The following is a 288,358-nucleotide window of genomic DNA, read 5'->3' on the forward strand; positions in this document are numbered from 1 at the left end:
TCTGCAGTAATTTAGTGCCATCTTTTTTCTTTCCTTCTGGATTAAATTAACCAAAAAATATCCCATTATGAAACAAATAGTTCATTGGTATTCTACACTAGACGATTTTGCCCCCTTGAGTGGTTTAAGTGTGTACTTGTTGGCCTGATATAGAATACCATGGTGAAGGTGCAAGACTCCACTAATACATCCCTCCCTGCGCCCTCCAGAGGATGAAATACGGGAAGAAATGAAAAGAAACGAGGTTGAAATAATTCACAGTCACGAAACACAACATGAATCAAGCCCTATGAAGCAAAAACAAAGAAACCAACCAACCAGTCGGAGAGAGAAGAGACATGTGAGTGGATGAAGGTAGGAGTGTTTTCACTACGTTCTCCTGTGAGTCTTTGTGTTGTTTTTGCTTTGTCGTGGTCGAGTTGCAGTCGAGGTCGCAGGAGGTTGGTTGGTTGGTCGGGTTTTCACGGGGCACTGCGGCTAGCTAACACCCGGCTTTGTTGAGGTTTCAGGTCTATGGCAGAAGGTCCGGTTTTTATATAGCAGCAGCAACATGAAAGTTCATCATTATAATCATAGTAATAATAATAATAATAATAATAATAACAATAATAATAGTAATGGCCATCTTAGAGTTTAACAGACAAACACAGTAAGACAGAGCAGTCCTCCTCTTCCTCTGAAACCTGGACCGGACCAGGAAGGGAAGGAGGAAGAGGAGGATATTTAGGTCCACAAAGAAGAGGTGAGGAGTAGGTCCAATGGAGAGAAGAAGACGAAGAGAGGGAGGCGGGGAGGGGTGTCAAACAGACCGATGCTGAGGTTTCATTGGCGTTACATCTAAATTTGTAAAAAGTAGAAGCGGGAGATAAAATTGCCACCAGTAACTAACATTTAACCCCCTTTTCTTTAAAGAAAACCCCTCCCCAACGCACACACACCCTCCCTCCCCTTTAAGGAGAAAGTCACCTCCCAGAGAAATACACTCCGGTTAACTTCAAACTCTGATTCTTCTCAAGTTTTCAAGATGACTGATTATATACAGCAGCACACAAATGAACCCGCACAGATGAAAGAAAAAAGTTTAAAGATTTCAGTGTTTGAAAAGTTTACAACATCAGTTCTTGAAATGCTTCATCGTTTTGACATTTCAGGTCTTTTGCGCAATATAGTTTGATTCTCCCCCCAAAAATATATAAACCTTGAAGACATCAGGTGGTAAAATAGAAGTAAACTGGCTTCTGGTGGGAATGTTACCATTCACTTGCAGAGTGTGAGTGTGTGTATGTGTGTGTGTGTGTGTGTGTGTGTGGAACTGAAAATGGAATTGGCAGGTCTGATCTGAGGTATTTCCTGGTGGTCAACATGGCGTCTTGGATGCATAAGTAAGAAGTTGCTCCCTGGGTAAAAGGGGTGAGGAGGATGGGGGGGTTCAGGGTGAGGTTTCAGGTGAGGGAAAAGTGCTATAGGACACAGAGAGCTTATATACAAGCGAGCACAAAAAAAGTTTCTCTCCTTTTTTTTTTTTTGAACCAAACAACTCCTTTTTTCTCTTTTTCTTTTCCAGTTTCCATCCTTTAGTCCTTCCGGACTCAAAGTCTTTTCTGTATTTAGTGCTATCTTTTAAGATACGTCAAACTGCCTTTCTTTCTTTCAGTCACTTGGGAAGAATAAAAAAGAAATAAATAAATGCTCACTGGACTCCAAAGGAAAAAAAAAAAAAAAGAACAAATTAAATCTTCAATCAAATCAAAAGCACTCGTCATTTAACAAACAGCTTCAGTAGTACTAATTCAGGGAGTCATTATTTATTATCTTTTAAACTGTTATGATCACAAGACAGCGTTGGCCAATCAAAACTCCCCGTGTTGGAGCTCCACAGGGAAACTCCAAAACTTCACACAGTCTTCTATTTTTTGAAACCACAACAGCAGAATCAACAACCTTGCAGTCTTCTTCACTCTTCTTACAGGCTCCTCCACTCCTCCGGCACTCCTCCACACTCCTTCGCTCAGAGCGTAGTGCTGATTGTGAGATGTTTCCAGAGAGGAGAGGAAGACATTCCTCCAGAGTCCAAATGTTCTGCTCCTTTCTTCAAAACAATGTTTTCGCTCCTCAGGCAGAATCAATGGATTGAGGTTGTGGGGGATTGTTTTGGGGATGGTGGGGTGGGATTGGTCTCCCTCTCCCGCTGTCCCAGTTTCCCATTTTTCTCGAAAAACGAAAAGTGGCCACGGTTTCCGACGAGAAGGCAGATGAGGAGAAACCAACAAACCCCGATTTAAGAAGGGAAGAGCAAAAACGAGAGGAGGCCTGGTGTTCAGCGTCGATAAGGAGAGACAGGGGACACAGACGGACACAAAACAAACATAATGGGAAGTGTGTGTGTGTGTGTGTGTGTGTGTGTGTGTGTGTGTGTGTGTGTGTGTGAGTGTGTGTGTTCTCCCACATTTCCCCCAAATCAGTTCTGCTGCAGGATGAGGTTCTCCAACTCGTCTGCTGAGCGAAGCAGGAAGGCAGCTGACTCCCGGTAGCCGGCGATCAGCTGACGCACGGCCGTGATCTCTGGTTGGCTGAGCTGGGTCGACGCCCCGCCGCCTCCCGCACCCCCGCTGCCCCGCCCACCCAGGCTGTTGTTGGTGGAGGCAGAAGAGGAGGAGTTACTGATGTTGGCAGAGGAGAAAGATTTCATGCTGAGGTCTGTGGGGCCTGAAGATGGGTGGAGAGGAGGGAGAAACAGTGGAGGGGGAGAAATAGTTGAGAGGGAAGGATTGATGAAAAAATGGAGGGAGGGAAGGAGGGATAAGGTGGATTGATAAAAAGAACAGAAGATCCAGGTGTGGAGGAGAGAAAGGATAGATAAATAAAAGGTGAAAGGAAGAGAACGAGAGGTGTAATTGGGAGAGGAGGGCGAGAGAGAGAAAGATCAGTCAGTTCAAAATGACAGAACACTGCCAGAAAATCATTATGAAATATTTCCTAATGTATATTTTGAATGTCTTCTCAACTTTGAACATTAAACTTTATTATTGTTTAACATTTTATCAGCCGTGGCTACCATTAAACCTTGTCCAGTTCCCAGGTAACAACCTTGTAAGCTTCATCTAGCAGCTTAAGAGTTTTGGCTAACAGCGAGCTACTGGATTTATAGTTGTGTGTTGAGGGGTTACGGCACAGCTTTGGAGCCTATGCACGTGCGCCTCACCAGAAACTACATGTCGGGCTATGGTGGTGACAGAGACACCACATGGACCACAACAAGAACTGTGATTGGTCATCTTGTGTTTTCTCCTACAAGTTTGTGATGGTCCATGCGAGTACGAGAACGCACACGCTTTGAGCTACGCAAGATTGATTCCGTGCATTGTTGCGTTCTGGAGTGTGTCACCTGAAAAAATCTTAACGCAATGCAAGCGCAAGCTGCAGTCTAGATGTTGCAGCTAGGGGCGCTACAGCATGAAACAACAAGAGAAAACTGTTCCCTTCCGTTTGGGTTCACTTCCACTCAAAACAACCATGGCTGACCAGTTCGACGAAGATCTAGCTGAACACACACATTTTCATTCGTGTACTTGCGTAAACCACGTTTGGGGCCTAAGGAAGTTGAAGAGGGCCCTGTTATCTGCTGCTTTTTAATTAACACACATCTAACAAAGCCATTTCCACTGCAAACCTGCTGCTCACCCCGATCAGCGTTCTCTATCACAGTTAATGAAAGAGCAGAAACACGGCGATTGCATGGCAGTTGTCTCCTATTCAGTAATTAGACCAGGCGAACTTTCTCACGGTGGCTTTTTGGTCACAAAATGAATTAAAGAATATAAACACAGTGGGGAATACAGTATATATATATAATGCACAATACTGCCGATCGCGTACGATACATACGGCTAGTGTTGTGGTGGTGCAATCCACGGTTTCCGACGCTCAACTATAAATCAAAACCGAGATCACCGTTCATTCCTAGCATCAAGAAAATATCCAGGACACTTTAATTGGCAGGATTGTAGCCTAACTACTTGGTAACCTTCTCCTTTATTTCAACAAGATCTTAAAACTCTTTAAGTAGCAGGAACAGACTGGAATTACCAACAATGAGAGTGACATAATGAAGCTATAATGACTGTAATTTAATATAAATATTTACAGTATAAACTATAATGAAATCATAGATCTGCAGCTGATCGTTTAGCAGTTTTACTCTGGGATTATATGTAAGTTATCTGTGACAAATAATTTATTAAAAGCACACTCACACAATCATCTTGTTTATCAAAACAGTCACAGAAATTGATGGACACAGAGCCACCGAAGAGACAAATCAGTAAAAGTTTTCAGAGTTTGAAAAGCCTGTAATAATCGCACGCTGTGTGTTTATTTTAGCGAAATTACTTATTTAAGAAATTCCATATTTAAGCAAGGCTCCCATCTGCTGCTCTGTCTCCTTTCACTGCTCGCTTTTCTTCTGCTGCTCCTTCTCCATCTCCTCCCCATTCATCCCCAAATTACCCGCTGATGCTGTTTCTTTTCATCACTCTCACAGCTTTCCTGCAGTTCCCTCTCCCTCCTAACTGCCTGCTTCCTCTTTTATTCGCTCTTCTAACTATTTTGTCTTGTCCATCTCCTCTCTATCGCTATAAAGACCCTCTTCCTCCGTCCGCCCTCTGCATCCTCACCGTTGCTCTGAGCAGCAGTGCCGGTTGTCAGGGAAACGGGATGTTGAATGGCAGTGCCCAGGCCCGGGTATCCACGGTAACCGTAGCTGAGGCCGGCTCCGTTGATGTAGAGCTGGGTGTCCTGGGAGGAGAAGGCTGATGCGGCCAGGGAGTAGGCAGAGTGAGCGAGGGACGCCGGCTCCTTCAGACCCCCTCCACCGCTGGATGGCTTGTCCAAAGAGATCTGCTCATCCTGGAGGAGGAAACAGGAAATGAGGAGTTTTGTTTTCAAAATACTATACAGCGAGCTGGGTGGACAAAAAAATGCAACTGGTATTAAGAACCTAGAGTTACGCCCTCGAACAAGAATATTGTTGCTGATTTTCTTCAAAATTAGGACATCATTAGGATTTCTGAGTCGTCAGTCAGAAGTTTTCTATTTTACTGAAGAGGATTCTTTCTGTTCCTTTATTTTACAAGATAAAAGTCTCATTGAGATTAAAATCTTTTTTTCAACAGAGACTTAGCCAAGAACATGTTTAAAGTTTTCCACCAGCAGCAGAGGGAGGAGGACCGGAGGAAGGACTGTTACTGACTGTCTGTTCTTCATTCTTACTAAACTTCGCTCAGTAAAATAAACAGCCTAATATTCCCGACATCAAAATACTGACATTTTAGATTTGACTGAGCATATATAGTGACTTTGCTGTTGTAAACTTTACTGTTGCTGCTCTAGAAACGATATTAAGTTATATTTAAAATATAAATCAATTCTAATCCTGTTCTGAATTTATTCTTTAAAAAAAAAAATAATTTAAAAAACCCAAATTCTTTAGTAATGAAAAAGAACCGGTACTGATAAAGAACCGGGCCGATAAGAGTATGGATAAGGCTGGTTAGTGGCTTCACACTGACTTTGGGAGGATGAGCAAATCGCAGTTCAGATCCCTTCACTATAAGCCTTGTTTAACCAGTGTTACTTGTGATTATTAATATTCTTTTATGGCACACAGTACGATCACTCACAAAAATGTGAACGATTGCTTCGGGACATCCCGCTTACTTCATCAGTTTCACTTTCCCTGCGAATGTCTGAGTGTAATGTGAAAAACTACAACCTGTGTTTGTTTTTTTTAATAAATATTGTAATGGTAATCGTCTAAAATTATGTAAAATGCATAGTTTTTAGTCAAATAACATCACATTTTCTTAGGGGAGGACCCCCAAACCCCACGACTCCCCCACTGCAACCACAGCACCCAAGCCCTCCAGAAACCTGGGAAAACCCTGAATGTGTTTAGGATTAAATTGTTTACTAGAGCACAAAGTTCTTCATAAATCTAGCCTCTTAATTTTGCTCTCAAAGTGCACCAGATTGATGCATTTAACTCGAAAATGTACAAAATTTTCTTCCAGGGGAGACATGCCCCTGGACCCCCCTAGAGGGTCCACCCACCACAGTCTCACAAAATCCTGTGGGAAACACTGACTAAGTGATCATGATCTTTTTTTTTTTAATTTTTTTTAGAACAGCAGTCAAATTGTGAACCAGAGTTATGTCTGAGGTGTCCACATATATAATGTAGATGGATGCCTGCCTGCCGATCAGAAACTAGCTCAGTAACTGGATAACATACAGTAGATGCCTCAGTATGGCTGGATTGTGTTTTGCAGTTAGTAACATAGTACGTCCTCTAACAGTGCTCACCCAGCCAGATTAACTGTGGTTCTTTGGCTTCGCCCACTGATGGTTAACTCAGTTTGTTTAACTACAACTCAGGTCTGCAGGCAGGTAACAAGACAGATATGTCTTTCCGAATTACAGTGATTCTTAATCAGCTCTGTACTTAACAGGCCAGAAGCTATTTGACACAAGGCCAGCCTGCTAAGCTTTTGGTAATATACATTAATTAGTCAAATACAAATCATAAAGTAATGCTTTTTTTCCTTTCACATATGAATTAGGCTACGCACACACACACACACACACAAAAACAAACTCTTACGTGATAGGCTTCGAGGCGCATCCTCTTTGCGGCGTTGCGTGATTCGTTTTCGCAGGCGGCCGCCAGGATGTTCTCAGCCATGGCTGAGGTGAGGTGAGGTGGAGTAGGACGGGTCTGCAGACAACAGAACCACATTAGGGAATTAACTTATTGATTATATTAGATTGGAACGAGTGTGACACATAAACCACATATGGTACATATGCTTTGGTATCCATTGTATAAAAGCTAGAAATAATGCATTGTGCCTATTGTGTCATAACCACAGTGAAGAAAACCTTCCTGATGACTACAGTACTGTGTATCAACACGGTGTAACATCATGCTTCACCACTGGGGGGCAGCAGAGACATTTCAATGACAGGCTCATCTTTACACTCAGTGTGAAGCAGCCTGTTGCCTCTCTCAGACGCCACACAATATTACTGTGTGTTAAGTCCCAGCACAAGTCACTGGTCAACATAACTAATGTTCCCATCATACACCTCTCCTGCATTAGTACAGTAACATTCACCCCCCTTCCCTATGCTCTGTATTAGTGCTACAGTTGAATCTGCACACTGAACTAATACAGTAAAAGTATTCAATATGTATGATGAGACTTGAGGCTTGACTTTAGTCACTGGTACAGTATAAACTAGCTTATCCAGCACGTCTCTTTGGAACATTAAGTTTACTGCTTCAAGAGGAAGAGGAGGCAGCGACAAACTTTGACCTCTACATGAAGTATATTGGATTATTTGGATACTCAGCATCACAGCGAGGAACAGTCACTGTCCAGTCGAGCAATTTCGACTGTGCTGTCAGCAGGAGGGTCTTTGTTAAAGCCTTTCATTATTTTTTAATTACAAGTAAAGACTGCAGCGTTTTAATTATCTGTGTCACTGCACACACCCTGCTGGTTCCTGCTGATGTCGTGTTATCAAGTGTAAACATATTAACAGTACACATCTGTCAGTTTGAGTCAGAGTCACTTGATATGTGTCTGACCTGAAAATCATTAACCAAATCGATGCACATGAAGAAATGCTTCAGAGTCTTTATTAGTTCTTATATTAAGATATTCTGCAGCGTTTCACATCTGTCAGCTGAAATAAATTAGACACAGGAATTAAATTAAATAAGACTAGAGCGTGATGTTTCTATAGTTACAACCAGTAAGCGATTTGAGGGGGGATGAGGGGGGACGCCGTCCCCCTTGTTAGCAAAATGACCAAAATCCGTCCCCCTTGTTAACCTGCTCAAAAGATGCTCTGTGCTTTGTCTCGTAGCGGCGCGTCACTTTGCCGCTTTTAATAATCGCCACGATCCCGGAACATTTGAGACAGACTGGTTTTGAACTTTCTGTGGGAAGACTGAACATGTACGAGTCTCTCCATACGTGATTAAAACTTGAAAACTAACACAAGGCTAAACATGTTATTTTAACAAAATAATTATTTAGAACCTTTTATTCTGCGTCTGAATAAAATGCAGATAGTTGTAGACAATCATGATGATTTTTGGAGAATATCTAAATCCTCTGAATATTAGGACTTGTACGAGGATGAATTGTGCAAGTGAGTCAAACTTCTGACTGCTGAGCTGTGGCCAATAAATAGTGAAAGGAATAACCAATCACGTAGTGGAAGATAAATTAAAAATACATTTCGGCCTTTGAGATGATAGAAATCTTTTATAATGTAAATATACATAGTAAAAAAAAACCAGCAGCTAATGCCAAACTGATGAAAGTCATACAAGTGGCAAATCAACGAACAAATGCTTTTTTGAGAGAAAAATGTATTTTTTTATACACTGGTGCATGTTGGCCTTAAACATACCGTGCATATTCCTAAACAATCCAGAGACATTGTGTTCTTGTTTCGACCTGGCTGGACAGGAAAGTGTGAAACATAAACATTTTCAGTTTTTTTTTAAATAGTCTAAATTCCTGTGATATGTTTATTCCCTCTGGCTCTGCATCTGCGTGAAAGTGTTTCGCCAGGAACTTGCTTAAAGTTTCCAAGTGAAGGTTATTTCCTTTTCTTCTTCGTTTTTACAGTGAGGCAGAAGAGAACTGTTGTGTACGTACATGCCGTAGATGCCGTACATGCTGCAAGAATAAAAAGCATCAGGAAACAAGAAAGCGTGTCTTCTAGCTCTCTGGTTCCCACAGAAGTTGACAAAGGAAGCAAGGCCAGCAGTGCATTATGGGAATTATTGGCTTTGAACATGCTGCTGATCAACCAGACTCCCTGGGACAAACAACCCATTGTATATAAACTGTTCAACAGAATATAGCACAACAGAAAAGACTGTTGGCTGAAGCAAAGACCCACACTACCTCAACAAGCGACAGATCATTTATTCCCTTTGATTTTATTGGTCACATAATTTGTTCCAACCATGTAAATAATAACAAGAAAAATAAAGAATAGAATTTGATCCTATGTGAAAAAGCTGGTAAGTGATTTTGATTTGACTTCCATTTAGTCACATTACTCTGAAGAACATTTCATTCATATGTGTAATATCTACACTTAAGATACAGATGAGAGTGACACAGTTAATGTCACTGCTGAAATATCTACAGCGTGAAAGGGGAATTATACGTCTGTCAGCCTAAAAGCCTTCTGAGAGCAGGCATCAGGTCTGTGTCACACAGTAACTCGCCTGCGCCGCTCAGACTGAATTAAACCAATTTCTCTAAACTGTCTAATGATGCAAGTCATATTGGAAAAAGCAGAAAAACAGGATCCCAAGTCGCTGCTGCAACTGAGAAATGTTCTTATGTTAAATTTATTGACTGTTTAAATAACTACAGCCTACTGATACAAATACTGACACTCTTACTGCTATATGCTAATATTATTTACATTATTACTATTTCAACTAATAATAGGTAGAACAAAGTCAGCTCTCCGCGAAGGATGCACAGTCCTTTAAATGTGTTACTTTAATATAGAACTGAAATGATTAGTCAATTGACAGAAAATTAATTTGCAAATGTTTTAATAATTGATTAATTGTGCCATTCTCTGGCTCGAGCTTCTGCAGTGTGAGGATTTGTTGCTTTTTAAATGATTCTCAATTATTTATTTTTTTTCAGTTTTGGACTATTGGTCAGACAAAACAAGACATTTCTGGGAAACTATAATCGGCATTTTTCGCTATATTCTCACATTTCATGGAAAACCAATTAATTGAGAAAATAATCAGCAGAACTGTTAATGAAAATAATCATTAGTTGCAGCCCTACTTTAATAACAGAACATATTAAGATATCTGTCAAAACACCCTGCTAACAGACAAACAGACAAACTAGCAGGTACAGTACCTCCATGCCGTTCTTCTTCATGCGCCGGCAGGATTTGAGGTAGGTGCGGATGCGCTTGCGGGCGCGTTCCTGGAATTCTGGGAACTGTCTGCTGCAGGACTCGATGATGGCCTGGATCTTCTCCTTGGGCTGTTTGGAGATGGGCACCATCCGATCCAAGTTCTCGTCCACAAACAGACGCACAAACATCTGCAGGAAAACGACACAGCTGTTGGAGAAAAGCTGTTTTGATTGGTAAATTGAAGGTTTTATATGATCTTGTGTGTGTAGTTGCATTTAACCTTGCTTCTCTTCTTAAGTGTGTGTATACGTGTTAGTCTGTATGTGAGAAATACAATGATACAGCATGACATAACTAACGTTAGCTAGGTTGTGGGTTAGCAAACTGTCCCTACAGTTGCTGCTGGGAAGCTAACAGCCAGAGAGGACGAGACGGTTTCCCAGAGCCAGCACAGCAGCTCCAGACAGCGATGCTCACAACTCTCCTGCTGCTATAGCTAATATCACAACAACAGGATATTGTGGCAAACTAGAAAGTAAGCTGAATGTCCGTGGACAAGTCATTTAACGTCACCTGACACACAAATAACGACTGGAATAGTGTTGTGTGGCTCAGTCCGAGACACTTTTTTTTTGTTTCTCATTCACAGAGCCAGGGCTGAGTACAAACACCAGAGTTTTTTACAGCGCACAAACACAAAACAGACAGCTAGCGGACCGTGAGGAGATACTCGTTAAATTTGACAAAAAGACGTATGTTGGATTAGGATCGCATACCCCACCTTTAAGGACAGAGGAGCTCCACAACAAGCTGACAAAAACACACCTCTGACATATTAAAGCCTTATAAAGTTGTTACGGTGGACGTGTTAGCAAACAGCTGCTTATTTACACATCCATAGAAACATTAACATTCATTTGGAGTCTTATTTCTGTCCCGCTGATGCATGTAAGTCCAGTATTCACTCTCCTTTCAGCTCTGGTTTGGCCTCTTGAGAAAAATATCTGCTAAATGTTCCACTTTCCTAACCAGCGAGTTGGTAAGTTTGTCTGCTGAACTGGTGCTGAGCAGGTAGCGTACTCGGTAGAACTGGAGAGTTGGAGTCATGTAATAAGTGGAGCTTCAGTGTACGTCCTGTGTGTGTTCTTCCATGTGTGTTTTGATGGTCTGTGCCATCAACTTAGTGTGTGATCAATGACACTGACATTGGCTTTAAAAGGAGGAACAGGCAGTCAGCCCTTCAATATTTTTTTCTTTATGAATATAAGGAGACACCTTATTGATCCCAGTGGGGACATCATGTGAGACAGAGTTGAAGGTCTGACCCAACACACTGTCTCTGACTTACATTGAAGGCCTTTAGTCTCTCGGGATCGACTCCCTCTGTGTCGTTGATCTTGTCGTTGTCGTCATGGTCGTCGTGGTCGTCGTCGTCATCGTCAGGGGCAACCTGGCTGCCATGACGCCCCGTGGTCAGGTCCTCGGCACTCAAGTCCATCTTCACGCTGTCGTAGCTGCCACCCGAACTGTACTGGGGGGACTGAACACACACATACAGTAGTGTTACTGTATTTGTCTTGAGCCTGAGATTGAGTGTCTCATTTAAGTCTATATATCTATTTGCACTGTCTATGTGTTTTTACCATTCATGGGCTTAAGTGGTTCATTGCTCCAGTGGACTTGTCCTTAATAAAACACTAATTAAGAATCTCATTAGGATCTGACAGCTTGCCAATGAAAAGGTCCTTAAATACAAAGATTTAGGTTATTGGTGGAGACACTCGACAGACATCGTGGAGGCAAATATCAGCCCACAAAAAAGAAAAGTCACTCTAAGGAGTAAAAATATTTAAGTATCATATGTAAATAATTTAATATTTCTTCAAGCACTGCTTTTCTCTGTATTATATCATTTTAAACTGAATATCTTTGGGTTTTTGACTGTTGGTCGGACAAAACAAGACATCACATTGTTTTCTGGTGTTTCATAGAGAAAATGATTAATCGAGAAGATCAACAGATTAATCCATAAGGAAAAGAATTGTTAGTTGCAGCCTTGATATGTCATATCTACGTGGACTAAGAAACACAGATCAGAATAAAAGATGTCTAAACAACTCTTATGACCAATTGGACCGAAGTTTCACTTATAACTACAGTATTGCTTCCTTTAACTTTCTATTGATTCATTGTTTCAACCAAAAACTTTAAAATATAGCTTTCAGGGAGTACTAAGGTGATTGTGATACTGTATGAGTGGCAGTGCTACTTAGTTGAAAGCTTCAGCTTGTAGAGGCCAGCGCAACACTAATCTTCTCATAGTGTACGTTTAGTTTGTTTTTAACTTTTAACTAGAGATGTAAATGAACTCGGAGGAAACAGAACCTGACAGGTGCACAAACAGAAAATGTAAAGAGGAACAAAGTCCAGTCTGCCTCCACCTTCCATTTGCTGCCTCCTCTTTACAAATGACTGTGTACGCCTTTCATGTTTTAACAAAGACGACCTAATTAGGACGACACGGATGAGGTAATTAACTAAATCAAATGAAGATTTCATGTTTACTCTGATAGATCATTTCAGTTTTTCACACTGAGTATGAATAAATGGAAGCAAATGGCCTCTTCTGAAAGAGAAAAGCAAGTCTGTTTTCTCAAACTCAGCAGAGTGAGTGCAGACACAAAGCAGAGGAGAAGCTGTACTAATGCAAGCCAAGATGAAATACAAAATTACCTTTTCACTTTGTTAGCTGTGTCTTTATATGATAACCTTCACCTTTTAAACAATAAATGCCACAGAACATTCAGTACCATTATTTTCTTATACTTTTATATTGATATTCAGCTGAGTTTCTTCACAGAAATATTCTAATTTCAGGAGTTACTACCAACTACCACCTTTAATAGCGTTATTCTCAAATGGTTTAAATCCTTCCCAGGTATAAAAACATTTTATAGCTCTCTACACTAATATTAGTTACTAACTTAGTGAGTAACTTGCTAACATTACATTGAACATGACTGTAGCTCAGTTGTTCCCTTACTTTTTACTTTACTTAATAGTTCGACACTTTGGGGAAATATGCTTCTTTGCTTTCTTGCCGAGAGTTAGATAAAGATTGATACCACTGTTATATATGTACGGTAAATACGAAGCTGGAGCCAGCAGGTGGTTAGCTTAGCTTAGTACAAACACTGGAAACAGGGGGAAACAGCTAGCTTGACTCCAGGTACAAGTAAACACAATCTGCCTACCAGCACCTCGAAAGCTCGCTAATAACATCTGTTGAACTATTTCTTGGCAAGGACCAGTTGCCAGGCAACCAGTGGAGACTCCAAAGAGTTACTGGTCCTGGCCAAGAAATAGCTATAAACACAACCTCCCGTAAAACTAAATTTTAACACTTCTGTTTTTGTGTGTATTAAACACACGAGATATAACGTGTTAATCTGTGAGCTTTAGAGGTGCTGGTAGGCAGACTTTCCCCCCCTGTTTCCAGTCTTTATGCTAAGCTAAGTTACCTGGCTGCTGGCCATAGCTTCATATTTACAGACGTAAAGACGTGTGAGTGGTATCAATCTTCTCATCAAACTGGTTGCATGAAAGCGGACAAGCGTATTTCCCAAAATGTCAACCCTTTCCTTTAACGGAGATTAGCAAAAATTGTAATCAAAAAGACTTCTGTTACTCAATATAAGTTTACAAACTGATCTTAAACTGGCGTGTTTTGTTGTGTTTTTAAAGTGAGTTATGGTGGCCTGGATGCTAATATGCCCCCGTTTGCAATAATTTAACAATTAGATAAGTTTTTAGCACTGTTGCCTCGTAGCCTCAAAGCCTGGCTTTGAACCTGATGTATTTATTTACCAACCAGCCTAAATTAGGTGAAACCTAATCAGATGATGTCAGATTAACTTCCTTACAAAATCTCATTGTAAACAAACACTTGTGTGTATATGTATGCACAGTGTGTGTGTGTGTCGTGTGGTGTCACCTTGCCCCCGTAGTCCCTGCCATCTCGGTCCAGTCGCAGCTCTGCGGTGTGTGTGTGGGACTGAGAGTGTGTGTTGGGAGTGTGTGCATTATGTGTGTGAAGGGTGTGTGTGTGCGGCAGAGGCAGGGCTGGGTGTGGAGCCAGGGGAGGTTTGGCGGCCAGCGGGTACTTCCTGCGGAGCTCCTCGGGCGCGTTGGGATGCAGAGCGCCGAGCAGCGCGGCTGCCGCTGCCGATACGGTGACGGGCAGGTGTGAGGTGGACAGGGGCAGGCGCTGAGGGGGCGGCTCACTCAGGTTCATCGGCTGCTGGTCCTCGGACGATGAGGAAGAAGAAGTAGGTGTGCTGAAGTCCAGCGGGGCGGGGCCACCGTTGCCATTGATGACCTCCGTTTCCCTGACTATGGCACCGTCTGTTACAGCGGAGGAGGGAGGGGTCAGGGCAGGCAGTCCGTTTCCACTGCAGCTCTCTGATGAGGAATCTTCTGAAAGGAGAGACAGTAAGAGAGGTTAAATTTCACAGATTGAAAGACACGTTTTTCTGTTGCTAAACTGTTGCTGCTTCTTGTTTTGGATGTTTATTTCCTGGTCCCAGCAACAGACGGACGCAGAGCTGAAGCCTTGTGCTTAGTGGGATGTGATGTGGAGAACGATGGACATTTCCTCACATTAACAACTGAGGAAGTTACAGACACACAGACATGGAGACAGTAAAAACTGCAGCTCATATTTATTACGTGTGGACAAAGACATACAACAGTGTGTGTGCTACATAGGTCATAGGTCTACATTCAACTATAAATCTGTCGACATGGACATTTAGGGCCTAAAGCTCAGTTCACATAAATCATCATATTTTGACAGTCACCCCTAGTGGTGTTTAGCCATGCTGCTACTCTAGATAATCTACAAACCTCAGTGGGAACAGTTTTCATTAGTCAACTACTGAAACCACATTAAACCAAAACTACCTGCAGGGCTCAATGCTACAATAGGTAAAATTTGTTTTTTGTGATTTGGGTGAATTAACCATTTAGCACTCTTGGTATGTGTGAACTGCACTGCTTATATCCTTTTAAAAACCTTTTTCTTCAGCTTTTTCATGATTTAATAGCTTTTACTTTGTGGGTAGTTTCACTCCTTCATCTCTCATTTTTAATTTCTTTTTTGCAAAGTGCTATATAAACAACGTTTTCTTGCTATTAAGGTGAAACGACGTATTCCCAGTCTTTTCCTCCTTCCTTGGCACCCAAGGAAGCTTGTGACTCTGTACTGCTTCAGGCCAAGTTTAGGTCATAATAACTGGATGACCTTAACATTAATTGCATCAGAAGAATCCAGAAAAAACAACTTAGTGAAAACAAAATGCTCTAAATTAATTACTAGAAAGGCAATTCTAAAGTTGGCTGTGGCATTAAAAAAAAAGCCAATAAGCTACATACATCATGTACAACATCAAGTTACTATTATCATCATTATCTCTCATGTTTATACATGTTTATAAAGTGCAATGAGATAAATTCTGTTATGAATTGGCGCTATATAAATAAAACTGAATTGAATTGAATATGTTGTTGCAGAAAGTACATGTGATACGCGGAACCTGATTGGTGTGACGACGACATAAACACAGCAAACACTCGAAGTTGAAATGGTCTTTAACATTAAAGATGTCATATGACTGCTGTTACACACACTGTCCTGAATAGACATACACACATAAATACACTATTTACACAATAGTTTCGTGGCGGTTTTTAATGCCCAGCAGATGGCAGGCTTCCTTCATGAAGTCAGAATCTGTGTATGAGATTCTTAAAAACTGTCGTAACTTTCTGCTTCTGTCCTGCTCTTTAATGTTTCATTCAAATATTATTTCTCCATGCTTTTTTTCTTGGATTGCATTATACTGTGTTTTGCTCCATATTTAACACCCTATAGTATAATGCAATCCAATACGACAACACCACAAACTACAGCCTCAAAAATCATCATGGATTTCTATCAACACCTCTCTGACTTCGTCTCAATAATGAAATGAATCATTTTGCAGAAAAACAGGAAGTCTCTTGATTGCAGCCACAACTGTGTCACAGCTTGAATGAAATTGGGGGACAGTTACTGTCTTCCTGTAGCCAGCGGGATGGTGACAGCGATGACTCTGACATAATCTCCAAACTGTCTGCTGGTGGGAAGAAAATAATGAGTCCTCAAATTATTCTGAAAAAAATAAAAATAAAATAAAGTTCACTAAAGCCATGGGCGATTTACTGACTGCTGACGCCTTCCTGGGGACCAGCAATTAAAATTAGGGTGAATGAAATAACACTGTAGCCAAAAAATGGTTATTCTCAGCTTGGGTAGTTTCTCCAGCGCCCCAGAGATGTGGTTTTGTGATATGAGTGAAATGCAGGGTGAGTCCTCAGAGAGAGACTGCATGCAGCTGCTGTCGAGGCTATTGTTACGGGTCGAGTGGAGCGTGGTAAAGAGAGCAGTGTCTGTTTATTTGATTAAACCCATCCAGTGTGCCGCCTGACCAGACAATAACACCCTGCATTATGATAGAGGGGGGGCCCAAAGTAGACACTGCTTTTTTGTAAGAGGTCACAAGCCAAAAAGGAGTGGGAACCACTTGTTTAATCTTGATTTTAATCTGAAAAGTAATTAGTAACTACAGCTGGCAAATAAATGTGGTCAAGTAAAAAGTACAACATATCCCTCTGATATGTAGTGGAGTGGAAGTATAAAGTAGCATAAAGCACCTCAAAACAGAGCGGAAGGTCGGTGGTTCGATCCCGGCTTCCCCCAGCCCGCATGTCAAAGTGTCCTTGGGCAACATACTGAACCCCAAATTGCTCCTGAGGGCTGGGCCTTCGGTGTGTGAGAATGAACGGATGAGCAGTTGGCACCTGCCATCTGTGTGTGAATGGGGTGAATGTGATACGTAGTGTGAAGCGCTTTGAGTGGCCGGGAGACTAGAAAGGCACTATACAAGTGCAGTCCATTTACCATTTACGTTCCACCACTGGGGGTTGGGACACCCCCAAGGGGTCACAAGATAAATCTAAAAAGGTCACAAGAAAATCAAAAGGAGAGGGAAAAGAAATCATGCTACACAAAATGTATTTAATTTTTACTTCTTTAAACATTCTAAACTTTGCTTTTTTTCTTGTGAATTACTGAATAATTATACTTCTTCCGTCATGTCAAAAAAACAACCTCTTTCAACTTCTTTGGCCGACCTGGACATAATCCAAAGACATATGCAACCTGTGATGACGGGTTGCAAGTAGACATTGCCAGTCGCCAGCTGAAAAGGTTGGCAACCACTGATCTAACTGTGGCTGAGGTAACATCACCTGAAACCCTCCACAAGCAGCCAATTTGCTATTTCAAATCTGATAATACTGACCGTGCTTCATGTTAAGTTTCATTGTTAATTTCTGTCTTTTGCTTTGCTCCACTGTTGTTGTTGTTGCCATGTGGCTGCTAGACTCAACTTTCATAGCCACAACTACAAATGCCAGCTGTTGAGAAATATCCATCTAAATCTATCTATTGTGATTTGAATGATTTCATAAAAAGTTGCCAATCTTAGCTTTAAATGGACTCTACTCTCATGAAACACTAAAGAGAGGGGAGTTTATCGGCGTTGTATTTACTGCAGAAGCAGGTTCAACATCTCTTTCTCTCTATCTCTTTTCAGGCAGACAGGCAATAAATAAGTGATCAGAGAATAAATGGTGTGTGCCAAGCAGGCTGGCAGGCAGGATGGATGCCTGTCTGCCTGACTGTTAAGTTGTATTGTTCTGAATAGACCACTGCTCCCACATGCACACACACAATGGAGCTTTCCTAATTTCACAACGAGGAAGGATGGAGAGACATTTTTCAAATTTAAAACATTAGCCTACATACAACTTCCAATGTCACCCCAATTTATGGTTCACTGTTTAATTTGAGCTGCATTTATATGCACTACAATTTTCCCAGCATCACAAAAGTACAAAAAGAACGAGATGAAAGGGAAGGTTCTGACTGATGAGCATAGAGAGAAACTGAATGAGACAGAGCAGAAAGGTTGGATGAATGAATGAGTTGAAGTAGAAACAGAAAGCAGCTCCAATTGAGGATGATTGGAGGATAGAGAAAGGGAGGAAGAGGAAAAAGAGGAAGATGAGGTAATTTGAATGAGTGCAAAAAAAAAAAAACTGCAGTAGCTGGATTGTAAGGAAAAGAAAGTGATGTATAGAAAGAGAAGGAGAGAGGGGGCTGAGGATGGTATCGACTATGTCATTCGTTCGGTGGGGGAGGGAGGAGAAGGAAAGGAGGAAGGGGTGTAGTCCCAACCGCTGCATGGAGAGATGGGTAGAGAGGCACCGAGGTAAAGAGGGAGAGAGAGAGGGCGATACACTACGGAGGGAGGTACAGTCAGGCAGAAGGAAAGAGGTCAGGAGGGGGGTGGAAGGAGGAGGCAGAGGAGAGGGGAGGGAGGGGGTCATGGCTGTGGGGGTGGTGGCAGCAGGAGGAGGAGAGCAGAGAGGGGGGAGAGGAAAGGATGAGGGAGGATTGAGATGGAGGATGGGAGGGGGAAGGGTGGAGAGAGATTGAGGCAAAGGGACAGGCACGTGGGAGAGGTTTTTAGATTTTTATTATATCTCTTTTTTTCTTTGGCTCGCACCACTACCATTAAATTGTTAAAGTATGTCTCACTTTATTATATATTTGTTTGTAATATTATATAGTATGTTGTCTAGTACAGAGTATATACTGTAGATTAGTGTTATGTATTGTGTATATAGTGTGGTAATGTGCAAAGCATTTTTCTTTCTTTTCTTACATTCTTTCTTTTTACACTTACAAATCTTAAACATTGCACAAGCTGATGTGGCTTTATTGTCCGTAATTATGGTCGTGCTAATAAAGCATGAATTTGAATTTGAGAGAGAGACAAAGAGAGAGAGGAGGGTATGAAACGAAAAGGGAGTGAGCAAGAGGAAAGCCCTGGGACCCGGAGTGCATTTATGAGTGTGTAAGGAGTATTCATGCGTAGAGGTGAAGGCCAACCTAATTCCTGCCGCCTCGACATAGATCCCCCCTCAGCAGCAAGACCACCGTCACTGCCTCTGGATCCCTCCATCCCCGCCCCACTATACAGTTAGGGATCTCTGCTCTCCCCCTCAGCTTTCGTCACGTCTGTTCGTTGCATTTTTCTCCTTTCTCTGTCCACCCCTGCCAGCGGCCCTCTCTCTTTTTTTAGATTCTCTCTTTCAGACACAAACAAGACGCAGCCTTCCTCATCCTCTACCTCTCTTCCTCATCCCTCTCTGACTCAGGAAGAAGCAGGAGGTACCGTGTCCTGCCTCTCTTTCGTCTCACGAGGTATTGAGCCCTCCTCCCTCTTTCCTGTATGAAATCACACAGTCAGAATCATTCTTTGTACGTACAGTAAGCTTGTGTTTGTACGTGACATTTCTAAGTGCAGCACACAATGACAGTAAACGCTAACATTTGCTCTTCTGTAGAGTGACTCTGCTCGGTCAGGATTAACCACTTGGTTGTAACACAGCACATGAAACATTATCGTTCCTCCACATGAGTCATGACACCAAAGTTCAAGAGTTATAAAACAAATCCATTGAGCCTCACAAGTGCTGCACAATGTACTCATTCATGCATATGACTTTGAACTAAGTTACACATTGCATGCTCAGATACACAGAATGAAAGTGTTTACTTGCACACCAGTGCTGTGAATGCTGGGAGTAATCAGCATAATGGAATATTTTAGCTACAGCGTTTACACGAGATGCGTTCCATAATACAGTTTACACTGGATCATTTAACAGCTTGATCTTACAAAACTTTCCAAGAATGCCCCCTTCATTTGTTATTCATGATTATCTACACTTTTGTTTGTGTTTACTCAGCGGCGTTCTGAGTTTAGTTTCTTACTGCCAGAGCAATCGTTCTTTTGGTTTGGGAAAAATCCTGACATATGAAGATTTCAGATTCAAAATTAACGGTTATTAAATTAGCAATCTTGGAAAGAACAACTAATGCATGAATTTAGCATAGTTAGCTAGCTTAACAGCCAGTTAGCTACTAGCTTGCTACCGAGGACTACATTCTGGTGGCCAGCTATGGTGGCTAAAATTAATTTCTTTGATGTGATATTTCTCACATTTATTATTGTAAATATTTCTCAATCATTTTCATTATTCATCTGCATAATATAAATTTCTCTATTTCTCTATCTATTTGTTTGGTCTATACATTGACAGAAAATTGTGGAAAAGGTCCATAACAATTTCCAAAAGCCCACAGTGAAGTCTTCTTGCTTTGTCTGTCCAACAAACCCGATATTTTCTGTTTACTACGAAACAAAACAGAGAAAAGCTGCAAATCCTCACATTTGAGAAGCTGGAACCAGCGAATATTTGGGATTTATGCTTAGACTTTAAATATTAATCGATTCCCAAAATATCTCCTAACTAATAATAACTAATAAATAATAATAATAATAATAATAACTAATAATTGTTTAAGTTCTAGATATGATGATTTTTTAAATTTACATTCATGCAGATTGATGAATGTAACCGAGTGTTGCTGCAAATACTCATAGTTTCTCCACAACACAGACATTTTGAAACATTTTATGCTGTGACTGAGTCTTCATTACAACTGCTGTGGAACCAACCTAACGACAGCTGCTGTACTCTGCAATGCAACAAGCTGCAAACTTTCAAGGCTTTGAGTAGGCTTTGAGTGTGAAGCCGTTACCTTTTCATGACTCAGCACTTGATGGCAGAGAAAGCAGGGTTAATTTCTCAAGGACACACTGAAGTGGGGCTAAAGTGTGACTTTCACTTACAGGAAAGGCTCTCTACCTACACGATCACCTCTCTTTCACCTGCTACCATATTTCCTTCCCCTCCAACCCCTCTCTCCTTCCTCTTTACCTGTTTCCATCATGTTTATCTCTGTCCCTCTCCACCTCCTTGTCACACTCCTCCTACACTCCCTCACTCTTCTTCCACCACTCCCTCTCGTCCAGTCTCTGGGTAGAAGTGCAGTGACTGTGATGCATGGCAGTGTTTAGTGTTTCCCTGCAGCCTGAGGAGCTCCATCGCACAGGAGGCACCCGGTGTGTTTAAGAGGGCAAATGTCTTCTTGCGTCAAGGACACACACACACACACACACACAGCTAAAAGCCTGTGTGTCCCCAAAGAGAAGCAGGACAGGTGGGCCGAGACTTTTACAGTCAATCATTGTTCAACCCACAATCCACTGGGAGGAGGAGGAAGATGCTGCATCAGCTGGCCGGGCAACACACATCTCCATCAATGTGTGTGTGTATGAGTTGTTGAACGTGACTATGAGTGTGTGTCCGAGAACAGGTGTGTCTCTCTGTGTTCCTGCATGTTGTGTGTTTCTGTGTTTACGGCGTGCGAACTGTCGTAATAACTGTCAAGCTGTTAGCTCGAAGCGGCGCAGTGGGGACGGGGACAAATGCGTGGGGCCTTTCACACATCGTAAATCACGCTTGTCTCCGTCTTTTCAATTCACTCCACTCTTGCTCTGTCACTCACATGAAGGGTGAAAAAACACACCAAGGTTAAAAAGTACAAAAAATCATCAGCCTGCTGACATTTAAATAATTATGTGAACAAGAGGATGAAGAGATGTACGAGAAGTCTTACAAAAATGAGTCAAATGGAACTGTACAGCCTCAGGAAACACTGAGTTACTCCAAAGCTAAATTGTCACGCTTCTATTAAGGTGATCATATTTTGGATTTTACCAGAATCTAATTTGTTCTGAACTGGCAGCATCTTCATTACTGGTAATGGGACTCTCTTCTCAATCACACTGCAAGATTTAGGCCGATAAGTCAATTTCACATGGTACAGATCTCATCCAGTGCAGCTTCAGATGTCCTCTCCCAAAACCAAAAGCTGTGAGTTATAAAGGAAAATGAATTCAAGGTCGCGTTGCTATTTCAGTGATCATTTGTTTTGAGACTTGCATTCATCAGCCAGTTTCTCTAGAGAGTTCAGAGAGGCAAAGCAGAGAACCAGGAACAGGAAGGGAAATCAGAATCAGTTTGTTTGGCTATTTAGAGGCTTCAAACCTGTGATCCTGCAGTTACAGAGCAGTCTGTCTCACCACCTAGTCAACATAACAGCATCTTTGTCTTTAAAGACGAGTTGGTTTGTCTACCATTGGACAACTGCTAGTCCATCATCTGTATCTTACAAAATGATCCTTTCTCCAACACCTTGACTGTCCAGGGAAACTGCATGCTTTTCTGCTTTATGCTTCTGCAAAGAATGTGCATTGCTGACAATTTTTAACGTTCTTTATTATTATTTTTTTTTTATCCAGGTCTCAAACTGTTCAATAATTACATGTAGAAATTCACTGGTTCACTCTCCATACCAGTCATGATGCATCCTGTCAAAGTGTCACTGATCACTACAGTCAATCCTAAAGCTCACTGTGGACTAGAGCCTAAATGCCTATGATATCAAATGTGTTATAAATGTAATAAAGATGTGGGCATTTGGATCAAAGGTCTTCGGCTGGACTCGCACCATGGATGTTGCAGTTCACGGTTGGTGTCTTAACCCCTAAGCCACGGGAACGTCACATTAAACATCCTCTAAAAGAAGAAATATTCTACTTGAAATCACATCAAGGCACTTTAAGCCAATGCAGAGCAAAGAAGATCCAAGTTACACAGAACTTCCAGCAGTATTTTAATTGCAAAGAACGGGGAGAAAAGCTCAGTCATTCATCTTCTATTCAGCTCTCTCTCTTTTCGAGTCATAGTAGCGATTGAACACCAACATTAAAATTAAGTAACATCAAACGTGGTGAATTATTCAAAGCATGCTGTCATAGAGATCAATGAATAAACTGCTTTAGCACAAATGGCAATTACAGCAGATATAATAGTATAGATCATTTGAGAAAAAAAGGCTTCTGGGATAAATCACGTCTGATTGTTGCTGAGGAGCTTACAGCGTAGCACAGGACACCGATACTGTCAGAGTCGGTGGTTCAATTCACACTGGAAGTACTCACACTGAAAATATCCAATATGCACTGATGATACTGCGAGGCCCTTTGGAGCAAAGCTTCCACCACATGGCACGTGTTAAGTCAACTTGCAGCCTTTTCTAAATAGACCGAAGATATAGTCCATGTGAACTTGAGAGCAACGGCCCTTTAATTAAAAAAATGAGACTTATATCACCTGAGTGCAGCTCTGACCAGGAGCACGTTTCAATCAATATGATTTAATAATTGTCACAAGATTTTTACATTTCAGCCGTACACAGGGGAGAACGCAACAAATCAATGTCTCTATTGTAGTGGTGGGGGAACTTGTGCATTGATTTAAATAGGGCGTGCAGATTAAAAACCTTGGCATTAATTAAGCAGATTGTTTATTTAATGCGGCACAGAAATAAAGGCCGTGTAAACAGTAGCCCAGGGGGGCGTACCCCCGCTTACAATGGCAAGCACAATCCCTGCTGAGGTGGAAATAAACTCTGCCTCTCCATTTATTTCTCCTCTCCTGTTGCACAACTCTCCATGTGCTCCAATCCTCTCCCTTCAACTTTCTTATGTCTTTCTCTATCTGAGTTCTTTCACTTCTTTTACGCTCAAACTCTTCTTCTTCACTCCTTATCTACTCTCGAAAGCCAACGAAAGGAAATGAGAGTAAATATATAATAAAACAATAGCTTTATGTTTAGTTGCATCATGATTTATTATTGTAAATGTCAAGTTGCTGCCCTTTCTTGGTTCCATTACAAGACACAATGTGACCATGTGTGTTTGTGATTTTGTGTTTGTGCGTGCACTTATATTGTGCATGTGAATAGAAAGGTTTGTCTGATTTGGCCTCGGCCACGCAGGCCGCATTATATATGACCCTGCCCTTTGCTCTGTGTGTATGTGTTCATAAGGATGTATGTATGCGATCTGTGCGTCATACAGTCCCATGGTCTCATGGTATAGGACACAGCAATGACCCCTGGGAGAACAGACTGCCCTGACCTTAGTCAGGCAGCAGCGGAGCATTGTATTGACCTTGTATCCTGGATGAACTTTCAGTCTTTACACTGGATTATCTGTCTCAGTCGGTGGAATGTGATTTAAACCAATTTCTCTGAGAACATTACTGCATTTGAAAATAATCTATTTAAGGTTTTATGGTTTTCACTGTAAAGTGTCACTTCAGGGAAAAATGAACTATTCACATTAATAAGTCTTTACATGCGGCCGAGGTTGGATGTTTTTCATTTTACTATGTGAATTGAAAAGGTCACACAGGTTCTAGTTCAAGTTCAATTCAAGTTTATTTGTAAAGCACCTTATCATACAAAAGCAGTTCAGAGTAGTTTACAGAAACAACATAAAACAGCAAAAAAATCTCAGGAATTTCTTTTCATGCCACCTAGAACTAAACCAGTGGTAAGTAAATAATGGAGAGCTTCAAAGAGACATTGGTCCTTGAGTTTTTGTCTCCTCTCACTGATCCTTCACAGAAGGTCGATGGAAGCCACAGTAATATTACGATGTTTTTTATTTAAACCCTTGTGATTTGTAATAGGTTATACTGACAATAGCATCACAAACTACAGCCTCCAAAATGACCATAGCGTTGAATCAACACCTCTCTAAAACGGTTTCAACAAAAACTTAACATTATAACCTTCACAAAGGGAGGATTAATTGAAGGACTGTTGTTTTAGACTGAACTGGCTCGATAAAGTAGCTCCTATGAAAACTAAGAAAAAGTCTCACATTAAAGCGAGGCCTTGGATAAATAAAGCTATTCGTGCATTAAAGCAGTCTTGTAGGAAAGCTGGAAGAACATGGAGGAAAACTAAGCTATAAGTAAACCGTAGCATTCTGAAAGAAAACACTGCCACATATAATAAAAATGTTCGCACTGAGAGACAATTAACACTTAAGCCTCTATTAAAGAAGCCAAATCTAGATGAAGACATCCTTAGTAATTACAGGACTATCCAACCTACCCTTTATAAGCAAGGTTCTTGAGAAAGCGTTTTTTTTAATCAACTAAATACCTTTCTCAATGAGATCAGTATTTTAGATCTGGTTTTAGATCCAACTACAGTACAGAAACAGCCTTAGTCAAAATAGTAAATGATCTCAGACGTGCCACTGACTTGAATCAAGTGTCGAATCCTCATCCTTTTAGATCTAAGCTCAGCATTTGACACTATCGACCATACTATACTTGTAGAAAATTCTATGTTAGTCTGGGTGATCATGTATCTGTGAAACATGACTTGCCATTTGGTATTGCACAAGGAAGCTGTCTTGGTCCCCTGCTATTTTCCTTATATATGCTTCCGTTAGGTTACATATGCTTCCATTAGGTTACTCACATACAAAAGATCTTAATGATATAGCACCTTTTTACATTTCGGACTTTTTAACTCCAGGTCCTCTGATGCTGATATTTCAACTGTTCCAAAGTAACCCACAAAACGAGTGGAGAAACTGCTTTTAGCTACTACGCTCCAAGACTGTGGAACACTCTGCCCAGTTACATTAGGGGGGCAGCTTAGAGATAGAGCGGGTCGTCCACTAATCGGAAGATTGGCGGTTTGATCCCCGGCGCCCCTAAACCCACATGTCGAAGTGTCCTTGAGCAAGTCACTGAACCCCAAATTGCTTCCGAAGGCTGTGCCATCGGTGTGCAAGTGTGTGTGTGAATATACATTAGTTATTCTTTCTGATGAGCATTGCCAACTGCACCATGTATGAATGTGCGTGGCGGGCAGGCTCCGATGAGCAGTTGGCACCTTGCAACTGAACGTGTGTGTAAATGGGCGAATGCTGACATGTAGTGTACAGCGCTTTGAGTGGCTGGAAGACTAGAAAGGCATTATGTAAATGCAGTCCATTTACAATTAGATATGCAAGCTCTGTTGACATTTTTAAGAATCAACTGAAGACCTACTTATTCAGGCAGGCATTTATTTAATGTAGTACATTTGCCATACTGTAAAGCACTTTGAGCTGCATTTTATGTATGAAAGGTGCTATAGAAATAAAAGTTATTATTATTAGTTTCAGCTAGGTGTACCTATTATACTGGTATCTGAGTGTAGGTTTATAGTAGCATATTGCGTATAAGTAGGCAAACACATAATTGTGTTATATGTGCATATGCTCATAGAAACAGAAGAAACTCTCAACTACATTCATCATTACTTGGAAGTTGTTCTCTTTTCATTCTCCATATTAGAGAGAAAACGCGACCTGTTATCTGATTTATTTTCCATTTTTTATATTTAACCGTAGAGTGTAAGTGAAGATTACAGTCATTTTAATCCAGGATTCGAGCAGGATGGAGACACAAACACATACAGAAGCACACACACACACACACACACACACACACACACACACACACTTACCAAATGGCCTTGCCTGATACTGGAAAAAAAAACAGAACTGTGGTGCTTTTTATATTTCTACAATTATCTGTCAGCTATTAAGAGCACTGAATCGATTTCAGTGTCATTAGCAGGCTGGGCGTTGTTGAGTGGACTGCAGAGGAGGAAAAGAGTGGGAGGAGAAGGAGGAAGAGGAAGAGGATAAGCAGGGGGGAGAGAAAGGGGAGAAAGACAAGTAAAATTAGGAGGAAAAAGTAGTGAAGGGCTGCAGGGGAAAGAACAGGATGGACGTGAGAATGAAGAGGACAAGACAAGCAGAAAAAAGATTAGAGGAAAGGTGGGAGAGATAAAAGGAAGAGAGACACCAGAAGAATGAGATGAAGAGGAAGAGAAGAAAGGAAGAGCAGAGGGTGACGAAAAAAGAAAGAAACAACGGTAAAAGAGAAGGGAGAGGAAGACTGACTCAGAGAGGCAGAGTAGAGGAGCGTGGAGATTAGAGGGTTGGAGGGTAGAGGGAAGTACAGAGGAGCAGAGAGGGAAGGATGGAAGGAGGGATAGAGAGGATCGAGAGAGGGAGGGTGGAAGCTCTAATGGGTCGTCCCCTGTCGTTTTTCATTTGCGGCTTCACTACGCAGTGACAGCTAGAGGTTTTTCTCCCCCCTCCCTCTCCTCAGAGGAGCTAACCTGAGCGAGAGTGGTAACAGATGCTAATTCCTTTACTCCTCCTCCTCCTCCTCGGCCTCCTTTCCCAAGGGATGGAGAGCCACGGGGGAGGTTTGTGAGAGAGAAAAAAGAGGGGAGGTGGGGGAGATTACAATGGATTATCCCGCTAAGACGCGACGCGAGCTGCTTGCTAGCGCTCCGTGCCTGCCTGCCGCACCCCGCAACGCACCGTATGGACCTGCCCTGCCTGGCATCGTCATAGCAACGACCCTCCTCCAACCCACCTCTTCCACATACACGCGCACACACACACACACACACACCCCATCGTCCCTCCGAAATAGGCAACCCCAAGCTCTTTTTCCTCCCTCCTCCTCTTGGTGGTGACAGCGACCTCCTCACTGACAGGGCCAGCTGGCACACACATGATCAGCACACGCACAACCCGGTTTCTCGTCTTCACAAAATTCTGATTAAAATGATTCCTTTCAATTGTTCTAAGATTTGTTTTGTGAATTTGTACTGTATCTGAAGTGAGTTGACCCTCTCACAGAACAACCATTAGTGTTTTGACCAATTCTGACCACTGATTATTCATTAAAATCTTTTTTTGAGCAAAAATGCCAAACATTCTCTGATTCCACCTCCTCGAATGTGATGATTTGATGGTTTTCTTTGTCTTTTATGATAGTAAATATGAAACATGATCCAGGGAGGCTGGTTTGAGTAACAGATCCATGAGTTTGAATGAGCCGCCAAAACACTGCACAGAGGTTTATAATATTTAGAGAAAGGATCTAAATGTCTGGAAAGCAGCAGTCATTTAATCTTTAGCCTCAACAATCGCCAGGTAAACGTAGTAATACGGCGGTCACGTTACTCAGGAATGAGTACTCTGAACACTGTGAATGCAGCCTTAATTAAATTAAAAAGACAAAACAAGCTATTTGAAGACGTCGCCTTGGGCTCTGGGATAATGCGACGGACATTTTAAACTATTTTCTGACATTTAATAGACCAGACGATTAATTGAGAAACTTAATGGCAGATTAATGGATAAGGAAAATATTCCTTAGTTCCAGCCCTAGTTCCTATACGTTCCATTTCAAAAGCTTTACAAGATGGAAACACTGAATACTTGAGGTGTTTTTGTATTAAAATGGAGAGATTTAAAGATGATAAATGTAAACAGAAAATGTATCCAGCTTCAGTACAGAAACACTGCTAGAATCCATCAATAAATGAGGGATGTGAAAAATGAGGAACGGGAGGAAGAGGGAGAAGATGTGTAAAGTTTTTCTATATGTATATTCCTCCTGGACCTGTACAATATATAGTTTGCAGACAAGCTGTAACAATCCCCTAAACATCTACACAGAATAGAGAAGCGGGGGAGGAAGACAGAGAAATGAGGAAAAAGAGACGGAAAGAGATAGAGTTGTGTGTGTGTCCTCCAATGTCTTTGAGGTGTCCTGCCATCTCCAATAAGTGTGTGTGTTGACACCCTGAAAGTGCACCTGCATGGAGCCATCTGGACACCACACACACAAACACACATACCCATTATGCATGTGTTCAAAAGCACATGCTTTCATCTGATCGTACGACCTACACACGACCAAACCAGCCACCAGAATTCAACGGACACACACTTGAGGCGTCAGTAAATAATCAACAAATAATCATTCCTTCGTGACCGTCGTGAAGCACAGACACAACCCAAATGGAAAGCGGTATCCCGACACAAAACTGCTCCTTCTCTAAAAGCTCCAGCAGCAGAATCTCTGACTCTGTTATAGATGCATGATGTCTCTGCAGAGAGGAAGAGAGAGAGGAGAATTTGCAAAGTGATAGCTAAAAGCCTGATCAATTTGAGAGAGCGAGATAGATAGTGAAAGATAAAGAAAGAGGTTCTGTTCTGATTCCTGTTTTCCAGGCAGCTGGAAACTGCAGCAGCTCACTGCATAAGAGAACCAGATCTCCTCTACACTCTTCATCTTTTAATTCGCTCTCTGCTCTCTTTTATTGTTCGATAATGTATATTTCTTAATGAGCCCTCATTTCATCTGTCCTTCAGCTCTTTGCCCTCTTTCCACTCCTTTATTTACATATTCAGACCTCTGATTGTTGGCTTTTTAGTGGAAACTCCATTACTGATGTCTCACCTCTTCAAATGCAAAGAGAAGTATTGAAATGTCATCAGGCATAAAAGGCGTGAATTAGAGAGGGAGCAGAGGAAGAGGAGGACAAGGACAGGAAGACAGAAAGAGAATCGCAATGGGAAAAAGCCGGGAGGAGACACCAAAAGAGAGGATGAGGAGTTGAAGGGCAAAAGGTAGGACAAAAGAGTGAAGGTAAGATGAGGAGCAGAGATGGAGGATCGCAGGAAGGAGGCGAGCACCACTGCTGACCATTCACTATTCTGTCTGGTAGAGCCTGGAGGAACAGGGTGGGGGGTTTACACCTGTCAATCACAAGGCAGCAACAGCAGGGGGGCTGAGACAGGATGGATGGGCGGTACAACCTGGTTGTTACCTGCCTTCAGCTTTACCACCACTGGCACAAACCAAAAACTCAGATTCTGTGCCCACAGCACTGTTTCCTCATCAAAGTTGCTCAGTTCCTCATTTACACAGTCAGCTGCGCGATATAGAAATCAGCCAATGTTTAAAGATGATGAGGCACTAGAAGTTGTCTGTCAGATTTAGTTACCTTTTACAGTGCTCAGAAGATAAAACAAAAGGTGCCCAACCTGTTGCTCTGCCTGTCACTGACTCACCCTACGAAAGACAAAACATAAAGATTTCACACAACATGTCTGACTAAAAGCAGTATGATGTATAGGTGGAAAGATATCACACTTTACCTTTCTGTATTTCAGCAGACAGAGCGAGTCAACATGCTGCCTGAAATTTACTGCAGCAACAGTCAGAAATTCTCCTGTTTGAAAATTACTAGTATTACAAAGAGCATTACAGACACGTTTGTGTGAATCTGTGTGCTGTCACAAATTTGAGGTAAACTTGTCTTGGTGCTTGTGTGAGTGTGTGTGTGTGTGTGTGTGTGTAGGAGGGAGACAGGCTCTTCAGTATAAAGGGAGTGTAGAATAGAAGGTCAACAGGGCTGAATAGGAGGATGGTACAATCGGCAGAGGAGCAACAAAGACACTGCTGTCACAGTCTGGTACTGCTTATACACTCTGACACTCTGTACACAAATCACACACTCACACCCTGCAACTCTGTCTGCTGTTGCTCATGTAGACAACACTATAATGTCTGTATAAGCTCCTTCTTCCCTGCAAATATCCCCTGCAACACACACACACACACACTTGCTTTTGGTGTAACTGAGACAAACCTACAGAAAAATTGCCACAAGGGTCAGACACTGAATACCCGAGCCTCCTTGAAAAATTATTTCATGCTGCTATTTTTGCCTTTGCTAAAAGAGATATAACATCTCAGGAGACAGTTAGCATGTTAACAGAGGACAAAGAGGAGTATACCAGCATCAAGGCTCATAATACACAGCCAATTATCAGCCAAGAAGCATCAGTGACATCGCTGAAGTCAGCTTCAGTGTTTTAACTCACTGAAACTCATATGAATAACAACTTTAAAAGGATGTATTCTATTTTGAAGCATCTGATAAACTGCCAAGTATGTGTGAATTAGACCGTTTTCATGAATCTTCCCTGAACCTCCGAAGCATTTCGAGCATAACAAGACACTTATTGCTTCTGTAAATTCAGTTTATAGCTTCTTAAAGCAAGACGACCCTATTCAATGGCAGGGAAACTCTAGTATACATTACATTGCATGCATACACATGCCTTTAAATAAATAGCTAATTTAAAAAAACAAACAAAATGAACAAGTATATCAGGCCTGGGCAATAAGGCGATATTATTATTGATCATCTTTCAGTGGATAATTGTGAAGATACGATGATGTGTTATTTTATGTGGTTTTGCATACATTTGCCATATCCACATATTATATATATATATATATATATATATATATATATATATATATATATGTGATATATGCAAATGCCATATATATATATATATATATATATATATATATATATATATATATATATATATATATATATATATGTTGTGTTATGTTATCATTTTATGTGGTTTTGCATACATTTGCCATATCCACATATATATATATATATATATTGGAAAAACATTGTTATTTACAATATATCAAGATATAGATTTCAGCCATAGTGTCCAGCCCTATTATCATCATTATTATTATAATTAATAAAGATGCATAGAAAATAGAAATCTATGCAAAGTTTTCTACATTTTCTGAAGCTGTAGTCAGGGACAAAACCATTGTTGGGACTCCACAGATGAATTCATTCATTTGTGTGATTTTTAACTGAACTTTATTAGAAGACTGCATTCTCTTTTGTCCCACAATCCTGAGAGTCATCAAACGCAGCATCCCAGCCATTAGTGGCCAGTCTGACCTGTGACCCGGATGTCACCAGGTCAATAAAAGCAGTCAGTGATCATTTGTTCTCTCTCTTTCTCCGATCCTCGCTCAACGGCCGGACCTCGGTAGGTCTGCTCCAAGACGGACAAAGGATCAGGCCGCAACACAGGCGCCTGCCTTCCTTCAAAACCAAACTCGGATCTTACAGCAGCGACGCAAGGGCCTGCTAGATCTCTGCATCAAAGTTTAGCACCAACGGCTATTACACAAAGCCTGCCAGCTACACTTTAAAAGCATAAACGGACGCTGCACGGCAAAAGACTGCATCAAGCCGCAATTCTTCCCCACCTGGCCCGTACACAACAGACGGACCGCCGGCTAACGGAGCAGCACGTCCAAAGCAACCTCTTTTCCCCTCCCATGGATGGGTGACGTAACAACTGGGCATAGCATAGATTAACAGTGTATGTAGCGAAGCAAAGGACTGTTTAACTATTGTACATGTGACGTTACTGATGTGTTTTCATTGAGGTTTTATTGTTGTGTTCTTCTCCATCGTGAGGTTATTATTGTAACCATAGTTCTCAGCCACCGCTAAGCTGATGTTAGTTTGTGTTGTGCTCCACACAGACAGAGTCTTTGCATGCTAACTGGCTCCTTTTAACTTGGCACCGTTATCCTAAACAGATCATACACATACACCTCTAGTTTGGCCATTAAACACAACCACACCCGGCAGAGAGGAACTTTAAAGACATAGACACCGAACAAAGAAACATACACACATTCTTTTGTTTGATGCCATCTTTGATCCAAGTAGCCATCTTGGACGCGCACACACGCGCGCGCACACACACACACACACACACACACACACACACACACACACACACACACACACATTCCTTTGTTCTGTAGTTTAGTATTTAGAGTTAGACATTGTGTGTTTTTGCATTGTTTATCTTTTAAATAAATACTTGTGTATAATTATGCTGGTGTATATAATGTTGCACAAGAGTGAGTAATTTGCCAACCTCTTCTATGTTGAACTCCAAATCCTTCAACCTACTAGCTATTATGGTCATTTTGGTTATAGTTATTAATTTAATTATTAATCTGAGTTCCAAATTGATAGTTTAGTGTATTATAAGAGACTCAATCAATTAATTGATTGGCTATCGTTTCTTTTCTTTAGAAAGAGTGGTGCACCCGAGGACTTTATTCATTAAAGCTATTATTTATGATTATCCTTAATAATCTTAATAGCTAAATTTAATTGATTGTACCTACACAGTTTGGTGCCCCATTAACCATTGTGAATCCCAACACCATTATATGAGCAAGTGATAACATTGTATAGTGTGATCTAGTATTTAAACATGTCTTTGGTGATGGCAGCCATCCAAAGTGGATGTACTATCACTGCGCAAGTTTTCCACTGAGTCAATTACACAAACCCAGCGAGCCAAACGCTATGCTACACAACGTGCAGGGGAAGCCCATGTTATTTTTATTTTTTTTAAAGCGATGATGAAATTCATCATCACAAGTGGAGAGGATAATGAGGTGACATAATAGCTGTCATGCTGTAATCCAGAGTCAGCGCTCTGTGCAGCAGAGTAATGCAGGATCTGGGCAGTCAGTCAACGAGCTAATAGGATGGGACGAGCACAACGCCAGCCAGCCGCGATGCCAACATGACACAACGCAGCGCGCAAAGGCCGCCCGCAGGGGACACCCACACATGAAAACACACACACAACACACACTCTACACTGTTTGTTTTCTCCTCTGTCATCCCGCTCACACACACACACACACACACACACACACACACACACACAACCACACTCTCCATCCCTCTGTGTTTGTTTCTCTCTCTCTCCATCCCTCCATGCCCTTTCACCCACTTCCCTCTCGAATTCACTGCTGTCCATCTTCCTCGGTGGCCCTGGGCGGCTCCAGAGGCTGATGGACGATGCAGCAGCTCGTGGGTCGGATGACTGAGTGTCCCCTCTCTCCCAGGACAGAGGCAACAGTGTTCGGTGTTTCCCTGTAATCTAAAATATCTTCAACTGCATGTTTTTTCTGACATCATCTCCAGGCAGGGAAACTACCACCAGACAAGTGCTGGTAAAATACTGACAGTGCTTTGTCAGATTTACTAAAGACTTTGGCAGGTACAGCAAAAAAAAAAACTAAAAGCATACGAGGAAGAATAGAAATATAATTTTGGTGATATTCTACACCAAAAATTCAATTTCTGAATTTTGGGATTTATTAACCCCTGTGCCAGGTGGATGACAAACACTGATCATCACAACATGATTCATGTCTCTGAAACTTGTTTAATCAGAAAATCAGACTGATTTAGTTAGTGAAAAGCATCCTTTTAAAAATAGCAATGTCTCTGTAGGACGAAGACACTACATGACAGTGATGATTACTGTGTGTGTCAGAAACACTTTATCTCTAAGGTCAAAGTGATAACAATGCCATGTGAACTCTGGTGGCACCAATTAATGTCAATGACACACTTGCTTACTAATGTCTCTAAAGTAAGAAGCAATCACAGAAACACAAATCCTAGCAGCATGAAAACACTGTCCGATAAAATCAGCAACAGACAGTTGACAAATTAAAGGAGGAACCTGAATAAATGAGCGGAGAAACACAACGAATGCAGACGCTTCCACACAGCACCCGAGGGCTCACTGAATGGTTTGATGAGTATGAAAATGATGTGAATCACATGCTGTGACCTTCACAGTCACCACATCTCAAACCAACTGAACACCTATGGGAGATTTTGGAGCGATGTGTTTAGGTTTTGAACTTTGTCAACCAAAGACAACCTGCGTCAAAATTCTGAGCAACCAATCAGAATACACGAGTAAAACAACTAATTTAGCCCAATCTGCATTTCACGTTGCCCTCTTGTCCCTGACCAGGATCGGGTCCTCACTCTCTTCTTCTTTTGAGGTTTTTTGATACACAGAAGTAGCCGAAGTTTGTTTACTGTTTTGCTACATTTCAAAACATGAGAGCAGCAGAGACGGGATGATGCAAGTTGATGACATGTCTCTACTTGTATCTGTTTATTTTTCTTCATATCATAGCGCTGAGTCACCAGTCTGACAGGCCTCAAAATTGATAACATACAGTCTGACACAAATAAGACTATATATAGGCACCTTTAGAGAGCGTTCTCCACCACCAGCATCAAAACACCAAATGAGGCTCTTGGTGGACTGACACCTTAGTAACACACTTTGTCGGGTTTTTGGATTTTTATTTGTCACCCATCTTTACTCTGATTACATGACCTGCTTAGATTGTAACCAGGCAGTGAGGTCTGAAACCTACCAAATAAAAAAATGTAAGCACTTAACTTCCATTCTCCAATATACATTTAACATCAAATAAACCAAACTTTGACAGTGTTCACGTGCCAAAAATCAGTGCATTCAGGACTGTTAACGAGGTGAATTAGAGAGTAAAATTACTATGCAGAGTACTATTCAAATTTCCTACATTTTTCGATATTACAGAGGAGCAGAAAAGAAAGGAGGGTGGATGAGTAAGGACAAATGAGGAGAAAACAGCTTTACCCTTCTTTAATGGACATTGTTGTAAGGTTTAACAGCCAGAGAAAAGCCTCTCCAATGGTCTGATGAGAAGAATAATGGATAGAAGGGGGAGGAGAGAGACAGATATACAGTCATAAATAAACGGATGAAAATCACAAGCTGTAAAGCCCCATGCCTCCCTAACACGGAGAGGAGAAGGGTCGACAGCAGCAGGAGAAAGAGAGGAAAAGGGAAAGAGCAATAAAGAGGTAGAGAGAGTATTAGTTTGAAAGAGGAGGGAGGGAGGGAGGGAAAGGACGAAGAGACAGAATGAACAAGACAGCTTGTTTACCCTCATTTGCTCTAAAATCACTCCACTGATTTCAGACTTGTCAACTAAACACATTTGTAAATGTGGAAAGTGCAAAGACTGTAATTATCTGCATTAACAGCAATTATTATAGGCTAATGATTAGCATACACATTCACAGCTCCATTTGTTATTTAAATGCAGTCCTGCGGTTCTTAACACCGTCCTATTTTCTCCATATCATTTACTGCTGTGGAGTCAGAATAACACAGCAGCAGTCGAATGGGGGAAAACGTTGGAATATCCATTAGATATTAAGACAGAAAGATGTGGCTGTGGTAACGGATGGATGCTGCAGCCTCGACAAGGTTTCTGGAAATGGATTAAATGTTTATACTGTAGACATCTGGAAATGTGTAAAACTCCTACAAGCTTCCCAACAAGGAAATACCCCAAGAAACGCAGCAATGTGCCAGCAAAGGCAGGAAGGAAAGGACAGACTGCTTGATGTAAACATGGATGTGAACGATACAGGTTTCAAAATTTACAACAACAACAACAAAAAAAAATCTGTTTTGCAAAAGGAAGCATTCAACATGTTTGTTAGACCTCAAGGATTCACACAGTCTGAAGTGCCCCAGTGTCTTAGGGCTTAAGACGCAGACCGTGAAATGCACAGGCCCCATTTAAGGCCGGCTGGGAACCTTTATTGGATGTCGTTCCCCATCGCTCTCTCCTCCATTTCCTGTCATCTTTTCATGGCGGAGCACAAAAGCCCCAAAAAATTATTTGAAAAAAAAAAAAAAAAGAAAAAAGAAAGAAGGGATACACACAATGTGTTTTATTGTGCAAACAGACACTTTGTTTGTGTACAAGTAAACTCCTCAGGGTACCTTTAAACTGTGCGATTAACTAGCTTCAATTTACTTTAAAGGGTCTAAGGACAGAGGGTGTCGTACGCTGTACAGCTGTTAAACCCCTTGATGCAAATTTGTGATACTGGCCTATACCAATCATTTTGATGAACTATAATTGATATTTTTATACTAACATTGTATCATGTGACAGTGTAAAAAGGTGTTGCTTGTAGTGACGAACCTACAGAGAATTATCAGCTGAATATGCAGCTCCCCTCGGCTTTACAGAGCTTTATAAAGTTTCAGCTCATTGTTCATCTGTCCGGCACACAACTTTACTGTTTTGGTTCAGTTTTTAGAGAAAAAGCTGTAAAAAGCCGCTGTACACGACCTGCTCAGCAGCACACAGCAGGCAGACGCAGTTAGAGACCAGCTGGGGAACGTAGTGGAGCATTTAGCAGCTAAAGAGCCAGATATTAAATCCTCAGGAGTTGGTGGAGACCAAAAACAGAGCTAAAACAGAGAGAATACTGGACTTACATTCATCAGGTGACACAAACACAACTCCCAGCGAATGCTAATGTTGCTCCGTAACTGTTGGATGTGTAAATAAGCAACTGTTTGCTAACAAGTTCACCCTATCAACTTAATGTGCGGGGACACACATTAGAAATCTCGATTCACTTCAAATACACATTAAAGATGTTTGTGCACGATGAGCTGATCGGAAAATAAAATCAGAGTTTGCTGCTTTTCTTGGTCAGGTCTAAAATATCTCACACTGAGAGGAAAATTCAACAGTTGCATCTTTCTATGAACGCCACAGGGACAGATTCATTATGCCACTCATTATCAGCAGCAGAGTTAATCCTGCTGATGGCAATCTCAAGCTGAACAGATCAATCTCACTGTTTAATGAGATGTAATCCTCTCCGCCAATTCCCTCCTGTCACTCATAGAAACTGAAACCACACACACACACACAGGCTCAAACACACACATAAATCCTTCCACAAAAGCAAACACACTACTAGCAGAGGAAAACTTTGCAACTGTACAAAGTTTTTCCCCTAACAAGGAGTCATTTACATTCTCAGACATCAGATTCAGCTTTTCCACAACTTTTAAGGTGAAATTCAAACTCAAAATCAACATGATTTGGAGTATGATATTGTAAAGGCTCAATGTTGTTAAGTCATATGATCCTAATGAAATCATTAATCTAAAACGTTCCATTCCTCAGAAACAGAGAGCTCCAGAGAGCTGAGACATACTGATTAATAATGTAATGAGATAACTTCTGTTATGAATTGGCGCTATATAAATAAAACTGAATTGAAATTGAACTGAATTGAATAGATAGCCGAGGAAACAACACAACAGATGAGTTTTAAGAACCTAGACGTTGAACACACGAGTATGGCTGAGCTGATTTTAAAACAGTGTATATAATCAAATGAATTTCATGCATACAAGCTAAAATAAATGTGTATATTCTCTGAAGCTTCTCACAGGTGCTGTACTGTCGCCGCTCTACTGTACTGAGCTTCGTCTCTCAGGAGAGGAGGAAGAGGAGGAATGGATTGGATATGAGCACTCTTTCTTTCTCTCTCTCTCTCACACACACACACACACACACACACACACACACACACACATACACACACACACTTTGCTCCTCTGATCAGAGTCAATTAATATTGCATCATGTGGGCAGCAGAGGGGAGAAGACAGTGGGGGAAATAATCTCAGCCAACACACCGATGCGGCAGCTGGCTGTTCACCTGAAGCCTCTCATTACATACTGAATATACTGTATATCCAATTCAACTGGGCTTTATTGGCATGTGTAAAAAAAACAAACATACAAAACAGAAGAATTGTGATATTAATATATATACAGATAAGATGGGATAATAATAATAATGATAAATTGTAGACTTGCAGTTAAAATACAAATACAAAAACTGAAAACTGAACACTATAACATTTTTTTATGAGAGTGTGTGTGTGTGTGTGTGTGTGTGTGTGTGTGTGTCTAGGTCATTCACTGTCCCTCAGGTTGTGTCATGTTGATATATATCGGGCGGCAGGATCTGCCCTGCCTCCTTCTCCGAGGAGTATTTTTAATTTTGAGAGGGCATTTAGCTCTTTGAAATCTGAGATGACACATACGTGGTCCTTCAGCTGTCACATAAATTGTAGCGTTCAAATGTTGAAATACGGCACAAAAATAAAAACTTGAATTAGCTTGGAGGGGTAGGAGAGGTGTAAGAGAAATAAACCGACTTCCTGAATGTCTAAAAAATTTAACATCCAAAAACAACAACAACAATCTACTGAGTCTCTCACAAACTAATTCACAAAGGGAAAACTGCTACATCACAGTACTAGCAGGGACAAAAGCAGCAAAATATGACACCAAACATAAATTACACAGCACATAGGCTATGCTTTCTCAAGAACCGACAATGTACGTACTAAGCAGACTGACACTTCTTCATTGTAATCAGATTTTCTGTGATAGTTTAATCCAATTTTGACATTTTCTTTTCTAACTCAATGCACCATAACTTGCAATATAATTCTTACCCACTTACACTTTATAAGCATGTTCACCACAGTAACTGTTAAAACGGATCTACACACAAATTGCTCAGCTGTTTCATGCGGAAGAAGTTTTTTATCTTCTGTTTTTCCTTCTGACCTCTCCTGTCCCGCTTTCTCACAACACATATTTTTGTTACAGTCAACAAATCCCTCGAAAAAGACCAACTTTCCGTCCGTCTTCAATACTTTCTGACTTTACCAGCGTGACCTGTTTTTTCAGTTTTTAGACAACAATGGAGCTCTATGACACAGAGGAAGAAGACATATCTGGCTTTGATACACACACAAAACTTATTTGTAGGATCAATTCATTGTTGGTTTTGTTTTTTTTCCAAGGTATTTGTTGACTATAAGAAAAATATAGAGTATCACCAGGCGTATCCTTTAAATTAAGCAGAAGTTCACTACCTCTAACACAATACTGCGTAGTTTATGTGTTGTGTTTAAAAGCATGTTAAACTACTTCAAGCTTTTCAGAAATAAGACGTTTTCATTCTCGAGTTGTTTAGTGTCAACGCGACAGTGACAGCACATGCAGACAGACAACGCTGTTACCACAATAGAAGAATGCTTGTGATGGGATGCACCATCCACTAACACACAAGCTGCATGTGAAAGACACACACACACACACACACTGTGACATGAAGCTGAGCTCTGGGATATGAGGAGGAGAGGAGACGTAACGGGCGGGACAGAGAGGGGAAGAACAATGGGCCACTCCTTCTGGTCTGCATCGGAGAGGAGGGGAGAGGAGAGGAGGCTATCATCTCCGACTCCTCACTCCCTCGCTGAGGGGAGGAGAAACTGACCGAGCAGAAGTGGAGAATGGAAGAAAGAGAAGAAGAAAAAAAGAAGTGTGAGAGATGAGGGGGAGAAAGAAAGAGAGAGAGAGAGAGAGAGAGAGAGCATGAATGTGTGTGTGGGTGAGAAGAGAGAGAAGCTGGACAAAGGAGGAACTGACAAAATGTAGGGAGGAGAGAGAGATGGGGGAGGGATGGTTGGACGGGATGGAGCGATGTATAAAGTGATGCAGAGGGGGCGGGGCTCGGTGTGTGTGTGGAGGTATAATTTCCTATTTCCCAGCTAAAAGCCTTGACTGGTTGTTGTGCACATGGAAACATACTGCCTATTCTCTACTGGCACTCAACACACACACATACACACACACACACACCATTATGTCTGAGTGGGAGAGGACACACACATAAAACACATTTGCAGTATATACTTACATGACCACAAAATCTGTACATACAGTTACACACACACACACACACGCACACAGCTGCTTGTATTATAGATGCATCAACACAATAATACCTTGCAGATACAGACGCACACAGCATACGGACAAGAATATTACATAAAACTACATTTATACTGTATGCACATATGCGAGCGCTCACTCACACACTGAGGTTCATCGCATTTCATTAAAATGCTGTACGGCCATGCAGACGTGTGTCAATATTTGAGACATATTCCTCCTACTGGATCGTGTCCACAGATACTGAAAAACCTCAACATGAACAGTTTCCAACCTGCAGCCTCTACGACACTGCGCTCGTTTATAGTGAGTCTTTAACTTTTTATTTTCAAAAACCAAAAACAAAACATGTGAATTAAGATATCTTTTTGGCTGCTGGACGGAAGTCCTGGGGCTAGATGATACATAAAACTCAGGTCCACGACTAAAACTGTAAACTTTGACAGAAATATGCATGCGAACTCTGTTTGGCAGATTTATAAAGCCGCGTGTTCGCCTGGTTCTGTTTTAGAAATCTCAATCATGGTGGAAGCGAAAGCGCGTTCACAAGCCTAATGTCCACTTCAACAGTTACCTATGAATGGATGTAGAAACGGCCTTAAACAGCCATTTGCATATCGATACTTGTGCCCACTCAACCACTCAGACCTGTCAGTAAAAGGAACGGCAAAGAAGTGCAGTTTTATGAACGATGTCACATCGGCGACGTTCTCCAACAGCGTCGGAGAGGCTGTCATTACGCATGACCTTAAAGCACGGCTGTGGCTGTTTATAGCGCCCGTAACATGAACTTATCACACGCACCTGTAAACCATCACTGACAGCGACTTTTCAATTATGTCTCAATCTAATCACATCAGGAAGATGAAAAATGATTAATGTGTTGCTCATATTGAGACAGTCTTTACAAAGTGCTTCGCAACTGAGGATCAAATTAAAAGATTACATCTTATTACAACAGCAACATTTCAGACTGAAATTTACTTCCAAAATTCATTTCAATGGAATCACCACAATTTGCTCGCAGAGGCAAAATTAGTTTGTATGGTGTTTTTGTGTAGATTTCATCTTTGGTGAACATTGACATAAAGATGAATGTGTTCGGTACACTGACTGAAAATAGTCTTGACAGTGCTGACAACCTGCAAGTAGACACTACATCACTGAGCTTCCAGCACCACCCACTTTACAAATTAATTTCATTGTGCCACTTTCTGGTGTGAACTTCTGTTTTTTCTTCAAAGATAAATATTAAAATATGTGACAAGGTAAGAAATCGCAGTACTGGACAGCACAATAGCGTTTGTTCTTAATGGGATCCTGATTTGTTTTTATTTCACTGACAGTGCAAAATGTCAGGCTGGATGAGAGATGGCAAAGAGAAAAAGTGAATGAAATAGAGTCACCCTCACAAACTGGAAGACAATCAGTGCAGTCTGTCTGTTAGCCTGCAGATGCACTCACCCATTAAAATGATTTTATTCCTCTTTAAAACGCTGTTGTACTGGGTAAGAAAAACACGCATTATGCAGAATGAATGCGACTGCAGCAGAGCAGTTCTGGGGGTTTTCCTGACATATTTAGAGTAGGAGGGAGGGACCACATGATTTCTCAAAAGCAGTTCCTCCTGCAGCCTTCAAATTTTTTTATGCTTCTCCTGTTCGTGTTCCCTCTGACCTCGTCATCTTCTGCCTTCTGGCTCTGTTCTTCATTTCTTCCTCCTCCTCTGTTTCACCCACTCTCCCCCTTCCCATTTACTCTCCCCTCTTCTTTGCTCTGCCTCGCCCTTCGTCATGTTTTCTGCCTTTCTCCTGTCTTTAATCCCCTTTGTTTTTTCTACGTCTCTTCTTCCCTCTCCTTATTTTCTACTTCAGCTCTGCCCTCCATCTGTTTTATTCTCATTTCCCACCTCTCCTCTTCCTGCTCCATCTCTCTGATCATTTTTTGGCTTCCCTTCAGCTCTGCTCTTTTCTCTCCCAATTTCCTCTCACGCCTGCCCTCTCCTCCCTTCTCTTTTTCTCTCTCCTCTCTCTCTCTGCCCTCTCTTCTTCTGGTGCTGTGCAACCTTGAGGAAAATGGATTATAGATGGAGAGGAAGAGCGGGAGTATGCAGCCGAATGTAGCTTTTGTGTTGAAACGCTCTTTCGCAATAAGGGAACCAAACACGTGCATGCGCTCCTTTCTGTCCTCCTCCTCTCTCCTCTTTCATCGAGCTGTTAAACAACAAGGTGGTTGGAGCACTGGCTGAAATATGAAGACACCAGCCACAAGCTTAAGAGTTGGTATAATCTACTTTTTGAACTTAGCCACTGTGAGAGAAAATAGCATTTTAATATGTGCACGTCCTTTCTCATGCACACATACAGTAAAGTTATGTCAGCACTAAGTTATGCATTAATTCCTCCATGATCTCCTGCCTGCTTGATGTTTGTGTGTGTGTGTCTATTAATAGTGAGTGAGGTAAGCTGCTTGCCAGAGTCAGAAGCTGAAATGGTCAACACTGCCCTCATGACCTACTTTACACAAACTGCAGCACCCCTGTGTGTGTGTGTGTGTGTGTGTGTGTGTGTGTGTGTGTGTGTGTGTGTGTGTGCTTTAGAGGGAGAGATATATTCTGCTTTGCACATCTCACTGTCAGTTAAGACTTGGTTAAAACTGATGGGTGATAACCATCAGTGTCTTTCCCCAGAACTGACAGCTTGTCTTAAAAACAGTTTTATTTCTGGCCTTTTGTCACGTCTGACACGACAGCCTGCTGCATGCTAGACAAAGAGGCAAACTGTGATAAAACAAAATTGACTTGACTTGCTTCACAGACGTGTCAGGCTTTGTTATACCCAGAAAGGAAACCCTACAAGGTGGCTACAAATGTTAACAAATGCTGGGAATCAAACATCCATTTCACAGATGTTCTGGTGCGAAATGTATGAATTAATTGAGGTAAAGAAACATATTGGTGGTAAAGGCAGCAACACCTAGCAGTTACAGTAAGTGGTTAACTTCTCTGCTAAACTCTAGTTAAATTGAAGATGGTGCTCCAGAGGTTGCAAGCAAATTTAGAACGGATACATAATACACAGTACATGAGCCATTTGCTGGCCTGGTGCTCCTATCAATAATTCAAGTCAAGTCAATTTTATTTATATAGACAGCAGTCATGAAAAGGATGTTGTGTGTAGAGAGTAGACAGTAAAATTACACTATGGAGAAAAAGGATGACACAATTAGTTTTGACAAAAAGGTACAGTTTTGGTTAAAGTCAGGGAAAGTTTGTGTTCATTGTTAAAGAAAACATAATTGACTGTTGGAAGGAGACAGGACACAAACTCAAGTCACACACTTTGTACACCCAATCATCTACCCCCATCTGCAATAAATTCCCGCGTATGACAACGTCGCGCTCATTATGCTTTCGCTCCTCAGACAGAGGACAGTCATTATCTGCTTGACTCCAGTCAGTCACTAGTAAAGAAAATGTAAACATAGGTTTGAAGTGTTTGAACACACAACCAGTGCTGTCATTTTTCTGCAGCATGCATGCAGCATGGCTACGGCTATGTACTGCCATAGCTGTAGCAAAGTAGTAGTAAAGCCACTAGCTCTGCTACAAAACAGGTAACAAGCTCCAGCAGACTCCTTGTCTTTGCAGCAGACAAAAGGAGAGTCTTGACCGTAGAGTCTCATGACGGACTACCACCTCTACGTCGCTGCCCACGCTACGCTGAGCTTTCCTCCGTGCCCCCTGACCCTCCGCGTCATACGCCTCGCCTCCTACAGTCGTCGCTCCCTCACTCCTCTGTTGCGTTTTTAAAATATGCTCGGAGGAAGGGTTCTAGCCAAATTTGAGGGCGTAGTTGTACTTTAACAAGACACAACTAGAGATCAGTGTGGACAAACATTTGAGGGAGAGTGACAATTTCGTCAGCGTGGCAGACTGCAGCGTGTTTCCCGTACAGTTTAACTCAACACTGTAAAAGGTTGCGATGACCAAAGAGGTTAGATAGCTGATTTTATAGTTGTACTTGTCAGTGTTTTCATAGTCTCTGAATCCTCGTACAAAACACGTCGACTATTTAACTTGAATATAATAAGCATAAAGACCACTTCAGTTTTCTGTTGCTTGAAAACAGAAAATAATTAATAAAAAAACCTGGCTGTAAATATCAATACAGGAAAGATATTCCTTTAGAATTTATATACTATTCTACCGCAGCCCGATCTTGGCAACACACGCCAAGGACAAAACCACATCCTCTCACCTCAAGGTCAAGAACTACCACCATTAAACAAATCCAATAGATGTGAAATGGCAAGAACCAACATTTCCTTACATTAAATATTAAATATTTAATAAGAAAATGACATCCATAGCCTGTTTATCTGTGTGTATGCTGTCTACAGTGAAAACACACACACATATACACACAGCCTTTTACTGAAAAACACATTATCAGCATGATGCATAACACACAATTTGGAAAACAGGGTTCTTCCCCAGGCAATATTGCCATGCTTTGATATACTGTAAATGTGTCTCTGTGTGCAAAGTAAATATTTCCATGTTGAATTCCTCTGGATACGACACGACATTAGTGCTGTGCGTCACTGTTTTTCACATCATTCATATTAACTGCTCAGCGACCTGATCTGCACCGGGGTTTGTATGAACAAGAGTAAGTTGTCCATTGACCTTTTTAAACTTTAATCTATCTAGGGAGATCAATTTTTGCTTGCTGGTTGCCTTTGGATAGGTTTACTAAGGCTAAAAACGTCTGGGCTACAGTGGTTAAGGGAGGAGATGACAGAGGATTTCTGAATCTCAGTATTTACTCAGATTTTCCCAGCTGAAGTTAGGGATAAAATCATCAACCTCCTGGTCACAACCTCACTTTTTTTCAACAGTTTCATGAAATTGTGTAAAATGAGAACAATGTTTGAAAATTCTAATAATGAGCTCTATAGCTCTGGTCCCCAACCTTTTTGCCTTGTGACCTTTTGTAATTTCTAACTTTGAAAAAAAGCACACAGCAAATGGCGCACACCAGTGAGCTTCAATGCAAAGCGTCAAAATTAAAATAAAACTCTTCTCCGGTACACCATGCTTTATTCACACCATCAAATGTTTTCAGCTATCTTGCCTTTATCAAGGTGGATGAATCAAGATATGCAAAAAAAAAAAAGTTGTGTGATGTGTTTTAATTGACTTGCGACCCTTTATAACCTAATAATTCCTCCTCAAGACCACTTTTCACAAGTCACAAATGTCTATTAGCTGCGAGAAGTGCAACCAAAGAGTGAGGTTTCCTTCTCAGATTGTTTTATTTTAGAGATTTTAGGATCCTGAAGAGATAAAACTCAGTTTTCAGAAAAAGTCAGAAAAAACAATAAAAATAAAACGATCATTTTGTGCAGCAGAAATAATTTTTCTTCTTTTCTATCTTGTTAATCATCTCGAGACCCCTCCGATTTATCTTACGACCCCCCATTAAGAAGGGACTGTCCTCCCAAGTAGAACGACAGCGTCAATCGTTTCGGCAAGTGCCCCAAAACAACATATGTTTATGTTAAAGTGACAGCCTTGTAGCGACCGTAGTAATTATGACAGGAGCACAGGAGGAAGTCAGGCGTTGTTATAGAGCGACAAAGTCCATGCAGGGAGGAGGTCGGATGGATGGGTGGGTCAACAAAACATCGGATTTTAACACGGGAAACCGCTGTTTGTTTCCTGTTTCCAACTGACAGTCAACGTTGGTTTCTTTTAACCATGACCACGATCGTTCCCTAAGCTTAATCATGTGGTTATTATTGTAATAATGACGACGAAGGTCCCCCAATCTTAACAAAGCAGTCATTTTAACCCAAACCACGATGTTTCACTAACCTCAACTAAGTACTTATTTTAACCCCAAAACATGATCTCTTTCCCTAAACCTAACCAAGTCGTGTTAGTGCCGAAACCTAACCGAACATTAACCAAAGCGTTGTCAAATCATGAAACAGATTTATTTTTCAACAGCGATTTGTTTGATTTTGGAAGGAACAGACAAATGATGTCGTCCTGATGATAGGGGCGTCAGATCGGAAAGTGCTTCCATGTGTCGTTCTAGACTGCATGGACAAACAACATATTTTGTTGTTTAATTTCAAGGACCTATTGGTTAGGAACCACTGCTCTATAGTGCGTACAGACAATATCAAGTTCTTTCCTTATCAAATATGATAGAATGAATTAATATAGAAACAACACTACTTGAAACAGAAGTATTTTGACACTACACGATCTCACTTGTAATCAGGTTTACAGAGGTCTAAAGAAAATCTGGGATAAAAAAAATTGGGATAACAAGACTTTGGAAACGGTTTCAGTTGGCTGTGATGTGTGTCTCCAGAGCGGCCACATTTAGTTGGGTTTTAGATTCAAACAAGTTCTCTGTAACAACCTCTTCTCACTGCCTGTTTGTGCTTGAATTACTCTAGCTGACATGAGAAATTAAACAGTAGAAAAAGTGAGGAGTATGGAGTATTTACCTGTAACACCAACAAACTGGGTTCATAGTTTCCTTACTTGCACTGCTAGGGATCTTTTTTACATGACAAACGCACTTTGCTTTTGTCAAAATAGTTATTTATTATAAACCTGAGAAAAACACTGACTGCTAGATCAGAGCTAGTTTGTATCTGGGGAGAAAAATAAAAAAGGTAAATTACCTCATGAGCTTCTTGGTATAAACATTCACAGAAACACGTCATCTCTACTCCTGCACCCAGGGAGGGTGTGTGTTGACTCACGGTACATTAGGTTTGCTCTATATTTTTGGGGTTAGCCGTGAAAGAATGACCGGGAGGTGAACTCTATGTAGGACAGTGAGAAGGAGCTGCAGCTTTACGGTACTGTACTCTGCTCTACTGGAGGACAGCAGGGATCCTAACAGGGATGTAAGACTGTGACATGGTTTGGTTTGGAAGTCTAACTGTCTCGGTTGTCTCTTCGCTCCCTTACTTCCTCTCTAACTGGCTTTCTTGTAGCTCAATAATTCACTTGTTGTTTAGGAGAAGGAGAGAGGCACAGATCCACTCTGTTCCAATTAAATTTTTTTTTTTTTTCATATTCTCCCTCCGGCTTCACTCCTCTTCATGTTTTTGCTTTCTCTTTGCCTCTCCCAGCATTCATCTCCTCTCTCCCTTGATATTCTATCCATCAGGCAGTGCAGAGTTTATATCAATGCTTTATGAAACTTCTATAATGCAAGATAATTACTTCCTTACTGACCAGATATGGTTTTGACTCAACAATTAGGCCTTTATCATCACTGCTGCATTTTCAATGTTCTCATTTGTCTTTGTGGAGAGTTGTAACTCGCAACATTTTCAAAGCGTAAGATGGATTTTCTTTACAAAGCAAAATTAAATTAATTTTGAAGCACAGAGGTCAGAAATAGCCAGTTTTCTTGTAAGCTTGCATTCCCGTAACATTCCTTGACATTCCTGGCTTCTCGGAGTATTAATTCATTAGAAAACAGCTCGCACATTATTTCACAATATTCTATGGGGCTTTTCTTTCTTCAAGAGCGTGTTCTCTTCAGGAATCTGTGCTGAGTGCAAGCACACAGTTTGAGCAGAGGCCGTGCAAATCTAAGTGCAAGCAGGGGCTATTTGAGTGCAAAGGCAGGGTTTTTGAGGGAAAGCATTACAAAATCTGAAGGTGAAATGCTCTCAAATTATTGGTAATTATTGACCCCTGGAGATTTGTTTACAATTTGTGGCTTTAAAGCTTTAAAACTGTGCTGCGTTCTGGGCCCTGGCCGGAGGATGGAAACACAGTTAACTGTCCCCATGCTGTTTCACTGGGCTTTACCTAATTTAATTAACCTGCTGAAAGAACAGTTAACATCCCTTCGAAGTCATCATCATCATCATCTCGCTGCTAATTCACACACGTGAATGCACAATGGATACAGACACACACGCATGAACACACAACACCAGCTGTATAGTATATAAAGTCGTACACACATACACACAAATGGCTGAGTGGGTCATATATATAATTAAGCACGCCTGTATGAATCCAACCAAAACAAAAAGCCTCTCTGTCCTCCTCTGGCAGCCCTCACCCCTCATTTCTAGTCTTCTGCAGCTTTTCTGCTTAAAGGAACACGCTGACATTTGACAAAAATTCGCTTAAATCAATGAGCCATTGTGAGGCAAGAATACTGAAACAGAAACTTCCTTAGCTGGATTTTTGCTTTGTTTAGATTTATAGCGCACAGTTTTAAGCAAATTCAATTTCTTGTGACTTGACAGACTTGTTTGTGTTCTTCTTACATCTTTGGTGTTCGCACCACGTTTAATGTCTGAATATGAGCCTCGGTCGGGACTGCAGTGCATCCTCTTTTCATTTTGTTCTGCCCTGACTTTCCAAGCATGAAGAACTACTGGTTATTAGATGTCAATATCTACCTCCTTATACCTATAAACGCTTGTATAAGCAGGTCATTTCCTGTTGTTGGTTTGGATTACGTTGGGTGCGCTCCAAAACCCGGCCGGCACCGTGCTGTTTTGGTCGTGGTTTCCACTCCTTTTTTACATGGCACATGAAACAGCGCATGAAACAGCGCATGACGCTTGTCATGAACTTGAAATGAGCGGCAAGTATACCACATGTACCGACAGCGATTAACTCGCTATCACAGCTGTTGTCGATTTATTTTCTGTTTACTGACTTATCAATTAGTCAATTTAATTGTTTCAGCACTACAAATTTCTACACCAAACTAGAGGTGGAAATATGCATGATGAATCCAAAACTGGGCAAACTTTTAACTCCTCGGAAAAGAACCGAATCGATTTTATGCACCCAGCAAGTTTGTTCCAATGCTTCAACCAAAAAGATCTTTGTCAGGAAACAGACATGCTGAAATAAAGAAATAACTGTTCCAGAGCTCCAGCTGCAAACAACAAGCTTCATACAGTATGATGCAGCAGATACAGCATGTGTCCAGGATTTATTCATTTCACTACAGTACACGCTGATGCCTTGGCATGTGATTTGTCTTTGGTGTACAGTACAGGCTTACTCTGCACCATTTTCTAAGAAGATAAATGCCATGGTGCACATCATATCATAAAAAAAAAGAGTTGAAACTGCTACGTGTTATTTTACAACAGTATGTAAATCAAAGGTTTATCAGCCAGGGGTCGGTGTATTCCTTTAACATCTCTCCCCCTTTTCTCCCCGTTCATCTCCTCTCATCATTCTGTTTGTGTTTCTATTCTCGACCTCTGCTGCTTTCTCCCTCCCACAATCACGCTTTCTTCCTCTCATTATCCTGACTAGGGCTCTCTTTTTTCTACGCTCTTGTTTCCTCCATGATGTATAAGACATCATAGGCTGAATATGAAGTATGATTCCGTCAAAAAATAATACAGTGGACAGACGAGGGGTTGGTTAGCATTTAATCGAATCTGAATCCAGTTCCGTATCCCTTATTGAATCTTTTTAGGTAATTGGTTTGGGTGGGAATGAAGATGTCTTAGAAAAGACAACTATGTATTGTTTTTATTTCACTCAGTATCATACCTACACCACAGAGATTCTACTGTGCTGAAAGGGTTTAGGGCTTTCACCACATATTTGGTCACTGCTCTGTGACATTCATTAACCCTGTCCTGACTCGTTTTTCTGCAGAGGAAAACGGTATTTGCTCCTCACTGGGGGGTTGTGCTACAGCTGCAGAAGTAAAAACAACACAGTGGAAATAATATTAACTCTACTGTATTGTTCAGCAAATATTAACTCATTAAATCACAGATTTTTCTCGATGTGTTCTGTTACCTGAAGGCTACCTGGTTGTTGCACTGTTACAGGTCACAGAATACGGTGCAAAAGCGGCATTAGGCTTAGGGAGAGTATTCGTCCTTCTCAAGTTATCAAAAATGCCACAAGTTCTTAAATATTTAAGCAAGGCACTCGTCATTCCCCCCTTTCTTGTGAGAACCCTCCCGTAAATATTGCATTTCGCACTTGTTTCGTTGACCTTGGGACGTTTAAGTTAAGGTGGTCAGCCATGTTCAGTCAGTCTTGTTAACAACTGGGTCGCTGAGTTTACACGTGTTTGTATAAGTCACCAGTTTTTTTTTTCTTTGCAGATACCCGTAGTGTAAAGAGACGATCCAAGAGAGATCATGAATGAAAGATTCGAAGAGGGATTCGTCGGCAGACATTAGATGATAACTGGTTGAATAAACTGACACAGAAAACTATCTATTTGATGATGTGATAACTACCAAAGTACCGCTTTGAGCTTTCTGTCTCTTTCCCCCACAATTCTTTGCTCTGTGCATTTCTTTATCTATAATTCATTCTTTATCCTCATTCCTTTTCCTTCAGTCCTGTTCTTTTTCACTCACTCCACCATGTTTTCTCTGAAAACATCTCATCTCTCCAACCTCTACCCCCTTCGTCACGTATTTTTCCTTCACTCACTCCCTCAGTCACTTCTTTACTCTTCCAAATCTGCATACTTGTTTAGGCATACTTGTTTAGGCATTCTCCCCTTTTAAAATCAGATCCCTCAAACTTCCTCCTTCCATCCATCCATCACTTTGTCTCACACCTTCTCTTCCACTCTGTCCATCCCCTCCCTCTACCCATCGACTCTACATCTCGCACTTATCTCCAGCCCATCCTTTTCAGTCACTTGCTGCAGTGAGTGTGTGTGTTGTGTGTGTGTATCCTGCAGCTTGCGGCTGAGTCTGTGGCCTTGAGAGGTGAAAGACAATGCTGGGAGCCCCTCCCTGCCTCCCTATCTGCCTGCCTCCTCCCACACACACACACACACACACACACACAGTACGTGAGGAACACAAAGACCCAGACTGGAGAGCTGCTCTACTACCCAACCTCGCTCTCTGCACCACTCCCACACACACACATTCCCACAATCCCAGCTACAGAAACACACACATTCTCGATGTTAGCTCCAGTAACTGTCTCTGTACCACTTGCACCTCCCCGGGTTCCTACATCTCCCCCTCTCTGCCCCAAGGGGTCCTGTATCTACTCCTAACTCCCCCCAGGAGCCCTATATCTGTCCCTAACACCTCCACGATCCTTAATTCAACCCCTATCTCCTGAAAAGCTCTAAATCAACTCTCATGTTTCCTCAAGAGTACAGTATGTACACCCCTAACTACCACCCAGAGCCCAATATCTAGCCCCGTCTCCCATCCGGAGCTGTAGAGGAGCCCCATCTCACCGCAAGAACTGATCAATTTATCCCCAAGCTCCACCACAGAGTTTTATTTCTTCACCAAGAGCCTGTATCTATCCCTGTCCTATAACCCTGTCTGATATCTATCCCCAACAACCCTACAGAGCTCTAGATCTATCCATATCTCACCCCAAGGTCCTACAAACCCCTGACACCCCTACACATGTCCCTATTAGCGCTATATTTACCGCCTACCCCAAAACTTCCTGGAACGCTGAAACAATAAGTCGATTAAGTGATTAGTCGATTGACAGAAAAATAAATGGCAACAATTCAATCGATGAATCATTGTTAACAAAATGATAAAGGTGCAAGACAAGACATCTGAAGATGTCACCTTGGACTCTAGGAAATTTTTATGGACATGTTTCACTTTTTTCTGACATTTTACGATGAAAATAATTAGTTGCAGGCCCATTTCTCTGTGCTTCTTGAAGGGATGAAGACAGGAAGTTTTAACTGTCTCAAGCTCTTGGGCCATTTCCACAATTTTCAGCCTTTGATTTTTCAATTGTGTTAACTGCGCGTGTGACAGACAGATTGACAAACACGAATCCACAGCCTCCGATTTTGAACTAATTTCAAATCAACACCCACGTTGTCACTGCAAGTATGATGTGTTGGTATTTTATTAGAGTTATAGATGACGTACTTATGGTTCAGTCAGAGTTGTCCACCAGCATTATAATGATTATGATGCAGGTTGATTACATTTTTACTATATAGCAGATCAATACTAGCAGCAATGTGAAGCCCTTAGCTTTATCAGATTTCATGCACGAATGTATGAATGTTTTATTTTCATTGTTATTACATAATGGTCGCATAATGGTCTAACGGTCTAAATGCTGCTTCAGAGGCTTTCCCATCCTACAAACAATAAAATATTTGCATGAATTCAAAGATATGGATTATCAACACAAAATATCAATATCAGCGTCAGCCTTCAAAAACAGACACATTAGCCGAATCTGAATACCTACACATGATTCACATCGTTCTCACCTAATGGAGTCACTCAGTGGAGAGTGAAGGAGAGGTTTCCTTGACAACCGTGTAGAGGTTACAGAGTACATTGTACAGAATAACATAAGACATTATATACTGTATATTTTCTGCTTGGGAAAAGAATATCCTTATAGACACAGGATATATACACAGCAGCAATACTGGTCGATTATTTTGTCAATGCAGAAGTAAACAGATTGTACATCAGAAATATTAGACAGACTTTCCCTACCTTCCTATACGACAACGCTAAATAACTAATCTATACAAAAACAAGGAATCTAGTCACAATAATGCATAAGTTATTTCAGAATGACCTGAAAGTGTTCGAGAGGAACCATAAAAAAATTAGTTTTGAGATGTGAAACCCAGAAAAAAAAAGAAAGAGTGGAAATGCTTTTAATTTTTTCAATTATTTTTTTCTATCAGAGGCGAGTCAGCTGCCTTCAGTGTGTTTTAAAGCAGCAGACTGTTAGTTCAACAGTCTGAGAGCTCAATGGGCAGGATTTGGAGACACATTTACATCCACCCACACACACACTAATAGACACACACACACACACAGACAGTATACTTCTCCATCTGCTGTCTAGAACCATATTTTGTGAAACTTTATGACCTCGCTGTAAAACTTGACTGGCTATCACAACTCACCTCAGAGCTTTATTAACTAGTTAAAGTCCTGCCTCTTTACATCTCCCTGTCTATTTCCTTTTTTATAGCAGTGAGACGAACACATGAAATATTTCCATGAATAAACCTGATGGATTCAAAGCCATAGACATTTTCCAAAATACATAATTAAGCATTCATGAAATTCAAGTAATACTTTTAAGTAACCATAACAAAATACCTTAACAGCTATTTGTGTTAACTCATGCAGCATTTTGATGAGGTCATTTCTACCTCCAGAGGTCATGTGACTGAAATATCTTCTTTTTTTTGTGTGGCTGATGATCTTCTGTGGTAGTTGCGTTGTGGAATTTATTATTATTATTACTATTTTATTTCATGGTTTGTGGCACAACATTATGCCGTCTAACTTAAAACTACAAAGCAAACATTAAGTCATATTTACTTAAACTTCAACTAGACCACTTGACATGTATTTGTATCTTTATTGCTCGTGTATATTGTTGTAAAAGGTGGGCTGCAATCCAGTACCAGATACAGAGCACACACACAGGGCCAAGATTACGGAGGGCTGGTATGTCCTTCCTATCTGCCTTCAACAGACAAGGCCAAGGACTGCTGTTTATAAAAGCCACTGCACACCCTCCTCCCGTGTGTGTGTGTGCAGGTCAAGGCTAAATAGCAACTAGCCTAGTGTCGCTTTGTTAACACCTCCAACACAAAAACAGTCAGAACAGGACCCTTCCAGTTTATTCTGACTACTGCTGTCTGTACTCTCAGGTTGACTTAATGTAATGTAGATCATGTGTTAAGTTTTCCTTTGAGCTGTAGCTTCACCCCCAAATGAATGAGCCAGGAACACTTTTAGCTATACGTTAAGGTGCAAAGACTCCATGGAAACTGAGCATAAGGTAGTGGGTGGACTCTGAGTTAAGCTGTTTAGTCAACTTAACGATATGACTTGTTTCCTGGAACAAGGCAAGATGATTGTGACTAAAATCAGTTACAATTAGCAATGAAACAAATAGCTAATCAATCGTTTAGGCAATCGACAGACAACAATCAACAATCAATCGTTTATGTCATCTGGAAAAAACATTTGCGTTTTTGCGTCTTCTCAGATGTGAGGATTTGCTGCTTTGTGTATTATATCATAGTATTTTGAATATCTTTGACGTTGAAGACATCACCTTGAGTTTTGGAAACTCATGATGGGCATTTTCTAACAATAAAACAATTAATTAAAAGAAAAAAAATTCAGTTTTGAATATAATTGTTAGCCATACCCACAACAGTTAGCAAATGTGGTTCAGAAAATGTTTATATGTTTGACACAGCTTCCACAGGACAAAAACAAATCTCGTTCAATCACTTTAAGTTCTGGACTAAAAGCAGCTCTGCTCTCTGTGTGTGTGAGTGAGTGAATGTGAGAGAGAGAATAGAGTGGAAGAAGAACCTAAGTACTGCACTTCCTTTTTCTGAAGTTGTATAAATATGGCACCGAACAAACACACACACACAAACCACATACAGGCATTTGAGTAGAAGAGTAAAAGGGGAAAGAAAAGAAAATGTTGCTAACACTGGCGTGCGGGAGAAGCGTTTGTTTTCTTGTCTTGTATTCAGAAAATGACACTGCAGCTCTGTGCAGAATGACGACCTGCACTTGACACCGCGCTCCTCTATATTCTTTCTCCTCTTTCAGACGGAGAGCTCGCAAAGCAGAATAGGGAGAGAAAGGATGCGCAGCATACAGCGTTATCTGATAGAGGGAGAAAGAGAAAGATTGGACTGTGTGTTTCTGTTAAAGGGAGTGAAACTGCAATTATAGAAGAATTGCACCGATGGCATTGTCATATTGATGAGTGACAATAAATCTGAATCAGGACAGAGAAGAAAAAAAAAAGCAAATGAGAAGAGAAACGTGGCTGAGCTGGACAAAGGAAACAAACCATCTAACACCGATGTGAAGAAGGAAGGAAAGGAAGCTGTAATCAGGGCGAAAGTAAACAAATACACTAATAAGAGAAAGTGAAATTCCCCACAGTTCTGATTTAATCGTGGGTGAAGATCCACAACAGGAGACTCATTATAAAATAATCATCTGTTTATTAATATAAACATTTTTAAGGGTAATAACAAGATGCTTCAGACTTTTAGGTCACAGGAAGAATCTTATCAGGGAGTTAAATGATTTCAAGGCTTCAGCACAGATTCGTTTATTATTGTTTATTAGTTATTGTTTGTTATTATTGATTAATCTGTCGATTATTTCCTTTGCTTAATGCACCAGTGAATGAAGTGTCCATCATGGGTTCACAGAGCACGCGGTGACATCAACAGAGTAAAACCCAAAGATATTCAATTTAAAGTGATATAAAGCAGCAAATCTTCAGATTTAGGAAGTTGGAACAGCAAATGTTTTGCATTTCTGCTTGATAAATAATAATGTTTTTAAAATAATTTCTGATAACAATTTTAGCAAATGTTACATAAAATAAACAATTTTTACTAAAATGTGATATTAAGCGTATAATTCGAGGACACTTGGACACTGGCAGCGCAAACCTCCGTCAGCTCGCAGCTACTGTATAACTGCAGTATCACGCTGAGGTGATTCTGATTGGTGTCCTGCATACGCATCTTATCCTCCAAGGTCTACTGATTTTTTTTTTTTTCAGGGTGATTGACAGCTGACATCCTCTGTGTCCTGTGGAAAGTGATTCATAACCCCGAGGCCAGGCTTTACTGTGGATAATGGACCGCAAAAGGTCAAAACTGACCAGAAATGACGAGAGGGAAAGATAAATTGATTCTCGTCCCTTTTTCAAATTTAAAAAGTTCACTTTTGGGAGATATTTTCGCTGAAAATCCCACTGCGTTACACAGTTTACTCATGTTTGAGTCTGGATATATGCATCTAATAGTGTTAGGACAGGATTTATCTAATGATGCTGTTTAGGAGGTTTGTGTGCGTGTGTGTGTGTCTTTGTTGTACGTCAACATGTGTAACGGGTGAAGCGCAAATCTATCCCTATATCTGTGTTAGGGTGTGTGTGTGTGCATGTAGAAAGGGGGAGGGTGAAGGGCGATGATGATGATGATGTTGATGATGATGATTATTTTCAGGCGTCTTCTCAGGTTTGGTGTGAGTGTGAACGTATATTCTGAGGGGTGGGGTGAACGGGGCAGTGAATAGAGTGGAAACAGAGGGATGCGTTCAGGGTAAGGGTGGTGGATGGATGGAGGGAAAGATGTTGATGTTCAGCGGGTCACAGTGAGTTGAAGCTTAAACATCTGGGTGGTTTGGATTGGAGGGTTAGAGCCCCTCCACCCCCTCCGTAACATCTGTCTCATCTCCAGGGCAAGCCTCCACCCTTAACCTCTTCTCTTTTCTCCGCAGCTCCTCTCATTCTCTCTGTTTAGCCTCTGTTCTTTAGGGTTCACTGCTTTTTCTGTTTGTTCATCTCTGTCAGTCTCTTTTAAAAGTTTCTCTAACATCCACACTGCTCTGTTTTCATTAATATACTGTATCTCGTCACATCTCTGACTGGTTTACTGTACATGCTGTGTGGTGGACATTCAATGCTTTTTTCACTTACCAGAAAGGCAAAGTTACACAAATGTGAAAACATATCAGTAGGGCAAATGCCACTTTTATTTAAACTGACCACTCTCTTGAGCAAAAACCACCAATGTCCCGTTATTATTATTATTTTATGTTGCAATCAATGCTTTCTGACAAGTGGAAAAGCAATTCTCTAAAATGAACAACATAAAAAATGTCTCCATAACAATGTGTGGAGAACAGTTGTATTGGAAGGTAATGCCGCGTTTATGTCATGTTGGAGTTAATTACGAGTTAATGAATAAATAGTGTTCACATCAACATCCAAGTTGAATGGATCGTTAGATATGACGGGATTTTCCTGAAAGCGCAGATATGTCTGATTTGGCATTTGATAATATGGAAGTGCTTGAAAACCAAGCAAACACGGACCCCTCGCATCAGCCAAAGCCCGCTGATTAATGCAATTAAACCCAAATTAAATGGATATTGTGTTGTTGTTAATGCACAGTGTTTTTAGCTCTCACATGACTAATTCTGTAATCATACAACCGTCTAAAGTTGTTCAATGATGTGAACGCTTGCAAGTCGCAAACATAAGAATATTTCCCCATCTCTATCACACATCCCATGTGAACACGGCATTAGCTCTTTGTTCATTTTTTAATCAGTGCTACTTAATTGCTTCCTAATGAAAGCCAAGAGATTCTTTGTATGCGGTAAAGTGTGTACACTGCACAGGCTGTGTGTTATGTGTGTGCATGTTAGAGTCCTGATTTCCTCTCATTATTAAGTTATTTTTTCCCTCATGACAACAAAAAACATTGACCCTTCTGTGTTGTTCATGTTATCAGCTCTAAGCCAGTTAGGTCCCACTACAGCCGCCCCACTGCTGGAGAGTGAGGTGGTCCCTCAGGTGTGTATCTGTCTCTTTATCTTATTGCACTGACTGAAAAGGCAGAGTGTGTGTGTGTGTGTGTGTGTGTTTGTTTGAGTGTATGCGTGGTGCTCTATGCTCCTGAGGAAGGGGCCAGCCGATAACCATGGGTACAAATTTCAGATTGGGACACATTTTATTGAGCCAACCTTTGGCTATACTCAACCCTCCAAACCATAAAACAATAAGAGAACACACACTGACACTCCCAAGGTCTTAAAAACACCCCCAAACACACACACACACACAGACACACACACCTTGAACCTTACAGGGTTTGTTGAACTGAGGGTGGCGGCCGGAAAAAGGGTGGAGAGTGAAGGATGTGGGTTGTGTGACATTCTGACGCTGAAAGGGAAAAACAAGGAACGAGGAGAGGGCCACACCGTTCAGCTCAGTTCACTCTGATGGACACAAACGAATCCAAATACGCTGGAAAGTTTAATTCACACCAACACAGATTTCTCAGTGATTTTAGTTGACCATCTCTTGATGCATCGTAGTAAAGGTTTCAGTCGTAGTCATCTGGACACTGTTTTCAGAATCAAGACGTTTCGGCTCCCATCCGGAAGTCATTCTCATTGTCATTGTGAAAAAATGGGACGGGAACTAGAAATTTAAGCTACTCTGTGTTACATAAGCCCCGCCCTCAGGAAGGAGTCTACCTGAGTATCTGTTAATAGCTAGTTTCACCTGAAACTGACCTAATAGTTTCAAGATGGCCCAGTAATCAGTAATCAGGCCTATTGTTTTCTGGCTGCATCTACTTCATCACTGTTAAGTGCCTGATTAGCATGTGATTGGCATGACCATGGTGTTAATACACTCAGATAGACTTTGGGCAGATTGAATCTCAGACCACCATTTCTGTTCAAAGAGGGGTTCTCTTTCTTCACAAAAATGGCTTCCTTGACTCCTCTTTCAAACCAACTCTTCTCTCTACTTAGAATCTTCACCTCGCTGTCTTCAAATGTGTGGTTTGTAGCTTTTAGATGCAAATGCACGGCGCTCTGTAATCCTGAGTTAGCGTGTCGTCTGTGCTGATAAAGTCTTTTGTGAAGTGGCTGTTTAGTCTCACCTATGTACCGTTCTTTGCAGTTTTCCTCACTGCACTGAATGGAGTAGACAACATTGCTCTGTTTCTGTGTGGGCGTCTTGTCCTTAGGGCGAATGAGTTTCTGTCTTAAAGTGTTGCCTGGTTTAAAGAAAACAGGAACATCGTGCTGTCTAAAGATCCTTTGTAGTTTTTCCAGACAGTCCAGATACATAAGGAATGGAGACACCGTTCCTTCTTGGTTCTGTTCCCCTTTTGTCCTGTTTTTTGGCTCTTTTAACTTTGTTGATAGTTTCTAGTTCCCGTCCCATTTATTCACAATTGAGAATGACTTCCGGATGGGAGTCGAAACGTCTTGATTCTGAAAACAGCGTCCAGATGACTACGACTGAAACCTTTTCTACGATAGAACACTCCTGGACGAATGAGGGACTACACCGTCTCTTGATGCAGATACACTTCCTTTTCTATAAATGCGTCAATCCACACAGAAAAATACAGATGTGATACACGCCGTTCTGCTAGTTCTTTTAGTTTTAATGTATCTGGAGTTTTTTACTTTTTTCTTTTGCACCACTGACTCAAACTTCAGGCAGCCATTCACATCACACAAAACTCCTACTTTCAAGAACATGTTACTCTGTCGACTATCTGCAACAATCCTCCAAGGCCTACAGCTTTGTCCATGGCATAACATTTTTTGGAGGAGATAGTCAGCTTTTGCTAATTTTAGTGTACTTTTAACCTTGCTGACATTTATTGTGCAGCCCACTGAAAACTCTTTTTGTCCATTCAACACATTGATAATTTTGGTGTCTTTTCAGCTCCACAGCTCCAGTCAGCTGCTGCTGATTGAAGAGTAGGAAGCTGAACAACTAATTTAATTACTGAACAAACAATATGCAGACTATAAATAAAATTAACAAGACTAAGAGTCTACAGCCACGCTGGCGGCTCTGTGAGGCTGTACTGTTAATGTCAGCATGCTCAAAATGACATGCTGATGTTAAGCAGGTATAACGTTGATGTTCACCATCTTAGTTTAGTGCGTTAGCGTGCTAACATGCTCTAATTAACACCAAACACAAAGTACAGCTGAGGCGGATGGAAATGTCATTAGTTTAACAAAAGTAATGGACAAATTCAAATTTTGGTGTGATGGTGGCACCGGATGAAAAGTCAGGGGATCACCAAAGGTATCAGAATCCATCCATTTCACTCAAAACCACAAATGTCTACCTCATGGTGGCGCTACAGGACAAGTCAGGAGATCAAAGTCATTAGGATAAATTGTCTGAGCACCATAAATAGCTGTGCGCAATTTCATGGCAATCCACCCAATAGTTGTGGAGAAATTTCAGTCTGGACCAAAGTGGTGAACTGAGCAACCGTCAGACGTCAGACCAACACAGTGACATCGCCATCCCTACAGCCGTGCCGCTAGCATGGCTAAAAAGTAACGTAGAAAAAGTTTAATTCACTATTTCTCTCCTCTTCTACTCTAGGTTAAATATAAAGTAAATGCCATCAACTCTTAACTGTTATACACTCAGTGGCCACTTTATTAGGTACACCTGTACAATCTATTGCAATTCAATACAACTCTGCTATAAATTCTACCCTAATGAAGTTTATAATGTTCAGTTTTTGTTGACTTTGTCTGAAATGTGTAAATTCAATTACATGTTTATCAGTGAGGTCATAGTTAAAGGTGGTGTTGTGCTGGACTACATTATATTTCAAATTCTATGTATACAAACATGAGGGGGCAGAATATTAGAAACACCTCTGCATATAATGCAGTCCCGTACAACACCACCGCTACCTATGACCTCAAAGCTACAACATATAACTGAATTAACACCTCTATGACAGTGTCAAAAAACAAAAACTGAACATTATCGGCATCATCAAGTAAATTTAATGGCAGAACAGTTTTATTAGATTGCATTAGATTGTACAGGTGTACCTAATAAAGTGGCCACTGAGTGTATATCATCAAGTGATACTAAATTAATTGATTGACTGATATTTAACTAATTTTCCATCAACCTTCTTTGTATACTTTGATTAATAATTTCTAGTTTACCCAGAACTTGTTGCTTTCAGCTGGGATTACTGTTTAGGCTGAGAGAGTAAAAGTGATAACAAGTGGTTTAGAACCGTTGCTGCAAATTGCCATCAGGTCATTTCCACAAAATACTGTACATCACACAACAAAATGGACACAGTTACATGAACAACTGCTGATTTAGTGTGGTGTACTTTTTCTTCATACTTCTGCTGTCTGACATGCAGGGAAAAGGCAGCGTTCATGCTGATTTGAGAGCTTATCGAGTTTAGTCAGGCACTTAAAGTAAAAGTTGTAGAGGTTTCAGCCTCTCACAGCTGCAGACATCATTAAAGCCAGGCAGGACGCTACTGCACTCTGCTCCAAGTCAACCGGCTATAAATATGTCAACAGGTTGTGCTCAATCACAGCTGGTGTTCACTACTGTAAACTAATTGTGAAGCTAGTTACCAGCCTCACTTCCTCTGTGTGTGTGTGTAGCTGTTTAGGAGCCGTAAAGAGGGTTTGTAATATTAATTGCATAGCTTCTTATTTGAATTTTAGTCTTGGAGTGGGGGGTGGGGGTGTTAATAATTGAGTGGAGTGCATCCCTCACCAACACGCGTACGTGATGAGAGACTTAACAACATATATAAACATACAGCCTCATTTGTTGTTACACAACAAAACATATACAAACATAATTAATGTGCATATATCAGCAACACAAATAACTAGCCACATGTTGCAAAGAGCACGCACAAACACAGATAAACAAACATCCAGAAGCATCTGGTAAAAACCCCACATTCAAAGAGAAATGTCACGTTAATGCCTCTGTGCATTTTTAATGGTATTTCTATTAAGTTGGCCACTGGTCCTCCGGCAGGCTGACACCACAGCGGCCTAAAACTGTGTGTATGCCTGGCAGAGAAACACCACTGAAGGCATTTACATGAGAAATATTCATAAGACACACTGTTGTAATTTAAAGTTTAATGGCCGTATGGCAGTAAATTACATGCAGATGCTTTTATCCAAAGTGTCTTGCAGTAGAGTTTCACTTTCTGTTCAATGCGTTTTTAAAAACCTCACAAAACCTGATCAAATCAAAATACCAATAATAGATTTAGGAGTTAGCATTGCTAGTGTCAACAGTCTGATATAGAAAATGGATGTAACACCCTGAGTGACAAGGACAATCAGATTTCACTGACTTAATTTTCACTTAATTTGTGCGTGTATTGTGCACGGTGTGAAGTTCATTAATTTAGCCACATGAACCAGCTTGTGTTTGTTAGTCTGGTGAGTTCACAGATCCAGAATGATGCCATCTCATTTTAAAAAATATCTGTATTCTGCCCTGCAAACAGTGATGTAAGTGACAGAAATGCCTTTGTTCTTTTTATTTATTGCAGCGTTTGGTCATCGGTGCTGTATTTTGGCTGGTTTCCTCTACAAGCACAGATTTTTTTGCTTTTCAGTTGTTTAAGGGATCGTAACCGCTGTTTATTTGATTTCACACAAGAGAATACTTCCGAACTGGATCTATCTATGGCATGTGATATATGTATATATAGCTATGTTATATCAGCTACATCATATCTGTGAAATGCTTTATTTTTATAAACCAGGAATACGATCCCTTAACAAATTACTAGAGTTACTTTGGTCATGATACTACGTAAATAGTGGTGAAAATCAGTCACGCCCGGGGCAACACGTCAATAATGCAGCAGCATCTCCACACACTGCCTCAACCATCCACACCTTTACTTCTCACCTTTCTAAATAAAGGGCATACTGCTTCCTGCCTTAGCACTGAAATTTGACATTGGATGTAAATCACGTGCTGCAGAATAATCCATTCTAAACGTATTTCATACAGCTACTAAGCTGCCTACAAACAATTCAGACACATCATTACCACCCCTCCTGGTTTTAAGGAGATTTTTTTGTGATACTGAGAAAGGAAGAAAAACTGTGTGCTGGTTTTCGCATCTGACTGAAATGATCCTGCTGGCCTCCATCCAGCAGCATCCAGTTCACTAGTGACAGAGAGAGAGGATGATTTAATCCAACTCTCCATCCTCTCCTCTCTTTCTAATTCAGCTGAATGCCTGACCTCCATCCCTCCATCCATCCTGCAGTTCAGACCCTCTCCTTCCTCGCTGCCCTTCTTCCTCTTCATCCCATCCCTTCCTCAATCTCCCCCACTCGGCTTTGAGTAGCAGGGGTGAGGGAGGATGAGGAAGGGAGGGGATCAAAGTCATCCTGTCGTTTGTTTCCCCACTGCCCTACTTTCCTCTGCTGCACCGCTTTAACACATTAGACCATGTGGGCCACTGGCCTACAGCACCAACGTGTGTGTGTGTGTGTTTACTGTGTATATGCTGTATACACACACAGTATATGCATGCATGTATGTGTGTGTATAGGGAGGAGAAAGTGAGGCATGCAGGGAGGTAAACTCGGCTCTCCTCATCACATATTCCCTCTCTGTCTTTATTGACTGCAGCCAGGCTGAATTCCTGACTGTTCACCCGAAAGCACATGCTGCCTACATGTTCATCTTGTTTTCCCCACTGTTTACCTATAATAGCAATGTCTGCCTGTCTGTGTGAATACTATTCTTATTATTCTTATTAACATCACAAGTACAAAGTTTTCAACGTTTGGGGAGCAGTAGTCTTTACAATAATAGAATCCAGATGACACAAGAACATGTACGAGTTTTTCACTGTCAGCTAAGGAGAGCTGGTCACAAATCATGGCGTTTAGAGGTGAGCGATAAGATAAGATTGTCTATGACGGTATATGAAATTCTATATTGTCATATGCATATATGTCATGACAGTAAATTTTCTGGGAAAATCAATTTAGATACTGTTATGGATACAATAACCACAGAGTTAATCCAGTGGACGTAATAGCTGACAAACCAAGGTACCTTATATTCAATAAAAATATTTCCAATATTTGTAACGTCACCCACGAGGGTGAAATACTCCCAGAGAGTGAGAGAGAGAAAGGGAGAGTTACCACGTTAAAAACAGTTTGGCAAAATCTCTGACAATAGACAAATTTATATCATCTTGCAGTATATAATATATTGTCATTTTAAGCCACCCCTATTGCACATGTTGTATAAGTTATTGCTTTATCTGTTCTTGCAGAAAGTTTTGAAACATCCATATTATGTTAATGCCATCTTCAGAGCAAAGATCTGATACTGTAGATTTCTGTGTATCATCTGCACCGTGATGAAAGTTAATATTGTAATTGTAAATAATGCTGATTAGAGGATGTGTATAGAAAATCAGAGGCCCCAGAACTGAGCCTTGAGGAACACCTCACGGTAGGGCATGGTGCTCAAGACAACTGCAAAATAATGCCAGTCTGTCTTCATAAACTGCCTGCTTGTCTTTCTTGTAGTGAGATCGATTCCTAATCATTCTACTCTCAGTAAAATTTAAAATCAAGAACCTGTCTTTTTTGCCTGCCTACAATGAAGGATATGGATAAGATAAAACACTAGGTGACAATGTTCTTTTCTTATGCCGAGTGCATTCATTAATTCATACACAGTGTGGAGATCTGCGATCCCGTCTTATTTGGGATTAACTGTGTGCATGTCTCAGTATTCCAGATAATATCACTAGATCCCACTTATTTTATTCAGTTTTGTTTTGCAATAGAGATGATCCGGCTTATTGTAAATGGGACACAATTTACACAATCTGCCAAATGAAGAAAGTGCACTGAAGAATTCTGAATAATACCAAGATAATGATTTGCATCTAAAGAGGAACATTAAGTGGCGACATGGATGAAAGGATGGAAAATTCACCTAAAGCTAACGAACAGTAAATTTCTGTATTAGCTAGTTAAACGTGATTTTTAAAGACCTGTATCTGATCTGTACACACATTCAGAATACAGAGGGAAGTGTTGAGAGCTAGCTTGATGGATGGATAGAGACAAATGGAGGGAGGGAGACAGAGAGGTGGGGGAATATAGGAGAAGAGAGGCATGCAGGGATGTCAGGATGAGAGTCCACTAATCTGTTTGACCCACCATCTCTTTCTCTCTCCTTCTCTCTCCCATCATCACTCCTCCATTAGAAAGAAAGAGGGAAACCAGTTTTACTGGAACATCTGTAGTATCAGTAGTCACAGACTATGTCAAGCTCAGTATGTCATCAGATCAATATATTGGCCTATCACCCGCCATTTTGTTCTCCTTGTTTCCATGCATTCCTCTTATCCTCCTCTCTCTCCTTCCTAGACGACGTCATCCTCGTCCTCCCTCGTTTTTTCTCCATTTCCCATCCCCTCTCCATCCTCTACACTCAGTTTTTCCCTCCCTCTCTTCAGTTTATCCCCTGTGGAGAGGACCTGTACTGTCAGCTCCATCTTCTGACAAGCCCGACACTCTGCTCTGCTACAGAGCAGACAGGAGCCTCTCAGGCGGGTAGGTCAGTGGCACAGCGGGGATCTAGTGTGGATGTCTCTCTGGAGCCTCGAGGGGGATGAGAGGATGCTCTCTGGCCAGGATTGTGAGGCAGTGGAGGGGCCACTTCTAAAGAGTGCGGTCCCTTGGAGGCAGAGTGATGTGGAGAGACGTCGAGAGCACACTCACACACACTTTCTCGCACACGCAGCCCTCCCAGAAAGCTCAAGAATAGTGTCATGAAATGAGTCTATTGCAAGTGCAAACAGATCTGGTGACCCAGTCGCCTGCCGGCCAGTATGAGTTCTGTCCAAGGTTGGATTCTATAGCATTAGCTGAATAAATTCACAGTGACAGCTAGAGTCAAGGTTAGCCTCGCTGCAGTGCGGTGGTTTGCTACTAGCACTTCATTTTGCAGCTGCCGGTTGCAACAGATCGTCTTCAGCTTTCAGGAATGAAGAAAGCAACGATCCTTTTCCCAGTGATGCTTCAATGATGGATTGTTTGACCGATCTCAATGACCAGGGGTTCGCAGAACTGACTCATCTAAATGACTGTACCATGTTTATCAACACACACACACATTCATCCAGTTTCATGTAGTGTAGAAAGTGGCAGGTATAAAACTAACAAAAAAAAAGTTTTTAATGGTCAGAATAACAATAATCTGTAACACTCCAGACAGGGTTAACCTGCCTTTGTGTCAGATGATTTGATTTTATTTTTTCAGCCTGAAGTGCTCAGAAGCTGGAGGTAGTGACAGATGTTTGATTCAGTTTACTTGCACAGATTTTCCTGGAAAGTCAAGTAGTCAGACACATGCTCATCAGACTGTGAGGCCACTGGCTCTTTTATGCAACTTTCAACACAAATTTGTCAGTCAGCCATGAGCCAGGTTTTCAACCTGCCAGTCTGAGCCATCATACAGTAAAAGCTTTTCACTTCAGCTGTCACTGTAAAGTTGAGTGGAGCAGAAAAAACAAAAGCGAGGTGGCGGTCAGGAGCTCTTAAAAGTGATTTATTAGCTGCTTCTGAGCTGGACGTTGGCATGTGTGTGTGGACCATCTGCTCTGCTGAAATGAGCTGCCTACTCCAGTTAAATGCCCTGACAGCTTGTTGGTCAGGAAAACACCCACCTGATATTATCAACCGCAAGCTCTTTGGCTGCGTGTTCAAACTATGTCCTCCTCCCCGTCTGAGGAAAGAGCTGCTGCACTTCTGACAGGTTTTATAAAGTCTCATAGCAACAGCCGTGACCAGCGCTGATCTCGAAACTAACTGGGAACATGAGGGGTTTTCCCACTCATTTAAACATTGAATTGTTATGTTTTGTGATTGCAACACACTGATCTGAACCGGACATCCCAGAAGCTCATGTTTTAATCTAAAAGGGAAGCAATCACCAACAAAAATCCAAGGCAGGCCTTTCCTCAGGGTGTAAGTTCCTTTCAAGGTCATATTTTTCATTTTCCAAAAAAAATAAATAAATAAAGGGTATGGCCTTTCCACAAACACATTTTAGTTTTCAAGACCCTTGGGGAGACCCTGAACATTTCCTCATTTCCTGTAGATCCATCTATCTGGCCAGCATTCAGGGCATCAGCCCGACCAGGCGACCCAACCCAAGTGTTTCATGCATTACTAACACTCCTGTACATTAGAGAAATAAGAGGAGGCTTTGCCGCGTGTCTGTTTCCTTGGATTGGAGTCTAATTGAGCAGGAAAGGCACTTCAACTCTGCCTCTCAGCTCCTCTGAGTGTTGTGGCATTTGGACGCCTACAACCCTCCTCTGGCTGCTATATGAGGTGTAGGGAACAGTGACCTTTTAATGACGAGGCCTTATACACTCTGCCACCCACTGTAGCCACACACACACACTTCTTTCTTTCAACCTCTTTTACCAGCGTTTTCTCCCCCCCAGCCACCCCCCTACTGCTTCATCTCTCCCTTTCCCCCCTTCCTTCCCCACCTCAGTCATATGGTTTTGCCTCTGTCAGTCTGTTCTTGTTTCCATTTAGCCTCTCTGAAAAGACCAAATACACCTGATGCCTCTAACTAGTAACTGGTGGCATTTTCATAAAAAATTATTTATTTATTTTTGCAATTTTCCATCACCGATTCATCTGATATTCAGTCTGTATACAGCCTGATTCAGTCGATTCCCGATTTTCCCGATAATGGAAATTCACCACGATCAACTTATCTTGAGCGTTTTTTATCCTGATCCGGGATAATATTGTATATTCTCCAATCCCTAGTTGCAGTTATTGAAATAAAATAATTACGTTAAGTACGTTGAGCTCACTGTAAAGTCACTAAACCCTATCACATATGTTTTAAGTCCCTCTAGAGATATTATAGAAATATGTTATACAAGGTTAAATTGATAAATGAAGGGAACGAGTGCTCAGTTTTTTTAATCCTCTCTTGCACAGGAAGTGATGACGTCAAAATACCGTCCACTCTGTTTCACTTGCATGTGATCTTTGAAAAGTGTAAGGCAAAAACACCGCAGCATTTAATGTGAAGCACTTCACTTCGACCCGACAGGGGATTTCGCTTTCTCCTCCTCCTCCTCCTCCATCCTTTTACTCGTCCTTTCATTCCTCCTCTTCTGATTTCGTCATCCCTCATCCAGCAGAAGAATGGAGGAGCAGCAGAGAAAGAAAGATCTTGATGGAGATCGGTTGGAGCACTTACTCCTGCCACTCAACCATCAACCCACCTCACATCAACGCACTCACACACACACACACACACACACACCTGGGCTTGTGTCACTACACTACTGCCCTGTTGTCTTTGCTCAGTAACAACTTGAAAGGAGCGGCAGAAAAACACACACACACACACACACACACACACACACACACACACAGTCACTCATAGTGGGTACAGCACCATTCAAATATGCATGGGCAAGGCCTCACACACACGCACGCACATACACACATACATACACACATACACACAAGCTGTGGTTACATGCACACTTTTTTGTCATTCTGATTTCAGGTCAACTGTTTACATGGATGTGATCTAATACTAATTGTGTGACGTGCGCAAAAGTGACTCATGCATGCGTCTTCCTCAGCGCAGTATTTGTCGTTATCGTGTTGCTCCTATGCAAGCAACAGCATGATAACAACGCATGCTTTTTTTTTGGAAGTGGAGAAGCGTACGTCCACATGCACGTACGTCCCGACGGCGTGCACAGACAGAACGCAGCCAGACGGTAATCAGGTTGATCGTTTACATGGTACAGTTTTTCTTTTGATCGGTTTATGAAAAGATTTAACCTACTCCCTCTGCAACCGACTGAAATTTCAATCGGTTTGGGCCTGACTGAGGTGTTTATATGGAGCATTTTTATTCTGTTTGGGCTTTTAAACCGTTTATAATCTGAATATAAGGCTCCATGTTACATTAGCAGGTAATTGCTGTATCCCTAGAGCATTATGAACCAATACAGCTGTCTTCAAAGTGAGCGCTCCTGAGCAGAGGAAGCCTTTCAGTGCAGAGAGAGAGAGAGAGAGAGAGAGAGAGCAGAGTAGTGTGACAGATGCAGAAAGGGAGAAAGTAAAAGAGAAATACAGTGTGGGGGCAAAGCCAGAAAGACAGGGAGGAGAGTGACAAGCAGGTACAAAGCAAGAAAGGTGGGAAGAGAGAGAGACAAAGGGACACAAGGTGGCAGAGAGAAGAATAAGAGCGGCAGTTCAGTATAAAGCGACGGAGAGGAAGAATGATGATGAGAGAGACAAAGAGATAACAAGGGAGTCTCCATCCTGACCTTCCAAAACCACCTTCAGTCAGAGAGCTTCCATAACATGAGCATTTTAATCCCTTCTGGCTTATCGTTGCTGTTTTCTCAAGGATCAAACAGTCTGGTTTCCCCTGCAACACGGCTGAAAAACCAGCATCTGACAAACTAAACACACACAATCTGCTGCTTGTACTGTATGTATGTAGGTATGTATGTATAAGCCATGGAAGACATCTCTCAAAATGCAGTGATATTCCAGATATGTGAGAGACTGTTAGTAGTAAACACAACATTAAGGAAGTTAAAGAACGGGTCATTAATCTGCTGCTTTTCAGTAAAACACATCTAGAAAATCTCCACTGCAACCCTTCTGCTCTCCACAATCACTGCTCTCTATCACAATTAATGAAAGAACAGAAACAAGGCGAAGTACAAGACACCTGGGTGTTATATCAGAACATACCATCACTGTATATCACAAAGTAAATGAAAGAATATAAACCCAGTAACTGGGTTTAAGCATGATACGGCCTGATCAAGTATGATGCATCTTTTTAGTGCTGCGGTGGTGAATCCCACACTGAACTGTAAATCATAACTCTTGCTTTTCTCTTTCATTTTACCTAAAAGGTATAAAGAAGATATTTTTACATCAGCTCTTCTCTCTGTCCACCATCTGTCATCACCTGAAACCCCCAAAGTGCTACAAATTGAGCTAATTTGTGCAATGCAGCAGAATGTTCCCACTGGCTCACAATGTAAGACATCGTGTTGAGGTTGAAAGAAGCCAAGGATCTTCTTGGTTATGGTCTCACAAGTTTAAAACAATTACACAAAAATTAAAGCCACTGATGTAACCTCTAAATTCATTTTGAAGATGCTTGGACCATTACGGGTCGATAAAATTCTGTGACCTTCAGGTTTATCCATCTCTTTCTAATCTCCAAAACGAAACAAGGTTGTTCTTCTCGGCTTGGTTTTCATTCAACAGCAGCAATGTGAAATTAAGAGCACATCAGATTTAACATCTTCCCGGTCCTTACCGTCGTCCTCCTTGCTGTGTGTGTTCTGGGGACTGTGGCGCATCCTCTCTCCTCGGCTCGGCGGGCTCAGGTCAGACGCTGCTCCCAGATCAGCTGCTAGCCACGTGGGCTCGCTCATCTCTGCCTCCTCCTCGCTGCTCAGTGAACTGTCATCCTGAGCAGAAGAGAAGAAACAGGAACTTTTCATCAGTATATTTTTATTTATTTTTTACATTCATGTCAAACATAGTAATCAAACTGTATTAGTGTAGTATTAGAAAAGCTCAATTTCTATAGATCGACACAGGATTGTACAGTCAAAAAGGAATTTTGTATTTCAGGCATTTAGCTTGCTCCACAGAGAAATGCTCTCTGTCCAATGATCAAATCTTTAATCACCAGAATAGCATTATGTCCAGTAGCAGGGAAGAATGTGGTGAGTTATTTAGGTTAAAAGTAAGAGAAAAAGTCATTAAAAAATGAGAGTACACAAGAGTACATTTTTAGAAAAGTTAAGAGTTGTTCATGCAGCAAACTGGTGGATACAACAAAATTTCCACCATTCACAAAATTCACTGGCAAAATCTGTTTCTGTTGTTCTCTACATTTACAAATATAGGGCCTTTCACAAATTGCATTCTTGCATCCTCCATGAGATGTCAACATCTAATGGCAGATGTACAATTTAAAAACAACGTAAACGACATTTACTTCAAACCAAGGACGCACTGGACAGTAACTTCACTGACAAGAACAAACGTGAACCTTCAAGATTTATTGCAAGAACAAAGCATCCTTTCTAAGCAGAGCTTTTGTCTGTATCTCTACAGTACAGAGACAGGTTTGAACTCCACAAGGACACAAATATTGTCTTGCCTTAATAATCACTGCCCCGTTAATGAAGTTAACAGGTGAAATCAATCAAATGCATCATAACTTTCAAATGTAATGCTTTGTACACTACAAGTGTAAATGAAAGCCACGATGCATACGTTGAGTGTTGAAAGTAAAGATGTTCCCTCACTAACAGAGGTGTCGAAAATGACTATTTGTCCTTAAGGCAGTGAGCGTACGCTTTCATTTAAGTCAACATGACTGGAAGTATATACCCAAAGAAGAATTCCTAGAAAAGGAGGGAAAGACTAAATCAACAATACTCTCTTTCCAAATAGAAAATATCTTTTGTCTGTAAATATACCTGCTCTGTATGCAGTGCCGTGTAAATCCACCTAATCTCAGATTAGCCACCTTCTCATGAATGAAACAGTTTTAAGCCATTTTTAATATCTCTATTCACCGCTTTGTCAGCGTCAGCATCCATGGCAGCAGCCATGGCAGCTGCTCCGCCGGTTTAACCCAAACATCAGAGGAAACAAGAAACACGAGGCAGAGAAACGGCAGGCAGGCAAATCAAACACAACATGCCAACTGCTGCTCGGCGTGTAGCACCTGCAGGCCTCGCTGGTAGCATCACACGGAGATGTTTTCCCTCTAAACTCTGAGCTGTCTTCCTTCCACCTCGCAGACTTTTCCTCCATTCGATCAAAAGATGTTGGCAATGAAAAATGCAACACTCCCAATGGGAAACAAGACTGTTTCCGAGTGTGATGTTTACATCAAAAAATGGAAATAGATTTAGTAGATTTAACCACTGTTAGATCAGCGAGTGACTGACAGACACACAGCAGGTATTTCTCTGGTAGACCTCAGTTATACACCTCTAAAGTCAGACCGAACATGAAGTGAATTTTAGAGGTAAAGAGTGCAACGACAATGGAAAGACACAAGTGGACACAAAAAGATAGAAAGAAACTAAGGTGAAGATTTAAAAGTGCTTCAACTTGAGCCAAACATCTGTGCTCATCCTGAAGCTGCAGGACTTGATTTCATGAATGTAAGAGATGAAATAACAGATAGAACTAGAGTTCCTGCTCTGATCTGAGATAAGTCAGAGCCCGAGCTGAGCCACACCACCAGCCAAAATATGTAATTGTTACATTGGCTGTTTATTTTGTGAATAAACATTGACAGATAAATATTTTAACTCTCACTTTTATATAATAATATTGGGGAACGACTATGATTATAGCAAAGGACACTATGGTTACGGTATGGTGAGGGTTAGGCAACTAAAACACTTGGTTAACGTTAAGGAAAGACTGCGTTTACGGTTACTAAAAAAGACTAACGCAAGGACACAAACTCCTGCATGAATGGCAGACGCTCTACACGTCTATCCACCATCCCGACCTCCACATACTTTTCCACCGCTCTACAAAAAGGCCGCTGGATGGAAATTGCAAGGCACAGATTCGTCCAATATTGGCATAATTCCTAGGATATTTGGCGGTCAGAACAAACCATTAAAATGTGTCCTTACCTTTTTTCAAACTCTCTTCGGCATTTCAATCACACACACCTACACACCTCTACAGCTGTTATCAGCATCTAAGGAGACCTGCACTTTCAGTAATGAGGTCCTCAGGGCTGCAACTGCCATTTATTACACACACAAAACACATGCAAACAATGAAAAGATTAATGAATGAGCAAAGACCTCAATGACACTGGAGCTAAGACGCAGTAAACTGGTCTTTTCATTACTGTTGTTGCTCTAAAATCTCTCAAATAAAAGAGAGACAGACAGACGGACAGACAGACAGACAGGTGAATACACAGCTTTACAGACAGGTGGACTGACAGGCGAAGAGCAGCAGGCTGACGGCACGACCATCACAAAAAGAGGCCACATTTTCTGCTCATTTTACGTACATGTCGTCCGTCACTCGGAGCGGGAATACGATGCATAATTCATCAATACACATGTGACAGTGAAAAAATGCTCAGCTAATAACGACAGCTGCTCTGCAACAGGCGTGGCTGTTGCGGTGAGAAATGACAGAGATGTAGACAGAAACAGAGGCAAAGAAAAGAGACGCACATAAAAGCAAAAGAAAAATGTTCCACTTGGACAGCTGTCTTTCAGATATAGTCTACATTTATATATGTATATTTACTTATATAGATATACATTTTTACCCATATACTATTTAATAACTAATACATAAAAAAGGTTCTGGATGGGCATTTAGATACAGGACATGTTTCTACTTATATGTGTATATATTTCTGAACTGATTCTAATGGAAAGATATCACACAAATTACAATCAACCAGTGATTCCTCTGGAAAATGTGATTATAAATGGAAAAAATGGGGGGGGGTCTGGGAGGTCATCAGGTTCATGCAGAGGTTTAAAATAAGAAGCTGTTTTTCAAGTTTAGGTATACAGAGTAACAACAGTGACATTATTTTGACAGAAACTGTTAGATTTTTTAAAAGGTAGAAATGGCTGGGTTCCTGGCACAGACAACATTTCATCGCACATTGATGGTGAATGACGTTATATTTTCCATTTTTCTCCTGATCAGCTGGTATTTTGCAGCCACAACGATTCTTATTTACAGTATAGAGAGGCGAAGTCCCTCCCCTTCCGGTGGACCACCATGGGACCTTATTTCAGAAAAAATATGTGCAGTAGTCGACGGCAAGAGACAAATAATTATTTAATCCCGTTTGAATTGTGCCATGAATTACACAGATGATGTTTGTCAATTTAAAAAGATAATTTTGCATTTTAAACACATCCCTCTGTGTGCAGTTGAAGAATCTTCCCAGAAGACATAATCATTCACAGCTGTTTCAAACTGAAAATGGAAAAGCTTTCACAAACTGGTAATAGGCTGAATATCAATCAGCGGTCAGAGTGGCGAAAAAAGACACTCTGTTCATATAAATGATGTCCTCTCTTCTCTTCAAGCAACACAACCAGCCAGAAGGAGCGTTCAAGATAAACTGGGATGTTAAGTTTCTCTTCATATCAACACAAAACCTTGAACTGTGCTCTTTTTAGTGTAACGGCACAATCAATTAAAAACATGAACAGATGCAGGGGATTCCACAGTTTCCATTTAAAGAAAAAAAGATAGTTGTGCGTATACAACTATTGCTGTAGCTTCTGTAGTGAGTCCATGTGGCATCACTGACCCATATCAGTCCATTAAAGAGGGTTCTCAGAGGAGGAGTTTCCCTGGGCTAATCACACTGGATTAGCCTCCTCACTGCAGCAAGGCAGCCAGCCAGTACGACTACACACACTGACAGTAACTGGTAGCATCCATGTGGGTCTGGAAACAGCCAAGCTATCCAGAGAGCTGTGTTATTAAATGAGAAAGGCTTCGATCCACAGTGAAAGTCACTGTGTCTTCCACCTATTCGCGTATCATCACGTGGTACTTTGTACAGATGTTACAGATGCAATTTCTGTTGTTGTTATTGCACCAAAGAAGAAGAAAGATTCACTTTCAGGCGATAAACAGCTATGCAAAGCTTCTGTTAGACCGCTGAAGAAATTCTCACCCAATGTGTCTCGTTTGTTCTTTCATATGACTATGTTCACATTGGAGGGCTCTGTGTTCAAATCACAGCGTCTGGCTTTTACTGTGCCAAGTGGCAAGCGCAACACCATGAATGCTACTGAGGAGAGACCGAACGTGTGCCTCGTTATCCACCTTTGTATGATTAATAAAAAAATAATAATAGTTTTATTTATAAAGCACTTTTCAAGCAATAAACCAAAAGTGCTTTCCAAAGTTAGAGATAATATAACTAATATTTTTTGGTGTAGGGTATTGTGACGTCCCTCCCTCTCTGCCAGTTGCTTGTGCGGCTGGTTTGGCTTCCTGGCTCAGGAGCATTCATTACTGACCTACCTGATTAACATAATTATTTTCATTTTAATACATTTAATTTGTTAAAAATGTATTTCATGTGTGATTCCCTTTTTTCGTCACTGACTTCAGGCCAGTTCGTGACAGTATACGTTACTTCTTAATAATCATATTATTTTACTTTCATTTCGTGTTTGACTTGTTATTGCACCATTTTTGTGATGTTGACTGAAGCTCAGAAAAGCTGCCAGTTTCATGACAACTTTGTCAGCTGATTGAGATACACTTGCCTCCGGGTCCAATTTCATTTAACACGACCATGTGGAGCAGATCAAAAATAAATCACTGCATCTGTATGCAGCTTTTTGTTGTTTGTCACCTCTATAGCCAACTCACCTCGTCAGAATTATTCAATGGAATCAGCCAATAGTTATAGGCCACCAATAATTAAACAACAGTTCCCCATTTTTTCCTGAAACAATATTCAGGGAGCTAATACGCCCGAGAAACAAAGGCCGCTCCAGGCAGCAAGACTGTCGGCTAATACTTCCTCACAGCTAAATGTATTTCCAGGAGGAAAAATATGGAAATATTCAAGATTTTCAGGGCTCACGTTTCAGGCTGTTTGATTTCAAAACTGTTCAAAACCGTGAACTTGCAGCTCGAGATGCTAATCAGCTCGGAGGCTATTCTGAGGCTGTTAATTCACCGCAGCCAGGCTCATTAATCAACTCTGACAAATGATCAAATGAGACCTTATTTTAATCTACTCTTAATTCCTTTTCAATTACTATCATCACCGGCCCACATTACCTCATTTTCAATTACCATATAATCTCAACACAATAATCACTGGTTAGTCTACATCTCTCTGTCGTGGCGTTGGAGGACTGAAGAACAGAGGATTCATATTAGACCCGTGGAAGCGATCTAATGGTAAATCTGTCTGATTTCACTTTTCATAAAGACTCTCGGAAAATGAGCACTGAGGAAGTCAATGAAGAGGAGGCAAGTACAAATTACCACCAACAACTGGAAACTACTGGTAAATTATGACAATAGCTGGTAACTGAATGTAATATAATAATTATCAACACCCAGTAAAATGTGCCAAAATTGATGATTGTTATCTGCTTGGAGTCTTTTGTCTGCCTGATTACATGTTAAAAAAAGCGGAAAGTACGATTCATTAACAAAACAAACAGTCATCGTTTTGTCATTAGCATATTAAAAGGACAAGGCTGGCGATTATTACCAACAAATCCCATGAAAACCCCAAAACAATCAATGAACTGATCCTACTAGTGAGTACTGTCTGTGTGTGAATCACAGCCTGATATGTCTTCTTCCTCTGAGCCACAGAGCTCCTCTGTTGTCCAGAAACTATTAAAAACACATCAGCGAGCCTCACTGCTGCACTGGGTGACATGTTCCTTCATCACCATGAACACACACACTGTAGTTTATTCTGACTCAGTCCCACACACACCGACCTGCTGCCCCAAACACTCACTACAGCACCAGATGTGGATTCATCTGCCGCTGAAAATCGTCCCCAACAAATGCACTGTTTCCTCCTGTTTGACATTTGCTAAAGTGATCAGCTGTTTTAGAAAATTACTGAGTCTTATTTAAAAATAAAACAGAGAAGGGAAGTCGTAAAGTACTGAGAGACGGACTAACACACGGTTGGTTTTGGTCTTTAATGGGATTTGTTGACAATAAGAAAAATATAGAATATCACCGGCTAGATATCAAATTTCCTCCTCAAGCCAAAAAGCAAATGGCAAATCAATATTACAACTACAGTATTTAGCACGGTGACATACCACCTGTTCATTAGGTGTTATTCCACCATCTTAATGGTTATTTGTTGGAAATCTATTCCCCCCTGTCACCCCTCAGCTCTTACATCCTCTGTTCCCTCCTCTCTTTCTGCATTTTCTCCTCGTCAGCCAAAATGAGGAGAGCTAAAAGTGTGTATGTGTTGTTTATTAATGGTATCAGTAATGAGCTGTCCTCATCTGCATACTGATGAACAGCAGCGTTCCTGCCCGATAGATTAACACATAAACATGGTTTAGAGTGATCAGACTGATTCTCTGCTCTCTCTCTGTCTACTCTTGCCTTGTCTGTATCTTAATATAATTAATTACGGAACTTATTGAATGCACATGTACTTTATGCATGCAGGGACACAAACCCCTCAAACAGTATGATGCAGTGAACACCGTTGAGATAAGTGGCATAAAAGTTCTTGTTTAATTTACTTTGTTAATCATCTTAAACCTGCAATGATTTTTTCTGGCCACTCTGGAGCCGCTGAAACGAGTTGTAAACACTGACACATCGTCACCTTTTAAGTTATATTGAACTTGTTAGCAAGCTTATTTCCACATCCAGCAGTTATGGAGCGACATGATCATTAGGAGTCGTGTTTGTGTCACCTGATGAATTTAAGGTCATTCACTCGCTCTGTTTTTGGTCTCCACCAACTCCTGAGGGAAATATCTGGCTCTTTAGCAGCTAAATGCTCCACTGTGTTCACCAGCTGCTCTCTGACTGAGTCTGTCTGCTGTCTGCTGCTGAGCAGGTAGTGGACAGTAGGCTTTTCAGAGCCTTTTCTCTGAAAACAGATAACCGTAAACGACAGTATGAGAGCGCTGAGAGTGAACCAAAACAGTAAGTTGTGGCCGGACTGATAAACAATGAGCTGAAACTCACTATGAAGCTCCGTAAAGCCGAGGGGGAAAATTCTATGTAGGTTCATCATTACAAGTGATTACATTGTCACATTGTTGTCACATTGACATTTCATACATTATCCTAAAAATGTTGATTATAGCCGCTTTAACACGTAACTACTACTAACACGTGTTACCTGTAAATGACGCTCCTAGAGTACTTTTAGGTTGGACGACATGGCGGAGGCATAATTAGACTGCTTCTGTTAATCCTACTGCACTTGCTGCAGGATTTTCAGTTATTCAGACTTTTAAAAAGTGTGCAAACGATGAAGCATGAATGAAAAACAAAAGTACTGAAAGGACTTTTTTTTTTACTGTAAGTCATGAAAGCAATAAAAACAAATTCAGGTTTTTAAAAATATTCAATAGTCACGCTTTCCTAATGTTTTAGTAAATCAAGCTCTTTTTCTCTCTCTCTCAAACTCAGCTGGGGTTTTTCCTCTCCTAAATGAGTCTGTTGCTTTCAGCTGTGGGAGCCACACCGCACAGACTGACAGTGATGATGATGATGAGTGTGGTGAAGATTATGAGATGTGCAAAGCAGTAAAGTGCACCCAGGATGAATAATTAACAGCCTCTTTTCTCTGTTGTCTATTTTTACCAGAGTGGAGGTGAGAGGAGCCGCTCATTTTTCAACTTTCATCAAAGAACAAAGGAGAAGGCTTGTAGAACAGAAACTGAGAAGACAAAGATTCTGAGACAAACCCCTACAAATGAGGTGTTTTTCTCGCAGGCCGGGAGGGTAGATGGTGATGGGGAGGAGCTGCGAGGAGGGTAGGGCAAGACGAAGAGGAGGAGAAGCTCAATTTATGGACAATCAAGAAGAGGCAGGAGGCGAGAGGCTGAATGTGCGCTTTGGAAAGTGGCAGGGCAGACATGGTGCAGAAAACTTCTGGTGGAGAAAGAAGCGGAAGGAGGAGACAAAGATGAGAAATTTCAGCTCTGGTTGATGGAGAGGCAGAAAAAGGGGAACAGCTGGAGTTGTGGAGCAGAAGAAGAAAACAAGAGATTGGACGGCGGAATAGCAAGGGAAATAGAGAAGGAGCAGCAGGTGGAGAGTATGAGGAGGAATAAATGAAGTACAGTGAGGAGGAATCACAGTGTAAAGTTCTTCCCTCGTCGCAGCAGCACGAGACGATGAGTTTGTGAGAAAATCAATTCTGCATCACAGTGAAATATATTCTTATAATATTTGCTTGCAGGAAACACCGCCGTGCATCCAGTCGTCATCCAGCAGCTTCAGCGACTGATGAGATTTAAACCGGCTGCATATTTAAACATATTCCCGTTCTGTTTTATCTGTTTTTCTACGTCAGCGGTTCCAAACCTTTTATGTCTGATGTGCCTTCACGACTCCACCCGTCACAAAGTTATTTAACACTTTATATAAAGTGGAAATACCTTTTCCATACAAGACACAGTGATCCTGAAATTGTTAGTTTAAACTTGGTGTCATTTGATCAAGTTTCCATTCATACTACTACAACTTGGGGTGGCAACCACTGATTGTTTCAACCATTTACCCATAACTTTTAGCTACTATGACTTTTTTGCTTGCTTGTTAACTAGTTTTCATGCACTCTCAATCACAGCACGTGGTGTTCAGGCGTTACAACTGACCCAGATTAGTGGGAGGCGTGTCCTGTGCAGGCAGTTTATCATAGCTGGTAGTTTTATTGGTCGTTGTGACAATAAATATACTACAGATCACCATCACACCAATTTGTAATCCTATTTGTGCGTTTATTTTCATCCTAAACACAAATGTCGATGATTCATAACTTCTATTTTTAAATTTAGCTGAGTTACTCTTCTCTTTCCAAGCACACATACCCCTGGTTGGGAATCACTACTCTACACTGTCTACAAACAGACAGCAATGAGTTACACTGTGTGCGTTTGACGCAACTGGTATGTATATGTGAAAGCAGAGCATTACAAGTCTGCACATTACTCTATTATGTGTGTGTGAAGATGCAAGTCGTTAACTGAGTGTGTATACAAGCGTATTGATTGCTGCTGTTGTGTGTGTGTGTGTGTTGGTTTCCATAGCAGAACAGCCGGATCTGGGCCTATGGCGTTGCTAAGCTAATCAGGTTAGCCACCGGACAGACGGAAGGAAACATCTCTTTGTCTCTGCACTCATCTCCTCTCTCCCATTCACGCCCTTCGTCTCTGTTCTCCTTCTTCCTTTTCTCCTGCTCTCCTCCATCACCTCCTCTCCAATCACTTCTTTCCTCCTGCTTCCTCTCTCCAAACTCTCCATCTTTCCTTATTCCCTTCTGTTTTGTCCACCCTCTTCTTTTCTGCTCTCCTCCCCCATCACTTCCTCCATTTTCTAATTCATCCTCTCTCTGATGTCGTCAACACATCATCACTGAAAACAATGGGTGGCCACGAGCGTCATTTTAAATCAATGATTTTTAAAAAAAACCTGAAATCCACAGAGGAGAAAATTAGATCCAGCAAACAGATTTTTTTTTCCTCCCAGAAAACTAAACTATCTCTCCTTCCCTTCATTTGTCTGCCCATCTCTTCCCTCCTTCACTCCCAAATACTTTAAGGTAGTAAAGTCACATAAAATGACTATTTGAAATGTGTGGTCATGTGTCGATTGGATACCTTTCCGGGCAGACCTTTGCAGACTTTGTGGTCCTGTAAAAAAGCCCTGCACCACAGCAGTATGTCAAAGTGTCTGCTGCAAACTTATGTGAAATGTTGTACTGTAAAAAGCATTAATCTCACCATCTTGTTCCACCCACACCTTCTACTCCTGCGTCCCCACAGACAGAGCCACTGGAGGGCCGTGAAGCCTCTTGCAAACACAAATTATACACTGAGATATGATGTTTTACTAGAGAAGCCCAGAACAGCAGAGAATCACTGTTAAGTAACAAATCAGCCAACCGTGATTATTGGGTACGTGGGGAAACGCAATAATGTAATATGGCACCGAGCTGATGATTAAATACAGTACAGGCTGTTTTCATTTAATACTCTAGGGTCAGATAAAGGTGTATGTATTTATTGTAGGCCTCCAACTAATCATTTTTATTATCAATTAATTTGTCGAGTTTTTTTCCCAATTATTTTGTCAATAAAATCACAGCTTTCAAGAGCCCAGGGTGACGTCTTGCGTCTTGTTTTGTCCAACCAGCAGTTCAAAATCCAAACTATTCAAATTACAATGATATAAAACGGAGAAAAGCACATTTGAGAAGATGGAACCAGTAAATGTACATTATTCTGAGCAAATTACTTGAACAAATGACAAATGAGTATTAGTTGTCGATTCATTTCTGTAAATTGATTAATCCACTAATTGTTTCAGTACTAATTTATTTTAAGTGTAATTTATTATAAAATGACTAACTAAGCAGAAGTGATGGTGAGAATGCTGTAATTTGGATTCGTTAATTCGGAAAATTGCTGGGTGAAGTAGTAGACTGTCATTCCCCAAATGGTACATATCTGCAACTGGACATGAATGAGTGGCCCTGGCTTATTATTGTACATTTAATTATTGTCTTCCTTTTAAAAACATAAAATCTGAAATCTTAAGCTTTCTTGAACCTGGCAAGATTAAAGTCAACGTGTTGCAACTATGGTCTTTATCCAAAACACCCTTCTTAAAAGAACACAGGGCTTCCATTACGTATTTGGAAATCCCATCCGTGAATGAGACCAAATCTATGAAATACGATGAAATGCAATAAAAACAAACTGATGACACTATGAACATTATCAAGACTGCAATGCACTCAACACGTGCTTGGTCTGAATACGAGGTTTTAGTCTTTTTTAAATGGCGGAGCACCTTGGACTCTCTTTGGACTGCCTCCATTTTCAAACAGGATAATCATTTTTGACTCATTTTTCTCCTGTTAATTCCTCATGTATGACTACAGAAGCACATCATCTCTATTCATAATGCACATATGTTTTTGGAGATAGTCTAGTGTTCAAACTCTTAATCTGATTACAGTCTGTCCTCAGCGGAGCAGTATAAAATGAATATCATTAAGAAAATCAATTAAGGTGGACATTTTTTCCTCACATGAAGGAGTTGGGTGGGGGTGGGGGGGTCGGTGGGTCTTACTCTGCTCAGCCTCTTTGTTCTCTTTGTTTTACAGGCAGTGGTAATGCAGAGCTGGACCATGAAGCTTCAAATTGGCATCCTTCCACCTACCGACCTCCCCCCACCCATCACTCTGCCACACCACCCCACCTCATTTATCTCCCTTTATTTCGGACTCCCTTTCCTCCCCCCATCCCTTCACTCTGCCAACTTCATCCCCGTCTACTGCTGCCCTCTCCTCACTCCACCATCAGCCTGCCACCCCCTACCTTCCCCTCCCCCTCAACTCCTCCCCCACCAACGCCTTTTTCCAACTCCACCCTCCCACCTCTCTCGCTGCAGTACTCTTAGATGTTTTTATTCTACACCCATCAGAAGAACCGCTCCCTCTCTCCGCCTTCCTTTGCCCCGCTCGCCCTGTCTTGCAATCATGTTTGGTGGTTTCCATGGAAACTCATCCAGGTTGGATGTCCGTTATAATGATGTTGATTCTGTGGAATTCTGATTCCTTAAACAGATGGACAAAAAAACAGGACTGGGACTACTGGTCACTATCATCATCATCAACGCTATCACAGGGATCAATCACTGCTTTCTTCCCCATCATCACCACCACACCACATGTCTACCCAAAGCAGTTCTGATTGGTTCTGTGAGGTGCTGTGATCAGCCAATGGGACAAATCGGCAGCAAGGCTGTATCGCACCACCGTATCTCATGATACATCCAAGGTGTGTGTGTATGTGTGTGTATATATATATATTTTTTTGTGTACTAATGTTTCTGTCTCTGAAATCAGTGGCTTATGAAGTATTGTCCTTTGTGACCACTAATCATAAAGTATGGCATTATTATGGATATAAGTTGCGAGCAGTTCAACCAAAGAGTAATTTTACCTTCTTAGATTGTTTCATTTGAATGGTTTTTTGATTAATGTTTTGATTAATGATCAGCTTGAGGAGTTTAAATACTTACGAACTGTCTTTGAGTGCACTTTCAGATTTACAGCCAACACAGAATAGTTTGTTAAAAAAAGCAAAGCAGCGCTTGGATCTAATCAGGAAACTGGATTCATATGATATAAGCAAGAACATTTTAGAGACTGTTTAATGAGGTCTTGTCGAAAGTGTTTTTACTTTTAATATGTGTACATGGTATGGCCACCTGGGGGCTAAGAACAAAAACAAACTGTCCAGAATTACAAATAGAAAACAGTAAAATTATTGGAAAAGAGCAGAAACACCTGGGATGTGTATATACAAAACGCAGGGGAAACAAAAAGCCAGACAAATTGTGTCTGACCCTGTTCATCCCCTTTTTAAAGAATTCATAAAACTGCCGTCAAGAAGACGCTATAGAGCTCTTTCATACCAAATGCAGTAACTTTGCTAAATTCGTAAACACCATTCATACTGAAACCAACTGTCCTTTATTGTTGTCTTCTGTGCATGATATTTATTCATGCATGTATTGTGATTTACTACGATGTCTTTTTAATCAATTTGTGAAGCCGAAGGCAAATTTCCACATTTGTGGACAGTAAATATTATTTATTTTCACTGAAAGAAAAAGCAAAGGGAGAAATTTGAGAAAAGTCAGAAAAATTAACAGAAGTTGGGGTAACCGAAATATTTATTTTCTTTGTCATCCCTTTAATCATCATGTGGCCCCTCAGATTTATCTTCTGCCCGAAGTTATATCAGGATAATATAATAAACAAAACGTCTCAGGAAAAAGAAGATGTACTGCAGCTTAGTGAAGAAAACCAGGCAAAACAGGGTCAAAGATATGCATAGCCATAGTGATTTAAATAGACTCACTTACCCACTGACCGATTTTATTTTTGGGTTCAAACATGGATCCTTTAACAGCCAAGAGATAACATGTTGCAACAGTCTTGTTTCCACCGTGGGGCTCAATAGTAAACCAATTTCATGCACACACAGTGCAGAGCTGTAACGCTACAGCGGCAGTGGACATCCAGAGTCACAGGGTCAACTATAGTCATTGTCAACATCACAGGGACCACTATAATCAGCATAACATCCTCACTATCACCGCCACCAGCAACCATCGTGGTCACCCACTGTTCAGTTTAAATCAAAGGAACCAGTTAGCTTCCACTTAGTTCATCTCAGCTCCGTCCAAAGGTAACATAATCCCCATATCAGCACATCTAAAGCTCACTAATTAACATGTTATATCTGGCTTCTTTTATCTGAACAAAAACCTAAGTCTAAAAATGACAATTTGACATTTTACAGGGAGTTATGTGCCAGATTATTTCTTGGCGACTTCAGGAAGTTACTGCCCCCAGCCAAGAAATAGTCCAGCACATCACAACCTCAAAAATGGCAAAATGGTGTCTTTACACTTTAGCTTTATATTTGACGGACAGACATAAGAGCGGTATCAATCTCCTCATCGAACTCTCCACCAGAATGCAAAGAAGCACGTTTCCCCAAAATGTCAAACTATTCCTGCAAGAGAATCTTAACACAGTAACAGACTTCATCACAGCTCCAATAACAGAAAAGCAGAGAGACATCAGAAAACAGTAAAGCTACTATGAGTTAGAAGAAATAAAGAAAAGAAACACAAATGTGAAACAAAAGTCAGCAAACTCGACCATTCATCCATGTTATTTATAGGATTCGACAGACAAGGTTGGGACACGATACACCGTGAGAAAATAAAAATTTTGTCATCAACACGCTTTATACCTTTTTACTGTCTATCTGTGTATTAGATCATTGTGGGCAATGCTACAAATCAAAGAGCAGAACTGCTTCATGGCAACATGTGATTTTTATTGAAGGCATTTCTTTATTTTATCCAACATCGTTTCTCAATTGAACTTTATAATACCACACTAAAAAATGAAATATAATGTATTCGAATCCACTACACCAGTCTGTTAAAATGCAGCTCTCTAGTGAGTCATCTGCGTGGCCACATACGTTGAACATCAGTCGTCACAGGAAAAATCAACAACAGCGCTCGGTTCAGGCGGGCGATAGTGTCACTGTTTGGCCATAATTATCACGAGTCAGCACAGTTATCTCCTGCTGTGAGGCAGCAATGGAAATGCATATGAGCATGCCACAGCATATAATGGCTAAAGTGGGCTATACTAAGCTCCCTACACAGCCATAATGATAGCAGCCATGTTCAAAACATAAATATGACCTGCACTTGATAACGCAGCAGGAAAATTAAAGGCACTAACTGCCCGTCAGTCCACATGACAGCCGCTCAGTGTTTCGTCCGACTACAGCTTCTTATTTCTGATTGCATCCATCTCTCACAGAGATCGATGAGGGCTGGAGGGAAGAGAAGAGGATCATTTCTGAACTGAGAGAGAGGTGAAGATATTGATAAGAGGCAAGCTGGCTGGGGGACAAGCACACGCATATACGCTACGCAAGGATTAACAGGGCGCAGGCCGAGGAGCTCCACTGCAGAATATTGATTGCTGAGAAAACCAGCCACGAGGAGGAGGTGTGTGTGTCTTTGTGTGTCTGTAAGAGGGTGGGGGTATCACCACTGAAACACACACATTCACAATTAATACTTGATGCAGCACCATCGGTAGCGTACAGACAAAGGCAATGAATTGGCCGGTGAATCGACGAGACGGTTTGGTTGACTGACAGATGGACAGAGGCAGACAGCGCAAGGACAAAATGGTCAACAAAAACCTGTGCAGGCAATCAAGTCAGGTTATAAAAATCTTTGTAAGGTATGCAGCGCAGAGGAGACGGCCGGCCGTAATCAATAAGCTGCCACTGACCTTCAACAGATACACAGAGGGGAAGAGCGTTCAGGAGGACAACCATGAATGGTCACATGACAAGAGGCGTTTTATAACCACTGATAGTTTCTGTCTCACTGTCCCACTTCCTGTTTGACGAATTGACCGGCCTTCATCCTTGTCTCTTTGCTTTTGCCTGCAGCCGTTCGCCTGGTTCCACCCTCCAGTAGATTTAACACAGAAAAAACTAAAAAGAGAAGGAAAGCGAGACGGACTGAACTGATATCATGTCAGTTTTCCAGCCTGCTGCTGACTGTGTGTTATCCTGTACGCACAGACAAACAGTTATTGAGCTCAATAGCTTCATCTCACCCAACAAAGGGCAGGGTGCCGTCTCTCTGAACACAGAAGCACTTTTATAGTTGAGCCTCTGGGTTCAATTCAACACTTAAAATGCTGATCCATAAAATCTGAGTTCTCCGTTCGATTTTGTCTGCACCTCCCGCGTTAAGCGCTCACTGCTGAGGAGTTTTATCACTGCATCACCCAGAGATCCCTTACCAAACGTTAGAGTGAGGCGAGCTCGGTGACGTTTTTTTTTACCTGGTGCTGAAAGGAAAATGACGAAAAGCTAAAACCCCACCTCTAGAGTTTGTTCAAACACAATATGTTTGGGGAGGTCTATTTAAAGTATGCACCTTTTACTAGTTTACTTTCGATAACCAGACCAAGTCAGAGTGACAGTGTGAAAGGGGTCACTCGTAGTGATCTGACCTGAATCTGCAGCTCCACTCGGCTTTACGGAGCTTTATAGTGAGTTTCAGCTCACTGTTTATCTGTCCAGCTGCAACTTTATTGTTTTGGTTCACTCTCGCCACTCTCATAGCGTCGTTTTTGGCCGCAGCACGCAGCTGTTTTCAGAGAAAAAGCAGAAACACGACTCCAAATGAATGATAATGTTGCTCTGTAACTGCTGGATTGTAAATGATTGTTTAAACTGTCATCTCGTAACTGCATTGATAATGAGATGAGATATGTCAGGATCTGTCCGATTGATTGATAATCATATTGAAAGTTTGTGTCACAGTAATCAGTCAGAGCAGCACATCACATTGTCTGAAAAAAGTGGACTAACCGATATGTATCGGAAAAAGGATACTTTTACAAATTCTGCATGAAATGTGAAAAAAAAAATTAGATACAGTTGTCAAAGCCAATTACCTAGGGGAAACCCTGGAATGAAAACATTTGGTAGCAACGAAAATAAAATAAAAAAAGAAAATGTGAGTTCCTGTACTGACAAAATGATCTAAACTACCAGGAAACAACACCAAAACACAGGAGTTTATGGTATCAGGAGATGGATGGAAAGACAAACTAAACAAAAAGACAAAGTACAGTCTTCACTAATATTTCTTCATGTTTTTCTGTGTGAACACCACAGAAGAAGAGAACAGACACATCCATCATGCTCAGGTAAAAGACAGGAAGAAGATAGGAATCTGATTAATCTGGATTTGCTATTGCCAAACTCAACCTGTCCAAAAATGAAGCTAATTAAGTCTGTGGGACTTCAGTTAACGAGCCCGTGTCGACCTGCCGTTGGACTGTGCGAAAGTCAAAAGGTCTACAACTCAGGTTCAGGTTAAACAAAAGAAAAGCTCAAGATAATCAAATACCTTTTCAACCTTGTGGAAGATCCAAAACAGCCCCAGCAAGAAAAGGTGTTGGGGGAAAATGTCATTTTAGTGCAATAACTAATAAATGTCTCATTGGAAGTTAAATCTTAACTCTAAACCCACAGAACATCTTATCTGTTCTGACTACAAGGAAGTGCAGGCAGAAATATAACCACAGACAGCCAGGCACTGCTACAGTTACACACCATCAGCACAACACACACACACACACACACACACACACACACACACACACAGCATAAACGGTCCACCTCGTCTTCTGGTTCAGAAATATCAGAATACGTTCAACCCACTTTGTGTGTGTGTGTGTGTGTGCGTGTGTGTAGCTGTGACAGAAGGCATCCTAACCATGAACAAGTACATACACAGACAGTGTGTGTGTGTTTTCCATCGAGACAGAAAAACAAACAAAAAATGTTAAAACGAGTGTCTTGCGTGACTCTTTGCGTGTTCTTACTTCCTTTAACACGACTGACCAGTCGCCAGTGTTGATGCGACAGAGGCAGAGCTGGAGTTCCTGACTTCGATCGTACTATTCAATTTAAGAAAACGTGTATAGATCTAATCAGTGATATATGATATTAAGTAATATTTATGTTTAATTTTCATTTCATTGCTTGTGTGTGTTTTGCTGTGTGCACATGGCTTAAGATTGTTTAAAGTATTGGTGGAAACTACTTTTTAAAAATTTCACACTTTCACTTACTTCTAAACTAAAACATACAGTTTTAGTACAAAAAAAGAGTGTACAGAAATGTTGAAGGCAGTCTGAGTTCACTGATCATCAGAAACCAGTTTAAAAAAACGATGATTTAAAAAAAAAAAATACTCAGTATACATGAGTTGATATATTGAGATGCACATGATCACCAATAAAAAGTCCCAGACCAGAGGACATGGAGTTATAAATACATCTTTCTGTCCTTCCCTTCCTCTTTCTGCTTATTAGTGTGAAACCAAATATCCACTTGAAGTAACCAAAATCTAATTTTACAGGTCAAAGAGTGCATCAGGACGTCAGAGTTGTGGAGGAGGAGCTCTTTTCAGCTTAACATCTATTCAGCCATGTACAATGTTTTACTGTCAGCCACTGAGATCATGTTCATTGCTGCTAAAACAATATCCATTTCTCCATCTACTGTCTCTGCCAGCTCCACTGAAGCACCTGAGGACTGTACACCTTGCAAAATATGCAGCAGTTGATAGTTGACCTGAAGGTTTTACCTGTCTGTTATTTTGTCTTTCCAGATTTTTCCTAATTCTGGGATTCAAACCTGCAACTCACCTAAGCCAGCTCCCTGGTTTACTACAAAAGTCAAAGAATACAGGAGAAGACAAACATTTCAAGAGAAAATAAATGTATGAATGAAAGAATGAAGGTGAATATTTACAAAACATGATCAGATTCTAGTTTTGGTTGAATGTGAAACTACTGCGCTGCGTTGCTAATAAGTGTGACTGAGGAGTGTTGATATCTCTGCATGATTTGAGGGACTGTTGGGTATTAAGGCTTTAATATCGATGTTGCATCATAGCATCCGTGTGCACCTGACAGGGAATATCAATGTCTGCAATGCATCCCAGAGCTCAGTTATTCATCTCAATGCCTGTGTGTGCCATGTGTGTCTGAGAGTGAAAGTGTCTTTAGCATGCATGTGGATATACAAGCCTCCCGGCCTTTGTACGTGTGTGTGCGTGTACTGTAGCTGCAGGCTATGAACGTGCCATCTCTACACAGAGCTCATCTGGTGAGATCCTGGCTGCTTAGTGAGTTTAAAGATCTGATGGGTTTACAGGTGTAACTCCTCCATCATCCAGCAGCACAAAGACACACACACACACACACACACACACACACACACACACACTGACACACGCTCTCCCAGGTTGGTTGTGGTTTCGGTGTGTTGGTGGATGCTGTCCAATCCAGTGAATTCACTGTCTGAAGGTCGCTTGGTTTCATGGCCATCAACAACTTAGAAGAGCTTGTTAGTTGCAGAGTGAGAGAAATTGTACAAAACATCCAACCACAAGGTGCTGCTGATCATTTTCAGGCAACAGCGTGTTAGTGGTTGGTGAGAAAAAGCACGACAGAAGTGGCTCGTGAGACCGTGATCACTGTAGTAATCGAAGCCAAATGTGACAGTTCTTTTTGTTCGCAAACCCACCATTCATGAGAATGTGCCAAAACCGATCTGGAGTGTAGCCAACAGAAGACAAAAGGGTTTTTTTAAATACAGCCACTGTTTAGAAAATGTGAGCGTTTAATACTTAATCACTGCTGGAGGCAAAAATGATAGTAAGCTACATTTATCCTTTTAACAGTTGGAGAATGCAAATCATTTACGTCATTTATCAAGCAGAAAACAAATATAACAAATATCTCTTGTTCCAGCTTCTCCAATGTGAGGATTTGCTTCTTTTCTGTGTTTTGTGTCATTGTAAATTCAATATATCTGGCTTTTGGGCCACTGTCCGGGGAAAAAACAAGCAATTTCAAGATGTCACCTTGGGCTCTGGGAACTTGTGGTGGGCTTGTTCCGCTATTTTCAGACTTAACGCTTAATCGCTAAACAAGAATTTGAGGAATAATGCTTGTGTTTAGCCGACTGGCTAGTAGTCTGACTCTCTGGCTGCTTAACAGCCTGTTTATCCATCTGGCTGACAGGATGACACATGCTGAAGTGTTAAGTTGCACTAAAAAAACAGAGTGAAAGCAAGAGTGAGTTAACACAGTGCTGGATTTTAGGCAGTCTAGGAAGACGCAGACACACAAACGGCACTACAAAGCTGATGTGAGGTTGTAGAAGAAGCACAAGCATCAGCCAACATGAACAGAGGCAGTTGATTCGGTTACATACTCTGTGTGTGTGTGTGTGTGCGTGTGCGTGTGTGTGTGTGTAAGAGAGATGAGGTCAGGCTTCCAATGACCTTTATCACCCATCTGTAAAATCCAACAGCAACCTTGTGTGTGTGTGTGTGTGTGTGTGTGTGTGTGCGTTTGCGTGCACGCATCTACCTGGATCGACAACATATTCTGAATTATCACCATGGAAACTAAACTTTCACAGACCAGACAATATACAGTATAATCCATACAGCGGCTGAGGTCATAGCGTTGTGTAACTTGGGCTCCTCAGTATTGTGAAAAGAGATTGTTGAGACTTACTGTAAATGAAAACTGATGGTTACATGAACCAACTCAAAACCCAAAAGCTGCCATTTTCAAAATAACAACAGTATAATAAAGACATGGATTGCATACATAGTGTTTCCTCTCTTCATATACAGATAAAACTTTTTTCTTTTTTTTTAAGTCAGTGGTCCTAATTAATCTCCTCTTTGCGTTCTACCTGGTGTTTTCTGCACACTAGTAGTATTTCAGATATCAGGGCTCATTTTCCTTGTTAAGAAGAAGATGGATTGCTCACTTGTTCGGCATTAAAAAGATCTTTCACAGACTGAGATACTCCAACATGGTGAACAAGACGCCTTTTACTATTTTAGCCAAAGTCTGTGTTTTATCACGACGTCATTGAGCTGTAGTGACTGTTTTTGCATCAGTGCTTTAATATAATATACTGCACTTCCTGTGAATCACCTGAAACCCACAGAAAGAAAATAATGCCATGAAAACATGTTGTTTTATAAACCTATCCAATGTCGTTTTGTTTACGGTGTCTGAGCTGGATGGCAGTTGACTTAAAGCTAAATCAAAACCATGTAAATTGCAAAACATGTAGTGGAAATATTATTAATGCTCCACTGTCCAACTGCTGCTAATACTGCCGATACCACTGAGAACAAACAAACTTTCGGTCGCTTATAGCTCAAGCAGTGATTCACCACCGCAGAAAGAGCCATACCACCACGTGTGACAATGAGATATTTGACACATACTTTTAGAACTACAAACTGTACTACAATAATAACAAAGAACATAAAAACGAAGGAGGTTGTGAAACCTGAGCTGCACTGCCACACACGATCACAGACAAAATGCCAGCAGAGTTCCTTCCACCACTGTCAGCCTAAAAATACTGAGCAGTCTCAGCTAATCATTGACTCACGAAGTGGGGCAAGGAGTGGGAACTGTTGTGAAGTGTTAAATCAACACTGAGACTCCATATATAACAAGGGTTTCTACACTGGGTTTCTTCATAAAAAGGCGAGTGTGGAGTACAAGAGAGAAATAAAATGCGTATTCTTTCTGCATTTCTCATTTGACACCAAGTGGGTCAGCTGTCTGTCAGACACTGTGACACTCAACCACTTCGATGTCATTGGATCGTGCACTTGGTCAATCAGGGAATAAGTCAGTCAACCAGCCACCCAGATAGCCAACTCATCAGTCAGCCAGAGAATAAATCAGCCAGTCGGTCGGTCCTTCCCTAGCAGCCAGCAGAGGCAGGGATACCGGAGATTAGTGGAGTGTCCGACACTCTGAGCCCCGCTTAATCCAGTCAGTCACAAATCTGCCCCAAGCATGACGATTAACCTCTTTCCCCCGCAGGAAGCAATCCTAGGGAAACACAGCATGGATTAGTCCAGGCAAAGGTCACTGCTGGACCAGGTTAGTTCCACCCTGCAAACACTTGTAACACCGCTGAGCTGCAGCCAGTCACCGCAGCCGAAAATACTACTTTGAACCAGGGAGGTTTCACCTCAAACCAACAACAATATGACAATATGTGTATTAATGCAAAGCACTGCCAGATAAAACGGGAACTGGCACAAAATTATACTTAAACCTGCACTGATCGATTTTTATACTAACAACAGAAATCAAATGACTACATGTGATGTGAAAGAAAAGGTCACTCGTAATGACGGCCCAACAGCCAATCGTCTCTCAGCTCTTTTTAGGCTCTTTTATCTAACTGTTTTGGTTTTACAGCTACGTTCAGTCTCACCGTTCTCACTGACCCGTTTCCAAACCAGGGGCCGGTTTCACAAAGACAGACTTTGACTGTGGCTTACATTAAACTACTAGTCAGACTTCACAGACATCTAAATTCATCCGTTGCGCAAAGCTGTCTAGTTCTCGACTATCTGAAGTAGGACTCATTTGCCATTAATTCTGGGTAAATTAAGATTTTTTTCATACTGAAAAACATAACCGACTGAGCAGACGTGTCAAACAAACTAACTTTGTGAAACCGGCCCCAGAGAGAAAATGGACTTACACTCATTCAGGTGGACAGAAACCCGACGAAAATTAAGGTGAAAGTTGCTACAGCACGTGTCTGCTGAATGTGTGTGTAAACAGGCAACAGTTTGCTAACATGTTAGCTTTAACAACTTTAGCAGTTGATAATATGTCACGGCTGTGTGGCTATCAGCTCGTTTTGGAGTTCCTCTGCCCCCTAGAGGCCAAAAGTCAATTAATTACCGTTAAGCTAATTTTTTCTCAAAGCACATACAAAACTTGGCCACTGTTAAATTTTCACATGGAAGTATCCAAGTTCTCAATGCTGAATTCCCTAGCATAACCAAAATTAAGGTGCATTCGCACCAGGCAAGTATTTTGACTACTCCTTCAGCTGATTAGTTAATTTGGACATTTGACTTTTTTTTAACCAAAGCTGAACCACTTATAGTTCAGTGTGAATCCAAACTCAGTTAAGAGCTCTAGTGTACTGACTCTTATCTGCTCACTTCAACTTACCTTAAAAGGTTGTTATTGTATCATCACTTTACGTGCCTAAACAAGTGCCTTTACTGTTTTAATTGCATTCCTTTTGTCGGGAAACATCCTGATAAATATTTGACCCATCTCTCTCTGTTGCCTTTACCACAAATTTTCCCGATATATATCACATATTTTCAAGGAAACTAACTGCTCTGACTTCTGGCAATAATCAGCGCTCACCATCAGGTTCACCAGATTGAGTTGTCCATCTCTACTAGGCTCTCACGAGTGGAGCCAGCTATCAGTTTAAACTATTAGAAGTCAGATGAGAGAGAAACTCGCCTGGAGGAAGAGGAGGGGATGAGGGCTCCAGCGGCAGTAGAGGAGGAGTAGAGGAGCAGAGTTCAGCTCCAGCTGTATTATATAGCTGATCTCTGCAGGGACTCTGGTTCCACTGGTTGAGCACTGAACACACACAGCAGCATGGCCGCCAGGCAGCACTAGTCTGCCAGACAGCCAAGGTAATTACATGGAAACCCTTCCTGTGTAGCCCACTATAGAATAACATACACAGTGCTTAATGATTGACACTTTCATCCCGAGGGCCTAATAATATGACAACTTTAGTTTGGGTTATCTGGCGGGAGGTGAACCCTAACAGTTTTAAAGGCCCGGAAAACCTATTTTCTCAATCACCTCCTGACTACGAGTGATGGAGTCCTACATGAACACGCTATTTTCTACCAAACAGTTTTGGTTATTGCACTTGCGAGATTTCTGTATTTTGTGTTTTTGTCTTTGTTGCTCTCACTGGTTTGAAGTGGGCGGGGCTTAGCTTGAAAAAAAAAAAAAACCGTGACGTTTTTGTCTTCTACACACCAATCAGGATTTAAAACATTTCAAATCAGAATCTGATGACAGTTTAGGGACTCTTTGTTCATGTTTCAAAGCCAGTGTCAATAAAATACGATCACACCCACACATTCCTAATGAAGAAGATAAACAGATTAAAATGACTATTAGTTAAGTTAGAAACACGTTTCTATAACATTGAAAAAAAACAAGTTTTCAGGGGCTTTAAAGCCTTGCTCTACCCACTAAAATACCTCTAACTTAAGCAGAGCGCTTGACAGCACAAGTGACTTACACCACAAATGATATTCTACACCAACTAAACAATTCATTATCATTGTGCAGCTTCACCTTCTTTTGCTCTTACTGTCTGGATTACTCTTTTTATGGTCCTTTCAAAATTTAGCTAGACAGTTACTGGTTTATTTCTTTGTGACATAACTACAACCATAAGCAAATATTGCAAAGAATCAGAAACGTCTATCAACGTGTATCATCCGATTCAAAACCACAGTGTCATCACAAGACTCTTTTAAGAACTAAAACAGGCAAAACACACTACCTTCACCACCGTTAAATGTGAAACACTGAAGTGATTTGAGCAGAAAATGTTGTCCTTTTTACATTTTCCTCACACAGAGCTGCTAAATAGTTTTATTCTCTGAGAGTTGCTGTGAACTCTGAAAAGACTTTAACCCAGTCAACACTCAGCAAAACCCCACCTCTTTCAACTTCACCACCCACGTCCGCCTGAAGGTTTAGGTTTTGTTGCGTTTCTCTTAAACAAATAAGATGAAGCCTAGAGAAGAATAAAGCAATACAAACTGTGCAGGTGAAATAAAGAAACCACAGGGAGCTTTGAAAACAATGTTTAACTAAGGACGAAAAAGAGAAAACATAAAATAAACATATGAAGTCTTTTGATCCTTTACATTTTATTCACAATACATCCGCCTTTGAACAGGACCGGTCCTGTTCAAAGGCGGATGTATTGTGAATAAAATGTAAAGGATGACCTGAATCAGACTCAGCCAGGCTGCTGTGGGAGAAATTTTATCCAAATGTCAAGTAATATTATGAATTTCAGTGAGCTACCTGACTGTGCCGTCATCCATTCACTTAACTGAAATGGTTTAAAACACGTCATGTGAATGATCAAATCCTAACATGCAGTGGATTCCCTCTCTGTCGATCCGCCATATCAGAAGGTCCTGCCTGCTGCATGAATGTGTTTACATTGTGTTTAGCATGACTTCCCCTCGTTTTATGGTTCCACTATTCACGCTGCCTCAGGCAATGCTAATCAAACACTGAGTTTGCACACAACAGACTGAGCTCATCAAGCGATGAGCATGAGTTAACCGCCCGCCAGGCAGACACAGACTAACAGTGAGAGCCTTTCACATCAGAAAGCTCTGCAACTTTGACACTAACTGCTAAACATAAAGCACATGCTGCGAAATGTCCCACCATTCCCACGACATACATCAAACACAGGATAATAATAACTGGCTTAGCAATGCCTTCATTACAGGCGGTAGTATTATTACAGTGGAGGTCAGCGTGCTAAAGCAGCTAAACGCGCAGTGTGGTTTGTAGGGAACGTAAAGCTGGATCTTGTGGACCCCTTCAAAATAACAGCTAAAGAATAAGAACTAGTTTTGTTTGGAAGAGGAAGGTGAGACGAGAGAAAGAAAAAAGAAACTCTGTCCGAATGGACCATGAGGCACTGATATTGGGGACACGTGGCCTGTTAGTCCCGCCCTGTCAGATTCTGACTATTTAGATTCAGTTTTCAGACTCGAGCTGAACGAAGTTCAACTTGAATCATCGCTCTCAGCTCCACAGCAAAATCCTAGCAGGGTCGACCACACTGGTCAGGAAACCACAGCAGACTAGGGAAACTATTTGGTAGCTGTTTATTTATTTATTGAATTTATTTTTTTGGTAAATTAAAGACCAAAGATCAATTCAACACTCTGCACCTGCTTCCTGTGCTGCTAACAGTACCTGTGAAGGCAGTCGTTTTGCTGGTGACTCATCTGCAGGGGATTTAATATGAACAGAGGACTATAAAGAAAAGATCTTGAATCTTTATTGGTCTTTCACAGACCAGCTTTAGCTTCTACTTTGATAGCATGTCTTTGGTCTCTCTGATAAAACCAAGCAGGATTTAATGTAAACATGCTGTTAAATTAGGGCACAATTATGCAGAAAGCTTGCTGACGTTGGGAAAGGGGGGGGGAAATGGGGATATGATAGCATTTATCTAGTGGCACATGCCTTTTTTTTGGTATGTCCATAATACATCAATGGGCCAAACAGTATTTTCTAACAATACGAAGCCACAGACAGAAGACAAAAAAAAAACACGTTTTTCCCCCATCTGAAACCAGATAAGAAGTAGTGGAACTGGACTCATATATTCAGAGTGATATGTATAGTCGACCATCTCCCCTGTACTGAAAAATCCCTCTACATTTAAAGGTCTTGGCAAGTAGACTGATTCTGCTTGTGACCACCGTGACTTCATATACTTCACATTTGTCTTGATGCCGCATCACGTGGAAATGTTGACAGGCCGGATTTAAGATGGATTTCATACAAATGTCATGCAGCTAAAATGCAGGGATACACAACAGCACCGCTCTCTGCAGCCTCCAGCTCTCTGCAAAGGCGACAGACGAGCGCTGAAGACATGCCGCCTCCTTCACCGTGAGCCGCTGCAGGGGGAGCTCGACAGGCTTATTGTTAGAAGCATGATTGGAGTGCTTTTCGTGCCAGAACTGAATCAAGTGCAAGACAGACAGCATGAATGGTGCCTATAGATCCACTTTGATAGAAAAAGATGTACGAACATACAACTACAACAGTGATTGAAAGAGACCCGTTTTCTTGGAGAAAAATGAAACTGACACAGAAAAAAGAAAAATCGAATGGTTCATCCAGAGGACAGAAAGAACTGCACATAGAGACTCAAAAACTGAGGAAGAGAAGTGACGTTTCCTACATATAAAGTATCTCTTTACTACCAGGGACAGCCACGTCACACTGTTGAGCCCTGAAGCTGTCTAAAATGGGACTCTCAAAAGTGTAAAACCAAATTAAATGACTTATTAACATTGCATATTAACATTAAAACTGCTTACTCGAACTACTGTACTTTGGCATCAAATGTGACTAGCATGTACCTGCTGCCACTAAGAACTGGCCGCGTCCCTTGTTTGTTTATTTGTGACTACAATGATAAAAAGGTTCATTTCTCATTTAGATACACTATTTACATCTACAGGCTATCAGTGTACAAGTCAAGTCATGAATCATGGTGTGTGAAGCATTTAACGTTACATTCAGGTAGAACGGTTCAAACAGCACAGTATCGTTTTTCACCGCGCACTGATCGGGTCAAAAGCTCAAAGCAGACTCAACGTTTTTCAGACCAAAGTTGTGCTGAAACAACTAGTCGACTGACAGAAAAGTAATGGCCAACCATTTTGATATTTGATTAATCGTGTATCAAGCATTCGCTAGTTCCAGCTTCTCAAATGTGAGAATTTGCTGATTTGCTCTGCTTGGTATCACTGTAATTTGAATCCCTTTGGCTCTTTAACCATTTGTCTGTAAAAAGAAGCAATTTGAAGACTTCACTTTGGGCTCTGGGAACTTGTGATTTTTGTACGTTTTACAGACTAAATGATGAATCCATTAATCAGAAAAATAACCGAGAGAGTTAGAGTTGAAACAATGAACTGATTAATTGATTAGTCGAACGACAGAAATAACCTGCAACTGTTTTAATAATCGATGATGTAAGGTCATTTTCTCTGCCAAACGTTCTTTTGTTTCAGCTTCTCCGAGGTGAGGATTTGCTGCTTGTCTCTTTTTTTACATCATTGTAAACTGAATATTTTTGGGGTTTTGGACCGTTGTTCTGACAAAACAAGACATGTGAAGACGTCATCTTGACAGCTGATGATGTTTGATAATGAAATAATCGTTAGTTGCATCCCTAGACCAGAGAGAACATGTCATTGTGGATTTCTGACCCTCTGACGACCTTTGACAAACAAAACAGGCAGGGATGATATCTGCCAAAAGGAAACGCACAGTAAGGTAAAGAGGGAAAGAACAAAAATCTACAAAGAGCATTCCCGAGATGCAGCAGACAGTGGAGGGACCCAACCCATCCAGAAGGGAGAGGAAGAGGATGAAGGGGGAAAAGGGGATTAGAAGGCAGGCTATCCTTCCTCCCCTGCCCTCCAGCCGAGCACATGGCCAGGTCAGGGGGAAACTGGAGTTATTTCGGAGCAGAGTAGAGAGGAGCTAAGCAGGCCCTCATAGGAGGATTTATCCTGGAAGAGGCTCTTCTAGTTCTGCTGTCCCCCGACAGAAGGCTGAGGGTGGGGAGGAGCGCTACAGAGAATCTCTGAAGACCTTAACCCCTTAGACGCCAGACGATGACGGCAAATGCCCGTTCAAGTCTGTTTTTTTTTATCAATGTGAGGCCTGTTGAAGCTTCACACTTCAATAGAAATACAACAGGGCTGCAGATGTTATTATTATTGATTAATTTGCCATGTATTTTCTCAATTACTTGATTATTTTACTGAACATTTAGTCTACGAAACAACACAATTCCTCAATGCCCGAGGCAACGTCTTTAAATGCCTGGTTTTGTCCGACCAACGCTGCGAAACCCACAGATACGTAGCTTACAATAATATAAAACTTAAACGATTAATTAATTATCGAAATAGTTGCAGATCAATTGTCTGATGATTGACTAATTGAGGGATCGTCAATGTAAACTGAGAAATACAAAACAAAGGAAAGTGTTTCACTCAAATTACCAGAATCAAACAAAAATAATTATATCCTGGACTGTTGTGTTGAATGCGGCTGAATTTAACAAGAAGTGAAGCGTCAACTGAAACTGAACATGTGTTTTGGTCAAACTATAACAGATTTTTTTACAAAATCCAAACCAAACCTGAACCGAGCTCCAAACCACACTGTACAACGGCGCACGACAAACACTAGACGCTGTAATGTGCTTTTTTTCATCTTTGACCTTGAAATGTACGAGTGGCAGCCGAATGCTTTGACCTACGCGACGACACACACTGGCCTCTGGTAGAGGGCAGTGGATATCCGGCAAGTTATTGGCAGATCTCAACGTCAGTGTCGGCCTCTCTAAGATGCTTCATCAAAAGAGGGGAACCCTGCACTTTTAACTCATTCTGTTCCTCTATTCCTCGCCGCCTTTATCTGCTGCTGTGAAAGAGGCAGGCAGAGAGAGAAATTTCAAACTGGATATCAAAACCTGCCCCGCCTTTTTATGATCAATATTTTCTGCACATTAAACTGATTCATAACTTCAAAACCGCGTCACCACATCGCCACCAGAAAACTACTTTCTGACTCCTGACGGCGATAAAGTATTATGAGTTTTTAAAAACGACCAACTTTGGACAAACAGTTGTTGCAGGAGACGTTGCCATGGAAACGCGTACTGTGTACAGTATGCTTGGCGCTGGAAGCAGATCTGTGCGGTGCTTAAAGACGTCTGCCCTTCAGCTGGAGGACCTCAGCTCGAGCCTCTCCGTTAGAAAGCCTCTGCCTTGTGCAAGGCGCTGAATTCTTATCAGCTCCCGGTTCAGAATCCAGAATCCAGAATCCAACCCTGACCTCTGACCTGCCTGTGGATGGCGGCATCAAGTGAAGAGCTCTCATTGAAACTCTATGAAAGCAACAGTAGTTATCACACAGCGAGTTTTCACAATCTTCATATGTACTAGGATGAGTCCCATGCTGCTGCCCTCTCATTAACTCCAGTTCTGACGCTTTCAACGCTGCCGGGACTCATAAGAACTGTTCGAAATCAAACGAACAACAATACAAACACAGACGCAGCCACATTTCTGTTTAGCTGCAGGGTGTCAGAACTGCGATCAATAAATACTACTGGTGTGACTGTCACTCACTGCAGATCTGATCACTTTAACATACTTATTTACTCTTTCTTTTCTGCCCGCTTTAAGTTGATTAGCAGAGTTTTTAGTTGGGTTCTTGCTCGACAAAGACATTTTTTATTGAGTACATTTTTTAAATTCTCTATTAGGTCATTACTGGACAACGATGACAATAATATACACGCATGTGCTTTGATCTTTAACATAAGCCCTACAGTAGGAGACTGTTAGGAGAACTTTTTGCCAGACTACATTCACGGAGGGACAAAAAAAAAACTGATTGTTGGATTAAATCCAAAAAAGTCCAAAAAATTTTAATCTGTACTACTAGTTAACTGAGTTAATTATATAGATTAGATTAGATATATCGATTAAAAATCTCTGCTTAATAATGTTTTTGTTATTTTCCCTGTAAAGCTCCTATGCTACCCTCCACCACAATGGTCCATCCAAATAAGAGGCCACTGTTTCAATGCTTGGCACGCGCCACCGATTGTTCCTCACTGTGTGCGGGTGCTTGGTCATTCCGCATCACACACCCCCAAGCACGCACACACACACACACACACACACGCACGCACACACACTCAAATAGACGTAAACACACGCTCATCACTTACGCACGCACGGGAACAGAACAACGTGCGTCTGTCAGGAGCACGCTGGCCCTCTGCACTCTGCACTCCGCCAGAAACACGGTCATGAATGATAATGATAATCATACTTGTCGCAGGACGGAGCGGCCTGCTGGAGCCACACAATGACCAGCACACGGCACAAACGCGAGGAGGCGTTTTAACGCGCTGCAGGCGGCGCGCGGCGCGCGGAGCCCGCTGCCCTCCAATGCAGCCACTAACAGGAGAGCAACGACAACAACGCAGTGCAACTTACTGAAGCGCTTCAACTAACCAAAAGCAAACTGTGCTACCGAAGGAACAACCCGCGTTTCGTTTCCTCGCGATTTAGTTCGCATCGGTTAATTGATCCGCGCGCCTGTCAACGGAGCGTCCGGCAGCGCGGTGTGATGTGACCGCAGAGGAGGGGAGGAGAGCTCTGCAGGCTGCTCGCCTCTCTGTCAGTCCGTCCCCAGCTTGCAGGAAGCGAGGAGGAGGGGGGGAATAACATACTGGAAAACACTCCGGAATACAAATAAATAATAAAACACGCAGAAAAACGCCTTCTTACCTTCACTTCTGCAAGATTACAAACATGAAAGTCGACCGCCACACGCGCTTTCCACAGTCTTGTTTTCGTCGTTTGGTTTAATTGCTTATTCATTCGCCTCCAGCTGTTCTTATTGTTTATTTTAAATGGACAGTATGACCGGCTGTATGTATGTAGGGAGGGAGGGAGGGAGTGAGAGCACACAAACAGGACCCTCAAGACTCTCTGTGGCAACCGGAGGGGGGCGGGGCCACGGCGTCTGACATCACGAGAGAGAGAGAGAGAGAGAGAGAGAGAGAGAGAGAGAGAGGAGAGAGAGAGAGGGAGAGAGCAATAACAGCTGGACATAGTAGAAAAGTGCTGTCAGGACCGGGCCCTGGCAGTAAATATGAAGAAAACTAATGTCTGCCCCAGTTTACCATAAATAATCACATCATCGAACACAGTTTGAGTTATACGGAGCTTGGTATAACCCTGACAGCATCAGGGAGTTTCAACATGGCAGTGAATGCACTAAAAGAAAAAGCTCGAGGAGCTCTAAATGCAATTAAGAGACAATTTTATCATTTCCAAATTCCAATGAGGTATGGGGTCCACTCAGGCATCGTAGCTGTAACATCCAACAGACTCTTTACAGGCAGAATCCTGCAGACTCATTTTACATGTGCACAGAAAAACACCAACAAACGCATGGAGAGCAGAATTAGGCAGATAATGATAATCAACATTCAAAAGAGAGCGCTCGCATGTTTTAATCAACTTAAATCCAGTCCCCGAGACCCCCTCCATCCCAAAGCCCTCCAAACCCAAGAGCTGAGCCCAGAAAAGAAGTCCCCTATGTCAGTTGGTCCTGAGACTAACTGCCCCCCCTCAGACACACTCTCACAACAACACTGCTTTCCAGACACCAGTCAGAGGAAACCAAATTATAACACAATGTAAAGAAACCTATCTGGAACATTGGAAAGAAGAAACTAAAAGCCAAAGTAGATCAGAAAGTTATCTGGCCCTAAAGAGAGAGATGATGGACTGGCAGAACGTCTCTCTGCTGTCAGAGACAGAAAGCAGAGACAGATCCTGACCAAGGACAGGTTCAGAGACCACGAACTGGACATCCAAACAGGAAGACACAGACAATCCTGGCAGCCAGAAGAGTATGCGGTCAGTGTTGGACAGGTGAGGCTGAGACAGAGGCGCACTTCCTCCTACGGTGTACAACATATACATATCTGTACATATGCAACAGACTTCAAAGAGCTCAACGATCTCTCAACATTAAAAACACTCAGAGGAGAAGGAGGCAGCCGATCCTGCTGCCCGATATGTAACAACATGCCACAACCTGATGTTGCAGTGTTTATGTAGTTTTCACTTACTTGTATTTGTATTTTTAACTGCAGGTCAATATTTTTATTATTATTAATATTATTATTATTACTATATTATCTTACTTATCTGTATATATTCTAATAGCACATTTTTTCTGTTAATGGTTTTATTTCACACATGCTTTGGCAATGTTAACATCTGTCTCCCATGCCAATAAAGCCCAACTGAATTGAATTGAGAGAGAGAGAGAAGATGGACTGTACTACACGCCCAGTTGCCAGTTTATTAGGTACACCAAGCTAAAGCTAATGCAGTCAATAAATCCTACCTTCATGTAGGTTATAATGTTGGTTATATGAGAGATGTTTCTACTATTTTGTCCACCCCATTTTTATGAAATCCTCCAAAATGATCCTGCAGTTGAATCAACACCTCTTTGTTGTAACAGACCGCATAGGTTTTAGCTAGCTGTACCTAATAAACTGGCATCTGAGCGTATACTAAAATCAAAAGAACTGGATATCCAATACCTGATTTCTACCCCTCTTCTATCCATCTATTCCCCATCTATTATCTGCCCACAGCAGACTTCATTATTACCCACAATACAAATCAGTCAACTGGATGATTTCAATTCAAATACTTAATTGCTAATTAAGCATTAGCAGTACCTAATTAGACTCATCACTTTAGATCATTTCTAGTTGCCCCAGCAGTTCAGAGTCCTACTTGCCTCGCCAACATTTTCAGTGGCCCAGCAGAGACAAATCAAATGTTTTTCATAAATAAAACTACTTTTGGGAAGAAAACACAAAGATATCAGTATTCCTCAGGTTTGTCGCAGAGGTTAACGTGATGTTGTGTTGGTGTAAAAAGACACTGGTACGACCTTCATATATGAACTCTTGAACTATTCATGTAAAACCAATTTATCATCCTTTCCCATTCGAGAAAGAACAGTAAAGAACCAGTTTGTCAGCTACAGTGGCATAAATTCATTGTGAAATAAGTGTTGAGGACAAACTACAGGGCATTTTTCAGTTCTGAGATGCTGTTATCTGCAGTATTTGTAAGAAAAATAGGGTGGAAGAATTCATTCTGAAGGATGTGCACAAAAATTAAAACAAGTGGCAATTGCACTGAAATAAAAAAAAAAAACTTCACTGACAAGAAACCAACTCTCAAAACCAGACAAGCAGCGGTGACTTCCAAAGAAAATAATCCTCTCAGTGCATCTTCAATATACATACAGTATATTTAAAAAGCACTCTGTGGCTGCAGGACGGTGCCGCAGATGCCTTTTCAATATATTTCTTTGACAAACACAAAGCCGTCACTGACACTTCAGGCACAGACAGGAGGTTTCATTTCTTTTGCACACTGACCTTTACGCTAGATCACTCATATACAAATGTTTAAAGACACACCGACCACTATCCATACTCATGAAGCTGCTTGTATGTGTGTGTGTGTGTGTGTGTGTGTGTGTGTGTCTCATCCATTTACATGACAAACCTGCCACCTATAGGCAGAGGGTGAAAGTGCGGTGTAATTACCCATGCATGCCCATGCACAGGACAAAGTGCTGAGGGAATTGCAGTGCAGTGTGTGTTGATAAGGATGCTTATCACTTCCTGTAACACAGAAAACACTGAACAGGCTGCTTTGGCCCGAGAGGAGATTGAACACTAAAAGTTCAAAAAAAAAACAAAAAACTGATTGCTTTCAACTTTCAGTGGAAAGTTCAAGCCGACACGCTCTCCGAAATAGTGCAAATAAGTTTTGGTTTTAATAAAAAAATAGTGCCTTTCCACACTCTACAGTGTCATTAGTTTGTTTATTTGGATCTCTCTCAACAGTCTATATTAGTACCAGCTTTAATGGATTTAGCCTTTCCACCTCTAAATAACGTGGCAATGTCATTAGTCCTGGTTTCAAAGTTGAGTTTTAGCCGTTTCATATGTTCCAATGATTATAATAATAAACTTTATTTGTATATAGCGCCTTTCATACACAAAATGCAGCTTAAAGTGTCTAATAGACTTTTAGAGTTTCCAATCTACCAACATTAGTGCCTGTTTCAATAGAGAGTAGTAGTAAGTATTGGTTTCGCCTTTTTATTTAAAATTATGTTACTAGTATTGTTGAGTGTTTGTCACATAGTCCAAGTTTCAGGGGGCTTTCCGTCCCTCGGTACCATCGTTACATTTGTGTTGGTTTCAGCGCAGTTCTACTCTCATCTAAATGCAGTATCGGGAAGATTTGAGTTTTGTTTTCAGTGGCGAGCTGTAGTCTCAGGTATCAGGGAAGCAGTGCTGTGACACTTTCACCCACACTTTCATATACTATGTGCCATCGAGGAGATTTTTCTTGCAGGGCCGTTTCCATGGCATTTCTGCTTTATTGGACGGTATACACTAGAGAGAGTCCGGGCAGATGGTGAGAGGATAAGACGTGATAAAGGTCATTCCCCTTGGTGCAAACCCATACGAGGGCTTCAAGCCAGGAGGAAAAGACTTCTATATGTGATCTTTGTATCAGGTAAAACCTCTACACCAGATGTATTCAGAATTTTCTGAATTTATCTATGCAATCACGCAGTATCATCATTATCAAAAGAGTTGCTGCTGTGAGGCTGAGAAACCACTAAGACAATCTACCTAACAAGACAATCTGGCAGGTTTCCATTCAACATCTAGGGGTCTAATTTTGCTCCAAAAGCAGCTGGTTGGTAAAATAGTGAAAGTAACCAGTTACCCCCACGGTGGTGTATGTGGAACTATGGACAGCTTGAAAAGTTTATCTTTTTCAGCAAGTTTTAAGTTAGGTTAATCATTTACACCCATTTTTAACCTAATACTTTTGCATTTATTTATTTCATTTTAGTTTAAAATTATGTTTATACAGTACAAGAAATAGTTGGTTAAAATAAAGCAAATGAGGCTCTATATTTATCTATAACAAGGAGGCGGTCGGGGTGGATGGCTGATGCAGTGCAGGACTATACAGGTTTGGGGTTTACATCTTCACGTCCCTGGTTAGGTTTACGCACCAAAAGCACTTTGGTTAAGGTTAAGATCGTGGTTTCGGTTAAATGTTAATAAACCAGTTGTGTCCCAAGTCACTGTGGACTTTTTCTGTATTAAACCGGACCAGGATCTTTCCCCTAACTTTAACCAAGTGCCATCAATGCCTAAACATGACCATAAAAAAGCTTTATGATACTTTGGTTGTTACGAGCAGATAATGTATTGCAAGATCGGCTATTTTGGCGGAAAACAAATACATTTCCGTAACATTTTACTGATACGTTCATTATCAATATTTTTGCGACTTGCTGGGTACGTTAATTAACAACATTTCCTCATTATGTTAATATAAAATGTAATCTGGTGGGCATTTTTCCAACTTATTTACTGCATCAAATGAGTTGAATATAAACAAGACAGGGTTGAGTTATTTACATTTTTTTTTACCTACATGGTGGCATGCATTGTTGCATGTTTTATGTGAGGCCTTCTGAACCTCCCTGTGTATTAAAAATGCAAATAAAATAAGTGTAATAGGTTTGATTTGGCTTGACATGGCTTGGCTTCCAAAAATCCCAAGCAAATTTTGACCAACAGTATATTTATCCACTCTAGAGATGCCGTGTTTCTATGGCTCTTTGTGTACATATACATGGTTTCACTTGGCCTTAGCATTTGTCTTCTTAAGTTTACTAACTGGACCTTTGATCAACACATACATGCTATGATCTTTGTGACATGTTCATGAAAATCTTGAGATCATACATTACTTTAAAATTCTTGTTTGTACATGAACAATGAGCACCCATTGATCCGAATTCATCGTGTGATTTGTATGTGATGAACTGCGCTGCAGCCTACAGACTCACTTCACATGCAGAGTGTCAACACTGTTATTTCTTAAAAAGGTAAACTTTAGTTGTAGAGAAGACAAATGAGGATTTGGACTTGTCACCAGCTCTTAGAAATATCTGTTAATTGCTTCCCTGCTGTTCCTTGACTTCTATGTATATTATATATTTACTGTATATCTATAAGGAATTTTAGCCAGGAAGGAAAACAAAAAAATGCTGGGCAACTAAAACACTTGGTTAAGTTTTGGGTTAGGAAAATATCACGGTACGGTTAAAAGAAAAGCCAACATCAGCTGTCGATCTGGACAGGACGCAAACTGGAGTCTCCCGCATTAAAGTCCGATGTGCTGCGTGAGCATCAATCGCCCCGACCTCCACTACTTCCTGCACTGGCACTACAATGTTGGCTTCGTATGTAAATCGTGCGCTGCAGATTGATGCAATATGAACATAATTCCTAGAATACTGGGCTGGTTATATTAACACGTCCCTCTACATCGCTGTAGTCAAGCTTCCGTCCAAATGTTACGCAAAATTCAACCAGATTTACAGAAAAAGTGTTTCCATCCACTACTTTTACGTGAATATTAGGAGTTGGGTGCATGGAGATAAACAACTGGTGGCACTAATTCTCCAGTCGGGTGCCATTAAGCCATCGCAGAAGAAGAGGACACAACGAGGTGACGTAATTAAAAGAGCTCCAGTCAAACCCCAAAACAAACGAAAACAATGTAGAAAGCATGATGCAAATGTGGAATTTGTGTTTATTTCATGTGTTAATGTGATGTTTTCGTCTCTTCAGTGGAAGCCTGAGTGACGTTTAAGTCATGCGCTTCATGTACGTCATCATATATTCACTCAGTCGGTTTCCATTACACTTTGTTGCATTTAGTTTTTAATCAATAAATCAACTTTTCCACCTTTTTGCGTTACTTCGAGGTTTTTTTTCCCGGCATTTCCACTCAGGTGGTTTTTGATGTGCAAATTGAAAATGTGCATAAAAAAACAGGTATGAAAAACGCACAAGTAGTACAAAGAGTGAAATACACATCTTGTTAGATGAATCATGGGGTTGTTGTGTTGAACTGAGTTGGTGCATGTGAGGTAAAAACTATAAGCTATAATATAAAAATAAAGAAAAAGTTATTAAAGCTCGTTTGAGGCTGTGGGATACCAGTGTCCACCATGACTCACGTGTTGTTAGAGCAACTACCAGCCACATGGGTTTGTTAGCGTGTGGGGCCTTGAGGTCATCTGCATTATTTCCTCTTCTTCTTGATTTCTAAAGAACGCCCCCACCATCCTGGCATCTGGACTTCCGTGAATTATTTCACAAATGTTTGATGTTTTGATAAAGTTTAGATGCTTTGCACAGCGCATCGCGTCAGACTGAATTACTGTTTCCATTCACTTGATTATTATTTGAGTGATCGCTGAAAAAGAAATGGCATTTGTGAGCAGTGGAGTTCTGGGACCACGCTAATATTTACCTACTGTATACAGAGATTTGGAAAAGAAAACATGATTCTAGATCAGCTTTCCTGTAGTTTTATTTTCAGCCTACAAACTGGGGACAAAACAGCCCTTTATCAAGGCTGTTTCCCCGACAAGCCTTTTATCTCCTAATGTAGGTTTTTTTTCTGCTGTCTTCTCAACAGTCTTTTAGTAATTATGAGAGACCAACCCCCAACCTAACTCCGATCTGCACACACACACACACACACACACACCCCTCCTCCCAAAAATAATGAAATGTCTTTCCTCTGGAGGTAGCTGAAATAATGGGCAGAGAGAGGGAGAAGGGGAGACCATAAACGATAATGAACCACCTCATTCTTCTTTTTTAATTCCTTCCCTGACCCCCCCCAACCTCCCCGTCGCCTCCCCCAACCCCCTCCTCCCCTTGCATCCCAACGTCACGTATTTCTGTTTTCACCCGGCCGAGCACATCCACCTATTCCCATCCTCCTCCTCCTCTCCATCTTCCTCCTTCCCTCAGCCAGACAGAGCCACCGCCCTGTCATCTCTCTATCACCCCCCCAATCTCCTCTCCTCTCACTCCTCACCCGTTTCTACATTGTCTGCAGCAGCCCCCTACACACTCCCCACCCCTGCCAGGAAGCATCCTGGGTAATTTCCTCCTCTTATTGAATTGGGACGGGGGGCGGATGGAGGGAAAGATAAAGGGATGGGCAGATGAACAGAGGCTTGGGATGAGTGCTAATGGAGCCGGTGGAGGATTCACACATCACAAATATGAAGTACATCCTCCTCTTTTCTTCTTCTTCTTCTTCTTCTTCTTCTTCTGTCTACCTTTGGCTCATTTTCTCTCTCTCGAGTAAAAGTACAGATGATCCTCTCTCGCTCCCTCCCTCATAAAAACAACCCAGACAAAAGACTGCAACCTTTTCACAGAATGCTATGCTATTCAACTATCCTACTAACACTAACACACCACACACACACTGAACCTAATGCTCCCTCATGTCCTATGTTATTTCCATAGGTGAGTGAGTCATTGCTCCTCTATTCCTGTCTGTACTTTTGCTCCTCTGGGCCAAACACTATAATCTTCCTGCAGTCTCATCCTGACACACACACACACACACACACACACACACACACAAAGGCATATACACACTCTATACTGTCTGCTAAAACTTAACTTTAACTCTTGCAGCAGCAACAGGATTGAAAAGACAGTCTGGTCTGGCAAATACATATCACATAAGAGAGTTTCCGTGTAGGTGGATGAGGTGGGAAGGTGAACGAACAGCACAAATCAAAAGTTGACTTCCGAAAGAAATCAGCAGCAACAGAATACAGAGTACTTTTTAGTACAGCTAGACCGATATATCGGCCAAATGTCAAATTTATGTTTGAGGTCATTTAGAAACTGTGTCTCTGAGGTGTACTCATCAGTACATATCTTCACAATTCTTTAAAAAAATAAAAAAATAAATAAATTTAAGGACTCCGTATTAAAAATATGTGGAAAAAAATTACTATTGGCCAACATATTGTTATCAGATTTTTAAAACTGGTAACACTTTACTTTAACCCCCTCTACTTAAACATTTAATAAATGGTTAATAACCTGCTATAATGTACCCAGATAAGGACAATCTGTCTGTCCTTAAGTGTTTATTAATATACAGTTTCTGTCAAAAATGATAACTTCTCTTCTGAAGACATGTTATATTCTTACAACTGTGTTTTACTACATCGTCATTAATTTTCTGTGCCAGCCTCCACCTATGGGTGCCCACAGGAGGAGATATGGTTGTTGACAAATACATTAATAAACACTTATATCTGCTTACAACTGCATTATAGTGTGTTATAAACCATTTATTACATGTTTATATACTACTTGTAAATGCTAAATAGGAGGAAGTGTTACTAAAACTCTCTTATATCACTATACTGAAGGTATTGGCTTTTTCAGTTTAAGATGCAACATACAACAGGGCAGAAAATAAATCTTAATTGTAGTGAATCCCTCCTCAGCTAGCGTGGCACTCATACTACTTCTTTCTGATTTGAAGTACGACAGCCACGATATTCACGGTGCACAAGGACCTTTTTATTTTTAACAAAGTCTGTTTTACATTAACAATAGTTCCAATAAATGTAAAAATACACAAAATATTAAAATTATTGATTGGTCACGTAATTCTGGGGGCAGCAAAACAAACTATTGTCGGTTTAATAAAGAAGTCGGACAATAATTGCCCTTTTTCCATCATTCTGTGAGCAACCCTGATCTGGTTTTATGCTGCACACGGCGCGAGTCTGCGAACAGCAGGGCACAGTGAAAGGAGTTGGTTACCTGGCTGAGAAGATGGAGGTGTGCAGCCTGCAGCTCTTCATCTAACAGTTCACTGTTCCATTACTCCCTGCAATATTTCAGACTGATCCGCTGTCAAAAAATGCAGAAAATGAGTTGTTTTGTAGACGCATTTTTGATGAACGATAGCGTTCAGTGTCAAGATCACTGATACACTAACGCATTGCATTTCCTGCGACTACTTCATAATAAAAGTCAACTCTTGTTTCACCATTTAAATGCTTTTAATGTGAAGCTGCAGCAGGAGGAAATGTTCGGTTTGCATTAGCAGTAAAATGATACAGCATTTTTCCCGGTAATGTCGCCACAGATACCCAGTTCAGTCAGGACCACTTTAGTCAAAGAGAACTTTTATTTGATCTGCATTAGTTAGATTTGGCAGTATGGCTCTGTTCTGGGAGAGCAGCAGCAGCAGCCCCCCCCCCCGGGTCCAGAACAGAGCAGGCATCAATGACAACAGAAATGACATTGATTAGACAGACTCAGCATGAAAGGAGGAGCTGGCGGTGGAGGCGGGTTGCAAAGCAGCTTGCAGAGGAAGCAGCAGGCTAAAGCAGCTTAAATAAGGAGCCTTGTATGAGTTTTGCCAATTGAATGCATAGAAGGGGATCAGCTGAGCCATCAGCTGATGTGAGCTGACCCATCAGCTGATGTGAGATGAGCTTAACATCGTGGCCTCCCTGAACTAACGCTATGCTCAATTTCGTAACTTCTTCATCAGTGGGCCATAGGCTCAATCACCGGCGATAGATAGTGACTTAACAGACATTTATTTAAATGAAAACCTTAGAGCTTATTACTTTAAGACACATGTTCTGATCTGGAGTTGACTTTTGATAATTAGAGCACAGAACAGACTTCAGTTCCTTTATCATTAAACTAAAAGCAACGATTAGCAGGCGTTAAAAGGGTCAAACTCACAGCATCCTGTAAAATATTAACTTTTCTTCCCCTTGATGACAATGTCACGTGGAGAAAGGTATGGTGGAGAAATAAAAAGAAGAAAAAGGGTGAAAGGTTTTTTTGAGAGAAAAGTTCAAATAGCTTTTTTTAATCTAAACAATAACTATGAACGACAACGCTCGCTTTAAGTGAGAAAAACATGCAAAGAAAAAAAAAATGTTTGTTTTGTACTTTCTAACATGAGGGTGATAATAAGACTTGCGTCAATATGTCAGTGTGAACTAATTAGAACGGCTTTGACGTGGTGTCACCAAACAGACCGGTACATCTGAATAACAGGAGGTGCGAGTGTGTGTGTGTGTGTGTGTGTGTGTGTGTGTGTGGGTGTGAGATAGAGGAAAATGGCAAAACACAAAAGAAGAGGTGAAAGTATTGAACTGTATGTGCTTTTAAGATGTGTGTGTGTGTGTGTGTGTGTGTGTGTGTGTGTGTGTGTGTGTGTGTGTGTGCGTCTTGGACAGACAGGCAGGCAGATTTATTGGCATTCCAGTGTAAATTGGCACTTCAGTGTCTCTCTCTCTCCTCAGCTAATTAACTTGACGCTCAGGGGCCTGGCTTAATTGGAATGAGCTCAAACCTCTGTTCCCCCACCCGTTATCTAGACACACACTCACACACACACACGGGGAATATGACTGACAGCGAGTGTGTGGTGCTGATAGTCACAGTGGTAGAGGGTGGAGTGGCGGTCGTGGTGTTATGGGAACAATATGGAATATACCAATCACCAACCCCGCCCGCGCACACACTGCTAAAGTACAGAGCTGAGCCAGCACAGCGCCGATCCACAAAAGGAGCTGCCCTTCCTCACCACCTCAGAGCTCTTCCAGCTGTTCCAGATGCATCACTGCTAGATGAGTAAAATCTATTCCGATCTTTCTGATATCTAATCGTGAGCAATGTTGCAAATCAACTACCAGGACTGATTTATGGAAATATTGGATTCAAAGAAATTTTGCATTTTATCAATATGACGGAGGCTGTCCTCCCAAGTAAAAACGACAGCATCAGTCGTTTCAGGTAGTGCCCCAAAACGACTTGTGTGTGTGCGTTTCAAATGACGGCCGCTAGAGGGCGCCAGTGAATCTGGAGCAAAGGAGGAAGCAGTTCGACGATATAGAGCCTCAAAGTCCAGGTCGGGGTGGATGGATGGGTCAACAAAACGTGGGACTTTTCTGTTTGCTTCCTTGTTTCCTACAGACAGTCAACATTGGTTTCTTTTAACCTCGACCGCAGTCAATCCCTGACCCGAACTTATTGGGCATTATTGTCACCATGACGACGTCCCATAACCTTAAAGAAGTAGAAATTGAACCCAAAACACTATGTTTTTCTAACCTTAACTAAGCACTTATGCCAAATCCTGATCTTTGCCTAAACCTAACCAAGTCGTGTTTGAGCCTAAACTTAACCAAACCTTAACCAGAGTTGTCACATCATAAAACAGATCTATTGATTTGATTGATGATTATTACTCAACACAGATTTGTAACCATTTTGGAAGTCACAGACAAAAGATGTCGTCCTGCCGATAGGGGCGTCAGACCAGATCAGATCAGATTTGGAGGACTTGTTGACATGAACATGACCTGATGTACCTTGATTTGTAATTTTCTTCACTTCTCCACTTACTGTATATCATAACATTATATTACTGTTAAAACAATTAGTCAATTAATCAATTAGTAGACAACAATTTTGCTAAGCAAGTAATTGTTCAGGTTATTTATCGAGCACAAAATACAGAATATTCAATTCTTCTGAAATGAGAGGATTTGCTACTTCTCTCTGTTTTACATCACAGTACACTGAATATTTGGGGGGGTTGGACTGTTGCTCGGGCTATTTAAAGCTATTAAAAGATGTGAATTTGGGCACTGGGAACTTGTGTTGGGCATTTTCACTTATTGGCATTTTGAGGACTAAATGCTTCAACAATCCATAGATTACAACTTAACCAGAACTCAGCTGCACAAGTACTACCAGGGCAAAAAATAAATAAAAATCAGACCACATAACTCCAGTCCTCCGAATCCTTCACTGGCTACCTGTTGTTGTTTTCAGAATACAATTCAAAATCCTCCTGTTGGATTACAAAGCACTTGCTGGTCTGGTTCCACAGTACATTTCAGACATGCTGTCAGTTTACACTCTGGTCACAAGGTGGAAATGTCCTCCATGTGCCTGGGGCATTTCCAAAGTTTGGTGAGATGGCTTTCAGCGTTTATGCAGCTAAATAATGCAACAGTTTGCCTGCTGACCTTAGACTTTCCCCAACACTGTGTTCTTTTCAGATTTCTTAAATGAATACACCGTATTTGTACAGTGTGTATGTGTGTATTTATGTGTATGTATGCATAGATGTTTCTGGTTATGAGCACTTTTTTTTTTTATGTTTTATTTTGTTAAAGCACTTTGAACTGCCTTTGTATGAGGTGGTGCTATACAAACAAACTTTGAATTGAATTGAATCTATAAACTAATTGGAAATTAATTGATAACGAATTACATATACTTACATATATTCTGCCCACATCTATGCCAAGTGATTGATCATCCTACTTGTCTAATTCATTTTCTCAGGTCATTTGTTCACATGGCTGGAAGCTAGCATTAATGAGTTTTCGGCTTTATATACATTCTGTGCAGAGAATATACTGTCTCATAAGTAATAAGAAGAAATGGTTTTGATCCACTGACCTCCACAAGCGTCAGACTGAAACACTGATATTTCTTCTCATTACATTATTTTAATTACAAGACGGTGTGTGGGAGTTTTCTTCCTACCGAGGCATTAGTGGGCCGCCTGGTTTCCTCCTACACGCCACTTACAAACAATACTCGAGTGTACTAATGAACCTGCTGGTTTAAAGCAGTTGTCAGCGTCATCATTTACTATATGAGCCACTCTCAAGGAAATTCTTGTGGCTTCACAGTGCATCGAAACACACACAACGCAGATTCTGTCTGACAGCACAGACAAAAAGATAAATTCAGAACAACATGTGACACTGCAGCCTCACACTGGAGCCCAGAATCAGATACAGCGTCTCCGTTGCTTAACATGCAGCTCTGTCGCAGTGACCTCACGTACCTTGTTGTTGTTCATACACTGCAGCTTCATCTGTTTCATGTAGGTGGTGGTGAGAGGCATGTTGTAGTCTATCACCTCTAACACCAGGGAGCTCGGCCTGTCGTTCTCTGGAGGAGAGCAGAGCAGAGGAGAGGAAAATTTTTAGGCAAAAAGAGCAAATGAGTGTCCACATTGTCATTCCATTCATTGAGCTTTCTTCTTCTACAGAGATTTGTGATGTCTTGACACATCATGCAGTGACAACTATCTGTCCTCTTTGTACCCGTGAGGCCGTATTCACATTGCAGTGGGAAAACGAGGCGCTTCCACAGAGCGTTGTGCTCTTGAGGGGAGTGGGGGAGGCTCTGCAGCTAAGTTACTACCAAATTGCCATATGCTAATTACTTAATATTAGTTTTTAAAAATATAAACAGGTGAAGATTGGAGCGGGGCTGATATGGTTCTGCTCGTGGTAGGTTTGAAGAGAGGCCCAGACTGTGCATCCCTAGCCTGTTGGAGGTCTCTGAAGGACTGCTTGTTATATTGGTTTATCATTAGTTCCTTTCTACAGAGGTTAAGAAATGAATGCTTTGAATCAGTGAGAATGTTAAGTAGACATTAACAGTTTTCTTAAAGAAAATCTAAATTAAGGAAATAAGACGGAGGGAAAAAAGCCAGCAAATCACAGCACATAAATAAAGCAGTCTTAAAGACCTGCAGGCTATAATGTAAAGAACGATCACAACACACTGCACAAATTCAGTTTCCAGTTAAGTAAACCTAGCTAAAACTAATGCAGTCTAACACAGCAGTCCGGCAATAAATCCTCCCTTCGTGAAGGTTATAATGTTCAGTTTGTGTTGAGACTGTTTCAGAGACGTGTCGATTCAACTGTACGATCATTTTGGAGGCTGCAGTTTGTGGTGATGCTGAACTGTATTACGTTGTACTGACAGGTGTTTCTATTATTTTGTCCACCCCATATACATCAATGGGGAGAGGCTAAACAACAGAAACATCTCGAGCAATTATAAAGCTTTGGTCAGTCACCTTATGTTACCTTTAAAACTCACTTAAAATAGATATTTATTGGCAGTGAAACACTAACTGCTAATTGGGATTCAATTGTTTTATAAAAAGGGGAGTAAAACAGTGACCATCACAAACACTGGCTGAAAGACACAATAAAAAATGTGCCAGTGCTACTGGACTGTAAGATGATTATTTTGTCATCATTTTCTGAATTTCATCTTTACAAAATGTCCCTTTGTGACTTTTGACATTTTTCAAAATCCCACAAGGACATTGTATGTATGACTGTATCTCCCCCTTAAACTGACAGCTGGCTGGTCTTCTCTTAAACCCATCGACTGTTAATGCCGTCTATTATCATGCCTTGTCAGAAAGCCAACACTAGAGGACTGTCTAGAGCTGGAGGTAGAGCAACACAGACAAAGAGAGGCAGTCAGACCCGAGGCCTTTAAATACAAACTCAAAACTCATCTTTTCACCATAACTTTCAGTTAGTTGCTTATTCCATGATTACTTCAGGCTTGTATCTGCTACCATTATCCCTCCGGCGGGTCAGTGTCAGTCTCAATTTCTCTCTCTCTCTCTCTTCTCCCTCTCTAGTGTTCTCTCTTTTCACCCAGGCTTCTCTGTGCCGGACCATCAGCCATCTTGGTAGTTCTCTCTCTCCCCTGGCTGTTGGGGTCTCTTTCCAGATGTTTGGATCTGGATCTTTATCCTCCAGGAGATTCAGCCTCTCCTCTTGTCTCTCGCTCTCTCTCGCCCTCGTGTTCATGTTGTTCTTGTCTCTCTCTCCCTCTGTGTGTTTTGTTTCCTTTCTCCTACCTGCGTGAATTGCTTCACACCTGCTTGAGTTTTGCCTCTCGCGTGTTTGCGTAGTCTGTCCTCTTCCAGGTTTTCATGGTGGAGAGGGGGTCGTGTGGCTCAGGTGTGTTTGGCAGCACCTGGAAGTTGCTTTAAGTCCTCCCGGATCCACATTCTTCATAAATGTTAACAATCTATCTATAATTTTGTCATCCTGATTGTCCATACTGTAATTTTACAATGCTGGAGTAACAGTGTTAGGTGGTGGTTTACTTGCACAGCAGCTGAGTTATAACATAAACTTAAGGTCACTTTCTCTGTCCAAATATGTTACCTGCAAAAGCTTTTTACTGCTTTAAACAGCTCTTTTATAAAAGGAAAGAAAGAAAACAAGAAATAAAACCACATTACAAACCACACTATCTCTCAATCATCCATACTCCTCTCCTCTGCCTTCAGTCATTTATCTACTGACCTCGTAAAGGACGTGTCTAACGTCTGGAGCATCTAGAGAATGGACATGAATATGGGGCATAAGATCAATACGGCTTAGAAGAACAGACAGGACCGTCATCATTGATCAGTGATTGATAGTCTTGTACGAGGACAGGAGAAAAAGACAGAGTGTGAGAGTGTGTGTGTTTTCTCCAGAGAGGGACAGACTGCGATAACTGACCGATTATGTGACACAAAGCTGCCACGTGGTTTTCAACATGAGGCTCCGGACCCAAGATGTTTTTTAAAACGTGTAAAACTAAATAAATAAAGAAACAAATGAATGTTACTATTTTTGTTGGTCATAATGAACATTCCTCTAACATTCACCTGTTTAGGTAAGCTAGTTTGCCATCTAGCGTTGTGTGAGCAGGAAACCCAGGTTTAAATATGCTTATTTTAGGAAAGGTGTCTAAGAGAAAGGCTGTCATGCTTTTAAAGATCACTGAACGTTCACATCAAGTGTGTTTAAAGTAGTTTATTCATAAGCCGAACTGAACCAACAAACCACAGGAGTACCTGAAGAGTCAAGATAAATAAAGTGCCTCCTCATTATCACGTTAAATGTATCTGCACAGCCCGTTATCACATGCACTCAAGGTCTCATTGGACCTTAACACACCAAAACTAGTTCCTGAACCAGCACAAGCTCTCTAAGAAGACAAGAAGAACCTCCCAATAAACACTTCAGCACATAAAGAATTTCTTTATGGTAAACATAAACCTGATATTCACTTGTTAATGTCATGTGTTTATGGACATACCGGACGAAGATCGTGACATGCAAATTAAGCTGTAGATAAACGGACTACTGGGATTGACAATGTGAAAAAGCTTATATGTCCTCTAGCTTTCTTCTGCATTACACACTTCAAGATCAAGTCAGTTTTATTTATAAAGCCCCAAATCACAAATTTGGCTCAAAGGGCTTTACAATCTGTACAGCATACAACAGCGTCTGTCCTTCGACTCTTGCTTCAGATAAGGAACCACTCCCTAAAAAGCCTTTAACAGGGGAAGGCATGCAACAGATGTGTGTCCAGAATAAACCGAAAGAACACTGACACTAAATGGAGATGCACTCTGGTTTAATTGCACTTTTCTTACAAAAAAGGTTGATCATTAATTTTTCTACATAAAACAAATAAAACTTTTCCGCTAACCTACACACACACACACACACACACACACACACACACCCCCACACGCATGCCCACACTCTCACACAGTGAGCCTGCTGCCTGTGTCAATTAAACATGGCCCCGGTCCACGCTGATTAATTGCATTTAATAATTCACAGCTGAACTTTAGTGGGAGTCACTTCAGCATAGTGATAAAGGGGGCTGAGGTCACAGTCGTTTGTGTGTGTGTGTGTGTGTGTGTGTGTGTGTGTGTGTGTGTGTGTGTGTGTGTGTGTGTGTGTCGGGGAGAGGCCGAACCCCCACAGGGTAGGAAGGCAATTAGCTGCTCTCTCCGAGTGGCATCCAGTGTGCACAACACACACACACACAGAGTAATGACAACAGTTCTGATACTTGAGCTCAATGTGTGTGTGTGTGTGTGTGTGTTTGACTGTTTGCTCAGCTTATTTCATCTTCTAATTAAATAATTTCCATTATGTCCTGTGGAAACCTCATATTTCCATTTTTCATATTGTAATTTTACATTTCTTTTTTTTTTTTTTTTTTTTTTTTTGAATCAGTGACACCATCCAGCTGCTCCAAGCAAACAGACCAATGGTTTGTTTTAATTCACAATAAAAATATAGAATTCAAAAGTTCTTCCGTCAGGCTCAGCATCGAGGCTTTTGTCTGGATTTGGTTATGGGTAAATGCCAACAGGAAAATGTTTAAACAACCCCGACTTCTCTACGAGAATGAAAAAGCTAAAGGACGTGGTATATGTGTTTGTTTTAAAACAGCGGTGACATTGAAGGCCACTCTTTCAATTTTTTTGGTTTTCTTTGTGAGCCCTGCCAGGACTCCCCTCTCACCCCTCATCTTCTACATCTCCTTTGGACTTTCATTTCAAATTTGTTCTTCTTCTACATTTCACTTTCTCTCTTTTACCCTGTACTTCAGACTCCCCCCCCCCAACAGTACCGGTTCTTTCTCTCCCGACTATGTGGAAAATGAGCTCGTTTCTGGGGCCATTTTCTTTGTTAAAAGGCATTAATTAGGCTAATTGAGGAGAGCGCCAGGACACTCCAATGACTCCTCTGTTTAATGAGGGACGAGGAGAAAACCCGGGGGGGGGGGCATGGAGGGGAAGCGAGTGAGGGAGGGAGGGATGGACGGAGGGTATAGGGACGGTAGAGGAGGCGACAAATGGGGAAGGGAGGATGGAGGAGGGAAGGGGATACAGGGACAGGACAGGAAGCATGGAACGGCGCAGAGGGGGAGAGCTGGAGGCGGGATGCGGGGATGGTGGGTGGGAGGCTTGGAGGGAAGGATAAAGGAGGAGAGCAAACAGAGAGATGGACAAGCTGGAGGGGGAATGGAAGGATGGGCAGCAGGAGGAAGAATGAGGGAGGGATGGGACTGTGGAAGAGGGGAAAAGATGGGGAGGGGGGGGCCTTTAGTAGTTGCAGAAAATATATAATGGGGGTTGTCAGAGAAGAGGATGGGGAAAAATGTAAAATGGATGTCAGCATCGTGTCTTTCAGCTCGAAGCTAACTGAGAAAAAGGGTAAAATAATGTCCAAACTGAGATACTTTGACACGTTTTCTGTTGAATGACTGTGCAGCATCATTAAATTTCACATTTCTACACATTCCATATTCCTGTTATTAAAGAAGACATATGTAAAAGGAGGGAAGCACGGCGGTTACATAGTCTGGTAGCTCTTTAAAGGACGGGTTCTTAAAACAATGTTCTCATGTCATGTGTACGTTATAACAGCTGTAATTGTTCCTCCTCTCCAAACTGGCTTATATCCTTTCCTAACACGTTCGTCCTTGCTCTGTCCCACAATACATTCTAAAGTTCGGGTGCTGTAATATAAGGCTTCAGCAGTCTGAATGAGCCAAATCAAGTGGGTGTCTTCCAAAATCCCCTCTTTGTGTTTCCCTGGACAGTGAGGGGTCATAAAACATGTTGGGAACTTCGTGTGATAAAGGCTTAATTTGGCTTAATCAGACTGCTGAAGCCTCGTGGTGGTTTTGCCTGAACTCCGAAACGTGTTTTTGCTCAGAACGGCGACTGTAGATTTGGACGCCAGTCTCTTAAATTGGAATCCCGTTAGGAAGGGATCTCTCCACAGCCAGAATGGACAGGACAAAGAATATCAGCCAACAAAACCTGTTTCAGATCAACACAGTCGCATGTGAGTGTTGTTTTAGACATGCTTGACAAAATGTGAACCTATCTCTAAAGAGGAAGTACTGCATACATGAAAAAAGTTGTATAAAGCCTTTTGTGGCTCCACAGGGAGCTGCATGAAGTGATGTCACTTGAGTAAGCGTCGGTTTGAGGTGAAGACTACAAGTTTGAAAATGGAAAAAAATCTGGAGGTGTAGAGTTAGAAGGAAGTGAGCTTACCAGACCTCTGTAGCCAGACTCCATTGAGAAAAACTGTAATTTTACCTCGCAGATAATCATAAAAAACACACTTCATTCAAACTGGACAGAAACTAAATAAAACTGACCAAAACCGTCTTTGTTAGTCTTTCAACTGTTCCAAAAATCACCAACACTGGTTTGGTCCAAATAAACCCTTGATTCACCGCGTTAGATGAGAAAAGAAACAGCTCTCCTAACAGACGAACAGTTTCAAACGGAGGAACTCACATGCACTAACACGCACACACGGCCGGTGCGGCTGTATAAACAAAGCAAAGAGAGGCTGCGATAACAACACAGGCAGAGGGGGTGTGACGTCACCCTCTCCTCAGGACGCCATTACTCCACTACATCTTTATATAGCAAAAAGTTGTTTGCTGCTATATTAATGTTCAGAATCTCATTCACAGAACCTTAAAATATGGTTGCTCATGCCTACTTTCCATCTCCCTGTTTACATTAACTTGGCTTTTGAGTGATGTTGTACCATTTCCTGTGGGCGTGGCCAGCAGTGAGGTTGTGAAGCTAAACATCTAAAACCAGTGACCATTAATTTCATTTTGAATTGTCTCCTTGTTCAGATCCTGTGGAGGCTTCACAGATGTTGGTTAGCTCGGCCACAGGCTGCTCGCTGAGATGAGTGACAGGTGTGGTGGCCAGAGGAGAGCAGGGCTAACAATACGCCTTTTATCTTAAGGAGAAACTATGCATATTTCAGCTTTAAAAATATATAAAGAACATGTTTATTCTATCTTTCACACATGCTCTTTCTCCATTTCTCATTGGAAACAAATCCCTGCCTCTTCCCAAAAGGTATCCCGATAAGTCTGGGTAAAACAATCAACATTTAAATTGTAACATTGTAAATATTAAAACTGACCATTTGTCATAAAATAGAAGATTATGGCACCAAATACTGTAATTAATATCAATAATTCCTTAAAGAACTTCTATCATTAAATGCAACTAAACCTTTCTCTGATTGGTTTTCAATGTGCCTGATTTGTTTTCTCTTCTTTACAATATGTGAGAGAGAAAAGCGAGGGGAAGGATGAAAGAGGGGCTCTAATTGAAAGACATTGCGGAGAGAGAAGTCGAATAAGAGAGAGTGATGACAGAGAGAATGAGCCGAAAGCAGAGGAAGAGGACAGGGAGGATTCCTTTGAACCTTTGTGTTTTAATGGAGATGTAGAGAAAGAAAAACAACGGAGGAAGAAGGGATTTTACATTTTTCTTAAATTTGAAGCCAGTTCAGTGTTGAATTTAATTAAACTTAAGTGGAATTAAGTGAATGAAGAAAGAGAGCGAAGGAGAGAGAACCACCAGTGAAAATACAGACTAAATTTAAAACTTAATCTTTGATAGTGTGAGCTTACGGTCTTACTTAATTTTGCTCATTAGTGGAATTACAGGCTAAAACGAGTTTCCAGTGAGCGAAGATACACAAACCGACAACACTGTCTGTGTCTGCTTTACCTTTAGAGACAAGGCCTGTGGTGATGGACAAAAAAAAAAAAAAGAAACAAGAAAAATACAGCATACATTTCTAAAAATTCTGTTTTCCTCAAAGGAAATCCCAAAAATTCTGTCAATGGGGTGAGACACTTTTACATTTTCAAAATGGTTTGATCTGCTCTCAAAGAACTCTCCTGCCACATGCCTCTGATGGAGAAAAGCTCTATATGTGGTTATAAATCCGACTGGCCACCGGCGATAAAGGAACTAAAGTGCAAAATACTTAAAAGACTCCACTGGTTTATCACTGCACTCCTTTAACATCGTCAGACTCAAGATGGACAGTTTGAAAAAACAAAAAATCGATGCAACAGAACCAGAGATATCGTCTTTTTTTATTCCACGCGTTCTTCTTCTTTGTCAAAAACTGGCACCTACATTACCCACAATGCAACTCCACCGCTGACAGTTCAGAGATTGGGGTGTGTTATGCTAGTAGCGGCTAATGTAGCCTGGAGCCTGTAGCCTGCGGCAGAGATGAGCAGCGGGCTACAGAGGTCTGGGAAGCTCGCTTCTTTCTGACTCCACACCTCCAGATTTTTATTATTTTCAAACTTTTAGTCTTCAGCGACTCAAGTGACATCACTTGAGGTGATTTATCAGATTTCGTGCAGCTCTCTCTGGAGCCACAAAAGGCTTTTTCAACTTTTTTCACAGGACGTGTAAACAGACTTTCACCTTTAATGTCCATTAAAGATATCGGCCGTGTCCGAAATCCCTCCCTCGTTCACTCACTCCTATATAATGACACGCAGCAGTTCACTCTATGGTAAGTAAACTGAGCGTTCACACACTTTTAATCCAGCGTCATTTTGTGTCATCACTGACAGGAAGAGCTTTGCACGTCTGTACATTTCGCATCTAGAAAATCTGATGAACTGCGTTGTGGGACTGTTAGCAGAAAGTTGTTAGCAGAAAGTACTTTTTTTGCTCCATCGTTGGAAATATAGTGCACTTTATAGTGATTGGGAGTTATTTCGGACACAGCCATTGTGTCACCTGTTTGTGCCAGAAAAATAAAACTGCACTGTAGCTGCAGTGAGATCATTACTTGAATGATCCCATCGACAGTAAGATGTTCGCCATTTGTGCTACATAAAAAAAGGTCCTCAGGCTCAAACGGAGATCAGAGGACGCTCTCATTTTTTGTGATTGTACCTTTGCAGTCCTGTCCGGTGGTGCTGATGTGCATCCTCTTCTGACACTCTCCACAGCTCATCAGGAAACGAGTCACCGCCTCTCTCGGCAGGAAGGCGTACGTCTCCGCTATCTGAGAGAGAGAGAGAGACACCGACAGAGAGAGAGAGGCGGTGTTCAAACTGTTTTTCTAGTTTCTGAAAGCACTGATGACAAAAAGAGTTGTACTGTGGTGGTATCTGGACAGAGCTGCGCACCGTTTTGGTTTCCACAAGACACAATCATTGAAATTTGCACATCATTGTTAAAAATTTCATTTGATTTAGAGAATGCAGCGATTCAAAGTCAAACTTTTGATATAAGATGATAACTAGCTTGTTGATTAAAAACCACATAAAATAGATTCAATGGATTTCAAATTCTACAAAAGCATCATGTAGCATGAATTTCGCTACTGACATGAAATATACACACACATCACAAAGCAGCTCAGAGACACTGGAAATTCCCATAATACCACTACTTTTTTTTATTGCAGTGCCAAAACATACTGTATGATTATCTGGGAAATGCAGAGTTATTTTTTTCCCTCCTGTTCATATTTTGTTCAGTGTATTTCAGCAGTAATGTAGTGTTGAGGTGATGTAAATTAACAGTTTTATTAATAATTTCTTACATTTCCCAGATTGACTTTTTAACAACCCAGAGTGGCGTGAGCATCGTATGAGTGAGAGCGAGCACGGGAGTTTTCAGCTGAGAAACACACAATAATAACTCAATTAAACTTTAGTTAGTTATTTTACTGTTAACAAACAATGAAATGATCATTAATAATATTTACTTATTATTAATAATGCTATAATTTGTTATTTTATCATTAGTTTGTGTAATATAAAAAAAATTGTTTGTAAATGATATGTTGTAACATAGCTGATAAGAGACGATAATAACATTAGTAAACTATTAACAGTTTATTGTTGCACACATTATAACATTTTATATACTATATTAAGTATTTGTTAATGATTACCAAATGATTTATAGCATTACATAGATAGACCAGCTATTTGTAACACTTTATTAATAGTTAATAATTAGTTTGTAAACTGCCTACAACCAGTATTTGGATAGCTATTATAAAGTTGCAACTGATGATTATAATACCTTGTTAAATGGTTAATAAACACTTTGTAAAGCATCTATAAACACTATTTAGATAGTTATTACTTTATTAATGGTTAATTGGTTTGTAAACCATCTGCAAACATAATCTGGATGTTATTGTAAAGTTGTAACTGATGTTTATAAAACTTTACAATTGCTTAATAAATGGTTTATAAAGCATATATAAACATTATTTGAATGCTATTATAAAGTTGCAACTGCTGTTTCTAATACTTTGTAAATGGATGATATGATTGCAATAGTTAGGGTAACACTTGGTGTTGCATAAGACTGCATGAAGGAGTCTCTATGAAGGTTTATGACTGTTGTCATTGAGTGTCATTCAGTCTATTATGTCACTTTTAATGCAAAGTTGACATTGTTTGAAATGTCTTTGTTATAACAACTTGACATTAACATTAATTAACTATCAATTTACCATTTACTAACGATGGTTATTATCAAGTGTTAGTCACTTCTCTTACTCAAAGGATCCGGAGTGTAATCTTGTCTGTCAAAGTGCTACAAACAAAAACAACTTTAGTCTGAGGGACTAACACTAAAATCTAATGTTTACAGTTGATTATTGAGCCGCTACAATATTTCCTGTTACACAACTCTTCATCATTCAAGTCATGCTGAGTACATTTCACCAAATATAAAAAAAAAAATGGCCCAGAGTGGCAAGATACCATTACCTGTTTCAAATTGTCACAAAGCTTTTAAAGATGGATTTTTAAAATAAATAAAAATAAAATCTCTGCACTCAGAGATGCTGAGGGTATGATGTCTATAAATTCACGGGTGTGTTTGAGTGTGCATATGCATAAATCAAACATTTATTCTGGAAGAGAGGCACAAAGACAAAAGAAGAAAGGTGGAAGGGTGGAAAAATAGGCGGCGTGGGTGGAAGGGGGTTGCTGTGCAGCCTCTGTGTGTGTGTGTGTGTGTGTGAGATGGAGAGAGAGAGTGTGTGTGTGTAGGAAGGAGGGGGTAAAGCAAATGTCACTCACAGCCTTTGGTGGCACTCAGACCTGGCATGGTGAGCTAGCTCCTGGCTTTAACCATATTGTATATTATATTATATTATATTATATTATATATATATATATATATATATATATATATATATATATATATATATATATATATACACACACACACACACACACACACACACATATATATACACTGTAGAAGGACACAAAGGACAGTCTGACAGATCAAGCCTTATCTTTGCGAAATAATTAAAGTTTTCAATATTTTGAAAAGAAGACAAAAAGAAAAAGGGTGTGCAGATTGTTAAAGAAGACAAAGAAGAAGGAAAGGAAATGTCAAAAAAGTAAAAGATAAGAACAAAACAAAAAGAGAGAAGAAAGCCCAGCTGGCCGCCGAAGCTGTCACAGCATCGTCTCTCGGCCAAGAGATAAATCTGTGGAGGCCGCACTTCCTACATTTCACCAAAAGAGGGCAGTGTCCGCAGCTGAGAAAGCAGAGCAGACATGTACACGCTCCAACAGCACAGGTGCATTTCCTTTCAGTTTTCTCTAAACCCCAAATCCGAAGCTATTTCTACATCTGCCTCCATCACCAGCAAATTAAGTCAAGTCAATTTTATTTATATAGCCCAATATCACAAATCACAAATTTGCCTCAGGGGGGGCTTTCCAATCTGTACAGCATGTGACACATTAGACCAGATAAGGAAAAGCAAAAACTCCCCCAAAAAAACCCTTTTAATTACGTGCAGGTCTCCACTGGGTTAACAGTTTATTTGAAACTTGGTTTTAGGTTTGAGGTTTGAATTATGTTTAGGATGAGGTCAGAATTAGTGGCCTGGGGACTTAGTGTAGTCCCATCGAGGACAGTGAGATGAAACAAAAGGAAAGGACGGGAAATAAAGCTTGCAAATGAAATTTCTTGCTTGAAATAAAAGCTCACACAGTCATATGCATCCATTCTGTGACCTATAAAAAATATTATTTTCAAACCTTTGGTGAAATATCTGGATACAAATTGAACCTTAGTGAGAGTGAACTATTTGTTGCTAACAGCCCGAGATTACCCACTGTCTAATTTACCGTTCAAAATTGCTCGGCATGCGTTTGTGTATCTGGGAGTCAGTTTTCCCCACAAGACAGAGAACGTTAATAAGGAGAATTTCACATCTCTCCTGTCACAAACCCGTAATGATTTTGCCCGTTGGTCTTTGCTTAACCTATCGATAGCTGCAAGGATTAACCCCATCAAAATGAATGTCCTCCCCCGCTTCCCCTACAACTTTCAATGTATCCCGCTCTTCCTCCCTCAGACCTTTTTCCGGAAATTGGACACGTTTACTTTTAGTAAAGTCACTAGGGCGACTGTTTTACTATTGGGCCGCTAATATTAGATCCTTGAATTTCTGGCTACAACATGAGCGCTTTGATATTCCTCCTCTTTAAAACAAAAAAATGCATTTGTGAAATCATCACTTAAGTTCTGGTTTCTGTTTAGACGTTACTTTGATTTACATTTACTCTCTATTAATGCCCCCTTCGTTTCTAATCATGTATTTCCCCCTTCCCTAGTAGATGGTGCATTTTTTGAGTGGTCCAATGCAGGTGAAGGTAAAGATTTATACATTAATGCTTTTGCATCCTTTCAGCAGCTGTCGGGCCGTTTTTAGCTTCCTAAAAAGGACATTTTTTCAGATACTTACAGATCCGTAGTTTTGTACGCAGTACCTTCCTTAGTTTTCCCAATCTGCCAGAGGATTCACCTCTTGATGATTTTTTGACTCTGTCTCCATCTCTGAAAGGGGCTATCTCTAGAATCTACACTCAGATTCATTAAGCGTAGACTCACTTGATTCGATTAAGTTATTATGGGAGACAGATTTGGGGGAGGAAATATCACGTGAGGTTTGGGGGGAGATTCTGGGAACAGCTCCTCTATTTGTGCGAAGCATGATTTGAGACTTGAGATTTGAGTGTAAAGTGGTGCACCGCACTCACTTCACCAAGGCTCGCCTATCTAAGATTTACAAGGATGTCTTCCCGATCTGTGACAGATGTCATCAGGCCCCTGCCAACCTTATGCGCATGCTCTGGCTCCGTGATTTTTAATACTTTGTCTGAAATATTGTGCCGAAAGCTTGACCCTAACCCTTTCAGTGCTCTCTTTGGGGCGTCAGCTTCGACTTCACCACTTTACTGGCTAGGAGACTGATCCTAACGAAGTGGAAATCTCCTGCACCTCCGTCTCATACACATTGGATTCGGGACGTGCTATACTTTCTTAAGTTGGAGAAAATAAGACTCTCCAAAGAAGGTCCAATACATTTGTCAAGGTTTGGGGCCCCTTTCTTAAGTACATCAAGAATACTACGTCTTCAGATATTCCGACGTAATAATTATCACATCATTATGTGTTTTCGCTGTTTTCCAGTTTGCTTGTTTCCCTGCTGGTATGTGTGTGTGTGTGTGTGTGTGTTATTGTTCCGGGTTCGGTGTCCACCCCTTTATAAAAAAATACATGTCTCTGTTCCTTGATGGACATTAAAAAAAGGCAACTGTATTTGTCTTTGATGCAAATATTGTATAATCCTGCAAAACCCAATAGAAACAGATTTTAAAAAAATATTCAAAATGAATCTACTGGACTCTCTCGCCTACTATTCTAATTCAGCCAGGTTTTTATTTCAAAATCTTATTTGGAAACATATTAACAATTATATTCCCTATGAATTAATCTGCCTATTATTTTCTCAATTAATTGATTAATTGTTTGGTCTATAAAATGTCAGAAAATAGCAAAAAGGGCCCATTACAGTTTCCTAAAGCCTACGCTGATGTCATCAAACTGCTTGTTTTGTCCGACCAGAAGTCCAAAACTCAAAGATATTCACTTTACTATCGCGTAAGTCAAAGAAAACCAGTAAATCCTCACAAATAAGAAGCTGGAACTAAGGAATGTTTGGTAATTTTGCTCGACAAATGACTTGCTATTTTTCTGTTAATCGATAAATGAATGTATTGACTAATCAAGCTCAAGAAAAAAAGTGACATCTACTAAACAAAACGATCAAAATACACAAAGTACTTGTGAACCAGCAGGTAGAAAGTGAATGGATGTGTCTGTTTCAGAAAGACTGAAATCCATCTTATCTGAAACTGAAACTCGTTTATTTTTTTCTCGAGACGGTAAAAGAGGAATGAAGTCCAAAAGAAGAGGAAGAGAGAAAAAGAGAGAGAAAGGGAGAGGACAGAGTGAGTTAAGCAACAGATGACACAAGTTATGAAAGAGCGAATACACTCTGTAGGGCAGAGGCTGGAGGGTGGCGTGAGACAGAGGAGACCACGAGAAACAGAGGGGTGAAAACTAAAAGGAAGAGAAAGACGACAAAGTGAGAGTGAAAGATGCGTGAGACGCAACCGTGAACAGTGAAAGAATAAAGATGACAGACAAAATCAGATATTTAGATTCAAAACGAAAACAGAAAACGTCTTACACTGATCGCTACGAGAATGACTTTCCTGATATGTAAACACGTAGTATAAATGGCAACATGACAGCATTCTTACAGCTTTGTAGGTCTTCTTCTGGCCGGCGTGTTTCGGGGCTTTGCCAGGGTCGGCGCTGATCTCCACGTGCATGGCATAGATGATGTCGAAGAAATCCTCCACCACCGCCACGCGCTTCAGGGACGAGTCGACCCCGGATACGCTGTCCACACACTGGAAACAAACAGGGGAGAAACTTTGACTTACTAACTTTCTTATGATGTTTTTGTTTTGTTTGGCATTTTGTCCTATGGGGACAGAGTGACATGCAACAGATTGCCAACCAGAATCAAACCAGAGAAGTTGTAATAACATGGTTATCACCTTAGACCGCTATGTCACCGTGACACGTTTCGTATGGCGTTTAAACTACGTCTGCAAAACGACATAACAAACATCCAACCAAGGTTGAGCTCACAAAGTAAATTGTGAGCACAAGATGGAGAGCGTACTTGTTGCATCTAGAAACTCCCAAACCTGAAAACTAGATTACACTAGATAGTAAAAGTGAATCAGAATCAGCTTTATTGCCAAGTAGGTTTACACATACGAGGGATTTGCTTTGATATTTTGGTGCAGAAACAGTAAACGTAGTAGAAATATAAAGAAAGATAAAGCAAGTACTGCAAGTCAAGAAACAAAAATATAAAATATAAATGACAATAAGATATTAAAGAATATTAAAAAATATTTTAAGAAAATAAAGAATATGTAAGAAAATAATAAAGAATATGTACAATATGGCCGTTATTTACATGGGAATGTGCAAAACAAGACAAAACAAAAACACCATGGCAGCCATCTTGAACCCGTTTAATAGTAATAGATAGAATAGTAATAGATATAATAGTAATAGATATAAAACTTGCAAAATATTCAGCAACAGTCTCCCCGAAACTTTATTCAGAATGTGATCTTAGTGTTTAGTTTTGGAGAAATTGAAATTGACCACAGAAAAGCCTTCATGTTTTTGAAGTTTGATCATCAGAATTAAAGACTAATAACAGCCCAGCGCGCGGTGCTTCAGTCGAGTGCAGGAACAAACAACGGATAAATCTATTAGGTGATCAACAAAAAACTAACCGTCAACAATTTTAATAATCACGTAAACGTTTCAGTCATTTATCAAGGAAAAATCCTAAATATAACTGAGGATTTGCTGCTTTTCTCTGTTTTATATCATTGTAAGTGGCGAGATTGTAAAACAAGACAGGTGACGACCTGACCTTGGGTTGTGGAAATGTATTATGGCCGTTTTTCCAACAATTTTCTGAGATTTTATGGACTAAATGATTAATTGAGGAATTGAAAAAAGTTAACAGTTAGTGAAATTGTTAGTTGCAGCCCTGCATCTGTCCAGGCAGGTGTAGGAAAACTGTCAATCATCCATTGTTCTATTTATAATGATGTCTGTCCCCAGCTAGTGTCTTTAATAATAACAATAATACATTCGATTTTAAGCGCCTCTCTTGTAACCCAAGGACACTTTACATACAGAAAACAAGCAAAAAACTACATTAATCAAACACTTGGCTATAAGTGGCAGCGAACTCCAGCGTCCTCTCACATCCTGGTCAAATATAATCTCCTCACAGTGCTTCATGGTCTTCAGACTCTCGTCAGACCAGAATGAGTGAACTGTAGGCTGGCACTGCAGGACTACAGTCTCACTGCCACAAGTAAAAAATGAAAACAAGGACTTTCATTTCAAATAAGAGCTTTGTTATTTACGCCTTTCTTTATCTTTATCTACTATCAAAAGCACATTTACAGGTTTCTGTTTAAGTTATGAGTCATCTGTAGACCTCAGTTTACAGTAAATAAGTTTATGATGATTTTTCAAATAGTCGCTGGTGAACTTCATGTAACAAAAAAAAATCTCCCTATTTGTATATGAATAGAATAAAGAGTCAAATGCAAAATACATTTAATCAGGAATTTTGGTGTCGTCTACATTTGACATCAGAGAACTGATGGATGCAGATCGCATTAAAGCTGCATGATTACAGATACAAATCCATTTGTAAGTTTATCCCCAAAAATGGGGATAGACGTGGAGCGTGGGTGGAGCTGAGGCGGGCCGAATGAAGGCAGGTTGCTGAAACCAGCCACCTGTGTCGGCACCCACCTGTCACTCAAAGCGGCCACGTCCTTAATTATGCGTAACTTTAAGCCTTAATATAATTTAAACGGGTGACTTATATAAAAATTCACCCCCCTCACAGTTGTCATGAACGGGGAAATTAGCTACAGAGACTAGAACCGTTTTTTGTACCAGGCTGTAAATGTGTTTATTTCTGCTGTGAAGTTGGGCATTTTAACATGGGGGCTTATGGAGATTGACTCGCTTTTAGAGCCTCGAGTGGCCATTCGAGGAACTGCACTTCTGCGTTGGCTTCATTTTTCAGCCCTGGAGGTTGCCGCTTGATGGCAACATGTAAAATTGGAAGATTTCTGGAGTGAATTTCATGTCAAAAAGGGCCTTTACGTAAACATCTTGCCTGCCTTCAGCTGCTGTAGATCTTAATGAAAGGCTTCAGTGTTGCCAACATGCCAATTTCCTCTGATGTTAAATGGAGCTACTGACAGGAGAAGGAGGACAGAGAGGAAGATGGAGGGGGGAGGGTTTCGCTACCTGTTCAGAGAACTCAATACAAGTCAGTGGATAACAGGTGGTGCATCACACACACACACACACACACACACACCTCCGCCCCCAGCTGCAAACTAGTAGCACATGGTGAAGCCTGCTACTGCCATGGTAACCAATGAGAGCTGACCTCACAGGTGAGTGTGTGTCTTTGTATGCTTCTATATGTGTGTTGTGGATAATATAAGTATATGTGTGTGTATGTGTGTGTGTAGACAGCTTATTTTCTGCAACAGGATGTGTGGGTGCAGATGAAGGTTTCTAACAATAACTGAGTAACTCATGAACAGCGTGCGAATCTTGAAAGAAGTGCTAAAATGAGGACGGACACACACACACACACACACACACACACACAGACCAGAGTTCATGGCTCACAAGAAAAATAATTTGTAGTGCAGCAATTAGGAGGTAAATAATATCATGTACAGTCAACTCTCTGGTTGCTCTGCTTGAAGAACCTACAGTGTGTATAGAAAAATGTACTTTTTTCCACATATTTTGGCCACGAGGGTAAAAAACAAGCAGGAAAGGTCCAAGAATCTGAGAAAGTGCTCAGATACAACAGTTAAAGGTTGATCTTACTGTGTTAATTCTATGAGACAGCTGGCTGAGGATTTGCATACGCATAGCCCAAAAAAAGGAGGAGTTTGGTGATGAATTATAAAGACAAGAGCTGGGTGATATGGCAAAAAATATTTTCATGATAATCTCTGAAAATAGTGAAAAATGTCCATCACAATTTCCCTAAAGCCCCAGGTGATTCCATCATTCCATGTGTTTTGTTTCCCCAACAGTCCAAAACCCAAAGATATTCGGTTTATTTTCACATGAGACCAAGAAAAAAAGCAGCAAATCCTCACAAATGAGGAGCTGAAATTAGAGCACGACGTGACTTAAACATTCAACCGATGAATCGACTAATCGTCGGAAACCAGATCAATTGTGACGCCAGAATTTTCAGCATGGCAGCTGCCTTTAAAGCTGCCTTATTTTTTTTTATTTTTTTTTTTTTGCAGAATGGCGGCAGAACAACTTCACAACAACCTAAGCAACATTTGGTCTGCACACTCTCCTGAGCTCCACGCCGTTCCTCACAAGCTAGTCGCTAACGTGGTCTGTCTGCTGTTTGGCGCTGGGCAGATAGCGTACAGTAGATTTATAAACAGCTTTTTACTGGAAACAGCTTTTTGCTGCTGGAAATGAGGCTGAGACTTAACGATACGGTAAACGTAATGTTAATCTATTTTATTTCTCGTTAATTTTGTGCAGATGACACTTGTAATAGATGTAGCGTGTTTGGTTTGGGATTGTGGGAAAGCCCTTATGTGTATGTTCTTGTTGATGTTACTATGTTGATTGTTTTTTTGTCGTCAGACTGTTTAATTTATTATTTATGCATTTATGTTTTTGTTTAAATGTCAATTCGTTAATTTCCATTGTTTTGTTTTTTTTTGCCTGAGGAACGACATGGTGCATCTCAAGAGACTAAAAAGCTCCGTAATTCTCTGCAGGTTTTTCACTGTGAGCGAACCCTTTTATGTAGTCCTTGTTAATATAAAAATATTGATTAGTGGAGCTTTATTCTCTAAACAGGAAAACCCCTGGTCTTATACACATGGATGAACAGAAATGGAATAGGGGGACGCATGCTGGTGTGACTTCAATCGCAATTCAAGCTGTGTGTGTGTGTGGAGACATTGGGAGCCTGAAAGTCCATGGCTGCCTCAAAGAATATTTCATTTCCACAGTCACATGACACAAGCTGTTATGTGTAAACTGTGTTAAATATCCAGCAGACAGGAAGCGGGACACCTATCTACCTGTGTGTGTGTGAGGGAGACCAGGGTGACAGGTGTGTGTGTGTGTGAGCATTCGTGGGGGGTTGGGGTTGTGAGTGAGCGTGGGTATGGGGGCAGGTGGAGGGCTATGTGTGTGTGTGTGTGTGTGTGTTTGTGTGTGTCCCCTCATTATCCGTAAGAAGTGTTCCCAGCACGGCCTTTACCAGATGTACAGCATCTAATGAAGAGCCAATGAACTAAAGCCTTTTTGTCGAACACACACATACACACACGTATGCGCGCGTACATGCACATGCACATCCATACATCCATACATACATACATACAGACAATCAGGACACTATCCCTTGACCCCACTACCTACCTCCAACCCCCCCCGTCTCAGGGTGCAAGGATAGTAATAAGCGTCGCTATGGTAACCAGCTGCAGCTTATCACAGAGGGGATGTTTCTAATGTGCCCCCCCCCCCAGCAATGCCATTACAACTGCTAGGCCGAGAGGAGGAGGAGGAGGAGGAGGAGGAGGAGGAGGAGGAGGGTGTGAAAGAGGAAAAGAAAGGAAGACAGTAGGATGGTTACTGGTGGCTGCTGCTATTGGTAGGAGGAGTAAACAGAGGAGACAAAGGAGGAAACACAGGCGATAAAGAGGTGGAGGAAGATAAGGTTGATGAAGATGACGGTTAGGGGGCGTGATGCAGGTGAAGCACCTCTTACCCTTCTGGAAAGATTAAACTGCGCACAAAAAAAAAAAAAAAAAAAAGACCACCGGTATGTTTAGCAATGGGAAAGGGAACTTAAGCTGTTGAAACATGTTCAGAACATACATTTGTATTAATTATATTTATCAATTTTCCTAATTGCTGCGATGTCCATAAACCCTGTCAGTCAAACAGTCTGGGCAGTACTGTCACATCCCTTTCTTAAGAGGTTTGGTGTTGATGAGTTTTGTAGGGTCTTGGTTTGTTTATTTCTAAACAAAAGGATTTAGTGTTTAGAACAATGAAGCATTTTCATTAACTGGATATGACGTTGTGTATATGAAAAATATGTTGATTACAAGGGTGTAGGATTGGTTTTAGTGAGGGGGACAAAATGAAGTCAGAAGTGAATGGTAGTATCACAAAAACAAATAGAAATGCCATGTAAATTGCTGCATTATTAATGTACTAACCCTACTCATGTTTAGTTTCCTCGATAGAAATCCGATGCTTAAAAATAAATAATGCTGTATTTCCATGTTTACTAAAAAGAAAATTGTCCTTTATTGCCATATGTTTGAGTGATGTTCAATTCCAGCCCGATTGTAGGAGAACAATAACTATAGATAAAACTATGAATTAAATTATATTTTTTTTACCCGAAAAACATGCAGAGGAGGTGGCAGGACTTTAATCAGCCCCGGGTACCGGCTGCAGTCCTCCTCTCAGGCTGTATACAGCGCCAACAACCTTCTGGAATAAGACAGGGCAACTTCTGAGAGGCGATACCCAGGGCAAAACAAGTCCACAAAGGGCTCGCTGCTGCTCGTTAAGAGCTTATTGCTCACAGTAATAATGGGCAGCTTCACAGTAAGTCACAGAAACGGTTTTGAGAGAGTTAAGTGACCAAATCGAACTGTAAAAGCCCGGGGGATGAAAATGTGACTTTAATTTTTTTTTTACTTTCAATGAGAAATACAAGAACAAAGACTAGGCTTTTGAAACCATGCAATCATTTATGACTGCCTCAAAGTTCATACGCTGTTAATGTCGTCTGTCTCCACAGAAATGATGAATTTTCTGCAGAGAAAAGTGTTTTGAGGATAACTTATTGTCATTTACAAACTGAATGTCGCAATGTCGCAGGTAATGTCAAGGGCTGTCAAACAGTGTTTAGTTTATTGCCATGGTGATGCTCACCACTTTCTTAAACAAGGTATGCGACTCGTTCACTATAAAGTTATTTTTCTCATGCATGAATGAAACAACGGTGTACAAGAGGTTAATAATGCAATCACTCAGCTGTCTAATTTCTGTCTTTCTACTTAATTATGAATGTATAATAAGTTCGACATATGATCTTTTGTAAAGAGATGACTCCTGAGCATGAATTACACTTCGAGCGCGATACTGTTCTTTTTTCTGATGTGTGTTTACAGCGTGCCAGGCCAGCAGTGCCCTTTCCCTCTCCCGCTCCCTGGCACATCACAGGAGGGCCGGGCCGCCACACAACACAGCTCCAGGACACACACATACACACACACACACACACACACACACACACACACAAACAACCGAGAGGAGAGATGGGAAGAGAGGACATGTTTGTCCTCCACTGTCTGCTCCCATGCCCGTTGTCTCTGATACTGGGACCGAATGTGACGTAAAACCAGCTCACACACACACACACACACACAATATATACATATCAAGCAATAAAACCTCCACATGTGAGAAAAAAAAGTATGCACAAAAATACATAGATTCAATTACACGCATGACACACACACACACACACACACACACACACACACACACACTGGACCTCCCCCCACCTCTCCTCCTTGTGGTTGTAGGGCACATCACCGGCCTGGGACTGTAGCCTATGTGACAGCATGCACACACACACACACACACACACATCTATGTGGGCCACGGGGCGGGGGTGGGTGTGTGTGTGTGTGGGTGGGTGTTCAGGGGACACCTTAAGGCACAGCAGACAGGACAGCACAGCATGCGTCGGACACACACACACACACATACACAAACAGCGACCCCCCCCCACTTCCTACTGGCCGAGCAGAGGGGTCAAAGTCAGAGAGAGAGTGAGGTGCGAGGGCAGAGCTGCCAGTCTGCAGGACACACTTGAGTGACACGCAAAATAAAACACAGTAAACACACAGGGCTGCATGTGTGTGTGGTGAGGGTGCAGGCAGTGTACACACATGTCCGTCCTGTGCAGCAGCCACGACAACGAAACGTCCACTAAAACACTGAAAACTCGACTATTTTTAGGCTTTTTATTTCCCCAACCAGACCCAGTGAGACGCGAGGCGTCTCTCTCTGGGGGTCCGACTCATTAAAACATATCGGTTTCTCTGCTCGCCAGCAACAGACCCATGACCCATTTTAAGGTCTCGTGCCACAGTTTGAAGACAAAACTAGGTATTTCCCTCATTCCATTCTCTATTTTATTTCCTTATGTTAAGCTGGTTTTATAGGGAAGTATGTGTAAACAGTGATGGGAAAACATTTAAATAAATACTCTGATTTATTTGTGGTACCCAACAACAGTTTATGAAAGCTGTTATTTATTTTTGTTAACATAAATTAAAAGGATAAGGCTGGCAATATTCTATATACCAAAAGCAACAATGAGTTAATCCTACTTACATCAATGACACAGTCTGTTGCACTGGGTGACATGTTCCTTCATCACCATGAACACACACACTGTAGTTTATTCTGTCTCAGTCCCACACACACCGTCCTGCTGCCCCAAATATTCACTAGAGCACCAAATGTGGATTAATACACCGCGGAAAATAGTCCCCAACAAATGCACCATTTCCTCTATACAGTATATTTGTGACCTGTTTTTTGAAGATTTACATATTCAGTAGGAACAAATGGGCTTGAGGGCGAGACAGCGTAGGGAAGTCGGAAAGTTTTGAAAGACGGATTAACACATTGTTGGTTTTGGTTTGTTGACAATAAGGAAAATATAGAATAACACCAGACGTCTCCTTTAAAAGAAAAGTAGCAACAGATTAATCACTGAGCATATTATACAGGTAACAAAGAGCTAAATAATGATCACTCAGTATATTTGATATAGTGCAAAGTATTGAGGGAGGTGACTTATAACAAAAAGTAACTAGTTACTGGTAAGTTAACAATCAAAATGAAGTAAATAATCTTACTGTTAAGTTTCCCCCCACACTAAGTATACATTTGACATTTGAGTGAAATCACTTAGTGGAGATTTCAGGTGATTCAACAAACAATTTTTCACAAAATATTTTTTTTTCCTACACAAACTGTTACAGACAGAAATTCTACGCTGCTGTTCTTTCATTCGTCTTCATGTATTTAGCTGGAACCTGGCAAATGGAAACATATTTTGATTTTTAATTTGTATTTAATTTAGAGGTATTTCAAATGTTTGTGTAAAAATTTTTATTGCTTGTGGAAGCTGGGGTACCTCCGGGTCTTGGTCTTTTCATACATTTCGATTCTATTTCCACAACATCGAACTCACCGTTCTATCTGACCCTCCATCTCCCTCCACCTCCACTGCCTCCATCCACACATTATTAGCAGCTCTCTCTCTCTCGCTCTCTCTCTCTCATTTCCTCTGTTTTTGTGGGCTCTCTCCCTCTGTTCATCTCTCCATCCCGTTTCTAAACCAGCCTGTTGCTAGGATACACATGGGGTCCATTCAGTGAAAGCTGCCCCCTCCACCACCACCACCACCCCTGCTCTTCATCCTCCTCCTCCTCCTCCACCCCTCCTTATTCAATAGACTGGGACACACACACACACACACACACACACACAGAGCTCCAGCAGGATAAAGTGTGTGCTGAGCCACGAACAAGCAGCAGCAGCCAACCTGCATCATGACACATACAAGCAAACACACCCTGACACACATACAGTACGTACAGATACAGCACTGTAGAAACACACACACACACTCGGCAAAAATGCACACACACACACACACACACACTGTGACACAAACATTATGACTGCACACACTGAGATACACAAATGCTGACTAACACAAACACACAAAAGGAAACACGCATCACTTCAGCCCCGAGGGACCGAAGTGCAACTCCAGTTCCCACTTCAACAACACAATCAGAAAACCGGCAGCAGCACCAGAAGACCAACAATCAGTCCAGCCGGTGTTAATATTTCATAGATGTCTCATATCAGGAACATTTTAGACAATAACGCATGATAAACAATGTAAAATGACAATGAAACAATTCCGAAAATATCAGGAGTTTACCCCAGTTTGGCTTTATACAAACGCAGAATAATGTACTGTCGGAAGGTTACTGCACAATTTAGACAGAAACATTAACCTCCATGTTGTTCAGTGTCAACCAAGTGAAGCTCTCTGCAGATTCACAGTGACTCCAAGGAACTTGGGGTTAGCAAGCAGAGAGGGGAAAATGTGACTGACTTCACTTCGGTCATTCCCAATTAAAGTCCTCACAAAACCTAACCAACTAAAGCTACTCAGTTAAGGTTGTTTTAAGGAGATGAGACACAAAGCGCAGCCTCTGGTGTCAAAGTCAAACGCTTTGCACCAAACCCTCCACCCCGACCCTCCTACGTGAAAGGTTTTGTGAAATTATACCATCACACTACTCCCACCTTTGTGACTAGAGTGTGGACGGTCATCGTGGACAGGAATTTGTCAGGAACGTGTAAACACATGTTGTTTGTAGCATTTGAACCAGTGCTGTAGTTTTTTCTTGTAAACGCAGACTCTAAAAACAGTAAATGTCATCTTCTTGTTATTGTCATCTTCAAGTAAATAGGGCTAAGGCATTCATTACCAATATCTGTCAAGCCGCTCTGTAACATACAAATAACACTGCCACGGTTTGTAGTTAATTAACCTCCAGCATGACAGAGAGGATACAAGCAGGAAACAGAATAACATGCTGCTAAGCATAAGAAAGTTTTTCTATGATGGATAAATAAGACTTCACTGACTTTTAAAAAAATAAAATAAAAAAAACTTATACCCAAGATTTGTCCCTACTGGCCATCATACGCTCTCATTTCCTCTTGTTTCTGTTACCAAGACTGCTTCATTCCAGTGTGGAAACACACAGCAGGTGTGAAGCTCACAAAGTTAAAAATAAAGCTGAAGACAAAACAACACTGTATTAATTAAAATACTTAATGGATTAGACAAGAATTGATCCTAAACAAAGAAATAGCAGTGTAAAAGTACAAGCTTTGGCTATTAAACTTGAGATTGAATCTTTTTTTAGTCTACGAGAGCATTACCAGGTAACACAAAAAAACGTTTTCTTATGACGAATAGGTCAACAAGCATTCAAAATGGGAAGGCAAGGACATTTATAGCTAAGGAGACAGGAAGTTTGCAGCAATCACAGGAGAGTTTCATCAATACATTAAAAAACACAAAAGGACTGTGTTGGAGTGTGTGTGTGTATTTAGACGTAACGGTAAGAAGATGAAAATACGGCAAAATAAGTGAATAAGTGAAAGTAATCCATCCATGAGTTTCAACACTGGAAAGTTTTCACAGAAACGATAATTTTATCCTCCGTCTCAATAATCGCGAGGTAGACAGCAGAATTACACCTTTCATGTTCTTAAATATTCTACTAGGAATGTGTGATTGCATGTCGGATCCCTCTGCATTGAGGCCCCCGCTGCGTCAAAACAGTGGTCCCGTTGAAATGAAAGAGGCAGCTGCAATTTTCCATGCAATGTCAGTCTAAACTCAGCCGGAGCTGTACGAGCAGGGAGTGTGACTCGAGGAACAGACTGCTTCCACAAGCTGTAAAACTGTCTGAGGTTTTGAGAGCAACAGTAATCCTGATGACAGTCTTCACATTCAGCAGCAGGCAGGCGAGGCAGCAGCTAAATGGGCCATGACATAAACCAACACACATCCCCCCTCCCATCCACCTCTCCTCACCCCTCTCTTCCCTCCATCCTTCCTTCCATCCATCCTGCTCACTGTGACCTGCTTCTACCCCTCTCTCTGCAGCAGCATCCCCTCACTCTGTCTGACTGTGTCTCTCCATCCGTCATCTCTGCTCCTTCTCCGTCTCTCTGCGGAGGATTCGATACCACAGTCCGAACTCTCCGGCCCGGATGCGACACCTCCTTCCATCTCTACTTGGCCTTTCTCTCCTTTTCTGCCCACACAGACAATAGGTTGACTCAGATTTAAAAAAGGAGAGAGCATCCCACTTCAGATGAAAAGCAGGCCAGGGCAAATGTCCTTCTGACCATAACTATGTCTACATGGACTAAAATATTAACCTGATTAAGGTGATGTTGCCATGAAAAGAGCATTTCTGATCCCCTTAACCCGATGAAAGGGAGTGAGTAAGTAAGCAGTACTGAATTCAGACATATTCCAGTTTTACTCATATCTATGAAGGTGAGGCTAGGTGACAATTCAATATTAGCCTATTGTTTATTAACTTTTAGCAGAATCATATTGTCATGATATGACCACTTCATGTTATGGCTCTGTGGATGTTTATTGAATGATACCAAGCAAGCTTCTACTGCTTCTACAAGCTGTGAAAAACAACAACAATTGACTTTGCTTGGAACATCAGTGTGATAGTTGATTTTGCATGTATTGTGATATATGCCAATATTGGAAAACTTCCTTATCCTTATCATGATATGATTCCAACCATATCACCCAGCCCTAATTGAAGGCATTTTCCTTCTTAAATAATACTTTATTGAAATTATACAAAGGGAGAAATTACATATATAAAAATGTAAAAGTGACACATTTCATGATAATACAATGTTAACAAAATACAAAGTATAAACTCGCAATGATAAAGTGCCACAGTGTGTGTCTCTTTTGTCTAATGTCCAGTGTTCTTTGTCATTTCAGTTCAGCTACAATTAGATCGACTATTGAAGACCGCGTCACTTGGAATAGTGACCATGGCACATCTCGTCTTCCATGTTTTTGTTACTACAGTGGATATTTTAATCCAATAAAAATCTTGATGCTACTTGTGCAGAAAAACACCATACATAACTGTATTATAGCTTACATTAACATCAAAACCAACACCTGCCATTTTCCTCCACACACCTTTAGACCTCTGGCATTTTAAAAGTAAATGTTTAATACTTTTATCTTCATCATGATTGTCAATAGGGCACCTTAAAATGTTAATAAAGCAGCTCCACTTAACCACCACTCGGACTGCTAGTCTGCCAACTGATACAAGCCACATAATATCTTGTGTATTTTCTGATAAATATTTACTAAAATGTTTGAAAAAATGTTTTCCACAACGGGAATTTAACGACCTGTAACCTGAACCTCTGAGAACTTGTAGGGCAAAGGTGGTCGGTTCTGCCTTGCTTTTCCATTGTATTTTACAAGCTGGGAAGGATCGGATGTACGTCATTGAAAAGGCCGCACACTTTGGATGTACCTTTTTTCCACGTGCGTGTCCAAAATGTGCACTCCGTTGTTCTTCGTTAGTACAAATAATTATCAATATAGGTCAGAAAAACGATATAAAAGTGGGAGATTGATACACCAACTGATCAAGAATCAAATTCGTCAAAAATGGATGCAGCTGTAGGCGCACAATATTAAAGCAAATTTAAATTTCAAGTCTAAATGTTGTCGGATTAATGAGTCTGTCTACAGTGTGTCTGCTAGAAATATGTCCTGTAAGTGCAGTTTAACATTTTTCCTGGCTCTGTGTCAACTTATTACAATCTGAAAGCCACTTAATCCCTCAAAAATCACTGAAAGCACATTATTGGAATATCTTCAGCAATACTTATTAATTTGACATGAGAATAAAGGCTTTAAAAGGAGAAATGTAATAGCGATGATTAACATGTTGCTAATGATGATGATGATTGTAGTAAGGGTGATGTTGATGATGGTGTTGATTGTGATGGATGCAGACATAAGCGCACACACACACCGCACACAGTCACACAAACACATGAGGAGCACTGAGCTAATTATCCAGTGTGTGTTGGCAGCAGGGCAGAGACAGGGGCATTGTGGGAAAGGAGGAAGGGTTCGGGGGCAATGAGAGGGGAAGGAGAGAAGCTGAACGGGGAAGAGGGATAGGGAGAGACAAGGAGAAAAGGAGGAGAGGGTGGGGGGTGGTAGGTGTCTATGGGGAGACAGTGAGAATAGAAGAAGAGGGTTGCTGGAGGGAGGTGGGATGTGCGTTTTGGTGGGGGGAAGAAGGAGGTAGAAAAATGGAGAGGAAAAGGAGGAGGGGGAAGATGTGATAATGAGAATCCCGTTGTCCCACAAGAACATCTCCCTCTGCCTTCTCCTCCTCCTCCTCCTCCCTCCAGAGACCAGCCTGGTCTAAACCAGTGTACAAACCAGCAGGAAACTGTAGTCTTTCTTCCATAAAACAGACAGAACACGTGAATCCTGCTAAAAACTGAACTATTTTCTATTTCACACGTCAACTCCACCTCGGACATAAAGGAGAGATGACTGTGACATTGGCTTTAAGAAAACCAAAACATGAAATCCATCCGTCCACTAGCTATGCCTGCTTGTCCTTTAGAGGGTCGCGGGGAGACTGGCGCTAATCCCAGTTAGGTGAGGTACACCCTAGACAGTCAATCACAGGGCTGAGACAAAGACACGGACAACCATTCACACTGACATTCACACCTACAGGCAATTTAAGAGTCGCCGAATGACCTGAAACCGGAGCACCCGGAGAAAACCCAAACTAGCACGGCGAGAAAGGCCCAAGCCAGCCGGTGGGTTTGAACCCAGAACCTGCTTGCTGTGAGGCGCCACCGTGCTGCGCCAAAAACGTGAAATGTAATGTAAAAATCAGGTGTAACTCAATATCAATAAGGTTTTCTCATTAGTGTTACACTGATCACTGGTACTGAAAATGTAATCTGGCTCTTACTTTTGAAAAACAATCATTTTGTGAAGCAGAAAAAAATATCCTTTGATTATAACAGACAAGCATAGATATCAATTTCTAGCAGTAGTTTTCCAAACACAGTAAGCCTTGTGTAAACCACCAGGCCTATTTGTACTTGCTGTCTTTGAAAAAGGATGACATTATGTTATTCTTTGTTTTTAAACTCCTTGATCATCCGTTCTTCACTGCACTTCAGAAGTAAAGCTGGACGATATTTTGCTTTGCTGAAGTAGCATTTAGAAAAAATGTTACCTCTGAATCAAGCCAGTCTGATTATGATTGGTTCATGAAGGGGGAAGCCAGTTGTACTGAGCCAATCAATGGACTTATTTGTGGGGCAGGTGGAGGGCGTGGCCTGTAGTCCCACAAGCCAATCAGTGCAGTGATTGGCTGCTAGATTTGTGCACAGCTTCAGGGAGGAGATGGAGCACTAAGAAAGAAAAACTACTTAACATATTCTGAACTTATTTTGACTTGACAATCACATATAATTTAAATAAAAAGGTATAAAAAAAAATCATACAACTATCCCCGTTGAAAATGCTAACAAAAAATTGCATCTTTAAATATACAAAACAACAACATAAAGACAAGACAAAGTAGGCAGATTGACTGCTTAATTTCATTTCATTATGTGAAACTATTGGGTTGTATAGTTTTTACCATTCAAAACACAATTGCAAATATTTTTCAGAATTCATTAACATTCATTAAGTAGATTACACTCGCTGCTTTTCTTAGCCGTTTATTTCAGAAGATATTTATTTAAGAGAGGGATTCTGAGAGCGTAGGTGGAAACTCTTACTTTCTTAACGCTTTTCTTGTTGAACTTGGCAGAGAAGGCACAGTACAGCACTCATCGTCTATTCATCACTGTTTGCTTGTCACGCTGGCTGGCAACATGATAAAGTGGCCTTCACTTCTCAGTTCACGGCAGTGTCATCCTCAACAGCAACAAAACGCAGAGGAAACTCATTTCACTGCACAAAAAAAATACAGTATGTCTCAACAAGTCATTTGGTATCAGTTTCGACCTTCAAGACTTATTTTTCTTAAAATGATTTGACCAATGAGGTGAGATAATTGTACTTGTTTCAAGTGCAGTTTCCTTGTTTCAAAATAGTTTTTAAGTCATTAGCGTCATTATCTTGAAGCCAGGCAGAATAATGCTGATCACTGCGTTAGTATCAAGAAGATGAGTCTTGAAAATTCATGAAAGATGTCGATTTGTATTAGAAAAGGGTCAACAATTTCATCCCATTAGCAGTTTTGTTTTGCTTGTTTTAAGGGTCTACTCTACCAGCAGCTATGTCAGGTTACGGGCTACCGTCTGAAGCTCCTGATCTTAGTTAGCTGGTAGAGGACTTGTCATCCTTCAAAAGTCCTGCTACACTGTAAACACAAGCTAGACTTTAAGAAAAGCTGCTGGTGAACTGCAGGACTGTTTGTTTTCCCTCCGGCTGAACATGGCCAGACATGGACCACAGCCATGTCACTTCTAAGGCTGATCACATTTACAGGTGACCGGATCAGATTTGTGTGTTTAGGCAGTCTAATCGTGTGCTGGTATTTAGAACAGGTGTGCGGAGAGTGCACATTTTCTCTCCAATAACTCGGGTGGCAGCAGCAGGCGGACGACAAGGAAGCTTTAACCGTGTATGCTGTGACTATTTTAAAATTCAAGTTCATTTACATACAGTACGTATTGCTGCCCTTTATAGGCCTTTTCACATCAGACATTTGACTTGTCATGGTAGGAAAAGCACAGGTGTTAATAATGACATTAACGGATGGCTCAGATCTATTCAAGTGTCCAAGTGAGCCTGACAATGAGCCAGCATGCACAATACCCGGACACTGAAACCAAAGCAGCTGAATGGAATTCAACCATTATTAATTTTATTATTCACACCTGTGCTTTCACTATAGGTGTCAAAATGTCTCCAGATAAAAAGGCGAGAAATCAAAACACTGGTGAGATTTGGTGCAGCTTAACTCTATAACTAAAGTGCTCCAGGATATCTATAATAACTGTAGACATATTCATGAAAGGACGAGCTTGACACAACTTGCCACTGAACTCCCAACACTTGGCGCTGATTTTATCAGAGCATACTGTCAGCAAACACAGCAGTGAAAGCAGTTATAACCCAGACTGACACAAGTGCAGAAACCACAGTAGTGACACATGAAGCCGTCTGCTACAGGACAGAAAGTACAAATATGACAAAAAAAACAAAAGACTCTCACCTATCAGACTAGTCTAACACTCATCCTTCACACATTAACAGGTGGTGCTCACTGGTGTTTACTAAAGCATCATAAAGTAAAATCAAGTCATGTTGAATACATGTAATCAACAATGAGAAATATTGCTGGTTAAGATTCAGGGTTTTTGACGACTTGTGGGTTTGCTAAAGCAGATCTAAATGACCTACAATCAGTCACAGAACAAAGTGAAACAGCATGTTGGACATAACAGTGTACCAAACATAAATAACCAAGCCTGGTTATACAGAGCTTCTAGGAAACCTTGAGCTGATCACAGACCTATTAAGGGCTTTTCTGTTCACGGGGTAGATTGTATCTGTTGTTCTTCTTCAGTTAAAGCAGCCACGGTTTGACACTTTGTGCGACAGTCGACATGCTGCTCAGATCATATAAGATAATATCAACAAGTATCGGCTATGAGGGAAGAAAAAAAATAATAATAATCACACTTGAGCCACCTGTCTTTGTCTCAGCGTTTGTCTCTGCCATTATGACCCGACTTTCACTACCTCAGTTTTGTTTTTATTTTTGGTTTCACTGCTGGGACACGGTCACCAGAGCTGATGAGAGGAAGAGGACTGTTTTGGCGAACAACGACAATGACGTTCCCTTGTTTGGTTTTTTCCCCCCTCTGTGGAGCACTGCCTAGTCATCCCTCACACACCCTTTGATAAATCAGCATAGGCACCTGATTTACATAAACCAATAACCAGAAATGATTTATAAGTAACCACAAAGTTTTAGATTTTATGGATGAGACTGAATGACTGAAAGGACACACAAACTAAATTATGTTCATTCATGTTCTCTGTTCTTTCTGTCAGACTGTTTCCCAACCACCATCTGGCCCAGGAGGTCATAGTTATCTTACATAAACCAAATACAGTTAATGTTTTATTAATTAACTGGATGTGGGTTCATGTAGAATTACATAGATTTGATACTCAACTAGAAATGCAGAAAGTCTACTCACTTGCGTTAAAAATATCACATGCAAACACTGTAAACCAATTAAAATATCTTAAAATATTAATTGTCTGCAAGTGAGACGTTCATGTATGCGAGTTGCAGTTGAAGCACTTAAAGCTGTTGAAGTGTCAGCTGACGTTGAAGCACTAAAAGGGTTTGAAGTGTCCGTTGAATCGTGACTGCTGAAAGCAGTTGAGGTGAAATTAGCGAAAGCATTTTAAAATTTAGTTTTGAGTTTAAGCCCTGTAGGCAGCTGACGTTGTTAGTTGTGTATGTGATGTCAGTTTGTATGTAAGCACTGAAAGCAGTTGAAGAGTAAAAGCTGAAAAAAAGGTGAAGTGTCATCTGAAGAGTAAGAGATGAAAGCAGCTGAAAAATCAGTCAATGATTAAAGCAACTGAAGTTTTCGTTGAAGTTGAATTGCCAGACATAGTTGAAGTGTGTGCACTGCAAGTTGAAGTGTCAGTTGGTATGTACGCAGTGGCAGCAGTTAAAGTTGAAGAGTAAAACTTAGTTGATGTTTAGAGGCTAAATGCAATTGAAGTGTGAAGAGATGAAAGCAGCTGAAACTTCCATCGAAGTGTCAGTTGGTATGTAAGCAGTGACACTTTAAAAGTCAGTTGAAGAGAAAAAATGAATCAGTTATTGTGTAGAAGCTGAAAGCAGTTGAAACAATAAAAGAAATTGAAATTGCAGTTAAAAGTGAAACGCGCCAGAAATAGTTGAAGTGTTTGCACTGTAAATAATTAAACTATTGGTTGGTATGTAAGCAGCGACGACATGTCAGTTGAAGTAGTACTCTATTTGAAGAGTAAAAATCAGTTGAAGTGTTGGTTGGCATGCCTTATATTGAATACATACATTTTTAATCTGTAATCTGACTCACTTCGCTTTTTAAAACATCTCCAAAGTGACTAAAATGATTATACTTCCAGACTGTGTACTCTAGTTTTTAGATTTTTACATAATGAATAATTTCATAAAGCAGGAACAGAGTATCATTTTGGAAGTTGGAACTGTTCATAATCTCAGAGGGCCAAGTGTGACTGACTGGTTTCATTAATTATGCCTGGTGGCTGGTGTTAATATGCCAGCCTGCCTTTCAGGTGGGAGACGGGAGTTATGAGAGGGAGGAGAAGGTCAGGAGAGGAGGAGGAGGAGGAGGAGGAGGAGGCAGGAGGGACGAAGGTGGAAATTGAAGCCTTGCAGTCTAATTAAGACTGGTGTTAATTTCTTTTCACCATCACTGCGGCCAAAGGAGCTGTTCACCATGGCAACAGGAGAACACTGAGGGGGAAGTGAGCCGAGGCCTGCCTGAAAATATACGGTGTGCGTTGCAAAAATGACCAGCACTGTTACAAACTCAAGGTAACTGACTGAAGATCCTTTTGTATATTTCTTTCAGCGGCACTCCACTACAATGGCTGGGCTTTACCTCGTATTTTCCATCTTTGACCCAAATAAAATTTACCAAGTATTTCTCACTAAGTCCCTCCTGCCGTTGCAACACTTTTTTACAGCTATTTTGTCTCTGCTCACTGAAAAAAACCTCACTTCACCACTTTGGGGTATTTTTATGTTTTACCACAAAAACCAAAAGGATTACATGACCTTCGACAGGATGAATAGTTTGTTAGAACCATTTTAGATGTACAGGATTAAAATGTAAAATCCAAAAAACAAGATGGAAGAAAAAATATCTGAATGTGCACAAATAATCCAGCAACTACATATAATAAGGTACATTTTTTTGAATTAAACCGGATTTCTTCACACAAAAGTGCGCTTAAATTAAAATATTCACTACAAAATATGAAGATATTGAATTAAATTAAAGTTGCTATCAACTTCAACACCACTTGACAGCTGAGTTTTTGTACTAAATTATTTATTTATCACATTACCTCTTGTAATGAAATCCTTTTTAATCTATTGTATCAGTTGACAATTTACCATTCAACATTTGAATTTGCATGCCACTTCATCAGATATACATTCATTTTTATTCCACCCCTCGTATAAATGTAAAACCACAACACATAAGCTTTAGCGGAGCAAAGTGAAAGAAGTGAAAAGGCGTATTTATATCGACATGTCAAAGTTTATTACTTTTAATTAGTTCAGGGTACAAGTGACTGAGTTCATTATTTCAAACACAGAGGAGCTCAAACTCCGTATTTACAGTGTAGAGACTGAGCTGTATTTACTGCTAAATCTGCTAAATGCTGACGGCATGGTCTAAATTCAGCCTCACCAATTAAGACTTGGTGAGCACGATCTGTGGAAGTAATCACGTTCTGTTGTTTTCTCATCCAACCAATTAAAAGAGAAAACTTTTTGTCTTTTGAAAACTTTTTGTAGTTCGTTAGCTGGAGTTTGAGAAGGAGAGACACAAAGGTGTTTGTGCAGGTGTCACAGGCATAATGTCACAGTACCATGTGTTAGAGCCATTGTTTTGCGTTGACTGAAAATTATATTCTCACAATTTGCTAATTTATTAAGGTGATGTAAATCTTTTTTTTGACATATGAATTGATTTTAAATTAATATTCTGAGCAATTATTTTGGATTTACTGTAATTAATCAGATGATGATGATGATGATGATCATCTGTGATAGAAGGAAGTCTCGGTGTGTAGAACGGGGCATCGGTACAGTCTCTGACCTCACGTTAGACTTAGAAATGTTTTGTTATTTTTGTGAGAATAAATCAGACAAATGAAGGCAACAGCATCAGCGGCTGCAGTGTTGTGATTTGGACTGTTTAACCTGCGAGTCAAGAAGCAGAGCCCTGTTAAGGTGGCACATGTTTAAAAGACGTTAACGGAACTGGCCACTACACCGTGGATGTATATATCATGTTAATCAACTTAAACTGTGTTTAATTGAAAGAGGAGGTGGTGAAAATGTGCAACCACTCACCATCAGACGTCTTTTGTATGTTCATATTCAATGTAGATATGAAAGATCGTCTATGCATGAACCCTTACTGATTTTTCCCCCGCTCATGACAAACTCTGTAGCTCCTCAATGAACAATACAGACATTCAGGCAGAACAAGAGACAGGGTGGCAGGTTTGGAGGAGCAACAAGAAGCTAATGAACAACAGACTAACAACAAGAAATATTTATCATCAGTTTTGAGATGGTAATAATCATATCAAATACCAAAAACAATCAAGACCAACATTGACGGAAAAATCACTTCCAACTCCTCTAATGTAATCTTACATTAGAAACACACTAGCACTAATACCAGTGTCAGCACCAAGAATGATTTTTGTTTGGTTTTTTTGCCAAACATATCTGTTAAGATATGAAACTTATTAGTCTTAGAACTATAAAGAACATTTCTTGAGCATCACACACATCTAAAATAAATTTAACATCTCAATTTCATCCATCAGGTCCAAAATATTGGACAAGAGCTTTAAAATGTAGTTTTTAGGGAGTGTCCTGGTAGCTGAATGGTTTAGACACATACCATGTAACCGCAATGTCCCTGGTTTGATTCTGGATGGGGACCTTTGAAACATGTTATACCCTCTCTCTCTTTCTCCTCTTATTTTCTGTCTGTTTCTATACTGTCAGCTGTCGAATGAATGTCAAAAAATAATCTAAAAATATAGATATAATTTTATGACATTCATGTTGGTGAGCAGTCAGCCATGCTCAGCCCAGAAAGACACTAATAAACATTAATTATGGGCGTAGAAATAGGAAGAGATAGAGAGTTTTTCAGTGTATGTACCGGGTGAGCAGATTTCACAAAAACGAATGGGTCGCCATATTTGAATACCTCATTCAGTGTTTAATACATCCACTGCAGTTTGTGGTGATATGATTCTTTGAGACGTGGCTGTCGACGAACACACACGGATTGCACCTGTTACATCTGGATTACACTTCATAAACAACTTTTCCACAGCAACACAAAACAGAGAGATGTTTCAAATATTATATTATTTAGGCGAACGACCCTTTAACGGAGTTTCCAGCTTCATCTTGTCCCTATCTAACAACACACACACACACACACACACACACTCTCTCTCTCTCTCTCTGGACGCTCTGTAATGTAATTACACCACCAGTCAACAACATACAGCTGCTCAGCAAGAGGTTTAGCTGTCCACACACACACAAACACACACTCAGACACACACTCCGACGCCCCTTCTGTCTTTGAGCAGCGACACACACTCTCAAACACTGGAGGTTTGCCTCCATTGTGCTCCAAGACATCTGACACTTGCACTGATCCACCAAACAAAGACAACGACTAGGTGTGTGTGTGTGTGTGTGATTCCCTAGGAGTTGCTGTAGCCTCAAATGCCCCCCCCCCAACACACACACACACACAACAAGTCAATAGCCGTCACTTTCCAGGAACTTACCGCTGCTGACACAAAGAGGGAATTATCATCTACGACCACTGAATGTCACCAGGCTACAGTTCTATCAACTGTAGTTAATTATCTTTCCTGCCGGCTCATGTTGAGTGTTTTGGTGCCACGGAGGAAATAAATGCCAAACAAGTACAAGCAAGAGGAAAGCGGCTCCCAACATATCTACTGCAGAAATGGACTGGACAGAATCAACTGCCAAAAAATAAAGTGTTACAAATCTAAAGTTGGGCAATGGGGGGAGCCAAAAAGAGATTGAAAGTCTTACAAAGAAAGTCCAAAAAATGCTAACAGTCATAGTAAATCTGTCCAATCTGCTTTCAAGGCATTGACAGGACAGTGTGTGAGCACACTCCGCCTGGAAGTGAACTCCATAACCTGATTTTCCAAAACTGTGAGCAGCTATTAACCAGGATGATGCAGTCAAATCATGAAAGTCTGAGTCTGTCATTTAGCCTATATTTCAAAAGGTAAGAATCACAGCTTCATTATGGATTAATCTGTTGATTACTTTTTCAGTTAATCAATTAATCAGTTGGTCTATGAAATGTCAGAACATTTCCTAAAGCCTTGTTTTGTCAGACCAATGCTCCAAAACCCAAAGATTTTCAGTTTACTACAACATAAAACAAAGAAAATAGGCCAATCCCCACGATTTAGAAGCTGGGTAAAATTTGGTATTTGTGCTTTAAAAATTACTTTAACTATTAATCAATTATCAAAAAGGTTGCCGATTATTTTTCTGTCAATCAATTAATTGACAAATCGTTTCAGCTCAAAGCTGAATTACAAATCAAATCTGCAGTTAAAGTCACCTCTACTGCTGCTTTCAGCTCCTGTTTAAGTGCATTTATTTTTTCACATATTCACTGTTAGTTTCTGTTCAGTATCTTGTATGTGTTGCTGACAGTTAATTAAACATTTTTTATATTATCCAGAGATTTAATCATCAAAAATAAGACGTCATGATACAATTTCTCGTTTACCCAGCATGCATCTCTCTGCAGGGTGAAGGCAGAAATAAAGATGCACTGCGTTACATTTGTTTGAGGTATCTAGATTCTTTGCAGCCCGAGGGATGGATGTGTAGATTCTAAACATTATTCAAACATGACGGGTGAAAATGTTAATTAATCTGTTAAAATCACAATAGAATTTGATCTGCCTTCAACAAAACTCCATGTGCGATGACAGCAAGTGTCCCCCGAACAGTGCCGATCCGCTCTACTGAACCTTTATTCTGACTATTAGTAGACATGTTAATAAGTTTGGATAAATTGCTCTAGCCAAGAATAAAAATTAGCAAAGAAACAAAACTTCAACAGCAAATCTTCTGCCTTTTCCCCTCAAAGCCTTGAGAGTTGAGAGACCCAAACGTGGTTGACAGGAAGGTTGACAAAGGGTCACATTACCCAGCATGCACTGGTGTCTAAAGTTAAGGGCTGTTATTCTGCCAAAGCCTCCGCTGTCAACGGGGCAGCTCCAAGTTTTTTGAAGACATCACACAGAGTTGATTTTTGTGTCTCTATTGTGTTCCAGCAGTGTGCCCGCTGCTTCAACCTAGATCTGGCCCTCACATAACCTCTGGCACAGATGAACAGTTGCTTACTCACACATACACACACACAGGCTTATGATAGGTTAGGGTCAAAAAGAGGGTAGGACACACACACACACACACACACACACACACACATACACACCAGAGTCCTACCAATTCCTGTCAATTTAGGGGTTTTTATAATGACAGAATAAGGGGCTCTTTGAGATAGCAGAGATCACTGAGGCCTGATAGAGGGGGCCACCCCAATTAAGCTGTCCCTCCTTCAACAGACACACACAGACTATCAGACCCACAGATGTACAGGACAGCACTCTTATAGAGTGCAGGCGAGCCATTGGTCCGTCCCTCCTCCTCCTCCTCTCATGATTCTACATTGGGACAAATTGTCTCTGTTGCTGCTAATAGAGGACAGAGGAGACACACACACACACAGAGGTTTCATTCATCCATCTGTTTACCTAAACATACCATTAGCCATCCCACTACGGCGCTGATAAGAGCGCAGACAGGCCTGGTTTATTGGGAGTCATTTTCAAGTCAACACATGTATCAGGTCCATCTGATTCTCCCTGAATGAGTCAGCTGCCCTCATCTGAGGATTTACATTTAAGCCGTTTGGTTATTGTTCTTGTGCAGCAAAACTAATCATGAAGGCAGCGGGGGAATACATTAAGCATCAATTTGTGGGTTCTTCAAATTACAAGCAAGTAACAGTAACGAGGGGCCTAGTCACAGCAAAACAAGCACCTGTGTAAAGTGAAGGGAGAGTTTCCTCAGCTCTCCACTGCGGGGTCTAATAGTCGCACATCTACGCCTTCATCTTTTCTGCCCCATTGAGCAACTGAAGTGAATACAATAAAGTCACACTCTCACAAAAGAGATAAGTAGCTAATTAACACAGAGACCCAAAGAGATGTTTAGACAGGATGTGATATATTAGCATGCAAAACACTGGAACGACAAAACTGTTTTGGGCACACGGGTGACACTGAGGCTTCAGTATCGGTACCTCCTGGATCATACATTCCAACAAGGACTACTGACCGTTCGCCAGTTTTTCTACAGATTTCAGAATCTGATCTTGCATTTTCCCTTTTTATACTGTTCTACAATACAAAGGCAAGCTAGCATGCAATTCAAGAATAATGCTGCTCATTTATTTCCACATCTGAAGTGACTGACACATCTGACCAGAATCAGAACTACTTTATTTTTCTGGCTGACCAGTCAGCCTAATTTTCATTTTCAAAACCTGCAGTAGCAGTTCCTAGAGGCAGCTAACGTAATGTTAATTTCGGAGTTGTTATTTCAGTAAGTTCGACTTACAAAAACCTGTACAGCTGCGTTGATACCGTCGACCCTTGTCACCATTTTTGTGGCAGTTTTTCTGTCGCCATTTTACTGGCTCTGCCACAGCAAAATGACGCCCCTATTCTTGATTCTGACTAAAAAGCTCCGATTGGCTCGGTTGTATTTCCAACTGAGCACAACAACAGACCTATTTGAATCGCTGCCAAAAATCAGAGATGTGGACCGCTATTCAAAGGTCTGGAACCAAGCTAGGTGGATTTGTGTTGACTCTCCAATTTGTTTTAGAACAAGAGTGCAGTACAGAGGACTTCAGGTCAAAGGCTAAGCAGTGTTTTCTCACCGGAACAGCTGTATGTTAACACACACACACAGAAAACACAATGATACACCAGTGATCCATGGAGCAACAGATAAACTCTTTGTACATAAGGCACTGCTACGGCACTCTACAGTTCTGGTTGAAGCCAGTGAAGGGAAGTGGAAGCAGTCATCACATGTACGTGACACCACTGTCTAGATAGCAACTATTATTAGTCCCAACAAACCACTCGGTGCTTCCTTCTTAAGCTGGAGCTTCAGACTCTGAATGCACCAGAGAAAGTTTTGTTCACTGTTCACTGTATCCTACGGAGACTGTTATGAAGGTGCTTGATGTGCCAACAAAACAAAACATCACTGCATTATTGTCACATTAATTTTCAGACATTACTATAATTACCATAACAGCTGGGACCATCACTGCAAAGTTGCCTCTATGCTGCAGTTCAAATTGTGAGTCACTCAGATCAGATTTGGATGGAATTTCAAATGCAAAGATTTCAAACATAAAAACAAGTTTATTGTCTTCAATGAAGACAACAGAGAGAGGAAAAGGCTGCAGACTGATGACAGGCAGAGGCAAAGGGACAAGCAGTAACCCTGCCCTTGCAGAGCAGAAGGGTTAATGGGACATGTGGTTTAGGAAACTGACACAGAAAATGGGATTACTGACCTTATTCTAAATAAGACTAATTCGAGTTTACTCGGGTTGTAAACTGGACTATTTCATTCTCATTAACATACAATGGAACAGAGCCCATTAGTGAGTAAAGACTTCCACTATGTTACACATTAGTTTGATTATTTATACTTTGACAATGACCTTATTTGGTTTAGGCTCAAGGTTTCGTGCTGTTTACGTTGGTTATTTCACATTGCAAGTATTGTCTTCATCAGGTTAATATGAATACAATCCACTGCAGCCCATGTAAACACAGTCATTCGTAAAAACATGAGACAGAGGCTACAGATCAGCTTGAATATGGTCTCACTTGTTCATTTTTCTTTATTCCACAGCATCAAAACTGATGTTTACAGATGCCACAGGCAACATCTGGCTCTAACATTTAACCTGATGCACTCTGCTGTAGTCTACAGACTGACAGTCATCAACATCACTAAGCTGTGAAAAGCCTGCTCTTTAGTACAAAAATGACAAATAGAGGAAAACCGGAGAGCTGTGGATTTCATTGTGTTTTGTAAATCCTGTAGCAGAGGTCCTGATAAAACTGGCCATGAGGAGCTGAAGGTATGAAGTATTTTATCTGCATTGTGTATTTTATATTTGTATTTCGTATGACTATTGGAGTGACACGGGACTGTGTGAGAAGGATGCCAGATTATTTTAAGATCCATTTTAGTCACACCTTCGATTGTCTGCATGGTGTGTGTGTGTGTGTGTGTGTGTGTGTGTGAAGCAGAAATCACTTCTCTCTTTCTCTTTCGTTACACAATTACTACAATTAACGCCTGTATTCATTTTGTAAGTTTACGTGTAGATGTTAGTGGCTAAATGTATTAGAGAATATCTCAGCTTGACATGTTTTTTTTTCCCACAAACACACACACAAACACACGGGTCTGATGGCTGTATGAGTTTTTTACATTAATAAGGGCTGTACATGTACCTCATGGCCAGATTATCTTTCAAGTCTTAAAACAAAGACTTCCCGCCAGCAAGAGGGGCTGTTGCACTACTAATTAAGCTAATTAAAAACTGCCCCCTTGAATTAACTGAAGGATAGTTTTTTACAACACGAGTCAGTTGAGCGAACTTGCATTACATACCCTAATTTTTAATTAACTCAAGCTTTTTGGTAGTGCAAAAGGACAGAAGGACTGGAGAGGATGATGAAATGTAGCACACGTCCCAGGCTGGATTTGAATAAAAACACAACAGCCCCTTTAGCCAGCTGAGGCACCTGAACACACAGAATCACGTGCCTTGAGGTGGACACCAAAAAGCTTCTGTAATTATTTTTAAAACAGTGTATTACCGCCACCCTTAATTTCATGGTGAGTTATCAAAAGGAACAAAGAAAAACTGTGTTCAAATAGCCAATTTTCTAAGGTTTGTTTGTAATCAGTTTAATCGATGTTGTGGTCCGTTTCATCAGTGAGCGTTAACCGTTAACGTATCATGAAGTCAAAGTACTGTTGCTATGGTTACCAGCAGTTTAATATACCTTGTGTCCTGATTTAGAGCTCTAATTAAACTGTTGACCAGAAATGTTTGAGATGTCTCACTGTTTTTTTTCACCTCATTCACCCAATTTGGAAACTCCAGGTCACTCTGCTAGCTCTCCTGTTGTCCTGTGAAGGGCTTACAGACACACATGTTCAACCTCTGTGACACATGATGTAGCCAGCTGCCTCTTTGCACCTGCCCAGGACGAGCTTCACCAGGAGGAAATAACACACCGGATATTCACGGCCCAGTTGTACACCTGCTGTTCTGGTGCCTCAAACAGTAGGAATTACTAAAGCGGTGAAAAAGGACGGGAACCCTCAACGGCATCCCACCTCCAAACATGGACACTTGTATTAAAAGTCCAGTGTGGAACATTTAGGAGGAGCTACTGGCAGAAATGGAATATAATATTTATAAGTATGGTTTCATTAGTGTATAATCACCTGAAAATAAGAATCATTGTGTTTTCATTACCTTAGAATAAGCTGTTTTATCTACATAGGGAGCGGGTCCCCTTCCACGGAGGTCGCCATGTTTCTACAGTAGCCCAGAACGGACAAACCAAACACTGGCTCTAGAAAGGGCTGTTCGCGAGCTTCGCGGCCACCGTAGTTTCTCCTACACGCTTGGAAGGGGAGGGCGAGGCGAGCGGTATTGCAAACTGCAATTTCACCACTAGATGCCACTAAATCCTACATACTGGCCATGGTATAAAATCAGTTACACTTCAGAAACAAAAATAGGACAGCAACTAACGATTATTTTCTTTATTGATTAATCTGCCGATAACTTCCTTGATTAATCAATTAATCAGACTGTCTATAAAATGTCACAAAATAGCATAAAGTCTGTGACAAGTTCCTAAAGCTCAAGGTGAGTCACACTGCTTGTTTTGTCCAACCAGCAGTGTCACATTAGACAAAGAAAGGCAGCAAATCTGCACAACTAAGAAGCTGGAACACGCTGATGTTTGGCATGACTTAAGTGATTAATCCATTGTCAAAATAGTTGTTGATTAAACAAGAAAAAAAAAACAAGAAAACCAGAACAGAATTAAAATATATATAACTTATTTCAACAAATCAATCCGCAACACAAAATGGACAGAGATTACATTTTGGCTTTAGTATCACTGTGTGTAGCCTAGTAAGCTCCTGTTAGGAAGCCATCAAGTCCCATTTACAATGAAAGTACACTGAAAGGGAAACTCTAAGACAACCTGACAATAACCTTTTATTTAAAAGTTTTCCTGAGGAGGGTGAACGGCTAGATTTTGCCAATGTGGAGGTAGGAAGGACCAGACCCCTCATTTAATAAAAGCACATTTTAAACCACCCAAAGCAGGCATTATACAAATCAATAACAAAACCAGTTTCTCCTTTCATTTTTATCTTGTGATCCGGAAGACAAGTTAATCACTGCGATGCCCATTCGCCGAGCATTAGATTCATCTTTGGCACACACTACCTCCATGCATGTATTATTTTTGCGCATATCATCAGGGGCCGGGGGGCTGCTGCGTAAAGACATTTTTAATGAAGACATTTTAAAATGACGAAGTTTGTCCCAGCGAGATTTAGACAAAAAGACACAAATTATGCAAATAAAAACTAAGAGCTTGTGTATAACACAGACAAGGAGAAATGAATGCGAACGAAGGGGAAGGAGTTAGCGGCACTTCTTTGTCACTGTAACTCATTAATATTCCATGTCAGTCTTCTGATATGGTCCCTCTATCAATTCTGATTACTTGCAAGCTGTTACGTTTCACACCTGTGTGTTTTAGTGCTATTTCTAATTCAATCATGAGTGCTGGCTGCAAAGTAAAGAGCCCCCAGGAGAGTGACAGTTCCTATATGTTATGTACTCAACCTTTTGGTCTTCGGTTCTTTCATCCCTACATCGTTCCATATATATGCAATACACTTATCTCTTTGTCTCACACACAGATGCTTGTTTCCCCAAAGGGGGACAGTCATTGACATAATGCTTTTCCTAGCCCCTTGCTCTAACCTGAAACTAATTGTAGCTTCTGCCCTTAAACCAAGTCTTAACCCTCAAAAAGCAGTCTCTACCTGTGGGGACCTCAATTTTTGTCTCCGCGGTGACACAAGTACCCATGGGTTAATGTGCATTCAGGTTAAAGAACATGAAACACACACACACACACACACACACTATCTGTGTATCAGTGTCAATGTATAAACACAGTTGCTGTCTGATCAGCTGTTGCTGCCGTCAGGTCATAGCCCTCTCAGCACGACGCAGACAGAAAGAAAGCAGGATGCTGATTTGAGCTAAAAACACATCATTAAGATCCCAGTGTAGTTCGACACATCCAGGCGTGTATTTCTCTCCTCGCTCAACAGGCAGGAGATGAGACAAACACAAAGAAAAGTGGTTCAATGTGCACAAGGACAAGATTTAAAAAAAATAACATGCTGACACACTGTTACTCTTTCTTGCTGTTGCTATCATTTGCCACCATCTGATGTTTACTTCCTGTATTGCTTAAGACATGAAAACTGTTTTATCTAAGATTTGTTTTTACAGAGAAAGCTGAAGAGCATGACAAGGGTGTTACTGAGCAGCCACACTGGTGCATATAAGACTTAAAATTTCTCCTTAATTTTTTCTTCTTGTCAACATGTCCCATGGAAAGACCAAAACCAACAATTAATGTACTGTATCCACTAACAAGTACTGTGTGTGTATCACAGCCTGATATATCTTCTTCCTCTGTGCCATAGAGCTCCATTGTTGTCCAAAAACTACATCAACACATCAATGAGCCACATTGTTGCACTGGGTGACATGTTCCTGCATTACCATGAACACACACACACTGTAGTTTATTTTGACTCCGTCCCACACACACCGCCCTGCTGCCCCAAACACTCACTACAGCACCACATGTGGATTAATCCGCCGCTGAAAATAGTCCCCAACAAATGCACTATATCATCCTGTTTGGGTAACATTTGCTAAAAACTACAGTGTCCAGCTGTTTGGGGAATTTAGAGAGCCTATATTAAAAAAGAAACCATGATTTGTGATTGATGTCGTAGAAACAAATACGCTTGAGAGACGGACTAACACATTGTTGATATTGATCTTTTAATGGGATTTGTTGACTGTAAGAAAAATTCTAAATAACACCAGCCTTATCCTTTACGTGTCTTGCTCAAATGCACTTCAGCAGTGGTTTTGGAGGGAGTGGAGACTCATTCATAAACCCGCACATATGGGGGGTAAAATGAAGAATCTGACTGAGGAAGACCATGATAATAACTGCAGTAGTGGAATAACTTAACACTGCCAAATATCAATGTATGTATGTTTGAATAGTCAGCTGATCATGATTCAAAAAAATTGCTGCTGGTTGTAAAAATATTACTGATGTAAACACACACATCAGAACACAACACACTGCAGCTGATATAGCTTAATATTAAATAGTGGGCCAGGTAGTGTTTTTTTAAAATATTTGGAAGATGATCTGCTCAGTCGTCCCGGTATGAGGCGACATGTTGCTGGCTTTGAGTGATCGAGCATCCAAACATAGCTGACTAACACCATCCAGACAGAGACAGGCAGGTGGCTACAGAACCTGTCACTGCTGACTAATGCACACACACACAAACACTTGTGTTAGTATATCAATGAGGCCCTTCACGTACCAAATTTATTCTCTGGATCCCTAATCTTAAAGTCACAGTGAAACAGAAGTTAGAGCGTCTTTAGTTTCAGTAATACGATGAATTTCAGAGGGGTTTAGTTATGAGAAGGATTTAAAAATCAAATCTTTTAGACGTGATTGGATCGCTCAAAAGTGGGCGAATCCAGCGCAATACAGAGCGGTAGTTAATTACGGAGCTGTCGAGGACTGTTGGCCTCCACCCACACCTCCCTCGCCTGCATTGTTAGATCAGAAAGAGGAGAACGAGGGAGAAACGAATAAATTACAGCACAACCACGCTCTTTTGGAAATGTAAACAAAGTTGTCGCCAACTGAAATCCAAACACACACCTCTTACAGTGATATTGCTTTGCTAGTCACTACGACCCAGAAGCTAACAGTCAAGTGTGGTTTTATATGATGGGCGGGGTTAGCTAGTAACCCCAAATCGCACTTGATTGGACACATTTATGTATACAAGGTCAAGATGAGTCATCAAAAATATTTTACTGGTTTTACAGAAAGAGAAAAGAGAGATTTTGCTACAAGAACACTCCAATACATATGTGGCAAGTACAAGTAAACGCTGATCATCAAATAATAATAATTGGGGGTGCAGCCTGGACACACAAATCAAAACAAAGTATTGAGCCTTACAACTTTTTAAAAATCAACAGCAACCAGTCCTTCTAAAAACAATGTGAACAATTCCCAGACCTTCGGGACAATCACCAGACCTTGCTATGTTACACTGACGTCTACAGTGAGTTTTCATTGGAACTGAAAAACAATAGTCCGTGAAACTTTTAACATTGTGTTCTCTAGATTATCCAGAGTATCCACGACATTGTGTGACAGAGTTTTTAAAATGTAACATTTCAGCGCAGTGAGCACCGCAAACAAAATTACATTCACCTCCATTGTATTGGGGCGGGGGCAGAGACGAATACATCTTAACCTGGATATTTTTAAACCAAAATCTATCTGCACTGTTCGATACCGCCAGAGAGAAGTGAGAAAATCTGCTTTTTGTGATTTGGGTGAACCAACCCGGTAATACTAATCTCAGTCTACACCATGTAATCATTTTATGGAAGTGAGGCTAAAACGTCCACGCTCTTTCTAACATCGGTCCAGGTATGTTTAGAAACAGAACACAGACACTCAGTAAGTTCAAAAGAAAACAGGAGGGGTCTCTCTCTCTCTCTCTCTCCAGTCTAAACAGCCCAATCCTCAGATACTGAACAGACTCAACAGACCTGCTGCTGCCAAGACAGAGAGAGAGAGAGAGAGAGAGAGAGAGAGAGAGAGAGAGAGAGAGAGAGAGAGAGAGAGAGAGAGAGAGAGAGAGAGAGAGAGGACGGAGAGGGATTTACCAAAGATAAACTCTGCAAGAGGATTCCCATTCCTGACTGCGATACTCCTGATCTTAATCTGAATATGAAATGATATGGGACAGGGTGAAATTAGCCAAGCGGTAACCATGCCAACCAGCACCTCAAACCCTCCTCATCTCCACAGCAATGCACCTGCATCGCGTCAACCTGTCTGTTTAGCCATTTGAACAACCTGATGTGAGCGTCAGTCTGCAGATACAGACTGCGACAGCTACACAAATTGTTTTTACCAGCACGTATCTGGAAAATACGGATGATTCTGCTTAGAAAACACAGCAAAAGTCATGATGAGGGAACAGACCTCAGACCGCATTTACGGGCTTTTTCGGTCTCTTCAGTCAGAGAGGAGGACATACTGAACATCTGAATGAACACAGAGGACAACACACTGAGCAACAGGTACGCTGTGATTACAGTTGTGTCGCTAGACAACTCCTCAAGAGTGTGAGAACACCGCTTTGACATCAATAGACAATGAACAATTAGTATTGCTCACTGATGCTGCAATGCCAGAAGGAACTGATAATAAAAAAGCCAAATCTGGGGGCGCCCCGGTAGCTCACCTGGGGGAGCGTGCGCGCCATTACCTTACCGCAGCAGCGACATGGACTATCTTCAGCTGCACTATGAATAAAAGGCAAAAAAAGACCCCAAAAAGCCAAATCTGGATGAAATGGTGGATGATGAGAGGACTGTACACTCTTTCCTCAGCCACCTGAATCCAGAGCTGCAGCTAACGATTATTTTCATTACTGATTAATCTGTGGATTCTTTTTTTCAATTAATTTTTGTATTAATTAATGTACAGAATGAAAAATCTCCATCACAAGTTCAGGGAGGCCCGAGGTGACGTCCAAAACCCAAATATATTCAATTTGCAAAGATGCTAAACGAACACAAGTACATCACATTCGAGAAGCTGGAAGCGGTAAATATCTGCGGGATAAATAACGTGAACGATTAATTGACAATCAAAATTGTCAATTATTCGACTAAACGTTTCAGCACTACCCAAATAATATCAGCTTAACAATGGTAATGCGTGTCTGCCCTTTAAGAAGATTTTGACTCTAAATTAACCATAATGGGCTTTACCTTCTGGAAAACTATTATTTGGTAAGATTATGAGTCAGTGTTTGTAATAGTGGCTACTTTTTTGGACGCAACCTTTACAAATAGATTTGAATAATAAACCACGAAATGTTTGTTTTGCTTCTGTGTATAACTAACTGATACGACATAATGATGATCAAGCCTGTATCAACTTCAAGAAACATTTGACAGTGAGGAAGAAGCTTCTGCACGTGTGCATACAAGACATCATTATTATATGGTTGTATCATCACACCTAACATCTGTTGGTTAAAATTAGCTTATTCAGGGCATCCAGGTTAATTTACTGTTTGTCTTCAGGGTGCAACACAACTGAGTCGACTTAATGGTTCTGGATGTTGGACCCTCTGCAGTGTGTAAAAGCACAAGTACACACTTTCCTTCCCCTCCTTCTCCTACACTTCCTCACTTCACCAACACAAGCGCCTTTCTTAACATTTTCTCACCCCAAGAACACAACATCAACAAAAACATCTCAACATCGCACCTTTTTCTCAAGTTAGATCAAGTCAACAGCAGGACCTGAAACTGCTAAAAAGCAGATTTATTAGATTATTAAAATATTAAATGAGCAGATGATAGAGTATGAAGAATGCAGGAGAACTAAGAAGAATACAAGGAACATTTATAGTACACCATATACCACCGTGAAGAGAGGGAGGTGTAAATTACTTGTAGACAAATCTGTCATTTTCACATGCTGATAAATTAACAGACAAATATGCGACTATCCTCTCCGTGTGGTCACATGACACCCATTCCTGCCTGTGTGTGTTGTTGTCGGTGCCAACATACAGACGGGTGACGAATTAAAAGAAAAACCAACACGAAGTGTTTTAGTATGGAGTCAGGCCGCCACGGGCCAAAGGTCAAAGGTCATCACTAGACTGACACGAAGGAAAAAAGTGAGAAACTGGACTAGATTACTGCCTTGCATTGTCACATTCAGTGATGTACCAGCTGGAAAAATCTGTCAGTTAATCATTAATCAATTGCAGTTGTGATACCCGGCAGTACTAAGCCAAACTGGACTAAACGCACAGAAACAGCAAGTTTCTATGCCTGGATGACTTATAACTGTCACTGCCATTTTAATTTCCATAGCTGTCATAACAGAAGCGTCATTTTTAGTCACTTGCAGATATTTATAGGAGTTGGCTGGTCACAGCATTTAAATGCCAATAGTCGTTTCCTGTTCTTGGTTTCATTTCATTACAAATTGATCACTTTGGGCTCTGGTGAACCGTGTCAGGTGCATGCCATTATTCCTGTAAATAAATAATCAATTGATTGATTACAAGATAAACAAATGAAATCGATAATGAAAATAATCACTTGCTTGGCGAGCAGCTCTTCCAGCATACCGTCTGTCAGTCAAAGGGGGGGGGGCAGGCTGGTAAAATAAACATTGTGTTTTGGGGTTTTTAAAGTACCAGTGCAAAACCACTAACCGGCTCAGCTCTGCACTGGAACAGGTGTTTGCTGTAGCCATGGCACTGAGCCAGGGAAAGTTGTGTTGTACAGCTTCAGGCTACACACACACACACACACACACACACACACACACACACCTTATTTCTTTTAGGCAAATAAGGGTAGCCTAATAGAGATGGACACCCAGGCATCATGAAAACGGGACACTCATGCACACACACACACACACAGCCCAGAGTGAAAGAGGAAGATGCACTAACCGTCGCCTTGATGGGGACATACAGCACCGGTCTGTCCGATGACCCGTTCTTGGCGTCCTGCAGCGTCCCGACCTGGAAGCCTTTGGACTTGACCCAGAATTTAAATTTGGCGTTGATGTGGTTGTTGCCTTTCTCATGCAGAAACACCCCGTTGCTGTTCTCCTCGTCCCCCTGGAGCAGAGTCTGGAGGATTTTGTTGTATTTACGCCGGGTCACGGTCTTGGTCTTGCCGGAGTCCCCGTACGTCCGCAGGCACCAGTCCTGAAATTCGCCGAACATCTCCGCCCCTCCGCCCGCCGCCTCGGACGCCGGAACCCCGCTGCTGGGACTCCGGCTCCTCGGCTGGTTCTGGTGCTGGTGGTTGGCGGAGGCAGAGGTGGTCACCGTGTCCTCCACACTGCTGGCTTTCCTCGTTGTCATGATAAAACACTTTGTTTTAACAAGAGAGACAGAGAGAGAGACAGAGAGAGAGAGAGAGTCCCTTAAAAAGACCCACTTTGTTGTCCGTTAAAATTCGTCGGGATCGGGTTCGGTTGGTCCAGCGAACGTCGCCGAAACCACCGGAGCAACGGCGGCTTTCTGTCCTTTCACCAGGGGGGGGCGAAATCCGTCCAAACCTACAAATCTGGTGGTGGTGGTGGTGTGTGTGTGGGGGGGATCAAACAAAATCTTCAAATGTCCCCTTAAGCTCTGAAACGACCAGTTCAACCCTATAAAAATGTCTCCATTCCTCAAGAAAAGACCTCGCTACAAAGTCCGATTCGGTTTTTGTTTGGTTTTTTTTGTTTGGTTTTTTTAAATTAACGTCTCAAAATTAGCCGTTTGGACCCAACCTCCTCCTCCTTTCCTCCTCGCCGCTATTACGCATCAACGGATAGCTGCGAAGAGACCGAGAGAAGAAAGGAACAAGCGCTCACCGGGACGCCAAAAACGGCCAAATTTAACTCCAAGCCGGCCCCTGCTTGGATGTAATTTCGACCAGGAACAATGAGACGGAGGAAGGGACCCGGAGGCAGACCCGGGCAGGACGGGCGGCGCAGATCGGAGCGATATGCCCTCCTCAGACACACCTGTTAGAAGCGTGGGTCGGTCGGCCTGTCCCGTGGGGGATGTCGGTCACCGCCTCCCTTCTTGTATCACCTCCTCTTCCTCCTCTTGAGAGAGAAAGGCGAAAGCTGATGCGCGGCTCCCTATCTTCGCCTATTCTGCCTTAAAAAAAAAAACAACAACAAAAAAACAAGCGATTTGTGATGTTAAAAGACGGGGGTTCTCGCTGGTTTGGCGTCTCCAGCGCCGCTGAGCCGACGGAGCGCACGGTTTACAGAAATTATGGACACGTCCACATTAGCGGACAGATTTCCCCATTGACAGCGCTGTTTCTTGACAAATCTTCAGATTATTATCCCCCCCCCCACTCCTCGTTTTCTTGTTTTCCTCTTTGTCACCTTCCCTGTCTCTTCCTCCTCCGGGCCCGGGCTGATGGGAGACAACCGGACACCTGTTTGAATCCTGTTTATCCTTCTTCCTCTGGCACACTTAAAGCGCAACGCTACGCCTCATTTCCTCGCTCCTCAAATATATACGATTAGGTGATATCGCCTTCCCAACAGCAGCAGCAGCTGTAGTCCTAAACACACAGCCTACAAACACACTGCTGCGACACACCGCCAGCCCAGCCTGTTAACCCGGGCTGACTCAACAGGACATGCAGGCTGCAGGCTCGAGTTTAAAAAGCAGGAAGTGTCCAAAAAATGACCAAAAAACGCTCGGCGCACCGCTGTGAGACGGTCCCGCAGATGTCAAAAGGGGATGTAACACAAACCGAAGTGATGACAAGTGAGAATACACCCTAAAATGTCCACACACACAAAAAAAAATATATATATATATATCTGTTTGGAGATCTTATAGTAAAAAGGACAAAACAAACGCATGGACATTCAACAAGTTTCCCATATAACATGATTGTTTGGTGCTCTGCAGAAGGCCTAATCTATTATTTATCACATTTTCCACTTCTTCCAGGTACTGTGTTGATTAAAAAGGACATTTCTTTAGGTGACAGTGAGAAAAGTTGATAGATGAGAACAAGCGATGTATGAAAATACCCTGGCTTTAGTTTGAAATGGATGTTTGGTGCCACGGAACAACTAAAAGTCAGCGCTCCCAGCTTTACCAACCGTTCATTTTCTACTTTGTTAAACTGGAGAAATACATAAATAATAATGGACACAGAAAGGGTCGTCGTCCCAGTGTCTGCAACTGGGACGACGACCCTTTCTGTGTCCACATGCTGATAAATTAACTTTCACTGCCAACCCAGACTGCCAAACTCCCATTCCATATTCTGCATTTTAGTTGTTTAAACAAGTTCTTTTGTCTCTTATTGTTGTGCGCTCCACCTGCATATAGATGTATTTCTTCTTGTAACTGTGCAACTTTTTATTTCTCATTGGAGACCAAATCCCTTGTTGCGTATGTGCAGTTTGTTTTTGTTTCTTTCAGCCTTTCTTTCCCCTTTTTGCTTTTTTATCTGTTCTGTTTGTTTAAAATCTGAACCGAAGCTCTTCCGTGCCACTTGTGGAAATTCAATAAGTAAAGTTTTAGTGAAAAAACTAAAAAAAAAAAAGGTGCTCACCCAGAATCCCCATTGCTAAAGGCCACAAGACAAGCCGGAGATCTTGGTGTAGTCGTGGATCTAAATTTTAACATCCATATTAAGACAATTACAAAATCAGCCTGCTGTCATCTTGAAAATAAAGCAAAAATCCTTCTGTCTAAGCAAGACTTACAGAAACCTGCCCACACTTTTATCTTCAGTCGTCTTTACAAGTCTCTCTCCGCTAAGACCAGGAGACTGGATCCCGTCAGTCCAGTTCTCAGACCTTTGGCTTCCTGTGCGTCAAAGAATTGACTTTAAAAGACTACCGGTGGTTTATACAACACTGAATGGTTCAGGGCCAAAATACATTTGTGACCTGCGGCTACGTGAGCACCTCTCAGGTGATCTGGGGCAGGTCTGCTCCCTGTCCCATGGGTCAAAACTAAACTGCACTCAGTTTCTATGCAACAAACTCCCAGAAAACGAGGTCTGCTGGGGCTTAAAACTTTTCTGTTTGCCACTGCCTTTTATTAAACTTCATCTGGGGCTATTTATTAATGTCTCTACAATTTGTTTATTCTTCTGTTTATTCAGTTTTATTATTATTATTTTATTTATGTGTCTTTTGCCATTTAACGTCTTATGTGATGAGCTTTGAATGGCCTTGTTGTTAAAAGGTGCTATACAAATAAACCTGCTTTGCCTGTTATTTTATAACACAATAAAACAAAAACCAATCACGAGCAGCACTCTGAAGCGCCCGTGATATCAGATTTGATTTTATTGATTAACACTTAACATTACTTTCATTAACGACGACATTTAATGGGAGGTTTTATTCCAAAGTGGCTTGAAGCACCATGAGTTTGTGCATTTTAGCCACTGAGGTCATGACAGGAATCACCCTTTCGTAAGTGAATCACTTGAAATGAAAGACAACAAACCCAAATGAGAAATGGATCCACTGATTCGAGGATCCAGACTGAGGAAAACATATTGCACGGCTATCAGTTTAAACAGCAAGAAGCGAGGCTATTTAAGTATTTCTTTTGCTTTTTTGGAGGAGAAATGTTTTGGTTTCTTATCTCCCCTGCACCCGATTGTATTTCTTTCTTCTAGTTTTAGCAAAAACTAACCCAACAAGCCCTATACTAGGATAGATTATCAACTTAAAGCAATTCTTTTTTTTTTTTGAGGACGATTCCCAGCTGAGGTGTTTAACTGTCATCTAGCCTCCATCCGACAGTCAGATGCAGCCTTGAAATCACTGGAGCGAGCCGAGATACAAACAGGCCAGTAACCCGCTGTAGAAACAGCTACAGCACACACATCAAAATAAGGAAGCTGGCACTAAACCAGGCTTCTGAAAACACTCCCCCAACACAGCATCCTCTAGCTCCCTTAAAGAGGAACACCACCCGGTCTGACAGTTCACATCATGTTCCTGATCTGGTTTGTTCAGCCTGAAAGAAGTTTATTCTTCCATTCTTAAAATATCTTCCTTTAAATCACAATTTCCCGCAGTTTATACTTAACTCTCTTTCTGTTTTGAAAATCTAAGCTACATGTTGACATACATATTATTGTATGTAAGTGTTTACATATCAATAACAGATGGGACAAATTTTGTTATTCTTGCTTGCGTGTCTTAAATAACGCTGTCAGTCATATTGCTTCTGGATAAGCTAGAATTATACTGTATGAGGGGAATGTGATCTGAACGTGAACGCGAGAGAAATCGACACTCAGAACTGTCCAGATGTCCAACCTGGAGCTGCTTCACTGACGCACGTGTGTTGTCACAGCAGTAACAAATTAAAACGGGAAAGCTTAGTGTCACTTTGAATGAACCCTTAATGTGTAGACTATCCTGAAATAAGCGTTTCGGTCATAAACCATTATTTTAATAAAAACATGACAGATTTCCACTGCTACAAAAGCCTATTTCCATTGAAAGTCTAGCGAGGAAAAAATACCTTTCAGTTATGGGCTGATAACAAACAACATGCAGTTTAATGGGTGATCAATGAACCTTTTATTGCCTACTACACTATTAACCAGCAATCCCTTTCACTCGAGTAAAATAGAACAGCTGTGGGCAAAAACAAAGGAGGTTTCAGTAGAGACACACACACACACACACACACACACACACACACACACACAGTGAGAGACAAGCTGTCGTCATAAATACTTATCTTACAGTATTGGTACTGAGCCTGAAAATCTTCTTTTATCCATCACATCTACCTCGTCAGATAATCTGTTAATTAAATTTTGATGCAAATCAATACTTTTGTAGACTTTTTACAAAGGACGTCATGATCTGACTTATTCTGCCTTGTTTCTGGAAAGTATTTCAACAAGCGGCCAGTGAAAACCATAGGTGTTAAACTTCCTGATCTGTCTCACTCATTTTCTCATTTTCTGCAAGAGAGGCTCCAGTCCTCTCCGTCCTCTGTATGGAGAGTTTGCGCCTCTCCCGTGTGGAAGGCAATGCTTTTATCTCTCATGCAATTAAACTATTAAATACGCGAATGAGTCTTCCATTTAAATATTGGTGAGTGATGACGGTGATGGTGTTTTAACCATTGATGAAGGTTATGTGTTCTGTGTTTCACCTGTGTTGCAAGACAAATTTCCCATTGGTTGACAATAAAGTGAAAGTTGAAGTTGATAATTGAGAAGAGAAAAAAAAAAGATGTTTGGACTGAGTATGAGCTGAAATCACCTTTTCAAATAGACATTTTCTTGAAGAGCACAGACAAACCTCAAAACAAATTCATAAAACTTTAGATTCGGCAGACGCCTTTGTCCAAAGTGACCTAAATTTTTCTCACATGCACATACATTTAGGAGCAATTTGAGGTCCAGTGTCACACTGTGGACAGGAAGAGACAGGAACCAAACCACCAATTACTGGTCAACCTGAACCCGCTCTACCACCTGAGCTGCATCCACCCATATCATCAGTCTGCCATAGTTTTAGAAGTTTTCTTGGGAGCAGTTACAGTGTGGAAGAGACCGCATCTGCATGTGCATTTACACTCTGTTTGCGCTCATAGATACATGAGTGCATATCTCTGTATCAGGGTGTATGTGGGTATGTTTACTGCTGTGTTCAGTAACCTTGATTATGTGCAGACAGACGGGGGAGTACAGGAGCTTCACTCTGTGGGATCAGGCTTCTAGTGATCTTCTTCCAGAGCAGAACTGGCACAGGCAATCCTGGAAGGGATAAAACAATAACAATTATTATTTTACCAGACACATTCTTAACACAAATACAGAGAGCTGCATCTTAACTCAACTCTTGAGTCAGACTTGTCTGATTGAGACAGCATGAGTATTAAAAATTTATTTATTTTGACTGACCAAAATTAGCCGCCATAAGTCTGAGTTAAAACTGGCTAAGGGATTCGGTACTTGTTGCTATAGTGCAGAGGTTTTCAGAGTGGGAGGCAGGCCTCACCAGGGGGGGGGGGCTCCAAACTGTTTCAGGGGAAGCTCAGTGAAAGGAAGTGAAAAAAAATATTACATTAGTTTTTAGTTATCAAAAGGAGATCACATAGAATTAGCCTACGTGTGTGTGATTTGGTTAAATAGATAGTTCAGAGATACAGCCGTTTTGGGGATTTGTTCCCACTGTCCCAGAGTCAGAAACTAATAAATGCCCTAGGACAGACCTTTTTTATGTATTTGATGTAGTCTGAAGGTATGTCAAACAGCAATATTAGGCTATCTTGGCTCAATTGTTGAGTGTCTATGGGATCAAATAACATAATTATGATCCCATAGGCATCCACGAATTGAGCGAAACAAAGGAAGTAAACTAAGAGGGGGTGAGGGGAGGCCCACAGCCTCAGACTTTGAAAGCCCCTGCTATAGTGACATGTCTGGGTAGTTGTCGGTTGGGTACGGACATTGTGATTTTGGTAAATCTTATGTTTGTTGTCAAATGTTTTGAGCATCTTTGGTTATTATGATTATCATTGTGTTTATGATGTTTACATTTTTGGTGATCTTTCAAAAACTGTCTTTTTTTTTTATTGCCATCCCCTTGATTAAAATGTTAAAACAACACGGTCTTTTGAGCACTAAACACTTTCAACAGACAAACGCTTCCAGCTGGAGAAAACTGCCACAAGGTGGGAACTCTTTTGTCTGCCATTTTTTCTCCCCTGACAAATGTCAAATTTTACCCACCATGTATTGCACACTTATTATTTCTTATTTTAGTTACTACTAGACGAGTTCTTTGCAACAGGAAATGTTTGGTGTCTGACCTAAAATGACACTTAAGTCTTAGTCACTTAAGCTCTGTCTTCATGCAAAGGGCTTCTATTGTTTCCAAACTGGATCACTCTGTGACCAGAGACATGATGAAAACAATGTCCTAAACACAGTGGGTGTAAAATGTGATTTTCTAAAATTCCTTAAAACGAAAGACATCATGTGACATACTTGGTACAGACACTTTTGGCACATGTAGACCAATCAGAGACAAGCGAGCTCCCCCCGTGTCGAAATGACAAACACCACAGTGTATCAGCGCCATAACGACACAAAAAAAACCCTGAAAGAGTCACTTCCATTTGTCTCCTCTTATCAGAGCAAATATCACAGTGAGTGTTTAGCTTCACACTGCTGGTCTTGTAAGATTACTGGTAGCACAAAATGAAAACAAACTTTTATAACTTTTAATGTCCAAGTCCTTGATTGGCAAAATGATTATACTTGTAGCTGGATCCTCTATAGTATAGAGCAGGGCTATTCAGTTACAAATTCAATTGGGCCAGAGTTTAAAACCAGGAAATGTAGACAGGCCAGACATTTTCAGCAGCCTATTTAAAACCTTTTTTGTTTTTGTTTTTGGTAATGACAATATTTAAACAAATGCGAATGAATGTAATAATAAATAGCAGGCGTTTGGAGATGGCGGTGAAATAAACAAATACTTGCCAGTCCAGGCAGCATTAAACTGACGGTTTTCATTGTCAGATTTACGTTTCAGGGTTGACAGAGACACATTTTCAGTAGAGCACTTCCCTACTTGTGACTGTCAATAGCCAGATGTTTTGAAAAGCTGCTAAGCGTGGTCGGGGCTCACATGAGAAAACGTTGACTTGTGAAAGATATGATTGGCGGTGTCGCTACATCCGTAAACATCCTGCCCGATCGGTACTGCGCATGTGGAACTCTCAACAGAGATGAGAAGGAAGCGAGATGTTCGTTAGCTGCTTCCATACACTTTATATGTAGTTTACTTATTTTGTCATATATCAGAATAGGCCTGGTATAGTGGATCCAGCTGTACAAGATCTCAGAATCATCTTCGTGACAAAGCAGAAATTTAGTTAGAAGTTGACTTTTAGGAGTAGGATATAAGAATATGTACATCCAAGTGTAGAGAACATTACACTTTGTTCTGGAGAAATAAGAATTATGGACTTTTTCCTGAATCAGTCAGAAATTCAGCAAGCCAGCCTTTCATGAACTGAGAAAGACACTGATGCATATTTAAAAACACTGATTGGGATTTGAATGGTTCTCATGAGCCCCAGCACCTTGAATCTTGCTTTTTAAATGAAACAGTTTGGTGAGTGGAGGTTATATACAGTAAGAATGAAATATTAAAGAACTAAGATCAGAGAAATATAAATATGGGACTCATTTGGCAATAGCCTCAATGTTCCCTATGCTACCAGCAGCTGCTTTCAAACAGTGTGTACCCTTGAACTGCTGTATTGTCTTGGTGATTTGTTGCAGACAAATGTCTCATAAAGGGGTGCAGGATATAAATGTATATGTGTGTGTGTGTGTGTGTGTGTGTGTGTGTGTGTGTGCATGCTTTTAAAAGTGGGTTGGGACTCTTTGTTCTTAGCTAGTCCCATCTTTTATGGGTTGTTTATGTGTTCACATTAATAAAGGTGGGTGGGTTGCTGTGTATGAGGGCTGTTATGGTGGATCCATGGAGATCATGTGGTGTCAACACACTCTCTCTCACACACACACACACACACACACACACACACACACACACACACACACACACACACACACACACACACACACACACACAGAGCAGCTAAAACACAACTGTTGGTCTCTAGAGAAGTGCTATAGAGAGACAAACAGAACAGCGAACAACAGAAAACAGTAAATTGCAAACCTGTCATACACAGGGGGTGGACACAATAACATGAACACTGGGATAATATAATAATATAATGCATTTAGTATTTAGTAGAACATCTCTCTGACTGTCTCCTCAACAAGAGCCGAGGAAGAACATCACAGTTCCCATCCCACACTGTTTGACTGACAGTTTGCCTCTTTTGGGGCGTGAGGCCTCACCTGTCAGTCTTTAGCAGCTCGTTGCCCCATGTGAGTCCCATCTCTTATAGATAGTCTGAGGTCAGCCTCGTTTCCTTTTCAGAGAAGCAACACAGCTTATAATGAAATCAACAACACAAACAAGGGGTTTTTTTTCCACATAGGGATCTCTGGAGAAAACTTTATTGTGTTAATTTCTCTGTCACATTTACATTTTTGAGAAACGTTCGTACTGTAAGCAGACCCAAAGCTGCACTAAGCAACTCAAAGAACAGTGTGAAATAACCATTTGGAAAAAGTTTGACTTCAATATTATATATGTGATATTTTATAATGAAATGGTTTTTAAGGTTGAACTTATCGCTTACTTTTATTTTCAATCGGGTGTTTATTTTATGGAGATATTAAGGTGAGAACCCCTAAACGAAATTTTCAAATTAAACAAATTTTAAATTTACATTTTCTACATCCAAGTTCCAGTTCTATCCAAAAACTGAAAGGTCAAACTGACGAGACACGCCTTTTTTCAGTTTGACATGTCACAGTAGTAAAAGCGCAGGTGTAAATAATAAAATGAGTGGCTGGATTTCATTTTACATTTCAGTTTCGGTGTCCTTGTATTGTGCATGCTGGCTCACTGTCACGGCTTACTGAGACACTTGAATAGAGCAGAGCCATTGTTACTGTTAGTAACACCTGTGCTTTCCCTACTATAACAAGTCAAAATGGCTGCTGTGGAAAACACCTATTTTAAATCTTATCTGGTGTAACCAGATATTATTTGTTTTAATTTTGAGTTATAAGTCATTTTGAGATAGATTATTAAAATTCTGTATATGTAATTATCATACAAAAAAATAGGGACACTAGGAAATCCACTTCCCAGCTCCCGTTTTTATCATTTTAGAGTTGTACTGTCTTAGCTAAAATAAGGATTTTATTCTGAAACACACAAAGTGTCAGGATAAATGTCGACACATATTTTGTAATATCGTATTGAGAGGAAAAACAGAGCTGCGTCTGTCTGCATAATATGTTTTTTAAAGACGACTGAAGTTGAGTCGACTCCAAACTGGGCCGTTATGTTTGTGTCTGGGTGTCTTATCTGAAGGCCCCTGGCTTTCCCCGTAGGAATAAGACGATGGAGATAAAAAAAAAAGAGAAACTCGACCAAGAGGATGAAAATAACCTTCCACCATGGGAAGTGAAAGTGTGTTTCAAAACACTCTAGTTTCTCCTCAAGCTCCCCCTTTTTCCCTCTCTGTGCCGTTGTCCGGGAGGCCAACGTTTGCCCATCGAGGGCAGCTGGTGGGAAAACAACTGCTGTTTGAGGGGAATTAGACTAAATACAACTGTTTAAGAAGTTAACGAGTTTTTAAAAAATTAGGAGTTAAGGAGTTTAAAGAGTTAGGAATTTTGAAAAAAAAGACTTATTCCACGGTTGAGCAGCAAAATGTCCCGTAATAAAACAGGTCACAAATTTTATCCCGTGAAACAGCGCGCATCCATCAATCAAGTGTCCAAAATATTCAGTCTTACATACTGAACCTGTTCACTGATTAATTCTACAACATTTAAGGGTAACAGATAAAGAAATGTTTCAAATGCCCTTATGGTGCAAATAGACTATATATATATATAAATAATCTAGTATGTTGTATATTTCCATATACATCATACAAGGTATGTATTTCAATAGATTGGATCTCCATATAGGGAAATACTGTATATTTGCATTGAATGAGGGTGGATTCACTATGAAGCTGTTTGTAAAGTTGGTAACAGGTTTTCTTTTGGGTTCTTTTCTTCCGTTCCACAATCATCCACGTTTTGGCTTCAGTTGTGGTGGCAGGATGCAGAGTCCAGTTTTTATCCACTCTGGGTGAGTCTCCCAGCCGTGTCCGAGGCCGTCCTGGGCTGGGCCTCTTGGATTTCCTTCTCTGTGAAACTGTCCTCTTCTCCTTTTTCTTCCTCTTTCTCTTCTACTGTTTGTCACACACACACAATCTATAAGTGTTGAAATCTCCACTGTCAGTTTGCTGAGGCCCTGAACAGGGCGGGGAACTGTCCCAAACCAGGATGAAGTGGAAGAGTGGCTTGAAACTTACACTTATTTGTCAGCTTTTGAGGTGTCATTTTTTTACCGTTGGGCAAAGCCAGGCTAGATGTTCCCCTCATTTCCAGTATTTATACAGGGTTTCTGCAAGGTTCAACAAGTTAAAGATTTCTTAGGACCTTTTTAACACCACATAGACGTCACAATCATACCAGCCAAAGTATTAAAGTATGAAGGACAACCAGTAGGGATAAGACCTAGAACTATTTATAATTATATCACATTTTTCATCACTACCCAGCAGTATAGAACAATAATTCCAAATGATATAATGAATTAAATTAATGTGACCTGGTTCCAGATGAGCAGCATGAAATGGAAGGATGGATGCACAAATTAAAAATGTTAATTAATTAATTTAAGTTAATTTCGTCATTCGCTAAAATCAACACTCGTCCATTCAGAGATGATATTACTGTATCTAGCAGTAGTGACAGTGTTGGCTGAAAGGCCACGAAGGATCGAACAACATCCTTTTATTTCATAAGTGTGCAACATCTCCCAATAGCCCACAATCAGATACAAAAACATTTTATAGCTAGAGAAAATATTTAAGACTTTTGTAAATAAAATGTAAGACTTTTGAATACTGTCTGAGGCCGTTTTTCTTTTTTTAGAAAACTGATTTCAGTGGGTTTTTTTTTTTTTTTTTTAAGTCTTTTCAAGACCAGCAGATACCTGGTTATGCTAAGCTAAGCTAACAAAGTTTAGCCTCTTTCACACATAGTTCCCAGTAAATTACTGGGTTAACCTTTCAGGCATCACTAGTGATTTTCACTATTTACACATGCAGCTTCATTCAAGAACATTTCAGTCTTGCACCTTTTCACGCATGCCATAGCAAAGCTGGAATAGATGGTGCAAGGGACTTATGGATGCCAACCGCCATAAAACTCAACAGAAGAAGAAGGTGGGGGAAGGCCGGATGTATATGTACACGACGGCGGCGGAACTGGAAGACATCTCATTATTTTCAGAAACATGGCGGGCGAGGAGCTGTTGTATATGTATTTAATATTCAACAAGTTTGCGAGCTTTGTTGCAAACAAAAGAACTTGTAGTGCTTGTTTATCAAATCACCCGCGAAAGCACTGGCAAGGAAGGCAACCACGAACAAGTCGCGGATTCAAATACGTCATCAACGGAGTCTTGTGATTGGTTCGCTAGCTCCATGTGAAAGCGTCATTCGTCAGACGGACGTAACCCTTTAAATGCTTGTCCCTGCAATGTTACCGCTTTCATTCACAACAAATCCATACAGGCATTTCCCCTGAACATTTCAGGGATAGACTGCATGTGTGAAAGGGGTTTTTCATATTTAGCATACAGACATGAGAGTGGTTTCGATTTTCTCATCTAACTCCCGACGAGAAAGCGAATAAGCTTATTTTCTAAAATCTTGAATTATTCCTTTTAATTTCAGAGTTTAAGCCTTTTCCACGTGGTGTTTATTTATTATTTTTGATCTAATGTCTGTATTTTTGGGGGTCTGATTGTCTAAGCACCTAGACTACAAAGTCTGATTGACCTTTGTTGGTAATGTATTCAGAAATAGTTAGTAGTTAGCGATAGCGTTGTCCTGTGCTCAAAAAGAGAAGTTGATGAGGAGAACGCCGCCCAGCCTCTCTCAGCCCTGATCCCTTTCCTGCGGCATCCATGGGAAAAAAACCCTCCTCATTCCGACCCAGCAACAGCCGAACAACAACCCCACACACACATACACACACACACGCCTCCAGACACACACACACGCAGCTATGCAGCCATACGACTGCATGCCTAAATGAACATTCACCATCCACACAAATGCATTTGTGCTCACTCTCATTCACATGCATGTATGTATGTAAGCATGAGCTAACACGTGTACAACATAGCTGGGAATGAGTGCAAGAGGGTTTATGCACATATATGCAAACGCTCCCGGTACACACACACACAATATACACAAACAAGACCTGAAGAGACAAATCAGTGAGACCCACCTTAACACGCAGATATGGACACAAGAGTGCACACACACACACACACACACACACACACACACACACTAACAGGGCCCTGGCCGCCTCGCCTGCTCGGCTGGCTGGATCTCTTGGTTGCCATGGTGCCAGTCAGCTGGAGGGAGTGTGAGTGGGTGTCGAGGACGAGGTCTGCTGCTGACTCCTGGCTGGGACACACACGCACACACACACACACACACACACACACAAGTACAAAACTACACAAAAGCACACGCATGCAGATATGTAATCACACACAAACACAGCAACAGATCAAGACACACACACACACACACACACACAGTAACGTATGCAAATATATGAACAAACATGGATGTAAAAGTATTCATACAAACACGTGGACTGCCAAATAGGGATACACACACACACACACACACACACACAGATATGCAAACATGCTCACACTCATCCAACCAAACACACAAGAAGCCACATGATGAAGCCTCAACTGGATGCACACACACACACACACACACACACACACACACACACACACACAGGGGATTTCCAAATGATGAATAAGAGAAAAAAATCGTCACAGTGAACAAAGCTGCCGACGTGATGCTGGTCAACGCCACCAGATACTTAACAGTGTTAATCACTGTACTTGCGAGGACCTTCGCTGACTGCAGTCACTCCGTAGTGTCAATGTGTTTGTGTGCGTTTGTACGGAGGCTTTGTGCTTCTAAGTGACTTCCGATCATATGTAAGTTCATGTTAGACGCATGCACACACAGACACACTATGACCATACATGTACCCAGATAACACACGCAGCAAAATAATCAAACATTCACACGCACACACACACACACACACACACACACACACAGACATCCTGCTCTCCCTGGCCTGCGGGCAGACTTTGATAGTCTGACGATAGAGGTCAAAGGTCACTGTGAGTAAATGGGATCCGGTCTTGTACGACATCGTCATGCTGAGAGTCTGACCCGTCCTCTGATGTCTCGTACTTACAGAGCTGACTGCTCTTCACTGTCAGAGAAAGAAGAGAAAGACGACACACTGCTGCCAGTCAGCAGTGACAACGCTTACATGTTCCTCTCCACAGGGCAAATCATTATTGCTTATTAAAAAAGTGGACTTTATCTGTATTTCATTTTCATATTTAACAGGTAAAAATTGTGTAAACAGAGCAATACATCAAAACTTTCGGTAATAATCAGATTATAATAACAGCATCGGCAGCGCAATCTTTCACTATTTTCTGTACTTATTACTAGTACTTTTTCCCAAAATTTTATCTGATATTTATACTTGATAAGATTTAAGATAAGCCTTTATTGATCCCCAGAGGTGAAAATCAGTTGTTGCATCAGCACAAAGACAGAAATAAGATAAATACATAATAAATAAGATACAGATAAAGAGAGAAAGTAAAAAAATAAACAGGGGTACGTATATAGAAACAAAAATAAGAATAGAAGTAAAAATAGAAATTATACAAGAGCAATTAAAGTCAAAATTACAAGGCAAGAGAGACAGTGGTATGATTAACAGCAGCAAAGTCAGCAAGCCTAGTATACTGCATGTGAACAGCATACAACAGACTAATATATATGATTAAGTAATGACATTTTACTGTTTTAATTTACTGTTTGTAGTAAATTATTATTCATCACCTTTCAATCTAACGTCAATAACATTACCTCAATCAATAAACAGTGGCTGCCGGGTAGCGGTCCCTGACAGAATGAGGATATGTTGATATGCTTTTCATGTTTTCCTTTTTAATTCATTGATATTTGCATCTTGACCTTCGTCATATAACTGTTGTCTTTTATGATGTGATTTCTTTTTTTGGTTGTCTATGATGTCACAAACTGGCTTGAAGAACGTGACAAGGACGGAGTCCACGCAAGAGATTTACTTCAAACTAATTAATAATTTCCGAAAACTAAGGTAAACACAAATGGACAATGGAGTGTGGAAATCAGCAATAACAGCAATGCAAGCAATGCATGGATGTGTGGACATGTGTGCTGTGGAAGTGTTGCGAGTACAAACCAAAAGGAAGTGATGTAGGGTGAATGTCAGTCGTTGGAAGAGAGAGGCGAGGTGAACACATGGGCTGCGTTTCATTAGTAGTTCCACTTCCCCTCATTCACTTACCCTCAGCCCTTATTACGGAACAGCATACGTCACATGGAGCACCTGCCCTTGTACACTTTCAGCCCAAACTATAATGGTTCGAACGCCAGATGCAGCTCATGCTTTTTACAAATCATTAGAAATACCTGCAGACTCATTTCCATGAGGCGAAGGCGTCTTCTGTGTATATTTGCAATATGTAGGCACTCTGTAATTACCTGCATCAGTGTCTGATTTAGACATTTTATTTCTGTTTGTGATCTGTATCATGATTATCATAACTATTATTGTTACGGGTTTATGATATCTTGCAAAACAGCAATTTTTCCATGCGTTCATAGATAATGTAAACGCATAACTGGAGCATCCAGCTCAAGGTAAAGTGTTTGATTATCATTAAACAGTAATATCACACTGATACTCTTGCTGAAAAAAATGAAATATCAAGCTATGAATGAGATTTTCTTAATAAAACTATCTGCTAATCAGGCAACAGGAGTTTCATGTCTACATTACTGCCACCTAACCATGCATGTATTTTCTTGCACCAAATGCATAACTGCAATGCACTGTGGGTGATATACACCTCTGAGTGACCATCGTTGTTGACTCTCACCAAGTTCACTTCAGTGTTTCAGACAAATGGAACGACACTTAAGAGGGCATGTTGAACGACTAATGAAACGCAGCCATGGGCCAGCTTTTATAGCCTGGAAGGCCCGGGTGAACTAGATCAGCTGACCGCCGTCCCATGGCAGACAACCGCCTGCTGAGGTTGGCCAGGACAGCCTCCAAGACAGTGGGAGGGGCGCCACAATGCTAGTTTTTGCCTTGTCTGCTTTCTAAAAAAAAAAAAAAAAAAAAAAAAAAATTGTTCTTTCAAATTTTCTAGTTTTTAGTTCCTGTTTTACATCTTTATGTCCGTCTGCCTGAATCTTAATAAAGGTTGGTTGAATGTGTGAACACCAGGGACAATGACTGAAATGAGTCCAGGACTTTATCATTCTCTCCCTGACATGTTGTATTTTATAAATATATTGCCATGTTGTCAATAAACTAAAATCAATACATATTCTAGATGTGTAGAAGTGTAAACCACATATATATAAGTTTGGTAATTGTCATATTTTCTAGTAAATTGAAGTCCTTTATATGAGGGTGCATAAAAACTTTTCAATGACATGTAGGTTTCTATCTTGTTATCTTAAGCATTGTTAGAGAGACTCACCTGTAACATAAAGTCACAGGTTCAATTCCCAACACAGCCTACAGCCAGGTAGGGAGGGGCCCTTGAGCAAAGCAGTTAACAACAGCATGCCTCGGGACAGCAAATACGAAAAACACACATGGACAAAATACTCATACCTGCACTTGTGTGTGTACAAGTTGATGAGGCAGGTTGACCCAGTGCTCGGTTTGATTAGCGTGTTTTCAGGACGGGCTCTGTTAAGAGAGGGTGAAGGGGAGTAAGAGGGTCACAGTGTAAAAGAGATTACTGCAATTTAATTAACGTGACACATTTCAACAAACAGGCAGAAGATGAGATGGTGTTAATTGTTCAACGAAACAGCACTTGACCGCTCAACCAGAAAAGTGATGGAAAAATGTTTTATACATAAAAACAATTAGTGTACATTACAAACATATTAAAATATTAAACATTAATATTAAAACACTTGTCAGTGTAGCGCAATATACATCAAAAGCAGGACAAGCTACAGCCTCCTAAATGACCATAAAGTTCAAACAATAAAAAGATCAGTGTTGCTGAAATGTAAACTGATGTTTTTCAGGCGAGAAACTTGGGAGTAATGTTGGAAGGAAGTTTTGGAAAGTGGTCACCAAAGATTACAAGAGACACGCAATCATGTTGAAGCAGAGAAAACGAAAAGATCCCGGCGAGCGTTTACATACAGTGATGCTCACTGAAATGGACGATTTTATTTTCAACCCACAAAAACACAACATAAAAAATATGGTGAAGATTTATGAAGAATATTGATGATTTATGATGAAGTCACAAAGATGCTTATTTGTCACTTTCATTAAAACAATGTAGGGCTGCAACTAACTATTATTTTCATTATTCTCAACTAATCCATTGATTGTTTGGTCTCTAAAATGTGACAAAATAATGACAAAATGTTCTTCACCTCTTCGAGGTGCTTGTTTCGCCCGACCAATGATATAAAACCTAAAAGACGTTCCTCACTATTGAAAAGCTGGAACCAGATAATTTCTGATAATTTCGCTTGAAAAATGACTGAAACAATGAATCGATTATCAATGCAGTTATTTGTATGCCAATGTATGCTAATCATTCAAATCAGCACGTTTTAATTTGGTGCTGTATTTCCAGCGTAACTGCAGGATATCACACCAATACAATGTTCACTGATAGACTTCAATAATATCAGTATTTCTTCGACATGCTATTACACACAATGTAAGCTTTTGTTTTTCGGCTCATTATTTCCGCCAATGTCACTACTCCAACTTGGTCATGTGACTTTCACAACCACTGCTAAAAACTGTGCAAGTATATGTGTATGATTCTCACTCGCCTCTCCGTCGCCTTCAGTTCACTGTTTTCTCTTTCATTTATTTCGGTCTTCTGTCTCTTTCCTCTACATAAAAAACACATTCAGCTATGTTGCTTTCCTCAGAGGACAGACAAACCACAACCATCTGGTTATGTTCAGATAAGCCCTGTAGCTGTGGAGTTGTGTCTTTATGTGGTTCACAGCTTAGACTACACACATTTAGTTTGCATGTACAGCCTACACATCTTTTAGAAAAACAGCTCTCAAATAAAAACCTCAAATCCCCCAGAAAGGAGTCGGCCTCTGAGGAATTAAGAGGAGAAATGTTTTCTCACATGAATGATGGTGTACAGTCAACATACAACATGTACACAAAAAGAGCAGCTTTTGAACACTGAGCCGCATCTCCTTTTGTACTATCTATTTTTCAAATGAATCATGGCTTTAAAATCCACGATGAAGCCATCTCTACCCTTTCATCTGCGTCTTTCCTTCATGACTGAAGTGTAGTAAAGTGGAAGAATCAATAAGGGCTGGTAGCTTATAGCTGAATTCACCTGGTTGCTCTGTGTCATAAAGGACAGATTCACTGAGATTCACTCAGTGTGTATATAAAATGCCGTGAATACAACGGGGAAAGTAGATACATACACAGACAGTATTGAATTGGTCGAGTTAGGCAGCAATCAGACTGCATAGATTAAACCGATGCAGAGAAGCAAGCCACTGCGCATGGACAATTTAGCCTTTAACCAGAAAGCTAGCTGAAGTTAGCTGTTATTGCTTCAGTTTACTGATCACAGAAATCCTGCTATGTTAGACTCTGATGAGTTACGATTGGTCAAAATTCATAAAATATTACATCAGGTTTTAATATCCAGTTATGCTGAAGTAACATTGATCAGGGTTAGCTTTTCAGCTTGTCCTCTAAAGGTTGCGAGAGTAATTGCTGTCGACTGCAGGGAGCCAAATTCTGTGGGATGGAAAATCCAATGGTTTGTCTGAGCAGCTGTCTCCAAGAAATGTTTGTATAAGCTGTACCATTATTAAATGATTAGAAGGTCTCCCCCGTTACTACAGAGACATACATTTCCAGATTTGAAAATTAACTGAAGCAGGGACGTTCTGGTGGCCTAAGGGTTTAGGACGCTAACCATGTAATCGCAAAGGTTCGAATCCGGCTGGGGACCCTCCTCTCTCTCCCACCCATAATCGCATGAGTCCAGGGCTTTATCGTTCTCTCCCTGACAAAGTCTGACATTGTATTTTATGAATATATTAAAATGCTGTCCAAAAAAATTACCTAATTACAAAACCCATTGTTTTGAAAAGGTTGAAACCTGTTCTGTTCCATGATTTTTACAAAGTATTTGTTATGCATTCGACTTCTTGTCGTCATTATTTCGTGACGTCTTCATAGAAGTCCACTAGGCGTGCAACAACAGAGCCGGCGCACGACACAAGGGTCACAGTTCAATGCACGATCTCGATTTCTTTCTGAAAACAAACCGGACTTTAAAATGCATTGCAAACAAGCTTAAAAGACGTCTGCTGACCGTTTGGAGATGCACGTTGCCTACCAGACAGCAATGACAGCAATTGTTATATTAGAATAACTGAACAGAGGTGGAAAAGATATACAAGCATTGTTAGAGAGACTCACCTGTAACATAAAGTCACAGGTTCAATTCCCAACACAGCCTACAGCCAGGGGCCCTTGAGCAAAGCAGTTAACAACAGCATGCCTCGGGACAGCAAATACGAAAGTGTGTCCCTTTCAGATGAATGAGGTGGCTGCGTTTTCCCCCGCAGTGCTGTTGTATAACTGTACGTGGCCTTGTAGCATTGACTGCGAGTGGCTGCTTATACAAAAGTCACAATAGGCATTACTCTATATGCATAGCATGATTACAGCTGTGCTGCAGAACACACACACACACACACACACACAAATTTCTCCCGAGCTAATAACATGGACAGCTCCAAAAAGCTTTCCCACGCACACACACACATACAAACATACAGCAAACATTAATATGGTTCTTTGCCAGTTACACACACACACACAGCCGAGCAGTAATGAGCCGCTGTATGTGAAGCATTTATTCATCCTGTGGAGACTGTTTTGCATACACAAACGCAGCTTGTGTGACCCGCCTGCTGTCAACATACAAGCAGTACGATCCAGCATCCACATATACAGGCGTTAACACGCATATGTGACATATTCAACTCCTTAATCACCCGTTAGAGCAAGTTTTCTTCACTGTTCGAGAGTAAAAACTGAACTCATTCTGCTGGGATTCTGTCATATTTGAGTGCACACTTCCTACAAATACCTTCACAAACGCACGCAAGATCCCCATGCATATAATGTACACACACCCTCCCACACACATGCACACATGAGCCGCCGTATGTATAGCATACCGTATATTCACCCTATGGAGACTGCTTTGTGTTCATGAATGCAGCCCGCTGGTGAAGTGTGACAAATTACCTCAATTAGACTAATAAATAATAATAAAACTTTATTTATAGAGCACTTATCAAAACAAAGCACAAAGTGCTTCACAGAGAGAGAAATAAAACACCACAGTGAATGATGAAATACATTAAAAAAACTATGAAATAAACAGATAATCAGGATCTGCTTTCTGATAAAAATGCGTCTTGAGAAGAGATTTAAACGAAGACACTGACAGTGACAGCCTGATGTCTTCGGGCAGGTTGTTCCAGAGCCTCGGGGCCCTGATGGCAAAAGCTCCGTCCCCCTTAGTTTCCATCCTGGACTCAGGAACAGACAGGAGACCCCTGCCCGAAGATCTCAAACTACGTAAAGGTTCATAAGGGATTAAACGGTCTAAAACATAATCTGGAGCCAGGCCATGAAGAAAGTAAATCAATAAGACTACCTGGTTAAATAAAGTTATTAAACAACAGTCAGAAAACCAGACAGGATTTTACCCATACTTATGCAGACTACTTACTTGGAAGTGACAATTTAGGTGAACGCACCCAAAATACTGCTTGTAGTTGTCCGGTGCACTATTAAATTACATGCACGGACAACTGTAATAAATATAATAGGTCGAAGTTGAACCACGAAGTGGCTCCACAAAGTCTAATGGACATTTAAAACTGACAATTTGGGTAGGAGGACATTACTTACCAATCGGCAGAGAGAGAAACCACTTTCTCAGTAAATCCACATGAGGAAGAACTGAATGAGTTGAGACAAGGCTACGCTCATCAACAAAACACACACACACACACGTATGTACAGACACACACACCACACACTTCCACAGCCTCCATGAACTATTTCTTTTTAAATTTCATTACATTTTACATTTAATATTATTAAATATGGTTTGCTGCTGCAGTGACTCAGTTTCCCTGCTTCAGACCGTCTATTTGGGATGCAAAAACGGTATTTTCTTCCTTATAAACTGATATTTGGCCTTTGCAAATTACTTAAAACTTTCATTAGTTGATCAGAATCACTTAAACCTGTGCAGAATGTTTATTATATAGGTTATATTTTCCCTTCGTTCGTGAGTTATGTGTCATTTTTCATAGTCTTTGTTCCAGTGTCCCTGCCACTACATTTGAATGTTTCTCATTAATCAACAGCACCTCCTAGTGGCAGGAGGCATGATGTGACTCAACCTGTTGAGCCTCCTTTGATCTCAGTTTGTGTTAAGGTGTCATTCATTTCATTTCGCTGCGATTTTGTCTGATTTAGCTCAAACCATGTGTAACGTGTTCCTCTGGTTCTTGCTCTTCTAAGCACCGAGCACTCTAAAAAGATTTTTTTTTTTAAGGATAAATGCTTGAATGACATCATTGTCTAATCCCGCTCTGTTTTGCCCCTGCAGGGGGGTACGGAGTTGAGGAGTGTTTACATTCAAATGAAAATGAACAGGTCATTTTCTGATTATTCATTCTGAGTTTGTTTAAAACAGTATGTGGTGCTGACTGAAAGAGTGTTAGTGTTTATGTTAGCGGGTTGTCTGTGAATACATCAGCACCACAGCTGACAGTGTGACACACACGGTGGAATGCATGCAGTCATTCAGACGCACGCACACGCTGAATCACAGCAGTGTTTCTTCGGGCTACTGATTGCGCTAAGTCACAATTAACTGGGTCTTTTTTTTTTTTACAACTGAGAAACAGCATCAGAGAGTGGAAGAAATGAAGAAGAGGGAGACGAAGAGGGAGGGGGGAAAGACAAGCGTCGTGGGTGGGTTAGAAACAGGTTTGATTATTAATGATCCCTAGTATTAATCCCTCTCGCGCTCTCTCACACACACACACACACAGAGCAGTATTCTCCACAGGTAAAGGGAAGGCTGCAGGTTTCGTTGTCAAAAAACAACAACCTGAGGTTGTTAACAGGTGTGTGTGTGTGTGTGTGTGTGTGTGTGTGTGTACCTTTGTGCAAAGACTCAACCCCTTCCTCCCCACCAGGAGCTGCTGCTGTGTGCTGAGTGGGGGTGGGAGTGTATATGTGTCTATATGTGTGTGTGTTGGGGAGGCATGGGGTGTTGGGCACTGGAGGGGGGAGGGGGTGCCTTAGGATAACATTATCCCTGTGGGTGTGTGTGTGTGTGTGTGTGTGTCTGTGTGTGTGTCCTTGGGACAGGCCCACTGTGGCTGGATCACCACACAATGGGATGGGTATGGTTGCCAAGGTAACCCCATCAGCCCAAGCAACCGTGGCAACTGGTAGCTAAGTAACAGGAGCCCAGCAACAAAATGGAAAGGGGGGGGGGGTTAGATAGGTACCTCTGAAGGGGTGAAATTATGGGATGCCAAGTGTGTGTGTGTGTGTGTGTGTGTGTGTGTGTGTTTGGGGGAAGGGAGGCGTGTTATTAAACTCAGGTTACATTCACATTCTGGATGCTGAACACCAGAGTTTCCCTCTCAAAGCAGGGAGAGGTTCAGCTTTACAACACAACTGATAACGTTAACATTTATATTTAATTATTTGGAAGAAACTTTTGTCCAAAGCGATGTACACATGTGGTACAAGCCACAGTATATCGAAGAGAAGCCTTCAAGAACAAGTGCCTCAACACTTGGTTCCTTGTTCCACCTGACGCAACAGGTGCATGAAGTAGCCTAACACACAAGTGTATAGCAAAGAGTGAGAGAGCGAGAGAGAGAGAGAGAGAGAGAGAGAGAGAAGGCTCAAGAGATAGTGAAAGAAACATGGACCCATTACAAAGGGCTCTTTTAAATATCATTCTGATTTCAGGGGGTGAATTATCCACATAAACAGGCCTGTCACGATAATTACTTTATCGACTTATCGAGGTCAGCAAAAGTTATCGATGTCATGTCCATACGTTATAAGACTCAACAACTGAGCGTTTTTTTTACAGAATAGACCAAAACAGGAAAATTCCTTTAAGGTTACTGACTTAAGAAACACCTCCCTAAACACCTCCTAATCCTGCAGACAAGGCCAGTTGCCAAACAGGCCGCTGTATTAAGTTTAAAACAAGTAAATACACTTCGCAACAGCCAGGGCATGAATTCAGAAGGTGCTGAGGAAAGAGGTCAACAGTTTTTAGCAGGAAAGAACAGCACTAACACTACGGCATCGTGGCAAAACAGATAAGCTGGAAACCTGTTAGTGAAAAGGTGGCCTCTATATATACTAGGAGGCTGATGAGGGAATGAGGAACAGTTGTACAGACAGGTGAGTGGGTCAGGTGTTCTCCAGAGGAGGGAAACTCACTGAGGGCAACTAGGCAACTACTTCCAGACTATGAAAAAAAGGAGTGGAATTCAGTCTGCCTGAATGTTGGAATTCCACCAATCGATCTTAAGAAAAAGTGGTTTCTCTACTTGTTTCTACTGCACACAGCAAGAGACAGTTTGACAACTTTGCACAGGCCATACAAGGTCAATACGAGCAATACAAGATCCATCTTGTTCTGCTTTTGTGCAAAGCCGTTAAACTCTCTCTCTTTGTGCATCTTTATCCACAAATAACTGAGGTTGGAGCCCCTTTCTTCCAGGGCTGAGACAGCACTGGAGTGTGTCGGGCCCAGATAACAACTTCTCTGTCTGGCTCGACCAACAGCTGGGTGGCCCCTTGGTTCTTCAGAGAGGCGGTTTTCTCACAGTTTTGGGCAGGAAGACATTAATTACCATCGGCAGAGAGAGAAACCACTTTCTCAGTAAATCCATGCGAGGAAGAACTGAATGAGTCGAGACAAGGCTACGCTTATCAACAAAACACACACACGTACAGACACACACACACTTCCATTTCCTTCCTCTGACTCTGTACAGGCAGGTGTAGTTCCTCTTCTTTACAGTAGAGGGTGGTCTAAATCAGGTGTCTCCCATTACCTCAGCCTGCCTCATATTTCCAAGGTAAAATATGGATGCTCTACTGTTACATGACATTAATCTGCTATTTTCGAGTACTGACCATGTACTACCGACCCATAACTGTAATTAACCCAGAATTAATATACTGCACGTGTGTTAATAAAATAAAAATCAATAATGTCACTCCATCCCTCCCCTCTTGGACCACAGGTTGCTTCCTAGAGTACTGCATGTTTTACAATAACAAAATGGAAAATGTACATCATCTACATACCAGACATTTTTTGCTGGAGTTAACATCCTTTTGGCCATTTGTGTAGTGTATTTGCTCAGGGGTTGCAGTCGTTGGAGTCCATTACTTTTTACCATTAAGCCAGGTTGGGAAAAGGGCTGGTCTTCGTAGAAGTCAAATGTCACATGCCATCACCTAAAAAAGTTAGAATGGGTTTAAAATATTCAACCTGGCCTTGCTTTGCCCAAGTCTGACACTTTTAACTAGCAGGAGCATCCTTATACACCTGTACCTAATACTGTTAGCATCAAAATCAACTTTTACTTGCTAAAACTATTCTTTCACAACAGATTTAATTCACCCCACAATGATACAAATATCTGCAACATAGTACCTTTTAACCAGCAGTTAAACAGCGGCTTTAATTAGCCCTTAGCTAATGTTATGCTAACATTAACATGTAGCATTAGCTACGTTTTTAAGCTAACATTAGCTTAGCTAACATTTGCTATAAATGTTCTTCCATATTTTGATTGACGTTATAAATGTTGATGGCAGCTATTTTGTCAGCTTATAGAGTAACCCAAGCCAAAATGTTGAAGCTAACTGGCTACTATGAAAATATGGATGGACTATCTTATCTAAATTATAACTTTCTTACTCTTATTCTTCTTATTTTTCCTCATAATCTCTTTACTGAACTTCGTTGTAGTAACGTCAGTTACCTGCGTGACAGCGCAGCAAGTGGTGCTTTGAACTGATTGGGTCACAGGACGGAAGAGACTATTCTAAGCTACGCCATTGGTTAGAGCTTGTCCAATCAGATTCCTTGTAGGGACGGCATCATTTTTAGTTCATAGTGTTGCATAGTGTGTTTACTGCCAGGTTTTGAGCCAATTCGTTTGCAGTGTGTGTGTTGACAGGACATATTTGGTGCATCTGTAATGATGTATTTATTTTTACTACTTTTCACTGAATGCATGTTGCAGGATTTGTACTCGTTGCCTAGATTACTTTTATGCCAGATGTAATGGGAGACACACCTTCCAAAAAGTTAAATTTTTGTCTCGTCAGTCCACAGAGAAAATACTCTGTGGACAAAAGTTGAACTTTTTGGAAGGTGTGTGTGTCCCATTACATCTGGCGTAAAAGTAACACAGCATTTCAGAAAAAGAACATCATACCGACAGTAAAATATGGTGGTGGTAGTGTGATGGTCTGGGTCTGTTTTGCTGCTTCAGGACCTGGAAGACTTGCTGTGATAAATGGAACCATGCATTCTGCTGTCTACCAAAAACTCCTGAAGGAGAATGTCCGGCCATCTGTTCGTGACCTCGAGCTGAAGCGAACTTGAGTTCTGCAGCAGGACAATGATCCAAAACACACCAGCAAGTCCACCTCTGAATGGCTGAAGAAGAACAAAATGAAGACTTTGGAGTGGCCTAGTCAAAGTCCTGACCTGAATCCTATTGAGATGCTGTGGCATGACCTTAAAAAGGCAGTTCATGCTCGAAAACCCTCCATTGTGGCTGAATTACAACAATTCTGCAAAGATGAGTGGGCCAAAATTCCTCCACAGCGCTGTAAAAGACTCATTGCAAGGTATTGCAAACGCTTGATTGCAGTTGTTGCTGCTAAGGGTGGCCCAACCAGTTATTAGGTTTAGGGGGCAATCAGTATTTCACACAGGGCCATGTAGGTTTGGATTTTGTTTTCCTTTAATAATAACAACCTTCATTTAAAAATTGCATTTTGTGTTTACTTGTGTTATCTTTGACTAATATTTAAATTTGTTTGATGATCTGAAACATTTAAGTGTGACAAACATGCAAAAAAATAACACTTTTGCACACCACTGTACATATTTTTCTTCTTTTCTGTAGTGCTATTTTTCAAGTAGGAACTATCAGTAGAAAGAAAATAGTCCCTACATGAAACTGCTCACAGCAAATCTGTGGAGTAACCGGGTCATGATTTCTGGAAAGAGACGTTGCTGTTGAGTTTTTCAAATGTTTTTTTTTTTTTGCCGCTTTGAGCACCACAAGCCGAGCGCCATATAGTCCCATTATGTTCAAAAAATGCAGACATCTCGACGGCCGGTATCTCCAAAACTCAGCAACTCGCACCAAAACAATCTAGATGGATAAATAAAACTACAGGTAAGAAAAGTGTGTATTTTTGATTTTAGGGTGAACTGTCCCTTTAAATAAAAGCCATCATACTGAAGTGTAGCCAAGACTAATAAATGATGCCCTGAGGTGTCATTATTCATAGCTTACCTAACTGATGTCAGAGTGTATCTCAGTCCAAAGAGGTATTTAACAGCATCTATCCATCTATTCTCTGTCAGCTCACACACCCCGCTGTCATTATATTGTTAATGAAGCCGCTCCAGCATTTGGCTCTTGATCACAAAACAGTTTATATGTGACATTGCAGTAAAAACTGTCTGGTTTATCTCCAGTTAAAGAGCTGAATTCAAACCTTGCTGTGCACTTTCCTCTCTGCTTTTCATACACCGTCAGTGAAGCAGCTCCAGTGTTGCACCTTGTGATGTTGATACAGATAAGAGTCTTGTTCCTCTGGTTTCTAGCTGTGGGAAAAAGACGTTCAGGTACGCAGATAATAAAACCGGCTACATCCAACCCAAACTGATTTAGCAATGTGTGAAGAAAAAGGGACATACAGAACGTGTAAACCAGTGCTCTCCTCACACAAATATTGAACTATAAACTGGAAAGTCTGAATACTAGCGTTGAGAGCAAACGTTGATTTGGGGAATTACAGGTCAAGAGACATCTAGGTTCATGCTGGGGTAAAGGGGTCTCTACTACCAGCGTTTTCTCAGAAACCTGTATTTTAACAGCAACTAAATATCAATGCGATGAAGCAGCTTTAACCTAGAGGCCTGGATGTCTTGTGATAAGCATATTCCAAAATCAATGCTTACAGAGAAAGTATGCTCAGTTAAAACTTTAAATATTTATTTAGAGATTACTAGAAAGATTGTGGACCTGCAATAAGCTAACCACTTTAAAATGGTATGCTAAAGCCATGAAATATTAATATTATATTATATGTCATAGTAAAGTTACTGGCTGCTGCTACAATCAGGGCAGGTCTCAACAGCTGCCTAGGGAACCATCATGTCCCGAGGGCCCAAACTGGGGACTTAAAATGACAATTTGTTTCCTTGTTTTTGGTCTGCAGGGAGGCAGGTCTCCTACTCTATGACCAGCTGGGAGCTAGGACTAAAGTGGAGGGGTTCTCCACTTTAACAGTGTGAGGGGAGTCACAGATGGACACTTCTACCTGCAGGGGCTGCTGCCAAACTGCCTCAATAAACTTTATGATCTCACTGAGTGCGAGCGACTGAATACCTTTATTGCAATGAACTTTTCTGTCTTCTCAGGTGTTGCCAGTGACTGGTGGGATGTGGAGAGCCAGGTGATGGCAGCTGACTTCATTCAGCAGTAGGCATTCCACATAGTTGCATGTGATTAAAAGACAATTAGGGTGTTTTTAAACTGATTTAAAGGGATGTTTCTACGACTCCTAATACCTCTGCTAATGCTACTACCGCTTTACTACTTTAGGTTGTAAAACACGCCCAGGCACCGTCCCTTGACCCCAAACTCAAGGCCTCTGATGAACTTTACTGACATCAGGAGGCACATTACTCATCTAATCTCTGGGTTTTGTCTTTCTGCACCTGGCCTGAACACATACACAAACACACCCAAATAGACACAAAAGCACCATCATTTTTAGGCAAAATCTTAAGAAAGGTCACTCGCCACAGCCTTTCTTTCTCAGGTGCAAACACAAACACACATATAACGTACATTTACAGCTTGTAGGAACGTGCATCCTGTGTGTTCTCAGCTTGGGGGCACGATGAGAAGTAAAGAACACCCTTATATCGTTTGACAGCTGTGAGCTATTGGAGTTAGTTCCCATAAACTTCCTCTTCCCTCTGTAGGTCCAACGGTAAAACACACACACACACACACACTTATCAGGCCATCTCTCTAATCTCTTCTTTTTCCAAACAGACTCTTTCCCAGGAAAGACCATTGGTTATTCCCCACTGGGAAAACACACAGCAGACATAAACACACACACAAACACATATGGGGTTGGAGGTGGGATAAGCTTGTCATTTTTAAATTATTACCTGTGACATTTAACATAATTTTCGATTTCTCTGACTGCACCTCACATCAAAGGATTGACACTTGGCAAAAAATACAGAAAACTATTCGCTGTTCTTTTTTTTTTTTTTTTTTTTTTGGGGTGAGTGACGGTAACTACAGGAGAGCAACTGCTGACAGAAAAGACAAGAGATGGAAAGATTAAGAGTATCAAAGCTTGCTGGATGTCAGGATAATTTATGCCATACCACACCAAAAGCAGAATCACACAGAACGGTTGGCAGTCATGTGCAAATCAACATATTAACGAGGTGTTACATATTTAACACCCACCGTGGATCACAAAGAGAGACAAATACAGCTGAGGCAGGTCTTTTCAGGATAAAGCCGGTGTCGTATGTCTTTATTATCAACAGCAAATCTCCTGAAGAGACTAAAACTGACAATGAATTTATCCTAATACAAGGATTCTTGTCCAAAAACTATTAAAAACATAAGAAAAACCTGTACTGTCCCACTGAGTGACATATTATTGCTTTCATCTCATCACACTGACAAAGAACTGTAAACATGTGGAAGCACGTGTCCGAGTACGGTCTGTCTGCCACACAGAAAGTGTCAGAGGTCAAACGCGCAGTCGTGGAGCCGTTTTCAGAATGAATTACACTTGACGTGTTGATTGTAATGAAGGAACATGTCAAACATGTTAAACCATACTGCTGGCTCTGTGTCTCTATGAAGAGCAACGCTTCCATTCATAAAATAACCTTGTATTTTTTTTTTTTTTTTTAAGGAACATTCACGCTGCTGTTTTTCAACAATGTTCTGCTTCATTCATTCTCTGACTAATGCAACCTGTATTTTGTTGTGCACTGGAGCAGTCAGAAGTTCTGTACCTTGCTCAAGGGCACATTAAAAGCTTTTAAATCAGAATCAGAAATACTTTATTGATCCCCGAGGGGGAAACTCTTTTGTTACAGCAAACAGGAAAACTAAAAGTTGGAAAAAGTAAGACGACGAGACAGAGCTACGGCAACAGGCAGCACGCAGGCTGGTGCACGATGTGCACGATAAACAATTCGGCGCTATTGCTCCCACATGGGGCAATTCAATCCTCAATTCAGGGAACAGTCAATGAAAACAAACAACAAAACTAGGACTACAGCCATGCTAGCATCTCTGCGAGGCTGTACGTAGGCATAGCAGTGCTTTGAGCCACATGCTAACATCAGCATGCTAACATGCTCACAATATTAACACACTGATGTTTAGCAGATATAATATTTACCATGGTCAGTAGCTTAGTTTAGCGTGTTAGCATGCTAACATTTGCTAACCAGCACACCTGTACAGCTGAGGCTGATGGGAATGTTGTGTAGGTATTTGGTCATTAATCAAAATATTGGACAGATTACATTTTAGAGCTAAATTCAGGGGGTTTACAGACGTTATTACAGTTCATCCTGAGGGGGACGTGATTGTCTGTACAAAATTTCATACAAATCCATCCAATAGTTCAAACAAATGTCAACCTGCTGGTGGCGCTAGAGAAGGGAAAAGTCAGGGGACGTCGTTACGATTCACCCTTTTGAGCCACGTCGCTAGCTTGGCTTAACAAACAAACAGGACATTAGCAGATTAACAATAGTCCATTTGTATATTTGAGTGAAGTTTAGATGTCAGCAGCAAAATTTATGAAACTGAAATTCAGTTTTCACCAGTATTTGACACACTGCTCGACATTTTTATTAAAAAAAAACACGCCCAAGTTTTCCCATCCAGTCTTATGTTCGAACAGGTGACTCTCTGTCCTCACTAACTGCAGAGACAGTACAGTTGTACTGTAATGAAAATTCACTCATTAAGTGTTAAAGCAGTGGACGATGGTGCGGATTCTCTCTTTCCTTTTCCATCCAGGGATTCGAACCAGCGACCCTGTCTCTAAGCTACTGCTCCTGAATGCTCTGAATATTATTTCAATGGCACTTCTGTAATATTAGCCTAAAAAGTTGCAACATCTAGAAGACCCATAACACAGCAAGTACAAGCTTTGGCCCTTTTAGTCACAGATGCACTGAAATACTGTTGTTTTTTTTTTAAACAATAAACTGAAATTCAATGACAGAAAAACAATTCAGAGCAGCACAGGAGATCTTTACACTTTTCCGGTGTGGATGAGAACATGCAGCAACATGCCGGGTCACACAATGAGAGGAAGGAGAGGCAGTGACAACGGAGAGAGGGAAAGAGAGAGAGAGAGAAAAAAGGGTGGCAAGCCAAAATAGAGGACAAAGTGAATGTGGTAAAAATGAGAATTAGACAACAGAATCCCTGAGAGAGGGGAGTTAGAGAGAAACCACGAGTTTAGTTACTTTCGTGTGCTTAAAGCTTCATGAGTGCTGGAAAAAACAAAATGTCAAAATGAGAAAGACATTTTTGAGAAGGGGGATATTTGCTCAGTAAGTGGTTGCAGTATCAAGAAGACAGTACAGGTTTGTATAGGTGAAGAGCCAGAGTTTATCTGGCTGAGTCATATCTTACTGATGATGAGCACAGCCTTTCCACACACACACACACAAAAAAAAATCCCTCCTTTGGTTAAATTCTGCTCCAATCTGACATGAGCAAAGATAAAGAGCAGCTGAGGATGGAATAAGTTTTACTTCCTGCTTGTGATTAGTTTGCTTGCCTTATTGGTTCCACCTGTGTCTCGTTGTCTCCCCTACCTGAGTGTATTAAGTCTGTGTGTTTCCTTTGTTGAGTGTCAGATCGTCGTCGTACCCTGCGTTCGTTACCCAGTGTCTCTGATTCCCTGCTCCCTGGACTCTTTTAGGAGTATTCTTTGTTTGGACTTTTTCCTGGACTTCTCAGCCGCCCTTAGGTGTATTGTGTTCCTCCATATTAAATAATAAAGTAATCTTTTGTTCATTTCACCTGTTTCCCCGTGTGTCTTGTCTGCTCGTGGGTCCGCCTCCTGAACTAAACGTAACAGAATGCCACTGAAAAAAAACATGCTTCATCTGGAAAGCTGATTTTAAAGGTGTAATTCTACTGCTTGAAAGGTTAACAAAAACAAATAGTCTTAAGCGTAAAAGGGCAAATATTACTGAGGCGCCAGGAAAACTACATTAAATGTGTTGTTCTAACTTTTGCTGTCGATGTGCGCTTACAAGAGACAAAACTTCAGATGACACAAGCGTCAGAGATACACGAGCCAGGGAGGCTCTTAAAAATGGGAGGGTGGTGTTAACCATAACTTTGCAATGGTGTGGGGGGGCTTGGGGACATGTTTCAGGAAGACGACATAATGCTGTGTTTGTTTATGGCCGGATGAGGAAATGAGGACACCATATGTTCAAGCTACCACGGACAAAAAAAAAACCCATGAACAACTCCAGTAGGTGAAGGGTTTGCATGTTTCGTTCCTTATGGAGAACCAGGATCTATTTAACCCTATTTGGAAAATACAATAAAAATCTAATTTTCATTTATCCTCCATAAGTCACAGACCCATTTTGCAAAGAAATATTTTTAAAAGCATGCAGTTTTGTACGAGCGTGGGCAGCCAGGTTTCATTTGACATCAGGCCCAGAACTTAAGAGAGCTTGAGAGAGTATGCCACACCTCCTGACGAGGAACTCCGAATTAAACAGATGATTTATCTTTCCGAGTAGGGAATCCTGAGTTCTGACATATATTTGTCAATAGCATACACGAGAACATTCTTGCAAATAAAGGCGCAGCTTTACAAGGGGGACAAACAGCAAAGGAGTGTTAAATGCAGAGGCATCGGTGAGGTTAAGCTCAGGGGAAGATGTGAGAGGAGTGAGTAAACACTGGTAAGTAGCCAGTAACAGATGTATTTTAGTTATTACAAACTGGAGTTCCAACATTAGCGCAGCTGTAGAGGAATTTTTTGTCCAGGTACAGTCTGTTAGTTGTTGATGATACGGTTGCAGATAGACCCCTGTTAGAGCGTGTTCAGACTGGGTCAGGGCTGATTCCATGGCTGATGGGAAGTTTAAAATACCACTATTTTTAATGGGGGCACAATTATCTGCCTGTTTTGGATCTATATAGTGTATATACGGCAGGATGTTTAACTAGATACAAGATTTCCACAGGGGAAGAACTGTCCGTGAAGTGAAATCCGGGCTTCCAGACACTGATAATGGTACACCACAGTCAAGAGGTATAAGTCTGATCTTGCTCATGATTATGATAAATTACATGTTTGAGAAAATACAAAGTGAGTTATGGCAGTCTGAAAAAGAGACAGAAACATCACTCACTCATATCATAAAACAATGAGCACTAAATAGAGTCTATCCACTGCTAAGATGTGCAGCCTCGGGACAGGGTAAGCCGCAGGTGGGTGGTAATGATGGTAACTCATATCTCCTCGCAGCAAAATGAATATAAATTATGTCATATCAAAGTTGTGCTGAGTGGATGTGTTCACACAACTATAATTTATGAATATATTTATATTTATAATTATACTTCCTGTCCACCTGCCCGAGCCCATTTTACCTCGCACAATGCAACCCTAAACCGCCCGATCTGGCAACACTGGGAGGAGAGAATGGAAATTTACAGCCAGTTGCCAGTTTATTAGGTACACTGAGCTAAAACTAAAGCAGTCTAATACAAACGGTCCTGCAACAAATCCTCCCGTCATGCAGGTTATAATGTTCGGTTTTTGTTGAAACTGTTTTAGATTCAACTGTATGATCATTTTGGAGGCTGCAGTTTGTGGTGTTAAACAATATAAAGCCCAATATCAGGTCTCATTTAGCAGCACTGTATGCAAGTCATTCACATCTGTAGTCTTAGTAAGTACCTTCCTAATTTGAAAAATCGTGGTGACGCAACATTTTGCCCCCGTACAGCCATTTGAGACATGCTTAGTAAATACACCCCCCCCCCCTTAATCTTGTTTCACCTGTACAGACTTTTTAGGCCAAAACGTCAACTTCCCAGACAAAATTCCATTTATTCATTTTCCAGACGCTTTTGTACGTAGCAACGCGCAAATGAGGGGCAATAAAAGCCACAACAGATCGAGGAGAAGCCTCCGAGAATAAGATAACTTGTGATCTAGTGGGCGGACTGCCATGAAATTTGCTGAGCATATTCCTCAGAGTCGGCCAGACAGACTGTTGGAACCATTTTACTGTCACAGACGTGTAGAAAATATCCCAAAGGGCCAATACCGCTCAGTTAGGTGCTGAGCTAATTACTGTATATTGTAAAAGCATAAAAGTGCTGAGGAATGACGAGGACTAGTAGACACACGTACAACTGAGACATTCAACCCTCTGAAATCTGCCTCAAGGTTTTTTCAGTGTGGTATTCATCGCTATCAAGGCTTTCATCGCCACTCATTTTATCTACCTTTCATCTCTTATTGCTGCTAATTAGCATGTTGTTTTATTCATTCACCTTTTTTTTTCTTAAACCAAGCAATGTATGCTCTTGGGTGGAAAAGGTCAACATGCTCTTTCATGTGTATCTCACTGTGTATGTATCTATCGGTCTATGTGTAAAGACATGTACTGTATGTATGCAATATTCTTTTAATTCAAAATCAATTCATCACCTCAGGACCGAACTGGATAAAAGAGGTCTGGGCGAGGTTTTCTCTTCATTTTACAGTGTTTGTTTTGGATCAAAATGCCAAACATTCCCCACAGGGCTCATTTAAGTTTCATCTTAATTACAGACGAGGAGAAAGTTCTCGATGAAAGATCAGACTTCACATCTCGCTTCTCAGAAAACACTTCCCCTGCTAACGCCAGAGAAAGGAGAAAGAAACCCATTGACAGGAGTGTTGCTTTATTCCCACATAAATCAAAGTGATTGTTTTGTTTATATACATGTTTATTGGCAGATTTGAGTATAAATGTCTGGCAGTAAATAAAATTTGTTTTTGTGTTTAGCTTCAGTCACTGGGGGGTCGTCAGTGCCACAAAATGACATAATACATACCACACACTGCCCTGCAGCTACAGCCTGACATGAACACACACACACACACACACACACACACACACACACACACACACACACACTCACACACACACACACACACACACACACACACTCAGCTGAAACACTCCATGCTGGCCTTGGCTCTCTCCATCTCGTGTAGGAAGTTATAAAACTGAGGGAGCGTCAACTCTGGAAGAGATGAGGGAAGAAAACAGGAAACAGTTAGTGGAGAAAGACTGAGATTAACTGAGTGCTACTGCCATTACACTACAAAGAAAATCTTTCACACTTTGGTATAAACAGCAATGTTTCAACCAATGGAAGATCCTGTTTCACGACAGCTTTCTTCATTTTCTGATCTAAAAGTGTCTGGTAGCTCTTTAAAGGGAATAATTCTCTAGAAGTAAAGAGCTTGAAATGTCTGCTTTGTTGGGCATTATTGGCATATTTGGTCTGGTTTATAAAGGGTCAGTCCACTCAAATAAAAATAAAACTTATGAAATGAATTATTAAACACTAGTTGTATTTAGCCATCCACATACTGCTGGTTTTATCTGCTAAAGATTTAAGATATAGATGAGTTTTCCATTTATAAACAATCGGGGAAGGGGTGGGGGTAGAAAACTCATTGTCACAAATGTCATGACAGCTAATATATGGACATTTTCAGTGTTTAGAAAATAAGCAACTTGTTGGAAACCAGAAAAAATACTTTTAAGAGGAGAATTTGAGTACGTGGCACTCATCACATTTCCAAAACTTTTTTTTAAACAGCGCGCCTCATGTTGACAGACATCTGGCAGCGCTAGCAAACTAACGTGGCGCATGGACTTCCAGTGAGAAACAGCAACTACTAGCAGTAATAATGCTAAAGGAGACCACACAAAGTTAGCTCTTGCAGGTTGTGAGAAATGAACTGCAGGTGCGTCCCAGACTACCAATGGGTAGCACTGCTTAAGAGCACAGGTAACGTTAACATATATTCTTGCTGTTTGCCTTCAAAACACAGAAGTCCCCTCAGTCTGGACATTAGTACCGTTAGGATGTATTAAATTCCAGCTGTTTACCATCAAAATATACCAGACACTAGATATATAGTATGCCAGATGCCTTATGTTGTTGGAAACACTCCTGCAGTGTATAAAGGCAAAAGCTAACTCATTAAAAACTGTGTTAACACAAGATTTAATATTTAGGATTATTTTTCAGCTGCAGGGGGTCATGAAAAGAGAGACTGCGTAAAAATGTGAAGCATTTTCCATCCAAAGCCATCAGCCATTAGCTCTATCAGCTGCCACCAAGTCGCACACTGAAATGCTAAACGTGCATCAAACAGATCACCAAAGCATTGATAATATCTATTCGTATGTAATGTAATTCTGCTATTGGTGCTCAAGCGTTTAAAAAAAAAAATAAATAAATAAATAAATCACATTTGTAAAGCTTTTCCAAAATGGGCAGCTGCTGTTGTAGTAGTAGCCGAATGTCAGAAGAATGTGAAAGTAAATTATAGGGTCCATCTCAGTGGGTCAAGCTGAGTCTACTGATCCCTGCTGATTATGCTGTAAATATACTGCTTGTGTTAAGCAACACAGCTAACTCCTAAGAGTAAACACCTCACTTGCAACACAGAATAAAAGAAGCACTACTGCACTTCTTTGTTCAAATGCTTCATTCATGCTGCTGCACTCATCTGGACGTGACAGCGTGAGATCCAGTTAGGCAGGAGGCTCCTGCCAAATAAAATAAATCACATGAACATAATTAAAATGGTTCCAGTGCTGTTCGTGTCAGTAACGGCAGAGAGTCACTCACCCATGTAGACGTTTTCAGTGGAATTCCCCTTCCTGACCACAAGTTTCAACTGCAAGAGGACAAAGTTTGTGTTCAACAAAACTGAACAAAAGGGTGTGTAAGTGTGCGTGTGAGGTCAGCTGAATGCAGGGTTTGCAGAGTTTTCCCACCTGCAGGAAGATGTTGCCCACTTTCTGTACTTCACTGGTGCCGACCGTCACTGTGGAGGTCAGAAAACACATCATGATACTTAGATTCATACAAAGGGACCAATGAAATCACAGACAAAAACGCATTATTGTTTTTTTTTTTCCTCTCAGGAGTTGGTGGTGACCAAACAGCTTATACTCATCAAACACAGCTCAAACGGGATGATAGTGTTGCTCTGTATCGGCTGAATGTGTAAATAGGCAGCTACTTGCTAAATAACATCTTTATGGGGTGATATTATGTCAGCACCGTGACTCTATCAGCCTGTTTTTGAGTTCATCTGCCATCTAGTGGACGCAATTTGACTTAATGCAGCTTTAAAACTCAATTTTACTGTATATAAAGGCTTCTTTTATAAGCCATTTTACCTGAGATTTACACTGCTTTTTGTTTTACTTAATTACTTAATCTCTTACTTAATTATCAGGGACTTTTGTTGCATTACAGTTACTAAGAGATGTTTTTCTGTACGTATTTGACTGTTCAAGCTAAGTAAACCACGAATGCCTCTTTCTGCTCGATTGTCACCTCTGCATTACTAATGACTGTTTCACAAAAAAGGACCTGGACTCTTTTTATGCACTAAACCCCCCTGAGGCAAATTTGTAATTTGTGATATTGGGCTATATAAATAAAATTTTACTCGACTTTATAGTCCATTTGAATACCAACCTGTGAGACCATATTGGCTCTCAGACTAGTCAAGTCTCCACAGATGCCTGACTGGATACAGCCAACTCATTGGCAACATGCAGAGACATAGTCTCTTTGTCTGGCTAAATATAATTTGCAAGTCAACAGTACAGTCAAGTAAACAACAGTGGCACTCCCTGCTCACCACCGTTACAATCAAAAGCAGTGTCTTTTAATATGAAGATCAGCTCAACGTGATGCTAATCATTCTCCTGCATTAGCATTTCGAATACCTGTGAGTTTAAAGTAGTCATTAGGTCGTATGAATAAACAATGAGGCCTGACAGAGACCCATCAGCCGTAGACATCTGAGGTGTTTAAATGAGACTAAAGCCAAAACAAACAAGTAGAGGACATAAGCTATGCTAATGGCTATGCTAGACTGGAGCCTCTGTGTTCATGAGTACGTACTGGAGAGTTTGAGAGGAGAGACAACTGCAGCTCTCACGGTGTGCTCAGAAATAGACTCAAAGTGAACCTATAATTTTGTCAAGAGCTAAATTTGACGTGATGTCTGGTTTTGCTTCGCCTTACCTCCAAACTTCCACTCCATGTCAACCAGCTGGTTGACCATCAGAGTCTGTCCGACAGCGAGCCTGGACAGCGCCGCATAGTGCTCCCCCCACTGCGAAACACAGTTACAAATGTCAGAAAGACTCCTGTGCTCATAAAATGACATCTGGTATAATAATAAGGAGGATATTTTCAGGGGATTTCCCCCCCGCCCCAGATTATCTATTGGATTAGAGACACATTTATGAATGTTAATAAATTAATTTATGAAGGAGGGTGCTGGTATCCAAATGGTAGTGAACAAGTAATACGTATAAGCATTTTCTGGTGTTGTACTGGTTGCATCTAAAATTAAAATATATATATATATATATAATATATATATATATATATATATATATATATATATATATATATATATATATATATATATATATATATATATATATAGAATCAGGAATTTATAGACAGTTACCTGCTGTGAAAAGTGAGCCGCCTTGTCTTCGTTTAGTCCTGAGGAATCAACAGATAAAGCAGGTTTGGTTTCATGGTTTAACAATAATGAGTAGAAACACAGTGGGAACTTCATAAGATATGACAGCTCGTCTTATCCAGCAGCTAGACCTAGCCCCTGTTTTCTGTGGTGAATGATTTGGATGTGTACCTAACGTCACCAGGTCTTCTTTGATCTGCTCGGCTGTCAGGTTTTTCTTCAGGGCTCCTGAGGAGAAAACAGGCGAATCACTGTAACTGAGATGGAAACCTTCCTGCGGCTGCAGCTTTTCTGTCACTTTATAACCGAACTTTCATGACTATCAACTTGAGTGTCGTGGGAAAATTCAAAACTAGTCCCTTTCATGTATGTATTGTCTTGAGAGGAGATAGGTGATACTATAGATAGTAGAGTTGCATGATTAATTGCTTTTGACTACTAAAAGAAAAGAAAAATCCACCTTTATAAACTATTAAAACGCTTTTGTGGATAATATATTATTATTTTATGTCAAGACTTCTACTGGTTATACTGGAGTTTGAGAGCAGAAAATGTTCCAGCAATTTAAAACATCAACTGTAAACATAAGATTTCGGCATTACGCCCCCTCAGAGACAAAGAGTGAGCTAGATTCCATAGTTTGCAGTAACTTAAAACTATCTCACAATGACAAAATGACTGAAGAGTAGACACAGGAGCAGAAATCAGACTCTGCAGCATTAAAAGAATAGTTCTTTACGAGAGTGAGATGAGAAGATCGATACCACTCTCATGTTTGTACGCTAAATATACAGCCACAGCCAGCAGGTGGTTAGCTTAGCTTAGCATAAAGACTGGAAGCAGGGGAAACAGCTAGCCTTGCTCTGTCCACATGTAACCAGCACCTCTAAAGCTTACATTACATGTTTTGTTTTTTTTTCAACCTTTGGATTGAGCCAGGCTAGCTGTTTCCACCTGTTTCCAGTGTTTATGCTAAGCTAAGCGGCTACATATTTAGCATACAGACATCAGAATCTGAATCAGAAATACTTTATTGATCCCCGAGGGGAAACTCTTCTGTTACAGCTGCTCACTGTCACGTCAGTGCACACAGGAACAGAAGCACTGAGCAAAAAATATAATACACTATAATACGATTATAGTGTATTATATTACACTATAATAAGATAAATTAAGTACAAAGCGGATTTAAGTATAAAATTAAAATAAGTGTGAAGTACAAAGTGGATTTACCGGTTGATAATAAGTATGTACGGTATAATAATACAATGTAATGATATAAGTAATAAGTAGTAGTGCATGTACTGTCAAGTTAAGTGCAGCTTATTAAGATGATTATGAGACGGTGGATTTTGCACAGCAGTAACAGAAGTATGAATAAATATCAATAAATTAAACTGAAACAGAGTATATTGCACCGGAGTATTAAACAGAGAATATTGCACAATTATTTCAAGTATTGCAGAGATGTTAATGATCCAATGTCCAGTTTAATGACTTAGGGTCATACAGACTGACACTTAGAGGGAGGAGTTGAAGAGTTTGATGGCCACAGGCAGGAATGACTTCCTGTGGCGCTCTGCGGTGCTTTTTTAAGGGGGGATGAGTCTTACGCTGAAATGAGAGTGGTATAGATCTTCTCATCTAATTTAAAGCCAAAAAAAGCAAATAAGCATATTTCCCAAAATGTTGAGCTATTCCTTTAAGAACGATGTGTTTGAGGACAGGGCAGAAATATCAATTTATACACCGCCTTCACTCTTTTCACCTACAATACTGAATCGGAGATATTCAGGTGGGCTCCCTGGTGGTTAACAAAATGTATTCTGTAGGAAATCACTAACTGAAGTAGATAACAGAGGGACAATCTAACATCCTGGGGAATAACTGGTTTAATTATGTTTGTCTTAGTCTTAAGGAATGAACTGTTCAGCAGATGGATGTGTGTGTTTCCCACCCTGCGGCACCAGGAGGACGCTCTTCATCAGGTTCCTCAGAGGACTGGCACTCATCCCGTGTTCCCCTGCAAACTCACCGAGCTGCTGCATGAACCTCTCCGTCTACACACACACACACACACACACGCACACGCACACGCACACGCACACACGCATTCATTTGCACACACACACAATAGGACAGGCAATGTTTTACCTCGGTTCAGTTATCAAGGCTAATCACTCCAGAGTCCAAAGTCCCATTAACATCAAAACCGTGTGTGTGTGTGTGTGTGTGTGTGTGTGTGTGTGTGTGTGTGTGTGTGTGTACATGCTCACCTCTTTAGGCTCCAGCAAGAACTGGAACAGAATTTCAATCAGACGAAGGAATTGCTGCACAAAATGAAGAAATAAAAGTCTTGGTTAATGTCTGAAGAAATGTTCGGTTTGTTGGAGTGAAAAAAAAAAAATACACACTTTGATCAGCTCTTTATATCAAGATCAACAACTCATAGCACCTTTGTCCATTACAGTGTGTGTATATATATCTCAACATTTTATAGAAACTGTTAACTCGTTCCAAATCATCACAGACATGCAGTCTAGAAGTCCTTCAGCAAGCTTCTTTCCTGGATCAATAAAGGTTAAATATCAGAATTAATCACTGGGAGGGTTTGTTTGGGGTGAGACAGCTGAGGTCCTATTTTCTATTTCTGACTATGTCTGCAGTTTGATGTAATACGCCTTCACAAACTGCGTGACTTCAGCCTATGCGTTTCTATTTCTTTCCACAACAGTACTGAGAAACACAAAGAAGTGTTGTCTAACGCACACCTGGTAAGAAAATGACATCAGGCAAAAGAAAAAGTCCCAGCATCCTCCTGCATCTGTAATAAATGGAGCTCCTGAATTTCTAATAAACTTAAAATTAATTAAAATTAAAATTTCAAGATTATAACACTGACATGAGAAGCATTAAAATGCATTACGATGTTGACAAATGTTGAATGCGCTTATTTTAAGTTGCGTTGGACAAAATGAGCTGTTTTAAGGATCAACGAAATATACCGAACATTTTCTAATAACAGCTTCAGATGTACGTTGATATATCGGACAGTATTTGCTTATTGCAGATATCTCGTGCACGACGTCGGCCGATGAGTAACAAACAAACAGACTGCAGAACAAAAGTAGTTTTGAGGTCATTTAGAGTGTCACCTTTACATCGCTTGTCCAACGCTGACAAGAGGATTTTTTACACTGAAAAACGTCCTGCTCACTATGTGTCTGTCACAATTCTTTAAAAGAAGAAGATCTAAGGGATCTGTATCAAGATAGATGTTGAAAACAAAAACATAATTACTAATCGACCAACGTATTAGTATCAGTATCGGCCTCAAAATCCAGTAAGGGTCAGGCTATGTAATGGTTCTGGTCAATTATGATGGGCTTTTGGAATTTAGTGACCAAAAAATTAAACTATTTAATGGCTGAGCCCAAGAGTTTAACTTTTTTTACAATTAAAGTGTACTGTAAATTAACCTCACTATATATATATATATATATATATATATATATATATATATATATATATATATATATATATATTTTTTTTTTAATTTTTTTATTCAGGTACAGGTTACCTCTGCTTCTGTGACTCCACAGTGTTCATTTAAGTTTATTTATAGTACGCTTCAGTAGAAATATGGACTGTAATGTTTTGTTTAATGATCCAGTGGAGACTGCTGTCACGTGATCCACAGTCAGCTGGTGTGTTTACACTGACTTTACACCGGATAACGAGCTAAATCCCGCAAATTCATAACCACGCGCACGCTTTTATTCAACTTTAAAGCTTCAGAAACCGTGACAGCTATTTCCCAAATGCGCTCCGAGCAGATTTAAACCTGGCTGTGCTCAGAAATATCGCTAAATTAGCTAAACGTATGCTCTTTCGTTTAGCCTTCTGAATAACAATAATAACACGTCCTGTAAACCCTGCTGTATTTACCTGCTCGTTGAATTTGTTCAGGTTCTGAAAGTCGGTGCTGACAGAATCCGATAAAACGTCTTTAGTGAAGTGAAGCTGCATCTTTTCTTATCAGCGCTGTTTCTGTGAAAAACCGTCAGAGCTGCTCTCATGGATGCTCTGTTGGGGAGCCCACTTCCGGGTTCTTCAACGCGCATGCGTGCCCCAATGGCCGGCTATAAGGAAGTTGAGAGAAATTAAGGCAGAAATAAAGATATTTGATCATTAAAAAACGGCAAATAATCAATTAAAATTGTCAGTATGAGAATATTACATATTGTTTATTTCAGTATATAAGTTCATGTGACACAAAGTGTTTCACAAAATGATCAAAAGAACAACATTTACAGAATAAAAGTACTACTATAAAACAATAATACAATTATTATATAATTATAAAATAATATTGATATTATAATCAGAGGTGGAAAGCAAGGAAGTCTCATTCGTGTACTGCACTTAAGTACAATTATGAGGTACTTGTACTCTACTTGAGTATTTCCATTTTCTTTCTACTTCTACTTCACCACATCTCAGAGTGAAAATGCATCTTTTACTCCGTTAAATGTATCTGACAGCTGAAGTGACGGGTTACTTTGCAGATAAGGGTTTTACATACAAAACATATGACGGACTCACGAGATGCGACACACGTTGTAAATTACACTTCCTGCAGGTAGATTTCCACAAAGTGCTGCTTATTATTTATCACTGCATCAGTAACTGTAAGCCAATAATATGCCTGTAATAACACAACACACACGACGAGTTTTAAGTTAACTTTGATGATAATACTTGTGTACTTTTGCTTCAGTAAAGGATCTAAGTACTAACTTATTAAAGTTGTTCTGAATCTCTGCATAACAGGCAGCCTACTTTTACTTTTAAGTACGTGCTGCTTTTGTTTAAGTACGCTTTTGAATGTAGGACTATTACACATAACACAGTAATATTACATAGTACTTCAGAATATCATATTATTGAGTTATTATCACTCATACATTACCTGTAAGCAGTGGTGGAAGGTAACGAAATACTCAACTTTTGTCCTGAAATAAAATTTCGAGGTACATGTACTTAAGTATTTCCATTTTCTGATACTTTATGCTTCTACTGTACTACATTTCAGAGGGGAATATTGTACTTTTTACTCAACTACATCTATTTCATAACTGTAGTTACTAGTTACTTTGTAGATTTGAAAAATATAATCAGCAAACAAAGTGATGGATTATTATAATGTTATTAATAAGACATTATTGATCCTCGAGGGGTAAATTCACAAGCCGCCCAGCAGTGTGTAAAGTCGTTAGCTCCACTTTCACCAGCTGCAACGTTAAAGTGACGGACACATTAATGCATCAATAATTATAATCCAATAATATAATATATATGATTCTGAAATGGGCCATTCTGCATAATGAGTACTTTTACTTTTGGGAGGCTACTTTAAGTAGTCTATATTTTGAATACTTTTGTACTTTTACTTCACTTAATTCAGGACTTAGCAGAGTAGTGCTGCTTTTACTTAAGTAAAAGATATGAGTACTTCTTCCACCTCTGCTTGTCACAGTGGAGCTAATAAACTACTTTATATACTTTTGGGTTGGTATTAAGTACATTTCCTCAGTTACTGTACTTAAGTACAATTTAGAGGAAGTTGTACTTGAGTATTTTCATTTTCTGCTTCTTTAAACAGGCAAATATTGTACTTCACTTCATTTATTTGATCGCTGAATACTTGTTACTTTGCAGACTTTACATACAAAACGTGTGATCAGCTTATAAAACATGCTGAACTGGTACAGTTTTTAAAAAAAAACAACCTGCGTACAAAAAATGTGTCACAAAACTGCAGAAGCACATTTTGCTTACATAATCTGGTATTTCATACTTAAGTAAAGGAGTACTTCTCTCACCACCGGTTTAATCTTTAACAATGCATCATCATCTATATGATTATTAAATGATTTGATTGTGAAATCTTGATCTGAAAAGTAACTATAGGTATCAGATAAATGTAGTTACGTAAAAAGTACAATACTTGCCTCTTAAATGTAGTGGAGTGGATGTATAAAGTGCCTTAAAATTGTACTTAAGTACAAATAATAATATATAATATTATATAATATTATATATATAATATAATATTAATAGGCTACTTTCCACCACTGACTCTACTTTTTTATGCCTTTACTTTGACAGACAATCAGCATGTATTTTCTGTCATATATATATAAGTAGTTGAGTACAGAGAGCTGTAAACATGTCGGCTACTTGTGGTTTCTGTTCAGCTGCGTTTCGCCTCCCCGGGGCAAAAAGGGAAAGTCTTTCTAGGTGTTTCTCCCTTCTCTCTTTTTTCTAATGAAATATGATGAAGCCAGGTTTACTGAAACTACAAAGAGAGAGGGGGAGGAGGAGGAGGAGGAGGAGGGAGGTGTTAAAAAAAGTAGTTCCTGCTCACATTTTTTAGACAGAAAATGGGAGTTCACATTCTCACCTAGGAAAGCCCTGATCGCTCTGAGCGACCAATCTGCTCCCATGTGTGTCTGCAGGTCGACCCACAGCGAAGTGCACTCAGTCAGGGAGAGAGAGAGAGAGAGAGAGAGAGAGAGAGAGAGAGAGAGAGAGAGACATTGAGTCACACAAGGAGAGAGAGAGAGAGAGAGAGAGAGACATTGAGTCACACAAGGAGAGAGAGAGAGAGAGAGAGAGAGACATTGAGTCACACAAGGAGAGAGAGAGATAGAGAGACATTGAGTCACACAAGGAGAGAGAGAGAGAGAGAGAGAGAGAGAGAGAGAGATTGAGTCACACAAGGAGAGAGAGAGAGAGAGAGAGAGAGAGAGAGAGACATTGAGTCACACAAGGAGAGAGAGAGAGAGAGAGAGAGAGAGAGAGACATTGAGTCACACAAGGAGAGAGAGAGAGAGAGAGAGAGAGAGAGAGAGATCTGCAGCAGCATGCTCCGACAGAGTGAACAACTCATGCGAGAGGACTAGACCGAGTCCGGATTCGAGCTTATGTTCAAGGCTGATTTTCAACTCTTTTAAAAAAAAAAAAAAAAAACATTTTCCACAAGTTTGACTCTGCGGACAGCAACGCGGCTCCCGTCCTCGTTTCCCCGCCGTGGATGAGCGCAAGACGCGTGGATGGTTATGTAAGTTTGTCACCGCGGAGGGCGGCTGTGCGGGATTTACTGCAGACATTTACCGAGCGGAATAATTAAAGCTTCGCATAGAAAAAAAAAAAAAACTATTTGCGCACATTATATTTCTTTAAAAAAAAAAGTCACATTTGATGTGTTTTCCTGACGCTGTGCGCGGGGCCAGCCTCGCTGTTCGGGGTGTGTTTCGCCTTCATTTCATCGTGCACTTGTAACGTTTGTAGCTCGGTAGACTTTTTTTTTTTTTGCACATGTGCACGGCGAAACCGAGCTGCACGTAGAAGTGGAGCCTGATGAAGTTATTCTGCAACAGGTAGTTCAACCAAACACCTCAGTGATCATCATAATTGGCACGCGGGCGTTCATAGCTGTGAGATTATATGGATTTTAATATCTGATAGTGTTCTTATAATATTCCTAGACTTGAACGCGTCTGCAGCGCACAGTTTATCGCATGCACCGTTTGAGTAACAGTGCATCTCTCCTGCTAAATGCAGAGTTTGAGGTGGCAGTTTTTTACTTTATAGGACTCGTATCTCTTGTTATCAGAGTCAGTGTTTCTGCAAGGACTCAAACCGTTGCTCCTGGTGCTGAGCGGTGAGTTTTAACGGGCTCCGGGCTCTAAGCGCACGGTATAGTGCTGTTATTACGACTTGAAAGTGTGCGTGCGCTGCTGAAAAGTGACTTGACAGTGATTTTTTTAAAAAGCCCTTGCGTGGTTCCTGCAGGGTGGACCGTGGAGTGATGTTAGATCTGGTTAACTGCATGAGTTCTTGGGATTGCACGACAGGATTTTTCTTTTTTTGTTTTTTTTTTTTTGCGGCGGTGGTTTCCTGGTTTTGAACGCGCTCCGGTGTTTGAACTTGCACTGCACACGCGGGGGGTTTACCGGCTGAACTTTCTCCTAGGATTACCGCTCTCCTGTCACCTGGCGAATCATCGGTCGAGCTGTCGTCGGTAGACAGGCTCGAACAAACACAACGAATAAAAAGTCTTCTCATTCAGAAAGCGCAGAAAGAAGCCAGAAAGTTGAAGGGGAGGAGTCATTGGGGAAGTCAGTGATACAGTTGAGTTAATTCTGGGGGAATATTGACTAGGGCTGCGACTAACCATTATTTGCATTGTCGATTAATCTGTCAATTATTTTCTCGATTAATCGATTAGTTGACGCGGTCAGTAAAATGTCCGAAAATGGTGAAAAAATGTCGATCAGTGTTTCCAAACCGGAAGATATTCACAGCTAAGAAGCTGGAATCAGAGAATTTTGACTATTTTTCCTTTAAAAATGACTCAAACCGAACTAATCGATCATCAAAATAGTTGGCAATTAACTTAATAGTTGATATAATCGATTAATCTCTAATATTGTTACCAGGTAGTTGGGTAATTTTACCTGCCAGCAGGGGCAGATAGGCCTCCCCATGCTCCAAGAGGACTTAAATAAGTTAACACAAACACAAGATATATATATATATATATATATATATATATATATATATATATATATATATATAACTTTTAGTGCATTTTTATAGCATTCATCGGTGGGAAAATCAACCAAATGTGTGCCTTCAAGACATTTAACGAGAGCATTTTTGCCATATCTGTCTGTTCAAAGAACAAGTGTCAGTATCTGGATTACGGGTGCTGTTAACGTTTATTTTCAGTGTCACTTCATCTGAATTATCTTTACAATTAAGTGTTTAGTGTTCTAAGAATACCCATCACAGTTTCCCAAAATGTGAATGTCTTCAAATGTCCCATATTGAGTTTACAGTGATACACAACAGAGAAAAGTAGCAGATCCTCACATTTTAGAACCTGGAACCAGTGCGTGGTTGGCATTTCTGCTTAATAAATAATTGAAATGATTAACTCAAAGTTTCATTTTAGCTTTAATCTGGACAGAATAAGGCAGATTGTCTCATTACAAAAACAGTACTCTTGCTTTTACTTGCATTGGAAACAGATGAAACGGTCTCAACTCGCTGGCATTTTTATTTTTATTTTTTTTAGATCTTTCGAGAAAATAAGACTTTGGGACTCAGTAACAAACAAAATGTCTTTGAATTCAGTTAAAACTGGTATTTGTGGTACTTTCCTGGCTGCAGGCTGGAGTTTATGTCCCTTTTTCTTAACCGCTAGATGCCACGTGCAGTGTGTTGTCAGGGTTCACAGTATGTTGTTGAATATCGTACACGAATACATTCCCCGGATAGCTTTTTGTATATTTTAAATCTTACCTCAAAATAACGTGTGAAATGCTCTTTCATAATGAAGTGAAAAGCTCCATTCAGTTTTTGACTCAGTAAATGTTTGCGTGGTGAGCTCTTGATTGTTGGTTTAATCCCGAGGCGATTAGAGCCGTTGGCTCCTGATAACTAATAAAGCCAGAATCTAACTGGATTTAACTCGAACGGATTATTAAGAGATTAATGAGTCACACTGTTTTTAGTAAGATGACAAGATGATGACAGTTATAGATCAAGTGCCAGACACTTTGGAGTCACTCAGGGATCACACCTCACCATCTCTCGTGCAAACTCAATACTGCTGTACTGGGCGGACTGACACTGTGCGCTGGTTCTGACAGGTACGTACTGGTGGGAATGTAATTGCAGAGGTGATGCATTTTACCAATGGACCTAGAAAGGTAGACAACTCCACTTATGTCCTATGAAGCAGGTTACATTTGTTCATAGATAGTTAGTTTCCTTGAAGATACAACACTGAGGTAACAATACAAAGGTAATAATACGTTTTTAACCCAAAATGTGAGGAACTGCTGCTTTTCTTTGACTTACGTGATAGTAAACTCCATATGTTAAGATTTTGGACTCAGAGAAAACAAGTAATATAATGGCATCCCGTTTGGCTTTAGGGAGTTGTAATGGGCAATTTTTTTATCTATTTTCTGACCTTTTTGTAGACCAAACGATTAATCGATAAATCAACGACGAAAAGAGTCGTTAGTGATTTCTAATTGGTCGTTTCTTGACTTTGTTGGATGGCGCACAGTTAAAAGCACCATATCATATCAAATGTATGCCTGTGATGTTTGGAGCAGGTAGAAGGTTCAGTGACGTTAAGAAAAATTCGATTTAATGTGTGATATTTTAAGCTTTGCACAGAGGCTGCGATGAACTGAAAAGCTGCTGTCAGCACAGTGTCTGGCGCTCGGAGAGTGGCTCACCACATATTATCATATTTCACACCGTAATCTTCTAATTACTCACCTGTCATGATAATGTCGGAAGCCAGGTTGTTTCCAGGAGAGCTTTAGGAGACGTTGAATCATTGTTTAATCACCTTGAACCACCTGAACTTACAATGTGGCACCAACTCAGCTTGTACTGAATGCAGCGCTTTGCAAGAATGACTTACTGCCACTGAATGACATTTGAGGTAGAATATTCTGCAGTGACTGTCACAGTAATTTAAATGGAGGGCTGATGCGCGCTGGGCGACTTCTGGCAGGTAAAAGATGGATGTAAGCTTAGTAAACGCAAGATGGGGGAGTTCTTCTGCGTCCGCCTCTGAGTTGACAAAGTGGTTTGTTGTCTGTTCACAATTAGCTTCTGAGAGAAGAGCAATAAACTGGATACATTACGTCACACTAGAAAGGGATCTCCTCGGGGCCAGTCTGTCTTTAAAGTCTTTAAATATATTCAAACGGGCATGTCAGTATTATTTTGAGACAGACTTGTAAAAAGAAAGTGAGTCTATCCTTTAAAATATCTTACGGGACAGTTCATCTTAGTGATACAATGTAAGCGGAGGATGACATTCTTTAAACTATTACTTTTATTAGTAAGTGGCATCGAAACGTCCCCACTCTTATAGGGATGCACCAATCCAACTTTTTCTCCCCTGATGCCTTTTTTTCCGAAAACTCACCTCTGTCGATCCCCCAGTATTGATTCCCGATCCGATGCCAGTGCTCTCTTTTTGCAAAATTTAAAATCTGTATACCTCACTGCGTGGAACTCATCGTGGATTAACACGAGGCCAGGGACTGCTGAAAACTGTAGTCTACGTGAACTGATACTGGAAACACTGAGTTTTTATAAGATAGAAACTGCGTTTACTGCGATCGGACGGATGAATCCCGACACACCCGTGATTGTGGTCATCTCTTTCTCTAGTGTACGTCACCATATTTCTCAGTAATTCTCCTCTCGTCTTACTTCGCCAGTGTTATAGTATCACCTGAGCAAATGGTTCAGCTGCAGAAGCCCTTTCTGATGCATCATTTCATAGAGGTGAAACAAGCTTCAGTGCCTCGATGTCCTCTGCCAGTCGTCATCAGTGGTTCTGTCTCCTGACGTAATACACAGTAAGGTTAGTTGTCTTTAGCTGCAGGGGTGCACTGGAGGAGTCAAAGGCATTGTTAGCTTGGTAAGAAGATAAAACACATTGTTCTGCTACTGGTAATATAGTATTTACTCTCTAATCTAGTTCTGCTTGTAGTTTTGGTGTTTTAATTCAAAGTGGGAGCTTTTGACAGTTGCACTAGGAATTGCTCTTCGTCAAGGCGGCTGAATGGATGAAATACTGTATGAGCCCGTGTGCATTCAGAGTTCAGTCTGTACAAGAGGCAACAAAGTAGACAATGTATAAAGTGTAAGGCTCGATCTGAGCTGGAAGGGGCCATAAAGTACATGACAGACAAGGAATGCAGCCCCCAGAGGGAGACCCTGAGGAGCTGACCCCCCCAACACACACACACACACACACACATTCGTGTTCATACCCTTTGGGGAGCGAACAATCCTCTCTTGCAGTGCAGTCCCTAATCTCTAGCCACCAGACACGACTTTGATGTGAAGCCCACCCCCCACCCCACCCCCTTGTCCTCCGTGTCCCCTTTTCGTGGGCCCCTAACCCTCTGCCCTCCATCCTTTCTCAGTTCTTCTAATTAATTCTTGCTTCCACCTCTCTCCGCTTCTAAAAGCTGCAACATGTTTTCTGCAAAGATACAGTTCCGAACACCTTAATGCAAGGACGCAGAGCCGGCGTGGATACCCACAAACTTGGTTTATTATAAAGTATCGAGCAAAAAGCTGATAGGGTGAGCAAGAAGGGACACAACAAACAACCACAGACACATTCACAACACAGCTATGGCTATGAGCAAATGGTGATGTTACAAGATGTAAAGATGGCAAAAGCATTAATCCATGCTCACTTATAGGGTTGGAAATCAAATTTACTGATTTAATATAAGAAAACGAGAAGAGCCTCCTCTTTTTTTGTCTTGCTGTGGGATCAGCTGGTTGCTCACATGGCCGTGTAAGAGACAGCCACATTTGTCATCAGTCTGATGAGTGAAGCCTCTGGCGTACCATTGATTGAATGCTTAATTACACATTTACATTACATCACATTCATGTGGCAGACGCTTTTATTCAAAGCAGCAATAAGTGCGTTCAAACCACGTAGGGCGGAGGAGCTAGATATCATCTGAAAGTGGGAGTGTCCCTGCTAATCAAATAACTAAAAACACGTTCAGTGCTACAGTACAAGTGCTTAAAGAAGTAGAAGAAACGAGACACAAGTAAGTGCTAACAACAGTTGTTGAGATGTTGTCTGAAGAGGTGGGTTTGTAGCTACCTTAGCTAAGCTACACCAGGAGAAACAAATCCACGCCTGTATGTCGTTTAGCAGAAATAGACAGCTAGCTGGTACCTGTTTGGTCTGCTGGCTGCGTGTAGGTGAAAGGTCAAAGGCATCAACATCCTGTTTGAATGATGAACTCCTTCACCTCTCTGTGTCTCTCTGGAGGGGGAGTCCCGCGCTGATGATCATGCGTTGATGTCAGAGACGGTTTGTCTGCCAGAGGGCACCGACCTCTGCACACGTTGACTCACACACAGCATGACCTCCTCCAGCCTGCCACCCAAGAGTGCGAGTGAACGTCTATTACTCATGTTGTGGGGACTCACCCTCCTTTGGGGGGCAAAACCTAAACCTATACTCTAAGTGCTGGAGTTAGGCATGTAATGCTAAGAATGAATGCAAAGGCCATTCATGGTTTCCATGGCAGTGAGGGTCCGTGTGGGTCCAAGTGCACGCAGACCCCCGATTGTGGTATGTACAGAAGCGTCCGAGTGCAAGTCCACCGCCGTCAGCGTCCACGTCTGTACTGAAGTATGATCAAGGCCTTAAGTAATGTTTGTGTGTGCGCCCATTCTGTGTGCAGGATGCACCTGGTGGTCTCGTTTGTGTGGTTCTTTTGTGTGCGCCCCAGTGTGTTGTCAAAGCTTGTCGGTGTACATGCCTCCGAGTGCAAATACACACCACACCGATAGTATGCATATACATTTATACACTGTATGTACTTTATACACCCTAGGATACTGGTTATCTTCCACTATAGCTGCGTTTCCACCGACAGTCAGTTCAGTTCAGTTTGTCAGACATTAGAACGGTTATTTTTGCGTTTGCATTGGCAAAAGTTGTGGATGGTACAAATAGAACCACTACATTCGGTCCCGTACCTCTGCTGAGGTACCTAGCACACTGACCCGGGACTTAAAGGTGGAGTTAGAAGCACTGCAGTCCACTGATTGGTCAACAGAATCGTCACTTCTTGCACGATAAAAGGACTCGATGCACAAACCGAGCATTTTGAAATATCCCATCGATTGCGATTTTATTTTTACTGCCTGCAGCCTTTTCTCAAACAAAGCTTGTCTCCTTGTTGTAATAAACAGCCACATACCGAGAAGAAAGAACAAGATGTCCTCCATTGTGTTGTTGGGTTCCTTTGTTTACTGTGTCGCGTTAGGTATGATGTCACGCTACTTAAACGCAAAACAGATCTAGGGTTAAGGTACGTGCGGGTACGAGTTTGGTGCAAGTTTCAACGGCTCTGTACCGAAAGTGTTTGGTGGAAACGCAGCTTTTGTTTTAAAAGGAAATCTCTTAAAACCCCTGAATGTGTCAGAAAAATCATTTAATAGCAAACAGAACAGCTACAAACTTTATCGTGACATCCAAAGCTTTCTTTTATGTGTCACTTTGAAGCAGAAAGATTCTGTCTGGTGAGTTTATCTAATCTAGCAACCACTTAGGCAGGTAACCAAACACCATTAAGAGCCTGCTAGTGAGGATAGTCAATGCTGAATGCTATGAGTTTGTGTTCAGGCCTGCAACTAGCGATTATTTTTATTTATCGATTAATCTTTCGATTATTATTATTATAGAAAATGACAGAACGTAGAAAAAAAAACACACAGTGTCCAGTATGACGTCTTCAGATGGCTTCTTTTGTCCGATACGAACCCAAACAGTTTACTGTGATTTAAAACAGAGAAAAGCAACAATCTCACATCAGCAGAGAAACTGCTACCAGAATTGTTTGGGGCATTTTTTCCCTGATAAATGACTCAATGACAAAGTAGCTGCTAGTTAATTCTCGGTCGGTCGCTTAATCGATTAATTGTTTCACCATTATTTGTGTTATTTTTTGTTTTTTGTGTCTGTTTTCCCCTGCACAGTCGCTTCCTTTTTCTCCTTTATATGTTTTGGATGTGATTTGTTGCAATGCGTCTCCAGGCAGGTTAATGTGAGTGAAACTAAAACTGGCAGTCGGCTACCTGAGGTCTGCAGGTCTCTCTGCACAGGCTTGTTTGACAAAGCTACTGACCTGTCACCTCCTTGAAATTTAAACCTAAACATGCACACACACACACACACACACACACATACTGTATCCCTGCACACACACATTAAATACTCCCCACTCTTATAGGGATGCACCAATCCAACTTTTTCTGCCCTGATGCCTTTTTTTCTGAAAACTCACCTCTGTCGATCCCCCAGTATTGATTCCCGATCCGATGCCACTGCTCTCTTTTTGCAAAATTTAAAATCTGTATACCTCACTGCGTGGAACTCATTGCGGATTAACATGAGGCCAGGGACTGCTGAAAACTTTAGTCTACGTGAACTGATACTGGAAACACCGAGTTTTTATAAGATAGAAACTGCGTTTAATGTGGATCGGTCACGTCATTGCTGATACCTGATCCACTTATCGGCACGGATACCGATCGGATGGACGAATCCCCTCACACCCGTGATTGTGGTCATCTCTTTCTCAAGTGTACATCACCATATTTCTCAGTAATTCTCAAAGTGCTTTATATAATGCATTCAAAACATAAGAAAAGAAAGAAAACTATGATTTAATCCAACACCTCGACACCCAGCCCCAAGAACATAGTGTAATAACTACACAGTGTAAACTGTGATTAAATGTTACAGTAATACAGAGACGTGGTTTTGGATCTGAGTTGATTTAAACCTAAACATGCACACACACACACACACACACACACACACATTAAAATATGCATTCATGGCACCAGCATGGCGTCTCAAAAGAATGTACAGTCACACATACCCTCTCACACTCTTAAACACACACACAGACACACACACGTGTATCTGTTTACCTCAGGTTTGTAAGGACATGTCAGATCTGCTGCTGGAGAGGCCGGCGTCTGTCCTCTCCTGTCCCGGTCTTCTCTCTTTCTTTTCCTCCCTCGACTTCGTCTCTCTTTCTCTCTTGTTTCTGAGCAGCCGAGTTTCTTCACAAACTCCGGTTATTTCCATCAGAAAGAAATTTGGGATAAAAGTTCGTTTGATTAGGGGTTTTTTTTGTGTGTCATATTTCATCTTTCCATCTAAAGAAAAGAAGAAAACATTTGCCAGCTGAAGATGCTGTGATTTGCTATCAAAAGGCCTTACAGCAATAGAAATTACGCATAAGTGGAGATTAGAGAGATGTTTTATAAAAGATATTTTAGGAAGCCCATTTTGAATTGTTGTACAGTGAAACATTCAGGAGATGAAAATATCATTTTCAGTTTGAAGTGACTGTAAAAACTTCTGTGCAGTTTCATTGAGAAATTCAACAGATTTATAGATTGCCATCTTCTTTTAATTCAGTGCAATTCTATATAGTTTTTTTAAAAAGGTTCTGTTAATGTTCGTGTGCACCGGCATTTCTATCCATCTCTTTTCTTTCATGCTCAACTGACCTTCAGTAATGCCTGGTTGATACAGTTCTGCTGGTGCCACAGTTTGTTTCTGCTGCTTGTGAACACACACATGCTGGTGTGAAAGAACGGTCACTGCAGGCAGCATGGCGCTACTGTTGTTTTCCGTTTTCACGCGTTCCTATTCAGAGAAGCCCTGAAGCCTGCATTAAACTCATTATCAAACCTGTAATAGGGGGGGAACAGCATCACTTTAAATTAGCACCTCACGAATGTCGCTTTTCAGTGCCAATTCAGGAAGTAGTGCGTCCTCTTTGTAGTGACATGGAAGTCGGGGATCACATGTTGAATCGGGAACCTGAGTGTGCATCCTGTCACAGTTTGTGTTTCTTCTTTTTCTTTTACCGTAACCACAGTCGTCAACTTTAAAACCTAACCATGCTGTACTTGACATATTACAGAAATTCTGAATTTTTTAAAAGTTGGCATTGGACGTTAGAACATTTTGTCATTGAATGTTAAGTCATGGTTTGAAGAATTGGCCAGTATCCATCCCACTTGTGTTCCTGTAGCCGCCGTTGCACAATGTATTTTCACATAGGTGGTTTTTATTACATAACAGCAGAAACATGACTCAGTAATATCATCTCCATAAGGTCATATTTAATCCATATTCTTGGCTGAATGAGTATCACAATATATGTACATTTACTGTGCATAATTATATACAGATACATTTTCTTGAAACTTAATTGAGAAACAGTTTAATAATATATTATAGCTATGTGTGGTTTTCCACTAGCAAGAGCTCATCTCTTTGTCCTGTTATGGTATTTGTTCTAATCTCAAAGCTATCCGAAGCGCAGAATCCCACTTACTATGTTAAATAAATTTTACATACATTTAATTATTAGGGGGGCTCAGATTTTGACTGCAAGCACAGAAGTTGACAGGTGACTTCTGAAAAGAGCTACAGAGAAACACGCAAAACTTTCAACATTTTGATATTGATTGTTGATGATTTACCAGGTGATTTTTTTTTTTTACAGGCATAGGGCTGCACAATTTATCGAAATTGCAATATAGCCAAGTGCGATATTCAAATTGCAGGAGCTGCAATTTTTTGATAAAGGTCAAATGTGTCACAAAACAGCCTTATAATGCAGTACTGTAGCGCTGCAAAGATGTCCCGGCCTATAAGTCTTGTTCTCCAAATGTAAGAAAACATGTTTGTTTTGTACAGACCCCAACGAATGTCACATCATCATGATTTTAATAGTTTTTTCAGTGAAAATTAAAATTGTGATGCAAAAATGATCATTCCCACTAATCGTGAATCATACCGCAATCGTAATATCTGTCAAAATAATCGCAATATGATTGTTTTTACCATGTCATGCACTAGTTTTGTTTTTTTACAGGTGCACCAGTAAAACGGAAGTTTTATTCTCTGATTGTTTCCTGGTTTGTGTCTCGTCCAGGTTTGAAAAGTCAGGACAGCCACTGGACCAATCGACTGCAACAGCGATGCCTTCCAACAAATACTCTGCTGCTATCATGGAGGAGAGCAACAACATGAACGCCACTGTGAGTCTCACACACACACACACACACACACACACACACACACAGGTTTACGGTGTACCTTTTCCTTTGTTTGTATGGAAATAAAAGAGTCAAAGCCAAATAATTTACAAAAACCACAGCCCTCTCATTAACACCCACCCACACACACACACACACAACCACTCCCTGAACCTCTCTCCGAGCCAGCTGTGGTTTAAAAGAGTGTGTGTGTCAATGCCAAGGCAGATGCCCGGACAAGAGTGCCAGCATGTTATATGAGTCTAATTGGGAATGCATGTTGGCTGTGAGGGTGTATGCATGTGCAACACACAAACCACACACCACAGCTGCATCTACACAAAGAGGAAATGGAAAATGTGGGATAGATAGAAGGATGGAGGCGGCAAAGGAGAGAGGGAGGGAGGAGAGGAAGCAAGGAAAGAGGCAAGAAAGAAGGATGGAGGACGCGCAGCACACTAGCGTCTTTATATTCTCCGAAAATGGGTTCGCTTCAAGTATTTAGAGGCGAAAAGGCACGCACACACATATTTCCCAATTCCCACACTCTGCAGAAACTTTCACAATCTGTACACACACTTTGTTTTACATGTACCCACGCGCACACACTCACTTTCACGCACACACTTTCACAGCTTGCAGTCACACACACACACACACTTATTGGGGTTCCTGTTGTCCGTTACTACTTCCTCTTTTTGAGTTTCATGTATCACGCCTTCTGCGAGGGACATTTCCTTCCCTCCGCCATCTGCTTTTCTTTTCTTCTCTCATCTGTTCTCACATCATCTCCTCATTCGCTCTCTCTCTCCATTTTCTTCTTATCATCACTACTTTACTTTGTTTATTGTTGGCTCGACTCCACGTTTACGGGTTTATCTGCCGTCTTATCATGTGCGATATGAAGACTGGATTCTGGAGGTATTCATTTCAAGTTTAGACAGCTTGATGGCAGGCGGGTAATTACTTATCGCTTCTTCAGGTTGTACGCTAAAGTTTGCTCTTAAAGTGATCTGATGGGTGATTTTATCCAGAGCACTTCTTGTGTCAGGAGTGCAGATAGTTTTGATAAGTAGTGTTTCTCTACCTGTTGTGGCGGAGTCCTCTGCCAGGAAGGCGAAGGTACCGACATACTGGAACGGTGCAGGATTTATGAAACAGTGGATTGCCACAGAAGACTAATAATGATGAACTTCGGCTTTTAAGCCAACGTCGAGGACAAGTCCTTAAAGTGCTCAGGAAAAAAAATGGAAATTTGCACGTCACAACTCTGATATGATCGAAAGCTCCAGAACAGTTACTAAATGGAACTTGTGGAAGACTGTTTTTTTAATTATTATTCATAAATACATTATGTCCTACCGCCATTTTAAGTAAATGAAGTTATAAATAACTCAGTACCTAAGAGCTAAAATTAGAAGGTAATCATTTAAAGATCTAAAGCTAAACTTAAACTGCCAGATAGATTAATACATTGCTCTTTGCTTATAAAAAAGAAACGAGATACAAGATTTGTTAAGAGATTTGCTAGACCCCGAGCTTAACAAATCGGGCATTTTACCATCTTGGCACTGGATTCAAAAAGAACCCAATTCTAGTTAAAATAAAGATTCAGTTTAAGTCAGAAAACTTGTAGCACCTCTTCTAAAGCCCTTCAAAATATTCGTTATTCCACTGTGATTCATAACACCTTTAATCTTATGTAATCAAAGATTACTCAGAAGAAGAGCTTGACATTTAAAGAGAAAAAATACCTGAAACACTTGGGTTATATTTGGCTGAGCCTCTTTCTCATTCTCTGGTTTGAAGCAGTATTTTAGAAAATTGCTGGGCTGAAGTTTGGACTCGCAGAAAGGTGTTTAACCTCTGGGGTGGTTTGGGGACAGACATAAATCTAGGCCTGAGTTGGTTAGATGGACGTCAGAGTCACAGAGGACACATTCTTAGTTTCAGCAGCAGCAGCAGCCTGACGGCAGAAAGAGAAAACAGCCTGAATGTGAAAGACGGTGTCAGCAGACTGTCTGTGGGTACATAAAAGCAAATTAAACATTGGTTTGGAAGGGAATTAACCCTGTGGTCGGCTACAGCTTGACATGCACTTTGCAGTCCTAGTGCCTTCCTCAAAGACACTTTGTTGGACGGTCATCGCCCAAATGCCCCTTGTTAATTAGATTACTTTTAGATCGAGCTGAAGAAACACTGATCATCCCATCTCCCAGACTACACGTGAAGTTGATTAGAGACTCAAAAGTATCACAGAAAACAGTAGTGATACAGACAAGGGTAGTCAGATAACTGAATGCAGAGAGGAAATCCATTTTGACGAAGATGCCTCACACTCATTTATGACATATGCCGTCAGCGGTTGGACTTTGGTCCTTAGGTGTAGCAGAGATGAAGGGTTGGGTTCAGGAAAAAGGCGCCCTGTGTTTGTTTTCTGGTAAACAAAGTTGTGTGTTAGTCACTGAAATGTATTGTGTGTATCAAACGTGATGTATTTCCTTCCTCATAAAACAATTTTTGGTAAAAGTTTGAAACCTGCTTTGATTCCATCCATGTTTTCTTGCTAGCTCTTCCTTCCTGTCTTTGTTAGTGCATTGCTACACATCTTGGCACGTTACCGCCACCTGTAGATCAGTAGAGTGGCGTGAAGCCATTAGCATGAATGTGTATTGCGTTATGACAAACAAAACGGGGACCCACTAAAAAAAACCGGATCCATAGCGCTACACAGGTTACCTTTAAGATAAGGCCAAACACAAATTGAATCTACACAACACCGGCATTGATGGGAGTCTTTCACTGTCGAAGAAAAATGGAAGATAAGTTGAGGCTTTGAGTCTTGAGCATGGCAGGAATTATCAAAGAGGACGAGGATACTGGTTTAGCAAATTATTACTCTAAACTATGCGAGCTTGCATTTTTGTTGAGACTCGCAACATCACGGACAAAATGACCAGAGACACACATTTGAAACAAATTCTTTGCACAGTTCTTTGTTAACAAAAAGACAACACTCTCAGAGCCTTAAAAACCCCTCAGGTGACGATTTACTGCACGCAGCGTTTTGGAGCAGACCTGTTAGCCACAGACCTGCGTTTCGAATCATTTAGGCTTGGCTAAGATGTTTTGACAGCGCCGTCGGAGCGCCGCAGGGCAGACTGTTGCTCACTGTGGAATGTGTGTGTGACGTAGGTCGGTGAAATCTGCACAGAGCAAGGCTTTACACACTGCTTTACCACACACACACACAGAGACATGCAGAGTGCAGGATGCATGAGCTGGATGGGCACATGCTCCACACACTTGACACAGTAGTGGTGGTAATAGAAATAGTAATAGTGGTAATAATCGCAGTGTTTGTACTATAAGAGAGCAAAAAAGGAGGCAGAGAGGGGAGAAAAGGATCATTTGTGCTACTTTAATGCTTCATTGGGCATGTTCATGTCTGTCAGCAGCAAAGAGGAAGAGGAGGAGAGATGGATAATGAAGGCAGGTTAATGGAGGATAATGATGATGATGATGATAATAGCCTAATCAGCTACCTGGCCGACATCAAATCCCATTTTCCGTACACATCTGAAACTAGACGCAATTAAACGTTTCACACAACACTTTTGAAGAATTTAACTGACGCTGAGAAAGGAGTGGGAAGGGGATAAAAGCTTCTAAGACTAGGGATGTGAAGGGCGTTTCTGACAAAAAAATATCATGAAACTTATTTTAGCAGATTCCTCCGTCTCTCCAAACATTTGTAGCCACAAAGCCTCCGTCTCGGCTGCTTTTCTCGGTGTACTTGCAAGAGTTCCCCCCCCCCAGACAGACAGACAGACACAGAGACACAGAGACAAGTAAGGATTTTAACAAAATGAGTTGAAAGGAGAAAATGAGGAGAGCAGGGACTTTCATTTTCTCCAACTGAGTTTTGTTTCTGTCTAACGTGAATTTTCTGTTGTTTCAAGCAGTTGACTTTGTTTACGCCAAATCAAATAAAGCTTTATAAAAGACACAGTTGCTACAGTTTCCTAATCACTTAAGGACGTGAAGGAGAACTAGCTGCATCAAAAAACTAAATCCTGTCATTGGCAGAGAGGGAAATGGAACAAGTCTCAGGACTTTTTAAAAATGTTGTTGTTGTACGGCAGCCGGTTAGCTTAGCACAAAGACTAGAAACAGTGCCCGGCTCTGTCCAACAGAAACAAAATCCACCTACCAGCACCTCTAAAGCTCACTAATTAACATGTTATATCTTGTTTGTTTAAAATCGAAATGTAAAAATGATAATTCACCATTTTACGGGGGGGTAAAAAGGCCAAGAAATACGACTATTTTGTATAAGCGTGTACAAAAAGCTTATTCCCCAAAATGTCGAATGTTTCCTTTAATGCTGTCTGCACACTATGTAAATAGATTATGTCAACAGCACAAACTGTTTTTTTTTGTTATATGACTGTAGCGTTTCATATATCATCATCTATTCAAACATATAAATGTGTAAACGTGGCACTGACAAAAAAACGTAATGGCAAACCACCTTGAACTATATCAAATCTATTTCCAGACTCGTTTTCTAGTGCAAGTAAAAATAGAGGTAGAAATTTATAGGGCGCTAGAAGGAGGAGGGTAACATCAGATCTAGAGGGAGATGGTGGGAGGTGGAGACAGATGGAAATGCCCTCGGGTGTGTGCTTGTCTGCCGTTATGTCTGTCTGTATAGGCAGCTCAGCCTATACAGAGGTGCGGGTCGAGTAAAAACCTGAAGATGCAAATTAGGCCAGAAATCAACGAACAGAACTATGCAACAGTTATATGCATCCGTCAGCTGCTGCCTTTATGTTTCAAACACGCACACACACACACACAGCTGTCGTAATGATCTGCTCCCAGGTGTGCAAGTGTATGACCTCCCTCGTCTGTCACTGCTCGCCTCAGGCAGCTGCTGTAAATCTAAAAAAAGCTTCCTGTCTGGTTTAATGAGGGTTAAAAACAGATAATGTGTTGACCAGGATGAGCTTTCATGGTGTGAAAACAGTACATGTGGTTAACGCTGGCGGTAAATGTTCGCTTTGGCTTCAGGCTGTCAAAAGAAAATATCCAAATACCACGTGCACCGTTATCCTGTGTCACAGAAGTTTATTTTTAAAGTGTAATGTTATTGAATTCATTTGACTTTCTTGTACTCACTTTAACCTTAATATATTCACATGTAGCTACTAAAGATTTAAAGGATAAATAGGGATAGATAAACATATTTTTCTTAAATACTAGTCCTATTACTTTGTTGATATATTATGCTGAAATACACATCTCTCGATTTTGTTAGCACACAATAGCGCATCCAAATCTGACAAAAGTTTGGGAGAAGTTTGGGATTTTTAGGATCTATAACAAAATCGAGCAGTCTCAGTATTTAGAGGTAAAAAGTACTTTCATCAGAGCTTCTTTTACTATCTAACTAGCTTGCGAGGATATCAAATTGGCTGGACAGCAAGCAGGAAATTGAACTATATTGCACATCAGTTATTGGTACTTTGAATCATTTTACAACACTTAAATCAGACAAATCCAAGTAGGTTGATGTTACCTTAGATAATGTGATGTGTCGTGTCGCTTCACCCGATGTGGTTGCTATCGCCGTTTACATGTGTGGGGGTTTTTTTTTTTTTTTTTTGGTAATGGTACATTTGTACGATAAACATTTCCTGCAAACCACAGTTTTATAGTTTTGTTTTTGTCGTCAGTTTGTAAGTCGGATATTTCATCACAGCTGGTTCCAACTGGTTCCACAAATTATGATTTGTGCCTCTGAGGCAGGCACGTAAAGGAGAACACAGTGACATTTAGGGCCATAAATAATTCACGTCTGCTTCTGCATCTCTCATGATCATTTTGAAACATGTTTCATATGTAGTTGGACTGATATGTTTTTTACATTATTCTAAAAAAAACTGTGCAAACATTACAGTTTATGTTTAATGTCTGTTCCATTTAACAAAGATTGTGTAAGTAAGATTAAGTTTGTGGCAGAGATTTGATCATCAGATTCAGAAATACTTTATTGATCCCCGAGAGGAAACTTATGTTACAGCAGCTCACTGTCACGTCAGTGCACACAGGAATAGAAGTAGCAACTGAGCAAATCAAAATATAATACACTATAATACAGGTCAGAAAATAAATTAAGTACCAAGTGGATATAAGTATAAAATAAAATAAGTGTGAAGTACAAAGTGGGTTTACCGGTTGATGATAATACGGTATAAAGTAATAGTGCATGCACTGTCAAGTTAAGTGCAGCTTATTAAGATTGTAATGAGACGGTGGATATTGCACAGCAGTAATAGAAGTATGAATAAATATCAATAAATAGGGAATTTTAAACTGAAAAGAGTATATTGCACAGGAGTATTAACACAGGATATTGCACAATTATTTCAAGTATTGCAGTGATGTTAATGATCAACGTCCAGTTTAGTGACTTAGGGTCATACAGACTGACACTTAGAGGGAGGAGTTAAATAGTTTGATGGCCACAGGCAGGAATGACTTCCTGTGGCGCTCTGTGGTGCATTCTGGGTGGATGAGTCTTCTGCTGAAGGCGCTCCTTTGTTTGACCAGCACGTCATGGAGCGGGTGGGAGACGCTGTCCAAGATGGCATGTAATTTGGCCAGCATCCTCCTCTCTGACACCACCACCAGAGAGTCCAGCTCCACCCCCACAATGTCACCGGCCTTACGGATCAGTTTGTTGGGTCTGTTAGTGTCCGCTGCCCTCAACCTGCTGCCCCAGCATGCAACAGCATACAGGATAGCTCTGGCCACCACAGACTCATAGAACATCTTCAGCATTGTCCGGCAGATGTTGAAGGACCTCAACCTCCTCAGAAAATAGAGGCGGCTCTGGCCCTTCCTGTAAACAGCCTGAGTGTTCTTGGTCCAGTCCAGTTTGTTATCTAAGTGTACTCCCAGGTACTTGTAGTCCTCTACAATGTCCACACTGACCCCCTGGATGGAAACCGGGGTCGCTGGTGCCTTGGCCCTTCGTAGATGGGCCACAACCAGCTCCTTAGACTTTGTCGCATTGAGCTGCAGATGGTTCTGCTCACACCATGAGTTCCCCACCACAGCCCTGTACTCAGTCTCATCACCACCGCTGATACATCCCACCACAGCAGAGTCATCAGAAAGCTTCTGAAGGTGGCAGGACTCTGTGTGGCGGCTGAAGTCCGTGGTGAAGACGGTGAAGAGGAAGGGAGAGAGGACAGTCCCCTGAGGGGCCCCAGTGTTGCTGACCACGCTGTCCGACACACAGTGCTGCAGGTGCACGTGCTGTGGTCTGCCAGTCAGGTAGTCCACAATCCAGGACACGAGGGGGGGGGGCATTAGCAACCCTGTTAAGAACACCCAACATGAAACAACCACATAAGTTCGATCAGGCAAAAGGAGAATTTCTTGTTTTGAATGGCAGCAAGAGGCTTCTTCTGAACAAGGAAGACAAACTGTAGCTGTATCTCCAACTGCGCTGACTGTGTGCAATACAGGGTGACCACATGTCAAGCTTTATATTGCACTACACAGACATTTGACCCTTTGTCCTGCATATTAAGACAATGTCTAGGGCTGCGATTATTTTTGACAGATATTACGTTTGCGTTGTGATTAGTGGGAACAATCATTTTTGCCTCACAATTTTAATTTTCACTGAAAAAAACCCCGATTAAAATCATGAAGATGTGACTTTTGTTGGGGCCTGTACCAAACAAACATGTTTTCTTACATCTGGAGAACAAGATTTGTAGGCCGGGGCATCTCTGCAGCATTTCATTATAATGATGTTTGTAACATCATTATAATGAAATGAAATAAGTGGATATTGCACTTGGCCATATTGCGATTTCGATAATATTTCGTTTAATTGTGCAGCCCTAGCAATGTCCCATATTTTGAATGGCTTGTTTGATTGCTTCTGATTTAACTTAGTCCCGAGTCAAGACGTTGCCAGAAGCTAATTTCTACCTGGAACAAGAGCCAGAGCAAAAGATGAAGAGCTCTGTCTTGTTTTGATGGTTCACTCCTCACTTCTTTGTGTTTTGGCTTTCTTTCAGTGGCCGTGTAAGACACTCTTTCACTGGGGTGCACTTTGTTAGATTTTCCTGTCATGCAAGTTTAAGTGCCATGCCTTAAATCAAAATGACTGAAAGTTGGGACTAAACAGTCAGACAGACCAAACAGTTTGTTTAGTTACCAAACTAACCAAAATTCTTAGAAATATAACTTCTTCCCATCCTTTTAGCAAGTATGACATAATATTTCTACATTATATTATATTTTTTTGTTGACTTGGGATATAATGTGTTTGAGCAGGATGGAAACGCTACTAATGAAGGAAGATCCATAATATCTCAATCGTACAACTTTTTCGTGGACATTATCTGAAAACCCAACCCGCCCACCATTGAGTCTGGTTCTGTTTGAGGTTTCTTCCTGTTAAAAAGGAAGTTTTTTTCTTGTCACTGCCTCAAGTGATTGGTGGGATTTCTTGAGTCTCTGTAAATAATATAAAGAGTACGGTCTAGACCTGCTCTATAGGAAAAGTGCAATGATAACTTCTGTTATGATTTGGCGCTATATAAATATTGAATCTGTCCCACATTGACCTGCAAAAGCATATTTTTTGTCCCATGCACCTTTGGACTGTTTGCATGTGGAAACATGTGCAGGGGAAACCCAGAGTGGAGTCAGTATCAGAAGTCTTGTGGTTTTACTGGGCAGCTGCCAGGTGTGAATGTGTGTAACTACATCAATGTTAAACAGGAAGTAACTGAAATGAGCTCCACGGTCACTGTGTCTGCACTTAATGCGTTTATTAATGTTTTAATGCGTTTGTTAGAGTGTTGGTATCCAGGATGTGAGCGGTGTAAGTGCAGCTGTGCTGCAGGGTTTCAGATTTTTAAGTATCTGAGAGGACATGGGAGGTCATGTACTTTAATTTAAGGGGAGAATCAGTCATTTTTATTTTTTTTTAATATTCAAGGCTTATGGAGAGACAGCTTTTATAGACTCGTTTAAAAGCGACAAGATTTAAAAAGCTGAATGAAAGCAGCGCAGATCTAACGGGATTCTTTAATTTTTCTACAAAGATTTTTTTTTGCCATCAGAATAATGTGATTGATGAGAAAAATCACTTAAAAATTCTACACAAATTAGACGAAATGAGCAACATCTGGCCTGAAACCGCAGTTACACCCCTGCCTTCCATTCAAACCCATGCCATTTCCTAGACTTGCACACGCTGCAGCTCCAGCCTGTATGAGCAGATGGACAGATTCTTACGTTACACAGTAGTTGTGTTGCAGTTTTACAGCAGCTGTTCTTATCTCTCCACTGCCTCTTTCATCACTTGCTCCTCCTGTTAACCACACTTTCGTCCTGCTCACTCCTCACCTCCGTTCACCTCCAGCACCCCCTCACTCAGAGCCTTTTCACACAAAATCTCTCTCCACCCTCTTCTGCTGTCTGTCCTCCATTCCTGGAATATGACAAGACGCACGCTTGCTCGGCATTCAGGTTTCATGCACGTGGGTGTCTTTTGAATTCATGGTTTGCTAGAGAAGGCTTGTCCAACTCACATTCAGTAGCTAGCATGAGTTTAATACTCAGGCTTTTAATACTGTAGCGTTGTCTGTTCATGTGAAAATAAGGAAACAAAAGTATTAACAATTAAGTAAGAATTAAAATCTTAATTTAAGTTGAATTACCACTTACAAAACATCTTGCAGAGAGATTTAAAATGAAGATTTCCACTTCCAGAAGTGATGGTTTTGAGTGCTGAAATTATGAATCACCTGTGACATGAAATTATTCATTAAAATGTTTTTGTAATGATTAATTGTTTATAGACAATTAAAAAAAAACATTTTCTGGTTCTAGCTTCTCAAATGTAAAGATTCACTGCATTTTGTATCAAAAGGACATTAAATATCTTTGTATTTTGGACTCTTGTTGGTTGGACAAAACCAGCAATTTGAAGCTGACCTGGTAGCTGACCTGGTAGAACGCGTACTATTAAGGCTGAGTCTGTCATGGCGTTGGCAAGCAGGGAACAGGGTATGAACCCAAACGCAGACAGAGGAGGCAGAACGATGACTTGAGTGGTTTATTAAGAGCTTACTGGCAGATACAGGTAGGCAGACCGGAAGACAGGTAGACAGGTTGGTTGGTTGGTTGGTTGGCTGGCAGGTAGTCAGGTAGGTTGGTTGGCAGACAGACATGCAGGTTGGTTGGCAGACAGACAGACAGACAGACAGACAGACAGACAGACAGGTAGGTAGGTAGGTAGGTAGGTTGGTTGGTTGGTTGGTTGGCAGGTAGACAGGTAGGCAGGTTGGTTGGCAGACAGACAGGTAGGATGGTTGGTTGGCAGACAGACAGGTAGGTAGGTTGGTAGGTAGGTAGGTAGGTAGGTAGGTAGGTAGGTAGGTAGGTAGGTAGGCAGGCAGGCAGGCAGGAAGGCAGGTTGGTTGGTTGGTTGGTAGGCAGGTAGGCAGGTTGGTTGGTTGGCAGACAGACAGACAGGTAGGTAGGTAGGTAGGTAGGTAGGTAGGTAGGTAGGTAGGTTGGTTGGTTGGTTGGTTGGTTGGTTGGTTGGTTGGTTGGTTGACAGACAGACAGACAGGTAGGTAGGTAGGTAGGTAGGTAGGTAGGTAGGTAGGTAGGTAGGTAGGTTGGTTGGTTGGTTGGTTGGTTGGTTGGTTGGTTGGTTGGTTGGTTGGCAGACAGACAGACAGGTAGGTAGGTAGGTAGGTAGGTAGGTAGGTAGGTAGGTTGGTTGGTTGGTTGGTTGGTTGGTTGGTTGGTTGGTTGGCAGGTAGACAGGTAGGCAGGTTGGTTGGCAGACAGACAGACAGACAGACAGACAGGTAGGTAAGTAGGCAGGCAGACACACAGACAGGTAGGTAGGTAGGTAGGCAGGCAGGTTGGTTGATTGGCAGGTAGACAGGTAGGCAGGTTGGTTGGCAGACAGACAGACAGACAGGTTGGTAGGTAGGTAGATAGTCAGGCAGGTTGGTTGGTAGGCAGGCAGACACACAGACAGGTAGGTAGGTAGGTAGGTAGGTAGGTAGGTAGGTAGGTAGGTAGGTAGGTAGGTAGACAGGCAGGTTGGTTGGCAGACAGGCAGGCAAGCATAAGTCCAAAAGGTAGACAAGACAGAACCAACATAGCAACAGAGACAAACTGACCAGGAACAAAGGAATCACCGAGACTATATACACAGGTTAGGGTAGGATAACTAGACACAGGTGAACTTAATTAGGGCGGGGCAAACAATCCAAACTGGCGGTAAAAGCAAACAAAGACAGGAAGTAAAACTACCAGACACACAAGGCAAGGAGAATATTTCAAAATAAAACAGAAAAATAACCAAACACAGACCCGCAAACCATGAGTCCTTACCTCATCAGCCTGAGTTGCTGCCGGTCTCTGTCCAATGAAGGCAAAATGCCCCCAAAAATTATCTTAAAAAAAAAAAAAATTAAGTAGCAGTTAGTGGTGGTGTGTTGAGATGATAGTGTCGGTCAGTAGAGCACAACTGATTTTGTAAACAATAAATTGTCGGTATGGGTCTTGCTTCATTGGTCCGTCTGGCACTTTGGTCCAAAGGAAGATTTCTTAATAACCACTTGTCAAATTGCCATAAATTTTGCTTCGGCCCACGATAGGGTACTACATCTTAAAGGTCCAGTGTGTAGGATTTAGTGGCATCTAGCGGTGAAATTGCAGTTTGCAACAATTTGACCTTCCCCCTCTATAGATAAAAACGGCTTATTTTACGGTAACGAAAACACAGCGATTCTTATTTTCAGGCAATTATACACTAATGAAAACATACTTATGAATATTATATTAGATTCAACTTTATTGTCATTACACATGTACAAGTACAAGACAACGAAATGCAGTTTAGGACTAACCAGAAGTGCAATAAGCAAGTGCAGGATATGAAGTGTGTGCATAAATGCAGTATTATGAAAATATTGAAACACTGCATAAATGCAAAAACTAGAGAGACACTGAGCCTCGCAATGTCCATTTCTGACAATAGATCTTCCTAAATGTTACACACTGGACCTTTAAAGACTACTGTCACAATTTCCATGTCATTTTCTGTAAATGTTCATGGTCTCTGGAAGATTATTCCTGATGTTTTCGGTGACCCTGCTGACCCTTTCCTCTCAGTTTCTCTCCCTCTCCTTATTCGTGTCAGCAGTTCTCACTCTCAACCATCTTGAGCGCACACTTCATGCACAAGTTCACTGAGTTAATCTATTATAGGGGAAATTTGGCATCGCAAACGCACTCACACACCACACGCATTCCGCCTGTTTTACGACGTTTAACAATCACAAACAGCCTCAGATACACGAAGCTGTGATTTGCCTTAAAAAGTCAGCACAATCTCACCATTTTCCATCTGTTGCACAGCTGCTCCGTCTCTCTTCTCTCTCTCTACTTTGTTCCATCTGTGTCTCTTTTTGCACCAAATCTCCATTATTTGTAAAATAAAGACTCATCAGGTATGAAACTAAAATCCCACTTTTTTTTTTTGAGCAAACCACATATTCATGCACTCCAGTTTCCCACCACACTGACTTATTTGATATTTTTGTAGCATACAAACCACTGGCTGGCTAACATGTTATTTAAAGGATACTTAACATATGCTGGAAACCCTTTCTTGAGTTAGATTTACAAGATTTATATTAATTTCATATGTGTCTCTCCGGTTAAGTTAGCCTAGCTTAGCACAAAGACTGGAAACAGAGGTATCTTAGTTCCATTAAAAGTGGTAGTGGTCGTATTTATTTAACATCTGTAATCATGGATATATTCAAACAATACAACATCTCATGTCCTCATAGTGCAGTTGATAGGTCTGCTTATTGTAATAACCATTGTAGACCTAATAATTGTTTGCTAACAAGCTAAAATGTGTGTAAATAAGACGGCCTTAGAGCAAGGTAAGCTAGCAGTTTCCCCCTGCTCCCAGTCTTTGTGTTAAGCTAGGCTACACGCGTGTTTTACCTAAAATGTCAGACTTTTCCTTTAAGAATACTTAACATTTATCTAAGAGCTGTTACACGTTTTTATTTTTTCACTGTTAAGAAATGTGTCGTGTTAACGTCATAATGCAAAGGCCGTTTTTAACTTAAAACAAGTAGCTAATTTAAAAGAAGCTATGTACTGTATGTTTCTATCCGGTTTCACTTGTTATCAAGGAGCTACAAATACAACAGTATAAAAAATTGCTAATTTAGGCTTTTTCTTCTAGCAACAGTGTGGAATAATAACCCAAGGTGCCCAAGGCAGGAGGTTTTCCTGTTTAGCCAACATAGTGTGAATGCAAAAATAGCTAGCTTCCTACTATCACTTTAGACAGTGTGTGCTAAAGTGTTAGCATGGAGGGGAGGTTTCTTAACACTCAACAGCATACCTGCCAACACCCGGGTATCTCCCGTATTTCAAGACCAGCCATTTTGTTGTTTCTCCCGGGAAACTCCCATAATTTGCATGGCCCTCAAACTTTATTGTGAATACACGGATCCAAGTTTTGGATGTTTGTTTGACGTCGGATCGTCTGTGAAACACAATCTACACACTACGTACGGTTTTAACCCATCTGCAACCTGGCAACCCGATCCGAGGGGCGTGTGCGCAGCTGCTGTCTGATGGCAGACAGGCCAGCTAACGTTAGCTGTTGTCAAAATGTCAGGGAACGACAGTACGAACAAGATGATTTTTCAAAAGTGCTCATCCCTGTCTTGCCAGGGTCCTATGTTCCCAAGGGTCAGAGATTGGTAAGGGCTATCTTCGCCGTTCAAATTACAATGAAGAACGAAGGGAGACGGACGTTTCAAATGCAGTTTGAACGTTAACAATACGTTCAGCTACTGTGGAGATGTCAGTGTCAAGAAAAATGTCTTGCCCACAAATTTGAAGGCGCAGGTTTTCAAGGAGTATAACATCAGTAGGCTATAAGGTGTAGGCGGGTGATTTCAACATATAGACCCAAGGGAACATACATTGTAGATTTGACCTAGGGACAAAACATTGCTGAGAACATAAAACCTTTTGAAAGGTCTCCTTAAGAGGATATTGAGCTGGGGAACAATCGGACCCTGGGAGCATAGATACTCTTCCTTTCATAAAACACGATGTTGGAAACTTTCCAACCCTCTGAAGTTATTCATCTTTAAGCAGTCTGCCTTTGCACGCAGCAGCTAACAGTTTGTGTTTTATTACCAGTGACATATGTCTCTTACGCCCACATACATACATAAACACACAAACATGCACACGTATTTAGACACACACGCACAGGTGTAAATCTCCCAGGTGTTACCTAAATACATAATTATCTGTACATCTTTTGTATTCGGTCTTCCTCTAACCTTAACTGGCAGTGATCAGCACTTTAAGTGTGATGTCACAAGTTCAAGTCCAAACAGAGCTGAGTCGAGCACGGTTGCTGGGGAAACGCACACGGCAGGTTTCGCGCGTTCTCCTTCACCTGCGATGAAGTGAGAGATGAAGCGATGCAGAGAGAAACTGTAATAAAAGCTTTCCTGCCCACCTTCTGGCCCTGTGCTGACCTTTCTGTACCTCACTGCTTCCTCATGCTAAACAAATGACTCAGATTCATCATCCGAGGTGTTATTCGTGTATGGTTGCTATAGTGTTTGCGTGAGTCAGGTGCTGTTTGCGCCTTTACTGTGACTTTTACAAGAGCAGGGCAAGACATGTGTTTCATTAATATAAACAACGCCCCGGGGGAAAGGAGGGTTTGGCTCCATGTTGCAAAAGATATTCGTGATATTCAAGTAATTTGTCAAGAATGGCTTTGTCGTGAGACCTTTTGTTTGGTTAGTCATGCTTCCTTTTGTTTTCCAAGCAAGACTTGCTGGCAAGACGTAGCTTGAAAAAAATGCTTTGTGTCAGAAAACCTTAAAATATCAGTGATCTAGTGGTGAATATTGCTGGTATCTTATATCTGTGATGCATAAATAGTATACAATATACAATATGTGCATGATAGCTGGTACAATAAGCCAACACGTGGCTGTTGGAAGTTATCCAAGAGGTTTTTGGAAACAGGTGACCCAGTTAAAGAGCTGTCAAAAGTTTCAGGCAAAGCAATCATCTATTGTGCTTTGGGGATTAGAAGATTTGGGATATTCAGCGGTCTGAGCCACAGGATCCACACTCAGCTCAGCGCTAATAGTTTGCGATTATAGAATTACAGGAATATCATGTGACAGTTTAGTAGCAGACATCCTACCTGTACAGCCAGAGGCTCTGGTGTTTACTTCATATTCATCGGGGACAACTGATAGTCTTTATTGGAGGCTTTTTGGGAATGTTGAGCGTTTATGTCAGCTCACTTTCAGGTACTGAGTTGTGCAGCCAGCACATCAAACACACCGTCGTCATCCTCAGCTCTGGGTGGGCCGGCAGGCGAAGGCTGTGGAGGTGTGTTGTCCCTGCCAACGCTTTCTGTTTGTCTCTGCGTTGGACCCAAATCTGACTGATGATCCTTTAAGTCTTTATTCTTTCTTTATTCTTCTTTAGCTTCTGTAAAGTGTTTGCTAGACTTCTGAGGTCCATATAAAGTATCAGTAATAAAAAGAAAGAAAATGTGACTGATCAGGTGTGAGGAGCTTTCCCCAATGTAAATTCCCATTTCAAATTCTTGTTTTAATAAGATCCTCAATGTTCCTCAGCATAGAAACACAGGAGTTTCCTGCATAATGCAACAACGCTATGGGTTTATGTTATGACCATCAGCTTTAATTATTTCCCGCTCAGCAACTCTATTAAACATCAATTTTAAAAGAATCACACAGTGTAATTGAAATAGAAAGACAGAACAGAGCATACATTAGTTAAAAATAGAATGATTTCTCCAATAATAAACAAAAAAACAATATCATATACTTTTATCTTCTCTATTCCTCCTCTCATCTCTTTTCTTCTCGCCTTGCTTTCAGTCCTTTGGCGTCTTTCACATCTTTAGTCCTTCCTTTTCGTCTTCCATGCTGCTGTTCCTCCTCCTCACATCAGTCAATCAGTTCATCAGTCAGTCTGAGCAGCTTTACAGTAAACGTCAGACTGGGTCAGGTTAGACTAGAAGTTTATGAATCACCTTCCTTGACGTTGTCCACCCGCTATCCTCAGGCGCCGCTGAACGGAGACACACCTCCAGCTGTGGGCCTATCAGAGAACGACAGTGGCGTGGAGCTGACCAATGAGAACAGCCCTCTGACCGCGGCCGAACCGCCCTCACCCTTCAGCCCCAAGCAGAACGGAGACGCTGCCTCACCTCAAGGTAACGCACACACACCAACTAAACCCCCAAACCACTTTTTTCAGCTGAAAACTAACGTAAATGGGTATTTTGTAGTGTTGTTGATGGATTGACATTTTAGTGGAAAGTATTTCCTGGGGCAGCTGTGGTTTAGTGGTAGAGCCAATCGGAAGGTCAGCGGTTCAATCTCCCGCTTTCCCCGGCCCACATGCCGAAGTGTCCTTGGGCAAGACAAATTGCTCCCGAGGGCTGTGCCGTGAGTGTGTGTGAATGATTATTTAGTTTCTTTGTACTGATGAGCAGTTCTGCCATCTGTGTGTGAATGCGATATGTAGTGTCGGAAGACTAGAAAGGCGCTATACAAGTCCAGTCCGTTTTCTGTATTTGAATTCTACATATGTTATAAATACGCATAGCGACCGCCCTCTACAGGTTGAAACTCGGCTATTGCAATTGAATTTTGCTATTGGCTGATCTGGAGGCAGGTGACGTATATGGTGGCAGCTTTCATCACCAACCGACACCCCCCTCCCTGCCCCCTCCTATGAAACCAGCGTCTACCGAGTGACTCTACAGACCGTCGGGACTGTAGCTTTGCCAGCTGCAAAGTTTTTGCTAACCCTCCACTTTGTATTTTTCAATTTTGGCGCAATGGTTCGGACCTTTATGACTGTAATGACTGTAGAAGCACCACCAGACTGCATTCTTTCCCTTGATGAATTTCATAAACAGCAGGGCAACGGCTAACTTACGTACTGACACTCCCCCACAGGTGCCTTTTTAAAATATGCTGGGAAGGAGGGAGCTAGCACAGTTTAGGAGATTAGTTACAGTTTAAGTATTTAGACAGTGGATCGGATCAAACCGATTGACCAGTTGACTGAAATCCTTGGTCGTCTGTATGTTTAGGATCACTGACCTGCTGCATTTTTCTGAAATTAGGGAATAAACCGGTTCCTACGCTGTAAAGCCAAACACCTTTAAAGCTGAAATGTATTAATTTAATTCCCTCATGCTGTGAGACTGCTAAATTCATCCCCAGCACTCCCCCATGTAAAATTGTTTTATTTCTATGACTTATTTATTCACAGATCTACTGTATATAATTTTTGTATAAAACGTTTGTTTTTGTGAGGAACTGCAACTAAATCTCGTTTTGCACCCTGTGTTGTTAAATGATAAATAAATCAACCTTGTACCTCGAAACGTATCATTTTAACCTCATTTCATACTCATTGTGCTGCATTACAGAGACAAACTGTGGCTGTCCTGCTGCACTCTGACTGTCTCTGGAAAATATTGAGTTTCTTTTCTGCCATCTGTCTAACCTTCTGTTGATCCTCGTCTCCTCCCAGATGGTAACCAGTGTTCGGGGGGAAGCAGGAAGAGAGGCAGGAAGAAGTCAGAGGAGGAAGAAAGTACCTGGGACTCCTACAGCGAGGTACGACAACCTTACATGGAAGCGTGTTATTATATTTTCCTCTGGGGATGTATAAATGTGACATTCAGTCCACTGAGTGTGTGTGTTTTTCCCCAGGACAAGTCTTCAGGAGCGTCTCAGTTGGGTTTGAGACAGACACCTCGACCCAGAACCATCTTCCAGGCCGGTCTGACGGCGCGCACACGCAACAAACCTCGCAGACAGAACCGCAAACAGGAGCACAGCATGTTACTGGTGGGTGAACACACACACACAGTTCAGTGCTTACAGACACACACCTCACTAGTTTTTATTACCCCACACAGAGATTATTCAGAAATGTGTAATGATTTAAAAAAAAACATTAAAACCATGTGATGTTTTCCATTTGGCTGCTCAAATGCTGCGGTGTGTATTTAAAAAAAAAACATTTTAATCTGCTAGGTTCCCGCCTTGTTTGTGCTTCTGTTTTTGAATCTCTTGCCTTCTGATTTACCAAATCAGGTGCTGTCGTAGTGCACGATCTAAGAAGAACACAACGGAGTGGTACTTTAGACAGGAACGGTCTTTATTATTTGCTGTAACAGTAACTGGGGAAGAGAACTTAGTCCCCCCCGTAGGCACAGAGGACGTGGCAGGTCCGCTCTTGGACGAAGCGGTGAAGTCCCGGACGGAGACAGTGATCCGTGGGGGGGGGGGGCAGCAGGGTCATGAGGTGAGGCCGACAGAGCAGGAAAGGCAGCTGGCTAGAGTAGCGTGGCAGATGGTACAGGAAGACAGTCTTGCAGAGATCCGAGGGGAGACTGTGGCTGAGATCACCGGCAGAGAATAGCTCTGTGACAGAAACAGACAAAGTTACAACGAGGCAAAAAAAACCCCAGCGCAAACTATTTACTTAACTTGGTCGAGGTAGGAGCCATAACGTCGGTATCGTGCAAGCATACAGAGACAATCTGGCGCTGGTAGAGCCTGGTAGATATGCTGTGGAGACTGATTGACGTCAGGTGTGATCAGCAGCAGGCGGGAGACCAGGACGCCAGACCAGAATGCACACACACACACACACACACACACACACCACACACACACATAGCAATGAACAGGGGACACCCAAGAAACACAAGGAGAGGAAAAGCACACAGATCAGGGGGAACTAGAGGCTAACTATAACAGGTGCTGTACCTGCTACGTGTCAGCACATGCCGGGGTAAACACGAGTATAGCTACGTGTTCTTTTGACCTTCTATACTTGCTGTAGTTTTTTGGTGCACAGTTTTGCAATGCAGTGGAAAATTACAGAAAATAACAGACGGTTCAGGAAGTGTAACTTTGTTTTTACTTCCCCACATCCTCGTGTGAAGTGAGTAAGAGGAATGATGTCCAAAACTATGAAAATGTGGTTGTTTCCAGGTTGTAAAAACAGATACATTTTCCTTTAAACGCTTGCAGATTTAACCTGAATACATCAGAGAATAAGATTAATTTATTCTTTCTTATTATTTTGTTTTTGTTTAATTCTTTAATTCTTTTTTTCCATTTCTCCCATTTTCTCACCCCTCCATTGTCTATTTATTCTTACTCCAGTGGTTTCGCTCGCTCTTACTGGTTATGTTTCCACCCAGATATCGAGCCAATTATATCTCAATTTTAGTGAAAATTAAGTGTTTTCCCTCATCTACTGTTTAGCAAATATTCTGAAGAGGCCACAACAACAACAACAACAACAACAACAACAACAACAACATAAAACAGTAACTGTTTTGTAAAGCTGCTGCATTATGGTATTCCCTCACTGCACTTAAGATGGGGTTTTCATACGTACATGAGCTGCTTTATCTACTCAAACTGTGCTGGTTTTGTCTGCCATTATTCTTATTTTTAAATTTGAATTAAAATTGTTCGGGCTCTCTTGTGGCGCAGAGGCAAAGAGACGGACAGAAAGCTGCACTGCTACGTCTACAACACAAAAAATCATCACTCATCGTAAAAGCTTAAGAACTTTTAGTGATATTTAGCCTTTTATTTGAAATTTCTGCCTTTTCCACTCAGGTTTTTGACTGTTTGGGATAAAGATGCACATAAAAACAGCTGGATACAAACATTTTTCTCACCTCTCTCTCTCTCTCTCTCTCTCTCTCCATCTATCTTTTTCTATCCCTAAACTGACTTGACTTGACTGATGTCCTGGTTAGACAAGTTAAAAGCAGGGAAGGACATTCCTGCAAACGGCCTCTGAAGAAGCCACAGTGATTTATAGTGGAGATGACATGGGTGGTGTGTGTTTGACGGTGTGTGTATTGTTGATCTGTGTGTATGTTTTCATAATGGGTGAAGAGTGCTTCTGACAGCACACTTAAAAACACACTTAACTTTGGTATGACAGGGCGATAATGACAGATGAGTGAATGGAAATGCAGCGTAATTATCGGTGTTGAGTTCTGTAAATAAATCTCATCTCGCAACGCTGTCATGCCGTTTCCTCTGACCTCAGTTCTTTAAAAAACAAATCGTTTTTTATTACTAAAGATGTGGCGTACACGTCTTTCTCTCTCTTTTGCTCTCACACAAATATTCCTTTCTAATAAACCTCTCTCTGTTTATCTCTCTCTCTCTCTCTGGGTCAGTTTGGCGGCGGTCCTCGGGCGGCTGTGGTTGTGTCTGGCGGGGTCCCTGAGGCCCCCCGTCTGGAGCTGATGGAACAAGACTCCAAGGACTCGGCCCAGAGCACCAGCACCTCATCCAGCTCCGAAATCCAGCCAGAGTACAATGTAAGATGTCTGAGAGAGTGTGCGTGATCATTGACAAATGAGTATATGGAGGAGAAAGGCTAGGGGAGATAACAGGACTAGAAACTAGATAGATGACTTGGAAGATCTTCAAAGAAATGAATGAAAAGGAAACAAACGTCTGCAGGTGCTGAACACGTCTCAAAATGCAGATTGTTTCGTGAAGTGGAAAAGTAATTTTTGTTTCACGTTCTCCTGGATTCAAGGACAAGGAAGTCCATTTTAAGTGTCACTGTGCTGTTATTTGGCATTAATCACACGAGGCCATGGGAACAGAACTGAGAGCAGAAATGCTCCAGATGTTTCTCAGCATGTGTTTAAATCACTCCTAATGAATATTGTATTATTCTAACTAAATCCCCCAAAAGTACCATTCAAATGAGGCACTCATTTGGCATTTGTTCTTAGAGGAATTACTAATATAATATGATCTTAGCTTATTATTTTTTATCCAGTTACATCAGCCCAGTCATGCAGACTTACAGAATAGTCTGACAGGAAGACGGCTACTCTGGTTTAATGTTTATTATCTTCTATTTGGTGAAAATGTTGTGGAAATTAGTCAGTAGTCATGAGTCCTCGTGCAACCCAGTGATGTTCCTGGACAGGATTTAGGTATTCTCCAAAAATTAAATGCTTGATGATCTGTCACCATGTCTGTTTTGATTCAGATTAAGATGCACATTAAACACATTTGTCTAGATATTTTCTATTATTATTAAAATGGAACAAATTTAAAGGATTGTGCAGCCTTGGAGGTTTAGAGGTCTGGGAGCTCTTTCTCGTTTTAAGCTGCAAATATACTATAAAAGTCTTAGAGACATCAGAAAAATACCTTGAAAGCACTCTTGGGTCATAACAAGATGATCAGAAGGAAGTTAGGATGAGCAAAGGGAAAGAAACAGAGAGAGACAGAGAGTCCGACAGCTGTGTCGATGCAGGAGAGACAGAATATTTTAAAAAGGGGAAGAGGAGGTTTGGCAGTATTAGAAAGACGAGGAGGGTAACTCCCTTCACACACCACAGAACCTCCTCCACCTGGCCTTGTGTTAGTGCAGGTGGCCACAAACACACACTCACAGAGTCTGGCTGTGTTTGCTCTGTATCAATAGTTTCATTCAGGTCATGATGACCACAAGTCTGCACAGCAGGGCCTGTGTGTGAGTGTGTATGTGTGTGTGTGTGTGTGGAGACTCTGTGGATACCCATACAGATCTGCATGCATACATTTCCTCCTCTGCATGTCTCACGTCTGTTTTTTTTTTTTTTTCTTCTGTGTGGACGCAATCTCACAGTACATATGCTTTTTGTGTATGTTGATGGGTATCAAGTGTGTTTTTGTGTGTTTTCACTCACTCCTGGCTTAACTCAGTGGAGCGTAGCATCCTTTAATGGAGTCAGACTCCATTACAAAGCCTAATGGGTTTTCTCTCTTAAGGCTAACTTGAGGATCTCACGGCCTCGGCTCAACTGGGATTTGTCTGCAAGCATAGAAATCCCACTTGCTCATAAACCAGCACACTTAACTTTCAAAAGAAAGAAAGACAGAAAGAAAAATGGGTCAATTATTGTATTATTAGGGACGTTGGATGTTTTCTTTAAGGCCCACAAAAAGACTGAAGTGCAAAGCTAACAGCAGAAATAAAGGAAACACCTGAGCAAATCAGAGATCACAGACTACTGTGTATTTTCAGACAGGTGTAGAGTGATGCTGAGGTGAATAAACACTCTTCAGTTTATGTTCATGATGCTTTAAAGATCTGGATATTTATCTTGATAAAATTCTAAAATGTATTGATCCATGCAGGGAAACTTTTTCTCTCTTCCACATGGAGGTCAGAAGTCAGGGTCAGCAGTGAGTCACGCTTTAGACATAAAACATTTTGTTTTCCGTTTGTTTTTTATTAAAAACAGGGTACAGGAGTGGGGGGGGGTTTCCCCTTAAATGTTAACTAAACTCTCTCCTCTACTCCTATCTCTCCTTCCTTTCTCCAACAAAACATTTGTTTTTTTTCTGAGAAAACGAAAGTATTTTGCAAAATTAGTGTTTGTCTTTCATCCTTTTCAGCATTTATCTGCTCAAGGTTGTTTTTTTTTTTTTTAACTAGTCTTGAGGATGCAGGTTTCTTTCAAAATGTCTTCATCCATGACAAGAATGTTTTTTGGCACTGGAAAGCTAATATGTCCAGTCTATTGTTTTCATTTTCTCTTGTTCTCTTTCTTCTATTTACTATAACTGGAGTAGGGGGTTTTCCGCTTTTGCATAATGCAGATATCATTACAGATTTCTCTCAAACCATTAATCTAACTCTCTTTCCGTTATCTTCATTCTTCCTCTCTTCTGCCATATTTCCTAATCTTTTCATCAAGACAGCAAGACAAGAAGATACTTCTGCCAAAGCGTCCTGTTTTCTCTCCTCGGTTCTCTGCACCTGCAGTATCAGGGAAAGAAAAATGTCAAATCAGTAACATGACTCTTGAATTGATCTACTTTTCTGCCCTCAATTCCTCTTCTCTACATCTCAAATCTTTCGTTTTCCTGTGTCTCAAAGAACACATGTCTCACATGTGGTCATGTTAAATCAGACCTTTTCTTTATGTCCTTCTGTACTTTAGAGACAATAAGACATTTTTTGCATTGGTAAAGTAGCACAAAGTACAAGACCATGCCTCACTCCTCTCCCCCTCTCCTCTGCCTCCTACATCTGTATCCTCCCTCCTCCATCCAGGACAACAAGGGTTTTGGCATCGGCGAGCTGGTGTGGGGGAAGATCAAAGGCTTTTCCTGGTGGCCCGGCATCGTGGTGACGTGGCGCGCCACCGGCAAACGGCAGGCCAGCCACGGCATGAGGTGGCTGCAGTGGTTTGGAGACGGCAAGTTCTCTGAGGTGAGGAAGGAAGAAAAAAACAGACTGTAGTAGGGAACTCAAATGATGGCTGTAGATCTCGTACTTTGTTTGATGCCACGTTTCTTTTCTCTCCAGGTTTCAGCAGACAAACTGGACTCCATCACTGCCTTCCCCAAGTTCTTCAGCCAGGCTTCCTACACCAAGCTGGCCTCCTACCGTAGGGCTATCTTCCAAGCGCTGGAGGTAAGCTTTAAGGTGTATTAGGTGCAACTTTTTGAAATTAACCAACAAAACGGTTTTCTTCTGGAATGTGATGGAGGGTAAAACCACGTAACCGTACTTTACTCACACTTTTATTTTGGGGGCAGAGTTAACCTGCCCTCTTCCTCTTCTTCAGTGCAGGTGTAGGAACATTTCAGAAAGAGCCGTAGCAGAACTTTGTCAACTCATAAAGGAGAAAGGAAACCTTTAGATTTCAGGTTAATTTCCTAAATCCACCTGGTGTTCACCAGATAAGAGAATTAGCTAACCGGTACTGACTACGCCACATTTATTGAAGAAAAAGAAGAAAACTCAATAACAAAATGTCGGGGTCAACCATCGACCTCAGCGCTGGAAAGATCAGATTTTGTCCTGCTGTATTTCAAATAAAAGTAGTAAAAAAAAAACCTTTTCATTTCTAGAATCAGCTTCTGATCGATTAAAATCACATTGGCAGAAAAATCTGAATCTCATTTATGGCCCAAAACAGAAACATTCTGACGTGGTAAAACTTTGAAACACTGTTTTCCTGGTTGATCAGCGGCAACAAGCGAATACGAACTGTTACAGCCGTTATGGCTGGTGTGAGATAAGTAGTACCGAACTGTATCGGGGCTTGTTTGCATTATGATAATCTGAAATGATTTAGAGCAACAGCAGCGCAGAGACACGAGTGTGAAGCTCCAGACTTTCACCTGAGACACAGAATCTGTGAAGTCTGCTGTTTTGTGGGACCCAGTGCATTAGAAACAGATTTTTTGGGATGTGTGTGTGTGTGTGTGTTTTGGGGAGGTGTCAGTGGCTAATTGTGTGTCAGATCTGAGGTCTGCTGTAAAAACATGCTGTATGGTTTCCCTGCCAAGAACACGGCAGTTCACTGGAAGCGCGCGCGTGTGTGTGTGTGTGTGTGTGTGTGTGTACCAGTAGCCAAGTAAAACAAACACAGATATGTGTCTGAAAGCGATTCCTCCTCGCTATCTATTCCCTCTCATCCTTTCAATACCATGAGAGAGACGGGCGAACAAGCGTCAGGCAGGATGAACGGAGAGGAGAAAGTGTCGTCAGATCATAAAGATGGCGAGGAACAAGATGGAGGTGGTGAGACAGGCAGTAAATACAGTATGTGACTGCACCACAGATAGTAAATAAAGACAAATAACTGTACTGTCTGTTAGAAAGAGTATTTGATTATTTCTGGTGTCCCATGTCGGGCAAATAGACAAATGATACTTTTGATTACAATAGGGGAGTATTAACAGGAGATAATACAATACCTGAATGTCTGCACCAGACCTTCCAACACTCCCGTTTTTCCCGGGTTTCTCCCGTATTTCAAGGCCATCTCCCGGGGCCGTCCCGTTTTGCGGTTTCTCCCGGGAAATTCCTGTAATTTGCATGGCCCTCAAACTTATGAATAATCGTCATACACGGGTCCAAGTTTTGGATGTTTGTCTGACGTCTGAAGTTACCAGATCAGTCTATGAAACACAATACATACAATTTCAACCCATCCGTCATCCCATCTGATGTGTGACTATACTTTGAAATGACGGCTTACTTTGAAATGAGCGTAAATGTGTAGAGCTACAAAAAAACGTTTTATATTTAACAAAATAAGCAAATGTGTTGCATTGTTAATGTTGTCTGAGTAAACAGTCACACAAGGACTTAAATAAAATAAGGAAATCTGGTTTGCGGCCAGGTATTAAACTGATGACAACCAACAAAAGCAATCTTTAGTTAAAATATGAAAATACACAAATATTGAAAATACATAACATTATCTAAATAAAAAAATGTACAAACAGGAAATATTTAATCAAAGAACAAGTGAACCAGACTTACAATTTGACCCATGCCAATTCTCTTTTTTTTTAATTTACATTTTTTGATATTTGGTGCTATAGGCGGAAAAACAAAAAAGTAATTAAAAAAATGCTGAGGTTCATCCCTTCTGCGTTTGTTAGACTTTCCTCTTTTAGATAAGATAAGAATCTCCTCAGTTAGTGGGAAAAAAATGTTTTTTATTCCTAATGACTTGGCTGACTTGACTAAATCACCATCTTTTTGAAATTACTGGGACGAAACGAAAGTTTAGAAGTTTCAGAAGTAAAAAGTTCATGTTCATTAACCTTGGAAAAACAGAAGTGTGACAAAATGTTTTATATATACAGCATATATATCTTAGCAGTGTTGTGCAAGTTCACACTTCACAGGAGCTAGCTCAAAGTTCAGTTCACACAGATTAAAATGAACTAGTTCACGTTCGTTTCTACGAACGCCGTGAGTTTGACTCGGGCGGAGGAGGCCCTTTAATGATTTCTTGTGATCAGCGTTCGCTCGCAGATATTTTCCAGACTGGTCGGATGCAAACCGATGCGCTCAGTTCACCGTTCACCAAAACCACGAGTGCGTTCAATGAACGCCGCTGGGTCTTAGCACGTGACGACAACCGAGCAAACTCTTATCTGTTGAACTCCATGCAGTGGAAAGCTCTGGAAAGAAAAGCTATTAAGAGATGCTGAAAAAGAGATATTGAATACAAAAGACAAGCCCTAACTTGCTTCCTGTATGTGAAAACACCCTCAGTAGTTTCTTTCTTTCTTCCTTTCATCTCTTTGCTTTCACCTACGACATCTTTCATTCTCATCTGTTTGTTTTTCAGTGGTTTATGTTTAATAGAGACAACTGCTTGTGCGTGTGTTTATCTCTATCTGTATGTGTGTCTACTTAAAGACATCTAGCTGACAGATGTGTGAGTCAGACTGCAGGCCTCTTCACGCTGCTGTTTTCCCTCTCTCTCTCCTTGTGGCTACCGTGTTTTGCCTGCCTCGTTCGCCCCGTCTACTTCCTGTCATCCCTCTGTCTGCGTGGTGCCTCGGCCCTCGACTGTCACTCAGTCGATCTCTCGTCTCCCTACTTACGGGATTAGAAAACCAGAAAGAAGTCTAAACATTCAAAACTCTCCAAAACTCTTTATCTCTCTGCCTCTCGCTCACAGATGTCCAGTTTCCGGGCGGAGAAGACGTTTTCTCCCTGCGAGTCGGACAGTCCAGAAGACCAGATCAAACCCATGCTTGACTGGGCCAACGGCGGATTCCTGCCCAAAGGAGAGGAGGGACTCAAACCTACACGCACCGCCGGTGAGCAAGGCAGCAGGATCATCACAAGCAAGCTGCAAATGTTGTGCCTCCCAAATTCACCCTTTAGTCAGGAAGTAAGAGTTTGTTTCTGTGTCCCCCTGCAGAAAGTAACCCTCTGGACCACCAGGTCCTCGATGTTTCTCTGCCAGAGTATTTCCCCAGCGCCAAGCGGCCCAGAGTCAGCCTCTGTAAAAACAAGGCCGCCCCTGAGGAGTCCTACAGCAGAGGTAGAGGTCAAAAGTCAAACTCACCGTACACTGGATGTATACTTTGTTAAATATGGTCTCTGTAAATATGGAAGTTTTGCTTGTTGGAACTGGAGTTTTTGTATCATTTCTCTTCATTGACATGTACAGGGTTTTTTTGTGTGTGTGTGTGTTTTTATTATTTATTTTTATTATTTTTTATTATTCTATAGTTTTTATAGAATATAACAGTACAGTTTTATCATTATCATTCATAGGATCAGATCTTACCTTTTTTTAAAGTAACAGTATAATTACATTATTCCTTTTGTGACCGAGTTTCTATTTCCGATTTTCATGGTAACGTTTGACTGTTGTCGATATGAGCTGGTGCCATGTTTACACTAGCAGAGATAAAATCATATCTTATTTATTAAAAACTTGAAAATGCTGCTGTTAGCAGGGTTATGCAGGTTTCAGTTTCCCTGCTTTTTGTCTGTTAAAGGTATAAAAAGAAACTAAACTCATACATTTGATATTTGTTTTGTGGTTTAGATTAGTTTTAGTTTCTTAAGTTACTTTTTTTTGCATTTGTTTTATTTGGTTGAGTGTACTATAATATGGAGGATGGTATTTATATGAGCTTATGAAAATGTGCTTTACAACATATATGTCCTTATTTTCCTCTCAGAACAAATGGTGAATGAAGTTCTGAAGAATAAAAGAAGTATAGAAGGTAAAGACTCACACCTTCACGTGTGCGTTTGCGAATTCATTTGTGAATTTTCAACCGTGTCGTTTCATTTTTACTTTCTCGGCCGTTGATTGATCTGTGTGTGTTTTGGCAGAGTTCTGTCTCTCTTGTGGAAAGATGAGAGTAGCAACCTTCCACCCACTGTTTGAAGGAGGCCTGTGCCAAACATGCAAGGTAAGATAAGATAGAAGCTGTTTTGCAGCAGTTGCAGTACAAATTAGGAAAGAGTGCCAAAACATAAAATGAGAAGTGGCATATAACTATGATGTATGAGGTGGTTGTTTTATATAATCAGCAGCTTGTCTCAGTGTCAGAGTGATGAAACCTTTCCAAACCAAGAGAACATCCAATAATAATAATGATAATGATGATAATAATGATGATAAGCACATGTATAAGGAAGAAGAATAATATTCGGATACTTTACCTGAAGGAACACATTCTCATGCTGACAGACTAAAGGTTTTGACCGGTATCGGTTTCCAAACGCTGATATTGATGCCAATAAAATGAATATAGCTGATATTTAATATCTTCAAACTAAAGTCTAAACCAGTTCAACCCAGAATAATTAATTTTTTTTCACTTTATGTTAAGGGTTACATACCCAGCTTTCACTGGAAAAATGAGTATACATGTTTAGTAAACGCACACACAGAAAAAGAAACTCCCAAAAGGGAGTCTTCCTCCGCTTCCCAGATTTAGCCGTTAATCATTAAATGGAATTTATTGCAGGACTCCATTATCTATTCCCATTTTTAGCTAAGTGCACCTGATAAACTGGAAATTGAGTGTCGGTTTGAAGATGATTTTTTATTTTATTTCAACAGATGTGCTGTTGTGTTAGAGGGTGTGTCGCTAAAGCCAGATGTGTGAAGTCGTGTCAATAAGTATTTTTCTTTCTGCGTGTTCAGGACGTGTACCTGGAGATGTCCTACATGTACGATGACGACGGTTACCAGTCCTACTGCACCGTTTGCTGCGGAGGTCGAGAGGTTCTGCTCTGCGGCAACGCCAACTGCTGCAGGTCCGACACACACACACACACACACACACATATAAAGAAACAGTACATATAATAAATGAACTACTCCTTCTCCACAGATGTGTTTATCTGTCCGTTCGCCTCCTCTCCTCTCTTCCCTCCTCCTCCAGGTGTTTCTGCGTGGACTGTCTGGACATCCTGGTCGATCCCGGAGCGTCTAACAACGCTCGGTATCTGGACCCGTGGCGATGCTACATGTGCCAGCCGCTGCTGCAGTACGGCGTCCTGAAACAACGGCACGACTGGAGCCTCAAGCTGCAGGAGTTCTTCGCCAACGACAACGGACAGGAGTTTGTGAGTCACTTTGCTTTGTATGAGATTTGGCAAAAGGTGAATGATCTGGGATGTTCGAAACAGCAACAGTAACTTCTATATATCTAAATAAAAAATCTATTTTTCTACTCTAAATCAGTGGTTCCCTGCCTGCGGGTTGCAGGGAATGATTAATAAGATGCTACACTTTTTTACTGTGAAATACTGGATGGTTTGACCTCCTCGGGGCCTCTAAACATTATTCAAATAAAACAATCTATAAAGGGAACATCACTCTTATGCAACTTATGTGACAAGGTGTTGCAAGTAGGCACTGCTTCACTTTAAAGGGTCACAAGCCACACAGTTTGAAAACCACCCCTCTATATCTTTCTTCTCTTATGTTTTACCTCTCTAATCCTTTTTCTTCTTTGAGCCACATTTCTGAAATACAGCGAAATTAATTAAAGTGAAATGTAATAGATTTTCAGTCGTGAATTTGTCGTGATCGTAGGCCAAAAGCCAGACTTGCCGGGAAAAGCTGGGTCAGGTCACATCAGCAGAAAAAAAACAGTGTAGACTTCATGCTGTGATATTTCTGAGGCAAAAACTTAGTGTTTTTTTTTTTTTTTTTGGGATTGCATCATAATGTAACATTCCAGCAGAGCAGGTCTCCCAGTCTTTCAGTCTTCCAGTAATGAAGATAAAAAAACGTTTTGTAATGTACTGATCGGAAAATGAACCAACAGATTGTTCATTGTTGACAGATTTGGTTCAGAAAGAATGAAGCACAGAGAGCTTTAACTCCTGCGATGACACCTGTAATGCTGACAACCACCTAAAATAACAAATGAAACTTATGAAAACAATATATTTTGACACTAAGCTATAGACCAAAAGCAGACACAAGAGACGGTTTAGCTGCTTTTTACCGTTAAACCATCTTCCACCTAGATAACAGCCTCCCAGATGCCTAAAATATAATTTGTCTCCTTTATGTTTTTCTTCCAGGAGAAACCAAAGATTTACCCAGCAGTCCCTGCAGAGCAGAGACGACCAATCAGAGTCCTCTCCCTGTTTGACGGCATTGCCACTGGTGAGTGTGTGTGTGTGTGTGTGTGTGTGTGTGTGATAAGAGACGACAGTGAATGAATATATTTGTACTGATGTCTTGATGTTTCATTCATCTAAAACGCAGCAGGTCATCATACAAAAACGTGTGTTTGTGTGTGTTTCCAGGCTACCTGGTTCTAAGGGACCTGGGTTTTAAGGTGGACCAGTACGTGGCGTCAGAGGTGTGTGAGGACTCCATCTCAGTGGGCGTTGTCAGACATGAAGGAAAGATCCAGTACGTCCACGATGTCAGGGACATCTCAAAGAAAAACGTAAGACAGAAAATGTTTACAACTATCCTGTTTGGTAAATGCATTTGAATATCTAACTTTAACAAAATGTTTGCTGACTGAAATAAGTGAAACTTGAAAATACTTTAATGCTATCAAGTGTCAGGAACAACAGGACCACACCTGTTCAAAATGCTTTAGTGGACCTACTTATATTAACTGTTTCAGTTGTCTAATATACAATTTATAAGACACATGGCTTTTGTTGAGTTGAATTACTTTAACGTGTACAAACACAAAACGCTACAAAGCAAACTTTGGTTTTTACTTTGTGGGAAATTAGTTCTAAAACAAAACTGTATTTCAGCCCAAACAGGACTAAAAACGTAAGAACTTTTAGTGATTATTTTTAAGCTAAATGTTTTTTTGTGTGTTTAGTTGCTGATTCACATGAATTTAAGAGTTGGCTCTGTCTCCTCTGTGTGCGCAGGCTTTCAGACAAACTGCACCGTTAATCATCTGCATTAGGATGAATGTTATGATGAAAATGAGTTAACCGCTGTGCAGGTTGTGTAGATTGGTTTCATTTACAGTCAGGGTTGAAATATAAAGCTAGGGGTTAGGAAATTCATGTACTGACAAGTATATCAATGTGTTAGCATGTGTGAAGCTTTGATTGTCTTATTTTATGTCACTTCAGGGGAAATGTATCTCAACACTGAGTGATTTGTTGACTTAGAAAGCTGCTCAGGTGTCAGGGGAGATAAATCAAGCGTACCTTAGGCGCTCATGTGTCACGAGAGACCTTTGTTTGTTTTCAGCTCCACGTCTCAGTCTCTGTTAGACAGACAGGTGGGCTGCAAACATTGATATTTTGAGTTATTATAGATGGTTAAACCTACCTGCACAGAATATTTATAGCACAAAATTAAATAAATAGTTCAAATATGCTGACTTACTTTTCTTTTCCGACGGTGAGGTGAGAATACTGATCCCACTCTCATTTCTGTGTGTTGGGGCGCTAGAGCCGGGAGGCGATTAGCCTAGCTTAGCATAAAGACTGGAAGCAGGGGATAACAGCTAGCCTGGCTCTGTTCAAAGATCTCTAAAACCTCTAAAACTCACCAATCAGTGAGCTGCATCTTGTATGTTTAATCCGTACAGAAAAAGAGGTTTTATTTTGTGATGAACAGTTTATCCGTCCGCCCAGCACTTCTGTGCAGCATCTCCTCTGGTTGCCTGGCAACCTCACTAATAAAAAAAAAAGACTCCAGGAAAATGCTGTTGTTCTGCAAACTCTAAAAAAAAACAACAACAAATTGTTGTTTTTACATATATGTTTACAAATGGATGCTATGCTAAGCTAGGCTAGTCACGTGAGAGTGGTATCAATGTAATTAATTGAAGTGTATTGTAACATTATAACACACACACACACAGCAAACGGAGGCTAGCAGCTGCAGTGACGTGGTTCAGGGCAGAGGATAAAGAGCAGCTTCAGCCTCTGTAAATCCCCTCAGGAAGCCTTTCACTTGTTAGTCACGCTGTGTGTGTGTGTGTGTGTGTGTGTGTGTGTGTGTGTGTGTGTGTGGGTGTTTAGGGGTTCACGGCCCTGCTCCCTATTAGCTGTTATGTCAGAGATTAAGAGCACCTCCACCTCCATCGCCTGTTCTCTTTCTCTGCGTTCCTTAACTCCTTATTTCTTTCTTTCTCTTCATCTCTTTCATTCCTCTCTTTCCTCATTGTCCTCTGGAAAAGGACGGGGGACGGATGTGAAAGGGTGAAAGAGGACAAAGGGGTGAGCAGATGTTAGAGTTTAGGTGGTGGGTCTTGTGCCTGTTGCTGGTTAAATGGATAAATGACATTTAGATCCATTAACTGATTAGTCAATCAACAAAAAAAGCAATCAGCGACTGTTTCAATCATCGAATAATCATTTGGAATTTTTTTTTAAGTGAGAAAATGTCCAAAAATCACTGGTTTGAGCTTCTTAAATATGAAAATTTGCTGCTTTTCTTAGTTTTTTAAAATAATTTTAAACTGAATATCTTTGTGCTTTGCACTGTTGGTCGGACAAAACAAGCAATCTGAAAACGACAACTTGGCCTTTGCAAAGTCTTGAACATAATCAGCAGATTAATGAAAAAAAAGTTAGTTGCAGCCCTAATGACTTTACTGCTTACTTTACATTTAAATACTTAAGTAGAATTAAGGAGATGCTGATTTTCTCTCCTCATCATTACAGTGCTCTTTTCGGTATTACATTTGATATCAGAGCCAGTCAGTTATTGAGAGCTCGCACTCAACAATCATTAAATATTAGTGCTGCAAAGAGAAAACATCTGCATACATAAAAAGTTTAATGAACCTGAGCATTAGATGATTCTTGGTACTAAAATCTCACTGTTTTGTAAATGAACTTGTAGAAGATACATGAAAAATTGGAAATCTGTTACTCAGTACTTTAGTTCTAGTGTCATTTTGTCGTTTTATTCATGCAACAGCTGTCGCTCCCTCAGTCTAACACTTGGTGGTGCTGTTGTCTATCTCAGCTTCTGGAGTGGGGTCCATTTGACCTGGTGATTGGAGGAAGTCCCTGCAACGACCTGTCAATCGTCAACCCTGCGAGGAAGGGCCTCTATGGTAAGTGCCTGCCAGAGGAAATCATTTCATAGACTGTGTTTTTAATACTTATTGGGAATTTTAATAATACATTAGAGGTGACAGTCCAGTTATATGGCGTATTTAAAGTTTGTTTTGGTAAATTACTCTTCATTTAAAGGCACCGATGTATCCAAGAGTTTGAGCAGTGAATGGATGCGGCGCATTAAAGTCTATTGGAAACCATAGTCATTTTAGTTTCAACATTATGAGTTGAGGTGAATATGTTTAGTTTCCCATGATTGTCTAAAGGCTGTTTCCTACTCTGTGGATACAATCTCAATCTTAGATACAGTATACTGGGTATTGACTGTAGGAGATTTCATCCTGGAGGGGCCACTGGGAGGTGGTTATATTCCTAAACCTCATCAGGGAGACGTTCAGTCTGTACTGAAGCACTGTAGCAGGTTGGCGATGTTTTCTTGGACTCTGATGGTGTTTTGTTGCTCCAGAAGGCACAGGGAGGCTGTTCTTTGAGTTTTACCGTCTGCTCAGCGAGGCCAAGCCCAAAGAAGGAGAGGACCGGCCGTTCTTCTGGATGTTCGAGAACGTGGTCGCCATGGGCGTCAATGACAAGAGGGACATCTCACGCTTCCTGGAGGTGAGTTACACTGTAGACTGTTTATTTACAGCTGTTATACTCAGTATAAACAGCTGTAACTATCAAAAACATCAACCTGAAGCCTAATCTGAGACCTGACCCCCTAAATGTTCGTCGTAAGTCTAATTTTGAGTGACTTCCCCTTTGATCCACCGGTAGTCGTTTGGTTTCCTGTGAGAAACGGCAAGAAAGAATGATTAAAAAAACAGCAAAGTGCCTGAGAATCATTTAAGTGCAGTGTATTTATTTATATTTGTGATTACCATGAGTTTATGAGTAATCACTGTGTGTCTTTGTGTGTGTTTTTTTTTTTTTTTGCAGTGTAACCCTGTGATGATTGACGCTATCGAGGTCTCTGCTGCTCACCGTGCCCGGTACTTCTGGGGAAACCTGCCGGGCATGAACAGGTAGGGGGAAAAAAAACTCAATTCTCAAATCAATTCTTAAGATTGGTGGGTTTATGGGACTTTTCAGTGGTGGTGAACATGTTAAAACACAGTATCTAAGGCTAAAATTGCTACTGTAATCTACACAAAAGACCAATGTTATATTCTGTGTGTGTTTTGCATATGACAGCAGATATTTACAGTATATAAATGTGATTAGTCCTCTCTGTTTCAGGCCTCTGTGTGCCTCTGGGATGGACAAGCTGCAGCTGCAGGACTGTCTGGACCACGGCCGAGTTGCAAAGGTTTGATATCTACAGAATAAAGTCAATGATGAGGAAATACGCTCTTTCACTCTTCACAGTTCTTGCTTGCAAAACGGCCGCTTGGTCGCGCTTGTTTGACCGTGTATTTGTTGTTTCGTAGTTTGGGAAGGTGCGCACCATCACTACCCGCTCCAACTCCATCAAACAAGGGAAGGATCAACACTTCCCTGTCCTGATGAATGGGAAGGAGGACATACTGTGGTGCACTGAGCTGGAGAGGTGAGCAGGAAACGCACACAAACACTGATAAATGAGGACAAAGACCCTCCAGATTCATTGCTTTTCAAATATATGAGCCATTTATTTGGATGGAACACTTTGATTTAGGCTGATGATACAGATTTACATCATACCGCTTCAGCACCACTGCGACGCTGACTGTGATGGTGGCTGTGTATTTCTTACCCTGCAGGATCTTCGGCTTTCCTGTCCACTACACAGACGTGTCCAACATGGGTCGCGGTGCCAGACAGAAACTCCTGGGCCGGTCCTGGAGCGTCCCCGTCATCAGGCATCTGTTCGCACCACTGAAAGACTACTTCGCCTGTGAATAGGCACCACCCACCACCAGCAAACAGACGCCACTCGTGAATAAACACCAGCTTTTCTATCGTGATGCTGGCTCTTCGTAAAGAGCTGGAGGTTTTCTCCGCTCTGTCGGCCACTTTGGCAGGCAAGCAGCCAGTTTCAGCAAAAAATCACTGTAGCTGGGAAATAGTGAAAGTAGCTGTTCGTCTGTGACCAGGATCCTGGTGATAATGCACTGCAGCCTTAAACACACATAACACACACTAACACAGAGATACGCATACAGCATAGGTGAGCACCTCTGGCTGTGATTTATCACTACCCCATAGTGTCAGAAAGAGAGGGAGGGTCAAAGGTCAGGTGTCTGATTCGCGAAAGTGCAGTGAAAGTTGACGACACCTGACCCTTGTGCTTTGTTTATTAACATTAGGCCTCTACAGTGATTTTAATAGGATATTTTTTTCTTTTAAAATGCCCTTGGAAGGCATTGTTTTTAAGCTGACAACACTTAGGAGTTGTAGAAAATAGAGAACGGCGCGGCACCAACGGCAGGCTACAACTTTTTAAGCGGCTCCGTATCAGACTTTTTTTTAAAAAGAAGTGTAATCGCTCATCCCTCCGTTTGGCTGACGATTAAACGAGCAGGGTGCTGATACAGGCCGTTAATGTAAAGAAAAACACTTTAAAGCTCACGTGAACCAAAGTCACAAGACGGACGGTTGAAGTCCTGCTCCCTGATTGGGTAACCCGCTGTTCCACCAGCCTCGGCCTGAATGTATTTTCTCAAAAAAAGGGTTTGTCCATCAGTCTGTCTAGAAAAGCCGCGACATGATACTGGAGTTTTCTAACATAACAGACATCTACACCTGTACTGGACGATAAAAGGTGAGCGTCTGTTCATTTCAAACAAGATAAAATGCATGATTCTTTTGTTAGCATTCGACAGCAACATATCCCATGAGTCTTAGCCACACGGGTGCGGTGAAAGCCTTGTGGGAGCTGTAGTTGTTCAATGACAATAATAACAAAATAATCAGTATTTTATCTGCCTATTTAGATTCGAATATGGGAAGAAAACCTTTTGAGTTTTTCAAAAGACCAATGAAAGGAAAATACATTCAGCAATGGAAGCTAGTGGACCACGAGCTAACCTGGAAATGAAGCAGGATTTTGGCTTTATATTTAGAAGAGTTCATATTCATAGTTTTTTGTTGTTGTTTGTTGTAAGAAAAACAATAATTTTACTTTTTGTCTTTTGCTTTGAGATGAGTTCATATGGACAAAATAGCTTCCTTAAAAAAACGAAAAAAAAAAACTGTTATTATAGATGATATAAAAATGTTTTTGTATAGATAGTGTGAAACTTTTTGAGTTATCCTGTTATAATGTCACAGCGACATCTCCCTGATAGCTACATACAAATACTTGAAACAAGCCAATGCAAAAACAGAGATATGGAGAATGGGTTTTTGTCTTTTGCCAACCATTCCAGACAGCTAAGAGTTAATGAGTGATGGCATTTATCCTACTGTAGATGTTTAGATTTTATCTTAAAAATAAAACTGTTTTAGTTTACTGTAATGGCTTGATGCCAGTGTCTCCACGTGTGGGTGATCCTGGTTGAAAGTAGTGCATCTGAAGCCAGGAAAGAGTGAGCGTCACTGTGTGTAAATGTGGTTTTGCAGCTGTTTCTGTTCAAACAAACAAAAAATGGTGGGAAACACTGGTGAACACGCAGTCTTTTTTTTTTTTTTTTTTTTTTGTAAACTAGCACTGACTACTTTTTGTTTAAAGGAGTTTTTTTTTTTTTTTTAGTTTCCAAAAAAACCTGACAAGAGGACTGCCGTGAAAATCATCTCTGTGATGCTGGTTGATACTGTGCTTAGTTTCGTGTGGTGCACATGCTTTGGTACGCAGTATGTATAAATACAGTAACTCTAAGTAATTGTGAAAGTGAAAAAAACAAGAATCTGAACGCGGCGCGTATTCATCGCCAAAAGATCACCGAGTTATTGCGACAATGTAGACTTTTAATACTCCTTAATAATGATAAAGGTTGTTTACAGTCTACAGGTCTGTGCCATTTCTGAATTGTCAATAAATCAGATAGCAGAAGGTCATACTGTATAAGTGTTAGCATGTTCACCAGACAGAAGTATTTACTGGACGGTTTATTTTGGTACCAGTTCTCTTGATGTGACCAAACTCGCAAAAACTCGCCGTAGTCCTTTGAAATATCTTTGTTTTGTTTTGACAACTGGAAGATTTTTTAAAATGCTGTTGCTGTCACCAAATCATACTAAATGGGCATTACCTCAGACAAAGGGGCAACTGTACATCACTCCTCCTATAGGATCTCTGTTCTGTGAAAATATACTGTAGCTTTCTGCTCCCATATGCCCTCTATATATAGATATATCTATCTATATCTATATATAGATAGATATAGATATATATAGCTTGTATTTTATCACTGGAACTTTTTTTACACAATGTTTTGCGTACTGTATTGATAGAAAGGTTTACAAGTGTTTTAACTCTCTTGTTTGAACAAGAACTACATTTTTTTTTTTTACACAAAATGCACAAGCCTTCTTAAAGAAGTCTTTTTCTGTCAAGTTTAAATGACCAGTTCATTTAGAAATGTAAGACTCCTCTGTGGTGCTCAAAGAGCCCCTTAAAGTGCCAGGAACCTCTTTTAGTTTTCAAGTCCTTTTTAAAAACCAAAAAGTAATTGTTTACATGCTTCATTAATACTGCTAAACTTGTTGAATGTTTTGCTTTAAAACAGTACGCAAAAATTCTTAGTTTTTCTTTCCTTTTTGTAACTGCTCTTTTAAAACTCTTTACATTGAGAACACATACGATATATATTAACACAGTATAAAGCTTGCTTGAGATTTGTAGCACGATATAGAGCATATTAATCAATAGCTTTTAGTATCTTTTGTTATTTAGATGTAAACCATTTGAGTGTGTATTTGTAGGCTTGAGTGTGAATGATATCTGAGGACAGATTTTTTTTTAATTAGTATAACCTTTTTATGCTGTATCTTTTATCAGAATCACATTTTAGGATTTGTTTTTCTTTCGCTTTTTTGTGCCTTTTTATGAATCCACACTGCAAAAGCAATACAAAAGGACAGATTCTGTGCTATTTTTATACTTCATTTGATGTATTTTTTATGTTTGAGTACTTCCTATAGCAATCTATATATAATTTTTACTCAATAAAATGCAGCTTGGCTGCTAAAAACCACTCTCGTGTGTCCTGTGTGAAATGCTAATCAATTTGTGTGTGTTTCGCTAGCAAGGACCGCACCATCAACAGTGATTTATTGATGAAAATGAAAGATTATGAGTGAAGCTTGAACTCTTGTACTTCTTCTGTCTGTTGGTTTGTGTGGGGAGGCGACGGAGAGTAGCAAGGAGGGGAAAAACAGGAGAAAGAAAGAAAGAAAGAAAGAAAGGGGCGGCAGGGAGGGGCGCAGAATACGAGAGTGAAAAAGGAGGAGATGGTTTAGGTGGGTATTTATGGGAATGCTGGAAGTGGTGTAATGGAGGTGCGGCCCTGCTCCTGAAACTCTGCTAAATAGGGTGTCGTAGGGGCGAGGTGCTATATGGAGGTATGTGGACCCAAAAGCAGATGACAAGGAAGCGGTCTCAGGGTGAAGTAGCCGGATGACTACCGTGTTTATTGTTGGGTGGAATGCAGGCAAGAACAGGCAGAGGGGAGCAGACAGGTAATGAGCAGACAAAAGCCAAAATCCAAAAAAGGTTCACCGGAGAACAAAGAATCCAAGATAAACTCAGTCAAGGGTTCGGCAAGGAACAACACCATGTGTACAACAATGATCCGACACAGAACAAAGAAAAGACCCAGACTAAATACCCAAGGGGAGGTGAGACAACGAGACACAGGTGCAAACAATCAAGGGAGGACCAACAATCAAAACTGGAGGGAAAACACAGACAGGAAGTAAAAACACAAGACACACAAGGGAAGGAGACTACTACAAAATAAAACAGGAAGTGATAACACCAAAACCACCACATAGGGGGCAGAAAACAGGGGCAAAAAGGTCTGTAAGGTTGCAAATACGGATTATTTTCATTACTGCTTAATCCACTAATTAGCTTTTAGTGACTCCATTAATTGTTCAGTATGCAAAAATCATAACAATAATGACAAATTCGCATAGCTTATTCATAAAGTGATGTCTTAAAATTGCTCGTCTGAGCAACTGTCAAAACTCCCCAAAAGTATAGTTAGTTCAGGCAGGCCACGATGTCACGCTCAGCTGATCCCCTTCTGTGCATTCAATTGGCAAAACTCATACAAGGCTCCTTATTTAAGCTGCTTTAGCCTGCTGCTTCCTCTGCAAGCTGCTTTGCAACCCGCCTCCACCGCCAGCTCCTCCTTTCATGCTGACTCTGTCTAATCAATGTCATTTCTGTTGTCATTGATGCCTGCTCTGTTCTGGACCCGGGGGGGCTGCTGCTGCTGCTCTCCCAGAACAGAGCCGTACTGCCAAATCTAACGAATGCAGATCAAATAAAAGTTCTCTTTGACTAAAGTGGTCCTGACTGAAATGCTTGAAAATGGTTGGAATTTTACATGATAAATAACTTTAATGGTTTATCAGTTATCAATATCGGCATTTTGTTCATCAACTAGTCCATTAATTGTTTCAGTAGTAGTTAAATCATGAGGGACGTGTCCATAGTTTACTGTACGGTTCAAAAGGAAGGTGCAAAAACACACCTGTCTCAGTACTCTTTGCAAATAATTTATAAATTAAAAAAAAAACAACAATAGCAAATGTGATATATATAGCAAAATTAATAACAATGTGTTTTTAAAATGTTCAACAATCTGCAAAGATCGTAATTAAAGAATAAAAAACAAAACACTGGAACATACGACCGGTTATACATCGATTTGAAGGAGAGGGAACGCAAAAGGGACGAAGTGAATTCATTCCACAAAAAATGGGAGCATGATATGAAAAAGCTCTTCCCGTCATAGTTCGCTTATTTATATTTGGGTTAATGAGACAGCCTGCACCTCGTCATCTGAGCATACGTGGGGGACATTTAGGGATTGAAGAGTTCTGACAGATAAGAAGGTGCTTATCCATGAAAAGCTTACGGCAATTTTACAGTCTGACCTGAGCGAAACCTCGAGGTGAGGACTGCGTCGTGTGCTCAAAATGGGGTTTCAAATGACGAAACCGTGGCGGCTGCTGCTTCGCGGGACGCTACAGCGGTCAAGTCCGGACGAAACAGATGCACGGAGGGGAATTTCTGCATCTGACTGTGTTAGAACGGAAGAATTTGGGCAATGCGATGGGGAGATGTTTTTCCCAACGAAGGTGAAGAGTCATCCAGATTTTTTGACCGTTGGCTTCGTTCCTGCCATCAGAGCCGAGGGTCCGCGCTTGTTCAGACGTTTAAAGAGATAATCAGGATCTGACAGGACAGGGACGTAAAATCGGAGTGTCGTTGGCAAAGAAATTGAAGTTTACATTGATTTTGCCAATTGAGAGCATATACAGTGAAAAACAAACAAAAAAAAAAGTAGGCTACTGGTCCTGATACAGAGCCTTGTGATACAAAGTGCAAAGTGGATATAAGTATAAAAGCTAAAATAAGTGTAAGTACCAAAGTGGATTTAGAGGTTGACAAGTATAGAGGTATAATAATATAAGTAATAGTGCAGTAATGAGTGCTGTCAAGTTAAGTGTAGCTTATTAGATGATTATGAGATGGTGGATATTGCACAGCAGTAATAGAAGTGTGAATAAATATCAATAAATTAAACTAAAAGCAGAGTATAAACATCATTAAACTGAGAATATAAACGCAACAAGAAAAACTGTGCCAATCAGATATGTGTGCGATACAACAATATTTATCTGACACATTTTTATCTGAAAGCAGATCCTGATTTTACCTGAACTGGTTGTTTATTTTACTGTTTATTTTATTGCTTTTGTGTATTTTATGTGTTTTATGTCTTTATATTTCTTCATACACTGCGGTATTTTATTTCTCTTGTTGTGAAGCACTTTGTACTTTGTTTTGATAAGTGCTCTATAAATAAAGTTTTATTATTATTATTATTATATGTGCCAGGCAGTGTTGTTGTGGTCAGTAATATCAATCGGTGACGCTCGAGCAGAACAAAAACTGAAGAAAACATTGGCTACCTGGAGTAGTTTCAGCACAATTTAAGGCAAAACCAGAATGAGGAGGCAGTAAATGAGGAATAAGCCTGTTAGTTCAACCTGGGATTGGAACAATTGGTTTAATTAAATCTGTGTGCTGACTGCAACTACTCTCTCTGGTGTTACACAGAGGAAAGAGAGACTGGAAATGGGTCTTTATAGTTATTAATTAACTACATCTTATGTGGTTTGGCCTTGTCAAAGACAGGGAACAGTGACAGGCAGTTATAATGTGGAGTAAGAGAAGTTTGGTTGGCTGTGCGACAGTCTGGCGGAGATTTTGGAGAAGTTTGTAGCTGAAGCCTCAGATGACGGACCAACTTTATAATAAATTAATTCACCAATTTTCACCAAAAATAAAGTTATCCATCACTTTATTACACTCCACCAACTCTTTTCTGTCAGTATGTTATTTGATGTTCAATATTGGTGAGGGCAGGGCAGTGTGCGTCTGTTTTTTTTTGTTTATTTTGGTGAAGATGTCAACAATTACACAGTAAAATATTGCAATTAAACACTGTAATAATCGCCTAAATGATTAGCGCTGTGTATTTCGGGCTAGCGGCTAATGCATTAAGTTAGCTACAAGTTAGCTACATTGCATAAAGTTAGCTACAAAAGCTACCCAGGAAATCTTGCTAACCTTAGCCTACTTAGCTCAGCATGCTAACACAGTTGTTTAATCGTGACATTCACACTTTGGTTGTTAGCTAAGTATATACGTTAGCTGTTACTTGACGTTGTTTTCTGATCACTATCAGATTAATAAACGCTGACTAGTAATTTCATTGTATTTCTAGCTCTTTGTGCTACGTTACATCGCCTAACACCAGTTTTAAGAACAGTGAACTGGCGGAGCGGCAACGTTAGCCGAGCCGGGAGCGAGGGGTGGGTGGTCGGGGGGCTGTCGTGTCTGTTAGCGATAGTTTAAATACCCACAAAGAACAACACAGAGAGGGTGAGTAGACGATGTTTTCCCAACTGTATTGTGAATATGTTTGCCAAAGATTTAAGCTTCCCAGTTATTTATACATAACAAAGTTTGTTAACGCAACTGTGCGTCGTAGTCGCGCTCCGTGTCTCCGCCGTGTTGTAAGTTAACGTACGTTGTAGCGCTGTAAAGTTATGTTAGCTTGTTTTAGCTTGCGTTATGTAGCCGCACCGGCTAATATCTTTAGTTGTTTAATTTATTAAAACTTTAGCTAAACTCGTTCCCCAAATACAGTAATTTAGCTAAATCGCAATACTTTTATATAAGCTAGCTAGCGCCTGTCTGCATTTGATTTAACTTTTAGATGTTTTTTTTGTTAACGGTTAACGCTTACGTTACTAGCGGAGTGACTTGGGCATTTGCGTAATTACGTCGCACCGAACAGGTTTATCGATACAATCTTTGACATATGGCCAGCGTTTAAGTTTATAACATTATAAAAGTTACTTTGTGCAAGTTATGTTAACGTCATATGGCTATTCTACTTTAGCTGTTAAAAGCTAGCGCTCTAGGTTCATTGTTTATGTGGTATTGTTTGGAGCCTACATCGTCCCATATGCCTGTTGGCAGTAAAACGTTCCATCATGGCCTCTCTTTCGGCCAATGTTGTAGAGCTTGCTGTGAACAACTGATCTGAGTTCGGTTTTTAATCTTTCACGTCATTTATGACACCGGTGTATAATCTGACCCCGTGTCAGTTCCCGGGAACGGCCTCTGTGGCTGCGTTCCAAATCGCATACTTTTTACGTTTAGTGCTGCATTCAAGCACAGCCCGAGGTCGGAATTTCCATCTTCCCACCTCCAAGCGTTCCAGGTGCACAACGCCAAACGTAAAAAAAAAAAAAAAAAAACACACCTGACAAGCTGTTGTATATTTCATAATGTTTTCACATTTTTTCCCCGAATAACTGTTGTGCAGAGAAGATGCCTTTCAGATATTATTTACCGTAACCAGCTACCTAATAACATTGGTGACATCAATTAACACGCAGGATAGGTTTCATGATAAGATGGTGTGTATTATTTGAATTAAATACAGGCAAATATACTTTAGGTTGTCTTTTAGTTGATTTACAATGTGCACTTCCACGGTGCTGCCATTGTTGTGTGACGTCAGACAACTGCTTCCTCACAGCGCGGGGTAGATTGATTTGATTCACCGGTAGGAAGGAGATTTTCGAGTTCCGAGCTGTCCTGAACGCAGCACGAGTACTGCAGCTGCCCCGTGGATGCATTATTAGAAGTTCGTATTATACATCCGTGATCCGCGCGGTACGTACTTATGTCATAACATTGCGACTTGAACGTACGTCGCAGTCCGTAGCGCGAAATTCGAAGTAAAAAGATTTTGGACACGTGCTACTTTACTTTAATTAGGAGATACAACAAAACGCCGAGCTCGCCAGAAAAACGGAGGTCAACTCTCAGAGCTCTGCTGTTATTACTTTGTAATGTATGTAACATGCAGTATTATAATCACAGCAGTAAAATTACATACGCATTTCTCTGTCATTGTTATTTTCATAGTTATGTTCTTTTGTTGTTACTGGTTATTTTTATGATTATTCTGTTTCTATTACCAATTTCTTTTCATATTATTACTATCTATTGGACTGGTCACCAGTAGGCATGTTGCCCCCTTTCAGACGTGGTTGCTGGCAGATGTTTTTCATGGTCAGGGTCATGATTTCTGGAGACATTGCTGTTGTGTCTTTCAAATGGTTTATTTATTTATTTTGCTGCTTTGAGCACCACAAGCCAAGCTCCATATAGTCCCATAATATTAAAAAAAGGCAGACATCTCTACGACCGATATCTCCAAAACTCGGTACAAAAACAATCTAAATGGATAAATAGCACTACAGCTAAGAGGAAAAATATGTTTATATTTTTGATTTTGGGGTGAACTGTTCCCTTTTTAAGCCAGCATTATTACGTGTCTGTAAAGCACTTATTTGCATTTAAATGTGCTCAGTGTCTTTTTACTCCCATTATAGATGGTCATTCCTCCCAGACCCCGCACCAGAAACTGGAGATTATTGTGAAGATGGGGGCCAAAACAGTGGAAGAACCAAGAAAAGAAAAAACAAGGGAGAACTTGAACGGGAACGCAGACGTGGTAGTGTTTATATCCAGCGACGATGATGTGGTGGATGTGACGATGGAGCAGAAAATGGAGACACGAGTGAAGGAAGAGCGTGTACAGCCACAGCAGATAAAGAGGGTGGAGCAAGCTGAAGCAGCAGTAGACGAGGGAAATCAAGGGAGTAGTTCATACAGCAGTGATACTTTATTGCGCTTCATCAGAAGATACTGTAGTGACAATGTGGACGCAAACTCAAACTTCAATACAAGTACAGACACTCAGGTTTCTGGCCCTTCAGTTCCCGCCGTCTTGAGTCCCACCCACCCCAGAGACATCATCCAGGCCTGCTATCGCTCGCCCTACTGCCTCTACCTGTATGTGGGGGTGGAGCTGGGTGGAGGACAGAGTGCAAGTGTCGTCCTGATTGGCTACCTCGACCAGAGCTCTGGGTTCGGTGTGGTGAGGCTGCTGCACGCTCTGGAGATGACTGTTGACACTTTTGATCCACCGACCTCAGCGGACACGAGCACTGACACCATCACAGGCACGCACGCTGATGCGCAATTTCTGATTGAGACGCTCAAGAAACTTGGCCTTCCTCTGTCCAACCTTGCCGTGTTTTACTGTAACGCTCCACACCTGGGGGTGAGCCAGGTGTTTGTATCCCAGCTCCAGGCTTTCAACCCTGGGTTAGTGTCACTCTGCGGCCTCTCTGGGATAGCAGGAAGAGCCTGCCAGGCCGGACTCTTGGCTTCCTTTCGCTGCGTGGTCGACCTGGTTAGAGACATCCACCATCACTACTCCACCTGCCCCTCTGTCAATGACAGTCTGAAGAAGCTATTTGCTGATGCAAAGCCTTATAACCCATCCCATTCTATCTCTGCACAGTGTTTATTTATCATCAATACTGTGCAGAAGATGGTCAGCAGTTGGAGGGATTTAGTGGACTATTTTAAGTCACTGAGGCAAGCAGAGGATGCTGACCGGATCAGAGCCCAGCTGATGGATCATAAAGTCAAGCTGAAGTTTTTGTTCCTCTCCCAAACTTTGGAGCCTCTCCGAGCTCTCCAAGAATTGCAGCAGTACGGCACAGCGGACGTGGCAGTGGAGCTCCAGCTGACCTCCATGCTGGTTCACTCCTACGCAGCCAGTCTCCTCCGGCCCTCCGTCGCCGAGAGCTTTCTCAGGAGGCGAGAGCTGCATGTCCTCCACAATGAGATGAAGCTGCTCCCCACAACAGAGGTGAACGTAGGCTCTCGTGCCAGAGACTTCCTGTGGGCCACGGCTGACGTGGATCTGAGGGAACAGGAGAGGAGGGACTTCCTGAAGGATGCGGCGGATTTCTATAAAGCAGCACTACAGAGTTTAGTAGAGAGTATTCCTAAGCAGCTTGGAGATGTGGCACTAAGGAATATCGGCAAAGTGCTGAAACATCCTGAAAATATCAATGTAAGAAGTTCTTTCTTCTGTTATACTAAGTGAGACTTCATGCAGCCAGCTATGGCTTAATATTTGTTAAACCTGCATTAGGCAGATTTGAATGTAGAAATAAAAAAAATAAACTAAATCATAGCGGGGATGCAGTAGAAATTGAGGCACTGCGAAATTGGACTTCTGGAGTGGAAAGATGTATACGTCTGTGTCCCATGGGAAGTGACAGTTTAATACTTAAGAGTAATATCACAAACTTATGAACAGCAGTGAGTGAGCACTATCCAAAGAAAGTCAGTCAGATATACCAACATTACATTGCAGCTGGTTAGCTTAGCTTGGCACAAAGCAGTAACTTCCTGGACTCTCTGCTGGTTGCCAGGCAACTGCTCCCAGCCAAGAAATAGTCCAACACATATCCCCCCCAGTAAAACAGCGACTTGTCATTTTAAAACTTTGGTTTTGATGAAATAAACAAGATATATAACCTTTTTTAATTTGTGAGATTAAGAGGTGCTTGTTTGGCAGATTTTGTTACCATTGGACGGGGCCAGGCTAGCCTTTCCCCCTTATTTCCAGTCTTTGTGCTAAGCTAACCGGTTGCTGGCTGTAGCCTTATATTTAATGGACAGGTGTTTAATATTAATCTCATCTAACTCGCCCCCAAAAATTTAATAAGCGTATTTTCCCAACATTTTGAACTATTTCTAATCATGAGTGTGCTGTGTTTAGTTTAATGATACCATTCTACAGGAATTTGGGGCCTTTAAAGCTCACTTTGTATACCTTATCTCTTGCTGACAGTTGGAGGCACGTTAAGTCGTCTTGTGTAACTTTAAAGGGCTTATTTGACTTTTTGGGAACTGACGTTCCTCAGTGGTTGTGTACAGTATTGTATGTAACAATTTGAAAAGAGTTTCTAACGTTATGCTTGACTTAATCATCTATTCCTACCAATCTGTGTATTGCTACTTGTGATATCTGTGTTTTCCCTTCAGGATAGTAAACTGTCCAGGCGTGTGCTGTTGGAGTTGGGGGTTCAGCTGGGTCTGTGTAAAGCTGGGTCTCCAGAACAACATCAACTGGCATGCGACTATCTCAATGTCATTAAGGCAGCAAAGGAGGAACAGGCGAGTGGAACAGGAGAAGGTCATTGCTGGGCAAAGGTAAACCGACAACGCGATTGATCAAGGTTGCCTAACGGTTATTGAATGACATTTCTAACTGTCTGGTTACTGGAATCAATACCTGTGTTGTCCTGAAAAATCCTCGTCAGGAGGAACTAAATGAGTAATAAATGTTTTCTCTGTGCAGTCACAGTATTAGAAATGTACCTACCTAATCTCTTACCTTGAGTGATAACACATTTTCTAAGATACACAGCTTTCATTATGATTTTTTTTAATACTGGTAAACTCCATGTAGATAAAGTGCTAGTTCAGTAGCTGCTGTAGCAACATTGCTATTGAATATCAAATGTCATTACAAGAGTTCCCTGTGTTGTCTGTACAGATGTTGCGTAGCATTAGACCGTACTCTGTTCTGCATAGACTCCTCCTGACCCTCCTGGCCCTGCCAAGCTCTCTATGCAGGACGCAGGTGTTTGCTAAGGTGAGTGTTTAAAAACCTATTCAGGAAGCTGACGGGTTGGCTTACAAAAGGATCTTATCTTACCACTAGGAGTCCTCCTAAATGGCACTCAAAGTTCCTAACCAAGAGTTTCCTCTTAAGCTGCTGAGAGCAACTTTTAGTACAGAACTGAGACAGCTCCTGAGCTAAGAGAGGGGGCGGGGCTGACCCAGCTGCCGTGGACGGGAACTTCCTCACTATGTCCTCAGTGATTGGTGTTTGACAGGTGACCGGTCTGTGTCACTAAATGTGAAATAAAATATTCATCAATACACGGGAGTGTGAGGAACAAATAGACAAACAAAATATTGACTTAAGTAGATTGCATCTGGCATCAAATACCACCAGCATGGGATATTTTTCCAGATGACAAAACAAATCATCATACTCGGATGTCACGATTCTGGCCAGCGATGGCCATGAAATCGGCTTTATTTATGTATTTATTACAGTCGGTGATTATTTAATGTACACTTAATGAACATGTCAAACAAATCGGGGTCATCTGGGGTGTTGTTGGATTGTTTCGATTGGTTGGAGAGCCAATTGAATACTTATTCAATGGCCGCCATCAAAATATGGATTAGAAGTTCCTTGTATTTTTACTAAACACTGAAGTGATGAGATGCAGTACCTGCAGCACATTACTGGCAGCTCTCAGCGACTCATGAGTCCTCTGGACTTCCTCTAATATCTCACAGACTGAGGAGCTGCTTTTAGAGCTGAAATACTTTGTGAATTACTCTTAGACCAAAAATGCTGGACTTATTTTCTCCCAACTCCACCAGTTAGGAGCTACTTTTAGCCTCGGGATATTTGGGAATATGGCCCCAGATCTAGATTTCAAAAACAGGTTGAAGATGACCAGGCTGAATTCTGAGGAGGCTTGTACATCTTACAAGCTTACCAGACTGTTGTTTATTAGTGACAGTTACCTTAGAAGGTCATCTTTAAATGTAACTGTGACATTTTATCTTTTTGTATCACAAGTCGTTGCATCTAGTAGGGCTGTCACTTTTTCAAAACACATCATTTGTTCAAATTGATTTGCTTGCAACCCACGTAGCCTGTTCTTCGTGAGACTTTTAAATTCGAACAGATTATTACGTTTTAATGGTAGTTCGAATTTCAAATAGAAAGTGACAGCCTCAGCATCTATATGTCCTTGTTCCTTTGCCTCTAAACAGCTTCTTGTGTCTGTGCCTGTATACTTTACGTCTTCCTGAGCACTGGTACAGCATACATCAGGGACTAGAAAATTCATCCAATTGCATTTGTGTTGTTTGTGCTCTTTCATTTCTTAGTTATGTATTTTTGTGGAGACTTTCATTTATGTGTATTTGCTCCTGTCTCAAGGTGTTCAGCAGCACCAAGGGTCTTCTTGACAGCAAGGAAACCTCCAAAGCCTCACCTCAGCCGGGCAGGTGGGCTGGAAGACCCCGCATCTGCAGAAGAAAACTACCTGTCCAGGCAGGTAATGGTGGCAAGAAGAAAGAAGAGGAAGCTGGAGAGACTTCATCAGAGGATTGTGACAGTTTTGTGGCCAAACCCGGTTTAAATATTCCTTCCAAACACTATAGCAATCCGGATGACTCAGACTACACAGACAATTCCTCTGGTAAGACTGTCAGGTGTGCAGTAATTCCAAATGTTGTTGCTGATATCAACCAATGTGACTGTGTGTTTTATTTTTATCAGATGTGGTTGATGTCACCGAAGAGTCCAAAATGTTTCGGACCAGCACACTAATAAAGGCAGAAAGTAAGAAATGTGTAATATTGTTAATAATCTAGTAAAAGAATGAGAAATAATAATAAGTTATTGACATTTATTGTAGGGTAACAGTGATGTGAACAGTACCTGAGTCGTCATCTTTAAATTCATCGACCACAGAGGCCTGCTGCCTTCTTAAGCTGCATTAACGAAGGTGCTGCAGACGCTGCATCTTGTAACCCAGTGCTGCACAATACTTGAGCATTGGATTTTCTATAAAAATTACACATGGTCTTAATTCATTTGTGAATAGTTTTCGCAACACGGTGACGTCGACAGGTGCTCACACCACAGTGAGTCGCTTCAAGATGAACAGGAGCAGAATTTATCGTGCAGTGGCTCATTGTCACCGTTTTGCAGGTCAAAGAACTCCGGAGGCAGAGACCGTCTTCGTTGTGGGCGATGATGATGATGATGATGACTGCATGGTTTCAACAAGCACAGCACCCGACTCAGCAGAACTGCTGATAAAATCTACTGTAAGGATATTTAAATTAGCATAGTGTTATAACCAGTAGTTTACTACATCCATACAGTATGTGTATTATATTTTAAACAGAATGTTTTATTCTCAAATGTTTACAGCGGCTAATGTTTAAAAATGCACGAATTTATGATTTTTATCTCTTCTGACATTCTCATTCATGTAAGTATAAAAACACAGTTTTGGTCCTTAAGATGTCATCACAGTAGTTTGGTGGCATGTAAGGGTGACTTTGCCTATTTGGTTTAATTCATTTATGCTGGTCTGAAAGCTGTCAATCAAAGCCTGGTGCGGACTAAACAGCCGGACGGAGATCGCCTGAAAAGGGGCGTCTTGGTCTTGGAAAGCAAAGCAGACCGACCACAGGATTTTGCAAGAGTAGATATGTGATTTTAGCATGAATTCAAGGCTACTATTGAATCGTATGCTGATCATGAACTGTCAAGAAAATATTTATCTATATATTTAGAGTTGCAACAATAAGTCAGTTAATCAGTTAGTCAAAAAATGTTTTAATCTTTAGCTAATTTGATAATCGATTCATTCAATAAAAATGCCAAACATTCGCTGTTTCCAGCTTTTCAAATGTGAAGATTTTCTGACTTTTTTTGTCATATATGATAGTCAGAGAAATATCTTTGGGCTTTGGACTGTCGGCTGGACAAAAAAAAAAGGATTTAAAAGCATCACTTTGGAAAATTGTTATGATTTTACTACCATTTTAGAGACTAAACGAATGGATTAATCAAGAAAATTATTGGCAGATTTAGCAATAATAAAAATAATCATTAGTTGCAGCCCTATAAATTAATGCAAGATCATTTGGTAACCATGCTAACACCCGTGCACGTGTGTCTCGACTAATAATGCTCAGTTATTAGATATTATGTGTTAACGCGCATATTAACGTAGTCGAAACAGGAAATCTCTAAGGCGTTACTTGTGTAAATGGCTTTCAGTAATTATTTTCCTCGGTCTTGACCAAATGAACTGAACTGGAGGTGTGAAATCGACGTAGGAGATGAGATTGTTCAGAAAATACTGTGGAGATGCACTTACAAGCTTTACTTTACACACTTCAAGCGGTGTTAGTCGATCTTCTACCACAGGGACAGAAAAACATTTTAGCAAACTGTTGCCTACCTACACATGCAGCAGAGAGAGAGAAACGTTATCATCCCACTGAAGTCACATTTCTGTCCACCTGACAAGTGTAAGTCCAATATTCACTCTCCTCTTAGCTCTGTTTTGGTCTCCACCAACACGTGAGAAAAGTATCCCGTTATCCCTAATATCTCTTCTAGTCGTTCTTAGACACTGTTCTTGCAGTATTAAAATTACACTCATTGACTCAGTGGGGGTGTAGTGCTTTGATTACAGGTCAAAACAGAAAGGAACTGCATCACTCGTGGGTTTTCAGAAAAATGTTTTTATATACAATGTTAGAAACTGTCAGTATTTATGCTTCAACATCTTGTGTGTGTGTTGTACAGGATGCGACGGGGGAGCTGGTCTGGGGTCAGGTGGAAGGCTTCTCCCTCTGGCCAGCCATCATCGTCCCCTGCAGGGGAGAGGTTCAACTTCCAGGGAAGAGGATGGTGGAGTGGTACGGACAGAGGATGTCCTCCTGGGTGAGTCAGATATGAGGGTGAAATTCAGGGAATCTGAGTTTACACAGTGCAGTACATAATCGTGTACATAAATGCTTCATATACGTGGTGACAATGCAGTAATGTTGCCACATTTTCACCACCAGATCCCTCTGTTCGTTCTGTACCAGATGAGTACCCAGTTTCTCTACAGGTCCCTGGCAAGCAATTACAACACTCACTATATATTAATATGAAGGCCTGAGCCACAGTTGCAAACATGACCAAAGTGACTGTTTAAATCCCTAAAATCTTTCTGATACAGCTTAAAAACCTTTTCCTGAGCTGCTTTTGAATGATCATTGTGGAATATCTTGTTGCTTGTTGAGTTTGGGATTGAAATTTGTACACACATTGCCATCCATGTTTTTTTTTTTTTTTTTTTTTTTGCTGCTACGTAATTGATATATAATTATTCTTTATATGTATTTCCATTCACTGCACTGATTCCTTGGCTCTGATTCCAGGTCTGTATGAAGGCTCTGAAACCATTCGCTGCCTTCGCCCAGCACTTCAGTGCCAACTCCTTCGCCATCCTCGTCACCTACCGAGAAGCCATCTTCTTGTCCCTGCAGGTCTGTGTGTGTCTCTGTGTATTTTCTGATATACATAAACAGGAGTTAAAAGAAAAGTGGCTGTTGTTTTAACTGCCCAGACAACATACCTGTCTGTGGGATCAAATTTACTCCAACAGATCAAATCCCCCCCCAATCCGACTCCATTGACAAATTCAAACCTGAACTTAGAAAGTGTTGATGTGATGCATATTTGTCCTCCTGCTTACATGTGTATGTCCGTGTCTATCAGGAGGCAGCTCTACGTTGTAAGAAGCAGTTTTCTGCAAGTCTTGAAGACAGAGATGAGCTGCTGAAACAGATGTTAGACTGGGCCTTTGGAGGCTTTCAACCCACAGGGCCAGATGGACTCAAACCAGGGGCTGCCACGAATGGTATGAATATCTGATTTAGGAGCCTGAATAGATTTACTCATTACTTTCACACTGTGGTGTGAAACGACGTGCGAACAAGGTGTGGTTGAATTCAAAAGTTTGGAGGAAGACCTTTTTATTGAAATGAATAAAGACCTGAATTGGTTTGCAAAGCGACTGAAATCACACAAGCATACAGTTCAGTATTTGTACATCATCATCATCATAGAGGGTTGTAACCTCACGCACCAATTACAGCAGATCCTGCTCGCACTCCTCTTGACCGTCTGATTATCTATTTGATGTCACAGCATCCCCGTGGCTTGTTTATCTTCATCAGACACGTCTCTAGGGAACAGTGTGCACGGTCATCATATGCTGCATCATACAAAACCAAGAATATCGTTGCACATGAACAAAGATGATAATGATATTATTATGAACACAAAACATAAGTTTTAACTATGAGTTTCCACCACAAAGGTCTGATACTACCATCATTCAAATTTTTGTAAAATTAGTCTTTCTCAGATGTAAACTCAGAGGTACTAAATGGATTTGAAGCATTCATATGTATCTGTTTCAATGCTCTTGTTGTATATTAAATACACATTTCTCAGTTGCATTATAGAGCTGAAGTCTGGACGTCAGCTACAGGCCTCTGTCCCGCTGCTGTAATTTAATGCAGTATCTCATTCATTTTTTTCATTTTGCCTTTTCTGATCAAATGAAGCGTGTTCCTGGAGTTTACTCTCCATAATCTAAAATAAATAAGCATCTATTACAGCACTTCCTATTAGAAGTTTAAACTGTTGTGATCTTTGAAGTTAAACAATGATTAATTTGTTAGCATACAACAAAAAGTGCGGCAATTAAAATAACTAATATATTTAAAATTTTATTTTAAAACTAGCTTGCCCTTGGACACATGATTCTGTCAAGCTGGTGACGTTGAACCCGCAATTGTCAATCTAGGGTTTATTGGAAATGGTGTTCATTAGAGGCAGCTAAAACCAGAAATGTTAAATAAACAACAATATTAGATTAAAAAAGAGATATATGGAGTGAACCACACAACATATTGTTGAGTAAGGTTATGTTTCCAAGGCAGGTTGTTCAGTAATTTGGCATTATTGCAAATGTCAATGAGATTTTACATGAGGTCATCTCACTTCTGGAAGAGTACTCAGAAGTTCTGGTTTCACTTCGGCTCTCTATAGTGTTCCTAGAGTCCCAACTTTCAGCTCAAGCTCACAGTTAGTTCTTAAACACAACAGAACTGACAGCTAAGAACTAAGCTAACAGCTTAGACGAGTATAAGGAGCATGCATGCACAGCCAGCCCTTCACAGAGAAAACAAATATATGAAGCCAGATAATAATTGGCATCCTTGAAGTAAAGAAAAACAGACACACAGACTAAAATGGATGCAAGTAAGACAGGAGATGATCTACAGATTGTACATATCTGTACTAAACTGTTCTTTACTGTTGTGTAAAATATCTGAGGGTCACATGTATGACTGTCTTCTGTCCAGGTGTTACTAAAACAAATAACAGACCAAAGGTGAAGAAGAAACTCTTCCTGAAAGCCAAATCTTCTCATGACTCCCCGATGTGCAGCAAGAGCAACATCATCGGCCCCGAGCTGAAAGACGTGGCTGTCTCCTTGAACAAACTGTCGTGCCACTCTATAGACAAGTCCTCCCCCAGAGGTGGAGGTGGAAAAACTGCGTGTGAAGAAGCATTCGATTTAGCAGAAAAGAGCACTAAAGGTGTCATGAAGGAGAAGGGATCCAGAGGAGGATGGGCAGCAGAGACGGGGAAACAAGGGAAGGGAGGATGGGAGGGAGAGAAAGATGACTGGGGGGGAGGGAAGGGTAAGGGAGGGTGGAAAGGAGGGAAGGGTCAGAAGAAGAAAAGCAGTCTGATTGATGGATTTGATGATGACATGTCGCCAGACTTTGTGCCGTGTAAGAAGAGGACCTACGCCAAAGCTTACAATAAGGTCAACCAGGCGACCAGCGTTTACACACAGCCCGACCAAAAACTCAGAGGTACGAGACAGAACTTAATTCTGCTATTAAAACATATGCATTTGAATTACATGAAACACTTCTGAAGAATTCCAAACTGAGCAGTCTTAACGTTTTCAAATGACTGAGAAACAAATCAAATCACAAGATGGTCAACAAGGTACGCAAATGTACAACATGGATCTAGATTCTTGTGGTGACCATGTTGAAGGATTGGTGTATTGCTCTGGATGTGATTGCACCACCAAGTCGTTTATCCAAGTTTGTTCTTAGTAACTACTAGCTAGCTTCAAACTAGTGATTTACTAAATTAGGCATAACAACATAAAACTTAAGGAACTTGAGGAGCCAGTAACTACTTACTAACTGTGTAAATCATTTGCTAGTGATGTCCAATCAAAAGCAATCAACTGTATGTAAACAGGAAGTTATTAGCATCACAAGCTGTAACAAACTTCTTTAAGCTGCCTTCCGATGATAAGCTCTTCGCTCACCGTGAGGTTGGGCGCAGAGCATAGTGCAGACACCTGCAGAGGCAAAGCGCAGTGCAAGCATACGTCATCAAAAAGTGAGCTAAGCTAACTTTAGCATTGGATTTAGCTAAATTCGTAAACTATATGCCTATTCACAAACATGCTGACATTTTGCCATGCATTATTTTTCCTGGCGAGATCGTGGTTTGTTTTTAATGTTGTGTTGTAGAGTTCAGGGAACTGTGAAACACAGAATATGAGTTTTTCTTCCATCACTCTCTGCCTCCACTGCTCGCATGTGTCTCTTCTGGCTACGTCACAAAAAAGCTGTTATCTCATTGGCTGCGCTTTGAAAGGTCAGCGGTAACCGCGCTCGGTGGCAATTTCGAGCGGTTCGGCACCTTAAGGGGCCAAACGAAAGATCAGACAGTTTTATTTACACATGCATACACAGAAATATGTTAGTTTCTGTGTTTGTAGTATTCATACAGTTTAGGTTGTGTGAGAACTCTCCAATTACAACTAGCCTAACCAAATTTCATTTATTCTAACATTATAAGCGTAAAGTTTTGTAATTTGATGTTATTTTGTGAAATTTAAAATCTTCCACATTTACAACATTATAAGCAGCATTTTCACGTCAGATATGTCGACCATACCCCGTTACCTCTTCGGTCGAAATGGGTCGTACGTTAGCTTTCTCAGTTGATTACTGGGTGCAAATATTTAGTAACAACTTATCTCTACGCAACTAGTTTGTGTGGTGCAACATAATTTAGCAATGCGTAAATATTCACTATGTACAACACGTGCGTTATAAATAGGCTAAGTTTGAACAGCTGGTGAACAGCTGGCCCCCTGGAGCCCTTAATGGGATCAAACCTGTGATATTCAATTGAGTCAGCTGCTCAAAGCAACAGATTTTATTGCCAGCTTGGAATTTGTGCAAAGTAAACTCGATTGAAAATACACTATGACAAGTTAGAAAGAATTAACAATAATAATATTAAACTTTATTTGTACAGCACCTCTCCTGCATTGAATGCAGCTCAAAGTGCTTTACATAAAATTGCCAAGAAAATCAGAGTTCATTTTTAGTTATCGATTGAGTTACTGATGACACAGCAATCCATTATTATTCAGTTGTTTCTCTCCTCGCAGAGGAGACCATTCGCAGGATCATGGACACCAAACTGGACATCGAAGGTGAGTGTTTGGGCATGTTGTATGTCATTTTAATTCAAAATTCATCCCATTTTATGCATAAATATTTGATTTTGTAGGTAGTAAATAGTGAAATGATCATGTTGATCACTCACTTCCTATCAGTTAGTTGATTAGTGACTGTGTTTACAGTATTTTAAGAAGTGCTAATCCTTCAATGAATCTCTTATTAAGCTTTTACTTGATTCTTGGAGTATGAGTATGTCACATTTGTTATGGTAAAACACAACAAGCATATTGTTTTATGTAACTATAGTTAAACTTTTTGTTTTAATCCATATAGATAATTTCACTTACTAGGTCACTCATTCGTTCCACACTTGCGTCCTACCATTTGTATCTGTCTCTGTACTGTGTCTGCAGGCTTCTGTTTGTGTTGTGGAACTGAAAAAATTGAGATATTCCACCCTCTGTTTAAAGGCAGCCTCTGCTTGGAGTGTAAAGTAAGAAATTATCAACTTCTCATTAAGTTACAGCCAGCAGTGACCAACAGTGAGAGTTCCTCAGTGCACTGTGAATGTGTGAAACTGAAGTATTAAGCTCAACACTGTATTTCCTCCTTTGCTATAAGTCTGTTAAAATGTCCCTAACCACTGGCTGTGACGCTCTCTGTGTCCCTGTAGGATAACTTAACAGAAACTCTGTATCGTTACGATGATGATGGATATCAGTCCTACTGTACCATCTGCTGCTATGGACTGGAGGTCATACTGTGTGGCAACGATAGCTGCTGCAGGTTGGTCTGTTCATCCCTTTCTCTACGTTTAAATCTAAAATAAAAAAGCCCAGTTTTGTCCTTTTGTTTAGTTGTCTTTTTACCTCTCCTCTGTCCTCATCTTCTAAACTTGCAGATCTTATTGCGCGGACTGTCTGAACATCCTCGTCGGCCCAGGGACATTTGATTCGTTGAAGCTGCTGGACCCGTGGATCTGCTACATGTGTCAGCCTCATCGACCCCACGGTGCTCTGATTCCCAGAGAGGACTGGAGCATTCGCGTTCAGGAATTATTCGCCAACAACAGCGCCATGGAGTTTGTGAGTGACGGCCGACAGATGCATTTTCACAACCGTGCAAACTCACCTGCTCTCCCTACCTTCAAATATTTTCAGTGTGCAATTTTTCAAGTATTACAAGCATTAAATCTCTGTGTAAATATTTATTCTTCACCGTGCAATGACAGGATCATTTGTGTAAGGTTTATATTCTTAGTAATAAAAACAGTGTTAGAAGTGTTGAATTACATTAAAAAAAAATAAAAAATTGCTTTAGGGCTGCAATGAACAATTGTTTTCAATAATCAATTCATCTGCATGTCCTGCTATTTATTATACAAATATATTAAATTTACAATGATACAAAACTGAGAAAAGCAGCATTTGCTTGAAAAATGACTTCATTGAAAATAGTTGCAGATTGATTTCTTGTTGACTAATTGATTAATTAACTAATCGCTTCAGTTGCTTTATTAAACACAGGACTTCATTTCACTTAGAATCCTGGTCTTGGCACCTGTACTCTTATTTTCTTGCTCTTGTTTTAGCTTGACATCTTTACTTATTTTACCACCTGATTTCAGAATACAGGGGGGATAAAAAGGAATAGATTTCAGATAGGAATAATAAAATGAAGTGTCACAGCAGCAAAAGGAAGAACAAGAACAGATGCATAGAATAGTAACTTTGAATATCTAGAATGTTGTATACATTAGGAGCATCTCCTGTGTACAAACATAAGCATTGAAACAACAAGGTAAAAGGTACTAAGAACTATATACGCTTAAGAAGAATTTAGCCATAGTGTATTTATACAAAATGTCACAAACAAGTGACAAAATGAGGATCTTAATCTTCTAAACACAACACTTAAGTCCTTTTTTCTAAATACAGGTGTCATGTCATTAATAAGGAATCACACCGGCTCCGTTACCACATTGTTTTGACCTTTTTTCTCTGTAGGAGCCACACCGTGTTTACCCGTCCATCCCTGCCAACCTGCGCAGACCAGTTCGAGTTCTCTCCCTGTTCGATGGCATAGCGACAGGTGAGTCCACAGACCCGGGCCCCAATAACGATAGATTTTTTAAGTTAAAAGCGTTTCCACGAATGCTGTTAAATTTCAATATTTTGTTTCCCTAAGCAGAACTTGCATGAACATGACGTAATGAGCATCTTGGCAGCTGTTCGCGGTGACTAATATTAAAAATACTTCCATCACAATGTGTGCGTTGTGAACGACACAAGGAAATGTTTTATACTTGGCATTGTTCTGAATGAAAACAAAGCTCGAGGCAGACGTAACCCTTATGCTCATATGAAATCTAAAACGAAGCAGTGACGGCTCCTTGTACGTTTCATGAATATGCACATTATCTATTGTGAATCCGTCATAATTTCTGTATTAGATCTGTGTTTGGCAAACAACATACGCACCATAAATAAAAAGAACAGAGAAGCTATGGAACATGAGGAACACCATCAGGAAACTGAAGGAAATCTTAAGATGCTCTTAGCGTTAATCTACGATGATTTCTCAGAGTGTCCTCAGTTACGATGCTGTTGGGACTCACCTCTGAGACTTAAGAAGGTTTGTAAGATGTATTTTACCACCATCTTAGCCTTAAAGATGCTTTTGGGAAAGGAGGCCGATTGCAGGATTGTATTAATCAGAGTTTGATGACCAGATGCTCTGACGGTCTCACTCCTCTGCTCTGACCTCGCTACTCTGAGATACTATTCTGGTCTTCTAAACTTTTGTCACCCAACAAGTTGTGATTATGATTATACTGTATTATGATTCTACTGAGTCTTTCCTGATGTCAGAAGCCTACAGCATGTACGTGTTTCTGTCTGTATTTTTTTTTTCAGGCCACCTGGTGCTGAAGGATCTTGGTTTCAAAGTAGAGAAATATGTTGCCTCAGAGGTCTGCGAGGATTCAATCGCCGTGGCGGCCGTCAACCACGATGGCAAGATCATCCATGTTGGTGACGCCCGGTTCATCACCCAGGAACACGTATGTTCACACACGCTGCTTGTTTTTCTTTTTGCATATATTCACATCCTTACACGCAGTTAATAATGTCAGTATTCTTCTTCCTTGCTACCATATGTCTCTGTGTTTTGAAATCTGACCCATTTGAATCCCCTGTTCTTATTTGAAGTCTTTTGTTGTGTTGAGTCATGCGACGATGCCATACAGCTCGACTGAAATGACAGTTCAGTTCAGTGACAGCTCAATACTGAATCAAACCAGCTCCTTGTTCCTCTTTGACAATCAAGATCGAGCAGTGGGGGCCGTTTGATTTGCTGATCGGTGGCAGCCCCTGTAATGACCTCTCCATCGTCAACCCAATCAGAAAAGGCCTCTATGGTACGTAAATACATAAATTGTGTTTATAATTACCAAGTTAAGAAGCCAAACAGTCACATATTCCATCTGGAAAGGTGCTGCTTTTAAAGAATATTTCTGGCTTCAGCTGGCCTCTGCAATGCTTCGGTCATATTGATAATTTTGTACAAATATCGAAGGGCAGAGGCCTGTCTTCTTTGCTGTAATTCACTCCTCTCTCCGGCAGAGGGCACTGGCAGGCTGTTCTTCGATTACTACCGCATCCTTCAGCTGCTGAAGCCCAAAGAGGAAGACCCCAGGCCGTTCTTCTGGCTGTTTGAGAACGTGGTCTTCATGAACACGCATGACAAAGTCAACATCTGCCGCTTCCTCGAGGTTCGCCCCGTCCGGTTCTGTTTGGTTTCCGGTCGATCCTTTTATCTTGAGTGCTCTCCTCTTCTTGATATACATAATATACTATATATTATGTTATACTATGTTACCACATTTCACCTTATACTGTATTTTATATCCCATATTATGTTAATATGCTGTTTTATTACATTATTATATTTCTATATTAGTACAGACAAACACCAAGTATCATATTATATATTATTCTGGTGTTTGCTGTTATAGTAGGTGGTATCATATTACTCTTACTGTACATGTACTAAACTTTGCTGCTACTAAACACACCACTGTGTCACCTCACTTGAGACAGTACTTCACTATTAGTTTAAGTACAACACTGGCCGTGGTTCTGTATGTATGTGTACTGCTTGCCTTGTAATTTGAGTTGGCTCTTGTATAATTTTCTATTTTAATTCCCATTCTTATTTTTTATTTTATATACTTCTAATCTGTCCTTTTTCTGTCCTTGAGCTGCTGCAACACCTGAATTTCACCTGAAGTCTTATCATCTTCTTCTCTCCTTTTCTTTTCTTCCCTCTCCTTTATCCCGTTACTTTTTCCTCTCTTACCTCTCCCTTCCCGTTTTCTTCCCACCCATTCCTTCCTTCATTCCTCGTTGCACTGCTGTTTTTCTCTCTCACTAACTAACATGTTATAAACTCATGTTGCTGCTATCTGATTCCTCGACAGTGCAACCCGGTGCTGGTGGATGCAGTCAAAGTTAGCCCGGCCCACAGAGCTCGTTACTTCTGGGGAAACATCCCAGGGATGAGCAGGTCAGACGTTCAATTAATCATGACTGATAAGGGTTAAATTACTCAAAACTAATGGTTTCTGACGATGTTTTTGACTGGAGTGGTATATTAATGTTCTGTAGCAGTAGTGGTATCAGTAAAAGTATAATTATTTATGTCATAATCTCCATAGATGTGTGACAAATCAGTTGTTTGTGATGCTTTTTCTTGACTTTCTAACTATATTTTGTGGTTTGTAAACTTTCTTCCTGCTTTTACATATTGTCCTCTCAGTCTCTTTTACTTCCCTCTTTCTTGTTTCTTCATCTTGTAAGGCACTTTGTAACTTCTGTTTTTCTTTTAAATTTCATCAATAAAGTTTTCTTGCTTGTTTGCTGCTTTTCTCCCGTCAGGCCCATTATTGCCTCCCAGAACGACAAGCTGAGTCTCCAGGACTGTTTAGAGATCGGTAGAGAAGCCAGGGTCAGTGACTGAACACAGTCCCTCTATTTTACGTAATTAATGTGTCTTCTTTCTTTGTTCGAAACAATTATGATTACGATGTTCGTTAAGGCACAAATAATCACTACTGTATGCTGTTTTTGTTCCAGGTCACTAAGGTGAGGACGATCACCACCAATGCAAACTCTCTGAAGCAGGGCAAAGATGTCTCTCAGCTGCCTGTCCTCCAGCACGGCAGAGAGGACAACCTCTGGATCACCGAACTAGAGAAGTAGGCATCGTGATAATTACGTTCAAGAGTGTGTGTGTGTGTGTGTGTGTGTGTGTGTGCAGGGAAAGGTGCTGGTTTTGTTTCAAAGTTTTATGTGTGGACTCTGTTACTCTGGTCAGTGAATTATGAGTGAAACTGTGGACTGCTTTTGCACTGAATGTAGGCAGAGAAGAGATAGCAAACATAAAAACAGACGTCTTATACCCACACTGGACCGCTGTCAACCACCCCCCATCATACTGGTCAGAAACCTCCTACTTACCAGGATGGACAGACTAGCAGTCAGTTTCCTATAGAGAGACTGAGCTATCACCAACAGTGGTTATTGCCACTGAACTGTCAGTCTTTACCTTTGTGTCTGAGTTCATCTTAATCTAGAAAAACTCATTAATGAACTTCTCTAGCAGCAGCTAGAGCTACAACTTGCTGCACTGGAGCTTGCTAACAATAGTCGGGTTCCCACTATGGCGCAGCTACTGGATAGCAACCTATTTTATACAGTCTATGATAGCAACCCAACAAAAACACTTAAAACAGTATAAACAAGGGATGCACCGATTGTAAAAGTCTGGGCCGATACCGATTAAAATAACAATTTAGCCAATACCAGTGTTTTTCTGCTGCTGTTTATTTTGTTTTTGTTGTTATTTATTCCCCCTTTTGTGCCAGCGAAACAAAGAAATCTTCCATTATAAAAAATACTATTTAAACTATATAAATATAAACTGCTATAAAGTCATTCAACCCTTCATTACACTATCTTATATTACACTATATTTCAATCATACAAATTTATGAAACAACCTTTAATATAACCTTCTGACAGCTTCAAAAGTCTGTTTAGCTGCTATACGACAAATTTAGCCAGCGCAAAATTGATGCAACTCAACAGATAAACATCGGCCACTGCCATCGGTGAATGTCATCCTATTTGCTGATAGCAGTCAACAAGGCGATACCGATGTTTGGTGCATCCCTAGTATGAACACAATGAACGCTTATAGAAACAATCGGTATTTTATTTTTTTTACCACATAAAAATACAGATATACTAAATACGTGTGGGCAGTTCAACAGAAAAACGAAAAACGAACATTATTTCCATTTTTCTGACAGTGTCCCGGTGACCTACCCTACATCACTGTCCCCCCGAGACACTTCTGAGCCCCACCTCACCTTATTTGCTGCAATTAACAGTTATTTTCATTATCAATTAATGCGGCATTTATTTTCTTGATTAATAGATTAATCTATGGTCTATAAATCATCAGAAAACAGTGACAAATGTTCATTACAATGTCCTAGAGCTTAAGCTGACGTCGTCAAATGTCTTGTTTTGTCCAGAACCTTAAGATATTTGGTTTACTGTCATAAAAGACTAAGAAAACCAGCAAATATTCACATTTAAGAAGCTGGAACCAGAGAATAATTGGCATTTTTGCTTGAAAAATGACTTAAATGATTAGTCTATTATCAAAGTAGTTGCTGGTTAATTTTCTGTCGATAGGACTAATCGACTGATCTGAGCTCTAAATTTTCTCCCTCGTTCTTCATCAGAATCTTTGGTTTCCCCAAACATTACACCGACGTGAGGAACATGAACCGGCAGCAGAGGCAGAAGGTGCTGGGGAAGGCGTGGAGCGTGCCGGTCATCCGTCACCTCTTCGCTCCCCTGAAGGACTACTTTGCCTGTGAGGAGCTGCCTCCTTTGACCACGTCCACCTCCTCCACCTCCCCGTCCTCCCCCGCCTCTCCAGAACTGCAGCAGCTGAGATAGGGGAGGTTGGTTATGTTTTGCATTGTGTAGTATGTCGAGGTTTGTGTGAAGGGTTTTTTCCCCCCCACCACATGTTATATAAGAACTAGATGGAGCATAAATGGTCTCCTAGTACTTTCAAAAAGCAGAGCTCACAGACAGGCTTTTGTGGATCACTGCCACAGGGCCATTTTGTCCACAATGCACTCGAGTCTCTTGCATTGTGCCGCACATGCAGTTTGTGTGCACAACAGTCACTTTGGCGTCCAAAGCCACTCTCGAAAAAGGCAGCTCATGCTCCCTCCAGTTCTTGGTTTTTCATCCTGAACCTCTCCCCTCACTGGAGTTTAAAGACACTTCCCATCCCTGATTGGTAATATATCATTACCTTTTTTACACCTTCATCTGGTTAATTCTGTGCAAGAAACTTGCACAGGAGAGACGGTCTATCAATGTCAAAGGTCAAAATGAATGGTTTGATGATCTATCAAATTCAGCTGATTTCCTCCAGTGCTGTGTACTCAGTAACCATCTAAACTATTTGTATCGTTAGTATTTAACATGAATATTGATTCCATATCATAAGGTTATACATTCATCTACAAACAGCGTATATACTTGAGATTTTCTTTACCATTTTTAAATAAATAGATAAGAAATAATGCTCGCATGGTGGATGTTAAAAAGAGACATTTTTAGTCTTTCATACACCACCGTTACATTTTAAGTGTGAATCATGTTGAACTGAGAGCTGTCTCGCTGCTTTACTGTAATATTTGTTTGTTGTTTCCAGGAGAGTAACAGAACTTTTTCATTAGATTAACATCTACTGTAGTTTTAAAAACGGTATATTCTGCACCAACATTGCTTTTCTTGTGTATTTCTAATGCCAAAACTAACTGAATTGTCGGTGTAGATAAAAGTATTCAGATATTTGAGAAGAAACAAGGTTTTTGTGGCTTATCATCCACAGTTCAGTCACTGACTTTAATAACCTTTTTAATCAGTTTTTAACTTTTTTATTCATCCCTTTTGTTTTATCTTTGTATCTTTTGCTGTTTTCTTTTAACTCTTAAAAAGTAGAAAGTAATTGAGTACAACATTTATTATGTGTATTTAGGAGGATGGTATCGATTGTTATTGTTGCATTGGTGCTGTATGTATGCACAGGTGTGTGTGTGTGCACTGCCACTTTTACACCAACAAAACTGTGATCGACACAAAGGCCCTCAGAGTCTCAATGCTGCTGTGGTGCTAATAATAACAAAGCCATACTGATGATTACAGTTAGCTGCTGCCTAATAATCACCTGCACCGTTTGTTGTTAAAAAGTTCCTTTTCTTTGTCAAGGAAACTGAACTTAAATCTTTCAATGTCAGTGTGTTTCAACTGGATCATTACTGTCAGTTGTTATTGTTATTGCCTGACTATGCTGTCATTTATTTGTGTGTGTGTGTGTGTTAAACTATGTTATAATAACCAAATAGGATATGCCGCAGCAACCCAAAGTAAAGAAAGACAAGAAAGTAAACTTAGATTTCACTTTATCAAATGAACAAGTAACTTAGTTTAAACCCGTTGAAAAACTATTTCGGCTCTTGGCGTCCTGAAGCTGCATGCACTTTGCACTAATGACGATGACGCCATCACCGGGTGCCAATTTATCAATTATTCAATGCCACGGTTGGCCACATGGCCATATACCAACCACACAGTCTAACAGAATACTTTTTACAGTAAGGAATGTAACTTGTCTTTTTTAATATTTGTCTCCTACAGATACCAAATGTTTATATTTCATGCTTTTTTTTTTTTTTTGCTGATAAAGTGTTTATGATGAATAATCTTTGATCACTGAGGCACCAGGCCTAATTGACTGATTATTGTATATAATACTAATACAGAGTACTGTGATCTATTCTGACTGATGATTGTATCATGAACATGGGCTTTGAGAACAGTTTTTGGGTGAGGGGGTTTAAGTGTAGTTTAGCGGCCTGTACGGTATTTTTGCACATTAACGTCAGAGGCATGGATTCGGAGGTATGAATGTATGAAGGACGGGGTTGAATCGGTAAGCGTGGAGGGGAAACTGAAGTGACCGTCCCATCTGTGCTGCCCACGATCATCATCTCTGTACTGTACCAGATACATATTGAATATTTGTTCAAGCGATTGAATGAAAATAAGGGATTTTTACTTGACAAGACAAATAAAATAAATAACCAAATATCGCAGGATGGCTTCTTTATTTCACTTGTGTCCCATAACTGATGTTTGTTATCTGTTGTTGAGGTTTTTAACTTTGCAAACAGGGTTGTTGCTATCATTGAGGACACAGAGGTCATATCCTCTGTATTTCTTTTTAAGTTTTATGCTCGCTATATTTAAATTGGACTACTTTTAGGTGAGAAAAGAAATTAAATAACAGGTTCATTTCTTACCCATATCAGAATTTTATTCCTGGCAGTGTAGAGAAGGCTTTAAAACAGCATTTAGACCTTCATGTATGAAAATGACATTTACAGAATATATAATTGAAAGGTTAACTGAATAAATGTGATTCATGTGATCTCAGTATTTCCTGTCAGTCTCCAGGTTTGTACACAAAAACACAGTAATGAATTAAAGCATACTGATAGTCCTTTGTTGTCTGTAACAAAAGCCACAATAATTGAATAATTGATATTCAATTTATACCTTTGCAGAACATGCTTTAGAGGATATATTCTCTGTAAATATTTAAATGAAACGTCTTTAATCTTATTTCTAATACAATATTTCTCTGATATTCTACATGCCTTTTTCCAACTCAAGTCACAAAGATAAATGACCAGAAAATTATCATTCTGGGAATATTGTTCACTACAATTATTTATTAATTTGCTCATTACTACGTTTAAATTAGTAATGAAGATATTCCTTTCCACTCCGCTTCCTGTATTGTATCTGTACGTTCTCGCCGTCGTTACGTTTAGGCGTTACCCGTTACGTCCTCACGTCATCAAATCAGTTCTTCCGCTGCCGGTAGAGTGAACGTGAGCTGCCAAGAAGAGGAGAAGAAAAAGGAGAAGTGGCGATAACGTCGAAACACTTACAGATAGGCTTATTAATGATACAGGGTTACAGCCGGGAAAAATAAATAATCGTGTCCAAGAACTGTGAAAGTCAATCCACTCAAGGTAGGTTTAACGGCGCTTTGTCATTTTGCGTTATTTGCCGGCATGTGAAACGGCGCCTGGTTGAGGAGGAAGCTATGCTCCGTTAGCTAAGATGCGCCGTTAGCTAGCTTGTGACTAGCAGGAACATAACCGGGATGCGTCCGTTTGATTCCAGAGTATACCTACTTGGGCTTACAATATAGCCCACTTCTGTAGCTAAGTGTTAGTTGAAATGCGGACAAAGCCAGCGTATTCGAACTCCAATACTAAAATTGTGTCGCATTAACAGTTACAAGCTAATTTAAGCTAGCTGGGTGCCTGGTGAATTTCAGGGCGGGCTAAACGTCTCAATGTCTGTGTGAGATAAACTGGCTCACATTAGCCAGTTGTCGTGTTTAGCCAGTGACCGAAACGTAGCTAATTGTAACCACATCTTGGTCACCAATACAAAGCAAATTGGCTACTAATTTTATCAATTGTCAGATGGTTGCTTATTATTTAACTGCCCATACAGTCTGTTGGGTAGCCGCATAGCTAAGCTAGCTATTTATGGAGCTAAGTTGCCTGCCAGATGGCTAACTGCCGCTACCGTTAGCTTCCAAGTTCCTTAACGGGGCCCTGCTGCATTTAGCTAACTGTTAGCCGGAATGTTAGCAACTGTAAGTAGTTGGTAGAGCTCCAACTAACGATTATTTCATTATTGACAATCTGCTGATTATTTTCTCGATTAACCCTCTAGCCTATGAAATAGCAAAGAAAAAGGGGGAAAAAATACACTCAAGAACCCATTTTGAGGTCATCGTGTTGCTTGTTTTATCCTAACAACGGTCCAAAATCTCAATATTAAATTTACAACGATATTAAATACATGAAAGAAGAAAATGAACACATTTGAGAAGCTGGAAGCAGATAATATTTGGTAATTTTACATGAAAAATAACTGAATAACGGTTGATTAACTGACAATCGTTTTAGCTCTAGTAAGGTGGTAATAATGTGAGTTCATCTGCTCTTTATTGTTGAGTTGTAATGTTTTAAATCCAGTGCAATTCAAAGAAAACTGTCTGACAACTACTCTCATAGAAGTCACATAGAAGCCATTAGTTCGCTATTAAATATGTGAAACAGTGGCAATGACAGGTGCAACCTCAACAGTTTTTATTTCATGAATTGTCAACACAGCCATTAAGAACCCCTTGATGTGAAGGCTACTCATGTGATTGAATATTCTCACCAACACAACCAAGTACAATAGTTGACTACATTTGAAGAGAACTGTTATTCCTGTAAGGCCCTCAGCTATTACACTCAGCTGTTGAGGAAATAACTGGCCTGACATGGAGATGAGCCCCAGCAGGAACAGTGGATGAGGGTTTCTGCTGTAGACAACCAGAGAGTAGATCTCATGTCATTACATATGTCTAATAATTATTGTGCACACATGATCTGCCACTTTTTGTTGTTTCTGACTTGTGTAATTGATGATACTGCTGCTATCATCCAGCAGATTATGACTTTGGTTTGGTTAGTTGTAGTTAAAGACAAATTCTTAATTATTCTAAATCTTATTTCAAAGTATTGTTTTGGATGCCACCATATCAATAACCATCAGTATAAAGTTATATGTGTTGATTGATGAGAGTCAGCCAGTGCAACACTTTCCCCGTCAAGAAGGCTGGGCTGTGTTTGGTTTCTAACTACACGCAAATCCAAAATGAGATGTAAACTTGCTCATGGACAGTCTTGAGCGCCCGGTCGGGATCTGGGGTAGCGCCCTCCAGTGGTTCACCTCCTACCTAACAGACAGATCTTTTCCTGTCAAAACTGGTAACCTCTTCTCCTCGTCTGCTCCCATCACCTGTGGAGTACCTCAAGGGTCCATTTTAGGGCCAATATTATTCGCCTTATACATGCTCCCTTTAGGCTCAATCTTGCATAAATACAACATCTCCTACCACTGCTATGCAGACAACACTCAGCTATACCTCCCATTAGAACCTGGTGATAACAACAACAACAACGCAGTTAGGTCGCTCCTTGACTGCCTCCAGGATGTGAAATACTGGATGGCAAAAATCTGTCTTCATTTAAACAACAATAAGACCGAAGTGGTTTTATTTGACCCCTCCAACTCCATCAGGGTTTTAGCTAATCACCTAGGGCCCCTGTCGCCCAATGCCCATGCCAGAAGTCTTCGATCTTCGATCGTTTTAAAAGTTGACGAGCCAATTAATACGGTTGTGATACGTTGCTTTTTCCACCTAAGAAATATTGCAAAACTCAAACAGTTTCCCTCTCTCAACGACCTGATGATCGTCACTAACACCTAAAATTCTTCTCGGCTGGATTATTGTAATGCTCTTTATTTGGGAATTAGCCAGGCAGCCGTCTCTCGCTTGCAGCTGGTGCAGAATGCGACTGCTAGACTACTAACTGGTACCAGGAAGAGAGACAGCATCACACCTGTTCTGGCGTCCCTGCATTGGCTACTGGTCAAGTACAGGACTGAATTTAAGGTATTATGTTGAATACAAACTTAAAGAGGCCAGAGCAACATTCAAAGTAAAATTATTTTAATATATTGATCAAATGTTAATCAGTTCAAGCCTGAATGCAACTCAAAAAGTCTTGATCTTGAAATTCTACTAAAGTATTTGCTATAAAATGTACTTAAGGATCAAATATGAAAGTAATGGGTCAAACACAGGACTTTCACACAGGAGACTGGGATTCATTTCCTGTGTGAAACCAATAATCACAGTTGATAGTTTTAAAGAAGTAGTTACTTTAACCCAAACCATGGTCTTTTCCTAAACCTTGACCAAGTAGTTTTGGTGCCTAAACCTAACCAGACGTTTTGAAAGATGTTCTAACCAGACATTGCATATTTATTATTGCTAACTTGACTGCAGAATGAGAACGTGTTGAAAACGTGATGCTGCCACGGTGGACCGGCGTGTGTATTGCACGCTTCGGCGTGATACCAGGTGGCTGCAGCGGACCGGCAGCAAGTGTTTAGCGGAGTATCTGATGTCCCGTATAGTAAACAGTGTCACGAAACTAGGAGCGCTCAAGACGGTCAGTTTCACGGCACTGTTTAGACGCATGTAAAAACACATATGGTTGTGTGTCAAACTCCGACACAGACAGCAGAGGACAGATGCAGCGCGCCCGTAAAGTAGGGCTGCACCTAACGATTATTTCTTGTATTAGTCGATTAATCTAACGACTAATTTATCGATTATTCTAAAGATAAATTTTTTTCATTACTTGATTAATATAACAATTTACCCAAAAATAAATATCAAAAACTTGTCTCATTAATGCACATGAACTCTCAGCCACCGGCTGTGTGATGGTACGTTTTGCCTGTCACCAGACAGTTTGTCTGCTCTACCAGCAACTCTGACAGATAAACAAGTCGTCATGTAAATTCTTCTCTCCATTTCACACTTGTCCTCTCCTCTGTGTCAGCAGACCGACGATGGCTGTGAACGTGTACTCGACCTCAGTGACCAGTGACAACTTAAGTCGTCATGACATGTTGGTCTGGATCAACGAATCTC

At 40.8% G+C, this 288,358-nt stretch overlaps 5 protein-coding genes across 26 annotated transcripts in view; 3 read left to right on the top strand and 2 right to left on the bottom strand.

Annotated features, from left to right (window-relative positions):
- Positions 1-380: 380 nt before the first annotated feature.
- On the bottom strand, positions 381-188,009 carry LOC122882618 (nucleolar protein 4-like). Of its 6 annotated transcripts, none has more exons than XM_044210189.1 (15): positions 187,919-188,009; positions 187,300-187,452; positions 179,494-179,571; positions 168,673-168,771; positions 162,942-163,370; positions 127,923-128,075; positions 122,215-122,326; positions 113,674-113,780; positions 69,947-70,100; positions 13,973-14,451; positions 11,327-11,518; positions 9,978-10,166; positions 6,659-6,772; positions 4,674-4,905; positions 381-2,706 (listed from the first exon to the last, which is right to left on the bottom strand). In XM_044210189.1, the coding sequence occupies exons 5-15, from the start codon at positions 163,359-163,361 to the stop codon at positions 2,459-2,461; spliced, it is 2,400 nt and encodes a 799-aa protein (XP_044066124.1). In that variant the 5' UTR covers positions 163,362-163,370; positions 168,673-168,771; positions 179,494-179,571; positions 187,300-187,452; positions 187,919-188,009; the 3' UTR covers positions 381-2,458. The 6 variants fall into 6 exon arrangements, with proteins under 6 accessions (XP_044066124.1, XP_044066125.1, XP_044066122.1 ...); XM_044210190.1 differs by having other exon boundaries at positions 381-2,697; positions 13,973-14,454; XM_044210187.1 differs by having other exon boundaries at positions 13,973-14,454.
- Positions 188,010-197,232: 9,223 nt separating this feature from the next.
- commd7 (COMM domain containing 7) lies at positions 197,233-205,233 on the bottom strand. Of its 2 annotated transcripts, XR_006379406.1 has the most exons (10): positions 205,057-205,233; positions 203,385-203,438; positions 203,066-203,168; positions 201,280-201,336; positions 201,091-201,128; positions 200,637-200,727; positions 199,370-199,419; positions 199,221-199,269; positions 199,027-199,138; positions 197,233-197,594 (listed from the first exon to the last, which is right to left on the bottom strand). XR_006379406.1 is itself a non-coding variant. In XM_044210197.1 (9 exons), the coding sequence occupies exons 1-9, from the start codon at positions 205,135-205,137 to the stop codon at positions 197,518-197,520; spliced, it is 600 nt and encodes a 199-aa protein (XP_044066132.1). In that variant the 5' UTR covers positions 205,138-205,232; the 3' UTR covers positions 197,233-197,517. The 2 variants fall into 2 exon arrangements, 1 of the variants encoding a protein (XP_044066132.1); XM_044210197.1 differs by lacking the exon at positions 199,027-199,138 and having other exon boundaries at positions 205,057-205,232.
- Positions 205,234-208,002: 2,769 nt separating this feature from the next.
- On the top strand, positions 208,003-256,994 carry dnmt3bb.1 (DNA (cytosine-5-)-methyltransferase 3 beta, duplicate b.1). 7 transcript variants are annotated; one of them, XM_044210180.1, is made up of 22 exons: positions 208,003-208,553; positions 218,730-218,835; positions 235,066-235,216; positions 236,551-236,636; positions 236,733-236,870; positions 239,240-239,383; positions 242,131-242,289; positions 242,386-242,493; positions 245,513-245,654; positions 245,759-245,881; positions 246,531-246,575; positions 246,688-246,767; positions 247,508-247,620; positions 247,749-247,932; positions 248,902-248,986; positions 249,130-249,275; positions 251,786-251,876; positions 252,350-252,495; positions 252,817-252,902; positions 253,102-253,186; positions 253,308-253,426; positions 253,620-256,994. In XM_044210180.1, exons 1-22 carry the CDS (start codon positions 208,534-208,536, stop codon positions 253,759-253,761), a joined length of 2,499 nt encoding a protein of 832 aa, XP_044066115.1. In that variant the 5' UTR covers positions 208,003-208,533; the 3' UTR covers positions 253,762-256,994. The 7 variants fall into 7 exon arrangements, with proteins under 7 accessions (XP_044066115.1, XP_044066114.1, XP_044066118.1 ...); XM_044210179.1 differs by having other exon boundaries at positions 208,004-208,553; positions 252,347-252,495; XM_044210183.1 differs by having other exon boundaries at positions 208,005-208,553; positions 253,117-253,186.
- A 3,624-nt stretch (positions 256,995-260,618) lies between these two features.
- LOC122882624 lies at positions 260,619-283,861 on the top strand. Of its 7 annotated transcripts, none has more exons than XM_044210198.1 (24): positions 260,624-260,923; positions 262,954-264,491; positions 265,472-265,639; positions 265,986-266,084; positions 267,459-267,720; positions 267,801-267,863; positions 268,236-268,354; positions 269,853-269,990; positions 270,116-270,169; positions 270,476-270,583; positions 270,816-270,957; positions 272,474-272,992; positions 274,606-274,650; positions 275,032-275,111; positions 275,292-275,404; positions 275,520-275,703; positions 276,625-276,709; positions 277,534-277,679; positions 277,946-278,036; positions 278,242-278,390; positions 279,099-279,184; positions 279,556-279,625; positions 279,754-279,875; positions 281,433-283,861. In XM_044210198.1, the coding sequence occupies exons 2-24, from the start codon at positions 263,004-263,006 to the stop codon at positions 281,650-281,652; spliced, it is 4,551 nt and encodes a 1,516-aa protein (XP_044066133.1). In that variant the 5' UTR covers positions 260,624-260,923; positions 262,954-263,003; the 3' UTR covers positions 281,653-283,861. The 7 variants fall into 7 exon arrangements, with proteins under 7 accessions (XP_044066138.1, XP_044066137.1, XP_044066133.1 ...); XM_044210200.1 differs by lacking the exon at positions 260,624-260,923 and adding an exon at positions 261,038-261,057; XM_044210199.1 differs by lacking the exon at positions 260,624-260,923 and adding an exon at positions 261,890-262,409.
- Positions 283,862-284,633: 772 nt separating this feature from the next.
- Positions 284,634-288,358, top strand: part of mapre1b (microtubule-associated protein, RP/EB family, member 1b) — a 17,621-nt gene continuing 13,896 nt past the window's right edge. For 2 of the 4 annotated variants that reach the window (XM_044210209.1, XM_044210211.1), the window contains exons 1-2: positions 284,635-284,813; positions 288,270-288,358. The exon at positions 288,270-288,358 is cut by the window's right edge and continues 39 nt beyond it. In XM_044210209.1, coding sequence (XP_044066144.1) covers positions 288,277-288,358 — 82 coding nt within the window. In that variant the 5' untranslated portion in view covers positions 284,635-284,813; positions 288,270-288,276. Of the gene's footprint in view, positions 284,814-288,266 lie in introns of all 4 variants that reach the window. The other 2 variants (XM_044210212.1, XM_044210210.1) reach the window with 2 other exon arrangements.

The sequence above is a fragment of the Siniperca chuatsi genome, linkage group LG10 (assembly GCF_020085105.1).
Source record: "Siniperca chuatsi isolate FFG_IHB_CAS linkage group LG10, ASM2008510v1, whole genome shotgun sequence".
In the NCBI taxonomy this organism is placed as follows: Eukaryota; Metazoa; Chordata; class Actinopteri; order Centrarchiformes; family Sinipercidae; genus Siniperca; species Siniperca chuatsi.

What these genes read in the sequence shown, in the direction of transcription:
- LOC122882618 (XM_044210188.1), bottom strand. Translation starts at nt 163,361, where the DNA reads ATGACAACGAGGAAAGCCAGCAGTGTGGAGGACACGGTGACCACCTCT. An exon ending in ACACAGCAAGGAGGACGACG is followed by an intron (nt 14,455 to 69,946) that starts GTAAGGACCGGG and finishes CTCTCCTTTCAG; the next exon opens with AAGATTCCTCATCAGAGAGC. An exon ending in GCAGGGACTACGGGGGCAAG is followed by an intron (nt 11,519 to 13,972) that starts GTGACACCACAC and finishes GTGTGTGTTCAG; the next exon opens with TCCCCCCAGTACAGTTCGGG.
- commd7 (XM_044210197.1), bottom strand. Translation starts at nt 205,137, where the DNA reads ATGCAGCTTCACTTCACTAAAGACGTTTTATCGGATTCTGTCAGCACC. An exon ending in TGAACAAATTCAACGAGCAG is followed by an intron (nt 203,439 to 205,056) that starts GTAAATACAGCA and finishes CATTTTGTGCAG; the next exon opens with CAATTCCTTCGTCTGATTGA. An exon ending in TGGGCAACATCTTCCTGCAG is followed by an intron (nt 199,270 to 199,369) that starts GTGGGAAAACTC and finishes GTCCTCTTGCAG; the next exon opens with TTGAAACTTGTGGTCAGGAA.
- dnmt3bb.1 (XM_044210179.1), top strand. Translation starts at nt 208,534, where the DNA reads ATGAAGTTATTCTGCAACAG. An exon ending in AGACGCTGCCTCACCTCAAG is followed by an intron (nt 235,217 to 236,550) that starts GTAACGCACACA and finishes GTCTCCTCCCAG; the next exon opens with ATGGTAACCAGTGTTCGGGG. An exon ending in AGGAGCACAGCATGTTACTG is followed by an intron (nt 236,871 to 239,239) that starts GTGGGTGAACAC and finishes TCTCTGGGTCAG; the next exon opens with TTTGGCGGCGGTCCTCGGGC.
- LOC122882624 (XM_044210198.1), top strand. Translation starts at nt 263,004, where the DNA reads ATGGGGGCCAAAACAGTGGAAGAACCAAGAAAAGAAAAAACAAGGGAG. An exon ending in ACCAGGGGCTGCCACGAATG is followed by an intron (nt 270,958 to 272,473) that starts GTATGAATATCT and finishes TCTTCTGTCCAG; the next exon opens with GTGTTACTAAAACAAATAAC. An exon ending in AGATCGGTAGAGAAGCCAGG is followed by an intron (nt 279,626 to 279,753) that starts GTCAGTGACTGA and finishes TTTTTGTTCCAG; the next exon opens with GTCACTAAGGTGAGGACGAT.